Source organism: Oryctolagus cuniculus, chromosome 5, assembly GCF_051225735.1.
Source record: "Oryctolagus cuniculus isolate XC-2025 breed Fujian yellow rabbit chromosome 5, ASM5122573v1, whole genome shotgun sequence".
NCBI classification, from domain to species: Eukaryota; Metazoa; Chordata; class Mammalia; order Lagomorpha; family Leporidae; genus Oryctolagus; species Oryctolagus cuniculus.
In genome coordinates this window covers 101,226,529-101,514,886 of record NC_142871.1, presented here as the reverse complement: position 1 = coordinate 101,514,886, position 288,358 = coordinate 101,226,529, and the positions used below count along the sequence as shown (strand labels likewise).

Here is a 288,358-nt window from a genome sequence, read left to right as displayed (position 1 = left end):
GGAAGGTAATATGAAGGTAATGGAGGATGTTACAATTGTGTGGTCAGGGAAGGCTGCTTCAAGGATGCAATGTTCATGCCAGGTGTGAAGAATGGGGGAAAAATGCTGCCAGTGTGAAAGTGAACACTGAGCAAAATTCCAGGGAGGGTCAAGGCTTACAGACTTGGGAACATAGAAGGCTGACACAGCTGGGATATAGCATGGACAGAGAAAGCATGTGATATGGTTGAAGAGAGGAGTGAGTTCACATAAGGTTTTTAGGCAATGACAAAGAATTAAATTTTAACCTGTGAATACCAAGAAACCATTGGAATATTTTGTTTGGGGAAGGGATATAAGAAACCATTATATGGCCGGCGTCGCGGCTCACTAGGCTAATCCTCCACCTTGCGGTGCCGGCACACCGGGTTCTGGTCCCAGTCGGGGCAACGGATTCTGTCCCGGTTGCACCTCTTCCAGGCCAGCTCTCTGCTGTGGTAAGGGAGTGCAGTGGAGGATGGCCCAGGTGCTTGGGCCCTGCACCCCATGGGAGACCAGGAGAAGTACCTGGCTCCTGACATCGGATCAGTGCAGTGCACCGGCCGCAGTGCGCCGGCAGTGGTGGCCATTGGAGGCTGAACCAATGGCAAAGGAAGACCTTTCTCTCTGTGTCTCTCTCTCACTGTCCCCTCTGTCAAAAAAAAAAAAAAAAAAACCATTATAAAAAACGTAATTTTATATACCAAAGACCTTTTAAAAATTAAAAAAGGGAGGTTAAATGATGAACAGTTCTTTTGCAATATGTAATTTTGCACCACTAACAGTTTGATGACATTAGGTCTGTTTTCCAAACAACTGATGGAGATTAGCATGTTAGCTACAGCAACATTTAAGAAAGGCATGCTAGGTCCCATTGTCTTGTCTTTGGGGATTAATGCCCATCAATCAATACTGCTGGTATTAGACACATTGTTTTTACCTGGCAGGAGGACGTTCAGCACCACCAACACCCCCCACTTTCTACTCCCCAGGTGATTGTACACCCTGCAGGGAAGACAATTTCTCAGTCTTAAAAGGGACAAACTGGTTTTGGTTGTGAATAACAGAACATATATGGTTCAGAGTAGCCAAGTGGTTAGACGCTTGAGTTAGAGTCCATTTCTTTGCATTTCCCTTGAACTGCTCCTCACTCCTGGGATGGTTGCTGCAGCACCTATCACCACATCCATAATCCAGGCAAGAAGAAAAGAAGGGAGCAGAAAATGGTGGTGCCTACATCAGGGACTGAGACGTCTCTGCACATGCACAAGTGGTTTTTGCTGATACATCATGCTTTAACTGTGTTGCACAGCTGCTTTTTAGGGCAAAGCAGTCTGAGAGAGTGAATTATTTTAGCACCAAGAGTTAAGGAAAATAAGGTTGAAATGAGTTGGAAAGAGTCACCCTATGTTACTTTTTCACAACAGGGTTCTTTCAGAACTTTACTTCTAGCAGGGACAAGATCTGTAGCAGATAGCAAACTGCTGCAAACACTCGGCATGAAAAATTACATCTGGAAATGGTTATCCTGGGAGCCAAATAAATTTTCCAGCTGACTATGAAATCTGAAAGTGAAGGTAAACATCTGTATCAAGTAGTAAATAAAATTTTAGGATTGAGTAACTTCTATAATTGATCCTAGATTTCAGTGATTAGAGTCACACTTACAACCATCCATTTAAATGATCTTTGTACTTGAGAGGGTAAGCCACTTGTCTTCAATTCCTGTATAATAAAGCATCCTGGCACACAAGCACAATTGCTTCTGAGTCAGTCAGACTCTGGCTGGAGCTCATCTTGTGTATTTTCATGTAAGTTTAGAGTATTGTCCCTGTGATTTATTGCCGGATGGAAAAGGAGATGCAGACTCCCAGATTTTATAGTATCTGGGCATGCCTTTAAAAGGAAGAGAATAGCAGTTAAATGGCTGGAAGAACTATAACAATTATAAATCCCAGACAATGTCTTCTTAGAACAATGAAAGTGATTTGGTAGGAAGCCGGTAAATTTAATCTATTTTAAAAAGTAAATCTTGATTAGCTGTGATTACAGTGAAAGTATACGGCTGAGGAATAAGATGACCTTCTACACTTGCTGTGTTCTCTTGGCAGCTTTCCTCAAGCGCATAACAGGGAAAACAATAGCTACCATAATGGCTGTTTGGATTTGGCTACATTGCAGCCAAATAACATTTTGATTCTGAGGGATTCCCGAGATAGGTGATCTCTTCTTGCTGAGAGAGAGAGAGAGAGAGAGAGAGAGAGAAATTTCCCTTTTTCATTTTGAGGAAGACAGCACCCGAGGCAGCAAATTGATTTTGCTGAAAATAATTTCTAATTGTTTCAGAAGAGCACAGCCAATTCTTTACAGAGAGACCTACAGAGGCAGTCCGATGTTATTTTTGAAAGGTACTGCAGTCTAGTCAGTTTCATCAGTGTCCATTGTTGGCTGGCAGTTGTCTAGATAGATGGTTTTGATGGCAGAGTCATGGCTGTGACTTTCTGTGCTTTGTTTTTACTTGGTCCTGGTTCTGTGGGCTTCCTGCAGATTCTACCTCAATGTCCACTTTCCATTTCATTAGCTGGAGTGAGTTTCTAGAATTTGTAACAGGTACAGAGTACTTGTGGTGGATATGGAGATACATCACCGAGATCTTCCTTCAGGGAAGGATTTGTGACTCTATTTTAGGATTTGCCTCAACAGCAGAGGCCTGGTTGTGTTGGATGGCTGCCTAATCATGACTGCATTTTGTGCTATGCCCATTTGTACATCCTTAAATGTTTAAAAATCTGTTCCTTTGGGGTATTCATTTTCGCAAGCATTTAAAAATGTAGCTTTCAAATCTTCAGGCACTCCATTAAAAGACTTCTTCAGGGTGTGCCTCAGTTGGCTGGATTAAATGGTGGCAACAAATAGTGGCTCTGTAGAGGGATTTTAATTGCCAGAGAGTTCATCCTTGCTAAGGGTTAAGTATTTGTTTCTTCAGGCAATAAACTAGCATATTGCTTGGAAATATCAAATATGAAACTATATTATCTTCTAGATTAGCCACAACTGATGAGATTGCATCATATTTATTTTGTTAAATTGAAATGAGAAGTAATCTTTGTACATATGTTTTGGATTCAACACATATTACATGATTATGGAATTTCAGCTTTATGGGAGGAGGTAAAATAGCATTTATTGAACTGCTACAATATATCTGGCACTTAGTCCCCCAACACCTCTGAAATTTATGCAGCATTATATTTACTGTATAGACGAAACTCTGAGATTCAGATTATTTTAAAAGAAGAATTAATTAAAGGTCACTTAACTAAAAAATAGAGGTGCCACTTGGGTTTATTTAATTCTAAGACATATCTTTTCATTCATCTGGTTATTAAACATTCAGTATCTTAACTATCAGGTGTAGTAAAATAACAAATAAGTGGTTTTTTTTCTGTCAAAGAACTTATTGACTAGAAAGGGAAGCAGACCCAACAACAGATTTTTACACACACACACACACACACACACCTGCACACACACATGCACACAACACATACTGTGATTAGTCCATGCTAGAGGCATGTACAGTGTCACAAGAGAGCATCATCTAGGATGGTGGTCAAGGAGGGCTTCACTAATGAGTCAAGAGTAAACTGAGGCCAAAAGGGAGATGAAAGGTAGCCAAGTACTGAAGGGAGAGATGTAGCTTATCTATCTATCTATCTATCTATCTATCTATCTATCTATAAGGATATTTGTGAAAATATGGTGGAATGATAAGTGGATGATGAGGCCAGAGAGATGGATCGGAATCACATGTTGAGAAATGTTACGTAAATTGAGTTTCAGTTTTCCTTCTTTAGGAATTGGGGAGATCATGAGATATTTTAGAGAGAGGAACACAGTTAACTTTTCATTTCTAATATCCAGTATCAGTTTCATGGGCTAGAGACTCATGCATTCACACAAAGTCCTACCTTTAGAGGGGCCCTACATTGGGTTTAATGTTTTGTTCTTGCTATCTGGATGTCCTTGGCTATTTTTGAACAAGGGATCCCTCATTTTCATTTTTCACTATGCATTGTAAATTATACAGCCAGTCCTAATGTCTTCTGTAGTGACGATGTGACATTTAGAACACAGAAAGTAATAGATAAGAATCTAGAGTGAGTTTTTATGGTATTTAACGTAAGAAATGACAAGCACTGGTAGTGAGGACAGAGGAGCAGAAGGATGAAGTAAACCATAGGTGTTTGAGAATGGAGGACTCACTGAGTAGCTGGAGTAGGAAGGATGGATATAGGGATTCTAAGGTAACCAAATGGATATCTTTGTGGTATACTTTAGAGCGTGAAAGTCAACAATCTCAACTTTGGGCATTGAATTCTGTAGGTCTGTGAAATGTGTAAGCAGGAATGACCAATCTACTCTTTTTCCTTTTTTTTAAAAAAAGATTTATTTACTCATTTGAAAGTCAGAGTTACAGAGAGAAGGAGAGGCAGAGTGAGAGAGAGAGAGAGAGAGAGAGAGAGAGAGAGAGAGAGGTCTTCCATCTACTGGTTCACTCTCCAATTGGCTGCTATAGCCAGAGCTTGGCCAATCCAAAGCCAGGAACCAGGAACTTCTTCTGGGTCTCCCACATGGGTGCAGGGGCCCAAATACTTGGAGCATCTTCTACTACTTTCCCAGGCCATAGCACAGAGCTGGATCAGAAGTGGAGCAGCCAGGACTCCAACTAGCACCCATATGGAATGCCAACATTGCAGGCAGTAGCTTTTCCTGGTATACCACAGCACCGATCCCTGACCCTTCTACTTTTTGGGGACCTATTCTGGTTTTCTGGGACTCATCCATCCAAATGGCCGTTGAAAGAGGCCAAAGATCCTTGATACCGATAGGCAATGACTTGGGCAAGTGGTGTTTTCCTTTTGCAAGAAGTAGATCGAGAAAATTAGCATAAATATTGCTTCTGTACAAAAAATACAGAAACTGGGCTCCTATTTGAAAATTAGCTTTATCTGTCTGTAGCAAAGAAAGAATTATGTGTGTCTTGAGGATTTCTATAGATTTCTAAAGGTTGAAGGATTATGCTGAAATTTGATATGGATAAAGGAGAAGTCTACTCATTAATTTTCCAAGGGGCACTTAATTTCTGTTCTGATAAATCTTTATGGAAGGTGGTCTCTGGGCTGTGTTTGCAGAAGCTGAAAACCAAGTGTCTTGTTCCAGCACAAGGGCCCAAGTTTGTTGGGAACCTTCAGACAGAGGGTCCAAAGTCAATATGAATCACATTTAATATTTTAACCATGGAGAAAAGTTAAGCTCTTTTCCCTATAGTATTTCTACAAGCTCTGGTATCTGGGCGCATTGTTCTTTCCATTTTATTTGTATTTTACAACTAATGCTGGCCTTACTTCGAGTTAACAGATTGTGAAGCACAAAGTGTGAAACTTACCCGAGCCTCAGTTTATCAATCCTGTTCTGTTGAACACACATAGCTGAGAGAGTTTATGTGAATGGATTCTGTGTATGATAAAGTGTTACACAAATGAAGGGCAGTTTGGCTAATTTTGATTTGTAATGCCTGTAGAGAAGCAGCTCTTTGTGTGAAAATAAGTAATTGTAGGGAGGTAGGTCACTGTAGCAATTCTTAAAAGAGAAAGTAGAGTTGTTTTCCCCTGTGTGGGGTTGGGTGGAAAATGCTTAGGGTGACTTCTGCTGCACATTTCTTCTTTCGGTCAGAGAAGGCAGGTGCATGAGGCTGGAGGTGACTCATGATTTATAACCTGTCTGGTTTTGTTTCTATGCTTGATGTTCTGACAAATCCAGAATAAGGAAGTAAATCGTGTTCATCACTCAGGACTCTAAACAGTTCCACACATCAAGTAATGGTGAATGTCATTTTTTGGTTACATTTCCAAGTGTATGTTTTCAAAACGTTTTTAGGTAGATGATGAGACTTTTTTCAGTGGTTGTGGTCTCTATTCTGCTGTTTTCTCTTGAATTAAAATAGAACCAAAAAATGGTACATATTAGTTTAGATTTGCTATTTGGCATATTTGTCAAGTATTTTTAAAAATTATTTATTTATTTGAAAGACAAAACTACAGAGGGAGGGAGGGATTGAGAGAGAGAGAGAGATCCTCCATCCTCTGGTTCACTCCCCAGATGGCTGCAACAGGTAGGAGGGGCCAGGCCAAAGCCAGAGCCTGGAGCTTCTTCTGGTTTTCCCACCTGGATGCAGGGGCCCAAACACTTGAGCCATCTTCTGATGCTTTTCCAGGCCATAGCAGAGAGCTGGATTGGAAGTGGAGCATCTGGGACTTGAATTGGCCCCCATTTTGGATGCAGGTGTTGTAGGCAGCAGTTTTACCTGTTATACTACAATGCTATTCCCTCAAGCATTTCCAGGGGAAAAATATTCCTATAGATTATAGCTGGGCCTCACAAATAGTGAATTGAAATGGTCTTATTTTATAGATGGAGGCCTAGAAATGGTAATTTGTTTAGGAGTTTACCAGTTGAGACAGAATTAGAACTCAAGCTTTTCTAATTGTGAACTTCATTCTCTGGATCACTCTGAGGGCAACCTAGGAAGAGGGCCTGGGCCCCTCTATCTGGGCCACATCTGCTTCCTCTATGGAAAACACTTCCCTTTCTGTGCAGCACTGAGAAGAAAATAGATTCATTTCTTCAGCACTTAATGGAAAGTGATATTTCTTATGCCAGAGATGTTTTCACAATATATATTTTTTATGATTCCATGCTTGTTTCTGAATTTAAAATCAGCACATTTACATAGGGTATACTTGTTATTTTTACTTGCAGATATTCCATAAGTTTCCTTTGCAAGCTTGTTATTTTTAGTGTTTTTTTCTTCAACAGATATTACTAACCTCTCTTATTTTTCTTAGCCTCGTATATTTTAACAGCAGGATTTGCTCTTAGAAAATTTTAATTATTCATTTGCATGCATGTGGAGTGCCACTTTATGTTGAACCAGTTCTTTTGAAGAGTCTGTTTACTTGACATATCTTGTTTCATGTGGTATTTTCTGGTTATCAAGAGAAGAAAAAATAAATTACATTCATCATAAAATCTGTTGAACTGATCACAGGCAATTCAATATTTAAATTTCCAAAGCCACCGCTACTTAACAATGCCATGGATGAGTTTTGGGGGAAGAAAATGTGATCGAATAGGAAAATAAGCTCACATTGTGTGGGTGTGATTGCTTTCCTCTCCCTCCCAATGCATGCACACTTATTCCAAACAATCTGACTGACTCCAGTGTGCCAGGGAAGTCACATCCATCAGGAAATTAGTAGCTCATTTTGGGGTGAGGAGGGATCATCAAACTTTGCTAGTTTCTGTAGGGAGAAATTAAGTGAATAGACATCGATTAACTAAAAGCAGGTAAAACCAAAGAGGGCAGTTTATCAAGCAGGGAATCTGCCCAGTGTCCACCAAGAGAAAATATTTGCATTCCTACTTGATATAGAGGAAGAGATGAAGAATTTCCCAGGAGTCCACAGGGAAATTTTGTTTACACTTGAACAAACATGTCGAGCAGAGGGCAGTAGCAACCAGGAAACTGAAAAGGAAAAATAATGGGAGCACATTAGCCTTTCTGGCCTCTTTATTCAGTGTCTAGTCCTCATGTTAACTGAGTGCTTATCACCTGTACTTCATCACAAAATGTCTATGCCATGCTAAAGTGATTGCTTAATGTCTGTCTTTCCCTACCTATGTTCAAATCTGTGCTCTGCTCCTTGCTAGCCATGTAATTGTGTGCAAGTGACTTGATGTTGAGTCACCCTCTCAGTGTTCTCATCTGTAAAACGGGGATAATGAGATACTTACCTCTGAGCATTAATACAGATAAAAATGTTGGAATATGGCTTGGCCCAGGGTTGCTAAGGGTGAAGTCTGCTTCCATCTTGCTTCCTACTTTGTTTCCAGTGTTTTAGCATCATGCCTGGCTCGTTGGAAAGCCTTGGTCAACATTATTCGCTTACTGAACTTAGGCCCAGCAGCCCTCCACAGCACCACTCAACCTCACCATCCCCTCCATGCGACTCAGGAGGGGTCAGCTCAGGCTTACTGCTGTCACACTCCTGTTGTCAACTTGAAGAACTTCAAAGTGGATGATGTACCCTGTCTGAAAATGGGCCCAAGAGACTGGCTGAATTTTCTCCAGACATCATCCCTCAGGGGTCTCTGCTTCTCAGATGGGACTAGTCTTTCATGCCCACTTCATGAGCAGAAGGTACTTTGATTTTGTGTACCACACTGGCAATTTCTGCCTCATGAGTATCCCTGTGCATGGAGTACTTTCGTTAATTAAAAAAAAAAAACTTTCTAATTGAGATAGCACAGTAATAAAATTACCTAAAAAGAAAAAGAATAATGATGCGAGAAAGTTTCCTGCCCCACTTTTCCTACTCCATCTCCCAGTACATCAAGGAACCCTGCTTTTAGCTATTTCTGTTGATTTTTCAGATAATTATCCCTGTAACACAGTATTAAGCATATGCCTCTATTGAGTTTTTGTTTTTGTTTTTTACTTTAGACAACACTTGCCACCTCCCCACTATAAAGATAAAGGGTTTCTGTCTGCCTCCTATTTCCTCCACCAATGTTGGATAGTTTCACTTTTTAGGTGCTCTTCGGTCTTCTAAATAATGTTTCCTTTAGAGTAAGTTTTGCTTTTTTTAAAAAAATATAATTCATTTATTTTTCCTTATTTGAATGGCAGAGAGAGAGAGAGAGAATCTCCCATTTGCGGGTTCACTCTCCAAATACCTACAATAACTAGGGTTTGGCCAGGCTAAAGCCAGGAGCCAGAAACTCAATCCAGGTCGCACACATTTATGGCAGGGACCCAAGTACTTAAATTTCCCAGGGTGTGTGTTATCTGGAAGCTGGACTCAGAACTAGAATCATGACTTGAACCCAAGCACTCTGGTTTGGAATGTGGGCATCCCAAGACCTGCATTAATCACTGCACCTGATGCCCACACCCAGAGTCAATTTTTCTTATCATTTACCTTGGCCTTTGTTTTTAACATTGATACTTATGTTTTTTTTTTTTTTAAAGATTTACTCATTTATTTGAGAGGCAGAGTTACAGAGAGGCAGAGGCAGAGAGAGAGAGAGGTCTTCCATCTGCTGGTTCACTCCCCAAATGGCTGCAACAGCTGGAGCTGCACCTATCCAAAGTCAGGAGCCTGGAGCTTCCCAGGTGCAGGGGCTCAAAGACTTGGACCATCTTCTGCTGCTTTCCCAGGCCATAGCGGAGTTTGGAAGTAGAGCAGTTTGGGACTGGTTTGGAAGTGGAGCAGCCGGGACTCGAACCGGCACCCATATGGAATGCCAGCACTGCAGGCGGCAGTTTTACCTGCTGTTTCATAGTGCCAGCCCTGCTTATGTTTATTTTTATTGTAATGTTTATATATTCTCTTTTTAAAAATATTTATTTTTTAACAATTTGAAAGGCAGAGTTACACAGAGAGGGAGAGACACACACACAGAGATAAATTCCATCTGTTGGTTCACTCCCCAAATGACTGCAAATGATTGGTGTCAGGCCAGGACAAAACCAGGAGCCGGGAGCTTCTCCTGGGTCTCCCATACAGGTGGCAGGGACCTAAGCACTTGGGTCCTCATCTGCTACTTTTCCCAGGCCATTGCAGGGAGCTGGATTGGAAGTGGAGTAGCAAAGGCTTGAACTAGCACCCATATGGTATTCCGGTGTTGCAGGTGGCAGCTTCACCTGCTATGCCACAAAACCACCAGTAATATTTATTTTTTTAAGATGTATTTATTTATTTGAAAGTCAGAGTTACACAGAGAGAGGAGAGGCAGAGAGAGAGAGAGAGAGAGAGAGAGAAAGAGAGAGGTCTTCCATCTGATGGCCCACTCCCCAATTTGCTGCAACTGCTGGAGCTTCGCCGATTCGAAGCCAGGAGCCAGGAGCTTCCTCTGGGTCTCCCACAAGGCCATAGCAGAAAGCTGGATCAGAAGAGCAGCTGGGACTAGAACCAGTGCCTATATGGGATGCCAGTGCTTCAGGCTAGGGTGTTAACCTGCTACACCACAACCTCGGCCCCTGTAATGTTTATTTTTAATGTTGATGCTAAGTGATATTCACTGCTTGCATTTCATACCTTCTTTATGACAACAGATAAATTTTACCAAGAGCAGGACTTTGATCTGGGTATAACATCTGTTCATGGATCATGAGGTGAGGCAGGGTGTGCCTACTGACAAATTTTCACTGGCAAGAAGCTAGCTGAAGACTTTGGGTTGTCCACATTCCAGAGTGAGGTTGGCTTTTCTTGGAAGCACCAACATCCACACCTAAAGCCTTAAGTTTTGCCAGATGGCTTAATACAATTCTTTAGAAAGGAACTTTCCATTTTGCCTCAAGATTAAATGCCTCCACCATGCTCTTAGTGCTAGAATGGCAATGAGGGATCATAAAAGGGCAAGGGATTGGAGATTTAGAACGTGTAGCCAGTCCTGTACAGATTGTCAGTGAACTCAGTCCTACCCCAACTCAGCTCCATTTCTCATGTCTGTAATGTAGCAACAGAGGACTGATACATATTCAAAAGTTCATATGTAGTCCAGAGCTAATGTAAATAACTGAAAATGATGCAGTGAATAACTGAGTTGGGAAAAAATTCAGGCTGGGTTAGAGTGTTATGACAAGGTGAGACTCCAACAACAATGTGTGACGTATGAGGTTTGCATCTCTCAGCCAAAGAACAAGTAAATCTGAGTGGTTGTAAAGAGGAAAGTTTCAAATCATTATAAATGGAGACTTAAAAGACACAGTCTTGTCAAGGTAGCAGGCTAAGGGCTGGGTTAAAAAAAATAGATTGGATCGACAGAACATTACAGGGCCATTACGGACAAGGATCACCTTCGACTTTAGCTTAAGGAAACATAGAGCCCACTTAGTTAGACCCTTTATTGCATGAAGACAACGATAAGACATAAAGAGGTTAGTGACGCCAACCTTTAAGCCACATCTTAATCCCACCAAGCCCATTAGACTGTGAGTATAGACAGCCTGGAATCATTTTACAACACCTCTGCCCCAGTCTTCCTCATTACACATTTGATTCATTCCCAAGGACAAAAGCGTAAATGTGTTCTCAGGATGTTGAATGTTCAATAATTTATGTAAGGCTATAAACACATTTCAGCACATTTGAAAACAGATTTTCCTTAATTTTTTTCCTATAACATAGTCTCTAAATAATATTCTGGTCAATTAAAATCCCTTATGATCAATGATCTCATTACTTCCATTTTTTATAATTTTCAGAAAACCTATCCTAAAATATGGTTCTCATGATGTCATCATTTCTAAGATTTATCTTTCCATTATTTTTGTCCACATTGCAAATTTTACCAAAACCATTTCCTTTGCTAGTCAGGGGTCTTAATATTATCATTGCTTTTATAAAATACTATGTCACCCATCAGCATTAGTGTTGCTCATCTGTTCTTTATCATGTTTATGCTTCTCTTGTATATGCAGCTCCTTGATATCTTGAATCCTCCCTGCTGTCATTTCATTATTTGAACTATGTGTCTGCAATACTGAGGAATTGGCACATTTTTTGTTTTTCTTACATTAATCAATCTCAATATATACTTTCAGTGATGGCTAGTATAATAGTTATTCCATTTCGGAGGTTTTTTTCCCTCTCTTATCTCAGTTTGACTTTTCCTTCTGTTATTTTCTTTTGCATTTGCCTGTAGATATACAAGGGGCCTTCAAAAAGTTAATGGAAAATGGGTATTGTGAAATAATTATGCATGAGTTTCAATTTTTTTTTTTGACAGGCAGAGTTAGAGAGAGAAAGGTCTTCCTTCCATTGGTTCACCCCCCAAATGGCTGCTATGACTGGCGCGCTGTGCCAATCTGAAGCCAGGAGCCAGGTGCTTCTCCCGGTCTCCCACGTGGGTGCAGGGCCCAAGAACTTGGGCCATCCTCCACTGCCTTCCCGGGCCACAGCAGAGAGCTGGACTGGAAGAGGGGCAACCGGGACAGAATCCATCGCTCCAAATGGGACTAGAACCTGGGGTGCTGGTGCCACAGGCGGAGGATTAGCCTAGTGAGCCGCAGCGCCAGCCAATTTTTTTTTTTTTTCACAAAAATAAATTTACCTTGGGGCTGGCATTATGGCCCAGTGATTATACTGTTGCATGCAATGCTGGCATCCCACGCTGGCCAGTTTGAATCTCGGCTGCTTAACTTCTAAAGCAGCCTGGGAAAGCAGCAAATGATGGTCCAATTTCTTGGTCTCCTGCCACCATCTGGGAAAACAGGATGAAGTTCCTGGCTCCTGGCTCCTGGCTCCAGCCTAAACAAGGCCCAGTTTTTGTGGACTTTAGGGGAGTGAACCAGCAGATGGAAGATCGATTTCTCTCTTTTTCTCTTTTCTTTCTGTCATTCTTCCTTACAAAATAAATCTTTAAAAATTAAATTTACCTTTTAATTTTACTTCTATATGAAATCTTTGAAGTACCCCTGGTATTCCTGGTGTGTTTTACTTTGCCGTTTTCTCCTGTTTATGTTATTAGAATAGTAAATAAAATTATTCCATAGATTAACCATAGGATGTCAAAGTTGGATAAACTATAAGGTAATTCACTAGAAGTTTGAAACTTTTTTCAAGATTTTACTTATTTATTTAAGAGGTACAGTTATGGACAGTGAAAGGGAGATACAGAGAGGTCTTCCATTTGCTGCTTCATTCCACAAATGGTCACAACAGCCAGAGCTGGGCTGATCTGAAGCCTGGAGCCAGGAGGTTCTTTTGGATCTACCATGCAGGTGCAGGGGCCCAAGCACTGGGGCCATCTTCTACTGCTTTCTCAGGGCATAAGCGAAAACTGGATCAGAAGAAGAGCAGCCAGGACTAGAACTGGTGCCACATGGGATGCTGGCTCTGCAGGCAGAGGATTGACCTACTACGCTACGTCGCCAGGCTCACAAGTTTGAATTTCTGTGGTGATATGTCAAATGTTTATGCCAACTGTCATTATCTTATAATTTTGCTTCTATTTTTTAGTAGGGAATCAGAGCTAGGACAAGAACCAGGTATTCTGATATGGAATGTGGGTGTCCCAAGTGGTGACTTAGTGTGCCACAGGCCTATCTTTTGTTTCCTTTACATGCAGTTCAAATTTTAGAAACATTTTCTCTCCATTGGTTCAAATCTGGCACTAGATCACCTCCTTGTTTCTCCACCCCAGTAAGTACCCTCTATATAATATCTAGCACATCTAACCACCAATGACACTCTTTGTGTATTTGCTTTTTGTTTCAGTTCTTAAAAAGAGCTCCTTAAAAATACACAGAACATGATTACATTTCAATATATAATTCTGTACAAACAGAAAATAAAACACCACAGCAAAATAAAAAAGAAAACATGGCATTTCATTTTCAATGCATGATGAAACGTTAACATACTCAGCTATAAATAAACTCTTAGGAATCATAACAAAGAGGATAAAATTACAAGAGGAATGAAAAAAAGGAACAAATGAAATAAAATGAAGCAACATAGTTTGTTAATAAGGCTATAGGAAAATGATCTTAACATTTATAGAAGAAAAAGGCAATTTTTGTTATGTATTATCAGTGATAAAAAAACACTGATATCTAATGCTTATGCTATTCTAAGAAATGAAGAACTGTGATTCAAACTCTGGAGAACTTGGCCTGACTAGTGAAAAATTACTCCAAATGTAGTTATGTGCATATTTACCCCTGGAAATTGCAACCCACAGAAATTCAGAATATCCACTGCATAGAATACCTGTAGCTAATATAAAGCTCATGCCCAAAACTAATTCTATCAATTTGTTGTTGACCACTGAAAGGGAACCTATGCCATTAATTCTATCACCAGTGTCACCAAAACAACACATTGTCTTCATAAAGCACGGGATCTCCTCCCTTAACCTGTGTTACAGTGAACACTCCTCGAAGATCAGAAATGCTGGACTGAGAAATCTCCTTTTGAGAAGTGACCCAACAGGTGTCATTGAAGAGAACATTCACTAGACACAATGGTCATTTTTAGCATTCTTGCTGAAGTAAATTTAAGGAGCTGGACTGGCAAAGACGTAACTGCACAGAAAAGTTCTGGGTGGTAGAATGAGTGTATATCACTTACCCCAGAGTAAATTTAAAGGGCATAGAATTTTGTAGAATTTAGTATTTCTACTACTTTTATGTGTGTTTTCTCCTTTTAATTCTACTTGTCAGTGATATCTACTATTAATGAAGTTTTGTGTATTTCATTAGAGCATTTATTCATAAAGAGCTCCTTTTCAAGAATCCACCTCTTTTAGTGAACAATTTTTTTAAAGAAATATTTTGTTTATTTGAAAGGTAGAGTTACAGAGAGAAGGGGGAAGACAGGGAGAGAGGGAGAGAGATGGAGAGAGAGAAACAGAAAGAGAGATCTTCCATCTGCTGGTTTGCTCCCCAAATGCCCATAACAGGCAGTGCTGGGCCGGTCCAAAGTCAGGAGCCAGGAACTTATTAGAGGTCTCCCACATGGGTACAGGGACTCAAGTACTTGTGTCATTCTCTGCTGTTTTTTCTGGCACGGTAGCAGGGAACTGGGTCAGAAATGGAGCAGCTAGGACACAAACCGGTGCCCATATGGAATGCTGGTGCTGCAGATTCTGCAAACCAGCCCAAAATATGGATTTTAATTTGCATCACCAAACAATAAACCTTAGTGTTTTCTAACTAATCGGAAATCTATACAATCCAAATCATATAAGACCATTCCCAATTTACGTCTTATTTCTTGAGAGAAGTGAGAGTGAACCAATGTTTGCATAAAATCAGAACACCTCTTATAAATTGCCTGATGTTTTTGCTGATATTGTATTAGTTTTTTATTGCTGCATTACCAAATTACCAAATTTATTTTATAGTTCTGTCTTATAGTCTGTCATAGGTGACAACAGACTCAAATGATGTGATCAGCTGGGCTATGTCCCTCATTGAAGGCATTGGGCAGGAGCTTTCCTTGTCCTTTTTAGCTTCCAGAGTCTGCCTCCATTCCTTGGCTGGTGGTCTAAGGGGATATAAGTATTCAAAATCAAAGCAGCAATGACAGGTTGAGTGCTTCCCGCATCACATCACTCTGATCTACCATCTGCCTCCCTTACTTCTACATTTTTAAAGACTTGTGTGTTTTGACCAACATCACCCCCAACCCCTCATAATCCATCTCAACTTTAATTGCATCTGCAAAATCCCTTTTGCTATGTGAGATAACATATTTAGATAATCTAAGAATTAAGATGTAGGGATCATTGGGGGCCATTGTTCTGCCTGTTATAAATACCATACCTGAAATTTCGGGGGTTGCCAATAATAGAGGTGTTTCATGTAACTTGTTAATTCATTAAAACAGTAACTATTGAGTACTTATTGTTTAAAAGGAATTATGTTAAATGTGCATATTATGAGAGGGACTGAGAAAAACTGAAATTATGTTGTGTAAGTCATCTTTTTGGCTACAAGTCTTACATACGTTCATCAGTTTCCTCAATAATGCCTTAATCATGAAGACTTTTTTCTCTCCTGCACTGGTTGGCCCTTTACTTTAGCACTGGGATGAAATACCACATCACAGGAGATGAGATCTAGCTCTCAATGAGGGGCTCCAAAGGATCTGAATGTTTAGTGTGGAGCTGATTGAATGAACCTCAAAGTACAGGGGAGCTAGCCTCCAATGGAAAAAAGGAGCTGGGGTTGGCTAACAGTCCCCTTTCTCTGTGTGATGTGGGGTACACTAAGGTATAGTTCCTCCTTACCCCATTCTGGTGAGGTTCTGCATGCCAAGTAAACACACCTGATGACATTTCAGGGTTTTTCCATAGCTAGTTGTGAAGCAATAGTCAGTGCGGTAACCCTTTGCATTAAATTTTTCTTTCTTTTCTTTTATCCTTTACCCATCACCCTCACTGATGCAGCCTTGCACTTCTCAAATAAATTGTTAGCAACTTAATCCCTCTCTCAGCCTGTACTTCCTGGAAGACAAAGGCTAAGACACAACTAGTTAGGCCTTGTCTCAGTATCCAGAAATGACTAAGACATGTTTCCAAATTCACAAATTCTTTTTCTATTAAAATAATCGTGAGGATAGATATTAAAAGTAGATGACAGGGGCCTGCACCACGGCTCACTAGGCTAATCCTCTGCCTCCGTGCCAGCACCCCGGGTTCTAGTCCTGCTCGGGGCGCCGGATTCTGTCCCGGTTGCCCCTCTTCCAGGCCAGCTCTCTGCTGTGGCCAGGGAGTGCAGTGGAGGATGGCCCAAGTGCTTGGGCCCTGCACCCGCATGGGAGACCAGGAGAAGCACCTGGCTCCTGGCTTCGGATCTGTGCGGTGCGCCGGCCACAGCGTGCCGGTCGCGGTGGCCATTGGAGGGTGAACCAACGGCAAAGGAAGACCTTTCTCTCTGTCTCTCTCCCTCTCACTATCCACTCTGCCTGTCAAAAAAAAAAAAAAAAAAAAAAAGTAGATGACAGGGGCCGGCGCAGTGGCTCACTTGGTTAATCCTCTGCCTGCAGTGCCGGCATCCCATATGGGCACCAGATTCTGTCCCGGTTGCTCCTCTTCCAGGCCAGCTCTCTGCTGTGGCCCAGGAGTGCAGTGGAGGATGGCCCAAGTCCTTGGGCCCTGCACCCCATGGGAGACCAGGAGAAGCACCCGGCTCCTGGCTTTGGATCAGCACAGCGCCGGCCATGGTGGCCATTTGGGGGGTGAACCAATGGAAGGAAGACCTTTCTCTCTGTCTCTCTCTCTCACTGACTGTAACTCTACCTGTCAAATAAATAAATAAAAATCTTTAGGAAAAAAAAGTAGATGACAGAAGATAAATAGAGACACAGAATGAAAAAAAAAAGTTTAAAAGGAAAACCGTAAACCTGCCTTCTTTTTCAGTTTTTGCCCTTGCTCTTGTGCTGAACTTCATCTGTAATCGATCACTACTTAACCTTGACTTTTTAGGGAGGATGAATCCTTTTATTTATATTATTTAATAAAAATAAATGGTAAAAATGAACTCACTTCTTCAGGCAGGTTTTTTCTTTTAAAATTCCCTTTTCCAAACAATGAAAGTGTCCTGAGTTTGGGTAAGGATTTGAGTCCTGGTTTGACTGACTGACATTATATAAAGGGATAATTGCTCTCGGGAAGGTGAGGATACTACACTCAGGAAGAGTATAAGATACACCCAAATTTCGGCTTTTTGCTTTGCATCAGATAAACAGCTTTTGTATGATTATCCTTACATAGCCTTCCTCAGTTTCTACAAATGTCAGCTACATGTGCTTCATTTTATTGTCTCATTTTGCCTATCAGCTCAAATGTAAAATCTCTACTGTCTTCTCCCAACTAGGTTGTAAGGGCTTGTTTGGTAGGTTCTTGCTTAGCTTTTCCTACAAGGTCCAGTAGTAGAGTGCCTTTTACAGAATAGGCACTAATAATGGTTGTTTTCTCATTGGAGATGACTAGCAATGATCACTCATGCAATAAATACAGAATCTGATAAATCTTTTTAAAATATATTTTTATTTATGTATTTTCATTTTATTTGAAAGGCAGAATGGAAGAAAGAGAAATAGATTGAAAGAGATCTTCCACCTGTTGTTTTATTCTGCCAAATGCCCTGGGCTAGGCCAAAGCCAGGAACCCAATTCCATCAGGTCTTCCACATGGGTGGCAAGGACCCAACTACCTGAGCCATCACTTGATGCCTCTCAGGGTACACGTTAGTAGGAAGTTGGAAGTTGAGTATCTAGGACTTCAACCAGGCATTCCAATATGGGATGCTGGTGTCCCAAGTGGTCACTTAATCGCTGCATCAAATGCCTGCTTCCTGGTAAATCTTTAATATAATTTATATTTCTACACAATGAACAGAAAATGAAATCAACAATACAAAAATGTCCTTTGCATCCTAACTTTGACATTTTTTCATTCCATTCTGAAGGTATCCTGGACACCACCAAACAGGGGACTGTAGCATGTAACTCCATCTCTAGAAGAATATTCAGGTGCATGTTCAAAATGTACTTGTTTCCAATGGAAATTGAGAGCAGAAGATTTACATAAACTGTCTGAGGGATAGCACCTATTCTTTTTGTATGTTACATTACATAAAGCCCTCCAGAAGACTTACTCCTTACCTTTAAAAAGTCAACTGTATTGCCTGGAGAACCAAATAGAATACGTATTTGCCATTTTTATTTCTCAGAAATAGCAATTCAAATTATATTAATCTCAGGTGATATTTAGCTTGGATAAAGTATGTGTCTTAAATCAGATAATTTTCTAGTCAGAGTGGAGTTGATAGAGAGTTTTAAAAATAGTTAGATCAGCCTACGGTGCACAAGCTATAAAAATAGAAGTCAGGTATAAGCTTGACAGATTCCAAAGATAGTCTTTGATATGATTAGCTAATATGATATTGCAGGTTGTTTTAATATTAATGAGCTATAAAGTCAGTGTGAGAAACTGCACAAAGAAAATGGAAATCTTGTAATATAATCATCCAGGCAGCAGTAAGATGAACAGGATTTTGCAATAATTGGAGAAACAATCATAAATAAGCATGTGTTAAAATATATTTGTCTACAAAATGTAGTGTCCTAAGTATGCTACAAGAAAAAAATTAGATAATTGTTACAAATCAAGAGTTGTAACTTTTCCTGGACTCACTCCTTGGTCAATAGATGGAAAATGTATCTGTCTATATTACAAAGTGTCCAACAGCTGCTAGCAAGTGCCCAGATTTGGTGAAACCCTTCACTCTCTACATTGAACCAGAGTCATGTGGCATGATAATTCATTCAGATTATAATGTGCATTCACTGTTGATGAGTCATTAAGAATGAGATTTATTATACTTGATGTTCTCTTCATTTTGCTCATACTACCACCCTCATAATACACCAGGGGTGTTTGTAGGCCTATAATTTTTTTTCCTGGATTTTTAAGGAGTCTAAACTATTTGAATTTCTGCTAGGCATTGCTAGGGAGTGAGGAAGAGGGGCAAAATCTGCAAAGCTATGTTAGGCAACTTCTAAATAGCCCTACTGTAGGCTCCCTCTTGACATGATTCTACATTCTAATGTTGTATTTATTTGTCTCTCTCTCCTCCACTGGACTGAAAATGCTGAATTATTGAATAAACAAATGGATATTACACAGCTTTTTCCTATTCACACATATATTGTTTTACAAAGAGATCACATTTTTTACTTGTTAATTTCAGATCTGCTTTTTCTCCTAACCTATTGTGGTCATCCTTCCTTGTGAATAAATAAGTCTGTGTATTTTTACTTTATAATTTGTGATGACTGAATAAATTCCACTACATGGATGCATAATTACGCTATCATCTACAGAATATCTGAGATGCTCCTTTTCATGGCCAACACAATCTTACCCTTGTGCTACGTAGATCTACATTTTCTACACAGTAACCTCTGTGATTCCAGTGGACCTATCTGTTTGGGAAAAAACTTAATATAGGTCACATGTTTGTGTCCCCTAGAATTCATATATGCAAATCCAACTCCCAATGCGATGATACTATGAAGCAGGGCCTTTGGGAGGAGGCCAGGTTATGGGATCGTGAATGGGAATAGTGTCATTATAAAAGACCCAAGAGAGCTGCTATGTCACTTCCATCATGTGAGGACACAGCTAGAAGGCACAGTTTATGAATTAGGAAGTAGTTCTTCACCAGACAATTTACTAGTGCCTTGATCATGGATTTTCCAGCCTCCATAACCATGAGAAATAAATTCATGTTAGTTATAAGCCCATAAGTTTATGACATTTTATTATAGTAGTCTAAGCAAACTAAGAGACACAGATTGCTCTCCTAAGGACAAACTATGTCCTTTTCACTGTGGTTGACCTCAGGTCCATGTCTGATTCTCATCCTCTCCTTCCTCTGTCCACTCTAAATTTTCATCACCCTCAGCTATTAACTCAGTAGGTCTTGGTGTCTTACTTTTGAAAGGTGTTTCAGTGTCTAAATGATTCTCAGACTGGGGTTGCCATATTCACAGTACAATGTGAATTACAGTGCAGTGGGGCAAGGGAGAATTATGCTTTTTTTCCCAGAACCATATATTCTTTCTGTGGGAACGGAGGGCCATATTGAGGTCTCTGACTTACCCGGTATATTACATCATGAAAGATGACCCATCCTTAAAGTGTGCTGTGAACCAGAACTTCTGTGCTGACCTTAGGAACCAATTCCTGTACCCCTTGAGGCTTAATTGCTTCTGGATGGTCCAAAATGTGATACACCCTGTGGTCATGCAGACCTTCCCAGTCTCATTGTGAAGGAAGTATGGGTATGCAGTTGTCTTAATTTACACCTTTCTCTATACCCATTTTCTTCCCTTCTGTGCCTTGCTTTGTATTCCAGGAGGCTAACCCTTTGTGATGACATCACTAATTTGGATATAGAGAATGAGAATGAGATGGGTGGTTGGGAGGAAGAACCATGAAATTAAAAGTAAAGTAGATGAAAAGTTTAGGATTTTTTGTCAGACTTCCCTGTTTTGATCCAATAGCTTTGAATCATTGTGTTCCTCTGTGTGCTTTCACATCTGCCATTCTCATCAGACTCCAGGTTCACTATTTCCTAGGGACATCCCTTATTTTTTTAAACATTTATTTAATAAATATAAATTTTGAAAGTACAACTTTTGGATTGTAGTGGCTTTTCCCCCCATAACCTCCCTCACACCCACAACCATCCCATCTCCTACTCTCTCTCCCATCCCATTCTTCATTAAGATTCATTTTTAATTATCTTTATATACAGAAAATCAACTTAGTACATACTAAGTAAAGATTTCAACAGTTTGCACCCACACAGATACACAAAGTATGAAGTACTGTTTGAACACTAGTTTTACTGTTAATTCACAAAGTACAACACATTAAGGACAAAGATCCTACATGGGGAGTAAGTGCACAGTGATTCCTGTTGTTGATTTAACAATTGACACTCTTATTTATGACGTCAGTAATCACCCGAGGCTCTCGTCATGAGCTGTTAAGGCTATGGAAGCCTCTTGAGTTCACAAACTCTGACCTTATTTAGACAAGGCCATAGTCAGGGTGGCAGTTCTCTCCTCCCTTCAGAGAAAGGTACCTCCTTCTTTGATGGCCCATTCTTTCCCTGGGATCTCACTCACAGAAACTTTTCATTTAGGTCATTTTTTTTTTTGCCAGAGTGTCATGGCTTTCCATACCTGAGAAACTTTCATTGGCTTTTTAGCCAGATCTGAATGCCTTCAGGGCTGACTCTGAGTCCAGAGTGCTGTTTAGGGGTACTTCCCTTATTTTGCCTCTAGTCAGATACTGTGTTGTGAGAAGCGCTTGCTTGTAGATCAAGCATCATGTAAGGCCCCTGGTGTAGTGTTGGCTAGGCTCTAAGAACAAGAGAGGAAGAACTCACATTGGTTGGGTCTTACTCCTTGTGAGGGTGAATGCTGCCCCTCCATGATGGAAAAAGTTCAAGTCACCCAGGCCAGCTAGGTAATGGAAGTCAACAAGTGCCTTCCCCTAGGAGGTTCACACCTCCTTTAGGATGCACCCCATGTAAAGAGATGGATAGGTCTGGGCCTTATAACTGGCAAGGCCTTAAAATGTATCTGACTATTATCAGGCCCCTTCTGTCAGTTTCTATTTGCCTCTCAATAGGAACACTTATTCGTGGCTTAGCACCTTTCTTACATCTTCCAATAATGACTCTGTCCTTTGTTCTAGACCCTGTCTAGCCCACTTGGGGCCTCATTCCTTTGTAATCATAGCCTCTACTCTAATATCAGTGGCTGTACCCCTGACCTGTGTGTATTGATGGTACTCTCCCCCACTTAATGTTGTATGATAGTTGAAAATTTTCTCCACAGACAAACCCCTCTACCTGCAAGTGATGAGTGGCCTTTCTCCCAGTCTTGAATGGGATAATCTTTGCAGCCTCCTTCTCCTCAGTGGAGATCTCAGGAACAGCTTTGGGCCACAACATTATCTTGACCAGCCAACTCCAAAACAACTCCAGCAGTTACAAGAGGAGGTCACTAGGTCCATTGAGATCTTAGTTGATGATATCTGAGGTCTCCAAAGCCATATCACCTCACTGACAGGCGTGGTACTATGGAACAGACGGGCCTTAACCATGTTGTTATCATGTTAACCAATCAGGCCAGGCAAAATCACATCCATCAAACAGAGTCCAGAGACCTTCCCCCTCATTTCTTCTCCTCTATGAAATCCTCTCATTACTTGGTTACTGCCACTCTTAGGATCATTATCACCGTGTCTTTTATACTACGGACAGAGTCTGTTTAAGTGTTTACAGGAGGTGATAAGGGAATGAACCAAAGCCTTCACCAATCTGGTGGTCAAACAAATGCTGCTACAGGGATATACTCAGCTCTCTACCCAGAAGATCGCAGCTTGAGACATCGCACCATGCCAGCAAGAAGTAGCTCTAAAAGAAAGATCATTATCCCTCTACCCCTCCTGGACTATAGGAGCTGATGTAATCTCATACAACACCTGCTTTATAAAAAATAAAAGGGGGGAATGTTACTAAAATGTTATAGGTCTTATTTGTGGTGCTATCTACTTCCCAGACACCATCCTAGGCTCTAGCCCTTCCCCCTTCCCTGCTGCCATTGCTAGAAGCCAGGTGATCAGAGGGCCCAACCACAGATGTCAGCTCCACCCCTACCCTAATGGGATTTTCTGCTCCTATTTCCCTGCCCCCTGCAAAGGTATAACAGGACTTGTTAATCACACACCTGCTCTCTTTCTTAATTCCTCTCTCTCTTACTCTCTTGCCCTCCCCCACTCCCGGCCTGTCAGGCTTTCCCCACCCATCAATAAACCTTAAAAAAGAAAAAAAAGTTTAAGGCTGTGAACTTGCTGCCAATTAGTCAGTTGTTCTCTTTGAGGAATAAGCCATGCTGGAGACTCAACACTGGTCTCTGTTGCTGGCAGGTTGGCATTCAGAGGCAGCAGTAACTCACTGGTTTTGAAAAATGGTAATTGATGCTGTTGGGCCCACTGCCATCTTCTAGCCTGGTCACTATGACTGCTCCGTGCATGTACCCATCATGCCCTTGCTGGAGGGCTTAAGATGAAGTCTAAGTAATGGCAAATGGCTGGATCTTTTTGTCTTGTTGTTTATTTTTTGCCTCTTTTGTGGTGGATGCTCCCTGGTAGGTGTTAACATGTGATGCAAAAATTATACTTTGTGTTCACTCCCATATGACTATCTACAAGCCTGTTGTCACAGGCCTTGTTGAACGAATATAGCAAATAAGGTCATTTTGAGATGAACAAATGTAAAGAAGAAAATTCTAGTCCTGTACAAAGTTGAATAGTTTAAGAGATAATTACAAATGCAATAAACTGTTGACAAGTTTGATTAAAGTTATGATAACTTGAGATTTAGAAATCAAAGGGATACACATTGGAAAGGAGGAAGTCAAAATATCCCTATGTGTAGATGACATGATTCTATATATAGGGGAACCAAAAGACTACTAAGAGATTCTTGGAAATCATAAAAGAGTTTCGTAAAGTCGCAGGACATAAAATTAACACACAAAATCAATAACCTTTGTATACACAGACAATACCATGGCTGAGAAAGAAGTTCTTTTTTTTTTTTTTTTTTTTTTTTGACAGGCAGAATGGATAGTGAAAGAGAGACAGAGTGAAAGGTCTTCCCTTTGCTGTTTGTTCACCCTCCAATGGCTGCCACGGCTGGCGTGCTGCGGCCGGCGCGCCGCGCTGATCTGAAGGTAGGAGCCAGGTGCTTCTCCTGGTCTCCCATGGGGTGCAGGGCCCAAGCACTAGGACCATCCTCCACTGCCTTCCCAGGCCACAGCAGAGAGCTGGAACAGAATCCAGAGCCCCAACTGGGACTAGAACCCGGTGTGCTGGTACCACTAGGTGGAGGATTAGCCTATTGAGCCATGGCGCCAGCCGAGAAAGAAGTTCTAAAATCAATTCCATTCATAATAGCTACAGAAAAAATTAAATACCTTGGGATACATTTAACCAAGTAGGTAAAATATCTCTACAATGAAAATTAGAAAAAATTAATGGAAGAAATAGAAGACACAAAAAATGGGAATATCTTCCATGCTTGTGGGTGTCAAGAATTAATATCATCAAAATGTCCATACTACTGAAGATAATTTACAGATTCAATGTGATCCCAATCAAAATTCCAATAACATTCTTCTCAGATCAAGAAAAAATTATGCTAAAATACGCATGAAAGCACAAGATTGCTAAAGCAGTCTTCTACAACAAAAACAAAGCCAGAGGCAGCACAACATCAGATTTCAAGACATACTACAGTGCAGTTATAATCAAAACAGCCTGCTACTGGCACAAAAACAGATGTGTAGGCCAGTGGAACAGAATGAAGCCTCCAGAAAACAATCTACCCATCTACAACCAACTAATCTTTGACAAAGGAGCTAAAAAGCAATCCTCAGAGAAGGGACAGTATCTTCAATAAATGGTTCTAGGAAAATTGGATCTCCACATGCAGAAATATGAAACAAGACTCCTACATTACACCTTATACAAAAAAAAAAAAACCTCAAAATGTATCAAGGATCTGAACCTATGACCTGATACCATCAAATTACTAGAGGAGAACATTGGGGAAAATCTGCAAGACATTGTCATAGGCAAATACTGTTTGGAAAAGACCCCAGAAGCACAGAAAATCAAAATCTAAATAGACAAATGGGTTTACACCAGGCTGAGAAGCTTCAGCACTGCAAAAGAAATACTCAGGAAAGTGAAGAGGTAATCAACAGAATGAGAGAAAATATTTGCAAACTATGAAGCTGATAAAGGATTAATATCCTAAATCTATAAAGAGCTTAAGAAACTGAAGAACAACAAAACAATCCAGTTAAGAAATGGGCAAAGGGCTTGAACAGACATTTTTCAAAAGAGAAAATCCAAATGGCTTAAAGACACAGGAAAAAGTACCTAAGATCACTAGCCATCAGAGAAATGCAAATAAAAACCACAATGAGGTTTCATCACACCCCAGTTAGAATGGACCTCAAACAGAAATCAATAAACAATAAATTCTGGTGAGGAAATAAGAACCAAGGCACCCTCATCCACTGTTGGTGGGAGTGTAAACTAGTACAGCCATTGTGGAAGACAAATATGGATATATCTCAGAGTGCTGAAAATAGATACACCATATGATCCAGCCATCCCACTCCTGGGAATTTACCAAGGATAAATAAAATCAGCATATGAAAAAATTATCTGTACCCCCATGTTTATTGCAGCTCAGTTCATGATAGATAAGATATAGAATCAACCCATCAACCCAGATGTTCATCAACTGATGATTGGATAAAGAAATTATGGTTTATATACACTAAGGAATACTACTCAGCAGTTAAAAAATATTGAAATCCTGTCTCTTGCAACAAAATGGATGCAACTGGAAACCCTTATACTTAGTGAAATAAGCCAATCCAAAAAAGACAAAAGCCATATTATTTCCTTGATCTTTGGTAACAGAGTACCAAAAATGTAATGTATATGAGTAAAATTGACATTTAAGCTTCAATGATTGTTTACATTCCTTGTCTCTACTGTTGAGGAACAGAGGGTTTTTTTTATACTATTTGTTGAACTCATTAATTAGTGTAGTGTATACTTTATAAAGTGTAAAGAAAGATGAAAGTAGATCATCATAAAAATTAAGGAAGGGTGTGTTCGTGGGCAGGCAGGAGGATAGGGTGAGAAGTATCACTATGTTCCTAAATCTGTATACATGAAATACATGAAATGTATATATACCTTAAATGAAATTTTAAAAATTTTAAAAATAGAAACAATCTCATAATTTTTATTCTTAGAAAGCACTGCCAACCCTATGTCATAGGAAGTTTGATGCCAAAAGAGGAGGAAAAAGAGACTGAGAAAGTTTTCCTGGTAGTTAGTAATCCTGAATCCTCATTCTAGCTGGAGGCTACCAACCCAGGCACAGAAATGAGAAAGACAAACCAGGGAATGAAGCTGTAATAAGTATGTGGAACCAGAGAGGATATGACCTGAATTTGAGGCAAAGAACTCTCAGTGGTAACTGCCAACTGAAGGCAAGAAGGATTAGCCTACTGTTTTAAACCTCTCTCTTCCCACCAGCTAGAATAGGAGGCTTCTGGGCTTTTGGAGTAAGAAATCTTCTGGTTTGAGGAATATGCCATAAGGGACCCTGCTAAGGGCCTTATGAAAAGGCACAGTTGGAGTAAACAGCCTGCTGACAGTTGAGATTTGAATTTCAAATGCAGGAACTTCTGAAAGGAAAACAGTCTCAGTGCAACATAAATTGCTTCCAAATACTCAAAGACACAGCAGAAAGGGCAACAGGAAACCACATGAGGCAAAACAATTTTGATAAACTGTTAGAAAATCTGTTCTTTTTCCTGTATGCTCCTCCCAGCCCCAAGTAACCAAAAGAAGCAGTTCAATTAATTGAATCTATGCAGGGATTTCAAAGAAATTCTGAGGAGGAAGGTATTTTGGAAAACTACATGGAATGATTGAATCAACAGTTTCCTTTGACGAAATATCCCCTATCCCCTAGAGAGTGGGAGAAATTCCTGATCCAGTGTGAAGTCAGGCAGTCAACTGGAATATATGTAACTTTTAAAGTTGGAAGCTGTGTCCTGTTAGCCAGTTTCTGTTCTATACCTTACAGGCTCAACAAGGAATATGCATAGCGATTAATCACCACATGTTTTGTCATCAAGCAGTCTGCAGTAGATTGTAGACACCTCAACCAAAAAAATCTTCATTTTCTACCTTGAGAAAAAGCATTAAAGCATCTACCATTGTGTGGCTGGGGTATGAGATAGGCCAACTATGTGCATGTCACATGCTCAGAATCATCCAGAAGGTTGAACCTTTTTATAGAAAAGAAAATACAATTTTGTGAGCCACATATGAAGAATCAAATAAGATGAGTTGGAGGGTAGGATTTAGAATACATTTGAAAAGCACAGGCAGATTACTATTTTTCCAATCCTGTTTTTTTGGTTGACTTTTTTTTTTTTTTTTTTTTTTTTTTTTGTATTTCGTGTATCCCTACTGGTAACCTAGTCAAAGAGCAAATGTTGGATGCCTGCATTTCAGGCTGCACACACATTATTCTACCAGTGGGAAATAAGGTTCTTGCAGTCCTATTACAGGAAGCCAAATTGCTTCATCCCCAGAAGCCAGAGGATTTCACTAGCTGGCGGTGGGGAGCTCATACAAAGCTGTAATTTGCAATCTGAATCTAATTTAGAACCTCATTTTTTTAAAAAATGAAAATTAATATATTGAAAAAACACCTTGCACTACCACCTAGCTTCCTCTCAAATTCTTTAGAATTTACCAATAATCAATTTCTTTAGGAAAACTAGAGTTTAATCATTGTGTTACACATTCTTTCCTTTTGCACACACAGTACTATGTGAAATATGGGTGAAAACCAAACTTGACTGTGTAGAAACAAACCATCACATCATCCAAAAGAGTGAGTATCTTCCAAGTATTATATGCTTAAGAAAATCTATTTTGCCTTTTAAAAAATGTGAAAATTGTATGTGAATTCAGCCTTGAAATAAGCTTAGGAGAGCACTCTACCAATGTGAGATTGAATTTAGGGGCTGTCACTACTGTAGACGGAAAGAGCAAGGAGAACAAAAAAGGTCACACAGATCTAAGCTCTGGCGCTGTTCACCCACACCCACCCTTTCTCAAGCTGAATTAATGAGCAGTCTATGGATCTCCAGCTTCCCGACCATAACAAGCTCACAGTGGAGACAAGGAAAAGAGCAAGGGAATTCACAACTCAGAAATGTTTCCCTTCACTTGGAAGGTGTGCTGTAGCCAAGACAGGATAAGGATATTATTAGGCAAATAAACACCACTCTGCACTGCTGGAGGTTGGCAATGAAGATACAGGGTTAACCTTCTCAAAGGAAAGTTGCAGACAACACAAAGCCCCTACCCTTCATCTTCTCCATGTCCTGATTGATTCCGGAGCTCTTGACAAATGGAGAGAATCAGCCAAGTCGTGTTTTTCCCCCCTCCAGCTTCCTCCTAATCTCTGCTGTAAGTAAAAGCTAAAGACTAGGAAATGACCACAAGCTGGACAGAAGGGAAGGATTGGAGTGGGAATCATCTGTCAGCTGTTAACTCAGTTCTGGAAAACTAAAGCCTGAAGAACACTTACGTGGTAGAGGTTTTGTGGGACTCAAACATTACATGATGTGTGGGGGCAGGGGTCTGTCTTTAAGGAAAAAGAAGAGACTCATTTATAAAATTAATATTAGGTATGAGAAAGTATACAGTTTTTCAGAATAAAAAAATCCTAAAGATATAATTTTTGAAAGGCTAAGAAATATTTCCCTATGTATATCTTGTGATTTCTCATCTCAATTAGTGCATTAAAATTTTTCTGGGTCTCTTCTCACTACCATTGGAGAAGCTATAGTCAGGAATAGCTACATAATTTGTGGGATGTAGTGCAAAATGAAACTGTGGCATCTTGTTTAAAAAGAATTAAGAATTTGGAGATCATGGAAATAGAGCATTAAACAAAGCACATGGCCCTTTTGAGTGTGGGGCCCTTTGCAAAGGTTGCACACCTATCAGCACCACAGAATACAGGAAAATAATAAGTGATAAAATATTTCTATTAACTGATGGACTCCCCTCTGTAATATATTTTTCCTAGGTGTTTTGGCCACATATTTTTTGATTACCACTTTGTGTGATGAGCAGATGTAATACATTTTTTTCAATAAAAAGGAAAAGTAGTTCAGTCTTTCCTATAGCATATGTGACTAAAATTTGTCTTTTTAAAAAATCATTGGCTACTAGCCGGCGCCACGGCTCAACAGGCTAATCCTCCGCCTAGTGGCGCCGGCACACCGGGTTCTAGTCCTGCTCGGGGCACCAGATTCTGTCCCTGTTGCCCCTCTTCCAGGCCAGCTCTCTGCTATGGCCCGGGAGTGCACTGCAGGATGGCCCAAGTGCTTGGGCCCTGCACCCCATGGGAGACCAGGAGAAGCACCTGGCTCCTGCCATCGGATCAGCGCGGTGCGCCAGCCGCAGTGCGCCGGCTGTGGTGGCCACTGGAGGGTGAACCAACAGCAAAAGGAAGACCTTTCTCTCTGTCTCTCTCTCACTGACCACTCTGCCTGTCAAAAAAATAAAAAAGAAAAAAAGAAAACAATTGTTTAAAAAAAATTATTGGCTACTTTGAAAAGTTTCTTCTAGCGTTGCAACTCATTATTGTTCATGCCATGTAAGGGTTTAGGATTATTGTTAAGTTTAGGAAATTCACTGTCAAGTTCCTTTCTTATGGGAACTGTGAGATTTGCTTACCCAGACAGGCTTGGCACCAGCTGCATGCTTCTGGAGCTTGGCTCTCTGGGGTGCATTTGCATTGCAGAATGACCTCTGGCCTTTCTTCCTGTTGATATGGTAGGGGCGTTCACATAAGAGAGAGTGGTGGGAGCATACCTTGAAGCTACTCCTTCACTAGAATATCTACAATAACATGAGTGGTGTCTCAAACTAAATGATTCCCAAACCTAAGTTCCTCTTGACTGGATTCCAAAGATACTTGTGACCTCAACACCAACAGACAGGATGGAAAATGTCACAGTTTGGGCAGTGGGGTTCTGAAGTCAAGATGGAAAGAGACAATGCTCTTAGGTAACCACTCTTAAAATATTTCACTTCTGCAAATTTTGTAATAACAAGTGATATAGAAAGGGCTCATGGAGGATTCACTCACATTAGCCTGGTAGTAAATCGACTTCTGATAATGAAACACATCACATCAGCATTTGGCATTCTACTCATTTGAAGAAAATATGTTCCAACCACAACACAGAATCATGAAGCTGGCTCTAATACTAACTGGGCAATTGGTGGTCATTTTCTTTGCTAGACAAAAGGTGACTTAAATTCTACATGGCAAAGACGGCTGACAACCCTTTTGTGTTTTTTTAGGAGCACATGTCTACTTAGATAATATGGGCTGTGCTACTTATTGTAAGTTAAGATGAATGAAAAGAGGCTACTCACTGATTTGAAGTAAATGGCCATTTCTGAACATTTCATTTGGCATTTACTCCTAGAAAAGTACATGCACAGAGAAAGTGTTTTCCAGAAAATCAAGGTTCTGTTCTGAAAAGAAATATTTTACTCATTCTAGCAAGCAATGTGACTTAGAAAAGACTTAATTTTGTAATGCAATGTCATTTAGACATTCGGTACCTAGCATTTCACAGTTCTTAAAAGTAAATGTGATTATCAGACATTGGTTACACAGTCAGAGTTCAAGAGGCAAATAGCCTATAAAACAAAAAAAAGGGTCTATGATGATATCCAGCAGTGATGAATGAGTCCCTAGAGTCAGCTTGCAATCTTTCATTGCCAGAGAGAAAAGAAGCAACATGAAAAAATTGAAAATTGGATAATCTACCCGGCTAATAAGAGCTGCACACTCACTCTTTGGGGCCAACCCTTTGGCCTTTTTTTTTTTTTTTCTTAAAAACACACAAAAAAAGGGGGAGGAGGCAAGATGGCGGAATAGGAAGGGAGCACACTGATAGTCCAGGGAGAGATAGTTTAATAAAAGTGGAGATACTGCAGGTTCAAGGAAAAGTAGGGGAGGAAACAGCAGAAGAAACTCTTCTGGAACGCATGATTCACAGCGGACCTGCGTGGAGAGCGTGGGAGCCCACAGTTCAGGACACCAGCGGCAGACTCAACACACCAGCGCTGGAATGCGAGTTGAGCCGAACCTCAATAGCCCGAGACACCGGCAGGCAAGCGGAGAGAGGAGACTAGAGGGAACAACCCCCGGGGGGGGGGGGGGGAGTTCACCAGGCTAACTGGAAGAGAGAAAAAAAAAAAGGTGACTGGTACGGACACGGGTTTATCTCTCTCCGCTCACCTCTCAAGGGCGAGCAAGACAAAGATCAGGCTCCATCTTGGACATACGTCATAAGCAGAGCGACCTCAGGTCTGCACTGGCCCTGAGCCTAGCAGAAAAACCTGAGTCTGGGCGGGGCAAATTAACAGGAGATTAGGACCTAGTAAATTTGTGGTGCTACTGAACTGAGACTGTGAAAAAAGAGACGGTGGGGGAGAGAACTCACGGAATTCACGTGAGCACTCTCCAGAGACGCTACAATTCCGTAACTTTGGCAACCCAGTGGGAGACTGAAGGAGAATCTGAGCCCACTCTGAGGGCCGAACAGATTCCCTGTGTGGTCCTTGGGAAAGAGCTTCCGATCTCTGGCTCCTGTGGGTATATCATTTGCCTGCTAACTACCTCCAACTTTGTTCAGCTGTGCGGAATTACTTCCCTTTTGAATCAAAAAAAAAAAGAAAGAGAGAGAGAGAGATTTACCACGCCTAACCTGGGAGTGTCACCTTTGGCACACCAAACAGAGCTCTCAGGCCACACCCATCTCAAGCCCTAAGGCTCCATCAAAAACAGATAGTCCACTTAATCTAGAGTCATAGTATAACAAGAAAAAGCACCACAGTGAAGAAACCAAATATCTCCAATATGCCAAATAACAAACGCAAAAACCGAGGTAATAAAAACAAGGAAGTCACCATGACGCCCTCAAATGAAAAAGACACCCCAATTCAAGATTATGAAGATGATGACATAGAAGAAATGCAAGAAGAAGATCTCAAAAAATTGATAAGAACATTAAGAAGTTCTCAAAAACAAATTCTTGAACTACAGAAATCCTTAATGGACAAGATAGAAAATCTCTCTCGTGAAAATGAAATATTAAGGAGGAATCAAAATGAAACGAAACAACTAGTACAACAGGAAACTGTGATAGTTGTGGGGAGCAACCCGGACTGGACTGAGTTACTGGAATTAAGACTTATTCTATGCATCTGCTCTCCCACAATATGGTGCTGGGAGAGGAGAAAACAGCTTCTACGCAGCTGCCTCCAGTTCAACCAATAAACTGTAGGACCTACTCCTGATTGGAGGAGAGCAGCGTACTCGGGATGTGGGTAGCAGAGTTGGGATTGGTGGAAGAGGACTATAAAGCAGGAGAGAGACAACATGCACCAGGAACATCTAAGGGGAACATCTATCTGAAGGAACACCTGTGCAGCCCCCGAGAGAGCCGGCCGGCGGTGTGCCGCTCCCCCGCGGAAGTGGGGAATGTGGCAGGGGGAACCGCCCTTCCACGGAGGTGGAAGGGTCGGTAGCCAACCTGGGAAGAACCAGCAGCAAACCCGGGGAGGGCCGAGCAGACAAAAGAACAGCGCAGGGTCCTGTGTCTTTCCCCCACGAAGACGGGGAGCGACAATAGTGACTGAAGTGAAGAATTCAATAGATCAAATGAAAAACACAATAGAGAGCCTTACAAACAGAATGGGTGAAGCAGAAGAGAGAATATCAGACTTAGAAGACAGAGAACAGGAAAGGATACAGTCAGACCAAAGAAAAGAAGAGGAAATTAGAAATCTAAAACATATTGTCAGGAATCTGCAGGATACTATTAAAAAACCCAACATTCGGGTTCTAGGAGTTCCTGAAGGCATGGAGAGGGAGAAAGGATTAGAAGGCCTTTTTAGTGAGATATTAGCAGAAAATTTCCCAGGTTTGGAGAAGGACAGAGAAATCCTAGTACAGGAAGCTCACAGAACCCCTAATAAACACGACCAAAAGAGATCCTCACCACGACACGTTGCAATTAAACTCTCCACAGTGAAACATAAAGAAAAGATCCTAAAATGTGCAAGAGAGAAATGTCAGATTACTCTCAGAGGATCTCCAATCAGACTCACAGCTGACTTCTCATCAGAAACTCTACAAGCTAGGAGGGAATGGCGAGATATAGCCCAGGTACTAAGAGAGAAAAACTGCCAGCCCAGAATATTATATCCTGCAAAGCTATCATTTGTGAATGAAGGTGAAATAAAGACTTTTCATAGCAAACAGAAATTGAAAGAATTTGTCGCCACTCGCCCAGCCCTGCAACAGATGCTTAAAGATGTGTTACACACAGAAACACAGAAACACGGTCATCAATATGAAAGAAGGTAAAGGAAGGAAACCTCACAGCTAAAGATCACAGGGAATTCAAAGCATATATTAGAACTTTTCTTTGGCTAATGGCAGGGCAAATTTACCACTTTTCATTAGTCACATTGAACGTTAATGACCTGAACTGTCCAGTTAAAAGACACCGATTGGCTGATTGGGTTAAGGAACAAAACCCATCTATTTGCTGCTTACAAGAAACACATCTTTCCAACAAAGATCCATACAGACTGAAAGTGAAAGGCTGGAAAAAGATATACCACGCCAACAGAAATGAAAAAAGAGTGGGCGTAGCCATCTTAATATCGGACAACATAAACTTTACCACAAAAACTGTTAAGGGAGACAAAGAGGGGCACTATATAATGATTAAGAGATCAATACAACAAGAAGATATAACAATTATCAATGTATATGCACCTAACTACAGGGCACCAGTTTATCTAAAAGATTTGTTAAGGGACTTAAAGGGAGACTTAGACCCCAATACAATAGTACTGGGGGACTTCAATACTCCACTCTCAGAAATAGACAGATCAATAGGACAGAAGATCAACAAGGATACAGTAGATTTAAACGACACTATAGCCCAAATGGATCTAACAGATATCTACAGAACTTTCAATCCTACAGCTGAAGTTTTTACATTCTTCTCAGCAGTACATGGAACCTTCTCTAGGATTGACCACATACTAGGCCATAAAGCAAGTCTCAGCAAATTCAAAAGAATTAGAATCATACCATGCAGCTTCTCAGTCCATAAAGGAATGCAGTTGGAAATTAGCAACTCAGGAATCCCTAGAGCATACGCAAACATATGGAGATTGAACAACATGCTCCTGAATGAACAATGGGTCATAGAAGAACTTAAAAGAGAAATCAAAAATTTTCTGTAAGTAAATGAGGATAACAGCACAACATACCAAAACTTATGGGACGCAGCAAAAGCAGTGTTAAGAGGAAAGTTTATATCAATAGGTGCCTACATCAAGAAATTGGAAAGGCACCAAATAGATGAGCTTTCAATTCACCTCAAGGATCTAGAAAACCTACAGCAAACCAGACCCAAATCTAGTAAGAGAAGAGAAATAATTAAAATCAGAGAAGAAATTAACAGGATTGAATCCAAAAAAAACATTACAAAAAATCAGCCAAACGAGGAGCTGGTTTTTTGAAAAAATAAACAAAATTGACACCCCATTGGCCCAACTAACTAAAAAAAGAAAAGACCCAAATCCATAAAATCAGAGATGAAAAAGGAAATGTAACAACAGACACCACAGAAATAAAAAGAATCATCAGAAATTACTACAAGGACTTGTATGCCAGCAAAGAGGGAAACCTATCAGAAATGGATAGATTCCAGGACACATGCAACCTACCTAAATTGAACCAGGAAGACATCGAAAACCTAAACACACCCATAACTGAGACCGAAATTGAAACAGTAATAAAGGCCCTCCCAACAAAGAAAAGCCCAGGACCAGATGGATTCACTGCTGAATTCTACCAGACATTTAAAGAAGAACTCACTCCAATTCTTCTCAAACTATTCAGAACAATCGAAGAAGAGGGAATGCTCCCAAATTCTTTCTATGAAGCCAGCATCACCTTAATCCCTAAGCCGGAAAAAGATGCAGCACTGAAAGAGAATTACAGACCAATATCCCAGATGAACATAGATGCAAAAATCCTCAATAAAATTCTCGCCAATAGAATGCAACAACACATCAGAAAGATCATCCACCCAGACCAAGTGGGATTTATCCCTGGTATGCAGGGATGGTTTAATGTGCACAAGACAATCAATGTGATACACCACATTAACAGACTGCAGAAGAAAAACCATATGATTATCTCAATAGATGCCAAGAAAGCATTTGATAAAATACAACACCCGTTCATGATGAAAACTCTAAGCAAACTGGGTTTGGAAGGAACATTCCTCAATACAATCAAAGGAATTTATGAAAAACCCACAGCCGACATCCTATTGAATGGGGAAAAGTTGGAAGCATTTCCACTGAGATCTGGTACCAGACAGGGATGCCCACTCTCACCACTGCTATTCAATATAGTTCTGGAGGTTCTAGCCAGAGCTATTAGGTAAGAAAAAGAAATTAAAGGAATACAAATTGGGAAGGAAGAACACAATCTATCCCTCTTTGCAGATGACATGATTCTTTATTTAGGGGACCCAAAGAACTCTACCAAGAGACTATTGGAACTCATAGAAGAGTTTGGCAAAGTAGCAGGGTATAAAATCAATGCACAAAAATCAACAGCCTTTGTATACACAGATAATGCCATGGCTGAGGAAGAACTTCTAAGATCAATCCGATTCACAATAGCTACAAAAACAATCAAATACCTTGGAATAAACTTAACCAAGGACTTTAAAGATCTCTACGATGAGAATTACAAAACCTTAAAGAAAGAAATAGAAGAGGATACCAAGAAATGGAAAAATCTGCCATGCTCATGGATTGGAAGAATCAACATCATCAAAATGTCCATTCTCCCAAAAGCAATTTATAGATTCAATGCAATACCAATGAAGATGCTGAAGACCTTCTTCTCAGATCTGGAAAAAATGATGCTGAAATTCATATGGAGGCACAAGAGACCTTGAATAGCTAAAGCAATCTTGTACAACAAAAACAAAGCCGGAGGCATCACAATACCAGATTTCAGGACATACTACAGGCAGTTGTAATCAAAACAGCATGGTACTGGTACAGAAACAGATGGATAGACCAATGGAACAGAATTGAAACACCAGAAATCAACCCAAACATCTACAGCCAACTTATATTTGATCAAGGATCTAAAACCAATTCCTGGAGCAAGGACAGTCTATTCAATAAGTGGTGCTGGGAAAATTGGATTTCCACGAGCAGAATCATGAAGCAAGACCCCTACCTTACACCTTACACAAAAATCCACTCAACATGGATTAAAGACCTAAATCTATGACCTGACACCATCAAGTTATTAGAGAACATTGGAGAAACCCTTCAAGATATTGGCACAGGCAGAGAATTTCTGGAAAAGACCCGGGAGGCACAGGCAGTCAAAGCCAAAATCAACTATTGGGATTGCATCAATTTGAGAAGTTTCTGTACTGCAAAAGAAACAGTCAGGAGAGTGAAGAGACAACCGACAGAATGGGAAAAAATATTTGCAAACTATGCAACAGATAAAGGGTTAATAACCAGAATCTACAAAGAGATCAAGAAACTCCACAAAAACAAAACAAATAACCCACTTAAGAGATGGGCCAAGGACCTCAACAGACATTTTTCAAAAGAGGAAATCCAAATGGCCAACAGGCACATGAAAAAATGTTCAAGGTCATTAGCAATCAGGGAAATGCAAATCAAAACCACAATGAGGTTTCACCTCACCCCGGTTAGAATGGCTCACATACAGAAATCTACCAACAACAGATGCTGGCAAGGATGTGGGGAAAAAGGGACACTAACCCACTGTTGGTGGGAATGCAAACTGGTCTTTACTTAATGCATACTAAACTGATCTTCTGTAAAAAAAAAAAAAAAAAAAGGAAAAGAAAAAGAAATTATCAATTCCCAACTTGACTCTCACTGGGATTAAACATGACAATAGGTCTGATCTGATTTCATCATCATTTAAAAAATCATCTATTATTTTTCACTTTATGTTTGTGTGGGAGCAAACTGTTGAAATCTTTACTTAATGTATGCTAAACTGATCTTTTGCATATAAAGAGAATCGAAAATGAATCCTCATGTGAATTGAAGGGGAGAGGGGGTGGGAATGTGGAGGGATGCGGGTGGGAGAGACGATATGGGGGGGAAGCCATTGTAATCCATGGGCCGTACTTTGGAAATTTATATTCATTAAATAAAAGTTAAAAAAAACACACAAAAAAAGATTCATTTATTTGAAAGCAGAGTTACAGAGAGGCAGAGGCAGAGAGAGAGAGAGAGAGAGAGAGAGAGAGAGAGAGAGAAAGTTCTTCCATCCTCTGGTTCACTCCCCAGATGGCTGCAATGGCTGGAGCTGTGCCAATTTGAAGCCAGTAGCCAGGAGCTTCTTCCAGATCTCTCACATGTGTGCAGGCGCCCACAGACTTGGGCCATCCTCCGCTGCCTTCCCAGGCCATAGCAGAGAGCTGGATCGGAAGTGGAGCAGCCAGGACTCAAACCCGCACCCATATGGGATTGCTGGCACTGAGGCAGTGGCTTTACTCACGATGCCACAGACTCGGTCTCTTCTTTATCCTCATCCTTCTCAATCCCTTGGCCATCCTTGAGACTACAAAACTCCTTCCTGAATTCCTTTCTTTCTATTTATAATTCTTATTTATTTGAGTTTATTTATTTAGAGAACACTCCCTACTTCTGGCTCACTCCCCAGATTGCCATGAAAACCAAGACTGGGCTGGGTGGAAACTGGTAGCCAGGAACCCAAATCAGGGACTTTCACATAGGGTGCAGGAGCCCAATTACTTGAGCATCGCTGCTGCCTCCCAGTTCTGATACATTAGCAGGAAGCTAAGTCAGGAGCCAGAGCCAAGTATTGAACTCACCCACTTGGATATGGAGCCCCGGCATCTTAACTTGCATTTTAACAGCTAGCCCAAATGCTCATGCCCTCTGTTTCTTTGATTTTCCTACCTACCTTCAATTCCTATGATGGTAAGTTTTCTGTTCACTCCTCCACCCCTTGCTCTCCTCATATTTTCTCCTGTTCTACAACCTCTGTGCACCTCCTTTGCCCTCTCTGTGGTTTCACTCACCCTGACTCTCATTGTCTTCCCCTTCTAGTCTCACATGATTGACTTGCTGGCTTGTAAAGCCTCAAATACTTATTATGTTCCTTCTGTTTCTGCCCACCCCACACCCCCTGCTAGTCACTTGGTTTGAAGATTTGGGTCATCTCTGACTATTCCAACTTCTAACACTGAAATCTCTCTCTCATCTGTACTTTTCTCTTCATCTCCAATAGCATTATTTCAATTTTGCCCTCATCACTGCCTAACTGATTAAAATATTCTGTGCTTCAACTTCAATCTTTTTTTAATATATTCTAAATATTTCCTCCAAGTATAATTAAACGTTACGTTTCACTGCTCAAATACTTCTGATAGCTCTTCATTGCCATCCTTCATAAGGTAAAAAAAAATTTCTTAATGTAATATTTCAATCTTTCCACAATCTAACTTTACCACATCTTTCCAGTATTATGTCATGCAACTCTTCCTCATTCACCCTTTGATTTAGTGGAGGAGAAATGAAAGGACAATGTATGACATAGGGTTGTCATGTGGATAATTGGGACCTGATTATTTCCCCAGAGCACCAACAAAATGTTTTGATGAGAGACTTAATGAGAAAGGACATGTAGCTAGGTTAATGGCTACGGAAATGAACAGAGGGACTGGGCCAATAATGAGCACAGATGCTCTTAAATGGACCGAGCTTGGGATACAGGTTGTCTGCATCCCTAGAATGTGTAATGTCCTTCACTCGTCAGTTAGTGAAGGCAGACTTTGCAAATGTCCCTAAGCACAATTCCTGGAATGCTGAAATCTTAACAAACCTTTATTAGTGGACTGACAACTTTTGCCTCTCTTTATGAAAAAAGACAGGAAGATGCCCTGGATTAGCAATCCTGATGTGCTGTCTTTACATCTTTTGTTATCTTTTACTTTGCATTGACATTTTCTGTCATCTCTTACGGAAAGCTAATTTTAAGACTGTTTTCTCCACATTATCTCTTCTCCGAAGGAGATCTGATCATTGGGAACATAGAATGAAGAAAATCCATGAGGCACAATGGGGACTGGAGTATTAGGAAAAGGTGGCACTGTGATAAAACACAGAGGAAATAACTTTATTAATTTTTCTGCTAAATCATTGAAAGAAGGGCTATGACAAGACAGCATGCGTTTTTATTTTTAATTTTTAATTTTTTTTGTTTTTTTATTTTATTTTTTTTAACTTTTATTTAATGAATATAAATTTCCAAAGTACAGCTTATGGATTACAATGGCTTCCCCCCATAACGTCCCTCCCACCCGCAACCCTCCCCTTTCTCACTCCCTCTCCCCTTTCATTCACATCAAGATTCATTTTCGATTCTCTTTATATACAGAAAATCAGTTTAGCATCCATTAAGTAAAGATTTCAACAGTTTGCTCCCACACAGAAACATAAAGTGAAAAATACTGTTTGAGTACTAGTTATAGCATTAAATCACAATGTACAGCACACTAAGGACAGAGATCCTACATGAGGAGTAAGTGCACAGTGACTCCTGTTGTTGACTTAACAAATTAACACTCTTGTTTATGGCCTCAGTAATCACCCTAGGCTCTTGTCATGAGCTGCCAAGGCTATGGAAGCCCCCTGGGTTCACCGACTCTGATCATATTTAGACAAGGCCATGGTCAAAGTGGAAGTTCTCTCCTCCCTTCAGAGAAAGGTACCTCCTTCTTTGATGGCCCGTTCTTTCCACTGGGATCTCACTCATGGAGATCTTTCTTTCAGGTTTTTTTTTTTCCCCCAGAGTGTCTTGGCTTTCCATGCCTGAAATACTCTCATGGGCTTTTCAGCCAGATCCCCATGCCTTAAGGGCTGATTCTGAGGCCAGAGTGTTGTTTAGGACATCTGCCATTCTATGAGTCTGCTGTGTATCTCACTTCCCATGTTGGATCATTCTCTCCCTTTTTTATTCTATCAGCTAGTATTTGCAGACACTATTCTTGTTTATGTGATACCTTTGGTTCTTAGTCCTATCATTATGATCAGTTGTGAACAGAAATTGATCACTGGGACTAGTGAGATGGCATTGGTACATGCCACCTTGATGGGATTGAATTGGAATCCCCTGGTATGTTTCTAACTCTACCGTTTGAGGTAAGTCAGCTTGAGCATGTCCCGAATTGCACATCTCTTCCCTCTCTTATTCCCCCTGTTATTTTTTAACAACGATCACTTTTCAGTTAAGTTTCAGCACTTAAGAAGAATTGTGTATTGGTTACAGTATTCATTTTTAAACACTCATATCCTAGTTTGGTTTGTCTTGATATATTTATATCAGTTATGTATTTGTTACAAAGTTTACCTCTGACACACATATGCTGAGCTTCTCTCTCATCTAACTCTGCCACACACATATGACATTTCGGTAAAGATTTTTTGCAAAATGCATATAATGAAAAACTATTCATCAATTTCAATTTTTGCATGAAAATTTTTTTTGCATGAAACTTGTTTTTAAAATCCATGTCTCCATGAACTTTTGAAATATCCTCATATGCACACACCTAGCCATAGTCACATCCTATTTGAAGAAATAAGATAAATGAGACAAGCATTTAAGCTCATTTAAAATATATTGATCAGTATATTTAATTGACAATGAATACTCTTAGTTTAAAAATATTTGATTTGGGTAAAATTAAAAGCAAAATCAATAGATACATGTAAGAAATGAGGTACAAAGTGTTTCAAATTGAGGAAATAATATTTTGGTGTAGGCAATTAACAGAAGTAATGTTGTCATTTTGAAAAGCCATACGATGTTCTCTAATAATTTGATGGTGTCAGGTCGTAGATTTAGAACTTTAATCCATGTTGAGTGGATTTTTGTGTAAGGTGTAAGGTAGGGGCTTGCTTCATGGTTCTGCACGTGGAAATCCAGTTTTCCCAGCACCATTTACTGAATAGACTGTCCTTACTCCAGGAATTGGATTTAGATCCTTGATCAAATATAAGTTGGCTATAGATGTTTGGATTAATATTTGGTGCTCGCTTCAGCAGCACATATACTAAAATTGGATTAATTTTTGGTGTTTCAATTCTATTCCATTGGTCTATCCATCTGTTTCTGTACCAGTATCATGCTGTTTTGATTACAACTGCCCTGTAGTATGTCCTGAAATCTGGTATTGTGATGCCTCCAGCTTTGTTTTTGTTGTACAAGATTACATTAGCTATTTGAGGTCTCCTGTGTCTCCATATGAATTTCAGCATCATTTTTTCCAGATCTGAGAAGAATGTCTTTGGTATTTTTTTTTTTGACAGGCAGAGTGGACAGTGAGAGAGAGGGAGAGAGAGAGAGAGACAGAGAGAACGGTCTTCCTTTTCTGTTGGTTCACCCCCCAGTGGCCGCTGCGGCCGGCATGCTGCGGCTGGCGCACCGCGCTGATCAGAAGCCAGGAGCCAGGTGCTTCTCCTGGTCTCCCACGTGGGTGCAGGGCCCAAGGACTTGGGCCATCCTCCACTGCACTCCCGGGCCACAGCAGAGAGCTGGACTGGAAGAGGAGCAACCGGGACAGAATCCAGTGCCCCGACAGGGACTAGAACCCTGGGGTGTGGGAGCCGCAGGCAGAGGATTAACCTGTTGAGCTGCATTGCCAGCCGGTCTTTGGTATTCTGACTGGTATAGCATTGAATCTATAAATTGCTTTTGGGAGAATGGACATTTTGATGATATTGATCCTTCCAATCCATAAGCATGGAAGCTTTTGCCATTTTTTTGGTATCCTCTTCTATTTCTTGCTTTAAGATTTTGTAATTCTCATCGTAGAGATCTTCAACCTCCTTGGTTAAGTTTATTCCAAGGTAATTGATTGTTTTTGTGGCTATTGTGAATGGCATCTCATATGGGTGCCTGTTTGTGTCCCGGCTGCTCCACTTATGATCCACTTCTGATCCTGTTAATGTTCCTTGGAAAGCAGTGGAAGATGACCCAAGTACTTAGGACTCTGCACCCACGTGGGAGACCTGCATGAAGCTCCTACCTCCTAGCTTTGGCGTAGCCCAGCCCTGGCTGTTGTGGCCATTTGGGGAATGAATTAGAGATGAAAATCTCTGTCTCTTTCTCTCTGTAACTCTGCCTTTCAAATTAATAAATAAACCTTTTACAAAATTCCAACATCCCTGCATGACAAAAACTTTGAACAATTTATTTATAGAAGGAATGTTACTCAACATAATGAAGGCCACTTTTAAGAAACCAATACTAGCATCATACTAAATGAGAAAAAACTGGGGATTTAGAGGCAAGATGGCGGAATAGGAAGGGAGCACACTGATAGTCCGGGGAGAGATAATTTAATAAAAGTGGAGATACTGCAGGTTCAAGGAAGAGCAGGGGAGGAAACAGCAGAAGAAACTCTTCTGGAACGCGTGATTCACAGCGGACCTGCGTGGAGAGCGTGGGAGCCCACAGTTAGGGACACCAGTGGCAGACTCAACACACCAGCGCTGGAACGCGAGGTGAGCCGAACCTCAATAGCCAGAGACACCGGCAGGCAAGCAGAGAGAGGAGACTAGAGGGAACGACCCCCGGGGGGGGGAAGTTCACAAGGCTAACTGGAAGAGAGAGAAAGAAAAAAAAAAAGGTGACTGGTACGGACACGGGTTTATCTCTCTCCGCTCACCTCTCAAGGGCGAGCAAGACAAAGATCAGGCTCCATCTTGGACATACGTCATAAGCAGAGCGACCTCAGGTCTGCACTGGCCCTGAGCCTAGCAGAAAAACCTGAGTCTGGGCGGGGCAAATTAACAGGAGATTAGGACCTAGTAAATTTGTGGTGCTACTGAACTGAGACTGTGAAAAAAGAGACGGTGGGGGAGAGAACTCACGGAATTCACGTGAGCACTCTCCAGAGACGCTACAATTCCGTAACTTTGGCAACCCAGTGGGAGACTGAAGGAGAATCTGAGCCCACTCTGAGGGCCGAACAGATTCCCTGTGTGGTCCTTGGGAAAGAGCTTCCGATCTCTGGCTCCTGTGGGTATATCATTTGCCTGCTAACTACCTCCAACTTCACTCAGCTGTGGGGAACTACTTCCCTTTTGAATCAAAAAAAGAAAGAGAGAGAGAGAGAGAGAGATTTACCATGCCTAACCTGGGAGTGTCACCTTTGGCACACCAAACAGAGCTCTCAGGCGACACCCATCTCAAGCCCTAAGGCTCCATCAAAAACAGATAGTCCACTTAATCTAGAGTCATAGTATAACAAGAAAAAGCACCACAGTGAAGAAACCAAATATCTCCAATATGCCAAATAACAAGCGCAAAAACCGAGGTAATAAAAACAAGGAAGTCACCATGACGCCCTCAAATGAAAAAGACACCCCAATTCAAGATTATGAAGATGATGACATAGAAGAAATGCAAGAAGCAGATCTCAAAAAATTGATAAGAACATTAAGAAGTTCTCAAAAACAAATTCTTGAACTACAGAAATCCTTAATGGACAAGATAGAAAATCTCTCTCGTGAAAATGAAATATTAAGGAGGAATCAAAATGAAACGAAACAACTAGTACAACAGGAAACTGTGATAGTGACTGAAGTGAAGAATTCAATAGATCAAATGAAAAGCACAATAGAGAGCCTTACAAACAGAATGGGTGAAGCAGAAGAGAGAATATCAGACTTAGAAGACAGAGAACAGGAAAGGATACAGTCAGACCAAAGAAAAGAAGAGGAAATTAGAAATCTAAAACATATTGTCAGGAATCTGCAGGATACTATTAAAAAACCCAACATTCGGGTTCTAGGAGTTCCTGAAGGCATGGAGAGGGAGAAAGGATTAGAAGGCCTTTTTAGTGAGATATTAGCAGAAAATTTCCCAGGTTTGGAGAAGGACAGAGAAATCCTAGTACAGGAAGCTCACAGAACCCCTAATAAACACGACCAAAAGAGATCCTCACCACGACACGTTGCAATTAAACTCTCCACAATGAAACATAAAGAAAAGATCCTAAAATGTGCAAGAGAGAAATGTCAGATTACTCTCAGAGGATCTCCAATCAGACTCACAGCTGACTTCTCATCAGAAACTCTACAAGCTAGGAGGGAATGGCGAGATATAGCCCAGGTACTAAGAGAGAAAAACTGCCAGCCCAGAATATTATATCCTGCAAAGCTATCATTTGTGAATGAAGGTGAAATAAAGACTTTTCATAGCAAACAGAAATTGAAAGAATTTGTCGCCACTCGCCCAGCCCTGCAACAGATGCTTAAAGATGTGTTACACACAGAAACACAGAAACACGGTCATCAATATGAAAGAAGGTAAAGGAAGGAAACCTCACAGCTAAAGATCACAGGGAATTCAAAGCATATATTAGAACTTTTCTTTGGCTAATGGCAGGGCAAATTTACCACTTTTCATTAGTCACATTGAACGTTAATGACCTGAACTGTCCAGTTAAAAGACACCGATTGGCTGATTGGGTTAAGGAACAAAACCCATCTATTTGCTGCTTACAAGAAACACATCTTTCCAACAAAGATCCATACAGACTGAAAGTGAAAGGCTGGAAAAAGATATACCACGCCAACAGAAATGAAAAAAGAGTGGGCGTAGCCATCTTAATATCGGACAACATAAACTTTACCACAAAAACTGTTAAGAGTGACAAAGAGGGACACTATATAATGATTAAGGGATCAATACAACAAGAAGATATAACAATTATCAATGTATATGCACCTAACTACAGGGCACCGGTTTATCTAAAAGATTTGTTAACGGACTTAAAGGGAGACTTAGACCCCAATACAATAGTACTGGGGGACTTCAATACTCCACTCTCAGAAATAGACAGATCAATAGGACAGAAGATCAACAAGGATACAGTAGATTTAAATGACACTATAGCCCAAATGGATCTAACAGATATCTACAGAACTTTCAATCCTACAGCTAAAGATTTTACATTCTTCTCAGCAGTACATGGAACCTTCTCTAGGATTGACCACATACTAGGCCATAAAGCAAGTCTCAGCAAATTCAAAAGAATTAGAATCATACCATGCAGCTTCTCAGACCATAAAGGAATGCAGTTGGAAATTAGCAACTCAGGAATCCCTAGAGCATACGCAAACACATGGAGATTGAACAACATGCTCCTGAATGAACAATGGGTCATAGAAGAAATTAAACGAGAAATCAAAAATTTTCTGGAAGTAAATGAGGATAACAGCACAACATACCAAAACTTATGGGACGCAGCAAAAGCAGTGTTAAGAGGAAAGTTTATATCAATAGGTGCCTACATCAAGAAATTGGAAAGGCACCAAATAGATGAGCTTTCAATTCACCTCAAGGATCTAGAAAACCTACAGCAAACCAGACCCAAATCTAGTAGGAGAAGAGAAATAATTAAAATCAGAGAAGAAATCAACAGGATTGAATCAAGAAAAACATTCCAAAAAATCAGCCAAACGAGGAGCTGGTTTTTTGAAAAAATAAGCAAAATTGACACCCCATTGGCCCAACTAACTAAAAAAAGAAGAGAAAAGACCCAAATCCATAAAATCAGAGATGAAAAAGGAAATGTAACAACAGACCCCACAGAAATAAAAGGAATCATCAGAAATTACTACAAGGACTTGTATGCCAGCAAAGAGGGAAACCTATCAGAAATGGATAGATTCCGGGACACATGCAACCTACCTAAATTGAACCAGGAAGACATCGAAAACCTAAACACACCCATAACTGAGACCGAAATTGAAACAGTAATAAAGGCCCTCCCAACAAAGAAAAGCCCAGGACCAGATGGATTCACTGCTGAATTCTACCAGACATTTAAAGAAGAACTAATTCCAATTCTTCTCAAACTATTCAGAACAATCGAAGAAGAGGGAATGCTCCCAAATTCTTTCTATGAAGCCAGCATCACCTTAATCCCTAAGCCGGAAAAAGATGCAGCACTGAAAGAGAATTACAGACCAATATCCCAGATGAACATAGATGCAAAAATCCTCAATAAAATTCTCGCCAATAGAATGCAACAACACATCAGAAAGATCATCCACCCAGACCAAGTGGGATTTATCCCTGGTATGCAGGGATGGTTTAATGTGGGCAAGACAATCAATGTGATACACCACATTAACAGACTGCAAAAGAAAAACCATATGATTATCTCAATAGATGCCGAGAAAGCATTTGATAAAATACAACACCCGTTCATGATGAAAACTCTAAGCAAATTGGGTATGGAAGGAACATTCCTCAATACAATCAAAGCAATCTATGAAAAAACCCACAGCCAACATCCTATTGAATGGGGAAAAGTTGGAAGCATTTCCACTGAGATCTGGCACCAGACAGGGATGCCCACTCTCACCACTGCTATGTAACATAGTTCTGGAAGTTTTATCCGGAGCCATCAGACAAGAAAAAGAAATTAAAGGAATACAAATTGGGAAGGAAGAACACAATCTATCCCTCTTTGCAGATGACATGATTCTTTATTTAGGGGACCCAAAGAACTCTACTAAGAGACTATTGGAACTCATAGAGGAGTTTGGCAAAGTAGCAGGGTATAAAATCAATGCACAAAAATCAACAGCCTTTGTATACACAGACAATGCCATGGCTGAGGAAGAACTGCTAAGATCAATCCGATTCACAATAGCTACAAAAACAATCAAATACCTTGGAATAAACTTAACCAAGGACGTTAAAGATCTCTACGATGAAAATTACAAAACCTTAAAGAAAGAAATAGAAGAGGATACCAAGAAATGGAAAAATCTTCCATGCTCATGGATTGGAAGAATCAACATCATCAAAATGTCCATTCTCCCAAAAGCAATTTAAACATTCAATGCAATACCAATCAAGATACCAAAGACATTCTTCTCAGATCTAGAAAAAATGATGCTGAAATTCATATGGAGGCACAAGAGACCTCGAATAGCTAAAGCTAAATCTACGACCTGACACCATCAAGTTATTAGAGAACATTGGAGAAACCCTTCAAGATATTGGCACAGGCAAAGAGTTTCTGGAAAAGACCCGGGAGGCACAGGCAGTCAAAGCCAAAATCAACTATTGGGATTGCATCAATTTGAGAAGTTTCTGTACTGCAAAAGAAACAGTCAGGAGAGTGAAGAGACAACCGACAGAATGGGAAAAAATATTTGCAAACTATGCAACAGATAAAGGGTTAATAACCAGAATCTACAAAGAGATCAAGAAACTCCACAAAAACAAAACAAACAACCCACTTAAGAGATGGGCCAAGGAACTCAATAGACATTTTTCAAAAGAGGAAATCCAAATGGCCAACAGGCACATGAAAAAATGTTCAAGGTCATTAGCAATCAGGGAAATGCAAATCAAAACCACAATGAGGTTTCACCTCACCCCGGTTAGAATGGCTCACATGCAGAAATCTACCAACAACAGATGCTGGCGAGGATGTGGGGAAAAAGGGACACTAACCCACTGTTGGTGGGAATGCAAACTGGTCAAGCCACTATGGATGTCAGTCTGGAGATTCCTCAGAAACCTGAAGATAACCCTACCGTTCGACCCAGCCATCCCACTCCTTGGAATTTACCCAAAGGAATTTAAATTGGCAAACAAAAAAGCAGTCTGCACCTTAATGTTTATTGCAGCTCAATTCACAATAGCCAAGACCTGGAACCAACCTAAATGCCCATCAACGGTAGACTGGATAAAGAAATTATGGGATATGTACTCTTTAGAATACTATACCGCAGTAAGAAACAACGAAATCCAGTCATTTGCAACAAAATGGAGGAATCTGGAACACATCATGTTGAGTGAAATAAGCCAGTCCCAAAGGGACAAATACCATATGTTCTCCCTGATCAGTGACAACTGACTGAACACCAAAAAGGAAACCTGTTGAAGTGAAATGGACACTATGAGAAGCGGTGACTTGATCAGCATAGCCCTGACTGTTAATAAACAAGTTAATACATTATCCCTCTTAGTAGTTTATTTGTCTGTTCTACTTAATATGACTAGAATTTATGTGGAAATACAAAAAATAAAATAAAAGAAAATATAAAAAATATAAATATAAAATATATTACAAAGGTGCAGTAATCGAAGCATGCTATTGTCATTTAAACAGAAATGCAGACTAATGGCACAGAATAAGGATCTAGAAATAAATCCATGCATTTATAGCCAACTGATCTTTGACAAGATCATTGGAGAAAGGACAATCTTTTCAATATATGAGTATGGGAAAACTGGGTATTCATGTGTAGAAAAATAAAAGTACACCACTCTATGTATAAAATTAATTCAAAATATAGTAAAGACTTAAATTAAGACTTGGAACTGGGGCCAGCTGTGATACAGTGGACTAAGCCTCTGCCTGCAGCTCCAGCATCCCATATGTCACCCGTTTGACTCCCAGTTGCTCCACTTCTGATCCAGCTCTCTCCTATGGCCTGGGAAAGTAGTAGAAGATGGGTCAAGACCTTGGGCCCCTGCACCAGTGTTGGAGACCCAGTGGAAGCTCCTGACTCCTGGCTTCCAATCAGCTCATTGCTGGTTGTTGTGGCCATTTGGGAAGTGAACCAGCAGCTGGAAGACCTCTGTCTCTCTGCCTCTGCCTCTTATTTATTTCAAATAAATAACATAAATCTTAAAAAAAAGACCTTGCACTTTGAAACTACTCTAAGAAAACATAAAGTAGGTGCACAGGACAGTGGGATGAGCAAGGATATTTTGGATCAGACCCCAAAAAACAAGAAACAAAGGCAAACAAACAGGATTTCATCAAACCAAAGGGCTTATACCCAGCAAAGTAAACAATAGAGAGAAGAGAAAACATAATGGGAAAAATTATTTGCAGGTTACACATCCAACAAGGGGTTAATAGGCATAATATATAAGGAACTCAAACTACTCAGTATCAAAGTTATTATCTGATTTAAAAATAGGCAGTATATCTAAACAGACATTGCTCAAAAGAAGAACTACAAGTGGCCAACAAGTACATGAAAAAAAAATGCTCAATATCACTAATCATCAGGGAAATGCAAATCAAAACTGCAATGAGTTATCACCTCATGTCAGATAGTATGGCTATTGCTAAAATGTCCAAAGATAACAAGTGCTGGCAAGGAGGTGACAAAAAAAGGGGACCCTTGGCCACTGTTGGTGAGAAGGTATATTAGTACAGCCATTGTGGAAAATATAATGGAAATTCCTCTAAAAAAAAATAGGGCTACTGTGTCATCTTGCAAACCCACTACTAAGTATATATCCAAGGGAAATGAAATCAAAATGTCAGAGAGACATGTGCGTTTCCATGTTTATTGTAGCATTATTCACAATAGCCAAGAAATGGAAACAACCTAAGTGTTGTGTCCATCAGCTGATGAACAGATAAAGAAAACGTACAGATACACAGTGGAATACCATTGAAAGAACAGCATGGATAGAGTCAGAAGTCATTGTGTTAAATGAAATAAGCCAGGCAGGTACCATATGATCTCAGTCATAGGTGGAATATGACAAAGTTTATTTTACATCAGTTAAGAGTATAACAGTAGTTACTAGAGGCTGTGAGAGAGGACAGAGGGGAAAGGTTGATTAACCAGCAATAAGTTACAGTTATATTGAAGGAAGAAGTGCTGGTGTTTCATTCCAAAGTAAGGCAACTATAGATGATGATAATGTGTATTTCTCTAAAGCAACCAACCAAACAAAAAAAGCTAGAAGCAAAATTTTTGATGTTTTCCTCATATGGATGTGTTAAATGGTTGAGGGGACAGGTATGTTTACCCTGATTTGGACATTATTCAAGTTGTTCATGGATAGAAACATCATACAGTAGCCCATAAATCTGTACAATTTTTATGTCAGTTAAAAATCAATTTTGAAAAGACATTGAAATGTTGCAGATTTAATCACTAAATGTCTTACACTAAATTAACACTAAAGTAATGCATAATTATCTAGTATTTCAACCAAAGGAAATTTGTTTACCAACATTAATTTAGTCTCCTACTGACATTAGAAGTAAATTAGGAATATTATTTTATTGGTTTTACAAATGACTAAATAGAGACAGAGAAATATCAATTGAAATTCCCAGGGTTATAGTGAAGTCAGTAGAAATTGGAATCTGTGGATATTAATTTACTTTTGTTTGGTTCTAGTGATTATTAAAATGTGTCTTCTCCTAAGCCTCACATTAGTTAACATTTTTTAAAAAAATTACAAAATCCCTCATTCCTTTAAGAATCATACTTCTTCTGATTAACTCTTACAAAGTATTAAAAATAAAAAGTTAATATATTTACCATGAAAAATAATAAAAGTATTTTAAAAATTATTTAGAAACATTAAATAAAAATAATGATAAAAATAGAAAACACTCATTGATATGATAGGTGAAATTTAAGACAAAAAACAGGGAAAACCATGATTTCTTTCCTTTTGATTCTCTCATCCCCTAAACATCATCAAATCATGTTTTTCATCTCATTTTTTAGTTAATTAATGGTTTGGATATTTTTTATCTTTCTATCTAACCCTTATGACATTTTTTATTCAGAATTTTTGGGACTTTGGGGTCTGCATGAGTACAATCTACCATAATGCCAGAAGTTTCCTGTTTTTCTATATTTCTTGCTTTGTGGCCTTGGAGTGGAAAAATAAGGTCTAGCCTCTTTCCTTGATATTCAGAAATGGAGATTGATAGTACCTGTTTTAACTAGAAGATGAGTGCATGTTCTTAGGGTCTTTAATAGGAAGGTGAGAAAGATGTGGGAGATGGTAAAGACTGTGAAAGAAAATGGTGGGGAGGAACTGGACCAGTGAAATAAGGGAACCAGGAAAGTGTCGGTGTTCCCTTCAAACTAAACCCTTTAGACCACCCAGGTAAAGCAATGCTTCTTTGAATCTAAGTGTGGCTATGCAGAGGCCATCCACGTTGCTTAGTAACCAACACTAGGTAAGGTATGTGACAAAGGAAGGAAGTTGAAAACCTTATCCCTCTTTGATTTCTAAAATATTTAAACTGAAATTCACACAGTTCAGTTTATAATGCAGACAAATTTGGGTGTATTAGCCTTATGTATTTTTTAAAGATTTATTTTTTATTTATTTGAAAGAGTTAGAGAGAGAGGTAGAGACAGAGAGAGGTCTTCCACCCACTGGTTCACTCTCCAAATGGCTGCAATGGCCAGAGCTGAGCCAATCCAAAGTTAGGAGCCAGGAGCTTCTTTCAGGTCTCCCAGGTGGGTGCAGTGGCCCAAGGACTTGGGCCATCTTCTACTGCTTTCCCAGGCCATAGCAGAGAGCTGGATTGGAAAAGGAGCAGCCAGGACTAGAACCAGTGCCCATATGGGATGCCGGCACTTCAGGCCAGGGCTTTAACTCACTGTGCAGCCCTAGCCTTCTGTATTTTTTTTAAAGTGAAGTTTATCTTTAAACTTCTAAATAGAGTTGAGCAGGATTGGGAAGTTTGGGGATATTTAAATACTTTTACATTGGTAGACATATCTATGACAGAAAGATGTCATCCTTTTGATGGGTAACATTAATATTGCTGTTTCTGGCCGGCGCCGCTGCTCACTAGGCTAATCCTCCGCCTTGCGGCGCCGGCACCCCGGGTTCTAGTCCCGGTCGGGGAGCCGGATTCTGTCCCAGTTGCCCCTCTTCCAGGCCAGCTCTCTGCTGTGGCCAGGGAGTGCAGTGGAGGATGGCCCAAGTGCTTGGGCCCTGCACCCCATGGGAGACCAGAAGAAGCACCTGGCTCCTGCCTTCGGATCAGCGCGGTGCGCCGGCAGCGGCGGCCATTGAAGGGTGAACCAACGGCAAAGGAAGACCTTTCTCTCTGTCTCTCTCTCTCACTGTCCACTCTGCCTGTCAAAAAAATATTGCTGTTTCTGCAATATGTAAATTCATTCTGTCTATGAATTATGTCTCTCTTCATGTAATTTCTCAAAACAAGACTATTTATCATAATAAATATTTTATTATACAAAAAAGAAGTGATTTTCTAACATCCACTTTTATCATTCTGTCCAAACCTGTTTTATGATATAGTAGGGCATTTTGAAAAATAGAAACTTGATATGGTTTTAGGGAAGAGTCCCAAAGAAAAGATTTACATCATATTCCTTTGCTTAAAGGCTTAATTTTGCACAAAGGTCAAGAGAATGCTTTGATTGCTAAAAATCATTTTCTTTCCTTAGGGACAGCACAATATAACATTAAATCAATCAAGTTCAATCTGGCAGAAAGACCTCTAAAAAAAACAAACAAAACCAGGACAAATGTTTGGTGCAGCTGTTAAGAATCTATTGAGACACTTGCATCCCATATCAGCTTGCCTGTGTTTGAATCCCACCTCTGCTTAATTTCAGCCTCCTTATGTACCTCCTGAAAGGCAGAAGTGACTCATTTCCTTGGGTCTCTGCCACCTACATAGGAGATCTGCACTGAGTTCTGGGCTCTGGATTTGGCCTAGCCAAATCCTTTCTGTTGTGGGCATTTGGGGGATGAGTCAATGGATAGATTTCTGTTTCTGTCTTTCTACCTTTCCAATAATAAAAAATGTGACAAATAAACAAAACAAGCAACTAGGACTTTGTTTGCATCCTCAGCTTGGTCTCTGCAGGTGCTCATTAGACAACCAGCCTTTGGTCACCTTCTCACTTCCGAGCAGGTCACATTGGGTACACAATTTCGTAATGCCCTGGATCTTACCTCTCAACATTTAGCAGTGTTGCAATGATTTAATTTGAGATTAATATATAACAACACTTCTAGCCTAAAAGATTGATGAGGACAATCTGTTTTGCCCTTGGATATATTTCCAGCATGATTTTTTAAAAGAGTATATGAACCTACGAATATGTTATATAGCCATAGACTGGCTGTGGTATGCCATGTAACAATACCTGTATTAGAGAAAAATTTTGATGATCTTTAGAACTGATACAAATATATGAAAAATTCAGCAGGCTGCAGAAGAAAAAATATTGACTATCTTGCCACCTTTTATCATTAATTTGAGAACCTGTCTGGGAACCAATTTGGCCAGAGCAATGATTGTCACCTGCTCACTTCCTGTCATGTATCAGTATTTTTTATATTATGTCTTTGTTTCCTCTGCTTCCAAAACCTATTACTTGATTGTCTCTGAAGTAATGATTTCATATAAATGCCATTTTAAAATTTCAACTTTTTTGACAAACAAATATAGAAACAGAAACGCAGGGAAAATTATTATTTTTTTGATTTGTGAACTAACTTAGCTAAGGAAAAAGAAATAAAAATGATTAGAAATAACAAAACTGATATTTTGAAAGTTGGTAATTCGGCCTGTAATATCGACTGCATACTAGACCAGCAAACTTCATTCTCTGATTCTCAGAAATACGCCATATTATGAGTAAAGATATGAAGAAGCTTAATTAACTCAAACTTATTTAAAATTATGTTATGCCTGTTATATAGGGGGATAATACTTATTTCTTGAATGAAATGTCGTTGTTTAGGACATTAAATTACTCCTAGATGCCATTTTCTACCAACACCAGCCAGATCACTTTTGTGGGGCTAGAGGTGAGTACTTTTAGTTTGAAAACCCTTGTAGTAGTCTGATATTTCAAAAGCAGGAACTAAGAGCAGAAGGAGTCATTAGGCTGGATTACATGGTTGCTTTGTTATGTGGCTTGTCACCTTGGTATTTTGACTGACATGTTTTGAAGAGGTTCCAGATTTATGTAAACACAAAGTTTGCCACAATTTCATTGTTGAAGCTGTACAGGTTACAGAATGGTCTGTGGGACCTGAATAACCAGTTACAAATATGAGGGATTATTATCTGGATTTCTGTGGGGCTTTCTAGGGGTTCCTCTTAGGCTCGGCAAAAACAAAGTTTGAAATGTGACAACTGTAGGCTAACCATGATGTAGGCAAGGAGGTAGTGTTAGCCAGGAGGAGCTGAGGTTTGCCAGCACCGCACGGTTGCCCTGCCCAGAGCAACCCTGGCCTACATGTAGCAGCCTGACCAATGTCACAGCCCAGAGTGAGCTGCCCTAACCACTCAACTTCTTTGTGTCACCCAACCCCCACCTTCCTCACTTCCCTGCTTCTGTGCTCCACCTAAACTTCCCTTTCTGTGCACTGCCGTGAACTGCCTTCCGCGCACTGCCTAATACTCCCCCTATTCTGTGTAGTGGGAAACTGCAACTTCTGTGATTTCACTACTTAGATCTAATGTCAGCTAAAATTATTCAATATTGGTGCAGACTGCATTCTCGTGATGAACTTTAATTCATATAATTCAATTGTAATAAAATTGCCATGGCCAACACTCCCATCCTCATCGTGCACCTGACACATGGCACTTTTAAGATTTCCAAGAAAGGACAAGGAAATCTATGGCACTCAAGCCCTGCTTCAACTCCACCTCCTTTGAATATTCAGTTAGTCCCTGCTCCAGATACCACTCTCTGTACCTCCAGATAGTATGAAAGTGTGGCCCAGAATCTTGTTGATGGCCACTCACTCTATCTCCAGCTTGCCTACACTCATGCCAATGTGTGTATTTCCATTTTAAATAAATCATGCTTCCTTGCCCACCTTTACCTTTGTCTCCTTGAATTCCTCCTTCTTACATGGTGACAAGAAATGACTAATCCCATCCAAGGGCCAGCCCGCAACAAAGGGATATTTCTTAGGCCAAGGATTTTTTTTTAAAGGTTATTGTATTATTTCTTTGTAGAAAAGCAAAGAAGATTAGAGAACTATACCTACTCATACTATACTGATAATGCCATAGATTGTGGAAATGCTTTGAGAACTGTCTACAATGCAAGATGTTTGTTGAAATATTTTTTCAATGTTGTTATTAATAGCTAAATTGTAATGAATAACAGAATTTTTAAGAAGAAAATTTAAAGAAAAATATACTTCTACTATAATGTTTTATAAAATATGGATGAAAGTGTAACTACTGGATTAGGCCCTTTAGCTTTGTAAATAATCTTAAAAATAGTGAAAATGATATTATCATGCAAAATAGTGTTATTTTATGTGATTGAAAAATTACTAGGAGAAATAATAGTGACACAATTTCCATGTTACATACAAAATGCCTCTTTGTTATAGTCACACATCTGGACTTTGATTCATTTGTAGATCTTAGACTAGAGATATGTTTATTTTGCAATTAATTAAGGATGACAGGGTTTCTAACATTCAATTGAGGTATATTAGATTTCATTAACTAAGGCAAACATTTATTGAGCGTTCATCATTTCCTGGCATTTCGTTAGCTGCTGAGGAGTCAAAGGCGAATATGACATTGTCTTTGCCTGAGAGCGATAATACACTAACTGAAAAGGTCAGGAAGGGAATATGTGGTGCCTGGTAAGTCCTTATACAGTAGGAAGCAAAATCTTCAGCTTTTCTAAAATAAACATTTGGTTTTAAATTATAGATGAGGAATTAATACTTCTGAAAGAAGACAATATTTTTCCTCCAAAGACTAAACATTTCTAGAACCCTAGTAGGTCAAAAAAGGGAGACTTAGATGAAAAGGGCCCTAGAAAACACACGCTATGGGAGGGACACAGTAGGAAGCAGTGATGTGCAACTTGCAGATGTTTTGGTCGGCACAGTGGTCTGCGAACGTTTTGAGGACTGTGAGGGGAAGGAGATGCATCTTCTGCCTGTTGTTCAGAAGTCAGAGTTGTCAGGTCAGGAGTAAATCCCTTGACACAGTGATTGTTTTTCTGAGTAACTCTTAAAGAGTTCCAGTAGTGGTGGTATGCGGGAACCAGGCAGGGAGTTAGATAGTGATAAGTGAGCTGGAACTCCTTCCAGACCTGCCTTGTAACTCTGTCCCCTTACCTATCAATCTACTATGCCCACTTTCCCATGATGAACCTGTGTCTCATGTGGGCCCAGGAAGGAGGGGACACCATGATGGACACATGGAAGTTTGGCTTCATGTGGAGGAACCATGAAAATCCCAGAAAGCCTCACACACACCAAACTCTACCCTGACCACACTCCATTTGTATATTCAATTAGGGCACCAACTCATACCATTGAAGAGACTGACAATGTAGGAGGCGCCGTTCTTTGGTTCTGACCATGCTTGGGAATCCTCTGGCCTTCTCCCTACCCCATCTGCCTTCCTCCATAGGCATCTGGCCCATGCATGACAGGTATTTCAGCGTGTGTTCCCTCTTTCTCTTGTAAATAAATCTTGCTCTCATTTGTGTGCTGTGTTTAGGCTTCCGCTTTGAGTTCTGATCTCTGTGGGGGCAAGAACCTGAAGTAAAGATTAAGATACAAAGGCCCATAATAGAGGGGCAGGTTCTGTCCTGTTCCAGGAGTTTGTGCAGTAGCTGTGTACATATATTTCAGGGTAGAAATATAGGTAGATTTCCAGTTCTGGAATAAGTTGCTCTTGACAGACTCTAAGAGCCTTTAATTGTTTGTCATTGCAGATCTTCAGAGTAAGATGAGTATCTTGTGTCCTGAAGCTGAAATACTACTGAAGAACCTCCCCAGTGTGGGAGAAGTTAATTAGCTGTCAAACTGTAGTAAGTATTGTTAATTTACTGTTCACAGACATCCTATTTCCCTGGATACCTCACAAAATTAGATAAATCAAAGCCTTGAAATAATAATATGGTTTATTGAAAAAAGCAATAAAAAACTTTTATGACAGACCAAAAAGATTGCAATTCATACCTGATTTCTAATTTAAGCATAGAGAAAAGCTTTCTTGGAAATGGGGATAACTAAGTAGTAACACCATCTCTTATAAATGAAAATCAAATCACTGCAATAGCAAGTTCACAGACCTCTTAGGAGGTCCCAGAAAGCTGTGATGAAATGAATTATTACAGACTAATTGACATCACCACAAGGAAGCATAAAGTTAAGGCTTTGTAATCAGTTACAGATTTCAAAATATTTTAAAAGAGCTAGACATAGTATAATGTTTTTCAACTATAAAATAAATTTTTGAGTCCCAATAAAAAATCCCAATAAGGCATCAGAACATATATGAAGATATTTTTTAAAAATTATGAAATAATAGAATTAAAATATGAGTTTATTTGGTATAAAAAATTTCAAAATCAATCATCCTTATTTTTTCATGACACACTTTTTCCACAAATTTTTGAATGTCTCTTGTGTATTTTGTGAAAAATTTTCATGTTTGTGATTTAAAAAAAAAAAGATTTATTTAAAAGTCAGGGGGTATGCTGGAGACAGACAGAGAGAGGGATCTTCCATCCACTAGTTCACTCCCCAAGTGGCCTAAATGGCCAGAGCTGAGCCAGGCCAAAGCCAGGAGCCAAGAGCTTCATAGCAGGGACCAAAGTACTTGGGCCATCTTCTGCTGCTTTTCCAAACTCACTCCAGATCTAGAAAAGTAGAGTCCCTTGGCTTGTATCTGGTGATTTTAGTTTAGTGAACAGAGATCTGAACTTACAGTTTTACTTTATAGAGATCTAGATCGAGAGGCTCGGGATGGGATTGTGTGTCATGAATAAATTCAGATTTAATTGAGTAACATCACGTGCCTGGGGGCTGGTTAGTAATAGAGCTAGAAACAGAACCCAGTGAGTCCTTGGTTCCGGGTTTCTTTTCGCATCACCACTGCCGTACTCAACATCATTAGGAAGTGTGTAATTTGTACCCACTTGTGAATAAAAGCACCTAACTCAGAGGGCACACAACAAACACACGCATACACACAAATCAGACTGTTTGGCCTTCCTAATTGCCTTTGACACACCTGTTACTGATTCTCTCTCAACTTTTTTTTTTAAAGATATATATTATTTATTTGAAAGACATAGTTACAGAGAGAGGTAGAGACAAAGAGAGAGGTCTTCCATCTGTTGGTTCACTCCCCATATGGCCGCAACGGCCAGAGCTACACCAATCTGAAGCCAGGAGCCAGGAGCTTCTTCCAGGTCTCTCACGTGGGTGCAGGGGCCCAAGGACTTGGGTCATCTTCTACTGCTTTCCCAGGCCATACCAGAGTGCTGCATCAGAAGAGGAGCAGCCAGGACCAGAACCGGCATCTATATGGGATGCCAGCGCTTCAGGCCAGGATTTTAACCCGCTGCGCCACAGGGCCAGCCCCCTCTCAACATTTTAATCATCTCTTTGATGGAGCTTCCTGAACTTGGTGTTCTCTTTGGCTTTTTAACCATATCTTCTCTTTGTGTTTCTGAAGGCTGTTCATTGGTTCTTATTAATTTTTTGCCAAGACCACTGATCGCCAGGGACTAGTCATTACATTGCTTCACTGCCTTCCATTCTGTTCTTCCGTTCTGACTTGCAGTCTGGTGAAACTGCGCTGCTAGACTCCTGCTATTAAGGTTTTGTTGTCTGCCTTTTCTTTTTTACCTGTGTGGGCACATGAGCTGTGGCATTTGCTGTGGAAGTGGATGTAACTGGTCATTCTTCTATCGCTTGAACATGTTTGTGACTGCAGTTTCTGAATCATCTGGTGAGAGCTCTGCAGTAGAGGAATGAGTCACAGTTGGCTCAGGTGATTGTAATAGTTGGGCATGAATTGGGGTGCAGCAGAGAGATACCTGTGGAAGGACAGTTCAATGGTGACATCCTGTATTTGAGATGAAGGCATATTGGCTCTGCTAGCTCTGTGATCTCTGGTCACTGTATTCACAGTCGACATTAAATGACTGACATTACTCTGGTGAAAGAACTGAGTTCTAAGATCAGAAAACTGTTGTAAGTATTCTCCGTTTCCATCCTTTGTAATGGGACAACATTTAGTACCCTGCAGATAACTTTCTTATAGGCTTTGAAAGTAAATCAACAACTGGGTGGATGAAATACTTGCCTTACAATGAGGACTAAAGAGATGGAAATCATTTATTAATAAAAGACATATAAACTATTTTACAGTCATAGTAAATGGTCACAGGCTCCTAGGTATAGGACACCTATTTTTACCTCTGCTCCATTTAGTTAATTATAATTTACTCAGTCTTTCCTTCCATCTTCCCTCCCTCCTTCCTTCCTTCCTTCCATAGGTATTTTTGGAGTGCAAAGCATCAGGCTCTATATAGGATTCAATCCTCTAGGAGCTCCTGGTCTGGCAGGGGAGACTCTCAAGTGGTCAGAGCTATGAGAGAGGTGTGAGTCCTGGTGTGACACTTGGGCACTTTCCATTAAATTAATGTAATTGTGTGAGTCTTGGTTTTTCAAATGTGAAATCCTACAACATGCCAGCTTACTGAGCGTTAACTTGTAGAAATTCCCCCCAACCCACAGTAAGGCACATTTCCCCCTTCGTATGGACTACATGCTATTCCATGGTGTTTTTATACAATTTTCAACAACCTATCCTTGCATCCATCCCCTCACATCTCTGTGCATACGCCCCTCAGAGCACAGAGGGGAACATAGCTGACTGCAGCCGCTGCTGTTTAGATCTATCATGGGGCTCACACTCAGGCCATGCTGTCTGCAGCCAATGCCTGGGCATGTCCGATTCCTCCTCCAGGCAGCCTGCTGGGAGACTCCCCATCAACACAGCTGGAATGTTCTCAGAATTGTGGGCAGTCTGAAGCTCTTCCTACCCAATCCTTCCTACCCTCCCCTTTCAAGGTGTGAGACTTAAATCACAGTTCATGAACTCTCCCTACCTTCTCCTACTCCCTCTGCCTTTATTCTTCATGGGCATGCTCTCCAGTAAATCTCTGATATATTTCATCTTGTCTTGGCATCTGCTTCTCTGAGGACATGAACTGTCACACTGTGATTTTATGTCCATGTATATTTTTAATGTTAACAGATGTTGCCTGATTGCTTTCCAAAGAGGCAGTATAAATTTACATTTATCAGCAGTGTAGGAGAGGTTCCTTTGTTTCATTCTCCACTAGTGATTGCTATGATTATCCCTTTGAACTTTTGCAAAAAGTGAAGCTTTCTATTAGTGTATTTCAGTGTTTTCTCTCTTTTTTTCTGCCATTAAGATGCTCTTATGTAAACTGTCTATTCATATCCTTTGCTCGTAATTTTCTTTGGAATTGTTATCTATTTAAAATCCATTTTAATCACAATTTGTGTATTATGTATGAAAATTGTGTTAAATTGGAAGTTTAGTCTAACACTCAGTGTGGTACAGATTAGGCACAACAAATAGCATGGCCAGGCCAAGAGGTAAATTTTCAGAAGCTATTAAAAAGTGGGTTCCACAACTCATGGTTTTCTCAGTCACACTGAGATTCTGGAGGATCAGGCTTTTGGAGGTGAAAATGTTTTGAAAAGGGGATTTCTCTGGACAAGCTATGTATTCTTCCTTCCCCTGAGTCTAACAAGAACTGAAGTGTACTTGAAGACCATGTATGTATTCTCTGACAGAGAGAGAGAGAGAGAGAGAGAGAGAGAATATGCTTGTTGTCAAAGCAAGAAATGTGTGTGTTCCTAATGGACCTAATAAGGGTTCCAAAGTGGGAGAGAGCTCACACAACAGAGTCGTTTGAATTCCTTTCCTGGGGGTAGTTAGAGGTATTAGTTAGGAACAAAGGAGAGCCTGAGTTGATTGGAGCACAGGAAGACTAGATCTGAGGGTACAGCTGGAGACAAATGTCTTCCCCATGTTTAAGAGTATGTGGGAAAATAGGACTTCTGAGGGCCTCTGAGGAATGAAGGCATTGAGACTTGTCAAATCTATCTTTTGTGTATTGGTTTTCTGTTAAAAATTTGATTTTGAAGTTATTTTAGATTCATAGTAGTTGCAAGAATAGAGATCAGTTGTACACTTAGTTTCCTTTAATGTTCACACTGTACAGCACTGTACTCTATTGTACACTGACGTTGGTGGGATCTTGCTCTCTTGCTGCAGAATATTTGCGTCACCAAAGGGATCCCTCATGTTGCCCTTTATAGCCACACCCCTTCTCTCCTGCTCACCCTCCCTGTTTAACTCCTAGTAACCCCTAATCTGCTTTCCATTTTGGTATCATAATAATCATTTGAAGAATTGAGGTTAACCGAATATTGCTTTTTTCCCTTTTAGAGTGATTCTCTGGAGATGCATTTTAGTTGTTTTATATATATATATAAAATATATATATATATCAATAGTCAACACTTTATATATATATATATATATATCAATAGTCAACACTTTTGAATGCTGAGTAGTATTTCATACATATGTACCACAGTTTGCTTAGCAATTTTCTTGTTGAAGAATATTTGGATGACTTCTAGTATGTGACTGTTAGGAATAAAACTGCTATTAAATTTTATGCATAGGCTTTAATATGAACATGGTTCTGTTGTATTGCTCTGGGATGAACGCTCAGGACTGCCATAGCTGGGTCAAATGGTCATATAGTTGCATGCTCATTTTTTTTAAGAGACTGCCTATTTTCAGGAATTGCTGTTCCATATGTTCAAACCAGCCACACACCAGTGATCTGATTCCTTCACATGTTTTCCAACATTTGGAGATGTTACCATTTTTTATTTTAGTCATTCTGATAGATGAGTAATGATCTCTCATTGCGTTGTTCCCTAATAATAACTTAAATAGATTTTTCTTCATTAGATTTCCCTAATTTACATTTTCCTAATAGCCAATAATGTGACCAATTTTTCATATGTTTACTTTCCATCTACATCTCTCCTTTAGTGAAATGTCTATCTATGTATTTGTGGTTTTTCCTATATTCTAATTGGATTGCTTTTTAGTTTACTATTGAGTTTGAGAGTTATATTATGTTGTGGATTAGTCCTTTGTCTGATACGGAGTTCGCTAATATTTTGTACTGTACAAAAGCATGTTGTTTTATCCTCTTAAAAGTTTTAACAGAGGGGTCAGCGCTGTGGCACAGTGGGTTAAAGCACTGGCCTGAAATGCCGGCATCCCATATGGGCGCCGGTTCTAGTTCTGGTTACTCCTCTTCCGATCCAGCTCTCTGCTATGCCCTGGGATAGCAGTGGAAGATGGCCCAAGTCCTTGGGCCTCTGCACCTGCGTGGGAGACCAGAAGAAGCTCCTGGCTCCTGGCTTTGGATTGGCGCAGCTCGGGCCGTTGGGGCCATCTGGGGAATGAACCAATGGATGGAAGACCTCTCTCTCTCTCTCTCTCTCTCTCTCTCTCTCTCTGCCTCTCCTCTCTCTGTGTAACTCTGACTTTCAAATAAGTAATAAAAAAAAGTTTTAACAGAACAAAAATTTTCATAAAGCCCAAGTTGCTTTCACTGAGCAAAAGCTTCAGTTTTAATGAAGTCCAAATTCTGTTTTTCCTTTTTTGAATTATGCTTTTGGTGCCAAATCTATCAACTCTTTCCCAACCTTGAATCCAGATTTTCTCTTTTTTTATGAAAATTTTACAGCTTTTAAAAACTTATTTATTTTTATTTGGGGGGAAGAAGGGAGGGAGAGAGGGAGGGAGGGAGGGAGAGAGAGAAAGAGAGAGAGAGAGAGACCCATACACAGAAAGAGGTCCCACCTGCTATTTCACCCCTCACCTGACCACAATAGCCAAAGATATGCCAGGACTGAAGCTGAGAGTGAGGCACTCAGTTCAGGTCTGCTCCATGGGTGGCAGGATCCCGATTTCTTGAACTATCTCTGCAGCCTCTCAGGGTCTGCACTAGCAGGGAGATGGAGTCAGGAACTGCAGCCAGGATTGGAACCTAGGTGCTTTGATGCAGGGCGTGTGTGGTGTCCCACATATACTGTTAATGCTCTGCATGTAAGCTATGATTCTATTTTGAATTAATTTTTAATAAGATTGAAAATTAGGTTGATAATTTAGTTTTGCTTTATTTTTTTCCCTCCTTTAAGTGTCCAGTTATTTCAACACTATTTGTTGAAAAAGGCTATCATTGTCTTCACTGAATTGTTTTGGCACTGTTGTCAAAAAATCAGTGGGACATATTTGTGTAGGTTTATATCTGGGTTTTTAAATTATGTTTCAGTGATCTATGTATAATCCTTTTGCAAATATGACAAGGTCTTGATAGCTACAGGTATATAGAAAATCAGGCAAACACTCATTTTTTTTTCAAACAATTTAAATCTATCCTAGTTCCCTTGCCTTTTGCTGTAAATTTTATAATAGTCTTCTTATATCTGTAAAAGAACTTGTTGGGGTTTCTATTGGAATTATGTATCAGATTTAGGCAAATTGATGTATTTATTATGTAGAGTTGATTCACAAACATATCTCTCTGTTTATATAGATCTTTGTTTTTCTTTCATCAGTGTTATGTATATCAACATTTCAAAGTAAAAGATTTGGAAATGTTGTGTTAGATTTATATCCAAGTATTTCAGTTTTTTGATTGATTATAAATGACACTTTATTTAAATATTATGTATTAATTGTTTAAGTATATAATTTCTTTTTTTTTTTTTTTTTGACAGGCAGAGTGGACAGTGAGAGAGAGAAACAGAGAGAAAGGTCTTCCTTTTCCGTTGGTTCACCCCCCAATGGCCGCTGCGGCTGGCGCACTGCGACCAGCGCACCACGCTGATCTGAAGCCAGGAGCCAGGTGCTTCTCCTGGTCTCCCATGGGGTGCAGGGCCCAAGCACCTGGGCCATCCTCCACTGCACTCCCGGGCACAGCAGAGAGATGGCCTGGAAGAGGAGCAACCAGGACAGAATCCGGCGCCCCAACCGGGACTACAACCCAGTGTGCCGGCGCTGCAGGCTGAGGATTAGCCTATTGAGCCATGGTGCCAGCCTCATAATTTATTTCTTTAATTTATCTTATTTCATGTGTCCTTGCTGAACTCATTTATGCTGAGTATTTTTGAAAGTTTTTTAGATTTTCTGTGTAGACAATCATGTCATCTGAAAATAGAAATGGTTTTATTTCTTTCTTTCTGATTTATATTACTTTATTTTTATTTCTTAAATTTTATTATTTTTCTAAAAATTACTTAGCAAATTGTCCAATTTTATTTATTTGCTTGAATTTGTAAATTTTCATTTTATAAATTTTCATTGGATTATTGTTATGTTTCTTTAAAAGTTTTTATTAATGATAATCTTACATATTTATGAAATACATTATGACGTTTCAGTGCATGTATACTATGTGTAATGATCAGATCAGGATAATCAACATTTCCCCCTCTGTGACTTTATTTATTTATTTATTCATTTTTAAATTTTATTTAAGTTATATAAGTTTCATGCATTTCATATGTAAAATTTAGGAATACAGTGATACTTCTCACCCTACTCTCCCTCCTGCCAGTGAGTGCTCCAACCCTTCTTCTTACTCCCTCTCCCATTCCTACTCATAATTTTTACAAAGATCTATTTTCAGTTTACTTAATGATCATATAGTTAACCCTACACTAAGTAAAAAAGTTAAACAAGTACAATGAAAAAAAGAAACACTGTTCCTCAATGGAAGAGACAAGGGCTGTAAACAATTATCAAATCTCAAAATGTGCATTTCACTCCAATATGTTATATTTGAGGTACTCTATTAGTTACTTTGGATCAGGGAAAACATATGATATCTGTCTTTTTTGGGACTGGCTTATTTCACTAAGTGTAATGGTTTCCAGTTGCATCCATCTTATTGCAAAAGACAGGATTTCATTTTTATTTTACAGCTGAATAATACTCTATAGTGTATATATACCATAATTTCTTTATCCAGTCAACAATTGATGGCCATCTGGGTTGATTCTATATCTTAGCTCATTGTGAATTGTGCTGCAATGTACATGGAGGTACAGATAAATCTTTCAGATGCTGATTTCTTTTGGTTTGGGTAAATTCACAGGAGTTGGATGACTGGGTCATATGGTAGGTCTCTATTCAGATTTCTGAGGTATCGCTATACTGTCTTCCACAGTGGCTGCACTAGTTTATATTTGCACCAACAGTGGATTAAGGTGCCCCTTTTACCACATCCTCGCCAGCATTTGTTGTTTGTTGATTTCTGTATGAGAGCTGTTGTAACTGGGTTGTGATGAGACCTCATGGTGGTTTTAATTTGCATTTCCCTGATGGCTTATGATCCTGAACATTTTTTCAAGTGTCTGTTGGCTATTTGAATTTCCTCTCTTGAAAAATGCCTGTTCAAGTCCTTTGCCCAATTCCTAACTGGGTTGTTCATTTTGTTGTTGAATTTCTTGAGCTCTTTATAGATTCTGGATGTTAACCCCTTATCAGTTGTGTAGTTTGTAGATATTTTTTCCCATTCTGTCAGTTGCCTCTTCATTTTGCTGACTGTTTTCTTTTGCAGTGCAGAAGCTTCTCAGCTTGCTTTAATCTCATTTGTCAATTTTGGCTTTGATTGCCTGTGCCTCTGGAGTCTTTTCCAAGAAGTCTTTGCCTGTGCCAATGTCTTGCAGACTTTCCCCAATGTTCTCTAATAATTTGATATATCAGGTTGTAGATTTATGTCAACTATAAGGTAGGTGTCTAGTTCAGAAGTTTCTGCTTCTGCATGCAGAGATCCTGCTTTCCCAGAACAATTTGTTGAAGAGACTGTCCTTGCTTCAAGGATTGGTTTTAGCTCCTTTCTCAAAGATTAGTTGGTTGTAGAAGCATGGATTGATTTCTGGAGTTTCTATTCCATTCCATTGGTCTACATGTCTTTTTGTGCCAGTACCAGGCTGTTTTGATTAAAACTGTCCTGTAGTATATCTTGAAATTAGGTATTGTGATGCCTCCAGCTTTGTTGTTGTTGTTGTTGTTGTTGTATAAGATTGCTTTAGCTATTCTGGGTTTCTTGTGTTTCCAATGAATTTTACCATCATATTTTTCTAGATCTGCAAAGAATATCATTGGTATTTTGACTGGGATCTCATTGAATCTGTAAATTGCTTTAGGTATTATGGACATTTTTATGATGTTGATTCTTTTAATCCATGAATATGGAATATTTTTCCATTTTTTATATCTTCCTCTATTTCTTTCATTAATGTTTTATGATTTTCATTGTAAAGATTTTTGACATCCTAGATTAAATTTATTCCAAGGTATTTAATTCTTTTTGTAGCCATTGTGAATGGGATTGACCTTAAAAGTTTTTTCTCAGCCATGGCGTTGTTTGTGTACAAAAGGGCTATTGATTTTTCTGTGTTGATTTTATATCCTGTCACTTTACCAAACTCTTTGATGAGTTCCAATAGTCTTTCACTGGAGTCTTTTGGATATATAGAATCATGTCATCTACAAATAGGGATAGTTGGACTTCCTCCTTTCCAATTTGTATCCCTTTGATTTATTTTTCTTGCCTAATGGCTCTGGCTAGGATTTCCAGGACTATATTAAATAGCAGTAGTAAGAGTGGGCATCCTTGTATAGTTCTGGATCTTAGAGGGAATGTTTCCAGCTTTTCCCCACTGATTGGATATTGAGTATGGGTTTGTCATAAATTGCTTTGATTATGTTGAGGAATGTTCCTCCTATGCCCAATTGGCTTAAGATTTTCATCATAAAAAGTTGTTGTATTTATCAAAGGCTTTCTCTGTATTTCTTGAGATAACCATATGGTTTTTGTTCTTCAATTTGTTAATGTGATGTATCACATTTACTGATTTGTGAACATTAAATCAACTCTGCATACCAGGGATAAATTGCGCTTGGTCTGGGTGAATGATTTCTGATGTGTTGTTGGATTCAATTAGCCAACATTTTGTTGAGGATTTGTACATCTGTGTTCATCAGGGATATTTATATATAGTTCTGTTTCTCTGTTGTACCTTTTTCTGGCATAGAAATTAAGGTGGTTCAGGCTTCATAGGAATTTGGGAGGATTTGCCTTCCTTTCAATTGTTTTGAATAGCTTAAGAAGGATTGGAATTAGTTCTTTAAATGTCTGGTAGAATTCAACAGTGAAGCCATCTGGTCCTGGACTATGCTTTGTTTGCAGTGTCTTTGCTACTGTTTCAATTTCTGTCTTGGTCATTGGTCTGTTTAGGTTTTCTATGTCTTCATGACTCAATTTTGCTAGATTTTCTGAGTCCAGGAATCAATCCATTTTGTTTAGATTTCCTAATTAGTTGGCATATAGTTTTTTATAGTAATTCCTGATGATTCTTTTTCTTTCTGTGGTACCTGTTGTTCCCTTTAGTCCATTAACATTTCTTTTAAATAGCCAGACATCCTGTAATTGGGTGAGTATACATTTATTATAGTCACATCTTGCTGTTGAATTAATACCTTAATCATTGCATAGCGCCCTTCTTTGTCTCTTTTTAAACAGTTTTTGTGTTGAAGTTTATTTTCTCTGATATTAGGATGGCTACACCAGCCCTTTTTGCTTTCTGTTAGCATGGAATATCTTTCTCCATCCTTTCACTTTCAGTCTGCATGTATCTTTGTTGGTTTAGATGTGTTTCTTATAGGCATCAAATAGATTGATCTTTTCTCTTAAGACTTGAACTATGTCTTGCCATTCTCTTCTAGCCTTTAGGGTTTCTGATGAGACTTCAACTGTGAGTCTAATTTGGGATTATCTGAAAGTAATCTGGTGTTTCTCTCATGCATACTTTAGAGTCTTTTATTTATGTTTTGCTGTGGAAATTTTGACTAGAATGTGTTGTGGTGAAGAACTTTTCTGGTCATGTCTGTCCTTAGGAATTCTATGTTCTTCCTCTTCTTAGATGTCCCTTTCTTTTTTTTAAAGATTTATTTATTTATTTGAAATTCAGAATTACACATAGAGAGGAGAGGCAGAGAGAGAGAGAGAGAGAGAGAAAGAGAGAGAGAGAGATCTTCTATCTGATGATTCATTTCATGAACCACACAAATAATCTGTGCTGTTCTCACTGTAGCATGGTTCCTGCTGCAGTGTCCCACCCAGGAAACCGAGGAGCTCTGAGTATGTGGAGCTGTACCCAGTGATTGCACATAGACCAAGGTACACCCTGTACCCTCTCATGTAACCACCCCGTCACTCCTACCATCCAAGCTCAAAGTTGGTTGGGGCTGCAGACTTTTCTCTCCACTGAAATGTCTGGATCACATGCATAAACCAGAGCCATTGGCCAAATGTTACTTGGTGCCCCCAACTACCACTAGTACTGCCCAGAAGATACCATCCTGTCTCAGCCATTTGCTGTGCATGCGCACAAAGGCTTTTGCAGCTGCTGCTGCAACCCAAAATGGGGTCTGCCCTTTCTCAGCCAAGCAGCAGGTGCTCTTGTGGGGAGGTTGGGGTGAGATAAATGTGTCCCCTCTACTTCTGTTGGCTCTGCCAGCAACCACTAGCAACTGCTAGCCCTCAGGGCTCCAGTCTAGACTCAGGCCAAGCTCTCTCTCCAGTGATAGCACCACAGTTTGCTGCAGTCCAGTCTCACCTCTATCTCCAAGCTGCTGCCTGCTCCAATTCTTGGCTACTGTAGTTGTGTGTTCTGTCTGTGTTTGTTCTGTGCATCCGCATCTTCCACACAGGTCCACAGCATCCCTCTTCCTCTTGTAAGATTTCCAGTGCAATTTTCTCTCCAATTCTCCCTTGAGAGGACACTTCCACACTTTTTCTTTTTACTATTTATCCCTAGCCTAGCGCAGTATGTCATTTCCTAATCCTCCATCTTGGACTCTTTCTGTGACTTTACTTTATGATTGGAGCCTTGGAGCTTCTCTTTTGTATTTGCTCATAAAGTATGTGGTAGGTTATTTATTGGAAACTATAATGACCCCCCATATTGTGTAACCCTAGGTCTATTTCAATTTCTAGATTTATTGCACTGGCTAAAACTTACAACACTCTGGGGAAAAAGCCACAGCGTCTGGGTAAGGCCCAAGCTGGAGCCAGGAGCCTGGAACTCCATCTGGGTCTCCCATGTGGGTGCAGGGGCCCAAGCACTTGGGCCATCCTCCACTGCTTTCTCAGGCACATTAGTAGGGAGCTGGTTCAGAAGCAGGGCAGCTGGGACTTGGACTTGCCCTGCAATATAGGACTAGTGTCACAGGTGAGAGCTTAACCTGCTATGCCCCAGTGCCACCTCTATGTAATCTATATTCTTGAAGAGTCTTATTGAGAAGTTAAATCTTGAAAGTGTGAGAAGACAGCTACCTCTTCTCCTAATCTCATCTCTTACCCTTTAGTAAAGGTGAACTATTTTGTAGAAGTTCCTGTAAATAAAAGGACAACTGTAGAACCTCCACTGTGCAAAACAGTATCTTTTAAATGTGTTTATCTTAGAAACAATATCTTCTACTTAGAATTAAAAAAAATTGTTTTAAAACTCATGAGGTCTTCAAAACATAACTGTCAAGGAAGCCATAAAGAAAGTTGCAAATGGCCAGCTTAACTTTTTTTTTAAGATTTATTTATTTACTTGAAAGTCAGAGTTACACAGAGAGAGAAGGAAAGGCAGAGAAAGAGAGAGAGAGAGAGAAAGATCTTTCATCTGCTGGTTCCCTTCCCAGTTGGTCACAACGGCCGGAGCTGAGCCAATCCAAAGCCAGAAGCCAGTAGCTTCTTCCAGGTCCCCCACGCGGGTGCAGCGGCCCAAGGACTTGGGCCATCTTCTACTGCTTTCCCAGGGCATAGCAGAGAGCTGGATCAGAAGTGGAGCAGCTGAGTCTTGAACCGGTGCCCATATGGGATGCAAGCCCTGCAGGCGGCAGCTTTACCTGCTACACCACAGCGTTGGCCCTGCCACTAAACATTTTAAATATGTTACTATAAATCAAGTCTTTATTTCTTAAAATGGCAGTATTTAGGCTTGGGAAATGAAAATGCAACTCATGATGAAGTAATTTTAAAAGTCCTTAGAAAGTACATGGTTAGTAATTTGATGATTTATAACTCAGAATATTGACTAATTGCCTAAAACCACTAATATTTTGGATACATACCAGCACGATATTAGAGGATTATAAATCTGTCAAATGAGTAGGTCTTTGAAAAAAAAGTTACTGTTTCTCCAACATTTAACTGTAAAAACTCTAGAACAAGCTACTTTGATATGTCCTTGTACTTGCTGTTTTCTTCTACTCAGCCCCATGCCTGCTTTTGTATTCTTTTTCCTATCTCTCAGGGCTGCAAACCTAAAAATTCCATTTCCAAGACTCATCTACCCACTGTGTTTGGGCTGTGATCTGCTAGTAGGAGGTGCTGATGAGAGCAGCAGATGATGGAGAACAGCAGTTGTGTTGCTTCTGCAGTGACCCCAGCACATGCACAGCCCCCTGCCCTGTGCAACAGGGACAGGCACAGTGGCAGCAGAGGTAGTTCCAGCAGATGCAGTGTGACCAAGGACTTACAGCCTGAAAAGTTAGTGAGGGTGTGGCAAGAATTTGGGTCCTTGCCCCACGACTCTGCTGAGCGCCACAGCAAGATGAGTTGGGACCAGGGCTTTGGCTATTTCAGAAAGACTCAGAATTACTGAGCTTTGGGTACCAGCTCCAATCCTGGATAGTCCTTTCAACACATTAACCCTTTAGACCTTTCAACACATTTGCAGCCAATTTTCTGTTAAAATTGCACTTCAACTCTTTTTCCTGTAACCAATCACTTTGTTTTCAATAATAATAAAAAAAAGCTTTCTGTTTTCCTAACTAGAAACGAACTCAATCCGTAATAAGACGTCTAACTATGGAGCTCGGTTGTAACGAGGTTGAGTGTGTTGAGTTAGGAAAACCAAAGAACTTCTGTAAGGCTGGCAGACAGAGCCCTGGGTCTTTAAAACCACACAGATGGTAATTTCCCCTGGGAGCAGGTTCTCTTTGCTTTGGCCCAGTTTAAGGTAAAATGCTTCCCTGGAGGGAGGGTTTTGTAGCTTCTTCATGCTACATTTCTTCTTTTTTCTGCTCTCTTCCTCCCGTTGGGCAGCTGCTGTGAACTTGCGTTCTGTAGAGGCCTGAGTCAGCCAGGATGTGCTGGTTTTGAGGAGGCACCCTGCTGCTGGTTCCCAGCACAGGACCTTTCAAGAGATCTCAGCGCTGACCAAGGGAACCTCAGCCCCAGGCAGGGAAGCAAGCCTCTACTGTACCTCAAGCAGGAGGGAGGTTTGCGAATTAGGGCCATTCTAGTAGGAAACGTTAAGGCCCTCGTTGTTTGCCTCTCCCTGCAGATGGATGACATCCCTCATGGGAATGTGATGTTCCTCCTTAATCAATGGTAATCAAGTCTGTTAGCTATTAACAGATGTTCTTCTATTTCAATGAGGCATTTTCTTTTCACTGTGACCGGTAACCATACATAGACTCAATGCATCCACTGTAAGAAAAATATACAAACCTGTACCCAAACTCAGACTAGTGGAACAGCCAGCTCAGGCACCCGACAGGCTTTTTCCAGGTTCAAGTCCTCAGTTTGACTGGATGATTAATTTTCAACTTTGATTTTTCAACCAAACTCTGATTTTTCAGTTAACACTGCTCTGCCTCCCATTGAGGCTGTTCACTGGAAGACCTCTCAGGAGCTGATAGTTTGCACCTCAACAGCAGAAAACATTATATCAGTCATTTATGCTCAATATATGACTAATACAGCAGTGACTTTCAGTGCTTGGTTATCTCCACTACACATTTTCCTTTTTAGACATTTAATCTCTACTTTGAAATTAAAGTCATTCAAGGTATTTAGGCATCAATAAGCTATTTTTCATCCTTTGTATGTTGCAGTGGATGTTGTCACTACAGTATTAGCAGAGCCAGTGATCAGCAATAAAACAATTTTTGTGTGGGCGACCCTCTAATACACCAGGGAAAGACTGGAAAGTTGCCTATGGCGTCCTTTTCTCAATCATTCACTCATTAGTTTTTCCAAACAAGTATTTAATTGCTCATTTTATGTAGTTGCAGGTGGAGTGCTAGGCATTATGGGAACAGCTGAGACTAAAGAAAACAAAGGGTATTGGGCAATAGTTCAGCTACTTTTCCACTCGTAGCTTGGGGGGCTCCAGCAAATTACCTTGGACCTCTCTGCGTTGTGGGGAAAATCATGTTATCGACCTCAGTGATTTGTGCTTAGGTCTCAACACATGCCTCTCCAATTGCTGAGTCAGATGTCCCTTTATTCCCTATTTTGCCTCATTACAGAACTGCTCAGTCAACTCTGAATGTAACATGATTCCTCCCTTTCTCTCCCTTGGATCCAAAATTTACAGATAATGCTTTGTGTTTTTCAAATAAGGAGTTCTAGTTGCACTTTTTAGACTATATATTTAGACTATGTATATTTTTAAAAGATTTATATATTTTGTGAAAGGCAGAGTTACAGAGAGGCAGAGGCAGAAAGAGAGAGAGAGAGTTTTCCATCTGCTGGTTCACTTCCCAAATGGCAGCAACGGCTAGAGCTGCACCAATCCGAAGCCAGGAGCTTCTTCCAGGTCTCCCAAGCAGGTGCAGGGGCCCAAGGACTTGAGCTATCCTCCCCTGCTTTCCTAGGCCAAAGCAGAGAGCTGGATTGGAAATGGAGCAGCCAGAACCAATGCCCATATGGGATGCTGGCACTGCAGGCAGCGGCTTTACCCACTACACCACAGCACCGGGCCCCTAGGTGCATTTTGTATCTTTACTATATCTAAGATTATATGCTTACCTGTTTAATGATATTTTTCTAAAACAAATACTGTTGTCCATATATGTAGTACCTCATTCCTAGGCTTTCTGTAATATTTCTATCTGTGGCAATGATGTTTCTCACAACGCTGGTGGAACACGTTGTTTTTATTAAATAAAGATGTCCATGCATAAAAAGCAGTCTGCCAAATTAATAAGGTATTACTTGATAATCAGGGAAACTTCACAGGATAGTTATCTTTGACATGTCCAATTTAAAACAAAAGCTGGGATAGAAGATGCCTTTGTCATGCAGAAGATGAAGTCACAGCTTGCAACACTAGCATCCTATGTCAGAATGCTGGTTTAAGTCCCACCTGCTCCTCTGACAATCCAGCTTCCTGCTAATGAAGCTGGGAAGTATTTGTTTAGTTTTGTTTTTAAGTTATTTGACAGATAGAGTTAGACAGTGAGGGAGAGAGACAGAGAGAAAGGTCTTTCTTCTGTTGGTTTACCCCCCCAAATGGCCGTTATGATCGGAGCTACGCCGATCCGAAGCAAGGAGCCAGGTACTTCCTCCTGGTCTCCCATGCGGGTGCAGGCGCCCAAGCACTTGGGCCATCCTCCACTTCCTTCCCAGGCCACAGCAGAGAGCTGGACTGGAAGAAGAGCAACTGGGACTAGAACTCGGTGCCCATATGGGATGCCAGTGCTGCAGGCGGAGGATTAACCGAGTGAGCCATGGCCCCGGCCGCTGGGAAGTATTTGTTCCCTGTTGGAAACCTGGATTGAATCCATGGCTCCTGGCTTAAACCTGCCCTGCAACCATTTGGGGAGTGAACCAGTGGATGGAAGACTTTCAAATAAATAAATAAATAAATAAATCTTTTAAAAAACTAAAATACCATTGTATCTGAAATAAACTTAACATTCTGCCTTATCACTCAATTTAGTACATTCTTGGAGTTATTATGGAATTACCAAGTAGCATCTGGGGAAATATTAGTGGCAGTGACAAAATGACTATTGTATATATTCAAAGCTTCCCAAAAATAGTCTTTAAAGTAATAAAAAAATAAACAAAATCAAACTGCTGCTGGGAATATTTATATAACACTAGTCATTTGTCTTTATTAAAATAAATGTCCCTTCTATACATTAGGCCATTGCTGTTGATTTTTACAGATATTTGACATCACTTTAATTTGCTAAAATGACTATTTCCCTATATTTTAATTTCTGCTTTCAAGCTGTTAAAATTAATTCAGAATGGCCTGAAAGTAATATCTAAGAAAAAAAAAAAAAACTTTGATCAGGTAGTTTATGTGGGAAATGAGCTTGGAAATGAAATGTGGTAGATAGGCACCAATGAATTACTGAGTTTCACTGCTGTGGATATCTGAGACTTGATTCTTGGTGGCCTTTTGTCAGCCTGTGGGGTACCTATCCGAATTATCCCCCTCAGGGAGGAATGGAATGAGTATTCCTTCCCTGCCCCACTGGTTGAGTGTTGCCCCATGGAGTGCCATGTTCTCTGTGGGTCTCCTTTGAGTGTGCCAGACACCGTGCTTGTGCTGGAGAAGAGGCACTGGGAGACCAAGGAGGGCAGGGTGTCTGAACCTGGTCTGTAGCTGGACTCTGACATGAGGATGTGAGGCCATCACTGGAGTGTTCAACATGGGCTACCAGTATTTAGTTGGAAAATTTTTAGATTAAATAGAACAAAAGCGATTCATAAGGAAAATGACCTTATTTGAGCACTGTATGCCTTCTTTGCCTGCTAAAGTCTTTATTTTCAAACTTGGTAAAAAGACAACTTATCAGAGTTGGAGAGATCATTGCGTTACTTAATTAAATATAATAAATCTGATGTTTTAACACTAGATAGGGTGATTAATTCTGTATTCCCGAATCTAGCCTCATTTGGAATATACTCCTGGGGCTTTTTATTCTATGTTTATAAATTATGCACTCAGTGAATCTAATATTTTGCTGATAATGGGTATGTAATACATTAAGTCTTTTCTTCCTTTAAACAGATAGTATTCCTGACAGCCATTAGGGTGGGAAAAAGAATATCCTTTAATGTGGTCTATATTTTCAGATTTTCTTATAGTTCAGTTTAGTGATGATAGGGTCATTAAAATATGAATGTAAAACCTCAACAGATTTAAACAAAAAATATAAAAGTGAAAACTAGAATGAAAAGATATGGTGAAGATAACAAACATCTTTCACAATCTGCAGAAGAATGGATTTACGGGTAATTTTAAAGAAGGAAACTCCTGCATTGACACATCAGGAAAGACATTCTGTGTTTCTTTGACTGTAATGCGATTCAAAGCCTTCAATATCTTCTTGTCATTTTTAAGATCAAGTCCAAAGTAGGTCATTTAAGAGCATCCACAAACAGTCCCCAGTTTACATTTCCAAATCTATTTTCCAGGACTTGCTTGCAGGAAGGAGCTCTCCTCTCCAACCCATCTGATTTTTTGCTTTCAAAAATATTAGTTCACATAGTCTGCATAAAATGTCTAGGGGTAGGTCCCATTTTTACCCATATTTTACAGTGAAGGAAACCGAATTACATACAGTAACTTGCCCCAGATCGTCAGTTGGAAAGTGGTGGAGCCAAGATTTGAACTCAAATCTGGCTTCTGAGTCTGAGCTGCTCTATCACACCCTGGGCTGCCTCACCATCTTTCAAGCTTGCCTTTAGATTTCTGGACTGCAGTTTTGCTTTGCCTCATGTAGAACGTGTTCCTTTTCTTTTTCTTCCTCTTTTAATACCATTTTTTCTTTAAGACTGAAATCAAGTTCTCCCCCCCTGCTAAAAGTTCTCCCAAGGCTACACCTGGCCCCAGCATCCTCCTCTTTGGATCTATAAAGCACATTTAGATGGCAGAGTTCATTTGGCACCTGTCACCTACCTCCTTAACTAAAAAAAGGTCTGTGTGTGTCTGCACATGTGCAGGTTTCTCCTTAATCTAAACACTTCCTCACTGATGATGGGATAGGATTGCTTTTATCTTAGAAATTTGTACCTTTTATTTTCAGCAGAGTTGAATATGAAGAGAGTAGCAGTCCAAAGCAGGACCCCAGAGGGCAGGGACTACGGCTTGGTCAATTGTTTGGGTGCCCTATAACCCAGAATGTCACTTATGCTTTGTGCATAGTTAGTGATCAGTAACTGTGGGGAGCAACTCGGACTACACTGTTACTGGAATTAAGACTTACTCTATGCATCTGCTCTCCCACAATATGGCACTGGGAGAGGAGGAAACAGCTTCTACACAGCTGCCTCCAGTTCAACCAATAAACAGCAGGACCTGCTCCTGATTGGAGGAGAGCAGCGTACTTGGCGTGTGGGTAGCAGAGTTGGGATTGGTGGAAGAGGACTATAAAGGAGGAGAGAGACAACATGCACGAAGAACATCTATCTGAAGGAACACCTGTGCAGCCCCCGAGAGAGCCGGCCGGCGGTGTGCCACTCCCCCGCGGAAGTGGGGAAAATGGCAGGGGGAACCGCCCTTCCACGGAGGTGGAAGGGACGGTAGCCAACCCGGGAAGAACCAGCAGCAAACCCAGGGAGGGCCGAGCAGACAAAAGAACAGCGCAGGGTCCTGTGTCGTTCCTCCACGAAGAGGGGGAGCGACAGTAACAGAGCAAGGGAATTTATTTATTAACTGTCCACACATTTGATAACTTGTTGGACATTAAGGTATCTTCAAAGTACCTTTTTTTTAGAATTTTTTTGGAGGATCAAGATTGTTAGACCTTAATGCTGCTCAACCATTCTGACAAAAAATGGTCCAACTAATTAAGACATTTTCTACTTGTCACTAGGTGTGGAGGAGGAAGGGTGATTTATTTTATTGTCTGTTTTTGTTATTTAAAAATCTCATTTCTTTCTTTCAAACGCATTTAATCTTGTACAAAGAACATTTCTGAGCAGTAGTAGGCACAGACATTTAAAAATGGAGACTAATCCTTTACTCCAGTGCTTTTCAAACTTTGCAGGGATCATCTGGGATCTTGTTAAAATGCAGATTCGGAGTCCCCGGGTCCAGTGTGAAGCCTGAGGGCCTGCAGGCCTAACAAGGTCCCAGGTGATACTGATGCTTCTGGCTTCTAGATTGTACCTGAGTGGTGAAGAGAAGTCCCCACCCAAGCCAGCCTAATTCTTTTTTTTTTCTTAAAAACTTCATCATTATGACACCATTTGTGCTTTTTTTTCTCAGCCCTGCTAGAGCAACGGGCTGTGGGCCCTGTGTAATAATGAGCCTGCTTTCCTAGGACTGGTGTGAGGATTCAGCCCCGTAAGCCCTTGCTGCTCACCATATGATCTGCAAAGCCACAGCAGCAGTCTCCTGGGAGCTCGTTAGACACGCAGGCTCTCAGACCCCACCCCAGATCTACTGACTCATCTGTGCTTTAATAAGATGCCTTGGTAAGGTGTGTGCGTATCAGAGTCCGAGAAGCACTGACGCGGTCCAGACCAGATGGAGTAACTGGGGCTTGGGAAATGCCCAAAAGATGGTAGCCATTACTCTTTGAGTCCTTAAACCATAAGAACTATTTATTCCTTTCTTATTTTAGAAATGAGAAGATTGTAACGCAGGTTGTAAATAATAGAACTAGGGTTCTAACCCAACAATTTGATTCCAAAGCCTGTGCCGTTAATACTGCACAGCTGTTCCCCAAAGAGACGTGAGTTGCTTGAATAAACCTTTCATCTCTCAGGTACTTGAAAATCCAGCAGCACTCACTAAGGTGATCCAAACAGAGTCCTCTTGCTGAGTTGCATCTCCTCCCCCACCCCCAGGAGAGCATTAAAAGTTACTTGTCCTCCATTGGATCCAGTGGAAGCTAATGATGGGTGTCAGTTTCCCCACACCACTCACCCCAGAGGTATTTGTTTTCCACAGTTTTCTGAAGGTAGTCCTTTTACTCAAAAGACAGTATGCCTCTGGCAGAAATTCTAGGCCTTGTAGCATTGGTAGAAATATATTTCAGAACAGGGGTGAAATGTGGTAGAATGAGCGTGTGTGTGTGTGTGTGTGTGTGTATGATGCTAAGATCTCTCTTGGCATCTCTGAATCCCAGCAATCCCACTCTTAGAAGACACTTCATTTGTAGGCCAAGATGGACTTTTGTGAGACACTCACACAGGCCTAGATGTTTGGGGTGATGTTTCTGTCAGGAAAACTCAGAACCAAATAAATCTGGGAGGACAAGGAGAAGAAGAAGAGTTAGAAAGTCTGGATTGTGGCTCTTACATTTGACGTCAACGTCCAGGGCATGGAAGGAGCAGGATTTGAGGGCCAGAGGCATGGAGAAGCAGTTGTATCTTTTTTTTTTTTTTTTGACAGGCAGAGTGGATAGTGAGAGAGAGAGACAGACAGAGAGAAAGGTCTTCCTTTGCTGTTGGTTCACCCTCCAATGGCCACCACGGCTGGCACGCTGCGGCCGGTGCACCGTGCTAATCTGAAGGCAGGAGCTAGGTGCTTCTCCTGGTCTCCCATGGGGTGCAGGGCCCAAGCACTTGGGCCATCCTCCATTGCACTCCCGGGCCACAGCAGAGAGCTGGCCTGGAAGAGGGGCAACTCGGACAGAATCCGGCGCCCCGACCGGGACTAGAACCCGGTGTGCCGGTGCAGCTAGGTGGAGGATTAGCCTAGTGAGCCGCGGCGCTGGCCGAAGCAGTTGTATCTTGAAGATTTACCTTACTCTGATTCTGCCACTTTTGAATTTCAGCTTTTTGTAGAAATTTTTATTTTCAACTTTGCTTTCAAGTATTTAAAACAGGTTAATAGAATGTAGAGTTACTGTGAGAATTAGTCCTGTTTCTTTATCTTAATCACTTGATATCTAAACTTGAGGTGATTTTCAATTTGCTCCTGTTTCTGATTCATAGGCACTGATTAAATTTTCTTTTGCATTTTTGCTAACAGGAATCTAATGGACTTGCTGACTGTTCTAAGGTCTGTTTTGAATTTAGATAATGTCTTTTAAAATTGACGGTTTTAAGTAAAAGTTCTATTTACCCTATGGTCTTTGTTTGTTTATTTGTTGTTGTTGTTGTTTTGGATTAAGACTACTCCCCAGCTAAAGCATTTATAAGTCCGGAGGAAAGCATGTTAGGTTTCTGAATGTTTTGCATCCTTTTCCTTAATGCTGTTATTTAAATTTTGATTAATCTGTATGGTTTCTAAATCTGTATTGTTGTAGAGAGATAGCACATTTGCAAGTATATTTGGACAGTTGTAAAGTCCCTGAAAAGCTGTTTGCTACCCTCATCCTAGATCAACTTGGAAAGACATTTCTTTAGGACTAACATGTAAGAAAGAGTGGAGAAAGCCTGCCACTGGTAGATGTGAGATTCAACTAAATCTAGTAGATCAATCAAGCTAGTCTATCAGTGCTATTTTGCAAACAAGAATTTAAGAGGCCATCATAATGAATACAAAGGGAGAACCATTTATTGTTGGGAGGAATCCAAATTCTGAACTAAGAGTGATCATTCTTCCCCTGATGTTTCTCTTTCCCCAGTCCCCATCTACACCTATTCTATTTACATGCATATACATACATTGCTTTGATTTTAATACAAACTATTTTAAGAGTATAAATTTAGAAATCTATTGCACTTATTTTAATGACATAGCACATTGTAGTAATAACATAACAAAAGGTGAAAAGGAATAATCTATCACATGGCACCATATTATACAGTATTTATATGTTGCTGTGGATTTGCTCTGAGAGGAGGAGCGTGGTGGGGGCAAGAGGCTTGGAGTCACTACACAGACCCCAGGAGTCGGGTGAAAGCAGGCCAGAGGCAAGCAGCCTGCAGACTCGTTTATTTCAGTTGGTACAGCAGCTTAATAGCCAAGGCAGCCAATCTGGTCAAGGGGCGGTCTATGCCCTAACCAATCACAGCCTGTTGCCAGGCAGGCTTTGTTGCCAGTGGCCATCTTGGCATGGCCTTCTCATTCCACCATGTACATAGACACATATTCTCAACATATGTGTGTTTATTTGTGGTAGATTGAAGTTTAATTCTTAAATTCATATGGGAAAAAAAGTGTGACTTTATATCCTTTTTCTCTTTTCAAAAATGTATTTTATAACTAGTATAACACAGCTTGTTTTAAAACTTCACCCTGCCCCCCTCTACCAGAAAGGGCAGGGGATTCTTTTTTTTTTTTTTTTTTTTTTTTTTTAACAGGTAGAGGGTAGAGTTATAGACTGAGAGAGAGAGACAGAGTAAGAGGTCTTCCTTCCATTGGTTCACTCCCCAGATGGTGGCTACAGCCGGCACTGCGCTGACCCGAAGCCAGGAGCCAGATGCTACTTCCTGGTCTTCCATGTGGGTGCAGGGGCCCAAGCACTTGGGCCATCCTCCACTGCCTTCCCGAGCCACAGCAGAGAGCTGGACTTGAAGAGGAGCAACCGGGACTAGAACCGGCGCCCATATGGGATGCCAGTGCCGCAGGCGGAGGATTAACCGCGTGAGCCATGGTGCCGGCGCCAAACACACAGCTTGTTTTAAACACTGACATTTAACTCCCTAATAAGATGAAGCCAAAGTTTATCTTATTAGAAGCAAGATACATCATCACCTCACCTTCAAACATTATTGCACTTTTAACTTTCATAATTTGACAAAAATTCATGAAATTATCTTCAGACTGGCTTTAACAGACAAATAATACCTTTAAGCAGACATGAGTGTACTGAATTGTTCATTAGATACAAATTTTACAAACATTACTTGTATTGGTGGTACTGGTGCAGCTGGAGAGTATGAAGCCTTCTCCAGGGGGCGCTGTGAGAACCACCAATAGAGTGGTGGAACTTGGGGCCCTTTCCAAGGCTCCAACTTAGGACTTGCAGATGTCAGCCCACATATTTCCCTGTGCTTGCTGACTGGTTTAATGAACCACCTGGTGTCAGGATGACTTCTTATAGCTTTATGGAAGGGATCAATGATCAATGATCAAATAAATACAATGAGGATAAGCTCCAAGAATTTGTACATGGGATCTTCACCAACCAAGCTGAATTCAGAATTTCCAGAGCCACAGCAGCATCCAGTTTGGGCCTCAGCAACAGAAAGCTTTGTGCAAACTGTGCTGGTTAACACCATGATGGACAGGCTTGCTGTAGCTTGCACCTGTGGGAACCAAGCACTTGTGGCCACCACCGTGCACATGAATCCTATGTATGACACGAACTTGCTTGGCCTTGTATCCCAGGCTCTGCATCTTACGGGCTGGGTAGGGTGGGGCACCCTGCGGAGCTTGGAGAGCTGGCAGTACTGCCAGTGGCAGACCCTCAGGAGAAAGTTCATCCTATCTGACTGGTTCTTTCTCCACAGCTCCTGGAGGTACTGGCATGCACCCATCCTGGCTTATCTGATGGCTGCCAGCTGATGGAAAAGAAGGAATCTTTCTCTCTGTGACGTTATCATGTGTAACACATTCATTTTTGCTTTTGAGCCCCCAGTATACTGGGAGAGGGTGAAGAAGGCTTTGCATTAGCTCTCTCCTGGGATTCCAACCCCACACAACCACCTCAAGTTTTCAAGTTGCAAGATATTGAGATAGACAAGGGAGAATGATTACTGGCTCCTATATTGCCATGGAGGTGTTTGGAGTGTTGGTGGCCATGACTTCTTAGGGTCCCACTTTCTGCTGCTTAATGTCATTTTTAGGACGTTGTCAGTGAATAGGCCTATCTGGCTAGACATAGAAGATAACTCATCTCTCTGAGGTCTGACTACTTGATCCTCTCCTTTTTGTTCTTGGGAATCCTTCTGTCTTTTTCCCTCTTTCTAGCCTTGAGGAATCCTTTCATAGTTTTAGAGAAATCCATCTTTCTTCATATGTGTGCCTGCTTGGGACCAGTGTCATGATACAGCAGATTAACCTGCTGCCTGCGATGCTGGCATCCCATATGGGCACCTGTTCGAGTTCTGTCTGCTCCACTTCCAATACAGCTCCTTTCCAATGTGCCTGGGAAAGCAGCAGATGATGACCCAAGGACTTGGGGCCCTGCCACCCATGTGGGAGATGAGATGAAGCTCCTGGCTTCATTGTGACCATTTGGGGAGTGAATTAGAGGGTGGAAGATTCTCTCTCTCCTCTCTAAAACTCTACCTTTCAAATAAATACATAAATAAATCATTTAAAAAATCATATGTATGTCTACTCCATCCTCTATGAGGCTTTGGGGAGCTAAAGCAGGCATTTCAGCTGAAAAGCACACTCCTGCTCTTCCTTGAGGCACTGAGCGTGAACCTGATTGGGTAGAGGATATTAGCGAAGAGGCAAGTGCACAAAGCTGTTTTAGTAGAAGGAGAATTCCTGAAAGAATCATTTCTATATGTACAAGGGTACTTCAAAAATTTGTGTAAATATAATTAAAATATAAATTTATTTTGTTGCAAAAATAATTGCAATGGTAAATAGGGATTTCATTGTGTATACTTCATTGAGAAAGTACTATTCTAGAATAGTGTGCTGAGGACAGCCTTGAATTTAAGCTGCAAAGTCTGCAAGCAACATGAAACATACAAGTGTTCATCCACTCTCTCTCACTTTTCAAAGAGGCTTCTTAGTTAAAAGAGGCATGAATTGTAAACAGTGCAGTGAAATTACCCTTCTATTATAAGTTTCTAAGGACAATTAATTTTAGGTGGCTGGCAAATATACTGTGAAAAGAAGTGTATTGTTAAGTAAGTGTGGTCAAGTTTTTTTCCTACTAATAAGGCACTTCAAACCTTACCTTTTAAATATATTCCTTGATTAATAGAAATTATATCCACAGCATGACAAATATTTTTCAAAAACAAAGAATTTTCATGGGTGGAAATCAAATCATAGATAAATAAATAGGTGTGAAATCCTTTCATTGCTACAATAATGGGGTAATTTTTATAATAGTCAAGCATCCAAATCTTTTAATGGATTTTTTGAAATATAAAAGACTGAAAAAAATCAGTTATGCCTGTTCCCTCCTTTGCTGCGTGCTTATTTGAAAAACTCCTTGCTCAGTTAATGTTCTCTTGAAAAATAATAGCAGCCCTGTCTGGAATAGAAAGAAGAATTGAATTCTTAGTGGTTTTCTTCTCAGAAATTTCTATACTAGTTTTGGGGAAAATGTTTTCCCAGTGATAACATTGATCCTTTTTTTCTTCTAGTACTCTGACAATAGCTTACACTCTTATATACTATTTCCAATTTTTAGTACTTCTTCCAATCTAATGCAGTACTTGCATCAGATTTCACTTTTCTCTTAGATGAGCCACTTCTCAGCCCATACCACCTCACCTCTGGGTGTATGTGGTTAAGCTGAGCTTCTCAAACCATCTGTAACGAGGGACTGAGTTTCTGTATTCAGACTCCCAATTCCTGTACCAATCTCATCACAGACTGGAAACAAACACCTCGATAACTGGCACTGGTGTATGGACCACACTTGAAGTATTCTGGGGTCCTGTTCCAAGGTCTACTACCTCTGCTCCTCCTCCGTGCCATCCTGGAAAGCTGCCTAAAATACTGCCTTCTAACCAGAATCCACATCCATCATGCCAGGCTCAAGACCCTGAGGGTACTCTACCTATATCTTATCCACACACCTTTGTCTTCTCTGAGGTTCTTTCCCTTTCCTGTAAAGCAAGTCCTCAGCCCCTAACCATAAAGAAACCTTTATCCACTCCATCTGGCCACATGCATTTCTAGACTTCCCAGTTATCTAAAGCATCCTGAAAATTACATTATTTTTCATATGAATTCTTTTTAAAATTAATGAGTGTAAATGAATTTGGTAGGAAATAAATATTAAATCTTTCCTGTCAAGAGAAGAGGAAGGCAAGGAGCAGGCTACCATGTCAACAAGGTGGTGGTATAAGGACAGACAAGAATTCTCAGCCTTGGTTGCTTAGAGCTGCCTATATGACTGGTGATAGTTTACCCTGATATGAAGAGCTGGGTGTTTGTGTGGACACATACAGAAGGATAAATTGATTGTGTGGAGGACTGAACCTTGTGTATAACCTTTTAAAACTGATTTTATTGAAATAATTGCGAATTCACACCTAGTTGTAAGCTGTAATGTAGAGACATTCCAAATATCCTTTGTGCAGTTTCCATCTGCTGTAGCATCTTGCAGAGCTGTAGAAAAGTGTCACAATCAGGATATTGACATTGATTTGATCCAACAACCTTAATTAGATTTCCCCAATTTTAAGTGTGTCCATTTTGGTGCATATGTGTATTTACTTCCATTCATGTTTATTAAATGTGTAGGTTCTTAAACCCACCATAACAGTCAAGACACAGAACAGCTCCATCACCAGAAGCACCTACATTAATTGTTAGGAGGAGAGTCACAGATTGGTGCCTCCTCACACGGGGCACAAAATGTTGGGAAAAAGAGGCACAGAATAGAGAGGAGGCAGAATACGTATTTACAACCAGATGGAATTTATTTAGAGAAAATACATTCGTAGAGGTAGGTGAGCAACTGCTGCATGTGCAGTGTTGGAGCACGTGGTAGAAGACCTGTATCCCAGGGATCGGGCCTTTTTATATTTTAGCGGGGCTAGGGATGGGGGTGGGAGCAGGCAGAGGTGAATTCTTGAACTCATCTTTCAGGTGTCGCTGTTGGGCATTGAGAACCTGGAAAGAATGTGGGAGTGGGGTATGAAGGCAATAGGGTGTGAGACCCAATTGAGATTCAAGGGCAAGGAATAAATTCTATTGTTAACTGTCTTTTTGACAATGAAAAAGAATGGTTGAGGCTTATGTCTTTATTCCAACAATCCCGACTCTGAGTATAGTTAAGGAGAAGGTGTGTGATTCCATTTCCTCTCTGGTTACCTCTTGCTGATACATGGAGCCAGGACTTGAGTGGGGGTCTATATTCAAGATCAGATTGATTGAAGAAGAGCAGTCTTGTGTTGCTCTTGTGAGATGGCTTAAAATATAGCAGTTATTCATTCCTGCAAGATCCTTTGGAATAAAATAATTATACATTGCAGAAATAGGTGTACTATGATTATGAAGACAGAAGGTGCTATTAGAGACATTGCCCATGCAGGAAACGATGGCCAAAATGAGGCAGTTACTTTGTGAATACATTTCATTAACATGCCTTTTTATGTGTTCAGTCCCATCTCTTACCACACCTGATTTATTGATGTAAAAGCAACATTTTTCAGCCAAAATGAGGCTAAGCCCTCCTCTCTCAGGAGGTCTAGTCCCCGGCGATTCTGGAGTGAATCCACCAGATCCTGCTGCCAGTGAATCCACCTGATCCTGGAGGTGAGACAGTTGCTCTGCTAGGTCATTTAGGTTTTCTTTGAGACTGAGAGATAAACTTTAAATTTTCAGTAGCCTTGTCTACTGGAATGGCTAGTCCATTCATTCTTGTTCCAATTCTTATCAAAATACCCAGTTAGATTATCAAAGGGATGAGTCCAAAATCCCTTTTGACACAATGGGTTATAGGAACAGAAAATAGAGAGTGATCTAGGATATAGCACAAAGGAGGAAGTAGGAAGGCGGGTGTACAGGTCCATGTCCGGTTGGCAGGGAGGCAGATGTATGCCTGGTTACCACAGAGAAAGAATGACCTTGTTTCTGGTCCTATAAAGGCAATCATATGATAAGAGATAACCTTTACACTTTCATGTGGTGGGGGAATATGATGAGTAAATGCCATTCAGCCACTTTCACTGGATGTGAGGAGTAGTGGCGGCTAATAGGGGGTGGGCCTGGGAGACTGACAAGTAAGCCACAGGCGTCGTAGGGCAGTGAACCCACATTATGGGAGCAAGGAAAGGAAGCATGCATGATGCATAAAGGGGCTTGACTGATTAGCAAGGCCATAGCAAAAATGTCTTGGACAGGTATAGCAGATGGGTCCTCCAGGTTTATTTCCCTATATGATTCCGGTGTGCCTTCCTCTAGCTGTGCCAGTGTTTCTTCCTGGGAATTCCAGAAGTGATATATGTTCTGGGATGCTGCTGGGAGACTAATGGCCTTTTATAATCACACTCACTCCATTCCTTCAGCCTGAGCCTACTTCTTTTATTTTTTTAAAGACTTATTTATTTAGTTTAAAGGCAGAGCTACAGAGAGGCAGAGGCGGGGAGTGGGGAGGTCTTCTATCCATTGGTTCACTCCCCAGATGGCTGCAATGGTTGGAGTTGGGCCGATCAAAGCCAGGAGTCTAGAACCTCCTCCAGTATCCCACAAGGGTGCAGAGGCCCAAGCACTTGGACTGACTTCTACTGCTTTCCCAGGCCACAGCAGAGAGCTGGACCAGAAGTGGAGCAGCTGGAACCCAAACCGGTGCCCATATGGGATGCTAGCACTACAGGCTATAGCTTTAACCTGCTGAGCCACAGCATCAGTCCCTTGAACCTACTTCTAATGCCTGGCAGCAGCTAATGTGTCCTCTATCTCTACATCCTGCAGTTTCAGAGATGTTACTGGAACATAAGCATATGTTATATAACATGGAACAATTGGCTTGGCTTTTGTTATTGTTGTTGTTGTTGAGTATAACTCTCTGGAGATTCACTCCAGTTGTTGAATGTGTCAGCGATTCATTCATTCTTATTGCTATGTGATATCTTACAGTATGGATGTGTCAGAGTTTGCTTCAGCATTCACCTATTGAAGGACATCTGGGCTGATGCCAGTTTTAGGCCATTATAAGTAAAGTGATTATGAACATTTATGTATAGGTTTTTGTGAGAACATAAGTTTTTATTTCTCTGGGATGAATGCCAAGAGGGCAATTGTTGGATCATATCGTGGTTGCATGTTTCAGTTAACCTTTTAAAGTCATTTTAAAAATTGTTTTCCTACTCTACATTCCTGCACTATGATGTAAAGTTCAGTTGCTGAAACGGTTATGGCTCTGATATTAATCCCTAAATAAAACTTTCTTACTTAGTTCTTTTTGCCTCCTTCAAGTAATCTTAAAACATGCATTTCACATTATTCTTTCAGCAAATCTATGAGCTCAGTAGCATTTCAGGAATTTAAGATACAGAGAAGTTAAGTAACTTGGGTCATACAGATAATTAATGCCATGGTCTAAACAAACCCCAAGACCTCTAAAGTAATTTTTAAAACTGTATGTGGTGACATATCAATGGGTCATGAAATTAACTGAGTCAGTCACAGACAGAAGGTCATCATTTTTTTAGATTTATTTATTATTTGAGAGGAGGATTTACAGACTGGGAGAGGGAGAAACAGAGAGAGAGGTCTTCCTTCTGCTGGTTCACTCCCCAAATGGCTGCAATGGCTATAGTTGGGCTGATCCAGAGCCAGGAACTTCCTCTGGGTCTTCCACATGGGTACTGGGGCCCAAGCACCTGGCCATCTTCTGCTGCTTTCCCAGGCCACTAGCAGAGAGATGGATAGGAAGAGGAGTAGCCAGGAAACTAATTGGCACCAAAATGGGATGCTGGCACCTCAGGCAGAGGCTTAACCTACTACTCCACAGTACTGGCTGCAGACAGAATGTCCTTCAAAAGAAAGAAGTAGACTAGAATACAAATATCACAGTGCATTGCATGTATAGTAAGAGTTTGTATTATATGACTTTTATTGCATTTTTATGTTTATATACAAATGTATATATTTATATAAAATTGGATAATGGTTAAAGGTGCTGGAAAACTCTTAAACCCCTAATTTAATTCTTTCTTAATTCTTCTGTGTCCAGCAAGGACTTAGAACTAGAATAATGATTCTCTAACAAGAATAAAGGAATGGTTTTTGGTTAATATTGGAATAAAGGCAGGTTTGAAAGAGATCTTTTACCTGATAGGAATTTGTCAAGGTGTTATTTGCCACTTTTTGAAACTTTCTTTTCTTTGTCACTAGAAATAGACTTTATACAAAATTCTTTCAGTAGAAAAAGGAATATTACCAATTCACTTGATAAATGATAAAATTATCTTAAAATTAATAACAAAACATTAGAAGGACATTACAAGAAGCTAGATCCACAGGATTTCCCCCAAGGTTATACATTTAGAAACTGCTAGAGCCAAGACCCAATGATCCAACTCTAAATTTTCTGGCATTCAATGATATAGTTTCTCTGACTCTCCGCAGGCTATTTTCAAAGCAGGATAGGGTAGTTAGTTTGACTTTGTTATAAATAGACTGTACTTATATATGCCAAGACTTTCCTTTTTTTAAAGATTTATTTTATTTATTTGAAAGAGAATTACAGAGAGAAGTAGAGCCAGAGGAGAAAGGAGTCTTTTATCTGCTGGTTCACTCTCCAGATGAGCACAACAGCCAGAGCTGAGCAGATCCAAAAGCCAGGAGCCTCTTCCGGGTCTCCCACACAGGTGCAGGGGCCCAAGGACTTGGGCCACCTCCCACTGCCTTCCCAGGCCACAGCAGAGAGCTGGATAGGAAGTGGAGCAGCCAGGACTTGAACTGGTGCCCATATGGGATGCTGGCACTGCAGGCAGGGACTTTAACCCGCTATACCACAGAGCCAGCTCTGCCAAGACTTTCATATAACATTTATATACCCTGAAACTGAGAAGGCCAGGGAAGACAGACCAACTGTCAGCAAATACTGGAAGGGCTACCAGGTAAGAAAGGGAGAAAATTGTTTTCTGTCTTACACCACGGAGTGAAATTAGAATCAGAGTTTGACAGTTATAAAGAGAGAATTTGGTTCATTCTGAAGAAGACTTTTCTAAGTAATCTGACCAGGAATGAATGAACTGCTTAAAACAGTCTTGAACTTACAAAATGCAGTATTCACTAACTTATCAGAGATCCATCTATTCTGACTGTCGGAGGCAAATTTTTCCATTGGTACAAATGTTCCTTAAGGTCTTTCCCATATCCAAGTTCCTAAGAATCTAGTGCTAAATGACTTTTCCCCCTATTAGTCATTTGTCTGTGCACGTTCTGCCCACATGCCATATTTCCTTGCCATCTGTTTAGACTTAAAACATTATTTCTAATTGAAACCTTTACTACCATGGTTCTTTCAAGTAGACATAGTTTGTTGAACACTGAGCATAAGGAATATGCATTTTCTCTCATAGTATTTTGAGTTATGTCATAAACCAATTAATCCATATTGTAGAATGAAATAGAATGGTATGGAATGGGAGTCCTATGTTACCAAAGTAGAACAGAGACCTGCTTGGTAATTATCTTCAAGAAGTAAGTACCTACTTACTCAGTTGGTAAATGCAACAGAGGAAAAAGAAATTTGCTCAAAATCATGGTGATAGCAAGTGATCTCATAGCTATTACATGGTTACACAGCTAATGAGTTTTGATCCTCTCAGTGCTCTTTGGTGACCTCTTGAATAAATTTTTCATGAAGGGAAATGCATGCAGAGGAACTACTCACTTCCACTGAGAGCGTATTCAAGGAGTTCTGAGTTGAAATGTTATTTATTATTTATGTGATAAAACTCACTTTTTAAATATGTTGCTTAATACATTGTTGAAATGTTAAAATATATATATAAAAAGATACCCTATTCTTCAACAGTTCTTCAACAGTGTTTCTTTTCATTAGGAACAAAAAGGAAGTATTTGTTATAGATAGACACTTCTATTCTGAAAGCAAAACAATTTTAAACCATAAGATTTTACCTTATGGACTCACATTTCAAACTCCTCTATATAAGATGTTGAAGTATGTGTCAAGTGCTATCAGGAAAAATGTTGAGTAAAACTAAGACACTCACATAATTCAGTTCCTAACTTTTTATGTTGCAGTGTCAACTATCTAACATCATTCACATTTCTTGTACTCTCACAATGACTTCCATATTATCCTCTTATATATGAGATTAAGTTCCTTTCTGTTAGACCAAAGAAGGGTGGACATTGACTCTGACATATGACAGGTATGATTTATAATGTCTCTCTTAGAATTAAATCTAGGTTTGGTTAAGTTCAGATGTTTAAAATTAATTAATATATTTATTTATTGGAGAGAGAGACACCCTATCTGCTTTTCATTCTCCTAGTGCCACTGAAGCCAGGATCCCAGGACCCCAGAACTCATGAGAGTGACAGGGACCCAAGTACTTAAGCCATCACCTGCTGCCTCCAAGCATGAGCATGAGCAGGAAGGTAGAACTGGGAGCCAAGCAAGGACTCTAACTCGAGCACTCCAGTTTGGGATGCAGGCATCTCTAAAAAGGGTCACTTTGAAAAGGAATAAGGGGGCTGGCAATGTGAAGGTGACAGTGATTACTGTACTTGAGGAAATGATCTAATAGAGAGGGTTGACCAGGTTATGATGAGAACTGTATTTTCCTTCCTATGGCTTCTTGTCTCTGCTGTCCGCTGAGTGGCCTCTTGAACCTTTAAAAATGTGCATATTGGAGGAAGAAGATGGCATAGGCAGGGGCCAACCTAAAAATCAAGACTTTGGTGCTAGTTCAAGCTTGTCTTCCCTAGAAGACTAACTCTGCTGCTGATGGCATTGCAGTGTGGGCTTCTGCTAATTCCTTGTGACCCTACCGAGCCAGATGTAGAAATTGTTTTATGGGGCTTCTGATAGTAAGAAATCCCACATGCTGCCATCACCAGCAGGAAACTCTTTTAGACAGATTCCAATGGACAAAATTTATCAAAATCTGAACTCAAAGAATAAAGTTGAGAGGGCTGGCACAGCCTAAGTTTGCAGCAAGGGTTTTCACTAGAACCATAAAGGGATGGGTTCTGGATGTGTGAGGGGAGGGCTTGCTTGGCTTCTTGGCCCTCCGGACTCCTCCAGGCAATACTAAAGCAGCAATTTTCATGTCTTATTCCTTAGAGAGAGGAACTCGGTGATTAAAGAGGGAAGAAAAATGGGTGCTAATAGTTCCATCTAAGTTTTTAAAATTTTGGACAATTTTGATAGTTTATTATGTTATTTATTTACTTATTTTTAGATGTCACTTAAATAATTCACATGAAGTGGTGGGAAATGATACAAGGTGTTCATATAATGCTAATAGCTCGCAAGACTTTCATACACCTGGGATATTGCTATTATTACAGTCTAGGTATAGAACATTTCCATCACCGCGTGATCTCTTCTGTAGCCTTACCCACTTCCCTCCCACCTCATTCACTCCTTGAGTTCTGGAAACCAGAAAGTTTGTCATTTTCCAGAATGTTATACAAATAAATAATAGTTTCCATAGAACTTGAAATTAGCTTTCTGACTCCACAATTCTTTGCAGGTCCATCCAGATTGTTGCATGTGTCAACAGTGTATTCTTTTTATTGCTGAGTAGTAGTCATGATTATGGATATATCACAGTTTCTTTAACCATTCACCCACTGAAGGACATCTGGACAGATTATGAATTTGGCTATCATGAACAAATTTTTGGATAACACATATGTACAGATTTATGTATGAATATTAGTTTGTGTAAATATTGTGTGACTTTCCTCAATCTATGCATTTAGTGCTTTGGTCATGTCCCACCAGTTTTGATATATTGTATTTTTTATTTTCATCTGGTTCAATGCATATGTTTTTAAACATTTCTCTTGAGACTTCTTTGATCCAGAGATGATTTAGAAATGTGTTGTTTAGTTTCTAAGTGTTCAGAGATTTTCTTTCAATTACCAATTTATAGTTTTATTATGTTGTAATTGGAGAACAGACTCTGTGGATTTCAACTATTTTAAATTTTTGAGGCATTTTTTATGGCCTGGATATGGTCTATTTTAGAACATATCCTGTGGACATTTGAAAGTAATGTGTATTCTGCTACTGGTGGGTGGCGTGTTCTATGAATGTCATTTAGATTGTGTTGAATGATGTGTTGTTGAATTTTTCTGCATCCTTGCTGATTTTCTGACTAGTTCATACATTAATTGTTGAGGGGGCATTCAAATTTTTCACTATAATTTTGGATTATCTATTTCTCCTTTAGTTCCATCAGGTTTTTATTTTTTAAAGCTCTTTTGCTTTTATGCACATTTAAGATTTTTACATGTTTCAGCACATTGTATTCTTTTATATTATATAATGTCTCTTTGTTTCTGGTAATTTTCTTTGCTTTGAAGTTTACTTTATTTGGTATTGTATAGCCAGTGCTGCTTTATTGGATTCATATTTTAGTGATATATCTTTTTTCAGTTTTTAACTTATAAGTTGCTTATGTTACTATACTTGGAGTGTTTCTTGTAGACAGATAATAGTTGGATGTGTTTTTTAAAATCCACTCTACAGATCTCTGTATTTTTTAAATGTGTGCAGGTTTTTATCATAATTGACATATAATTGTACATACTTATGGGATACAGTGTGGAATTTCAGTGCATGTTTACAACATGTAATGATCAGATGAATTAGCATATTCATCAATTCAAACTTTTATCACTTGTGTTGGGAACATTCAGAATCCTATTAGCTATTTTGAGACATACAACTAACTTTTCTTAACAGTGACCTCACTGTGCTACAGATCATCACAAGTTACTCCTCCACCCAACTGCACCCTTGTACCCATCAACCATGCTCCTCTCTCTCCCTTCTCCTCCTTCTGGCCTCTGGTAATCACTACTCTACTCTCTACTTCTGTGAGATCAACTTTCACATGTAAATGGGAACATGCAATAGTTTTCTTTCTATGCTGAATTGTTTTACTTAACACAATGTTATCTAGACTCATCTGTGTTGCTGCAAATGATAGGCCTGTGTTCTTTTTTATAGCAGAGTATTATTCCATTCCATATGGGTAACCATGTGTTCTTTTTAAAAATATATTTATTTATTTATTTTATTTGAAAGGCAGAGTTACAGAGAGGTTGAGGCAGAGATAGAGATAGAGAGAGAGAGAGAGAGAGGTATTCCATCTGCTGGTTCACTCCCCAGATGGCCACAATAGCCAGAGCTTTGCTAATCTGAAACCAGGAGCCAGGAGCTTCTTCTGAGTCTCCAACAGGGTCCAAGGACTTGGGCCATCTTCCACTGCTTTCACAGGCCATACCAGAGAGCTGGATCAAAAGTAGAGCAGCCAGGACTCCAACCAGCACCCATATGGGATGCTGGCACTGCAGGCAGTGGCTTTACCCACTATGCCACATCACCAGCCCCAACCATGTGCTTTTTATCCATTCATCTACCAATGGAGCACCTAGGTTGACTCCACACCCTCTATGTTCTGAACAGTGCTACAATAAATATAGGAATACAGGCACCTCTTTGACATCTTGGCTCATAAAGGTGCTGATGATGAAATTTCTGGTAGAGTTCATCAGTGAAACCATCTGGTCCTGGGCTTTTCTTTGTTGAGAGGGTCTTTATAAGTGATCCAGTTTCCATCTTGGTAATGGGTCTGTTTAGGTTTTCTATGACTTCATGGCTCTATTTAGGTAGGTTGTATGTGTCCAGGAATCTATCCATTTCTTCCAGGTTTCCCAGTTTGTTGCCATACAGCTCTTTGTAGTAATTTATGATGATTCTTTTTATTTCTATGGGGTCTGTTGTTACATTCCTTTTTCATCTCTAGTTTTATTGATTGGGTCTTCTCTATTTTTTTGGTTAGTTGGGCCATGGTGTATCAATTTTGTTTATTTTTTAAAAAAACAGCTCTTCATTTTGCTGATCTTTTTGTATTTTTGTTTCAATTTTCTTGATTTCTTCTCTAATTTTAATTACGTCTTTTCTCCTACTAGTTTTAGGCTTGGTTTTCTGTTGTTTTTTCTAGATCCTAGAGATGCATTGACAGCTCATCTTTTGGTGCCTTTCCAATTTCTTGAAGTAGGCCATCTATTGCTATAAACTTTCCTCTAAACACTGCTTTTGCTGTATCCCATAAGTTTGGATATGTTGAGTTGTTCATCTTTATTTGTTTCCAGAAGTTTTTTATTTCTCTTTTGATTTCTTCTATGACCCGCTGTTCATTCAGGAGCATGTTGTTCTGTCTCCATATGTTTGCATATATTCAAGGGATTCCTGAGTTGCCGATTTCCAGCTTCATTCCATTGTGGTCCAAGAAGATGCATGGTATGATTTTGATTTTTTTGAATTTGCTGAGACTTGCTTTGTGGCCTAACCTGTGGTCAATCCTAGAGAAAGTTCCATGCACTGCTGAGAAGAATGTGTATTCTGCAGCTGTAGGATGAAAAGCTCTGTAGATATCTGTTAAGTCCATTTGGTCTATAGTGTTGATCAACTTGCTGATTTTCTATCTGGTTGATCTGTCCATTGCTGAAAGTGGGGTATTGAAATCCCCCATTACTATTGTATTTGTGTCTATGTCTCTCTTTAGATCCTTTAATATTTATTTTAAATAGCCAGGTGCCCTGTAATTAGGTGCATATACATTTATAACAGTTATATCTGTTTAGTGCTCCAGGGTGAAGAGGGTGTCTGAGATGACACACCCAGGTTTGGTGTGGTAAATCCTCTTTTTTTAATCAGAGGGGAGGTTTCTTCTAACTGTTGACATAAACTCAGCTGGGCTCCTCTCCTCCAATGAAACTAGCCCAAGTGGGTATATTATTTGTCTGCTCTACCACAAAGAACACACAATGGATCTATGCAGTCCTCAGTGTAAGCTCAGATTCCCCCACAATGTCCCTCTCCAGATAACCAGGGAGCCCTGATCTCATGGAACCTCCCACAGTGACTGCTTAAAGTCCCAGCCACACCCTGAATCTTCCCAAGCATCCTCAGTGTTTTCACAGTCCCAGCACACAAGCCTCCCAGAGTCACAAGCACCCAGACCCCCTGTCCATTCTCCCCACCAGAATCAGGAGTCTCCACTTGGCAGGTTGCTGGGCACTGACATGAGCTGGCACAGCTGTTACATATGTCCAAAATGGTGCCTGCTCTCTATCAGCTTGTTACAGGACACAGTTGCAAGGTGATGGGGGGGGGGGGAGTGGGGAATGTGCCCCTCTTTTGTTTTTTCTCCTCCAGTTAGGCAGGTACACTATCCCCCATGGAGCTCCAAGATGGATTCCCTCTAGGCTCTTCCTACAGCCTTTTTGCTAAAGGCTTAGGCTGCTGCAGTCTGATCTCACCTCACTCTCCAACGCTGTTGTGGAGGCTCTTGGCTGCTGGGGTCCTGAGTTGTGGGTGTCCACGCCCTCCATGTAGGTCCACTGTGTCTCTTCAATTTGTGTAGAGTTTCCTCTGCTGTTTTCTCCCTGACTCTTCACGGAGACTGCACTCTTTCCACTTTTTCAAAACTATCTTACTCTGCCATTTTAATCCTCTCCCATTTATCAGTTCTAACAGGGTATTCTTTTTTTTGGTGAAGATTTTAGCTTTTCTCTATATAGGATCATGTCAAATGCAAATAAGAAGGAAAATTTGACTTCCTCCTTTCCAAACTCGATGCCTTCATTTCTTTCTCACTTAACTTCTATGGCATCACTCCTAGTCATTGTTGATAAGAGTGGCTAAAGTGATCCATTGACTTGGCAGAAACATGTGGTTCAATTTCCATGTATTTTTCTAATTTACACAGTCCCCCTGGTTGATAAGAAGTTTGATTACATTGTAGTCTGAGAGATTATTATTTCGATTTTTAAAAATTTGTTGATGCTTGCTTTGTGTCCTAATGTAGGGTCTGTTCAGGAGAATGTTCAATATACTGATAACAATGTGTATTCTACAGCTGTGGGACAAAGTGTTTATACTACAGATGTTAAGTCCATTTGATTTGCAGGACAGTTTTTTTTTTTTTTTTTGACAGGCAGAGTGGACAGTGAGAGAGAGACAGACAGAGAGAAAGGTCTTCCTTTGCCATTGGTTCACCCTCCAATGGCCACTGTGGCCAGCGCGCTGTGGCCGGCGCACCACGCTGATCCGATGGCAGGAGCCAGGTACTTCTCCTGGTCTCCCATGGGGTGCAGGGCCCAAGCACTTGGGCCATCCTCCACTGCACTCCCTGGCCACAGCAGAGAGCTGGCCTGGAAGAGAGGCAACCGGGAGAGAATCCGGCACCCCGACCGGGACTAGAACCCAGTGTGCCGGCGCCGCAAGGTAGAGGATTAGCCTAGTGAGCCCCGGCGCTGGCCTGCATCACAGTTTAAATCCAGTGTTTCATTGTTGATTTTCTGTGTGAATGATATGTCCATTGACAAGTGGGAGGTTGAGGTCCCAACTTCTTTTTTTTTTTATTCCTTTAACATGTTTCCTTTTTTTAACAAATATAAATTTCAAAAGTACAACTTTTGGATTATAGCGGCTTTTCCCCCTGTAACCTCCCTCCCACCCACAACCATCCCATCTCCTACTCCCTCTCCCATCCCATTCTTCATCAATATCATTTTAAATTATCTTTATATACAGAAGATCAACTCGGTATATACTAAGATTTAAACAGTTTCTATCGTTGAGTCTCTACCTTCCTTTAGCTATAAGAGTATTTGATTTACACACTTGGGTAGTCCAGTGGTTTATATATGTGCTTACAATGGTTATTTCCTTTATGAACTGATTGTTTTTTAAAAAAGATTTATTTATTTAGTTGAAAGGCATAATTACAAAAAGGCAGAGAGAGAGAGAGAGAGAGAGAGAGAGAGGTCTTCAACCCACTGGTTCACTCCCCAGATGGCCACAACAGCCAGAGCTGCGCCGATCTGAAGCCAGGAGCTTCCTCTGGGTCTTCCACGCATGTGTAGGGGCCCAAGGACTTGGGCCATCCTCCACTGCCTTCCCAGGCACAGTAGCAGGGAGCTGGATTGTAAGTGGAGCAGCTGGGACTCAAAGCAGCACCCATAAGGGATACTGGTACTGCAGGCTGGGGTTTTAACCTGCTGCACCATAGCGCAATCCCTACTTTTCATGTCTCTTTAACTTCCCCCATTTCTAATATAATTATATTAAATATTTTTGTACATATGTTTATAACCACACCAGTTTTATACTTTTTGCTTCAACTATTAGCTTAAATTTAAAAAAAAATTATTTATTTGAAAGTCAGAGTTACAGAGCAAGAGGGAGAGACAGAAGAGTGAGATTTTTCATCTGCTCATTCACTCCTGCAGTGCTCACAAGGGCCAGGGCTGAATCAGGACGAACTCAAGAGCTTCATTTGGGTCTCCCACATAGTTGGCAAGGGCCCAAGCACTTGCATCATCTTCCATTGCTTTTCCCAGGTCATTAGCAGGGAGCCGCCAGGACACCAACTGGCACACATACAGGATGCCAGAATTGCAGGCTTTACCTGCTATGCCACAATGCTGGCCCCATCATCCTAATCTTTAAAAACTTAAAGAGAAAGAAAACATACTGTATTTATCCATTCATTTATTTACTGTGCTCTTTGTTCCTCTTTGATATCTCAAAGTTCTTTCTGTTACCATTTCCTTTCTAGTTGTAGAATTTCAATTAAGCTTTCTTATAGGGTAGGTCTGCTATTGACAGATTTTCTTCTCTTTAATTGCCCCCGTTTGAGAATGAATTTATTTCCTTTTTATTACTGAGGTATAATTTTGCTAGGTATAGGATTCTAGGTTGATAATTTTCAGCACTTGAAAGATATTGTTTGATTTTTTATTGATTTCCATGATTTCTGGTGAGAAATCTGCTTGTAACTGTTTGTCCCCTGTAAGGAAGGAGTTTTTATATGTGTTACAGTTTTAGAAGCTTAATTATGATATATCTTGGTGGGGAGGAGTTCTTTGGGTTTGTTCTGTTCTGTCTGTAGGTTTTCATCTCTTGCCAAGTTTATGAGGTTTTCAATCATTGTTTTTCTTTGTATACTTTTCCAGCTTCACCCTATATTTCTTCTCACTCTGGAACTCTGATGGCATGAAAGTTAGATGATTTTGTACTAAGGCTGTTTTAACATTTTAAGGTCAATTTTCTCTCTGTTGTTCTTAATGGGTGATGTCTATTGATCTTTCCTCTAAGGTTGATGATTCTTTCATTTATTCCTTTCATTCAGTTGTTGAGCCATCCTCTAGCTTTTAATTTTGGTGATCATAGTTTTCAGTTTTAAAATTCACTACTGATTTTTCCTTATCTTTTATTTAGTTTTGAACTTTATTTTTCTTTGTTGAGACATTCCTTTTTTTTTTTTCATTTGTTCAGTTGTGTTCATTGAAGCATTGTTGGTTTCAAAATGAATTGAAATGTTGTTGGAAAAATCCAGTTCATGGCTGAAGAGCGCATGAGAGTATTTTAGGCATGGAAAACCAAGACACTCTGGCAAAAAAACAAACAAACAAACAAAAAAAACAAAAAAAAACCAAACACACCTAAATGAAAGATCTCTGCGAGTGAGATCCCAGTGGAAAGAATGGGCCATCAAAAAAGGAGGTACCTTTCTCTGAAGGGAGGAGAGAACCTCCACTTTGACTATGACCTTGTCTAAATAAGATCGGAGTTGGCAAACTCAAAAGGCTTCCGTAGCCTTGGCAACTCATGACAAGAGCCTAGGGAGATTACTGATGCCATAAACAAGAGTGTCAAACTGTTAAGTCAACAACAGGAGTCACTGTGGTCACTGTGCACTTACTCCTCATGTAGGATCTCTGTCCTTAATGTGCTGTTCAATGTGAATTAATGCTATAACTAGTACTCAAACAGTATTTATTTATTTATTTTTTTTTTGACAGGCAGAGTGGAGTGTGAGAGAGAGAGACAGAGAGAAAGGTCTTCCTTTGCCATTGGTTCACCCTCCAATGGCCGCCGTGGCCAGCGCGCTGCGGCCAGCGCACCGCGCTGATCCGATGGCAGGAACCAGGTACTTCTCCTGGTCTCCCATGGGGTGCAGGGCCCAAGGACTTGGGCCATCCTCCACTGCACTCCCTGGCCACAGCAGAGAGCTGGCCTGGAAGAGGGGAACCGGGAGAGAATCCGGGCACCCCGACCGGGACTAGAACCTGGTGTGCCAGCGCCACAAGACAGAGGATTAGCCTAGTGAGCCGTGGCGCCGGCCTCAAACAGTATTTTACACTTCAAGTTTCTGTGTGGGTGCAGACTGTTGAAATCTTTACTTAATATATACTGAATCTCACCCCATGGGAGACCAGGAAAAGCACCTGGCTCCTGGCTCCTGCCATTGGATCAGCGCGGTGCGCCGGCCGCAGCGCACCAGCTGTGGCGGCCATTGGAGGGTGAACCAACGGCAAAGGAAGACCTTTCTCTCTGTCTCTCTCTCTCTCAGTGTCCACTCTGCCTGTCAAAAAAAAAAAAAAATACATATATATATATATACTGAATCTATCTTCTGTATATAAAGATAATTGAAAATGAATCTTGATGTGAATGGAATGGGAGAGGGAAGGGTGCGAGTGGGAGGGAAGTTATGGGGGGGGCATTGTAATCCATAATCTGTACCTTGGAAATTTATATTTATTAAATAAAAGTTAAAAAAAATGAATGCAATGTTGCAATTTCTGGGTGAAAAAAAAAAAAAAGAAAGAAGAATCCAGTTCAAAAGAAGTTTTAAATAACATATAGGTTTCAGGCCGGCGCCGCTGCTCAGTAGGCTAATCCTCCGCCTTGCGGCGCCAGCACACCAGGTTCTAGTCCCGGTCGGGGTGCCTGATTCTCTCCCGGTTGCCCCTCTTCCAGGCCAGCTCTCTGCTGTGGCCCGGGAGTGCAGTGGAGGAAGGCCCAAGTGCTTGCGCCCTGCACCCCATGGGAGACCAGGAGAAGCACCTGGCTCCTGCCATCGGATCAGCGTGGTGCACCAGCCACAGCGCGCCGGCTGCGGCGGCCGTTGGAGGGTGAACCAACGGCAAAAGGAAGACCTTTCTCTCTGTCTCTCTCTTTCACTGTCCACTCTGCCTGTCAAAAAAATAAATAAATAAAAAGTAAAAAAAAAATAACATATAGGTTTCAGTTCAAAATTCCCCATACCAAGAAGATTTCAAGTACTGAAAAAAAACCCAAATGGTAGATACCAATTCTGAGATGACAGAGATATTAAAATTATCTAATAAAGATTTTAAAACAAACATTGGAATTCACAAAATATCCATTAGTCTTCTCGTATGATAGTTGTGCTGATGACAAATCTTCTTAGCTTACTTCATTTCAAATTTTACTTATTGAATAAGTCACATTGCACTGAAATATAACTAAAATGAAGAAAGGGGTAGGAATTTGGCCTAGTAGTAAGACATCACATAAGATACCTACATCCTATATCAATGCATGATATGATACCCATCTCTAGCTCCTGAATCCAGCTTCCTCCTGGGACCTGGGAAATAACAGCAGTGGTTCAAGTAATTGGGTTCCTGCCACTCACATGGGAGACAAAGATTGAGTTTCCAGCTTCTGACTTCAGCCTCGGCCCAGCTTCAGCTGCCATGAGTATTTGGGAAATGAACCAATAGATGGAGTCTTTCTCTCTCCTCTCCCCTATCTCCAGTAGATAAATCATTTTATAAAATTGTCATAGATGATGCTCAATATGATTTCCATTTTTAAAAATCTGTTGAAATTTGTTTTGTTGCTTTCTATATAATCTATCTTGGGAAATTTTCTGTGTATTACTGAGAAAAAAACATATTCTGCAGCTGTTGGATAACATCCATAAATACCTGTCTAGTCCAGTTGATTTTGGGTAGAATTTAATTCTGCTGTTTCTTTGTTTATTTGATGTTTGTCTGGACAACCTGTCCATTATAGGAAGTGAGGTGTTCAAGTCCCCTACTATTAATATTTTGGACCTTATTTCACCATTTAGGCCTATTAATATTTGCTTTGTGTATCTGGGTGTTCTGATAATACACACACACACACACATGCGCGCGCAATTGTTATTTCCTCTTGCTGGATTGAACATTTTATAATTATATAATGATCTTCCCTTCCTTGTCTCTTTTTACTGCCTTTAACTTCACTTGATCTTAGCCAAAAGGCCGAGAAGCGATACTGCCTTTAACTTAAAATCCATTGTATCTGAAAAAAAAAATATGGCTACTCCTGCTTTCCTTTGGGTTCCATTTCCATAGAAGATCTTATTCCACTCTTTCACTTTCAGTCTAAAGCATTATATAGTGGATCTTGTTTTTTAAATTCATGTAGTCACTCTATGTCTTTGAATTGGAAATTTTAATCCATTTACATTTAATGCAATTATTGTTAGTTTAAAACCTTACTAGTACCATTTTGATAATTGTTTTCTAGTTTTATTGTAGTTTCTTTCTGTCTCCCCTATCTTACAGTTTTCATTTATGGTTAAGTGACTTTCTCCAATAGTATGTTTTGATTCCTTGCTTATTACTTTTGGTAAGTCTATTATATATTTTTTACTTTGTGGTTACCATGAATCTTACCAAAAAAACCTTCTTTTTGTTACAAAAAGCTATTTTGAAATTATTAGCAACTTAGTATTAATTATAAATATGGGGAATAAGCAAACAAGAATAAAGAGATGAGAGATATTAAAGAAGACATCTATGCTAGCATTCCACTCTTCCCCACATGAAAAATTTTTGTTTTAATTTTACCCTTTTTTATATTGCATGTCTCTTAACATTATAACATAGCAATTATTTTTAGATTTTTTTGTTTTTTAGTCTTCACACTAAATATATTGTTTATATACTATGTTTACAATGTTATAGTGTTTTGAATTTGTATGGTTACTCTTAGCAGTGAGTTTTATAATTTGTAATAATTTCTTGTTACTTCTTAGTGTCTCTTTCAGTTTGAAAGACACCCTTTGGTATTTTTTTTCTAAGACAAATTTGGTGATGATAGATTTTCTCTGCTTTTGTTTTCCTGGAAATGTAGTTAGCTTTGCTGGATACCATGTTCTTGGGTGGCAGTTATTACCTTATGTACTAGGACCACCTCCTCTCACTCCCTTATGACCTGTGAGGTTTATGCTGAGAAGTCTACAATCAGGTGAATTGGTATGTCTTTGTGAGTTAGTTGCTTCTCTGTACTTGCAGCATTGATTACTTTCTCTTTATTTTTAACCTTGGAGAGTCTAATTAGATGTCTTCAGGTAGACTTGGTTAGGTCGAATCTGACTGGAGATCTTTGTGTGTGTACCTGAATAGTTGTGTCTTTCTCTATGTTTGAGAAGTTTTCTGTTATAATTGCTTAGAACATATTTTCCATGGCTTTGGGCCCCATAATTGGAATATTTGTTTTTTCTCGTGGTGTCCAAAGTTTCTGTAAGTTTTTTTCTGACTCTTTCTTGATTTCTGTTCCAATTGTATATTTTCAAATAATCTGTCTTAAAATTCACTGTTTCTTCTGCTTGTTCTATTTTGCTGTTGATGACTTTTATTGCATTTTAAATTTTTGTTAGTGTACTAGTTAGTTGAAGGATTCCTATTTGATTTTATTTAATTACTTCCATCTCTTTATCAAATATCTGTTAGAGTATTACATAGTTTCTCAATGTTCTCTTCAAGTTTGTTGAATTTCCTTAAACTAGTTATTTTGAAATATTCCTCTGAATATTTGGAAATTTCAGTTCCTAGATGGTGCTTTTTGGCATCTTATGTTACTCACTAGGTGAGGTCGTGTTTTGCTGGAAGTTCTTGATACTTATTGGTATACAATATCATCTGTACATTGAAGGATCAGTTATAGTAAACTGGCTTTTTGTGGCATTATAAGCATTATACTTAACTTTGAGCCTGTGGGCACTTTTGCTATTATACAGAAGCCAAAGCCATGTTTGCCACAAGTCTGTTGTTGATATCTTTCACTGTACTCCCAAAGTTCAGGCTTATTCATAAAGAACTGGGGCAGGGCCTACAAAAGAGGTAGTTTATCCATGTAAGCCTTTTTCTGACATTGGCACTAGGTTAGGCCTATACTTTTAGTTCTGTGGCCACCAAGCTATGATGCTAGGTCACACTCAGAGACCATAGCCTACCCAAACCAGAGCAGCCTAGGGGTAGGAATGAAGTCCACTCTCCTATGCTCTGTTGCTGATCTGTACTCCCTGGCCAAGGCCACTTCTCCCAGACATTGGTGATGCTGGTTAGGCATAGGACTGATCAACTGGGGCCAGAGAATGCCACTTGGCATTGAAATCCAGAAGCTCAGTCTGGAGGCTGGCGCTGTAGCATAGCCAGTTAAGCCATTGCCTGCAATACCAGCATCCCATATGGGTGCCGGTTCTAGTCCCAGCTGCTCCACTTACAATCCAGCTCCCTTCTAATGCTCCTGGGAAAGAAGCAGAAGAAGACCCAAGTGCTGGGCCCACTGTACCCACTGGGGAGACATAGAGGAAGCCACCTGGCTTTGGTCTTCCCAGCCCTGACCATTGCTGCCATTTGGGGAGTAAACCAACAGATGGAAGATCTCTCTCTCTCTCTCTCTGCCTCTGCCTCTCCCTCTCTGTACATCTGCCTTTCAAATAAATAAATAAATAAATCTTAAAAAAATAATAGAGTCTCAGTCTGCAGTTACTGGTCTGGGGATAGGAACCGTTAGGATCTGCTCAAGGTTGAGTTTTACCAGCCTGGCACCGAGTCCAAAATAAGTACTATGATTCCTTGCTATCTGTTCAAGGTTGTAGGAGAGGTAAAGAGGCAACGTTTCAGGTGCCAAGGCATGCAATAAGTAGATCTCACCTAGGTTTCACAGTCAGTTAGGCCCACCTGAGATTGGTGGTGATGAAACAATTTCATCCCGCTGGAATGTAGGCCCCTGCCTTATGCTAGGCAAGTCTGCAGGTTCTGTCTATGAGAACTGGCCCGAGGATACAGGCCTTTGGGGTTTATGGAGTATTGAGTCTTAGGGTGGCAGGCTGACCTCTGAGCTACAAGGTGAGGTCTTAACCTCCCTCTTCTGCCCTCTCTGTATTGGCTGGAGTCCTACCCCACTTTCTCCAGGCAATTGGAAGAGGGCTGGCAGGGCTGCCTATGGAAGCTCCAGATACTCTGTACAGGTAGGAACCTGGAAGTGGAGGCCCTGCTGTTCTCACTCAGTTTTATCCCAGTGAGCTTGGCACTGAGATTCAATTATCTGTCTCTACTCCAAGTAGGAAATATCTCTCCCTATGCTGTACTCCTTGGTGCTGGGGGATGGGTGATATGGGCAACTCTTTCTATGGGACTTTTCTTATGACTATATTAATATGAGGCACTGTGATATCTCACCTGACTTCCTTGGTTCTTCTGAAGATGACTTGGTGCATAAATAGCTATTTAGATTGTTGTCTCTGTGGGAAGATTGTCTCAGCCACCATCTTGCTCCACCTCTCAAAGTTTTCAGTCTTGACAAGTTTCCCCTTACCAGAATTTTGGCCACAGAGAACAAGCTTCTGTCCAAACTCACACTCCTTCTGGTACACTCATTGGTGTTTCTCGGTTGCTAGATTCTTTAGCCCCAAGTCTGAGATATGTGGGGTAAATACGACCCAGGAGACTTACCACTGTATTGTTTCTTGGGTTCTGAGATACCTGCACAGCCTGCTATCTTTCCCCTACCTTCTAGTGTTGTATTTGTTTTATGTATGAGCAGGGTTTTTTAGTTGTACTTAGTGGAAAATATTGGGAAAAATTTGTCTACTCCATCTTCTTGGAAGTTGTGTTCATTCTTTCATACCTTTTTTTTTTTTTTTTTTTTTTTTGACAGGCAGAGTGGACAGTGAGAGAAAGAGACAGAGAGAAAGGTCTTCCTTTGCCGTTGGTTCACCCACCAATGGCCGCCGCGGCCAGCGTGCTTTGGCGGCGCACCACGCTGATCCGATGGCAGGAGCCAGGTACTTCTCCTGGTCTCCCATGGGGTGCAGGGCCCAAGCACTTGGGCCATCCTCCACTGCACTCCCTGGCCACAGCAGAGAGCTGGCCTGGAAGAGGGGCAACCGGGACAGAATCCGGCGCCCCGACCAGGACTAGAACCCCGTGTGCTGGCGCCGCAGGCGGAGGATTAGCCTAGTGAGCCGCGGCGCCGGCCCATTCTTTCATACTTTTTAAAAAACTTAATTATAACTGGGGCTGGCGCTGTGGCATAATGGGTAAAGCCACCATCTGCGGTGCTCACATCCCATATGGGCACCAGTTCAAGTCCTGGCTGCTCCACTTCCAGCTCTCTGCTATGGCCTGCGAAAGCAGTGGAAAATGGCCCAAGTCCTTGGGCCCCTGAACCTGCAAGGGAGACTTGGAAGAAGATCTTGGCTCCTGGCTTTGGATCGGCTCAACTCCAGCCATTGTAGCCATTTGGGGAATAGACCAGCAGATGGAAGACCTCTCTCCTCTCTCTGCCTCTGCCTCTGCTTCTCTGTAACTCTGCCTTTCAGATGAAACAAAAATTTACACAGCTATTTTTTTTAAATATTTATTTATTTATTTGAAAGAGTTACAGAGAGAGAGGGACAGATAGACATTTTCCATCTGCTGGTTCACATCCCAAATGGCTGCAAAGACTGGAGCTGGGACAAATAGAATACAGGAGCCAGGAGCTTCTTCCAGGTCTCCCACGTGGGTACTGGGGCCCAAGGATTTGGACCATCCTCTGCTACCTTCCCAACATTAGCAGAGCTGGATCAGAAGTGGAGCAGCTGGGACTTGAACTGGTACCTATATGGGATGCCAGCACTGCAGACAGCAGCTTTTACCTGCTGAGCCATAGCACTGGCCCCTACACAGCTATTTTATAACTGTTATAATTATTACATTTAAATCTTGGTAGGCCTAAACATTTTTTTCCTTATGTTTGTTTCCTTATGCTTGGTGATCTTGATCTGAGGCCACAATTGGTCCATCTGTACCTGTGACCAACTTGAAAATATTTTTCTCCATAGAGAACTTTCTTTTGTTTCTGCCAGATGCCAGGATATGCCATCTGGGACCATCTCAGCATCTTCACTGGGTTTGTAATTTATTTCATTTTAATTCACTATCAAGTTCAGCTCTTCCTCTTACCTTTGGCTCATGGCGTGGTCTCCTGGTTGCCTATGTGGGCATCTTTCCTTAGGTACCCTGCCTTTATTTTTCCTGTGTGTGTGTGCACGTGTGTATGTGCATGTGTGTGTACACAAGTATGTGGCTCAGTGCTCAGGCTTTACCTCATGGGTTCTTTTTGTAAGTTGGGGGTTTCTTTGAAGAGTTTTCTTACTTTCTGTGATCCTAGAAATTCAACACAATTTTGTTCTAGTTCTTTTATTCAAAGAGTCGTAATGCCAGAGGCAGAACCTACTTATTTTTCTTTCCCTTTTACAAACATTAAAAAAAAAAAACCCACTTAAACAAATTCTCAGAAGTCCAGTGAAAACACCTCACAGTATTAGAGTTGCTTTTCCCAAACTATGTGCCGTGGAAACACAACATAATGTGACGTAGATGGTAATAGGCATTCCTAAAACAAACAAAAAAGTGTTTCAGGATGAAAAGGAAGGAAGGGAGGGAGGGAGGGAGGGAGGAAGGAAGGAAGGAAGGAAGGAAGGAAGGAAGGAAGGAAGGAAGGAAGGAGAGGAGAGGGCCAGCACCGTGGCTCACTAGGCTAATCCTCCACTTTGCGGTGCCGGCACACCGGGTTCTAGTCCCAGTCGGGGCGCCGAATTCTGTCCCGGTTGCCCTCTTCCAGGCCAGCTCTCTGCTGTGGCCCGGGAGTGCAGTGGAGGATGGCCCAAGTCCTTGGGCCCTGCACCCCATGGGAGGCCAGGAGAAGCACCTGGCTCCTGCCATCGGATCAGCGCGGTGTGCCGGCCGCAGGGCGCCAGCGTGGCGGCCATTGGAGGCTGAACCAACGGCAAAAGGAAGACCTTTCTCTCTGTCTCTCTCTCTCACTGTCCACTCTGCCTGTAAAAAAAAAGAGAGAGAGAGAGAGAGAGAGAGAGAGAAAGAAAGAAAGAAAGAAAGAAAGAAAGAAAGAAGGAAGGAAGGAAGGAAGGAAGGAAGGAAGGAAGGAAGGAAGGAAGGAAGGAAGGAAGGAAGGAAGGAAGGAAGGAGGGAAGGAGGGAAAAGTGGGATGGGACCAGCATTGTTGCATAGCAGGTAAAGCCATCAACTATGATGCTAACATCTTAATTGGGCACCAGTTCGTGTCCCAGCTGCTCTTCTTCTGAAGCAGCTACCTGTTAATTTGTCTGGGAAAGTGGTGGAGAATGGCCCAAGTGCTTGGACCCCGCTACACAAGTGGGAGACACAGAAGAATCTCCTGGTTCCTGGCATCAGCCTGGCCCACCCTGGTCACTGCAGCCATTTAAGAAGTGAACCAGCAGATGGAAGATGTCTCTTTCTCTTCCTCTCTCTCTGTAACTCTGACTTTCAAACAATTAAATAAATCTTTTTTTTTTTTTTTTATGGGGGAAATCTCATACTGTTTCTATGGCTCTTAGAAATAGAGTACGTATTATCACATTAAACTTTCCGAGGATCTGTGCAGTAAATAAAGCTTTAAAATTGTGATTCACTCTGTATTTCCAAAACTTATCTGCATGTAGAACCCTCATTCTCTCTCTCTCTCTCTCTCTTTCCTTTCCTTTTTCCCTTCCCTCTTTCTCTTTCTCCCCTCCCTCCCTTCTTCCTTCCTTCCTGTCTTTCTGTCTCTGTCTTTCTTTGTTCTTCTTCATAGGGGAATTTATTCATATGTAACAGGACACTGGAGTTAGTTTGCGGTAATGCTAAATTAGTCTGTGTCAAAAAATAGTGCATTTGGAGTTAGGTGATGTGGGTTCTAGTACTGGCTTTGTCAAGCTGCAGGATGATACTGGACAAAGGCATAACACATTTGAGCCCCAGTTTCTTCCTTTATAAAGCGGTTGAAGGAGATGATTTCTAGGGTGTTCCCAGCTTCACCATTCTTTTCTTTCACTTAATAGAGCAGCAAATGCCTTCTTGCGTAGTTCAAGATGCATACCTTGGAATACTATCGGAAGTACGTGTTGCTGCCTTTCCAGCTATCTTCTCTCATGCTCTGCACTTTGGGGGTTCTGCCCTTCCTAGAATTTCCAGAGCACTACACTTTTGTACCCAGGTTGAATATTTCTCTTCAGAGCTATTTTTGTTTTTCCAGTCACTGTCACAACCAGTTGTCAGAAGTGTAACTGCAATGAGGAAAACCCACCCACCAGTGATTTTTACCTTCTCGCCTGCATTCATATGACAGACAAACTGACCTTGAGCAACAAGAGTTAATTTAGTTTCATTATTTGCCTTAATTTATTTTTATTTTTATTTTATTTTATTTTTATTTTTTTTGCTCAAAGTGAAATTAGCACTGTATCTGGAGCCACAAAGGCTAGGTTTGAAGGCCGATTAACTTAGGTTGAGTGGCCATTTTGCTTTTCTGGGACTTGCTTTCCCTTCTTTAAAGCATATTGATGTTGTTTTATGGCTCTACTATGGATTCCGGATGATAATAAATAGGATACTACTCTGTATATCACAAAGGCTTAGCTATGGAAGGCATTATGAAAGGCACATAATGATTTTCATAATTGAGGTTACTTATAGTTTGTAGAATAGGAGGTTGAAACAATAACTAGAGACACACATGCTGAGGCTATTTATGAAATAAAGGTGAAATATCTAATCTCAGAGTTTGTCCTTGCCTTCCTTCACCCGTGGTTTTTTATATAAGAAAGAAAAACATAGGAACTTAATTTAAAACATAGTCATTTGGTATTCCAGGTAAATAGACATTTTTTAAACAAGGGTGGACATTTAGCGTAGCAGTTAAGACTGCTTAGATACCTTCAACCCACATCAGAGTACCTGGATGTAAATTTTGGCTCCAGATTCTCACTCCAGCTTCCTGCTAATGCAGACCTCAAGAAACAGCAGTGTAGGCCTTACGTAACTGAGCTCCTGCCACTCATATGGGACACTTGCATTGGGTTCCTGACTCCTGGCTTCAGTCCCAGCCTAGTCCGAGAACTTGTAGACAGTTGAGAAGTGAACCAATTCTGTCTGACTGTCTGCGTATCTCTATCTCTCAACTACAGAAAAAGAAAGGAAAATTAAGGAAATATCAGACCAATTTAGGTTAAGATATGTTCATATGCCTGAGTTTTATTTTCAGTCAAAAAATCCCCTTAGTTATTTAACTCAGAGAATGAAAACTGATGATCTAGAAGTAAAAATTTGTACTACTTAGTCTCATAAGTCATATGATTTTAAATCCTTTTTGATTTCATATAATCCTTTGCCAATGAATTAATGAATAATATTCCTCTAGGTCTGTTCCTTTGAGAATGGAATTCTTGTGTGTATAGTTTATTAAATCCTTGTTAAGATCTGTGATTTTACCATATTAATAAAAGCTCAAAACATATTCCCTTAAATGTGGAGGGAAAGTTACAAAATAATTTTTCCGTGTTCAATAATCTTTCTTGCAAAAGTGTGAGCTTTTTTTTTTCTTATGAAGATAATGAATGATACAAATCCACATCTTCAAGCTGTTAGAGATTTGGCTTGTGGGCAAAGAAGCCTTTGAAATTCTTGTAATTGTCACTGCTCTCTGAGATTCTCTTCATTTTAAGAAATTGAATTAAGGCACAATCAGGAGATCCTAGCCTGAAAGGACTGGGTCACAGCCTGGAATATTTCATACTGATGTGATTTGAAAGGCTTGCTGAAAATTTCTGATTAATGGGGCTTCGTGATGAAAGTGTGAGTAGACCTTGCACTGTGTGATGTCAGCTCAGCGCTCTTGCAGTTCAGGGCATAAAGCATCAGGAGCAAGGTTGGCCTTTTCTCTCCCCATCCCATGGCCTATTTCTACCCTGGGCTCCCAGGTACTTTTGGTTTCATCTTTCATGTTTGATCTAGAAGAGTCATGTTAGAAAATAGCTAAGAAATATCTTCCTTCTGCAAAAATATCCATTCTCTCTTTTTGCCTACCTAATTCTCATTTAACCATCTGAATTAGGGCTTAGATGTCACCTGAGCAGAAAAGCATTTCTAGACCCTTTGGCCTGAGTCAGGTCCCCTTTTCTGTGCTTCTAGTGCACTCTGTAATCTTGCAGAACACTGATACAGGACCATCGAAAGGCCCTGTTTACTTGATTCCTCTGAGTCCCACACAAACAACCAGCTGTGTCCATAGAACTTCCTCCAATGATGGAAATGTTCTAACCTCTGCTAATGTAGTAGCTAGTATTCCTAAGTGGCTACTAAGCACTCAAAATGTGCCTAGTACGGCTGAGAAACTGAGTTTTAAATTTTATTTAATTTTAATTATATTCATCCTTATTGAAATTGAATGAATGTTGGTGTCCTATCCTTATTTTGCTGTAATCATACTGTATTTTATAACTGAGGTTCAGAAACCTGATAACCAAAGCTTGAATTCTCACTCTATCACTTCATGTTTATGTTAGTGGTAGCTTAACTGTTCTAGGCCTTGGTTTCTTTAGCTTTAAAATGGTCTGTTGTTAGTACCTACCTCATAGGGCTATAATAAGCATTAAATAAATATATTAGTGCTAAGTGCTATAGTTGGCCGATAGTTAAGTTCTACTGTATGTTAGTCATCATTATATTGATATGTTTAGCATGATCTTTTATTGAGTGGATGGATGAGAGAAAGAGAAAAAAGAAATGATGGTAGTTGCAGGAGGGAGATCATCACTCCTGTAGAAAGTATTGAATTTTGTGCAAGATCATTTAAACCAAACACTACAGGGATCTTTATGCCTACATTGTTTTATTTGAGATGCTTAACCATCCAAAGGATTGCTACTCTGATGTGTCCCACATGGGATGGACTATAGTGCATGGTTGAGATAGCACAATAAATAAACAATGGCAATAAAATGGAGTAATTTTAGGATACAGATGGAGAGACTATTTTTAAACCAACAATCTTCTCATCATTTATAGTATAAATTAAATTTAATGCAATTGCAGCAAACTGTATATTAGAGTGTCAGTAAGATGCTGACAGGAATGACTTTATCCAAGAGCAATTTCCCACTGCTATCACCATGTACTGGCACAGTTGGCAACTAGGCTGAGTCTCCTCTGCAATGAGAGAATAAATCATATATTTTTTTCTGGTTCGACATATTTTTCAATACACAGTTGATGAATGAAATTTTAAAAATATCTTTTATATTCTTTCACATTCAGATTATTATTTTGATTATTGATACATTTGTCTTTGTCGGGGCGGGGGGCAGTAAGACAGTGGTTCTTAGTTTTTGAAACCTCAGGCTATGCCCTCTCCATTTTGGAGGAAACGTAAGGCATTACTATCCATATTTTATGATAGAAAACTAAAGCTCAGAGAATTATTGTTTGCCAAAGCCACTTGGTTAGTAAATAACAGAAGTGGAAAGAGCCTGGATTTTGTGACTTCTAGTTCAATGTAATTTCCAGTGAGTTTTGAATTTAGGAGACAGTAGAAGAAATGAAATAAGGGGTAAAAAAGGAATACTTATAAGTAGTCCTTACTTATTTCAGGGGGATCCAGCCTTTTATTAATCACAATGAGGATTTGATATAAACAACTAATTCTCTCCCCTGATAGAATACTCATAAGATTTTTTTTTCTGACAATTTTGGGGAATAATACTCTTTGAAATTCACTGATAGACTCTTATATGAAACTAGTATAGAAAGACCCAAGTTTCATTTTTAAGGAATTATAAATAATGCCTCAAAATCACTGCCCACATAGTAATTGATGTTCTGAAATGTCTGTTGGAATAGGGCACATCTTCATAGTATGAGAATAAACTCTGAACAGATTTTATATATATACATATACTCTAATAACAAAAACAATAATTATAGGTGTGTGGTCTTTTCTTAACTTCATATTTGACGTGGACATGATAGAATCTATGAAGTTAGGATGGAGTGCTTTTTGTTTGTTTTGAAATAAGGAAGCATTATAATGCATTGTTCGGTACCAATAACCTTTAAAGTTAGATATTGGTATCAGTTGTTATCAAAGTAAATATATTTTAAAGGCATTTGTTTCCTAGGAAATAAAATAGTCTAGTTCTAAGAAGTAAAACTGGAGGATACATTAGCTGTTTGATGTTTTCAAGTTCATAAAAATGTACTGGGGGAAGAAATCAAGACAGGAGGAGATTTGAAATAGTATAAGCACAACTGGCATTTTAAGAATTGAACTAAAGATCAGGGACTGTGGTACAGCACTTTAAACTCTATTTGGGTTGCCACCAAACATAGAAGAGTGTTGTTCTGAGTCTCAGCTGCATTGTTTCTGATCCAGCTTCCTGTTAATGCACATGGGAAAGCAGCAGATGATGGCTCAAGTACTTGGGTCCCTACCACTCACATTTGAGACCTGGATTGAGTTCTTGACTCCTGGTTTGGACCTGGCCCAGCTCCAGGTGTTGCAGGCATTTGGGGAATGAATCAGTGGATGGGATTGATCTCTCTCTTGATCTCTCTCTCTCTCTCCCCCCAACTCCCACCTCTCTGTCTCTCCCTCTCTGTCATTCTGCATTACAAAAATAAATAAATAAATAAATAAATCTCTATAAATTAGTTGCTAAGACTAATAAAGAAATTGTGTTACGTAACTGGAGATCTTCTCAACATGTATATTAATGTTAAACTTCCAATTGACTAATTGCAAGTTGCTGGTAGGGACAATATAAGAATTGAAAGAGACATTATGAAGTTTATTTCTGGTTTGAGATCTCATTTTTACTACTCCTTTTGAAAATGTGAAGCTCTTCTCAGAACAGTAATTTTAAATTATGTAACTGAAGAATGAAACAGATACAGGGAAGTTATCGTAAAGAAATATGTGCCTTTAATATCTTCTTATAAAATGCAGTAAGCCATCTATTTCTTTCCTACCTTCCAAAATATATGGGAAATAGCTCCAGGATAATTTGGATAAAATTTATCTTATTTGTCATCGGAGGTGCTTTCTATTCATTTTAAAGGAACTATTCAGGGCTTTATCAAGAATTTCATTTTCCTTAATAAATTCAGGCTATCTTTCCTTGAAGGACAAGCTACTTTAATGCCAAGGGAGAAAGGCTGACATTAATGTGTGTTTTCACACAAATACATTCTTGTGGTAGAATAGTGCAACACCAATATCATCCTTAGAAACAAAATCTATGATCAAAGTCCATTATTTTGAAAGACATTCATTCTCTGGCTACTACTGATCATGGTCTAATTCCCCCTTTCCTGCTTGATTTGATCCTAAGGAAATGAGCTCTAAAGTATATTTCTAAAATGGATAGTCTCACATGAGAAAATACTCGGTAGGGCTTTTATTGTCATGGTTTGTTCCTACCAAATATTAGGGAGTAAACTATGCCTTGTTTCACTAGCTATTCTCAGAGCCTAAAACAGCCAGTGCAATTACCAGTTGAGTTCAGTAGCTGTGTATGAGCCCTGGTCTTGGTGCTGAGAATACAAGGTGAAGAAAACACATTTTATTGGCCCTGAAGAACCTCACAGATGAAGGGCAAGAACTAATTCACAAGGATCTGGTTTCCATTCAGGAGAGTTAATGATTTGAGAGGTGTGTGCACAGAATATACTGAACATAGGAAGATACCCAGCCCAGCCTGGAGAAATAGGACCGCTTAGTCATACAAATAAAGGGTTGTAGTGGGATGGGGGAATGTGTTGCAAGCTCAAGGCCAGCATGAACAGAGCATGGGGCTAGAAATGGTGCAGCATGTTTGAAAGATACTGTAAGCCAGCGCCGCAGCTCACTAGGCTAATCCTCCACCTTGCGGCGCCGGCACACTGGGTTCTAGTCCCGGTCGGGGCGCCGGATCCTGTCCCAGTTGCCCCTCTTCCAGGCCAGCTCTCTGCTGTGGCCAGGGAGTGCAGTGGAGGATGGCCCAAGTGCTTGGGCCTTGCACCCCATGGGAGACCAGGAGAAGCACCTGGCTCCTGCCTTCAGATCAGCGTGATGTGCCGGCCGCGGCGGCCACTGAGGGGTGAACCAACAGCAAAAGGAAGACCTTTCTCTCTGTCTCTCTCTCTCACTGTCCACTCTGCCTGTCAAAAAAAAAAAAAAAAAAAAAAGATACTGGAGAAAGAAAGAGATACATTGCTGTGGAACCAAGCAGGGTCCATATTCTCACATCAAGGAGTCCCTTGTATGCCACGCTAGGAACGGGTACGGACTTGACTCTGTATGTTTACCTGTTTATAAGAGAAGTATGGGACATAATTAGAGACTAGGAGATTGTCAACATGCAGCTAGAAATTTTAATAATACTGCTCCAGGAGGCTCTGTCAAAGAAAGAGTGTCTGAAGGGAACCCTGGAGAGCCCTGACATTAAAGAGAATCCATGAAAAGAAGGAAAGATGCAGAAGTAGGACAACAGGTTAGCACCTTGTCTTAGGAGTGGTCAAGAGCATCAGAAAAGTCCAATGAGATTTAAGTCACATTCACAATTAGGGTATAACAGTGGCTTGTTTAAATTTAGGGGGATATTGCAATAAATTGAGAGTGAATGAGATCCTCTTACCAGAAACGCAAGTGAACAGGGCAAGTTTGTTTTTCTGAGGGAGAATCCTGAGCACATTTGAATGCTGATGGTAGGTGTCAGGAGAATTGAAAGGTAGAGAATAGACCAGAGAGAGAGAGAGAGAGAGAAATGTTGCTGGAGCCAATTTCAGGTAAAGTTGGGAAGGGCTGGGATAAACATTCTGTACAGGAATGGTTTATTCTGTTTTGATGAGTCATCTTTCAGTCAGAGGAGGGATACATCTTCCTATGAGATTGCAAAGAAGGAAGCAGGGGCTATTAGAGCAATTTCAAAAAGTTGTCATTTATTTTTTTGAGAATATAATGTTTTTCTCATGGTTCAATATTTGAAAAGTATACAAGACTGTCCAAGGAAAATTTTCACTCTATCCTAGCTTCTCATTCAGTTGTTACCTTGTTATAAAACAGTTTAACACCTATGGTATGTGGGTACTGTTTTCATGCTGTAGATGCAACAGAGAAAAAAATAGCTGACGTTCCTGCTGACATATCATTTTCTTTGTGTATGTGTGTTTGTGTGTGTACACTAGGAAGAGATTGCAGCAAATAAAAAAATGGACAGTGGCCAGCATCGTGGCTCACTAGGCTAATCCTCCGCCTGCGGCGCCGGCACACCAGGTTCTAGTCCCGGTCGGGGCACTGGATTCTGTCCCGGTTGCCCCTCTTGCAGGCCAGCTCTCTGCTGTGGCCCGGGAAGGCAGTGGAGGATGGCCCAAGACCTTGGGCCCTGCACCCCATGGGAGACCAGGAAAAGCACCTGGCTCCTGGCTTCGGATCAGCGCAGTGCGGCAGCCGCAGCGCGCTGGCCACAGCGGCCATTGGAGGGTGAACCAACGGCAAAGGAAGACCTTTCTCTCTGTCTCTCTCTCTCTCACTGTCCACTCTGTCTGTCAAAAAAAAATTGGACAGTATGTAATATAACAAAGTTCTTTGAAAAAAAGTAAGCAGATGCTGTATTTATGCAAGACAATCAAGGAGGGCTTTCTGAGAAGTGGGTTTGAGCAGTATGGGAGTGGGCTGTATCATATCTGATGGAAGAGCATTCCAGGAAATGGGAGCAATTAGAACTCCCTAAAGCAGGAAATTGGTGGAGTGAACGAGGATCCAAAAGAGGAGAGCAGGTGTGGAATTAAGGAAAGTGGAAGAGCCAAGTGGAAGTCAGAGAAGTAAACAGAAGCAATGTCTGGTACAGCCTGTGGACTTCATATTTCATCCTGATTTTGAATGTTTCACTTGAAAATGGGATTTTAGTGTAAATGTTAAGACACCATGAGATTTTTGTTAGACTGCGTATTGTGATTCACTATGTCTCAGGTGGAGCTTGAGATTCGGCACTGTTATTTCTAGCAAGCTCCTAGATGATGTGGTTGCTGCTGGTCTTCAGCCCACATTTGGAGTGCACACTGATCTGATGCAATAATGAAGACATGCCCTCTAGCCCAGACCTGGTTGGCCTGGGGTATGAGAGAACAAATAGCTACAACAGAAGAGGCTTGAGTACAAAGCAAGGTGGCAGGTTTTAGTCCAAGTAAGAGGATGCAGGAGAGGAGTTGAGGATATATGTGATTTCGCTGATATCTTGCTGTGTTCCAAAAGGTGCAGTGAAGTTTGCAGGGTGCTGAGTGTGTAGGATTGAGTCAGATGAGTAGATATACATAATTTAAGGAATAAACAGTTGAGTAAGGAGGATGGCCACATACCTTGAGGGGTTGATAGTGAAAGAGTGACTGAGATGAGCGAGAGTGTGAGAAAGGATGAATTTACTCCTGATGTTCTCTCTCTCTTTTTTTTTTTTTTTTGACAGGCAGAGTGGACAGTGAGAGAGAGAGACAAAGGTCTTCCTTTGCTGTTGGTTCACCCTCTAATGGCCGCCGCGGCCAGCGCGGTGCGGCTGGCGTACCACACTGATCCGATGGCAGGAGCCAGGTACTTATCCTGGTCTCCCATGGGGTGCAGGGCCCAAGCACTTGGGCCATCCTCCACTGCACTCCCTGGCCACAGCAGAGAGCTGGCCTGGAAGAGGGGCAACCAGGACAGAATCCAGCGCCCTGACCAGGACTAGAACCCAGTGTGCCGGCGCCGCAAGGCGGAGGATTAGCCTAGTGAGCTGCGGCGCCGGCCCTGATGTTCTCTTAAGAGTAGCTTCACCATCGGTTCTAGTTTTAGCCTCCTTGTAAGATCAATATTTTGAGCAACCTCTTGTAGCGAACTGCAAGTGTTGTGCATTAAGGATCAGGGATCTTCCCAGGATCAGGAAGAGATCTGGGGGCCTCCTTCATAGTTCTTCTCATGTTAAGGTTCAGGTCTAGAGAGATGCAATCTTACCTGGGGTGGATGGACCTCTGAGGGCCTATTTGCCTATTTCTTCATGGCCACCTAGTTCTCTTCCTCAAAGTAAGCGATGCTACTTATCTCCTGTGTGTCTTTTCATAACAATTTTATGTGGACAAAAGACTCAGGAAGATATAAAATATTTTAATAGTACAATTAACAAGCTTGATCTAATGAACCTAGGCATAATACCACCCCCAATGGCTGCAGAATACACATTTCATTTCTTTAAAGAGCTCATGGAATATTACCCAAATTGATCCATACTGGGCCATGAGGGAAGTAAAGAAATTTCAAAGCATTGGCATCATACAGATTATATTCTCTGACCAAATTATAATTATGTGAGAATTCACTAACAAAGATATAACCAGAAAAAGCCTTACTTTTTTTTAAAAGATGTATTTATTTTATTTGAAAGGCAGAGTTACAGAGAGAGATCTTCCATCCATTGGTTCATTCTTCAGATGGCTGCAAAGGCTGGAGCTGAGCCAATCCAAACCCAGGAGCTAAGAGCATTTTCCGGGTCTCCCACATGGGTGTAGGGATCCAAGAACTTGGGCCATCTTCTGCTGATTTCCCAGGCCACAGTAGAGAGCGGGGTCTGAGTGGAGCTGCAGGGACTCGAACCAACAGTAGCCTTACCCGCTATGCCACAGCGGCGGCCCCAAAGCTTTACTTTTCAAGTTAAAAGAGAAAGTTCTAAATAACTTACAGATAAAAAATACATCACAAAAAATAATTAAATATTTGGAATTAAATATATCATTTAATATATTTAGTTATATATTAATATATATTATATGTTATATATAACTTAATATATATAATTATATATTTAATTCCAAATATTTGCTCATTTATATGACAGTTAAAGCACTGCTCAGAGGAAAGTTTATAGCCTTAAATTCTTGTATTAGATAAGAAGAAAAGATAGAAATCAACAAATTAGTCATTTATATTCAAATGTTAAGAAAAAAAACCAAATTTATCTGGAGGAAGTAGAAAAATTGAAAGACTAATGAATATGAATCTAATGAGACAATATCAACATGCAATAGAGAGGTTGAGCAAAGCCAAAAGTGGATTATTTGAAAATGAGTGTGATAAACTAATGGAGAATTCAAGAAAATAAACAGGAAAAGATGTAAATAGGGGATTAAAACAGGGACATATCTGTGGCAACAACAGAGTCAACTTAGAAAGGAGAGTGCTGGGTGCTCTTTGAACTCTCTGATGCTAAAATCTCCCAAGTTCATCCAGCAATCAGTGGCACAAGCTTTGTTTGCCACCCCATAGTTCTGACTGGATTTAGCCTGTTTTGTCTAGGAGTCTCAACAGTTTCCTGCTGTTTTTGCATGGAAGGCATAAAGTTCTTAGTTCCTTGTTCTTAACCCAGTAAGGTACCGTTTCACTTTCAGTGCTGGACAGGAAGTGCACAGTGAGCCTGTAATGTTTTCATAGGGGAAATCAAGGAAACTATCACAGATTAGTGAGCTTTAATTTAGTTTAGTAAATTACTTGGGAACCAACCTAAAGGTGGAGCAATTTTTAAAAAAATAAATTTCTGTTGTTTTTAAAAATTTTATTTATTTTATTCATTTGAGAGTAAGAGAAGAGAAGAGAAAAGAGAGAGAGAGAGAGAGAGAGAGAGAGAGAGAATATCTCCATTTCTTGATTTACTCTTCAAATGCCTGACAGCTGCCTATGCTACGCTGAAGCCAGGAACAAAGAACTCAGTCCAGGTCTCTCATATGGATGCAGGGGCTCAACTCCTTGAGGCATCACCTGCTGCCTCCCGGGGGGAATGATTAGCAGGAAGTCAGAAATGGAAGCAGAGCCCTGATTCTGAATCCAGGCACTCTGGTATGCAATGTGGTCATCCCAAGTAGCATCTTAACAGCTGCACCAAACACTCATCACACCAGGAAGTGCGATTTCAACATCATAAGGCCAGTAAATAAATGCACAAGTTCATAATGAATTATAAAACTCCATCTAATTGGGCGACGTCGCAGCTCACTTGGCTAATCCTCCACCTGCGGCACCAGCACCCCGGGTTCTAGTCCCAGTTGGGGTGATGGGTTCTGTCCCGGTTGCTCCTCTTCCAATCCAGCTCTCTGCTGTGGCCCGGGAAGGCAGTGAAGGATGGCCAAGTCCTTGGGCCCTGCACCCCATGGGAGACCAGGAGGAAGCACCTGGCTCCTGGCTTTGGATTGGCGCAGCACGCCGGCCATAGCGGCCACTTTGGCCTTTTCAGGTCTGTGAGTGGGAAGTTGAATCAGAAGCAGAGCATCTGAGAATTGAACTTGCACTCCATATGGGATAACAATGCGGTCTCCAATTTTATTAAAATTCTTGAGGCAGAATCTGATTGGGCCTCTTGATTTATAGGGAATACAGAGAGAAGAGGAATATATTAAACTACACTATGGGAATACAATAAACAGTTGGAAATTCTACAGGATAAATGGTTCCATTTCTTCAAAGAAGAAAGGATACAAATGAAAGCAAATATTAAGAGTGACTTAAATTGGAATCCCCTGGGTGGTGGTTCACTTTATAAAAATTAGTTAAGCTGAACATTTTAAATCCAAATTATTTAATAAAAATGTTTACAGAAAAAATAACTTTTTCAGGAATTTACCATCCAAGGAAAATCTCACAGCATTACTGTTAATTAATAGTCTCTAAATGATTTAAATAGGAATTTTAAAAAAAGAAAATATCACTACAGTTGGTGTAAGGAGCCTGGATATTATGCTTTTCAAATTTTTTTAAAAGAAGCAAAGTAAAGCAACCTGACATTATGTCATGCATTAATTCAGTGTTTCTCAGCTCCAAACCCACTCTTCTTTCCCAGCCTTATGATACTAGAGCTGGACCCTGCAGGCATTGCCCCTTTCCTACCTGGTCTGCTGCTAGCTTTTGTCAACAGAAGATGCTAAAGAGAAGCTTCCAGGTGGTACTTACTGGAAAAAGGGGCTTGTTGGTCTCATCTAGCATACTTTATTCCAAGCAGTAGCTAGTAGATTGGTGTGCACCTGGTGGAGTGGGGGTGGGGGAGTAGTCCTGCAGTGTTGACCAGAGCAAAGGATCCTACAGGTCAGTGCTGGCCAAGTTCCCAGCAAGTACACCTCTGCTGGAGTTCATTCCCACAGCAGCAAATGTAGGTCTCTGTGTACTGCACCCTTTCCTCAGAGTTCTGACCGCCCCTCACTCTTGCAGATCCCAGTTCCCTAAGTCTCCAAGATTTGTCCTTATTACCATTCCCTAAGTCCCTAATTCCCCAAGGGGGTGGTAGCTGCTTTCTGAAGTTGTTATCTTTGAATACCTTAGAGTTCTTCTTTATACCATTTAATGGCTAACCATATTGACTTTGTTCATTCCTTATATTAAAATTTTTTTAAATATTTTTAGATTTTTTTCATTAACATGCAATTTTACTTGTACATTTTATGGGGAGCAGTACAATATTTCAATATATATGTGTGTGTGTGTATATATATATATATATATACAGCATAAACTGATCAAATCAGGTAGCTAGCATAATTAACACTTCCATTTCATTTTCTTTGCTTTATGTATGGACCGATAAGTTCCATTCTTCCAATTTTACCTGTAGTATATAATATACCATTGAGAACTATAGTTGGCTCATTCTGCATTGCGACACTAGAATGTTTTTCTTGCATCTGTTTTGATGCTTGTTACTCAAAAACTACTCCCACCACTCTCAGCCTATAGTATTCAGTATTCTAAGATCAACTTTTTTCTTTTTACATTATGCACAAGAGAGAGAATATGTGGTATTTATGTTTCTGCTTCTGACTTAATAAAAATTTACCAGCCCAAGTTATTGGTGTTTGTTTGTTTTGTGGGCCTTGATTGAGTGAGACTATGGAAGAGAATCAAACATTTACACCCACAGGGGTGAATAGTTGAAGGTTTTGGGGGAAGGAAATGATGTTCTCTTTAAGTTAAAAAAAAAGTCACTGTAAATTGACAAATGATCACTGTTTATCTGTTTAAAATGGTGTTCTGAAAATACCTGGATAGTTTCAAGTGGCTGACTAGCTCAGAAGCAGGAAAGCTAGGAGACAAGACATGCTGATGATTGGTAACAAACAAAATGAAATGATTCAGTGTTGTCAGGACATGAAAAGAGGAAAGGGAGATAGGAGAGAATTGAAGGGAAGAATTAATTGATTCAGGCTGCTCACAGATAAAAAGTAAGGCAGATGTTGATAATTTCAACATTTCAGGAATATTGGTCACTGTAAGCCAAAGATATTGATAAAGAAACATGGAAAAGGAAATCTATAGGGAGGAAAGTGGCAGTTTGAGGCTCAATCATATTGAGTTTTAAAAGAAAATGGCATATCTGGATGAAAATTTCAGGGGCAGTTGAAAAAAAAGGTCTGGAGCTCTGGGAGAGGTCATTGTCTTGCCCAAAACTTAACAATGTTTTGTTTATTCCTTGGAGGCTATTCAGTGTCTTCTGTGTTCTGTGCATTGAGACCTGGAGTTAACTCAGTGCATGCATGGTTCCTGCCTTGGGAGCACACACGCTGGTTGAGGGACTGTAGGCAAACGCATCTGTACGTGTCCTGTAAATCATTCCCTCTGACATCTTCCTTGGACTCCAGACACTGAGGTCCCTGGGGCCTTACTGGCTGTCCAGCGCTTCTCAGACTCAGTAACAAGGTTAGAAATTGAATTCAGGCAATTAGATACACAGCTAAATGCTTTTTTTTTTCACCCTACTAGGCTAGCTGCCTCTATAGACACATTAGCCTCTAAGTGCCCCCCTTCATACTGTCACTAATTAATATATAATCCAAGCTGTTTGCTGAAATGACTTCTGCAACAGGGGAAGTGCTTCTCTTTCCATAGGAATTTTGCTTTAACAGACATCAGAGCCCTACTCTAAGGGATAACACAACAGTGGTAAATTTCAGACACCAGCCAACCAAAGTGTAGGTCTGACATTAGTGCATCCTTCCTAATGGGCCTGCAGTGGCACTGCTAAAGCAACATTCTCTTACTCTAAGGCTACGCCTTCTCTTCCATCTGTTTGCTGGCATTCTCTTGGATTTAACCAGATAAAAGCCAAGTATTCAAATGGAGAAGTGCCCATATCATGAGAACAAATTTCAAGTCTAACTTTCCTTTCCCTCACAAAAGGCTAAAATTTTGCTGACAAGGAAATGGAAGGCATTTCCTAAGTTTGTGGTTATTTGGTCAGCCAAGGCTTTTCTTATTTCATCAGATGTTGAGAACGTAGTGAAACACAATAGAAAATGTGTCAGCATGTTTGAGGGAGACAGTCCAAACACTTTTTCTTTGGTTGTTTCAGAGAACATACATTGGAGTCACACAGCATGGCTCATACCTTGACCCTACTACCCGCTAGTTTTGTGATGTTAGGAGTCAGCTAACCTCTCTGTGCCTTTGTTTCCTACCAGTGAAATGTTCATATATAATACTCAGTAATTTTAATTGCTATTGTTAATTTATCTAAGGTGCTTAGAACCCCTGGGAAAACACTATGTGTTGATATTATTAATATCACAGAGTTTATTATATCCCATTAATAGTGAGTTCTTTGGTTATTGATATTCCTTATCTGACCTCTGGTGCTAGAGTAGGCAGAAGAGATGATCCTACCCTTGAGGAGTGTCCACTTTACTTGGAAATACAGGTGTAAGCCTATTTAGAGAAAACCAACAGTGAGCCTAAGCAGATGTGCCAACCTCATAAATAAGTTGATGTTATTTGAAAGAGGGAGTGGGCTTTACTGGTGGACAAAATTACCCAGGACCAGTTCATTCAGAAAGCACACGTATATATTTGGGAAGGGCAGGTATGGAGAACAGAGAAGGTGAACAGTGAGGAGGTGGCTTCGGGGGAGACTTTTCTGCAACAGTAAGATTTTACTGAAGAAAAGTGAAGGTCAATGGAGAAGGTGGGGATATTGTGAGCAAGGGAAGAAACTGATAAGACATCTGAGTAACTTTGCATAAGAGGGAAAGTCTGAATCTCCTGTGATATGAGGACTTGCATGTGGGAAGAACAACTAGGTCCTCAGGGCTAGCTGGCAGACAGAATGACAGTACTCCCTACAAAATAGACTAACCAGGAGGCTGAAGATGAATTTTTTTAAAAAATTTATTTTAATTAATTGAAAGGCAGATAGAGGGAGAAAGGAAAGAGAGAGAAGGAGAGAGAGAGAGAGAGAGAGAGAGAGAGAATGTGTATGTGAGAGAGAGGGATCTCCCACCCAGTAGTTCACTCCCCAAATGCCTATAATATCTGAAGCCAGGTGGAAGCCTAGAGCCAGGGACTCAATCCAGGTCTCACATGTGGTTGTCAGGGGCCCAAATACTTGAGCTATCACTGCTGCTTCCTTGGATGCACATCAGCAGGAAGCTGGAATCATGAGTGGAGCTGGAACTGAAACGCAGGCACTCCAATTTCGGATGCAGGCCTCCCAGGTAGCCTCTTAACTGTTGCACCAAATGCCTGCCCCAGAAGCTGATTTTTGGGAGGCCAACACACATAACTGCTTCCCAGATTAAGGTTTTGGGTGGACTGGATGAGACATTGCATGAAATCACTTAGCACAATGCCTGGCACAGAGTCAGTGTTCAATATATGCTAGCTACTATTATCTGTGTACCCTAGAGATTTTAGTGCACTAATTTAAGTGCAGTGCTAAGAAATTCTGGCCATGATGAATATAGAAATGTGCATATTCTATCTTCTAACTTTTGTTTGCACACTGAGTCTTTTTTCCTTCAGTAAACACAATATATTTTTATAGCTACAAGATTAAACTTGAATTCTCACCGTGATTTTAGCTGTGATTAGAAAAACTGGGATAATAAAACAGTTATACCACAGGCAAGGACTTCCAAGAGGTCTTAGGGAAGCAAATTAGCCAACACTCTGTCACTTTTTCCTCTGATTATGAGTCTCCCTTAGAATTAATTTTTTCCACCTAGAATAAAAGAGAATGAAAATCTTGACAGCCTCGGTGCAGAAAGAGTTGATGGTATTATTAGAACAAGTACATTCATTATGGGCTATAAAGCTTGCTGAGAGTGTTAATGGCATTTATAGTGCCATGTGGGTGAACCACCTGGGGACATTTGGTTGTAGCAGAATCTTGTGTACAGAATGTAATGCATTTCATTTGTGAAAAATAGATTTAATAATTTGTTGACTTTTGTCTCCCCCCGCCCCCCGCCCTGGACTCTCTACTCTCCTTTGCATTTTACTTAAAAAAAAAAAAAAACCATTTACTTAAATGCATGAACATGGAAAGCAGGCATTGTAACTAAAGTTTTACACCACTGATTCTGCAAAATTATAAAAATGTGGTGAGGAAAGTGTAAAGGAGCAGGCAATTAATGCTATTTGTATAGATGGTTACATTGGGAGCTGATATCCTTTTTAAAAACTGTACATCAGCTGTGTGTGTAATTATTTTTTTCACTGTCAAGGGCAACTGAGATCGGGGCTCAAGGAATATAAGAGTTGAGAAGCACCTTGGTGATGGTCTAGTGCAACCCTACACCTTACAGATGAGGACATCGAGGGCTCATGCAACTTCCAGGGCCCAGAACAAGGAGCAGAACCTGGACCCTGCTGCTCGCTTGCTGGCTACCTCCATTCTTTCTACCTCACTCTGAGGCCACTAAATGTTCATTGCTGGTAATGAGGTCTGAATCACTTAAAGCGCTAAAGAATTTTCAGGGTTACAAAGGGCTTTTGTGAAATTCTGGGGTTTGTCAAAGGTCATGGATAAGGGTGAGAGAGAAGGATCTGGATTCATGACTCAAATCCTGAGCCTTTTACATTCCTTTAAACCACTCAAGATCATTTGAATTAATGATTTGGAGTTTCTGTCAAAGTATCAGCTGCTGGACCCATCCTCCATAACACTTGTGCATCTGTTTTGACTTCATTTCTGTGGGCCTAGAGTTCTCCTCTAAAAACTGGACGGGCCAAAGCAGATGACTAGGAATCTGCTTGTTCAAAACTATGAAATTTGATGATCTGGATACAGTGAATTATACAATTCTCTTTACTGCAATCAGATTAAAATTTTTTCTTTTAGACGACTCATCACATTTCCTGCCCATGTGCCTTTGTGGTCATTTATTTTTCCCAGAATACTCTTCTGCCTCCTCTTAATTCATTTACCTATATTTTGTCTTAAATATAAATGCCAGGGGAGCAGAGAACTGGCTGAATTCTTCATTGTCCTCCACTTGAAGCAGTATCTGGTGCATAGTAGGCAATCAATAAATATTTGCGAAGAAATGAATCAGAATGATTACAGGTGCTGCTTAGATCCCATCTTCTGAAGCCTTATTAAATCACAAACTAGGAGTCACTGATTCTTTTTTTTATAAGATTTATTTTATTTATTTGAAAGACAGAGTTACAGAGAGAGATAGAGCCAGAGAGAGAGAGAGAGAGAGAGGTCTTCTATCTGCTGGTTCACTCCCCAAATGGCCACAATAGCTAGAGCTACGCTGATCTGAAACCTATAGCCAGGAGCTTCTTCCAGGTCCCCAGTGTGGGTGCAGGGACCTAAGGACTTGGACCATCTTCTGCTGCTTTCCCAGGCCATAGCAGAGAGCTGGAATGGAAAATGAGCGGCAGGGAGAGGAACTGGCACCCATAAGATGCCAGCGTTTCAAGCCCGGCTTTAACCCACTGCGCCACAGCGCCGGCCCAGGGTCATTGATCCGTAAATGTTGACTCAGTGTCTTCTCAGACTCTGCTTGATTCTGACCCAGACAGAAAAGGTAAGGAGACTCTTGCCAGGAAAGATATGCTTTGGCATCAAGTCAGATTTGTGTTTCTCAGGCTGAGATTAGGCTTTAGTTCTGGACTTTGGTTTCCCTTACGGCCTCCAGGGTACATCTGATGCCCTCCAGCCAGCACCTGGGCACACTGTTTAACTTTATGTTAAAAAGGTCATACAATGTCTTCTGGGTATTAGTTCTGCTCACCAGGCTGCCCTTCCTTCCGACAGCTGCCCCTGACTCTGCCCCCACTGTGTCTGCTCTATGCTGAGGGTAGGTTACTCCTGGCTCCCATCCTTTCCTGACATGCTCTGCTTGAATCCGTTGGCCCATAATTCGTGCCATGCCTGTGTGGAAGTCACACACGTGGTTCCCTGATATGTGAGTGTCTGCTATGATATTTGCCTTACCGGGCCAGTCTGCTTGCTGACAAGTGCCCTGGAGGATTCTTTCTGTTCCATTTATTGGTGTTGACACGTTGAGGTCCCTTTCCTGGTGCCGAATCTCTTGCTGAGTCACTCCTGTCACTTGGAGTTGGGCTGACAAAGCCAGCCACCGTACAGGTTGGCCCCCGCAGTGTTCCATCATAAACTCCAACTTACAGAGTTTACTGGCTCCACTGGTCTGTCTTCTTAAGTTTTCGGGTAAGTCTCTTCCCAGTCATGTTCATGTTCAGCAAGGATTGTGATTAAGAGCATGCTTTGATATCAGGGTGCCTGGGCACTGGGAGTGAGACATGGGAAGCTATTTACTACCAAGTCGCAATTTTGCTTATCTGCAAAATGAAGGAAGAACACAGGCAGTCACAGCATTTTCTCTCATGTTGTAATGAGGACTGAATGAGAAGTAAATGTAATCTGTAAGTTATATGTGAGATCCAGAGTTAATGGGCTCTCCAGCCTGCTTCAGCTCTTTTAAATTGTGGCCTTCTGTGAGCTCCCATAACACCTATTCTCCACTCTACTAATTTTAGATTTAAAGGCGCTATATTGCAATGATATGTTCCATTTTTAAGATCCATGCCTTATATCTTCAACTGTATTATTAATTCCTTCAAGTAAAAATCTGTGGCTGGTACCTTGCATCTCCCACGTATAGCCCACTGCCCTGCAAACACTAGATACACAATGAACCCATATGTTTATTTCTGGTATGAATAGTAATCATAATATCAAAATCAAACACCATCATCCCACAAACTCTGATGAGTTTGTTTACCCTGGACTGATTTCCCCTCGTCAGTAGTGCGTTGGCAAAGACAAAAGCCAAGGCAGAGGAAAACACTTATTAACCATCCTCTGGATGGTGTAGGTGGCAGCTGTCCTGGGATGATATTCCTTGTTAATGATGTGCTGAGATTCACTTGCAGCAGTGGTGAGAAATAACAGCAGTCATGCTGAAAATCTGCTTTCTGATTATCTCAGGAAGAAAGATGGCATTGTGGGACTGAGCCACTACTTGAGACGAAAGCCCCACTCCAGAGCACTGTAGAATACAGCTTTGCTTGTAGTGGTAGATCCTTTTCTTTGCCAGATAGTTCTGCATCTGCTCATTTAACTGTTGATGATTTTCTTGAAATAATGTACTTTTGACTTTATCTACTACTGACCAATAATAGAATGAAAACTGCCACAAAGGTCATCACTAAGTTCAACAAATGACTCATGAACTTTCTTGGAGAAAGGAATTTGACACCATTAACTATGGGAACCATTTTTTTTTCTTTTTATTAAGTATATTTGGGTTTTGAGTTGAAAAGCAAATGGCATGCGTGCTTTGACACGATAGCATTTGCAATCAAAGAACTACAGCAAAGGAGAGAATCAGAGAAGAAGAGTTACTGTAGGATAGGAGGATTCAGACTGGAGGCTACAGGTAGAGGTTGGGAGTGAGGACCTCAAGTTGGAGAATGGGGTGCTGAGTTTCAGGTCTTCACCCTCTTAACTGCAAAGGAAGTTTCGTCCCTTTGTCTCCTTCTTCATTAAGATGGGAGAAAAATCTATTTTCTCCTTCTGCCTTACTCAGAGTCATAAAGCTCACACATGAGAACATTTGTGAAGGATCCTTAGCAGCTTCAAAGCACTGAATAAGTGCAAAGCAAATGAGATGGTTTTGCCGACTACAGCGCCCTGTGTGGATGCACGAGTATAGCGACCTGGACTGAGCAGACAACAAGGTTCAGAATGTGCCGGGGGACGGCTGCCAACATGTAGCCACAGACTGGCTGGTTGGAAGCAGAGCAGGACATTCTCATAGGGGGAGCCTCACTTTTCCCCTTTTCCTCTTCAGCAAATGCTGCTGGAGGGGCCAGAAACTTCTGCTCCTGATACTCGGGAAAGGGAACGTGATCTCAACTCTCAGTGTCGCCTTCAGAGAAGAAATCTCTAGACACACCGCGAAACAGACACTTGCTTTTGTATGAGTCAGTCTTATTTTAGAAGGAGAGGACTGAGAAGAGCAGACTTAAAATTATAAAAGGGGTATTATTTGGCAAAGAGAGGAGAAGGTGATTATTCCCAAGAAAAGAGAGATGAGACAGTAGGAGAGCAGGAGAGCTTTATGTTGGCTTGAGGGTTGGGGGCCACACAGCCCATTACCAGCGGAGGCTGGGTAGACTGCTGATATTTTTAAGAAAAAGAGAGGTAATTACCTTTCTGAGGTGACTTAAGGGCATTTCTTTCCAAGGCCTTTTCAGTTTCTTTGTTGAATCTATAAACTTTGTAAGGGGAAATAGAAATGTATATCTACTTCAAGAATAATATGACAAGCTATCTTTTAAAATGAATCCTTGCTTTTTAGGATTTAGTATTTTTCAGTACAGTGACACCTAGGAAATGAGGACAAATAATGAAATTTGAAAGAAGATATCATGAAAACACACAAGTAACTCATTTGTTAAGCATGTGATATGGTTTCCTGTTAGGCTGTTGTCTTAGGATTAACTCCTAGACATGTAGCCCCCAGTACTGTCTCTAAAGGGGGTTGGGAGAATAAAAACCAGAAGTTTAATATAGATCGTTTCAAAATTGAAGTGATCCATTGTCCACATTCCCAGAGGCTCAGGAAGAAATAGCCAGCATCAGATTGCCCATCTTTCTTCAAGAGAATAACAAGGTAGTAACAGAGTAGAAAGAATATATAAAAATAACTGACCCAAACAATAAAAGCTCTAGGTGCACTTCAGAATAGCCTCAGGGGACTATAGGTAATAAAAGTGTGCTGTATTTGAGATTTCTGCTAAATGATACCAGATTTTTACTGCACCCCACCACCCTCCGTCCATCTGCCAAACTGTAACCTTGTCTATCTTTTCTCTTACTTTTGCCACAAAAGCAAAAAGGTGGGGGGGGGGCGTTACTAAGAGGAATGATGGCTGTGTTAATTTGTTTTGGTATATAGTAACCATTTTATAATTTATATGCATCCCATAGCATAATATTGTATACTTTAAATATGCACGATAAAATCTAATTTAAAAAATTAGCAACAACAGTAATACCAAAACTAGCCTCGGAGGTCTCTAAACCCTTTTTCAGAAAAATATTATCTTTCTTTTTTTTAAAAAAAATTGTATTTTCATTTTTTTGGGGGGTGGGGAAAGAATCTTCTATCTGCTCGTTTATTCCCTAAGTAGCTGCAATAGACAGGGCTGGACCACACCAAAGCCAGAAGCCTGGAACTCAATCTAGGTTTCCCTAGCAGGGGCCCAAGTACGTGAGCAATAGCCTGCTGTTTTCCAGGATGGATTGGCAAGAAACTGGGTCAGAAGTAGAGGTGCCAGGACTTGAACCAGGCACTCTGATAGGAGATGTAGGATTCCCAAGCAGGAACTTAACTGCTGCACCAAATCTCTGCCCCCAGAAAAATGCATCTTTCTTGACAGTATTAATGACATTAGGGCTTTAAAAAGTACTTACTTTCCATCTATTAAACTTTGGTGAAAAAACACTTATCCAAGGCAAGAAATAGTTCATGCTAGCCGATCCATTAATCCCTGAACTAGACCTATAAATGAAAGCATTTATGGAGGAAAGAATTAAAGAATTTATAATCTTTGTCAAAATCTCAAAATAACTTCCATTATTTCTCTGTTTCAAATAATGATTCATAGGCAGATCCAGAGTAATGATTTCTAAATTAAAAAGTTTTATGAGCTTTTCAAGTAGAGGAATAAAGCTTGAGGGCCAGGTTCTTTCTCTGAGGGAAAAAGCCAGTACGGTGTGGGGAGGAGCTATAGAAACCAAACAAAGGAGAAGAAAAATCTTTGTAAGGTTCCCACTAAAACATATTTACAGAGCACAGTAAAACTGTTCAATCCCAACTGTTATTACTAAGAGAATGATTCCCTAAGCAAATTAATAGTATAAAGAAGATTTCATGTAGGACTAAGAACTCAATTATGGGAATAAGCCATGCTTGTCATTAACAGTACAGTTTGCAAATGAAAAAACGTCTCAGTTGATGCTTCGAACAATTCTAATTGACAATGCTTTTGTAAGCCAGCAGTCTGGGTTAAATGTTTAAAACTAATTGTATACTCAAAGAGTGTGTGAGAAAGTAAAGAAATCTAAGCTGATCCAACGTCTCAATGAGAAAAATCAAATCCTTTAAAGCTAGTTGGCAAAAAGCTAGGACTATGGTTATGTTTTAAAATTTTCTGTCTAGATTTCCTTTCTCTAAAAAGATGCTTTATTAAAAATAATCACCAATTCATACAAGATGGAAAGAGACCTTAAAACGCATCTAAATTTTTTGTAACCTTTTCATTGACACATAACCTACACACTGAAAAGTGCACAAGTCATAAATATACTGTCTGATGAAGGCTCTCAAACACAGCCAAAGATCAAGAAACAGAACCAAATTCCAGAACAGCCCTTGAGCCCTCTTCAGGTCACTATCTGCTCTAACCTCCCAGGATCACAGATTTTTATGTCCAGTTAAGGAATGAGTAAACTGAGGTCCATGCTGGATAAACTATTTTCCTGAAAGCATATTCCTAGCAAGAGTATGAAACACAGTCTTGTGAAGCCTATTTCAGCTTTCAGCCACTAATCAAATCAAATTAACTCTTTGGAATTAATTTAATTCCATCTCATTTAACAAGATAAAGCCCACCATGTTATAAAACCATAAGAGCCTCAAAACATTTTGTTGAGTGAATTAATGAAATTGTTCCTGCCAAATGCTTGTCTAACTTGTTCTCAAATATTTGTGCTTTGAAAATTTATGCATTGACTGGATGCAATATCTTTGCCTTTTATTGGATATTAATCATAGTTTTTGAAGTTTCCTCCTGTTTTATATATTGCTTTATGTCCTTTGTAAATCTTTTTTTTTTCTTAAGAAACTTCTTTTTTTATGATTTATTTGAAGGGCAGAGTTATAGAAAGAGGAGAGAGAGAGACAGAGACAGAGACAGAAAGAGACCTTTCATCTGTTGGTTACCTCCCCAAAGAGCTGCAAAGGTGGGGGCTGGACCAGACCAAAGCTAGGAGCCCAAAGCTTCTTCCAGGTCTCTCATGTGGGTGCAGTGGCTCAAGAACTTAGGCCATCTTACGCTGCCTTCCCAGGTGCATTAGCAAGGAACTGGACTGGAAGTGGAACAGCCAGGTCGGAAACCAATGCCTGTATGGCATGCTGGCATCACAGGCAGAGGCTTAACCTGCTATGGCACAGCACTGGCCCCTGTATGTCTTTCTTGATGTTGTCACATTACTTTGATGACTTGGGCTGTCTGTATTTGTGAGATGCACTATGAAGCTGTATGTGGAGGTGGTGGTGCTTTATGTAGGAATATTCTGTAATGGCTTGGAAATGAGCCACCTACTCACCAGTTGACATCCACTATCTGTATTGGAAGATACTGTCTCTGGAGTTATTTTATTTTGCTAGAAAATAATTTTTCAGATGCCTGAGGGAAGATGAAGACTGCAAGTGTTTTGGAAACTGTGGGAGAAGGAGTTGTGAGGCTTACTCATGGGCAGGCTTTCACCAAATTCTATTTTCATTCCTGGACCTCATTCCCATTCGCCTGTTGAGGATGACTAAAAAGTCAATTTCCTTTTTATTATATTATATTGTAATTATTATATACCACACAATGGTAATTTAAACAGCATTAGGGATAAATTACTTTTCCAAATCTTTTTTAAAGATTTATTTATTAATTCGAAAGGTGGAGTTACAAAGAGAGAAAGGGAAAGAGAGAGAGAGAGAGAGACAGAGATCTTCCATCTGTTAGTTCACTCCCCCAAATGGCTGCAACAACAGGAGCTGGGCCAGTCCAAAGCCAGGAGGCAGGAGCTTCTTCTGGTCTCCCACATGGGTGCAGGGGCCCAAGCATTTGGGCCATCCTCCCGCTGCTTTCCCAGGCGCATTAGACTGGATTGGAGCTCAGTTGGAAGTGGAGTAACCAGGACTCAATCTGTGTCCATATGGATTACTGGCACTGCCAGCAGCGGCTTACCCTACTATGCCACAGTGCCAACCCCTCTTTCAAATCTAAATTCAGTCTGATTTTAAACAGTTGGGGTCACAGCTGATTTTTTTTCTTTATTGAGATATAATTTAAATACCATAAAAATCACTTAGGTTACATGTACAGTCAATGGGTATTAGTAATTGTACAAAATCTGATGGATTGGGCAGCTGTATTCAGGACATAGAACAGTGCCATTACTCTGAAAAAAACTTTTTGTGCCCCTTTGCACTTGACTTATTGCTCCAACTTCAGTTCCAGGAAACCTTTGACCTCCTTTCTCTCACTGTTTCGTCTTTTCTAGAATTTCATGTAGTGGAATTGAATGGTATGCAGTCTTTTGTATAATGTAATCAATATTTTTAAGATACATGCATGTTGTCTTTACTACTGTAATCCTTTCTATTGCTGTGTAGTATCCCATTCTATGGGTATATCTATGGATGATTTATCTATTCACATGGTGATGAACATTTAGGTCATTGCTTTATTTTGGTAATTGTAGATAACACTTTGTGTACAAGTCTTCATGTGGACACAGATTTACTTTCCTCTTGGATAAACACCCAACAGTAGGATTGATGAATATACTATGTGATACTGACATATTTACAAAGTAGCTGTGCCATTTTGCATTCTCACCAGCAATCTTTCAGAGTTGTTACTTAACCACATTATCTTGAATATTGGTATTGTTAGTATTTTTAAATATTTATTATTTTATAATATTATTTATTTATTTGAAAGGCAGTGTTAGAGAGAGGCAGAGGCAGAGAGGCAGAGAGAAAGGGGTCTTCCGTCCCCTGGTTCATTTCCCAAATGGCCACAACAGCCAGAGCCAGGCTGATCTGAAGCCAGGAGCCAGGAACTTATTCCAGGTCTCCCACGTGTGTGCAGGGGCCTAAGAACTTGGACCATCTTCTACTGTTTTCCCAGGCCACAGCAGAGAGCTGGATAGGAAGTGGAACAGCTGGGACTCGAACTGGTGCCCATATGGGATGCCAGCGCTGTAGCCCAGGGCTTTAACCTGCTGTACTACAGTGCTCGCTCCTCAAGTTATTTTTATGTATGAAGTGTTGTATGATTAGAAGGTTATTTCTTTTTTACAAATGTCCAGTTGATCCAAACTATTTCGTGACAATTTTTCCCCCTTTGAATTTTCTGGGCCTGAGGAAGAACTTGGCATATTACAGGAATAGAAGAGAGATCAGTATGGCCTGAATGCAGTGAGAAAGGAGTTTTGCCAAACTTGCAGATTTTGAAGCCTTGGTAAGAAATTTGGATTTCTGAGAACAATTTAATTTTTAAGCACATTAAACAGAGATGCTGCATGGTCTGAATAACATGTTTAAAACATTTTTATTTATTTGAGAGGAAAGAGGGGCAGAAAGCGAGAGAGCAGGAGCAATAGCAAGCTACCATCTGCTGGTTTACTCTCCAAATGATTGCAACATCTGGGGCTGATTCAGGCCAATGCCATGAGCTGGGAACTCAGTCCAGGTTTCCAGTGTGGGCGGCAGAGTTATAACTACCTGAGCCATCATTGCTGCCTTCCAGAATTGGGAGTGGAGCCAACATTAGAAGTCATGCCAGGCATTTTACCTGCTAGGCTATACACCTGCATCCCTACCCTAGTTTACATCTTTTTTTTTTTTTTTTTAAGATTCGTTTATTTATTTATGTGAAAGGCAGAGTTACAGAGAGAGAAATAGAGATAGAGGGCAAAAGAGATATTCCATCTACTGGTTTGCTCCCCAAACGGCCACAATGACCAGGGCAGGGGCAGGCAGGAGCCAGGAGTTTCTTAAGCGTCTCCCAAGTGGGTGCAGGGGCCCAAACACTTTGTCCATCCTCTGCTGTTTTCCCAGGTGCATTAACAGGGAGCTGGATTGGAAGTGGAGCAACTGAAACTCAAATTGGTGCCCATATGTGATGCCGGCATTGCAGGCAGTGGCTTAACCTGCTACCCCGCAATGCTGGCCCCCAATTTACATGTAAAAAGAGAATTATTCTTTTGTTTGCATCATTTTAGAAACCTACTCTGACAATAGGTTTCTAAATAGGTTTCTGCTGACCATGCAATAGTAAGCTGGGTTTGATGAAGTTTTTTTACTTATTCAGTGGGACAAAATTTTTAAATTACCAACCTCAAATTTGCACACATCTCTCCCCCTTTGTAAACAAATACAAAACCAGACCTAATGCACTTTTTTGGATGCTAGCTAACATGCTGCTACTGCCAGAAATTTTTGCAAGGGTTATTAAAAATGCTACCTGGTGCTTTATGTCCTTTTGGCTTCTCTTCCTTTCTCTGTTTCTTTATTGCCAAGGTAAACACTACTCTAATGCCAATGAGAAAAAGCTCGAGAAGACTTGATAGCTATTAGATATTATATTCTCTTAGTGATTATTACCAGTTTAATTTGAAGTATATGAAATTAGCTAACCATGAGAAATCTAGGATAAAATTTTTAAACTAAAGAAACATATAACCGCCATTCTACTTTCTGTTTCTATGAGATTGACTTTTGTGCTTTACCCACATAACTGAGATCATACAGCATTTGTCTCCCTGTGCCTGGCTTATTTCACTTAACATAATGTCCTCTGTGTTTATCTACATTGTTGAAAATGACAGAATGTTGTTTTTCTTTTCCCCCAGGGCTGAACAGTATTCCACTGTAAATACACACCACATTTTAAAAATCCATCTCTCCATTGATAGACACTTATGTTTTCTCCATATCTTGGCTATTATGAATAGCAACAGTCACAAGGCTGAACAGGCAGCCCTTGGGCGCATGTCCTCAGGAAAGTATTTTCTGTGGAAGATCATAGTAGCCTTTGTCCAAGCTTGTGGTTCTGGAAGAGTGTTTGTGAGAGTAACTATTATCAGGAAATCATGCATGAGAATCTTCCCTTCACAACCTCTTTCCTTTACTTATTTATTCTTTTGGTTAGGATTGACACAAGTGACTCCACTTTGATTCTGACGACTTTCACAGCCTCCAAGGCTTTCTCATCTCTAGAACAGTTTCAGTATGCTACTCTGGAGTAGCACATTGCATCCAGATTTTAGAAAACATGTATTTTGTTGTTCTCAGACATGAAACTTAAGTGTACAGAATATGACCATGCTGCATTCTGTATTTCTTTCCATATACTCCCTTTTATGTCTTTATAACTTATATTTTCAATAGTGTTGATTATTACTGAGTAGTACTGAATATTTAATATTTTAATATTTCTCTTTATGCCATTAACTATAAACCTTACATGGATTTTTTTTAACTTTTTAAGATTTATCTATTCATTTGAAAGACAGAGTTCTGGAGAGAGTGGAAGAGACAGAGAAATAGAAATCCTCCATCCATTGGTTTACTCCCCTACATGGTTGCAATGGCCAGGCCTGAGCCAAGTTGAAGTCAGGAGCCCAGAATTCCACCTACATCTTCCCCATGGGTAGCAGAGACCCAAGCACTTGGCCCATCATCCATTGCCCTTCTATGTACATTAGCAGGGATGTGGAACAGAAGTGGAGTGGCTGAGACTGAACTGGCAATTATATGGATGCTAGCATCACAGGCAGTGGCTTAACCCATTCTGCCACAGCACTGACCCAGAATGTTAATTTCTTAAGTAAAAAACCAAGTGAAAATCTTCAGGAAAATGGAAACATTAGATATTTATATTAGATAGTTCATAATAATGTATTATATAGGTATGAATGAAAAACTGGAAGTGTAGAAGTAGTGGAACTCCAAACATACAGAAAAGGTAAGGAAATAAAAATGTTAATTAGGCTGCTTGCATGATTTGATAAGTTTATATCATAAACTTGTGTTGGAATATTTCACTGTAGCCCATAAAAATATTCAGGTATTACATGTTAAGCAAAACTTCTAAAATGAATTAAATTTGGGGGACAAGAATTTGGTCTAGTGCCCCATCCTATATTGGAGAACCTGGGTTTGAGTCCTGGTTCCTGATTCCAGCTAATATGGTCCCTGGAGACAAGGATCATAGCTCAAATTTTGGTCCCTGCCACCCACATGGGAGACTAAATTGATGCCCAGCTCCTGGCCTTGGTCTGTCCTAGTCTTAACCATTGTGAGCATTTGAAGATTCAACCAGAAGATGGGAAATTTTCATCTTTCTGTTGGTCTGTTTCTCTCTCTCTTTCAAATACTTTTAAACCATCTATTTTCAAGGTTTTTTTTATATATATAATTCTGCTATGGTTGTGTTAAAAGAACAACACTTCAAAATGGTCTGTGACAAGGTGGTGATGGAGTGGGGTTATTTTGGGGAAATGTGTAAAGGTCCAGATAGAGGATAATCAGACATGTACCAATAATTACTGAAGCTGGGTCATGGCTGCTTTGAGTTACATATATTCATATATGTATCTATATGCATTTAAATAAATGTGTATACATGTGCACACATACATATACATGTATATGTATATTTTTTAAAGATTATTTATTTGAAAGTCAGAGTTACACATAGAAGCAGAGAGAAAGAGAGAGAGAGAGAAAGAGAGAGAGAGAGAGAGATCTTCCATCCTCTGGCTCACTCCCAAGTTTGCCACAACAGCCAGAGCTGTGCTGATCCAAAGCCAGGAGCCAGGAACTTATTCCAGGTCTCCCCTGTGGGTACAGGGGCCCAAGGACTTGGGCCATCTTCTACTGCTTTCCCAGGCCATAGCAGAGAGCTGGATAGGGAGTGGAGCAGCTGGGACTAGAACCGGCACCTATATGGGATACTGGCACTGCAGGTGGCAGCTTTACCTGCTACACCACAGTGCTGGCCCCATATGTATATATTTTAGGATGCGAGGGTGATCTGGCTGAGACATCTGTCACCCCATTGATCACCAGGGTTGATTCGGCTGATCTGGCTGGCTAGGCCGGTGTCCCCTTCCTCCCTCACCGCTCCATATGTGTCCCTCCTGAAGCTGCTCACTGGGTCAAAGAAGACGACCTTCCCCACTAGAGGAGGACTGGTCTTCTCTCAAGGGTATACGAGTAGCTGTGCTCCCCTGCTAGAACCTCCAAACAAGCTCTCAAGGTCCATATGTATATATTTTTAAAGCAGGATGAGAGAGAGGGGGATAGAGAGGGAGAAAGAGAGAGAGAATCTTCCATATCCTGGGGTCCCAAGATTTGAACCATCTTCTGCTGACTTCCCAGGCACATTATCAGAAAGTTGGATCAGAAATGGAGCATCTGGAACTAGAACTGGCACTTCAATATGGGATGCTAGAATCACACGTGGTGGTTCAACTTGCTGCACCATAGGCCCCTGGGTTAATTATATTGTCTCTCTAGTTTTATATATACATATAATATATCCTGTATTAAAAATTAAAAGTAAAATGACAATATCCACAGGGTGGTAGGAAGTGCACAAAAATCAGTTACTATATTTACTAGCACAAGGGGTCTCGTGTAATTTATACTTAATTGACTCAATTTTTTAAAGCCTCAATCATAAATAAGACAGATGGAAATTCAGGGAAATAAAAGACATAAAATAGATAGGATATTTCAAATTTGTTAATAATAAAAGTCAGTTTTAAAATTCATATTGAAGTATAAAGACCAAAAGGTTATAAAAGACAATTTGAAAATGAAGGAAGAGGGGAAAGAAGAAAGTGTTTCACCAATATGGAAATGTTTTATGAAATCAAAATCATTTAAGGCAGTGTGAAATTGGTACACGGACAGAAAAAGCATTAGAACAGAATAATGTGAAGAAACAGATCCCATGTGTGTTGATGGTATCATAGTCAACAAGGAGTGATGAACTATCTAGGAAATTGTCAGTTTAGAAAAAAATCACATTCTAGATATCTATTTCATACCATATAGAAAATAAACTATGTCTCTTTCTGTCACTCTGCCTTTCATGTAAATAAAATAAATCTTTATTTAAAAAATGATGGCCCAAGAACTTGGACCCCTGCTACCCATGTGGATGTCTTGGATGGAGTTCCTAGCTCTTGGCTTCAGCCTGGCCTAGCCTGACCATCAAGGCTATTTGGGGAGTGAATCAGTGGATAGAAGATCTTTCTTTCTGTGTTTCCCTCTCTCTCTGCAAGTGGATTAAAGATCTGAAGGATCTGTGATCTGATCTGATACGATATGACATAATTAATATAATATTATATATACAAGTACATACAATTCATTCTGGATGGGAAAGGATTTCTTTTTTTTTTAACTTCTATTTAATGAATATAGATTTCCAAAGTACAGCTTATGGACTATATTGGCATCCCCCTCGCCCCCGATGACTTCCCTCCCACCCGCAACCCTCCCCTTTCCCGCTCTCTCTCCCCTTCCATTCATATCAAGATTCATTTTCAATTTTCTATATATACAGAAGATCAGTTTAGTATACATTAAGTAAAGATTTCAACAGTTTGCACCCACATAGAAACACAAAGTGAAATATACTGTTTGAGTACTCGTTATAGCATTAAATCTCAATGTACAGCACATTAAGGACAGAGATTCTACATGAGGAGTAAGTGCACAGTGACTCCTGTTGCTGACTTTACAAATTGACACTCTTGTTTATGGCATCAGTAATCTCCCTATGCTCCAGTCATGAGTTTCCAAGGCTATGGAAGCCTTTTGAGTTCACGAACTCTGATCATATTTAGACAAGGTCATAGTCAAAGTGGAGGTTCTCTCCTCCCTTCAGAGAAAGGTACCTCCTTCTTTGAAGACCTGTTCGGGAAAGGATTTCTTTTACAAATACTTAAAAGACACAAACCAAAAAGGAGAAGCATTGATTAGATTTGACTGATACTGAAGCGTGAAGGGATTACATTAACAGGACATATTAGTGATGATTGAATCAATATAATTAGAAGAGATCGATACATATATATTACATATAAACTGGAAAAGAAGAGGAAGCAGCAGCTCACAGGAGGCAAAACAAAATGACCAACAAAGTTGAAAGCAAAATCTCCTGAATAATCAGGGAAATTCAAAATAAAATAATCAGACTCAATTCACAGATATATGACTAACAAAAATTTTAAGGGTTACAATTCCAAGTGTCAGTGAGGAAGCTAAATAATACCAAGTAATGAGGCTATGTCTAGATAAACATCTATGTACAGAAACTCTATTATTTGTACAAGGGACATAAACAACATCATTTTTAGCATCATTGTTAGAACAAAATACTGGAAAAAATGTCAATCATAAACAAAACTGAAAAAGAAAAACTGATGATTACAATAATAGGGCACCATCAAGCAATGAACTAACTACATTCACAAGTATCAACATGGATAAATTTTATAAAATATAATATTAAGGAAAGGAGCCAAGCCACAGGAAAAAATATTATGATAAGGTTTATATGAAGTTTAAACACCTCCATAAATGTATATAAAAGTTGCCAAATATAAAAATCAGAGTAATAGTTATTGGCTAGGAAGAATTTAGAATGTTCATCACAGGCTATAATGGGGTTGGTAAGACTTTGTTTCTTAAAATGGGTGGTGGGCATATGGGTATTATATTATAAAACTTTTATATATACTAAGTATTCTATGATTACTAAAACTAGTCAGAAAATCAGATAGAAAGATGTTCATTGAGTTTCTTAAAAGTGCCAGGAACTGTTGGCCGGCACCGCAGCTCAATAGGCTAATCCTCCGCCTGCAGCGCCGGCACCCCGGGTTCTAGTCTGGGTCAGGGTGCTGGATTCTGTCCCGGTTGCTCCTCTTCCAGACCAGCTCTCTGCTGTGGCCCGGGAGTGCAGTGGAGGATGGCCCAAGTCCTTGGGCCCTGCACCCCATGGGAGACCAGGAGAAGCACCTGGTTCCTGGCTTCCGATCAGTGTGGTACGCCAGCCGCAGCGGCCATTAGGGAGTGAACCAACAGCAAAGGAAGACCTTTCTCTCTGTCTCTCTCTCTCTCTCTCTCTCTCACTGTCCACTCTGCCTGTCAAAAAAAAAAAAAGTGCCAGGCACTGTGCTAGACAGCTGAAAGTTCTATCATATTGGACAAGAGGACATGGTTCTTAGCTTTGAAACCTACCCGGGAGCACGGACATTAGATAAGTTCTTACCACCATTCCAAACAACTTGCCATTCCCCAGACATTTTTTTAAATGAATTTCTGCCTTCTATCCTAGTGACCACCTTCCCACATAGATCCCCATGACTGTAACATTTTCCTTGATGTCCCCTGAGGCATTGAACTTACCTTTCTTCTTGATACGACCATGCCCTCCTTTCTAAACTCTAAACTGTAATGATTAGTTTACCTTTTTATCTCTGACAGTAGACTTTCAGCTCCTTAAAAATAAAGACCACTTCCTGTCTCTCCACCATCATGGCACAGGGCAGGCGCATAATTAATGTTTAGGAATTGTGTTGTCATGTGGCAGGTGAAGTACCTAGGCAATTTTGTTGATACTGTAAGATTCAAATGAAAGCCATACAAACACATCCTTTGTCTTAAAAGCTAAAATACAGTTGGGAAAAAGTTTACTTTAAAATAGCAAATATAAGGCCGGCGCTGCGGCTCACTAGGCTAATCCTCTGCCTTGTGGCGCCGGAACCCCGGGTTCTAGTCCCGGTTGGGGCACCGGATTCTGTCCCGGTTGCCCCTCTTCCAGGCCAGCTCTCTGCTGTGGCCAGGGAGTGCAGTGGAGGATGGCCCAAGGTGCTTGGGCCCTGCACCCCATGGGAGACCAGGAAAAGCACCTGGCTCCTGGCTCCTGGCTCCTGGCTCCTGGCTCCTGCCATCAGATCAGCGCCATGCGCCGGCCGCAGCACGCCGGCCGCGGCGGCCATTGGAGGGTGAACCAACGGCAAAGGAAGACCTTTCTCTCTCTCTCTCTCTCTCTCTCTCTCTCTCTATCACTGTCCACTCTGCCTGTCAAAAAATTAAAAAAAAAAAAAAATAGCAAATATAAACACAATTATAGTCACCACTGAAGGTGGTTTTTTTTTTCAGTTGTAGCAAAGAAAGAGCCAATTCTGTTTTATTTTAGCTTAATTATTTTGGTTTCCTTTGTCAAAATACTGACTTTCTGATGTGCATGAATTTCTTTTAAATAGCATCAAAATAAGTAAGTAAAGTTAATGGAGAGTTCAGGAAATTTTGGTGAAAGATTTTTTTCCTATACTTGATTCATGCAGAACTTTTCCATTATTGACCAAACTGCATGGAAAAATGCTTTTCTGTTATGCTAGTAAGAAATGCATAGCTGTAGTTTCTTTGTTAGCATTTCTTTCTTTCTTTCTCTCTCTCTCTCTCTTTCTTTCTCTTTCTTTCTTTCTTTCTTTCTTTCTTTCTTTCTTTCTTTCTTTCAGAGTTAGACAGTGAGAGAGAGAGAGAGAGAGAGAGACAGAGAGAGAGACCCCCCAAATGGCCGCCAGAGCAGAAGCTATGCCAACCCAAAGCCAGAAGCCAGGTGCCTCCTCACGGCCTCCCACGCAGGTGCAGGGGCCCAAGCACCTGGACCAACCTCCACTGCCCTCCCGGGCCACAGCAGAGAGCTGGACCGGAAGAGGAGCAACCAGAACTGGAACCCAGCACCCATATGGGATGCCAGCACCAGAGGTGGAGGATTAACCAAGTGAGCCACAGTGCCGGCCCTTTTTGTTAGTATTTTTCTCCTTGAGTTGATGCATCATAAGAAATTCTCTTTGAATTGTCTTATGTATAAGTATTTATATCTCCTTATAGCATTGATTTTTTTTCTTTGTACTATCAATTCATGTTATTTTAGTGTAACATAACGTTTTCCAAACTACTCCCAAGGACAAGTTTTACAAAATAAAATTTTCAGAAAATCTATTAAATACTTATCCTGGAGCACCTGAGATTAAAAAGATGATATCACATTTACTTGTATGCAAAAGCAACTTGACACTGAGATGACAGTATTGATATGACATGTGTTTGGCTAGAATATATTGTAAAAGATGCTTTCTCTATTGCCTGTGACTACATCTTTTTCGAGGTTTCCTGCACTAAATAATCTTCAATCACACACGCATTTAAAAAGAGATTGTATCAAAGGCCTTAAGATCATAAAACCACAGATAAATTTAGTTTTCCATTATCTCACCAGTGACCGGAACTTGTTTTGCACTGACTCGCACTGATAAAGGCACAGCCCATGCGTATGACCAGGACGTCTAGGACTCTTATTAGACCAACTCATCAATATAGAGAGGAAGATAGCAATTTGGCACATGTAATTCAAAAGAATTTCTTTAAGATTTATTTGAGGTAATATCTGAGAGTTCCTTTGATTTCTGCCCTAAAAGAAAATTGGATCTTAAATATAATTCAAAGAAGCACATCTTTTGGAGTATCAAAAATAAAACAGGTTTCCTGCCTGGAGTCACTTGCCTATTGCTCTAGCAGAATGAATTTTCTACACTATGGGAAAAGGAAACATGATTACATTTAGCTGTCTCAGAAAACTGCCCTAAGCGGATGCCAGCTATCTCTACTGTTATTTAATGTTGAATTAGGAGCATTGAGCAATAAATTCAGACATGACAAAAGAAGCAGGGACAGGGCCGGCACTGTGGCATAGTGGGTAAGGCCGCCACCTGCAGTGCCCAAATCCCATGTGGGTGCCAAATCGAGACCCAGCTGCTCCACTTCTGATCCAGCTCTTTCCTGTGGCCTGGGAAAAGCAGTAGAAGATGGCCCAAGTCCTTGTTCCTTTGCACTCACATGGGAGACCTGGAAGGAGCTCCTGGCTCCTGGCTTCCAGTTGGCACAGCTCTGGCTGTTGCAGCCAATTGGGGAGTGAACCAGTGGATGAAAGAAACTCTCTCTCTCTCTCTCTCTCTCTCTCTCTCTCTCTCCCTCTGCCTCTCCTTCTCTCTCTGTGCAACTCTGACTTTCAAATACATAAGTAAATCTTATTTAAAAAAAAGCAGGGGATTAAGATTGAGGAAAAATAAAGAAAACTATTTGCTATTCATTAAAATTTTCAAAAATGTGACCAAATCAATAAAAATAACATACACATAAATTCTGTGAGGCAACAAGATACAGCTTTAACATATAAAAATCAGTTTTCACATAAATATGGACAATAACCAGTTAGAAAACATACTAGGAGAAAAACTCCATTTGTGACAAGAAATGTTAAATACTGAGGAATAAACATCAAAGGAAACATGCAAAATCTATACGAGGAAAACATTAACTGAAAGGTACAAAAATTGATTTTAAATAATGGAAATAAATTCTCCTGTCTTGAACAGAATGAATCAACACAAAAAAATTCTCCCCAAGTTAATATTTAAATTAAATGTAATGTTACAAAAAATATAACAACTTTTATTTCCAGAACTATACGGATTGATTCTGAAGTTCATTATAAAAGTAAACATATAAGAGTACTTAGGGAAATTCTTTCTGAAAAAACAAAGGATAATTAATTTACTAATTATTGAACATATGCCAACTTCTATCTTTAAAACACAGGGTGCCAGTTCATGAAGAGACAGATCAGTAAAAGGAACAGCATTGCAGTTTCAGAAACAGAACCAAGTACATACAAAAAAACGTAATATATGATGAAGGTGGCATCTCAGATCACTGAGAAAAAACATGGACTTTTTGATAAATTATGTTAGACAGCACTCTGGCCTCAGAATCAGCCCTTAAGGCACGTGGATCTGGCTGAAAAGCCCATGAGAGTATTACAGGCATGGAAAGCCAAAACACTCTGGCAAAAAAAACAAAAAACAAAAACTAAATGAAAGAAACCTAAATGAAAGATCTCCGCGAGTGAGATCCCAGTGAAAAGAACAGGTCATCAAAGAAGGAGGTACCTTTCTCTGAAGGGAGGAGAGAACTTCCACTTTGACTACGACCTTGTCTAAATATGATCAGAGTTCGTGAACTCAAAAGGCTTCCATAGCCTTGGAAACTCATGACAAGAGCCTAGGGTGATTACTGATGCCATAAACAAGAGTGTCAATTTGTTAAGTCAGCAACAGGAGTCACTGTGCACTTACTCCTCATGGAGGATCTCTGTCCTTAATGTGCTGTACATTGTGATTTAATGCTATAACGAGTACTCAAACAGTATATTTCACTTTGTGTTTCTATGTGGGTGCAAACTGTTGAAATCTTTACTTAATATATGCTAAACTGATCTTCTGTATATAAAGAGAATTGAAAATGAATCTTGAAGTGAATGGAAGAGGGGAGGGAGAGGGAAAGGGGAGGGTTTCGGGTGGGAGGGAAGTTATGGGGGGGGGCATTGTAATCCATAAGCTGTACTTTGAAAATTTATATTCATTAAATAAAAGTTAAAAAAAAGATAAATTATGTTAGAACTGCTAGACCATTTATACTTCACATTAGGCCCCAGTAAACTCCAAATAAGGCAGAGATCTAATGTTAAATATGAAACATGTAAGGATGAGAACTGGTGAAATTTAAAAATAACCTATGGGTTAATAATGACTCCAATTCCAGATATGATAAAAATTCGATGTATTCAAGTACATTTTAATAAACTTTTGAACAACCAAAATATTATACAATTCAATTACAAATGGAAGATGAAGAGAAAATACTTGTTACATGGTTACCCATTTCAAAAAATCACCCTGAGAAGGATGCCCCCATCTCTACTATCACTTCACGTTATATTTATCATAGAAAAATGTAGGAATAGTATTTCTAACATATCAAAATTACTCAAAGCAAATTGTTAAAAAGACCAATAACATAATTCTAAATGAGCAAAAGACATGAACAGCTAGTTCACAGAAGAAAAATGTAAGGAAATTAAAAAATGAAAAAAGTCTTCAAATTAATAAAAAGAAGTTATAAAACTTCTCTCCTAATAAGCAAAATGGAAATTGAAATTTTACTGAAAACTAGTTCTTTCCTATTAGAATGACAAAATTTCAAAAACTTAATGACATATGTGCAAGGCTGCAAGAAACAGATACCCAAAATATTGTTGATGAGAGTGCAAAATACTACAACCTCTGTGAAGGGAACTTGGCACTGCTTAGAAAAATTACATGTGAAATTTCCCTTGACATGGCAGCTGTTGCCTGCGGGAGTTTAAACTGAAGATACATTTTCACAAATGTGAAGGAAGAATAACAGCAACATAGGTATATAGTTATTCATTGAAGCACTCTTAATGATAGCTAGTTATTAGAAACAACCCAAATTCCCAACTACAGGAAACTGACAAAATAAGCTATGGTGCATTCACATTTTCACTGTAAAAAAAAAAAAGATTTAGGAAGAGCTCTGTGAAGTGATAGGAGGATGTTCCTAGGATAATTTGGGGGAAAAATCACCCAGGTATCTATAGTACTTTGTCTTTTGTTAATAAAAGGGAAATGACCCAGTAGTTAAGCTGCCACTTGGGATACCTGCATCCCATATCAGAACCTGGCTCAAGTCCAGGCTCCTCCTCTGTTTCTTATCCAGTTTCCTGCTGATGTGCATCCTCGGTGGTAGCAAACTTTGGTTGACATACTTGGTTCCCTGCTACCTAAGTGGGAGACTTGGATTGAGTTCTGGGCTCCTGGGTTCAGCCTGGACCAGACTTGGCTCAAGCATTTGGAAAGTAAATCAGATGACAGAAGATCTTTCCCTCCCCTCCCCTCTTCCTTCTCTCAGCCTTTTCTTTTTTTCTTTTTTTTTTTTTACAAGATTTATTTATTTATTTGAAAGTCAGAATTACACAGAGAGAGGAAAGGCAGAGAGGGAGAGAGGTCTTCCATCCACTGGTTCACTCCCTAAGTGGCCACAACGGCTGGAGCTGCACCGATCCGAAGCTAGGAGCCAGGAACTTCTTCCGGATCTCTCACGCGGTGCAGGGGCCCAAGGACTTGGACCATCTTCTACTGCTTTCCCAGGCCACAGCAGAGACCTGGATCAGAAGAGGAGCAGCTGGGACTTGAACCGGGATACCTGATGCTGGTGCTTCAGGCCAGGGCGTTAACCCGCTGCGTCACAGCGCCGGCCCGATCTCTCTGCCTTTCAAATAAAATGAAATAAAGAAATAAAAAAACATTTTAAAGGGAAATGAGACCACATACCACATTAGATTAGATAAAAAGATGATGATAATGATGAGGAGGAGGAGTGTGTGTGTGTGTGCATTGCAAAACAGAGATACAAGAAGGATAAATGGAAACTATAAAAGTTTTTATCATAGAAATGAACAGAAACAGGGTGGAAGGGATGGTATTTTGAGTGAGACACTTCAGAACATAACTTTTTGTATATTATGACTTTTGAACAAAATAAATGCTTTGCACATTTATAAATAAAGTTAAAAATGATAAAAAAAAAGTTAGGCCTATATTGGATATAAATTAAAAATGGGCATACTCATAAATGAAATTGAGGAACTGACAAAAGAAAATCATGTAAGTAAATTTTGAAGCTATTAGCCTAACTGGATATCACCAATAGATTTTTTTTCTAAGTATGAGAAAAACTGAAAAGAAATCTTGAACTCAGTGCTAGTTTTGCTGTTAGTAATGGTGTTGATGCAGTCATTCTGGACCTATTTTGTATGCATTATAGAAAAGAGAAAAATAGTGAATAAATTGATGTTGGAAACCAATTGTTTTTCATTATAAGGGATAGGAATTACTAATTTCGAAGGAGTGAAGGTGTTGGATTTCAATTGTAGCTATCAGTATGAACTCCTGATGTGAATATAAATGAGAGGACTTCAAAAAATTCATAAAAAATTCATGAAAAATGGAGTTAAAAGATCAGTTTGTTTTGGTGCAAAAATTTTGAAAGCCATGCATTTTTCATAAATACACCGTTTCCATGAACTTTTTGAAGGCACCAAGAATATATTTCGAAATATATCCCTACTAGGAGTAATCGAGGGTCCTTGTAAAAAATAGCTGTTTCCAGGAAGGGATGAGGAAAGCACAAGGCCACCCTGGAATGTCTTTAGCCAGAAACATGGAGACATATCAAAAGAACTCAAGGGCCATCTTAAATGGAATTCCAGTAACCAGGCTGGGAATAATCTGAGGCTCAAAAAATAAAACAGATATATATAAGGAAGGTAATGAATTGTAACATAGTGAACAAAAGAACCCACTAGTTTATAATTATACTTGTAAAAATAAAGCGGAATGGTACAAAAAGTACTTTATGAAGAAATGTTCCTTAAAGGATGTAGAAATAAAATAGTTGGAAATTTCCCTTTTCAAACACCAACATACTAAGTTATCAAGGCAAAAATCCTCAATGCATAGTAAAACCACAGAATAGAAAGTTGCTAGGGTATAGGATATTCACACAACCGCCACCACTCTGAGCCCAAAGTATTATGCCACAGATAACTTTCAAAGTGTACAGGATTTGTTTACAATTTTGAGGCCTGAAAGACACAACTGTGACCAAGTGATTACTGTTAGCATTAATAATAATGGGACCAACTGTCATTTTCTACTTCCTAATGAGAAGCAGGAGATGTAGACTTACTTAGTATTCTTGCCAAAAATATTTAACATGAATTTAATCATGATTAAACAGGAATTAGAAATTTAGGACACTATATAAGACCACTGACCTGCATGGGTAGGGTGGGAAGTATCACTAAGTTCCTAAATCTGTGAAATATATAAAGCTTGGATAGCTTAAATAAAAAAATTTTTTTTTTTTGACAGGCAGAGTGGATAGTGAGAGAGAGCGAGACAGAGAGAAAGGTCTTCCTTTTGCCGTTGGTTCACCCTCCAATGGCCACCATGGCTGATCCGATGGCAGGAGCCAGGTACTTCTCCTGGTCTCCCATGGGGTGCAGGGCCCAAGCACTTGGGCCATCCTCCACTGCACTCCCGGGCCACAGCAGAGAGCTGGCCTGGAAGAGGGGCAACCGGGACAGAATCCGGCGCTCCGACCGGGACTAGAACCCGGTATACCGGCGCCGCAAGGCAGAGGATTAGCCTAGTGAGCCACGGTGCAGGCCTACTTAAATAAAATTTTTTAAAAATCAGTGTTTTGAAAGGCAAAAGACGGCAAGAGAAATAAGAGACTAAGGAGAAATGAATACCATTGTAATGAGTGATTCTTAATTAGAATCTGAAAACATAAAACAGATACATTAGAATAATTAAGGAAATTTGAGTGGTAGGAATTGTGGTACAACAGTTAAGTCATTGCTTGGGATGCCCACAGCCCACATTGGAGTGCCTGGTTTGATCTTGGCTGCACCGGTTCTGAGCCAGCTTCCTGCCAACGTGCACGCTGGGAGGCAGCAGTGATGACACACGTGCTTGACTCCCTGACATCCGGGTGGGAGATCTGGATGAAAGGTCCAGGCTCCTGCTTTAACTTGGCCCCATCCTGACTGTTGTGGGCATTTGGGAGTAAACTAACAGAAGGAAGGCCTCTCTTTTCCTTCCATTTTCCTCTCTCTCTCTCCCTCTCTCTCTCTTTCTCTCTCATTTCCTCTCTTCAAATAAAATGAAAATAAATAAGTAAAAAATTAAACATATTTGAATATAAATTTTAATTTGATGGCATTACTGTAGCAGTACATGTTTTCTTATTAATAATAATCTAATATTGTGGTTTGGAATACATTGTGGTCATGAAGAAAAAATATTTTTAAGTGACATGCTAAAGCAGTCAGAGATGAAGTGTCATAATGTCTTACTTATTTTCAAATGTTGTTACATGGAAAAAAGAAAGTATAAACAGTAAACATGGCAAATGTAACAACTGATGACTCTAGGTGAAGAATATATAGATATTTTTCATATTTTAAAGGTTTTTTGTTGGTTTGAATTTTTTAAATAAAAGATTGAAAGAAAATAAACCATCTGAAAATAATGATTTTTCTCCCCTGAGGGGATTTCTGCTCTGTTAAGCATCTCAAGATAATTTTACATTATTTACATTCAAGTAGTATATAGCAACTTTCCCTTGGCCACATTAGAGGAGTAGAAAATTTCATTCTTCTTCTCCATCCACAGCAGTGCCCTCTTTGACCTTTATTGCCAGATTCTAACATGAATAAAAGTGAGACGGTGTTGGTATCCCTTTCATACTTTGACTTGATTTACTTTGGATATATTCTCTGAAGTGAGATAGCTGGGTAATATGGTAGATTTCTAGCTTTTTGAGGTACCTCTATACTGTTCTCCAGAATGGCTGTACTAATTTTTTTTTTTTTTTTTTTGACAGGCAGAGTGGACAGTGAGAGACAGAGACAGAGAAAGAGAGAGACAGGTCTTCCTTTTCTGTTGGTTCACCCCACAATGGCCGCTGCGGCCGGCGCACCGCGCTGATCCGAAGCCAGGAGCCAGGTGCTTCTCCTGGTCTCCCATGGGGTGCAGGGCCCAAGCACTTGGGCCATCCTCCACTGCACTCCCTGGCCACAGCAGAGAGCTGGCCTGGAAGAGGGGCAACCGGGACAGAATCCGGTGCCCCGACCGGGACTAGAACCTGGTGTGCCAGTGCCACAGGCGGAGGATTAGCCTAGTGAGCCACACTAATTTAAATCCCCAACAAGAGTTCCCTTTTCTCCACAACCTTGCTGGCATTTTTTTATTTTTGTCTTTTTGATAATAACCAGTCCAATTGGAGTGAGATGATCCCCCTCATTTTGGATTTTTAAATGTTTATTTTTCATGTTTATTTATTTGAAAACAAAGACGGAGAGAGAAATAGAGAGCGAGATCTTCCATCTGTTGGTGCATTTCCTAAATGCCCACAATAGCTGAGGCTGGGCCAGGTTGAAACTAGGCGCTGGGAACTCTGTCCAGGTCTCTCGTGTGGGTGGCAGAAGCTCAAGTAGCTGAGCCATCACCTGCTGCCTCCCCTGGTGCACATTTGCAGGAATTTGGATCTAAAGTAGAGGTGGGACAGTGATTCTAGGCTCTCTGATATGGGATGTGATTTCCCCATGAGCGGCTTAACCTACTGCACCACAACTCGCATGCCCATTCTGATTTTCATTTGTATTTCCCTGATGGCTTCAAAAAAAAAATCTGAATACTTTTTAATGTGTTTTCTGGCCACTTATATTTCTTCTTTTGGAAAGTGTCTATTCACATCCTTTGCTCATTTCTTTACTAGATTGTTTGATTTGTTGTTGCGTTTCTTGAACTTCTTTTATATTCTGGATATTATCCCCTTATCAGGTGCATAGTTTGCAAATATTTCTTCACATTCTGTCAGTTGTCTCTATACTCTGTTGGTTGTTTCCTTTGCTGTACAGAAACTTTTGAGTTTGATTTAATCACATTTGTGTATTTGCTGTTATTCCTGTGCTTTTGGAATCTTATCTAAAAATTCATTATGTGTGTCAATGTCTTAAAGTGCTTGCCTATATTTTCCTTTAGCAATTTCATAGTTTCATGTCTTAATTTTGATCTTTGATCCATTTTGAGTTGATTAAAGGTAGCAGTCATATTTCATACTTTACATATAGAAATCCAGTTTTCCCAGTGCCATTTATTAAAGAGACTTTCTTTTCTCTAGGGAGATTTTTCTTTAGCACCTTTGTCAAAGACTAGTTGTTTGTAGATGTGTATGGATTTATTTTTGGCTTTTCTATTCTGGCTCATTGGTCTAGGTGTCTATTTTTACATCAGTATCATGTTGTTTTGGTTACAATAGCCCTTTCTTGAAATCTGGTATTATGATGTCTCCAACTTTGTTTTTATTAAGATTGCTTTGGCTATTTGGAACCATTTTCATGACAGCAAAAATATGGAGTCATAGATCTTCATCAATGAATAAACAAATAAAGAATATATTATATGTTTATATATGCACACACACAGTGGACTATTATTTAGTCATAAAAAGGAATGGAATCCTGGCATTTGCAACAAAATGGGTAGAACTGGAGATCATTATTTCAAGTGAAATAAGCCAGGTACAGAAAGAAAAATATTACATGTTTTCTGTTATGTATATAAGTTAACAAAATATGTGCAGATATACAGTAAAAAAGTGGATGCCATAGTTTTTTGTATATAGATATTTATGAATGTCTTCACTGAATTATACCTCTTACATTACAGTATCTTTCTTTTCTCATCTTGTGATATTATGTATCCACCCCTGCTTTCTTTGTATGTTTGTATTTCTCTGGTGTATATTTAATTCTCTAACTTTCCAAATGTTTCTGTTTGGGTGTACCTCCTACTCATAGCATGCAGTTGGGCTTTCTCTGTGACTCATTCTGAAAGCCACTTTTATTAAAACAAAATAAAAGAACTGGGTGGTAGAATTTCTCTAGTCACAGAGGCTTTGTGTTAAAGCTTCTTAAAACTTTTGACATTGTAAAAAAAAATACTGTGGAAAAAAATAATGGGAAAAAAGAAACCTCTTAGATTGAGAAAGTATTTTTGAGTGGATCAAGCTCTTTTCACTGTAACTTAAAGCAAGACATATATTTGAAGACTCTTACCTGTAAAGCAGCCATTGATTTATGTATTGTTGTCTCCTTGACTCACATTATTCCTTGCCTAGTTAAAGATAAATTGATTAGAAGTTTTCACTTCAAAAAAAAAAAAAAATCCTGAGCTTCTCTGTAGGCGTTTGTGGTATCTGGGTAGCTTGGTGTCCTAACTATTTTCTAGAGGTTTTCTTTAAATGCACTTACTTCTCCAGATGCAAATCTGTGCCTTGAGGTATCAAAACCTTCTTAAGCCTCTGTAATTTATGACTAGGACAAGATTAATGTGTGGAGAAAACTAGTGGGCTCTTCGTTCATAATTAATGAGCAAGATGACCTATCAGGAGATAGAACCCTTCAATATTTTATCCTTTACTAATCTCCTAAGAATTGATTATGATCACCTTCCTTATGATAAATTAGACAAAATGAAAGACATCATTACCTTAGAGCAATCATTTTTATGTTGCTAAACCTCAGAGTGAATAATACTATCCAAAAGCAGTAAAGGATATTAGGAGGAAATATCTCTTATTCTCCTTTTTAATTTTATCCAGTATTATGCCAGTTATGATTTGGCTTATGTATCCAATAAGATTTCATGTGTTGGAAGCTTGGTCCCCAATGTGGTGATGGTAACAGGTGGTGGGACCTTTAAGAGGTGAGGCCTAGTGGGAGTTCCTCAGGTCAAGAGGAGTCATACCCTTGGAAGGAATTGTGAGAAGCCAGTTGCTCTCCGGTTTCTTATCCTGCTATGTCATCTCTCATTCTTGCATGACCTCTCATTGTGATGTGGTAAGAGCATCATGGGGCCTTCACAAGAGATGTGCCAATAATTGTTCCATGACTTTGAATCTCCAGAACTCTTTTTAAAGTATTCAGCCTTGGATATTTCATTATAGCAACCAAAAACAGACTAATAGAGTGCGTAACTCCAAAACAGAATGTCCACCCAGGCTAGTGCAGCTGTAAATAATTACCAAGGGGACTCAAATCTTCTGGAGTGTGAAGTGTATACAATTTTCACAATCAAGTTCAAGAAAAAATGATTAAAATGTTATGAATAGAAAAACAGATATTAATTTGAATTATACTTAGAATGAGAAATCATACCTACATTTTAAGAACTAATAAAGGCCACAAACAAAAATTCTCATAAACTGTATGTGTGTGTGTATGTGTGTGTGTTACTCAATGGCCCAATAAATCTTTTTTTTTTATTTTGGTTGTACTCTTCATCATTTTTCCATGAAACATCAATTTATACTATTTTCCATAATTACAATAGGAAGGTAGTTTAGTCTCTCCTCAAGCATAACTGATTGAAATTCATAGAATTCAATTGCTCAGAAACTTTGATTTCATAGCTTGTCATGTGATTTTAAGGGCAAATGTAGATTCTGGAAAACTCCAGTGAGTTCCTTCACATATGTTTTGTGAGATTTGGAAAGTCCCAAAAGTTTAATACTGAACCAAAAATCATATGGTAGAAGCAACTAATTATGGTCTTAACAGACAAGTATGAAGGATTCAGTACAACATCCACAAATGTACAAAGCTATTAGCTTGATATTACAAATCCAGCAGAAATACTTATAAGAAAGAAGAATAAATACCACTCTGTGTATTCCCCTTCCTCCTAGGGAAGAAGTTATTCATGTAAAGTAGAAAAATCTGATGGAAGATTTTCTTTATGAGGAAGTAGCAGGTAGATTCCTGTTGGAATGTAATAAACAAGCGGAATCCTTTGGATGCAATTCCAAATAAATTAATCAAATGGCAAAAATAAAGCAGGAAATAATTTGCCCCACTTTTTGGAAAAATTTTTGTGCAGGAATTTGGGAAGATATTGGAATAATAGGAGATGATAAGCTATGTCTCTATGAAATAATAACCAGCATTGTAAAAAGATATAAATTACCATATTTGATAATATAGAGAACAAAATTTCTATCTTTCAAAATATATTCAGTATAGATTTGTGCTTTAGTTACCTGTGCATTTAAAATGAATCACACACAAATCTTCAGAAACACATCAGAAAAATATTACAGTATTTCATTATATTACCATCAAAAAAACTGAAAAGGACCAATTTTTCAATTGGCCTAAGTTGAGGCTAACAAACAAATCCTTTTGATATTTTTATGCAGAAGTGTGTAGGCATGCATGAATGTGTAAGTGTGTGTGTGTGTGTGTGTGTGTGAGAGAGAGAGAGAGAGAGAGAAAGAGAGAGGACAAAGAGAGACAGCGCTTTCATACCAATACATTGAGAATCTGAAATTTTGTTTTATTTCTACCTCTGACAGCAACTAGTTCTTTCATTTTAGGAAAATCACTTAAACTGTGCCTCACTTTAACATTTGTATGATGAAGATTGGGATATATAATAGCTAAAAGATTTCTGCAAGTCCCAATATTCTGAGTCTATGTATACCTGAACAAATATTAATATTCTTTAACTCAGCAAGTAGATGGAACAGAATCCAGATTGCTGAAAAATGAGAACAGTGGAATAAATTCAAATAAGATTAAGATGATGGATCTCACAACTAAAACACATAGGCAATGAGTATTAATGACCCTAAGATTAATTGAGGTCTTCATTAATGTCAACATCTTGTTGGTTGTAATTTTCTGTCTTCTTCCTGTCCTTCTTTTCAACATATGATCTCATCTCTTCCTACCATGAGACCATTTTCTTACTACTGAAAAGACACTATAAGACACAACACTTCTAGCCCTTTTCTTCTTCTTTTCTCTTGCTAGGATGTATAAAGTATCCTTTGTCTGATGAAGAATGAATATTTCTAATTGAGCTTACAGCCCCTTCCCTCTTTAGCTCAAAGCCATCAATGCCCCTTCTTATTGAAATAATTTCATAATTCTGATAGCTGTACATCGTATCTGCTTGTTGACAAGTGCCAAATTTATATGACCAGCATGGACCTATCCAACTTGTGTGAAGTAACTGACTGCATGATTACTACTTGTAGGTTTCTCACATCTTCATTCTTTGGCTATATAAAGTCCAAAATCTTGATCTTGCCTCTAACCCTTCTCAACCTGGAAATTAAACACCCCAATTCCATCTCTGTATGTGGCCTTTATGCTCCCAGGAGCTCAAGTGAGAAGCCATAGCAGCATCCTAATTTCTCTTGGGCCCACTGCCAACATTTGAGCCAAATTATGTTGCGACCCAGGCTGCTTCTCTTCAAGTGTAAGCATCCCAGTCTACAGCCCTGTATTTGTTCTCTTGAGCTTTTATAATAGTAGTGGTCTCCCTGCTTCTGCTTTTGTTCATTTATATCTGATTATACTCCCAGCATTCAGACTATATAATAATGACATTATTGTTTCAAAAATATGTAAAGTTAAAAATTATTTGGAGTAAAAAAAAACACAAAGAACAATATGAAAATTCTCCTCAAAGTCCATCACTTGGAAATATTAGATTAATTATTACTGTGAACATCCCTTTATACATTTACTTAAATAGGTAAATAGCAGAAGTTATACTTTTCTAATAGCTACTTCTTTAAAATGTATATATGCATGTGTAGTTATATAAAACTTTGTCAAAAATAAGAAGGTGACTTGTATGAGGAGTCTTCAAAAAGTTCGTGGAAAATATGTATGATAAAAAACTATCTATGGATTTCAAAAATTTTGCACCAGAATAAATTTATCTTTAGAATTTCTTAATAATAATTGTACATATTTATAGGCTAAAATGTGACATTTTAATATATGTACAATGTGTATTGATCAAATCAGAGTAATCAGCATTTACCCTTTTGTTAATATTACTTTATGATTAACACCTTGAAGCTCCTTCCATCTGTTTGCTCATAAATAGGTGACCTTTTATTTGTTGTGGACAATAATCATCAAATTATGCTGTGTAACAGTTGGAACTTATTCCTTCAATCTAACTCCAATTTGATGTTCATTATCCAAACTCCCTCAAGTCTCTACCACCGAGCAGCTTCTAGTAATCATCATTTTGTGTTCAGAATGAGTTTTTTTTTTTAAGCTATGACATGTAAGAGAGAGCATGTAGGATTTGTCTTTCTTTTTTTAAAGATGTATTTATTTATTTGAAAGAATTACAGGGATAGAGGGATAAATATAGATCTTCCATCCGCTGGTTTACTCCCCAAATGGCCACAACAGTGGAGGCTGGGCCGGCCAGGCTGAAGCCAGGAGCCAGGAACTTCTTTCAGGTCTCCCACATGAGTACAGGGGCCCGAGGACTTGGACCATCCTCTGCTGCTTTTCCAGGCACATTGACAGGGAATTGGATCAGAAGTAGAGCAGTGGGGACTCAAACTGGTTTCCACATGGGATGCTAGCATTGCACGTGGCGGCTTAACCTGCTACACCACAAAGCCAGCTCCTAGTATTTGTCCTTCTATGCCTGGCTTATTTAACTTAACTTGATGTTCTCCAGTTACACTTGTTTTGCTGAAAATCACAGGATTTCATTCTTTATTAAGATTGATTAATATTCCTTTGTACGTATCCACCAAATTTTCTTTATCCATTCATCTGATAGCAGACTAATTAGTCAATTATGTATCATGGCTGTTGTGAACAGTGTTGTAATGGACATGGTGGAACACATATCTCTGATATAATGATTTCATGTCTTTTGGATATTTATACTCAGTAGTGGGATTTCTAGATTATATGGAAGTTCTACTTGTAGACTTTTAAGGAATCTCCATAATGTTTGCCATAGAGGCAGTATTAATTTACATTCTAATCAACACTGTATATGAATTTCTCTTTCTCCACATCCTTGTCAAGGTTTGTTACTCTCTGTCTTATAGATCATAGACATTTTACCAGGGGTATTGTCATGATTTTGATTTTGATTTCCTTGATGGCTAAGGATATTGAGCATTTTTTTTCATCTATTTGCTGACCATTTGTTTTTTTTTATTGTATTTCTTCTTTTGATAAATGTCTATTGAGATCCTTTGCCCATTTTTTTGACTGGATTTTTTGTTGTTGAGTGTTTCTGAGTTCCTTATATATTCTGGATATTAATTCTTTGTTGGTTAAGTAGCTGGCAAATATTTTCTCATCTTCTGTCACTTGTCTGTTCACTCTATTGACTGTTTCTTTTGCTATGCAGAAACTTTTGAGTTTGATACAATCTTATTTGTCTAGTTTTGCTTTTACAGCCTGTGCTGTTGGGGATTTATACAAAAAAAGCATAGCTTACACCAATGTCTTAAAAAATTTCTCCTTTATTTTCTTTTAGCAGTTTCATAGTTTTGGGTCCTATGTTTGGGTTGTTGATCCAATTTGAGTTGATTTTTGTATATGGTGAGAGGTAGGGATATAATTTTTTTTCTGTGCACATGCATACACACACACATATCCAGTTCCGCCAGCACTATTTATTGGAAAGACCATCCTTTCTACAATGTATGTTCTTGGCATCTTTGTCAAAAACCATCTGTATGTATGCATACAGATTGACTTTCTGAGTTTCTGAGTTTTCTATTCTATTCCATTGATGTATATGTTGGTTTTTAATGCCATTACCATGCTGTTTTACTTATGATAGCTTTCCAAAATGTTTTGAAGTCAGGCATTGTGAGCCTCAAGCTTTTTATTCCCCACCTCAGAATCAGGCCTGCAATGCCAGCATCCCATTTGGGCTTCATTTCCTATCTGGCTCCCTGCTAATGTGCCTGAGAAGGCAGCAGAGGAGGGCCAAGGGCTTGGACCTCTGTACCGACATGGGAGACCTGGAAGAAGATTCTGGCGCCTGGCTTCTGCCTGGCCCAGTCCTGAATGTTGTGACCACTTGAGGAGTGAACCGGTGGATGAAAGATCTCTCCCTCTGTCTCCCTTTCTCTGTAACTCTGCTTTTCAAATAATAAAAAGGTATCATTTTACTTTGGCAGGGATTAGATACTTTAATAATAATATTAATTCTTCCAATCCATGTACATGGTGGAATATATTTCCATTTGTGTGTGTGTGTGTCCTTAATGATTTCTTTTATCAGTGTTTTCAATTTTAAATTTAGAGATCCATTACTTCTTTGGTTAAATTTATTCCTAAGCCTATTATTTTTGTAGTTACTTTGATGGATTGTTTTTTTGATTTTCCCTTCAGCAAGATCATTATTTGTTTATAAAAATGCAATGCTTTTTGTACATTGATTTTTGTCTACTGAAAATTTCCACCTTTTTGGTGGAGTGTTTAGGTTTTTCCACGTACAAAATCACTTAATCTGCAAGCATGGAATATTTATTCCCTCCTTTCCAATATTTATATACTTTATTTCTTTTTCTTATCTAATTACCCTTTCTAATACTTCCAATTCTATGTAGCAATAAGGACAAAAATGTATATAGCATGCATTTCAAAAAGACAAAGATTTAAAATAATCTAATGTTGCAAATGAAGGACATAGAAAATCAAGAACAACCAAAGCCACGATCAGTAGGAGGCAAGAAATAATAAATGTCAAAGCAGAAATAAATCAAAACTAGAAAAATGCAAAGATCAACAAATTTAAAAACTGTTGTTTTTAAAAGATAAAAACTGATAAGCCTTTAGTCAGACTAACAAAGAAAAAGAGCTGAAAAAAATAAATAAAATTAGAAATGACAAAGGAGAACTACAACTGATAGCACAGAAATACAAAATATCATTAAAAACAACCACTATGAACAACCACATGCAAACAAAGAAAAACATTAAAGAAATGGATATTCTTTGATACATAAGACCAAGATTAAATCAATAAGAATTAGAAAATCTGAAAAAGACCAACAAGTAACAAGCTTAAAGCAATAATAGAAAGTCTCCTATCAAAGGAAAGTCTGTGACCCGACAGATTTACAAATGAATCCTACAAAACATTTATTATTTCTTTAAATATTTATTTTATTTATTTGAAAGACAGAGTTACAGAGAGGTAGAAACAGAGAGAGAAGTCTTCCATCTGCTGGTTCACTCCCCAGATGGCCCCATATGCCAGAGCTGAGCCGATCCAAAGTCAGGAGCCGAGAACTTCTTCCAGGTCTCCCACACGGATGCAGGGGCCCAAGTACTTAGGCCATCTTCTGCTGCTTTCCCAGGCCATAACTGAGAGCTGGATTGGAAGAGGAGCAGCTGGGACTAGAACTGGCGCCGATATGGGATGCTGCAACTTCAGGCCAGGTCTTTAACCCATTGCACCACAGTGCCAGCCCCCCTATAAAACATTTAAAGAGGAACTAATACCAATACTTTTTAAACTTTTCCAAAATATTGAGACTCTGCCAAACTCTTTGTATAAGGCCAGTATTACTTTGATTATAAAAAAAAAAAAAAACAAAGACACAACACACACACACACACACACACACAAAAACTAAGAAAAGTATCCTTAATAAACATAGATGCAAAAATTCTCAACAAAATATTAGCAAATTGAATCCAACATTACATCAAAAAGTTTATACACTATGATCAAGTGAGATGTATTCTAGAGATGCAAGGATTATTCAACATTTACATAAATACCTTTGGAATAAATAATATCAACAGAATGAAAAAAACAAATGAGCATCTCAATAGATACAAAAAGGATTTGATATGATTCAACACCCACTCATGATAAAAATAACTTTCAAAAAATTAGATATCCAAGGAATTTACCTCAAACTAATAAAGGCTAAATATGACAAATCCATAGCCAACATCATAACAAATGGGGAAATGCTTTTCCCCTAAGATCTAGAACAAGACAAGAATGAATTTAACTGCTCTTAAATACAGTATTGGAAGTATTAGTAAACTTACCTTTAATTCTATTGTCCATGAATCATGAATGCTTTGAAGTACTCTTGTATAAAGAAGAAAAAAAAACACAAAAAGGATGGAGGAGGGGGCAGAAGCATTGGCTGAGGGGAGGGTAGTGTGGGAAGTATCCTTATGCTTCTCAATCTGTATATATGAAATATATACACACCTTATATAACTAAAAGTGTAAAAAAGTTCCTAAAAATAAAAGCAACAAACAATTGTCATGTTCCATCTCTACCTCAATCTGGCATTTTAAACTCGAGATGACTTCTCTATTTTTAGTTTTGAAAATTCTACATTGATTAGTAGTGATTTTTGTATAATCTAGTTTAAAAGCTGACTGTTAACTTCTCCTTGTGGTAAATGAGGACTTAGCTCACTTCTGTTTCCCTTCAGTCTCTCTCTCTCTCCTCCCTTAGTAATTATTTCACCACTTTTAGTTCCTCTTTTTGTTATTTTTGCACATCCAAGAATATATATTTCCTTTTATTTCTTGTTTCATTAGTTATAGAAAATCTATCTTGACTCCACACATTGTAAGATGCGGCCCTCATTCCCTTACCTCATTTATTCCCTTACTTTTGTAAGATCTTTTCTCATTTTTGTATTAGGAAGAGAGAAAAAGATCATTTTCTTTCACATAACCACCCTTAAGGTTTTTTGTGTATTTTGACTTTGTTTAGATTTCTTAAACATTTTATTGAAATACAGCATACATATCAAGAAATGAATATAAGTGTACAGATGAATGAGTTTTTTATTATCTGATCACACTCATAATCAACACCCAAATTAAGAATAAAACATTAGTAGTACTCCAAGAGTCATCACCACCCACCCACCCCACTTCTTAATTTTAACACAGGAAAGAAGACTATATTGTCATTTACATGGTATGATGTAATATCTGTACAGTTTTTGTATTCTATAAATAACTACCATAATGAAGAGAAAACATTATATTTATCTTTTTGGGGTCTCACTTATTTCACTTAGCATAATAATTTCCAGTTGCAATCATTTTGTTGCAGATGTCAGGACTTCATTATTTTTTATGGCTGAGTAATATTCTGTTGTTCATACATACTACATTTTCTTTATTCAGTCATCAGTTGATGGGCATCTAGATTGATTCCCTATCTTAGTAATTGTGAATTGAGCTGCTATAAACATGAGGGTACAGGTAACTTTTTCATTTGCCAATTTTATTTTCTATGGATATTTTCCCAGGAGTAGGATAGATGAGTCATATGGTAGATCTGTTTTTCAGTTTTCTGAGGAATTTACTTACTGTCATCCATAATGGTTGTACCAGTTTGCATTCTCACCAACAGTGTTTTAGGGGGCCGGCGCTGTGGCGCAGCAGGTTGGCGCCCTGGCCTGAAGCCTCAGCATCCCATACGGGCACTGGTTCGAGACCCAGCTGCTCCACTTCTGATCCAGCTCTCTGCTGTGGCCTGGGAAGGCAGTGGAAGATGGCCCGGTCCCTGGGCCCCTGCACCCATGTAGGAGACCCAGAAGAGGCTCCTGGCTCCTGGCTTCTGGCTTCAGATCAGCGCAGCTACAGCCGTTGTGGCCAGTTGGGGAGTGAACCATCAGATGGAAGACCCCCCTTCCCCGAGCCTCTCCTCTCTCTGTGTATCTCCGACTTTCAAATGAATAATAAATAAATCTTAAAACAAAACAAAACAAAAAAACAGTGTTTTAGGATACCTTTTTCTCCACATCTCACAAGCATTTGTTATTTTTGATTTTTGGATAATAATCATTCTAACTAGGGTGAGTTGATACCTCATTGCAGTTTTATTTGCATTTCTCTGATGGCTAGTTTGTTTAGATTTTAAAAGCTGAAAATTCAACAAGCATTGCTTGTGTCATTATTAACTTGTGAATGTGGTTTATTGCTGTATCAAGTGGTGATTACATGGAAACGTTTTATTTTTGTGATGGTGTCCCCTCCTTTCAAATTTCTACATGCGGGGGCCAGCACTGTGACATAGCAGATAAAGCCACAGCCTGCAGTGCCATCCTTCTATATGGGCTCCGGTTCAAATCCTAGCTGCTCCACTTCTGATCCAGCCTGGGAAAGCAGTAGAAGATGGCCCAAGTTCTTGGGCCCCTGCATCCATGTGGGAGACCTGGAAGAAGCTCCTGGCTCCTGGCTTTGGATTGGCACAGATGCAGCTGTTGCAGTCATCTGAGGAGTGAGCCAATAGATGGAAGACCTCTCTCTCTCTCTCTCTCTCTAACTCTGCCTTTCAAATAAATAATTAAATGTTTATAAAAATTTCTACATGCTTTTATTTTGTCTCTAGTCAATCCTTAAGTTTGCTCTTACAGTTTCAAGGATACTAGCAAGTCTATGGAATATTACATGCCTTCTGCCCAAACATATAGTTTTTTTATGCTTATTTATTTCTGGACCCTAGTTTAGGTTATTTTTTAATTTTTATCTCAGGTTAGAATGACTGTTTGCTACATCCTATGCCTTTCTCTTATTTTCTTGCTTTCTATGACTACTCTTAAATAATCTCATAACAAAGTATGCAAATTTTCTGCAACTTTAGGTATTTGGAAATGCTGTCATTCTGTTATCATAATAAATAATATGGCTAGGTAAAGATTTTAAAATTCAAAATCACTTTTTATCAGACTTTGAAGGTGGTGCTCCTTGCATTCTACTGATGTTAATATCTTTTCTCTGACAATTTTTTAGGATTTTCTCTTAATCCCTGGTGCTTGCAAATATACTATTACTTTGTTAAGGAATCAGTGTTTATTCTACTCATTGTGCTGGATCTTTCTTGAACCTCTCAATCTGTACATCTGTATCTACTATAAACCATGGGACATTCTTATCTATTATTCATTAATATTTGTCTTCAGTCTAGTTTCTTTGTTTTCAGTGATCATATATTAATTTGATGTGTCATGCTATTCATTGTCAGATAATTCATAGTTGCACATTGCTTTAGAATAATGGAAAAAGAGCTAGAAATTAAGTGTAAGTGGTTTCCTTTCAGGTACATGGGGAGAGAACTGGATCTTAAGTTAAAGAATTTCAACATGAGGATAAGGAATGTTTTTTATTCTAAAGTGTTAACATCTTTACTCTGGGTACTACTGGGCTATTTAATTTCTTTAGAAGATAACTGTCTTGCTTAGTTTTGATTTTTTTTGGGGGGGACAGTGAATGAGGGATGTAGTATGACTGTTTTATCTTGCTATATTTTTAATTATTTTTTCAAATTTATTTAATAAATATAAATTTCCAAAGTACAACTTTTGGATTACAGCAGCTTTTCCCTCATAACCTCCCTCCCACCCGCCTCCTTCCCATCTCCCACTCCCTCTCCCATTCCACTCTTCATCAAGATTCATTTTCATTTATCTTTATATACAGAAGATCAACATAGTATACATTAAGATTTCATCAGTTTGCACCCACACAGATACACAAAGTATAGAGTACTGTTTGAATAGTAGTTTTACTGCATAGTACAACACATTAAGGACAGAGATCCTACATGGGGAGTAGGTGTATAGTGACTCCCATTGTTGATTTAACAATTGACACTCTTATTTATAACGTCAGTAATCACCTGAGGCTCTTTTCATGAGCTGCCAAGGCTATGGAAGCCACTTGAGTTCGCCAACTCCAATCTTATTTAGACAAGGCCATAATCAAAGTGGAAGTTCTCTCTTCCCTTCAGAGAAAGGTACCTCCTTCTTTGATGGCCCGTTCTTTCCACTGGGATCTCACTCACAGAGATCTTTCATTTAGGTCATTTTTTTGCCACAGTGTCTTGGCTTTCCATGCCTGAGAAACTCTCATGGGCTTTTTAGCCAGATCCAAATGCCTTAAGGGCTGACTCTGAGGCCAGAGTGCTGTTTAGGACAACTGCCATCCTATGAGTCCTGCTGTGTATCCCACTTCTCATGTTGGATCGTTCTCTCCTTTTTAATTCTGTCAGTTAGCATTAGCAGACACTAGTCTTCTTTATGTGATCCCTTAGACTCTTAATCGTATCATTATGATCAATTATGAATGGAAACTGATCAGTTTGACTAGTGAGATGGCATTGGTACATGTCACCTTGATGGGATTAAATTGGAATCCCCTGGCACGTTTCTACTCTACCATTACAGGTAAGTCTGAGTGAGCATATGCCAAACTGTACATCTCCTTTCGCTCTTATTCCCACTCTTATATTAACGGGGATCACTTTCAGTTAAATTTAAACACCTAAGAATAATTATGTTTTAATTAAAGAGTTCAACCAATGGTATTAAGTAGAACAAAAAAAATACTAAAAGGAATAAAATAGTAAATTGTTCCTTGATATTTTAATAAATCCTTTCTATTTATTATTGGCCCTAGCTTTCCTCTGTGGCCATCATCATGTAGCCCAGAGCCTTTTAAATACTTCCAGTCTTCCATCTGCTCTTTCGGGTTTCCAAACTCTTTTGTCAACTACTGGACTTTATTTTTTGCTTTGATCTTTATTCATGCTTTTACTACCACGTTGGTCCAGTCTTGGAGAGATAATTGATTAATACTTGTGCTACATGTGCTCAGTCTGTCAACATGAACCACTATAAGAATATATACTCTCGGGGTTGATGCTGTGGCGCAGCTGGTTAAGCTGTGGCTTGGATGCCCATATCCTACATGGGCACTGGTTTGAACCCTGGCTTCTCCACTTTCAATTCAGCTCCTTGTTAATGCACCTGGGAAAGCAGTGGAAGATGGCCCAAGTCCCTGGGCCCCAACACTCAATGTGGGAGACCTGGATGAAGCTCCTGGCTCCTGATTTCAGCCTGGCCCACTCCCAGCCATTGCAGCCACTTGGGGAGTGAAACAGCAGATGGACAATAAAGATTTTTCTCTCTTTTTCTCTCTCTCTCAACAGTTACAGAGAGAGAGAGAGGAGACAGAAAGCGAGAGAGAAGAATAAAAACTTTGACCTTCTATCTGCTGGTTCACTCCCAAATGGCCACATGGGCCAGAGTTGGGCAAATTCAAAGCCAGGAGCCAGGAGATTCTTCTGGGTCTCCCACATGGGTGCAGGGTCCCAGGGACTTGAGTCATCTTCCACTGCTTTCCCAGGCCATTAGCAGGGAGCAGGTTCAGAAGTGGAGTAGCTGGGACATGAACCAGCGACCATGTGGGATGCTGGTGCCCCAGGCTGTGTGGCTTTTCCCACCATGCCATAGCACTGACCTCCAGTAAATAAATCTTTAAAAAAAGAATCTATACTCTGTTTTTAAGTAAAAATAATAAATTTAATTACTTAACATTAAGAAAAGACATATTAAATTTTATGAATTATGTTTTGTAACCATAGGTTTAACTATTGTTTTTAGTTCTACAATTAAATGTATTTAATACTTATCACCTTTTTTCCTAAGTTTTGAATTTTCATTCTTCTCATGTATGAATTTTTTCAAGTACTTTATCAAAAATACTTTGTAAGTTATGTATTTCCTGAGTTCACACTTTACCTCTTTAAAATGCTGTGTCATCATTGTCTTCCGTCATCTGATACAGCAGGAGTCACTGTTAACCATGCTGTCTCTGTCTTGATTGGCTAGATTCCATTTTCCTCCTCAGGAAGCCTAGTGCATGCTGCAACCTTTGAAGTCTTTCAGAGTTAAGAATATCTGTGTGTGGTCTTTATCCTAAGCGGAATCTTGGCTGGACATACATTATTGGATCACATTTCTTTTCTGGTAGAATTTGGAAGACATGGCCTCATTGTCTTGTACCTTAAAATGTTGCTCTGAAAAAGGCTGAAGACAAACTGCTTTTGTTCCTGATTATAAGAGACTTGCAATTTGTCTCTGGGTGGCTAAAGAACATTTTTTTACCTTGTCCTTAAAATTCAGGAGCAATAGTAGGATATAGAATTGACAATATTGAATATATTTGTCTGGGAATATGATATGTACCTTTGGATTGCAGAGCATCTTATTCATGCATTTCAGGATTATTTTTCTATTTTTTATTGGAATACTTTTTCTGATTCATTTATTGCTTTTTCAATTTAGAGACACAAGTCATCCTTCTGTAATGCCATTTTTGTCACTCAACGATAGCCATTATCTTCTCTTTACTCCCATTAATCTGCTAATCTTTTTCCTTTGACTTAACTGTGCTTATCTCAATCCTTTCCTCTGTGTAAGCAATTTATTTTTTAGCCATGTCTATTCAATTTCTTCTGCATGTAATTTATTTATTGGTTTTGGAATAGTGTTCTTTTAGTTTCAATTTGTTTCCTTATATTTTCAATTTTCATTTTTACCTCATTCTATGTTGTTATCATCTTACATCCAAGCTCATATTTTATTCAGTTCACATTTTTAATAAGCTTTTCTACAACATTGGTGAGATGTTTCTGTGTTTTTTAAGTTCTCATTGCTATAGAGTTTCTTTCATTCTTATTATTTTGTTCTGCTTGCATAGTTCTCCTATAATTTTTTCATCATGTTTATATTTTCATTAAATTCTGTTTCTAGACTTTGTTTTTTGTTCTGTTATGGACCAGATGAATTCTCCTTATGTTTTTTCCCGTATTCTTTGAATCTGATGATTTTTCCCTACAAAATACAGCTTGAGAGCTTTCTTTTTGATTTCTACATTTCTATTCATTTCTAAGTAGTGAAGATTTAAGGGTGTGTGTGTGTTTGTGTGTTTTCACACAAGGTAGGTATAGGGAGAGAGTTTATCTGGAACTGGATAAAACTTTGTTCAAATATCAATTTTTATCTAGAGTTTTCTATGTGACCTGTTTCATATTGAAGTGTTTAACATCTCATACTATAGTTCTGGATTTATGAGTTTTACATGGTCATTCTGTCGGTTTGCTTTGTCTAGTGCAATGTTATGTTTAGGTGCACACAAGTTAAAGATTATTTTATTTTGTTGGGGGCTATTCTCTATTTTTTTTTAATTTATTTGACAGGTAGAGTTATAGACAATGAGAGAGAAAGGGAGGAGATGTACAGTTTGGCACATGCTCACTTGGACTTACCTCTAATGGTAGAGTTACAAATGTGCCAGGGATTCCAATACAATCCCATCAAGGTGGCATGTACCAATGCCATCTCACTAGTCAAACTGATCAGTTTCCATTCATAGTTGATCATAATGATACGATTAAGAGTCTAAGGGATCACATAAAGAAGACTAGTGTCTGCTAATACTAACTGATAGAACAATAAAAAAGGGAGAGAACGATCCAACATGGGAAGAGGGATACACAGCAGACTCATAGAATGGTAGGTGTCCTAAACAGTACTCTGGCCTCAGAATCAGCCCTTAAGGTATTCGGATCTCGCTGAAGAGCCCATGAGAGTATTTTAGGCATGGAAAGCCAAGACGCTCTGGAAAAAAAAATAAAAAAAAATAAAAAGAGTACCTAAATGAAAGATCTTTGTGAGTGAGATACCAGCAGAAAGAACGGGCCATTAAAGAAGGAGGTACCTTTCTCTGAAGGGAGGAGAGAACTTCCACTTTGACTATGACCTTGTCTAAGTAAGATCAAAGTCGGCAAACTCAGAAGGTTTCCATAGCCTTAGCAACACATGACAAGAGCCTAGGAAGATTATTGACGCCATAAACAAGAGTGTCAATTTGCTGTCAACAATGGCAGTCACTATACACATACTCCCCATGTAGGATCTCTGCCCTTAATGTGTTGTTCAATGTGAATTAATGCTATAACTAGTCCTAAAACAGTATTTTACACTTTATGTTCTGTGTGGGTGCAAACTGATGAAATCTTTACTTAATATATACTAAATTGATCTTCTGTATATAAAGATAATTGAAAATGAATCTTGATGTGAATGGAATGGGAGAGGGAGTGGGAGATGGGAGGGTTGCGGGTGGGAGGGAAGTTATGGGGGGGGAGCCATTGTAATCCATAAACTTTGGAAATTTATATTTACTAAATAAAAGTTAAAAAAATTTTTTGACAGGTAGAGTTATAGACAGTGAGAGAGAGAGACAGAGAAAGGTCTTCCTTCTGTTGGTTCACTCCCCAAATGGCCACCATGGCCGGCGCTGTGCCTATATGAAGCCAGAAGCCAGGTGCTTCTTCCTGGTCTCCCATTCAGGTGCAGGAGCCCAAGCACCTGGGCCATCCTCCACTGTCCTCCTGGGCCACAGCAGAGAGCTGGACAGGAAGAGGAGCAACCGGGACTAGAACCGGCACCCATATGGGATGCCAGCACTGCAGGGGGAGGATTAACCTAGTGAGTCACAGCACCAGCCCCAATTCTCTATTGTTTTGTCATTCATCTTACTATAAAATCTACTTCAGTTTTCAAAATTTTATGTTTCAGTAACAAAAAAAAAATCTCATGAGGATGCAGAAAAATTCTCATTCAATGCTATTAAAGGTAGTATAAATTGGTGTATCTTTTACAGAAAACAACTTTTAAACTCCCCAAAAATCTTTAAAATAGAACTACAACACATCCAGAAACCTCACTATGGAGTATATAGCCCAAGGAAATGAAATCAATATGTTAAATAGACATCTGCCCTCCCAAATTTATTGCAACACTATTTCAGTTAACGAATCTATCTAGGTATCCATCAATGGCTGAGTGGATTACAGAAAATCTGGAAAAGACATGATGGAATACTATATAGCTATAAAAATAAAATTCCAATTCAATCCCATCAAGGTGGCATGTGCCAATGCCATCTCACTATTCCAAGTGATCAATTTCAGTTCACAATTGATCATAATGAAAGGACTAAGAGTCAAAGGGAGCACATAAACAAGTCTAGTATCTGCTAACGCCAACCGATAGAATAAATAAAGGGGAGAGTGATCCAACATGGGAAGTGAGATACTCAGCAGACTCATAGAATGGCAGATGTCCTAAATAGCACTCTGGCCTCAGAATCAGCCCTAAAGGCATTCGGATCTGGCTGAAAAGCCCATGAGAGTATTTCAGGCATGGAAAGCCAAGACACTCTGGCAAAAAGATCTCTGTGAGTGAGATCCCAGTGGAAAGAACAGGTCTTCAAAGAGGGAGGTGCCTTTCTCTGAAGGGAGGAGAGAACCTCCACTTTGACTATGAGCTTGTCTAAACAAGATAAGAGTCGGAGAACTCAAGGGGCTTCCATAGCCTTGGAAACTCATAACTGGTGCATAGGGAGATTACTGATGCCATAAACAGGAGTGTCAATTTGTAAAGTCAACAACAGGAGTCACTGTGCACTTACTCCTCATGTAGGATCTCTGTCCTTAACGTGCTGTACACTGAGGCTTAATGCTATAATGAGTACTCAAACAGTATATTTCACTTTGTGTTTCTATGGGGGTGCAAACGATTGAAATCTTTACTTAATGTACACTAAACTGATCTTCTGTAAAAAAAAAAAAAAAAAAAAAAAAGAAATTATCAATTCCCAACTTGACTCTCACTGGGATTAAACATGACAATAGGTCTGATCTGATTTCATCATCATTTAAAAAAAATCATCTATTATTTTTCACTTTATGTTTCTGTGTGGGAGCAAACTGTTGAAATACTTACTTAATGTATACTAAGCTGATCTTCTGTATATTAAGATAATCAAAAATGAATCTTGATGTGAATGGAAGGGGAGAGGGAGTGGGAAAGGGGAGGGTTGTGGGTGGGAGGGACGGTATGGGGGGGGAAGCCATTGTAACACATGAGTCGTACTTTGGAAATTTATATTCATTAAATAAAAGATAAAAAAAATAAAATAAAATTCTGTCACTTGCTAGATGGATGGAACTGGTGAACATTATATTTTGTGAAATAAGTCAAACACAGAAAGGCAAATTACATGTTCTCAATTACACATGTGTAGCAGTAGAGAATAGGACAGTAGGTTACCAGTACCTGGGAATGGTGTGAGGGAGAGATGGATATAAAGAGTATGGTATAAAAAGTATGGTTAATGAGTACAGTGTTACAGTTGTGTAGGAAGAATAGTTTCTAATGTTCTCTATCACAGTAGGTCAACTATAGATGGCACCAATTAGCTGTGTATTTTAAAATAGCCAATAGAGAGGATTTTAAGTGTTACCAAAACAAATGATAAATTTTTGAGGTGATGGATATGCCAATTATCCTGCTATAATCATAATATACATGTGTCTATGTATGCACAATTATTACATGTCAATTAAAAACAAAATATGTTTTAAAATTTCATATACAATTCTGAGAATACCATACTTTCCTCTCTCCTTCCTTCTTCTTTCCTTTTCTTTGTTTTCTTTTTAACTTTTTGCAATAACACACTTTCAATCTACTTTTTAAAAAATTATTTATTTATTTGAAACTCAGAGTTACACAGAGAGAGAAGAGACAGAGAGAGAGAGAGAGAGAGAGAGAGAGAGAGAGTCTTCCACCCACTGGTTCACTCCCCAACTGGCTATAATGGCCAGACCTGCATCGATCCGACGCCAGGAGCCAGGAGCTTCTTCCGGGTCTCCCACACTGGGTAGGGGCCCAAGGACTTGGGCCATCTTCTACTGCTTTCCCAGGCCATAGCAGAGAGCTGGATCAGAAGTGGAGCAGCTGGATCTCGAACCTTCACCCATATGGGATGCTGGCACTGCAGGCAATGGCTATACCCGCTATGCCACAGTGCCAGCCCCTCAATCTACTTTATAATCACAGGTTCAATGTTCTCTTAAACAAAGAAGTCGATAAGTAATAGATAGATAGGTCACTGTTCCACAGGATATAGATGACAAATCACAAGATTTCAGTTTTGCTCACATACAATTTTTTTGTTTCCTCTCCTCATCTTCCTACTTCTCTTCCTCCAAATCCTCCTATTCTTTCTCTCTCTTCTTTTGATTCGTCCGGTGATTGGGAAGCTATGAATAATTCCTACTTTTGTGTTCATTACTCTAAGGTTTGTCTTTATGTTTTAATGTGTAGCAAAAATATACAAATGAGCATATTTGTATATATTAGTGTGTGTCTTATTGAATTTTAAAAAAATACATGAACCTGTGTAACTATAACAGAGTTCAAAAGGTAGAATGTTATCAGTATCTAAATGGCCCCCTTTTACCCATTCCTAGCCTCTTCCTTTCCCTTCCAAAGGTTAATCGCATTCTACCAGCCTCAGGATTTTATTTTTCTTTGTGTTGAGAGCATTCAAAATCCTCTGAATAAGCTATTTTAAAATATATGACTAATTATTGTCAACTATAGTTATCCTACTGTACTAGAGGACATTAGAAGGTAGTCCACTCCTCTGTGTGCATTCCAATACTTGTTAACCATCCTTTTCCATTCCCTCGTCCTCTGTACCCTTTGTTCTTTTTTTTTTTTGTACCCTTTCTATTCTCTGATAATCATGCCCACACTCTTAAATTCTGTGAGATCCACATTTTAAGTGAGAAGGTATTATACCTGTTTTTTCTGGACCTGCCTTATTTCACTTTAGAAAATGTTCTCCAGTTCTACCCATGTTGCTGCAAATGACAGTATTTTGTTCTTTTAAAAGGCTGAACAGGCCAGCACCATGGCTCACTAGGCTAATCTCTGCCTGCAGCACCGGCACCCTGGGTCCTAGTCCCGGTTGGTGGACTGGTTCTGTCCTGGTTGCTCCTCTTCCAGTCCAGCTCTCTGCTGTGGCCTTGGAAGGCAATAGAGGATGGCCCAGGTGCTTGGGCCCTGCACCTGCATGGGAGACCAGCAGGAAGCACCTGACTCCTGGCTTCGGATCAGCACAGCTCCGGCCGTAGCAGCCATTTGGGGAGTGAACCAATGGAAGGAAGACCTTTCTCTCTGTCTCTCTCTCTCTCTCTCTCTCTCTCAGTGTGTAACTCTGTCAAAAAAAAAAAAAAAAAAGGCTGAACAATATTCTAATGTGTAAATACCAGTGGATATTAATGACTAGGTCAAACATCCACATTCATTGTGGTTTTGATTTGCATTTCCTTGATGATTAGTGATGTTGAGTATTTTTTTCATATATTTGTTGGCCATTTGAATACATTGCCTTGAGAAATGTCTATTTCACTCATTTACCTATGGTTTTAAAAATTGGGATGCTTCTTTTTTTGCTGTTGAATTGTTAGAGTTCCTCATATATTCTGGACCTTAATATCTTGTTGTATGAAGAATTTGCATATATTTTCTCCCATCCTGTAGGTTGTTTCTTCACCCTGTTGATTGTTTCCTTGGATGTAAAAAATACTTTTTAGTTTGATGTGACCTCATTTCTCAATTTTTTGTTTTATTGCCTATGCTTATCAGGACATATGGATATATCTAATCTTCACCCAAACCAATGTCCTGAGTATTTTCCTCCGATTTTCTTCTAGTAGTTTCATAGTTTTGGACTTTACATTTGGGACTTTGATTCATTCTGAGGAGACTTTTGTATATGGTGAGAAATGGGGTTAGCCTCATTCTTCTGCATTTGGATATCTAGCTTTTCTAGCATATTTATTGAAGAGACTTTCTCCAAAGTATGTTTCTGCCTTTGTTGTAAATCAATTGGCTGTAAATACATGAGTTTGTTTCTGGGTTCTCTATCTTCTTTTATAGGTCTATGTGTCTGTTTTATGCCAGTAGCATGTTGTTTTGGTTACTGTTGCTTTGTAGGATATTTTGAAGTCAAGCATTTTAATACCTTTAGTATTGTCATTTTGCTCATGATTGCTTTGGCTCTTTGAGTGTGTGTGTGTGGTTCCATCCAATAATATATAAATATATATAACTTATAAATATGTATAGACATTTTCTTTCCTATTCCTATGAAGGATGTCATTGGTATTTCAATAGGAATTACACTAAATTTGTACATCTGTTTAGCCAGCATGGACATTTTAATAGTATTAATTCTTTCAGTCCATGAACATGAGATATTCTCTATGTTTTTTGTTTCTTAGTTTCTTTCACCTGCATGGTTAACTATACTCCTAAATATTTTATTATTCTGTATCATTGTGAAAAGTATTGCTTTCCCGACCACTTGCATGGCAGTTTATTTATTGGTGTATAAAAAAGCTACAGATTTGTTAATGTTGCTTTTGTGTCCTGAAATCTTACTGAATTCGTTTATCAATTCTAACATTTTTGGAGGAGTCTTTATGTTTTTCTATATAGAAAACCATGTTTCCCCACAAGGATAGTTTGATTTCTTCCTTTCTGTTTTTGGGTACCCTTTTTTTCTCTTGACTTATCTCTCTGCTGGTACCTTGTCTTGTTGTCTAGTTATCTCAGTATAATATCTGAAATTTCCAGCTCCCCAAATACATTGGATATGTTTCTATTTCATGGCATCTATTGTTGCTGATGAGAAACCCACTTGACTTAGTGTTGTTATTTCTTATTGGCAATCTGTCTTTTCTTGTGGTGGAGTTTTACTATGGTGAGTCTAGGTGTGAATATATTCCTATGGACCTTTCTTGGTTCTCAGCATTCACATCCAATTTGAGAACATGTCTTTATTTCATTTTGGAAAACTCAACAATTCTTTTCTCTTGAAATATTACTTCTTAGTGATTCTCTCTATTCTTTCCTTCTGGCAGTTCTATTTTCTTTCAGTATCTCCTATAGTTTCTTAACACATTGGTGATCATATAATTTATTGTCTAAACTGAGATGAAAAGGTAACTTTAAAAAAAAGTGCCACTAATAATTACGACAGGACGACAGATGTAAATTGAAACCCTCCCAAGCACACTTGGGTGTTTGAGCTCTCTACTTAGCATCCTTTCATACTTTATTCTGTATTCTACAGTCCAGTTGAATCGCTCATCAATATTTTAGAATTTACTTTCTTCTCTATTCCAAAGTTTGCTTCATTGTTTGAATTTTTCTTCAATTAATAGATTTTTAACTTCCAAGATGTCTGACTTCCTGATTTGTTTACCTTCCTTTGCATATTTTTGTTTTTAAGATAAATTCATATACATTTTCCCCTTAGTCATTCAAGCCATTCGTCTAAAGATTTGGCTGGAACAGTTTCATAAAATTTCACCTGGAATGAATTTCTGTTCCAATTGTTGCTTTTCTTTTTTTTTTTTTTTTTTTTTGGCAAAATTACTTTCACAGCATTAGGATTCTCCATGTGTTTTGAAATTTTGCTTTACTGCCTAATTTTGGGTGTGATTACCCACCTTATCTTTCTTTTTTCCTTCTCCAAATTTTCTGAAACCTAACTCTAAAACAGACATTGCTTTATTTATATTTTATTTATTAGAGAGAGAGAGCACACTTCTTTCCACTGGTTCACTTCTTCAAATGCCCACAACAGCTGGGGCAGGGCCAAGATTAGAGCCAGGAGCCAGGAACTCAATCCTGGTCTTCCAAGTGAGTGGCAGGAGCCCAACTTGAGCTATCACCATCCTTTGCCAGAGTGCGCATAATCTGGAAGTTGGAATCGGGAATTGAAGCTGGGAGTGGAATCCAGGTACCCCAGTGTGGGATGCAGGCATCTTAGCCACTAGACTGCAGGCCTGCTCCCAAGTCAGGTATTATCATGTCACTGCAGAGCACCTCCTGTTGGTCTCAGCAGGCATGTGCCATTAGCCCTTAGACCGGAGTTAGGGTCTTTCCTCCCGGCCATGTATGTTTAATCCTTTCATTTGAAGTACTCTATGAAGCCTTACCCCTAGGGAGAAGTTGGCTGTAGATTTGCAAGCCTCTTTCACTCAGCTCTTCAAACCTAGCTCTACTCAACTGATATCCATGGAGCATCTTCAGTTCTCTTTCCCTGAGATTCAGCTTTCACTGCCTACCTAAGGACAGGAGCCCAGCCGCAGTGACCCCAGCTATGTTCCATTCTGCACTACTTTTCTGTTCCTGCTGTGCATGGAAAGTTCAGAGGTGTTGAACCCAGATATGGGTTTAGAGTCTTTCCTTTTGTATTTTTTAAAGGTTTATTTATTTACTTGAAAGTCAGAGTAACAGGAAGAGGGAGAGACAGAGGTACCTTCCACCTGCTGGTTCACTCCCCAAGGGACTGCAATGGCCAGAATGGAGCCAGGCTGAAGCCAGGAGCCAGTAATTTCTGGGTCTCCCATGTGGGTGGCAAGAGCCCAAACACTTGGCCATCTTTCACTGGTTTCCCTAGTCTGTTAATAGAGAGAAAGATCAGAAGTGGAACAGCCAGGATACAAACCAGCATCCATACAGTATGCTGGGAATGCAGGTGGCAGCTTTACCTGCTATGCCACAATGCCAGCCTCCCTTTTGTTATTTTTATACATTTTTGCTCTGTTTTGGGTCAGAGGAACTATATTAAAGCATAAACTACTGTTCTAATTTGATCGGGGTAAATAAAATGAATAATTAAATTGTATTTATCTTAAACTAAAATAGGAGATTGTAAAATGTCCAGACTTATTAAATGTAGCAGAGATAGATTTTCCTTGTACAAGTTTCTGAAATAGTTTTGCAAAATGTGCAAAATAGTGGTAGTACTAATAGAAAGAACAGAACTTCTTGTCCATAGCATCATTTAATGTATTTGCAGATCTGCCCTTATTTCTCTTTGCTAAATTACATTTTATGGAAATCATCTATAAGCTAAAGCACTTTTTAGTGCTGCATGAAATTGTGATTGGGCTACTTTGAAATTAGACACATTTCACCCAGTTAAAAACACAAAATATTAAAATTTCCATGTAAAGTAATTATGTAACCTGAAAGAGAGGAAGGAAAAGAGAGGAAGGAAGGGAAGGGGGAGGAGAGAGAGAATATGAATATATTCACTCAAGTGCTTTAAATAGTGCCTTGCTTTTAGTAAATATTTGTGGGAAAAATGAATGAACAAATATCAGAGCCTCACCCACTGCTTGTTAGTAGAGGGAATGGGGTTAGGAGCACACTGTGCCTTGGACAGGGACAAGGAAAGCACGAGGATCACAGGAACAGGGTAATAATTCAGGAGAGAGTGACTCCAGTTAGTGTAATTACCTGGGACTTTGTTGTTTTATCACCTGGTTGTAAAAAAAAAAAACAATCTTTTTTTATTTTGACGTTTTTATGTAGTTCCGAGTTTTCTGAGTCACACTGAAGCCATTATGTCGTCAGCCACGTCTAAATGTCCTGCTCACCATTTTTAGCTGATTCCTGGGCTCTACTCACCACTTAGAGATGAGAAGAGACAGGCCATCTGTGTGAGGTTATATATGGATGTCCTGCACACTCTGAAGTAAACATGTTTGGAGGGAAGAAGTGCATGAGTCATCCCTCTGGTGCTGTGCTGGATTTTGAATCCTAAAGAGAAGATCCATTCAAGGCTATCTTGGAATGAGTGGTTAGCATTCCCAGCACACATAGCTTCTACCCATCCCAGTCCTAGAGGAGAAACAAGGATGTAAAGCTGGGAATGAAGGGATAAGCCAGATGACTATGATCATGTCATAACTCAGCTATTCCTGTCCCCGTCCTTGTACATCAAGGCAGGAGTCATTCTCCTCTAAGGTGCTCTGTGAGAAGCAAGGACCTCTCTTTGAGTTGCTTATTTGTAAGACTCCCAGGAGAAAGCTATTTGATGGTTATTGACTCAACTGCTTTATTACATTAAAGGAGATGAAATTAACAACAGGCTATTTGAATATATTGTGATGAGCAAGTTTTACTTGGCAGTGCAAAGTTTTCTCTGGGTCATTGAACATTCTAAGCCACAACATACTGTCCAGCTGTTGCAATATTTCCTTTAGTTCCTCTTCACAAGTTGACACTTTGTCATAGCTTATCATTAGCCAAAAACTTGATGATGGAAAACAAAACTTTGAGAAATCTCCTGAATAAATGGAGAAGCCATTTAGAAGACACTCAGGTGAATTCTAGCTCTTAGACAGGTTTCCGGGAGCTAGAACTATTCTAAAACACTGCAAAGAAGCTGGGCCAAGAAAAAACCATTCAGAATTAAGACTCTACAGAGAAGGCGGAGGGGGAGTTCCATGCAGATCCAGCTTTCTGTTGGTTTTATATTGCTTTGATACTAGCATTGAAATGGACCATAGCTGCTTACTTAATTTCCATGACATTGAATAGATTTGTCAGAGAAACCATTTATTTTCCTGATGATTCAAAAATGTTTCACCAGGGAGAAAGCACTTACACTGGATTAGCCCCTTGTACATGGGATTTTCCTCACAGTACCTCATTTTTCCCTCATGTTAGTACTTTGAGATGTATTCATCTTCTTTTCATATACAGAAATTGTAGCTATAAGGAATATAAGTGAGCCAAAGATATTCGCTTTAAGCGAAAGAGCTAGCATCAAAACTCAGGAAGACCATATAGTGTGTGGTTAAGAGGGAGTACTGTTGAACCCAGCTCCCAATTTAATCACTTAATTCAGCGTGACTTTTGTCAAGTTGTTTAAACTTCCTGTGCCTCAGTTAGCCAGGTTTAACCTGGGAGTAACAATTATTTCTCCTTTTAGGGTATTGTGTGCTGTTATTTTAGCAAAGCATTTAGAACATTTTTGACACATAGGTATTTTCACTTGGTGTTGGTGGGAATATAAATTGATGCCCCTTCTTTAAACTAGAACTTGGTAATTGCTACAGAATTAAAATATGCATCTCCTTTGACTCAGCAATTCCAATTCAGAAATTTCTCCCCTAGATAAACTCACACAAGTGTACAAAACACTTAACAGGAGATGTTCATTTTCACACTGTTAATAATGAAGAGTTGGAATATTAATAGAAACTTCAATAGGTGAGAGACAGAATACATTAAGATTTAATGAAATGCAGTGTATGATCATCAAGGTATATTGCTAAGTGAAAGAAAAGGTAACATAGGAAATGTATTTATTACTCTGTCATTTGGGTTTAAATGTGTATATGTGAGTGTGTGTAATGCAAGTATCAGTGCTTGTGACAACATTAAATATATCTTGATTTATATGCAAGGAATTGTTTGTCATTGGCAGTCTCTGAAGAAAGAAAATAGAGACATTGGGATGGGTATCAGAAGAAGAATTACTTTTTATTGCTTATTTGTTTCTATTTAATTATTTATACAAACAGAATGTTTTTAAATAAAAAAGAAACTAATTTTAAAGATATTACTATCTTGGTTTACTAAACTAGGAAGACCTATTAGCTCAATCCTGGTAGGCTGCATCCTTTCAGTGCAGACTGGGAGTTTGTGATAATGAAGCTGTCCAGGGCAGGATGACTCGTTATCCAGTCACTTCTGAGATGCAGGTCAGTAGCACAATTAGGATTTAAAGCAAGCATCTGGAACACATTTTTATATTTTATTTCGTATTTTATGACTTCTTACTAAAATTCCACTCTATCTTCAGTCCCATATTTATCTTTCACCAGAACTAAAATATTGGTAAGCACCATTGATCAGTTTCTGAAAGTCATGACATCTCTTTCATTAGCCAGACAAAATGCTAAGTTCCATGTTGCTTGCCTGGAGTACATAGTCAAACATCCCGCTTAAGTAGGACATATTGAAAGTCTAGTAGAGGGGTAATTTGTTAAGACCATCCTGAGTTAATGCATTTATTCCTTGTTCTACATACTCCAACTTCTCTAATGTCATCTCAAAAAGAACTTCCATGATACTGGGTCAAAATGGGGTAATACCCCCTCACCACCTACCCCTTTATCTCTTGATAGCAGTATTAATATCCATCTTAACATCTTTCACAATTTGCAGTTATTTTAATTAGATAATTTATTTGAGAGGCATAGAGATGGAGACAAATAGAGAAAAAGAGCTCACATCTGCTGGTTCACTCCCCAGACAACCCCAATGGCCCCTGCTGGGGCCACATTTGGAAGCCTGGAAGTCAATTCAGTTCCCCAACATGGGTGACAGAAACCTAATTATTTGAGGCATCACCACTGCCTCCTAGGGTCCACATTAGCAAGAAGCAGGTGTCAGGAGCCAGGGCTAGGAATCAGACCCAGGTACTCTGATATATGGCACAGGCATCTTTACCTACGAGCCAAATGCCCATCCCAGAAATTATTTTATTTTTAAATATGTTTTATTTTATTTTCTGGCTTATCCAACAAAACAAAAAAGCCCCATAAGGGCATATCTTATGGCTATTTGGTTCACAACAGTGTCCCAGTACCCAGCACAAGCACTGATTAAAGATCAAGGAAAAGTACAAGAATGCTACACATTTAGACAGTGATATTTTTTTGCCATTACTTTTGTGGAACTGTCTCTCAATTGTTAGCCATGTGTTTTTATCTTAGATTTCTCTCAAAACTAGCTGTACAAATGTAAATTAATCTATTAGCTGTAAAACTAATACTGAGATTATCACTGATTGTATCTTATTCCCTCTGTTGTCGCACTGGAGCACGTTTCTCACCTTGAAAATATTTAGTAGGTTCTCCAATTTCAAACAATGATATTTAATGAGTGCTTTATAATTTATGAATTTTCCCAGAGAAAGAAGGAAGTAGCAACCTTCATGCTCAAAACATGGCCACTTTATGGTTGGCATATAGTTCTCCCCTCTTCTTTTGTTTACATTTTATTAATCTTATTAAAAACGTCTTTTCCCTCTCTTTGAATAACCATCTGAAATACTTTTTGATATGATGAAAATACATTAAGTTAATGAAATAAATGCTGTGTTTTGCTATTTTTGCTATTATTTTTTCATTTCAGTAGGTCTCTAAAGCTAAGATTTGAGTCCATGACATATTTTGGTTTTTGGCTCAATGCAATCACCATCTGGTATCTTTCTGCCCTTAATCCTTTTCCTATTTTCTCCTGCTCCCTCCCACCAAAATGCTGTCACCAAATACATCTCTCTTTTACATTATACTATTGTTGCTACCAACTCTTGTATTACACACTGTGCCATAAGATCTGCACTGTGCACAAGCAGTTGCTTCTGCAGCTTGTGCCTTGCTCTTGTCTCTTCTTTGTCCTACTTATAGCATCCTTTTGGGTTCATCATCTCCTTTTTTTTCAATACTTCTAATGCTCTTATAAAGCAAAACTACCAATATAAAATTCCTGTCACTTGTTTCTTCTTAATACTCTTTAAATCAATTTATATATAAAAATCCTTTTAACCCTTAGCAGTAATATCCATTTATCACCACCCAGAGTTTCTGAATGTATATATTTTAATTATAGGGTATGACTTTATCAGTTGTATTAGTGAATAGTTCAAAATTGAGAATAAAATCATTAGAGATAATCCCTTAGTTCTGTCTTCCCCAACTAAATATATAATTTGCAACAAATTTAATAGAAGACAAAAAATGTGGATGGGGAGTGGCAACTAAAAGACTGGAAAGACATAGCATCAAATTCATCAAATTTGTAAAGAATTTAACTAATATTATAAATAATTTTAATTAATTTTGTAGCTAATTTGCAATATTTTCACTGAGTAGAAGTTGGTAAGAATCAAGTCAGAGTAGAATTAAGTCTGACTCTTTGGCATTAAGTTTCCTCAAAAGTGCAAGTGTTAAAAAGAATTATAACTGAGCATAGTGTTACAAATTTATTACTTAGCATAGAACATAGCAGGTACTAAATTGAACTGAAGAATGAAAGTAAAGGAGAGATCATAGGAAAATTAAGTGGAGTATTGTATAATTAAAGACCTGGAGTTGTTTAGCAGAAACTGTTTGACTAGCAGTATAAAAGAAAATTGGGAAGTCTCTGCTTTAGAAATGGTTACATTCATAGACATGCTTCAAGTTGGCAATAAATCAGCTTGGGAACCTTTTACATAAAGAGATGTCACTATAAATTAGTTTTTACATTTTTATCTTAAGTAGTATCGTCATAAAATATTTAATCAAGACACTAAAACTGTCAAAGTAGGTGAATAATTTGAGACCTGGTATTTTTTTTTAAATCCTTCTTTCATACTGGAAGTTTTTCGTATATATAAATTTTAATCTGGATTTATCAGAACCTGTCATAGTAACAATGAATAGATAATTGGCTCACAAATTATAACTGCTGTAAAGACACCAATTAAATAATTTGCTTAGAAATTAACAAAAGCAGACTATATTTAAAGAAAATAACCAAACAAAATACCTTGCCCTAATTTTTTCTGCCATAAAAAGGAAAATAATCTCATCATGCAGCTCTCTTTTTCTCCTTTTTTTTAAAGGTTATCTGGGGGCCGGCGCTGTGGCACAGTGGGTTAATGCCCTTGCCTGAAGCAGCGGCATCCTATATGGGCGCCGGTTCAAGACTCGGCTGCTCCACTTCCAATCCAGCTCTCTGCTATGGCCTAGGATAGCAGTAGAAGATGGCCCAAGTCCTTGGGCCCCTGCATCCACATGGGAGACCAGCAAGAAGATCCTGGCTTCTGGCTTCAGATCAGCACAACTCCAGCCATTGCAGCCAATTGGGGAGTGAACCAGCGGATGGAAGACCTCTCTCTCTCTCTCTGCCTCTCCTCTGTCTGTGTAACTCTGACTTTCAAATAACTAAATAAATCTTTTAAAAAATAAAATAAAGGTTATCTGTTTACTTTCCATGTAATTCTCAGTTACATAACAGATAACAACTCCAATAATACTGATATATTAGACTCCACATACAAGACTGAATTTTATTTTCCCATACTTTTAACTGGCAAGGAGAATAGGAAACAGATAAAGATACTGAATCCAAAACAAGTCGTTCAATGTCAGTTTTGGCCTGGTTTATCCCACTTCAGAAAGCAGTAAGAGATTATTTTGGCTATTTCACAACAATATTATGTTTCTTGCTTTTTCCTGGTAGTGGGTCATTTTTCTCATTTTTCACAGGTTTTTTGACCTATGTGTTGGCCTGTACCCATTAACTGTTGTTTCTCTCAATTTTCTTGCCTTGGTCACTGGTTTAGCTGTACATTTCTGACTTTGACCCTTGACTTGACTGATCTCTCTCTTGATACAATCACAGAGGTCATGCCCCTTCCCTCAAGCCCATTTGAAATAGACCAGCTCTGTCAAATCTTCCAGCATGAGAGGAAGATCAGACACCCATTCTGGAAGTAATGAAGCCCAGATGATAAGTCAAGAGAAAGCATTTTTAGAAAATGCCATTCAACAGATGTCCTAAGCAGCACTCTGGCCTCAGAATCAACCCTTAAGGTATTTGGATCTGGCTAAAAAGCCCATGAGAGTATTTCACACATGGAAAGACAAGACACCGTGGCAACAAAAAAAAAAAAAAAAAAAAAAAAAAAGAGAGAGAGAGAGAGAGAGAGACCTAAATGAAAGATCTCTGTGAGTGAGGTCCCAGCGGAAAGAATGGGCCATCAAAGAAGGAGGTACCTTTCTCTGAAGCGAGGAGAGAACTTCAACTTTGACTATGACCTTGTTGAAATAAGATCAGAGTTGGCAAACTCAAGTGGCTTCCACAGCCTTGGCAGCTCATGACAAGAGCCTAGGGTGATTACTGACACCATAAACAAGAGTGTCAATTGTTAAATCAACAACAGGAGTCACTGTGCACTTACTCCCCATGTAGGATCTCTGTCCTTAATGTGTTGTACTATGTGAATCAATGGTATAACTAGCAAACAATACTTTACACTTTGTGTGTCTGTGTGAGTGCAAACTGTTGAAATCTTTACTTAGTATATACTAAGTTGATCTTCTGTATATAAAGATAATTGAAAATGAATCTTGATGTGAAGGGGATGGGAGAGGGAGCAGGATATTGGAGGGTTGTGGGTAGGAGGGAAGTTATGGGAGAGGGGAGGGAAGCCACTGTAATCCAAAAGCTGTACTTTGGAAATGTATTAAATAAAAGTTAAAAAAAGAAAATGCCATTCAAATTATAGAAAATGATAACCATTATGAATTCTTGACTTTTATCAGTCACTTCTAGGCTAGCTACATTTATTCATTGATTAAACACACACACACACAATTATAACAAAGGTAGTTCTGTGAATTCTTACCTTTTAAAATCTAAGTAATAAATTCCCCAGGTATAGACTTCAAACAACATCTGTTGACTTAATTACAGAGGAAGTGCTTCAAGGCTGAATTCTTTTTCTAAACACTGTTGTCTTTTCAACAGATGACACATCTGAAACAATAGGTAGGGAGCAGGTGTGTGATGGGCTGAGTCTTAGCTTACATTTGGCAAAACTCTGACTACAGAGGGAAGCCATTAGAGATGTTGTCAAAGAGATTGATGATGTTATGCAGTTGGAAATTGTCCTTGACAAATTATATAAAATGAATAATTCTTCTCCTAAGACACATCATGAATTATAGTGAAATGTAACACATAATGCACGTTTTTCAGGTGCAAGGATTTTATGAGTTCAGTGAGGAACATCCAGATTGAGTTAAGACAAGTCTCTGAAATCATTTTGCCAAAATTGTAAACAGTTTAGAGTCAAGTGAAAAGAGAAGTGTGAATTAGCTGACAGAGGAGGCTACTTAAATAACATTTTGGGCCTCTCCACTTCTTAGAGTCCCCTTTTCATGTGAGGTGGGCACCAGGTGTGTTGGAGAAGGTGAGCTTTGCAGAAATAGGATGCAAAGGTTGTAAGAAGACAGTGGCTAATAAACCTACATCCAGCAGGCTGATCCATGTATTGACCTGAGCTGCTAAAACTAGAGTGCACTTGCACTGTGTGTAGGAAGAAACCAGGGGAATATATGCCTTAGATGGACTGGAGTAAGTTCTTCACCTCCCAATCATTGAGAATTTAAAATATTCTTTTATATTAAAGTAGGTATATTAGACCTAAATCTACGACCTGACACCATCAAGTTACTAGAGAACATGGGAGAAACCCTTCAAGATATTGGCACAGGCAAAGAGTTTCTGGAAAACACCCGGGAGGCAAGGCAGTCAAAGCCAAAATCAACTATTGGGATTGCATCAAATTGAGAAGTTTCTGTACTGCAGAAGAAACAGTCAGGAGAGTGAAGAGACAACCGACAGAATGGGAAAAAATATTTGCAAACTATGCAACAGATAAAGGGTTAATAACCAGAATCTACAAAGAGATCAAGAAACTCCACAAAAACAAAACCAACAACCCAATTAAGAGATGGGCCAAGGACCTCAATAGACATTTTTCAAAAGAGGAAATCCAAATGGCCAACAGGCACATGAAAAAATGTTCAGGTCATTAGTAATCAGGGAAATGCAAATCAAAACCACAATGAGGTTTCACCTCACCCCGGTTAGAATGGCTCACATGCAGAAATCTACCAACAACAGATGCTGGCGAGGATGTGGGGAAAAAGGGACACTAACCCACTGTTGGTGGGAATGCAAACTGGTCAAACCACTATGGAAGGCAGTCTGGAGATTCCTCAGAAACCTGAAGATAACCCTACCGTTCGACCCAGCCATCCCACTCCTTGGAATTTACCCAAAGGAATTTAAATTGGCAAACAAAAAAGCGGTCTGCACCCTAATGTTTATTGCAGCTCAATTCACAATAGCTAAGACCTGGAACCGACCTAAATGCCCATCAACGGTAGACTGGATAAAGAAATTATGGGATATGTACTCTTTAGAATACTATACCGCAGTAAGAAACAACGAAATCCAGTCATTTGCAACAAAATGGAGGAATCTGGAACACATCATGCTGAGTGAAATAAGCCAGTCCCAAAGGGACAAATACCATATGTTCTCCCTGATCGGTGACAACTGACTGAACACCAAAAAGGAAACCTCCTGAAGTGAAACGGACACTATGGGAAACGGTGACTTGATCAGCATAGCCCTGACTGTTAATGAACAACTTAATACATTATCCCTCTTAGTAGTTTTTTTGTCTGTTCTACTTAATATGACTGCTTTAATTCTGTAATTAATACACAGTTATTCTTAAGTGTTAAAAATTAACTGAAATGTGATCCCTGTTAAACATAAGAGTGGGAATAAGAGAGGGAAGAGATGTATAATTTGGGACATGCTCAAGCTGACTTGCCCCAAATGGTAGAGTTAAAAACATACCAGGGGATTCCAATTCAATCCCATCAAGGTGGCATGTACCAATGCCATCTCACTATTCCAAGTGATCAATTTCAGTTCACAATTGATCATAATGAAAGGACTAAGAGTCAAAGGGAGCACATAAACAAGTCTAGTATCTGCTAACACTAACCGATGGAATAAATAAAGGGGAGAGTGATCCAACATGGGAAGTGAGATACTCAGCAGACTCATAGAATGGCAGATGTCCTAAATAGCACTCTGGCCTCAGAATCAGCCCTAAAGGCATTCGGATCTGGCTGAAAAGCCCATGAGAGTATTTCAGGCATGGAAAGCCAAGACACTCTGGCAAAAGATCTCTGCGAGTGAGATCCCAGTGGAAAGAACAGGTCTTCAAAGAAGGAGGTACCTTTCTCTGAAGGGAGGAGAGAACCTCCACTTTGACTATGAGCTTGTCTTAACAAGATAAGAATCGGAGAACTCAGAGGGCTTCCATAGCCTTGGAAACTCATGACCGGAGCATAGGGAGACTACTGATGCCATAGACAGGAGTGTCAATTGGTAAAGTCAACAACAGGAGTCACTGTGCACTTACTCCTCATGTAGGATCTCTGTCCTTAATGTGCTGTGCATTGAGATTTAATGCTATAATGAGTACTCAAACAATATATTTCACTTTGTGTCTCTATGGGGGTGCAAACTGTTGAAATCTTTACTTAATGCATACTAAACTGATCCTCTGTAAAAAAAAAAAAAAAAAAGAAAAGAAAAGAAAAGAAAAGAAACTATCAACTCCCAACTTGACTCTCACTGGGATTAAACATGACAATAGGTCTGATCTGATTTCATCATCATTAAAAAAAAAATCATCTATTATTTTTCACTTTATGTTTCTGTGTGGGAGCAAACTGTTGAAATCCTTACTTAATGTATACTAAGCTGATCTTCTGTATATTAAGATAATCGAAAATGAATCTTGATGTGAATGGAAGGGGAGAGGGAGTGGGAAAGGGGAGGGTTGTGGGTGGGAGGGATGGTATGGGGGGGAAGCCATAGTAATCCATTATTCGTACTTTGGAAACGTATATTCATTAAATAAAAGTTAAAAAAAAAAAAAAAAAGAAATTGTCAACTCCCAACTTGACTCTCACTGGGATTAAACATGACATTAGGTCTGATCTGATTTCATCATCATTTAAAAAAAATCATCTATTATTTTTCACTTTTTGTTTTTGTGTGAGCAAACTGTTGAAATCCTTACTTAATGTATACTAAGCTGATCTTCTGTATATTAAGATAATCGAAAATGAATCTTGATGTGAATGGAAGGGGAGAGGGAGTGGGAAAGGGGAGGGTAGTGGGTGGGAGGGACGGTATGTGGGGGAAGCCATTGTAATCCATAAATCGTGCTTTGGAAATTTATATTCATTAAATAAAAGTTTAAAAAAAATAATAATAATAAAAAAATAAAGTAGGTATATTAGAAGCACAGTTTTAAATTCCCAGAGGTTTTTGTATTTTAATTGTTTTTTGGAAAGAGGTATTTACTTGAAAGACAGAGTTACAGAGAGAGAAGGAGAGACACACAGAGAGACCTAGCTTTCATGTCTCCCATGTGGGTGGCAGGGGCCCAAGGATTTGGGCCACATTTCACTGCTTTCCCATACCATTAGCAGGGAACTGTTTGGAAGTGGAGCAGCGGGGACATGAAATAGCACTCAAATGGGATACCGGTGTTGCAGTTGGTGGCTTAACCTACTACGCCACAACACCAGACCATCCCTCTCCCCACCCTGCCACACAGGTTTTTAAAATGAAGAAAGAGAAATGTGCATTGTGGCAAACAGGTTATATTACTGCTTGTGATGCCTGTTGCCTTTATTAGAGTGCCTGGGTTCATGTCCTGCCTTAATTTCTGATCCACCTTGATGATAATTGATACCCTTGGAGGCATCAGATGATGGCTTAAGTGCTTGGGTCTCTGCCACTCAAATGGAAACCTGGATTGAGTTCCTGGGTGTAGGCTTTGGACTGAGCTGCCTGAGCTGTTCCAGGCATCTGGGGAGTGAACCAGAGGATGGAAGATCTCTCTGTCTCCTGTCTCTCTCTCTCTCATAATTAAATTAATAAATAACATGAAGAATAAGAATTTGAAAAATTAAAAATTGAACTTTGAATGGATTCCCCCTAGCTCCTGCCCAGAACCCTGGAGTTGTGCTAAGCTTTCTCAGATTGTGCTTCTGCCTTTCCAGTCTGGTTCTGTTGGTTTCTGAAGTCACATAGTGAGAAGGAAAGTTGGCCTTAGAAACATGCTTAGCCTGACTTCTCTTTCTATTGATGTCTAAATCTATCTTCAGTAGCTGTTCTTGATTATAACATGGTGTAAAGGAAACTGGCTGTGCAGAACCCTGGAAGGGAAGTCCTAATTCAAGCTGGGGGGAAGATCAAATGACATCAGAGGAAATAACAAAATTTAATTCAGTGGATAAATATGCAGTTATTAGCCACCTCCTGACACTAGAACAGAAAGTTCTTGCTCTACTTTTGGTCAGAGAACAAAATATTTCCTCTTTTGAATCTTGTCTCTCTCCTGGGTCTAGAGTTTGCAGATGGCCCAGACACACACCATTAGTTTAGGAAGGAACTAATTTAAATTGCTACTGTCCTAGTAAATAAAATCAAAGTATCTACAATGCACATCACAGTGATTTTAGAATTATTCTTAATCCTAGACAGTTAACTGTCACTTTCAAAAACACTAGGACATTGCTTTACAGTGATTAAAAAATTCTCTTTTAATAAAGCAGTTGGTTCTTTTCTGTTCAAATGCAGAACTATAAAGATTTAATTTGCATTTTATATAGTACATTATTTTCACAATATCTACCACCCTAGTGTTTCATGATCACACCCATGCTGTAGTGACTTAAAATCTATTGAAAGGATATGATGTGATGAAAGTTAACCATTTTGATTTTCTACAGCTTGATGCTCAGTTCTTGTACATCAGCCTTGGAAGTGAAGCTTACAGTGGATGTGCTCCGTTCCAACAATGTGTGTGAAGTTCTCAGTCAGAACCCTTCTCAATAGAGAGACCAGGAGAAAAGCCATCTTACTTATGCAACAGCTGAGGAAACCCTCAGACCCAAGCCTTCTTTTTAAAACATGGCTGGACAACCAAGGATAAGGAGGAATGTGAGAAATACCACCAGCATTAAAAATGAGAATTTGAGGAACTAGAAATAATTATCAGAGCCACAAATCATGCTAAGTTTACATATAGCAAGTTTAACCTATGTAATAGTCTTATGAAGTAGGCACTGTATTACCCCCTTTTTATAGATGAAGAAACTAAATAAGACACAGCCCCTTGACTCCTACCCCAGGGTCCCTAGGTCCAACCCCATAGTTCAAGGAACCATCTGCAAGGCCTGTCGTGGCCACCTCTGCAGCTCTGTGCTCCAGAAAACCATAGACTGTGGGGAGCAACTCGGACTATACTGTTACTGGAATTAAGACTTATTCTATGCATCTGCTCTCCCTCTGTGGGGAGCAACCTGGACTAGACTGAGTTACTGGAATTAAGACTTATTCTATGCATCTGCTCTCCCACAATATGGCGCTGGGAGAGAAGTAAACAGCTTGCGCACAGCTGCCTCCAGTTCAACCAATAAACTGTAGGACTTGCTACTGATTGGAGGAGAGCAGCGTACTCGGCGTGTGGGCAGCCGAGTTGGGATTGGCGGAGGAGGACTATATAGGAGGAGAGAGACGGCATGCACCGGGAACATCTATGGGGAACATCTAAGGGAACCCGTGCAGCCCCCGAGAAGAGCCGGCCGGCGGTGTGCCGCTCCCCTGCGGAAGTGGGGAATGTGGCCAGGGGAAACTGCCCTTCCACGGAGGTGGAAGGGATAGTAGCCAACCCGGGAAGAACCAGCAGCAAACCCGGGGAGGGCCGAGCAGACGAAAGAACAGCGCAGGGTCCTGTGTCGTTCCTCCACGAAGAGGGGGAGCGACATAATGGTGCCGTGACTCGGATATGAAGCCTAGGCAGGGCTTAGTGTTGCTCCTCCATGAAGAGGGGGAGCGACAATAGACTTGTCTGATCTGATCTCGCAGAGGCTCTGCAAGGAAAAATACCCAACCTCAAGATGGTCATGGTATAGAGTGTTGACTGCTTCAGTATTTCAGGTGAAACTCAACCTTTTTGCAATAGAGTTAGTCATACTAAGAAAACAAAGTTCATATGTACAGTATAAAAATTAAAATCAACTCTTTAGCATAGAAAAAAGATAAACAGTCATTTTTGCAGCAAAAAAAAAAACACCAGATTTATAGTTGAGTGTAGTATTGGTGTACTTTTGTTCAAGTAACCTTTTTTTCCTTAATAATGGTCCCAAGGAACAAAAATAGCAATGCTAGCAAGTTAGACCACAGAGAAGAAGTAAAGTGCTGCCTTCATTAAAAAGGTGAATATTCTTGACTTAATAAAGAAAGAAAAAAGGTCTATGGATCAAAAATGTATTTTGAGAGTGAAAAAGTGAAACAGGAAGGGGAAGAGAGAGGGGATATTTGCATAATGTTTATTACCAATTACTAATATAATTGTCTTGAATGCCTTCAAAACTTAGCCACAGGCAAAATCTCCAAAGTCATAAAGCCATCGCAGAAATGAGATTAAAATCTGGGCTGTCTGGCACTAGGGTCCATTCTGTTACTCACCATGCAGACTGCCTCCTGATAGGACACTATTTTTAAAAATCTTATGATTATCCTCATGGGTGTTAGAGAAGGTATTATGGCCTTAAATCAAAAACAAGTTGCTCAATAAAGGAACAGAGACAAGGAAAGTTTTTAGAAGCGAAAAACATGAATGAGTGAAATAAAACAAGAAAGGGACCGGAAGATAATTTCCAAGTCTTGCCAAAATAATAGTTGCATGGAGTTCAGTTTAGGTACTATCGCAGATCTGCTATGACTGAGTAAAGCACCTACAGGTGCTGTTACCAAGGAAATGAGTTCAGGTCACTGCTTCTGTTGCTGTTTTTCACAAAGGGATCTGCTGTGGCACCTGTCTTTGGTCCCTAATGTCACTTAAAGACACACTCTGACAGCATTGTGTACCCTGCCTCTGAAATACCTCTTGCCTTGTTCGTTGGGGACTCCTTGTTATTGCTGTGGAATCTTTTGACACCAATAAATATGTAATTTTCAAGTGTGTAGGAGCTACCCCATGGAGCAGTCTTTGACTAAAAAGAGATGGGACTGGGCAGATTGTACTGTTTTCCCCTTCAGAAGGACTGTGTGGAGAAACACACTCTTGAACTTCCTTTCTGAAGATTCCCTGCAGTATCTATCAAACAGTTCCTCATGAAGCTGTGCCTCTCAGTCATTTTCCTCCTCCTTTGCGTCAATCCCCTTTTCTCTCTCTCTGTCCTTCTCTGTCATTTCACTCCCCAATAATAAACTTTCATCTCAGGTTCTGTTTTCTAGGAAACTTAGTCTAAGATAACAGTCTTCAGACTAGAAAGGATCACCCTGTACCCAGAAAATGAATGAAGAAAGGGTATTTCCTAGAGAAGGCAGCTTGCAATTTCAAAGCACCAAATAAAGATGAAAAGAACTTCAACTGAGAAAAACAATATATCATTTACAAAGGAACAAAAATCAGTCTGAAGGCTAGAAGACAAGGGAGCAATGCTTTCAAAGTCTACCATCAGCCTGAAAGTAAAACAAAGCAAATTCAGACATGCAGAAGATCCGTTTTTCCCCAAATATACCCCTTTTAAAAACTTATCTGAGAATATACTCCAAGAAAGCAGCATATCCAAGAAAAAGGAAGACAGATCAAGAAGTCAGGATTTCAACCTGAAAGGGCAACAGGCATGCAGAAGACTAAAGAAAAAGCTGGACGGTTGGGTCAGGAGAAGGTAAGCTGGGGTTGGTTGTGTAGGAAACTTCATGGAATAGTACAATGTACAGTCCCCAAATGGGAAGGAAATGATCAAGGCAAATGATGCAAGAACTAAGAAAGGCAATTAGATATATGAGGCAAAAACATGTGAGAAAGTCATTTTTTTTTTTTTTTTTTGACAGGCAGAGTGGACAGTGAGAGAGAGAGACAGAGAGAAAGGTCTTCCTTTGCCGTTGGTTCACCCTCCAATGGCCACCGCAGCCGACGCGCTGGGGCCGGCACACCACGCTGATCCGAAGCCAGGAGCCAGGTGCTTATCCTGGTCTCCCATGGGGTGCAGGGCCCAAGCACCTGGGCCATCCTCCACTGCACTCCCTGGCCACAGCAGAGAGCTGGCCTGGAAGAGGGGCAACCGGGACAGAATCCGGCGCCCCAACCGGGACTAGAACCCGGGGTGCCGGCGCCGCTAGGCGGAGGATTAGCCTAGTGAGCCGCGGCGCCGGCCTGAAAGTCATTGTTTAAAATGATATAATGCTGTGTGATTTTACATAATTGGGGAATATAAGAAAAGAGAATCCATTTGATTCCAATACTTGGAATTGCCCACCAGCAGCACAGGGGCCATGCAACTGGAGGAGATGCAGTGCCAGCCCACTTTCTGGCTCAACAGTAACAGTATACACAGAGGAAACAGCATAAATCCTGTTTATCTTTAATAGTAATATTTGATAGTAATAATATAAATGCTGCTTGTTGGTTTTCAATTTTTTTTGCATAAATCTGTTTGAAACAGGAGAAAAGTTAAGGGTAGAAACTAAAATAGTGATAAATTCTCAATAGTTGACATGGGGTAGAAGTGGAAAGGGAGAGAAGACAGGACTGTTAATATTTTTGTCTTACAGAATGGGGAGTTTGAAAATAATGTTGAAATTTGGTGGAAAAAAATAAGATGTTTAATTATTATTGTAAATCATAAGGATAACTGATAGAAGAAATAATATAAGTTGCATATACTAGATGATGAAGAGGGAAAGAAAGCGATGAGTGGTGCGTAAGCAAGATGTGCTATCACCTTTCATGCTGGGAAGCCAGGGGACATCCAAAGTTGAAATAGAAATACATGCATACTGCTCAGAGTTAAGAACACAATCAAGTGTAAATGAAGGTAGCAATAGTTAAAAGAGGGTGTATGGGGCTATGGCTAAGGAAGTGCTGTGCAAGACAGCCCAGACTTTTCTGCAAAAACTTTCTGAAGTCTTTGGTTTGATTTCATGTATATGTCTCACTTTCGCAAACAAAATTATTTTATCAGCATATAGATGGTGAATTAAAACACAAGACGTTAATTACATTGGTTTAAGACAGAATTCAGAGAAAAGTGAAGAGGAATGCCTAGGATAGAATCCCCAAATAACTCAACAGTTAAAAGAAGACACATTAGTAAGAACACAGAGCAGGAACAAAACGGGAGGCAGGGTGGAGGGCACAAGAGGAAGGTATGATTTTTAAGGATCCCCAGAAGAGGATGTGCTAAACTGCATCACATTCTGCTGCAGTACTGAGGGAGAGGTCGAGCAGCAGAGGATATGAGACGGTCCTTGGATCTGAGGAGGGACTCCAAGGAGAGAGATGCTCCCCTTCCCCTACCTTGCTTCCTCCCCCAACTTCCTTCTCCATAGCAGGCAGAAGGGCTAGCTGCAGCTTAGCAAATTATAGTTGGGAATTTGGGGAAGTTCCTATCTGGAAAATTCCATTCCTCTGTGAAGGGAGAAGGCTTGTGGAAGGGAACAAACAAGTGGACCAGAGCTGTGTTTATTGTGTGATTATTTTCCTTACTCAGTGAGTTAGATGCAAAGCAGCTGGAGGGCTGGATTAATCCAAGATTAGAGCTTTGCCAGGCGAGTGCAACAGGTAAGTAGGTATTTTCAAGGAGGAGGAAGGCAGAAGCAGGTTAATTAGCAAAAGACAAATTCATTACTAATTCTGCAAATAGTGAAAATTTCAATTCTGGAAGAGTAAAATTTTCAGTGAAAATCAAGACAGAATGCCTGTGTGAGTCAGTTCAAATAACCAGAAGAACACAAATAATGCTTGTGTTCAGTATTTATTAATCTAACTCAGGCTAAAGGACAGTCCAAATGTCTCCTGCTAAAACTGAGGTAACTGAGACTTTCAGATTTCTCTTCGTTACAAGCTCAGTCTAGAGAAGCATCCTAAATAAATAGGCACAAACAACAGATAGGTGAGCCCATTTGGTGAAGAAGTCTCAAGTCTGTCTGCCAGTCAGGACATGAATCATTTGATCCTAAGTGCTAATGTACCACTTCATCATGATGATAAAGATGCATGAGAGCAAGGATTGTTCTGGAAAAGGCTTTAGGCCCCTGGAAGCAGGCTGTGGGCTCTGTGTATTCTCAGCTATGCTCAGCTTTTCTGGAATGGACCTTTGTCAGTGCAAGTCACTTCTACAGGCATTGGTGGGACGTAGGCAGTGGTGCTGGCTCAGGAAGGTGATAGTGAACTATCATTTTGCAAGGACCCCAGAGCTGCTTCTGACTTACATTCCCTAAGAAGTGCTGGTGGTCAGGATTCTGTGACATGAGGGAAAGGATCTACCCAGACTGAGTATTTTGAGAAATACAGGCACAGCTGAAAGAGATTGAGGTGCATAGTTCTTGCCACTACTGCCATATACCCCATAGTACACACCCAGTAAAAGTCCATATAGTATTAGAGACTGATTTTGGTCTCAGTTCTGTTTGCTGCTATTTCCTGCAAACTCAGGACCAGCATTAATGATGCAATGGCATATGCTTTGCTAGAGGCAGAGCTGAAAGAAGCAAAGTGAGGATTGTATCTGAGTGACTGGCTGACAGAGCCCCAGGAGGAGAGTGGTGACAGCTTCAGCTCTGTGCTTGCCAGCTACTAGGATAATTGCCTGGCTATGGACTGTGTCCTGGCTCCTTTGTACTCCCAGGGACAAATAAAGAGCCACATTTCTTTGTTGGCTCCTTCCTTCATTTATTCATTTGAACATGTGTTTAGGATTTTTATGTGCCATGTACTGTGCTGGATACAAGATATGGAAAATCTGATACAAAGTCCTTATTCATGACAGCTAAAGGTCTACTTATTTTTATCTGAATTTTTACATCATTTTATTTGCATTGTACTTGAGATTATTATATTCCTTCACTTTGAACTGCACTTATTTTTATAGCTATTGTGAATGAAACTTATCTTACAACTTCTTCCTTAGCCATGGGATTCTTTGTGTATTCAAAGGCTATTGATTTTTGTATATTGATTTTATCTCCTGCTACTTTACCAAGCTCTCTTATGAGTTCCAGTAATCTCTTAGTGGAGTCTTTGTTTCCCCTATATATAGAATCATGTCATCTGCAAACAGGCATAATTTGACCTCCACCTTTCACTTTGTATCCCTTTGGTTTCTTTTTCTTACCTAATGGCTCTGGCCATTAGGACTTCCAGGACAATAGCATTGGTGAGAGTGGGCATTCTTGCTTGGTTCCAGATCTTAGTGAATGATTCCAATATTCTCATTCAACATGATGCTTGCTGAGGGTTTGTCATATATTGCCTTGATTCTGTTGAGGAATGTTCCTTCTATATATAATTTGCTTCAGGTTTTTATCATGAAGCGATGTTGTGTTTTATCAAATGCTTTCTCTGAATCTATTGAAAGTCATATGGTCTTTCTTCTTCAATTTGGTAATGTGATGTATCACATTGATTTGCACACCAGGGATAAATCTCACTTGGTCCAGGTGAATGATCTTTCTGATATGTTGTTGGATTTGATTTGCTAGTATTTTGTTGAGAATTTTTGCATCTGTGTTCATCAAGGATATTGATCTATAGTTCTCTTTCTTTGTTGTATCTTATTCTGGTTTTGGAATTAAGGTAATGCTGGCCTAAGCGAAGGTGTTTGGGAAGACTTCGTCCATTTCAATTGTTTTGAATACTTTTAGAAGAATTGCAATTAGTTCTTTAAAAGTTTGATAGAATTCAGCAGTGAAGCCATCCAGTCTTGGGGTATTCTTTGTTGGGAAATTCTTTATAACTGATTCAATCTCCATCTTGGATATTTATCTCTTTAGATTTTCTGTGTCTTCATAACTCAATTTTAGTAGAATGTGTGTGTCCAGGAATCTATCCATTTCTCCTAGATTCTATAGTTTGTTGGCAGATAGCTGTTTGTAGTAATTCCTGTTGATTCCTTTTTTCCTGTGGTAACCATTGTTACACCTCCTCTTTCTTTGATTTTATTGACTTGGGTATTCTCCTTTTTTTTCTTTCTTTTTTTGTTAGTTGGGCAAATGTTTACTTTTTCAAAAAAACAGCTTTTCATTTCATGAATCTTTTCTTCTTTTGGCTTCCATTTTGTTTATTTCTTCTCTAATTTTAATTATTTCTTTCCTCCCACTGATTTGACATTTGGTTTGTTCTTGTTTCTCTAGATCATTGAAATGTACCCATGGCTGATTTATTTGATGGCTTTCCAATTTCTTGATATAGGCACTAATTGCTATTAACTTCCTCCTTAACACTGCTTTTGCGGTATCCCATGTGGTTTTTTTTAAAGATCTGTTTATTTATTTGAAAGGTGAGTTATAGAGAGCAAAGGCAGAAAGAGGGAGAAGTCTTCCATCCACCAGTTCACTCCCCAGATGGCCACAATGGCTGGAGCCATACCAATCCAAAGCCAGGAGCCAGGAGCCTCTTCCAATTCTCCCATGCAGGTGCAGGGGCCCAAGCACTTGGGCCATCTTCTACTGAATCCCTAGTCCATAACAGAGAGCTGGACCAGAAGTGGAGCAGCCAGGATTCAAACAGGCACCCATATGAGATGCCAGCCCTGCAGGTGGCAGCTTTACCAGCAATGCCACAGTGCCGACCAGCCCTTCTCATGTGTTTTGATATGTTGTGTTATCTTCATTCACTTGTAGGGATTTTTTTTTATTTCCCTTTAGATCTCTTCTATGACCCATTGTTCATTCAGGAACATGTTGTTCAGTCCCCATGTGTTTGCATATTTTCTAAAGTTTCTTAAGCTGATTATTTCCAGCTTCATTCCATTGTGGTCAGAAGAGATGCATGATATGATTTCAATTATTTTGAATTTGCTGAGACTTGCTTTATCGCTAGCATATTGTGTATCCTAGAGAAAGTTCCATTCACTGAAAAAAAATGTGCATTCTGCAATTGTGGGATGAAATGTTCTGTAGATATCAATTAGGTCCATTTGGTCCACAGTGTAGATTAGCCCTGTTTGTTGATTTGCTGTTTAATTGATCTTCCATTGATGAAAGTGGGGTGTTAAAATCCCCCTTCATTATTGTATTGGAATCTATGTCTCCCTTTTGATCCATCATATTTGAGTTTTTTACATTTTATTTATTTGAGAGATAGAGTTACAAACAGAGAAAGGGACAGAGAGAAAGTTCTTCCATCCACTGGTTCACTTCAAAATGGCTGCAATTGCCAGAGAACTAGGCCAATCCGAAGCCAGGAACCAGGCACTTCTTCTGGATATCCCATGTGGGTACAAGGGCCCAAGCACTTAGGCCATTTTTCACTACATCCAAGGCTATAAACAGAGAGCTGGATAACAAGAGGAGCATCCAGGACACGAACTGGCACCAATATGGAATGCCAGTACCACAGGCGGAGGCTTAGCCTACTAAGCCACAACACCAAACCCTATATTTGTTTTAAATAGCTAGGCACCCTGGCATTGGGTGCAAATATATTTACTGTAGTCACTTCTTCCTGTTGAATTGATTCAGTAATCATTACATAATGCCCTTTTTTGTCTCTTTAACAGTTTTTGTGTTAAAGTCTGTTTTGTCTGGTATTAAAATGGCTACACCTGCTTGTTATTATTTTCCATTAGCATAAGATATCTTTTTCTATCCTTTCATTTTCATTCTGGGTGTATATTTGTTGGTGAGGTGTGTTTCTTGTAGGCAGCAAACAGATGGGCCTTGTTTTTAAGTACATTCAGCCAGACGTATAATTTAATTGGAGAATTTAAGCTATATATATTCAAGGTTATTATTGATAAGTAATGACTGGGTCCTGCCATTTTTCTACACATATTCTTATTGTTTATGTTACATTTCTTTTGAACTTTTGCTAGGAGATTTTATTCCTTCACATTTTTTCATATTGATGAATATAATTTTCTGTTTCTGTGTTTAGCACATCTTTATCATTTGTAAGACTGGACAAGGGGTAACAAATTCTTTTAATTTCTATTTGTTTGGGAAGATCTTCATTTCACCTTCATTTAAATATGAGAGCTTTGCCAATTCACAATAGCTAAAACATGGAATCAACCTAAATGCCCATCAACAGAAGACTGGATAAAGAAATTATGGGAATAATTTAGAATACTATACAGCAGTAAAATACTATACAGCAGTAAAAAAAAATGAAATCTGGCCATTTGCAACAAAATGGAGGAATCTGGAAAACATCATGCTGAGTGAAATAAGCCAGTCCCAATGGGACAAATATCATGTTCTCCCTGATCAGTGACAACTAACTGAGCACCTAAAAAGAAATCTGTTGAAGTGAAATGGACACTATAAAAAACAATGAATTGATCAGCCCTTGTCCTGACTATTGAGCAACAACTTAATACTTTATTCTTTTTAGTATTTTTTGTTCTACTTAATACTATTGGTTGAACTCTTTAATTAACACATAATTATTCTTAGTCGTTTAAATTTAACTGAAAGTGATCCCTATTAAATATAAGAGTGGGAATGAGAGGGAAGAGATGTACAGTTAGGCACATGCTCACTCAGACTTATCCCTAATGGTAGAGTTAGAAACATGCCAGGGGATTCCAATTCAATCCCATCAAGGTGGCATGTACCAATGCCATCTCACTAGTCCAAGTGATCAGTTTCCGTTCATAATCGATCATAATGATAGGATTAAGAGTCTAAGGGATCACATAAAGAAGACTAGTGTCTGCTAATACTAACTGATAGAATTAAAAAGGAGAGAACGATCCAACATGGGAAGAGGGATACACAGCAGACTCATAGGATGGCAGTTGTCCTAAACAGCACTCTGGCCTCAGAGTCAGCCCTTAAGGCATTCGGATCTGGCTAAAAAGCCCATGAGAGTTTCTCAGGCATGGAAAGCCAAAACACTCTGGCAAAAAAAAAAAAATGACCTAAATGAAAGATCTCTGTGAGTGAGATCCCAGCAGAAAGAAGGGGCCATCAAAGAAGGAGGTACCTTTCTCTGAAGGGAGGAGAGAACTTCCACTTTGACTATGGCCTTGTCTAAATAAGATTGGAGTTGGCTAACTCAAGTGGCTTCCACAGCCTTTGCAGCTCGTGACAAAAGCCTCGGGTGATTACTGACATCATAAATAAGAGTGTCAATTGTTAAATCATCAATGGGAGTCACTGTACACCTGCTCCCCATGTAGGATCTCTGTCCTTAATGTGTTGCACTATGCGAATTAACAGTAAAAGTACTACTCAAACAGTATTCTATACTTTGTGTGTCTGTGTGGGTGCAGTCTGTTGAAATCTTTACTTAATATATACTAAGTTGATCTTCTGTATATAAAGATAATTTAGGCCGGCGCCATGGCTCAATAGGCTAATCCTCCACCTTGCGGCGCCGGCACACCGGGTTCTAGTCCCGGTCAGGGTGCCGGATTCTGTCCCAGTTGCCCCTCTTCCAGGCCAGCTCTCTGCCATGGCCCGGGAGTGCAGTGAATGATGGCCCAAGTGCTTGGGCCCTGCACCCACATGGGAGACCAGGAGAAGCACCTGGCTCCTGGCTTCGGATCCGCACAGTGCACTGGCCGCAGTGCGCCGGCCGCAGCGGCCATTGGAGGGTGAATCGATGGCAAAAGAAAGACCTTTCTCTCTGTCTCTGTCTCTCTCACTGTCCACTCTGCCTGTCAAAAATAAATAAATAAATAAAAATAAAAAATAAAAAAAAGGTAACTGAAAATGAATCTTCATGAACGGGGTGGGTGAGGTTGTAGGAGATGGGATGGAGGCGGGTGGGAGGGAGGTTATGGGGGGGAAAAGCCACTATAATCCAAAAGTTGTACTTTGGAAATTTATATTTATTAAATAAAAGTTTAAAAAATGAGCTTTGCAGGATATAGTATTCCAGATTGACAACTTTTTCTTTTAGGACTTAGACTATGGTCTCTCCATTCTCCGCTAGACTGTAGGCTTTCTGATGAGAAATCAGCTGATAGTCTAATTGGAGATCTGTTTAAGGTAATCTGGCATTCTCTAGTGCAAATTTTAGAATCTTTTCTTTATGTTTTACTGTTGAAAGTTCGACTATTATATATCATGGTGAAGATCTTTTCTGATAATCTATTAGGAGTTCTATATGCTTCCTATACATTGATGTCCCTTTCTTTCTCCAAATTAGGGAAAATTTCTGCTATTATTTTGCTGAATAGGCCTTCTAATCTATTCTCTCTTTTCATACCTTCAGGAACTCTGAAGAAACATAAGTTTGATCATCTGATAATATCCCTAAATCTTGAACACTATTTTCAGTTTCTATTTTTTTCTTTTTCTGTCTGAGATATTTCTAAGGATTTGTCTTCTAGCTTGGATATTCTTTCTTCTGCCTCACCAAGTCTGCTATTAAGGCTTTCCACTGTATTTTCTATTTGATATATAGAACGCTTCATTTCTAATATTTGAGTTTGATTTCTCTTCAATATCTATTTCTCTGGCCAGCGCCATGGCTCAATAGGCTAATCCTCCGCCTGCGGTGCCAGCACACTGGGTTCTAGTCCCAGTCGGGGCACCGGATTCTGTCCCGGTTGCTCCTCTTCCAGTCCAGCTCTCTGCTGTGGCCAGGGAGTGCAGTGGAGGATGGCCCAAGTGCTTGGGCCCTGCACCCGCATGGAGACCAGGAGAAGCACCTGGCTCCTGGCTTCTGATCAGCGCGGTGTACCAGCTGCAGCGCACTGGCCGCAGAGGCATTGGGGGGTGAACCAATGGAAAAGGAAGACCTTTCTCTCTGTCTCTCTCTCACTGTCCACTCTGCCTGTCAAAAAAAAAATCTATTTCTCTTAGCATAATTTTTTGCCCATATCATGAATTGATTTCTTTTCTTTTTGTTTAAATGTATTTATTTATTTGAAAGGCAGAACTAGAGAAAGAGAGAGAAAGACAGAGAGATCCTCCATCTACTGGTTCACTCCCCAAATGGCCACAATGGCTGGAGCTGAGCCAGTCTGAAATCGGGAACCAGGAGCGTCATCCAGGTCTCCCACTTTGGTGCAGGGGCCCATGCACTTGTGCCATTCTTGGCTGCCTTCCTAGGCAAATTATCAGGGAACTGAATTAGAAGTGGAATAGCTGGGACTCAAACCAGTGCCCATATGGGACGCTGGCATTGCAGGAAGTGGCTTAACCCATTACACCACAATGCCAGCCCTGTGAATGGGTTTCTTTATCTCATGAATTTGTTTCTCTGTGTTTCTGAGTTCTCTTATGATCATTCTTTTCAATTAATTATCAGGCATTTCTTTAATGCTTCACATTTTTATATTGAAGTATTACTGTTTTCCTTTTGAGGAGTCATATTGTTTTGCTTTTTCTTGTTTCTTGTGTTTCTGCATTGATTTTTAGGCATTTATGAAAACACTTTTTGGTTTTCTCCTCTGATGGATTTTATTTTTGAACTATGATCCCGTGGCTTAATGGAGTGTTTGTTCCTTTAATGGATATCCAGAGCTGTGTGAAGGGTGGGACCAGGGAGCTCTAGTCCATGCTAAAGTGTGGGGCAGGAGTCCAGGTGACAGCCAAGTTAGGCATGGTAGATCTCCTCTATTAACAGCAGGGAAGAGGATGTGATCATTGTCCCTGCCAAGGTGATCAGTGCCCAGGGTTAGCCCACATGGTCTACAGCCTACACCCATGCAGGCATGTGAGCCACACAAAGGATCTGTGCAGTCCTCAGTGAGAACCCTCAGCAGTGACCCAAACCAGGCAATCAGGGAACTCTGAGCTTCTGAAGCCAGACACAGTGATTACCCAGAGACCCAGCTACATCCCACACCCGATCTTGCAGTCACTGAATTTCCACGGTCATAGAACACAAGTCTCCCATTCAGATAGGCTGCAGGACATCCACTGTCAGCGCCTTGAGCCTGCCCTGTCCTCAGAGAGAGTAGAGACATTCCCAGAGCTTGCTGCCTGTGGGTGCTCCACCTTTGTGGTTTGAGCCCTGGAGTCTGATAGAGTGGAGGGGTAGGAGTGCTTCACAGCCCTAAATGGGCACCCAGCCCCCAGCCAACCCTCCAGGCCAGACTCAAAGTCAGTGGGGAACATGGATTTATCCCTCTGATAAAATTCCCTAATCAGTCTCAAACACACATGAACCACTGCAGCCTCTTCTTGCGTTAAGATGGTGCTTTCTCCCTGCTGGTCATCAAACACCTCTATGGGGGGTTATGGAGAAAGAAATGTGCCCTTCCTTCTCAAGGTTAGGTAGGTACTGTGCCCCCCTGCCCCAGCCCAGTAGTGCTCCAGGCCAGATTCAAAGTTAGTGTGGTCCACAGGGTTTTGCTTCAGGCAATATCACTTAGTGACATGGCTGCTGCAGTGTGTTCTCACCTCACTCAAAAAAATGGAGTCTCCTCCAGTTCCTGGCTGTGGGAGTTGCAGGTGGTACCCTGGCTTACTGCTGCATTGCACATTTGCTCTTTCCATGCTGCTCCACAATATCTCTGTTCTTTCTGGAGAATTTACGCTAATTACTTCTCTCCAACTCTTCCCTGGGAATGTACTTCCTCCACTTTTCTTCTGTTACCTTCCCCTGTCAAAACCAGAATGTCTTTTCCCTATTCAGCCATCTTGGAGTCTATAATTATTTGTTTAAATGTCCTATCTTATGTTTGGCCTTCCTTTGACCAGAATCTATGAGGTGGCTATGGTGAGCGCATTTGATGTGCAGGTATATTTTTCATTTTCCCTCACATGGAACTTAAAAATTGGCTATCACATACAATATTTAGAAGTCTTCATATAAAAATTTGAATTTCTAGCTTCTCTTAAAATATCACAAGATCTGTAACACTGGCCATAAGTTCCAACCTCTGGAGCTGAATAGAGGCTGTATCTTTCATACTTAATGTCAACTCCCCCGTATATCCCATTTCCCCACTAAGGGCATTGCCTAACTGTGTTGCCCTTTCTGTCTCTGGAAAGATTAGGTTGGTTAGGAGAATATGATGGTGGATTAAGTGTGAATCAATATGGACCTGGGGTAGTCTGAGTGGTGGTTGGCAGTAAATGAGAAGAGAAGGATACAAGCATAAATGAGGCATTTTCTACACTTGGTGATGAATCTGGCATGGCTTGTCAGGATTGGAAGTTGTGACCCAAGAAGTCAGTATCTATATTAAGTAGTCAGTCTGATGCCCTTTACCTGTGTTCCCTATATACTTTGAAATTTGGCTAATAATGGCTCATACTTGCCCCCTTCTCCAGAAAATTGCCATCCACTGAATGAATGGGAGCACACATGTGGAAGTCATGCACAGCACACTGTAGAGAAAGCCATCCACAGTCAGTGGTTAATTGACATGAAGGTACACGTGGCTATATCCTTTTTACCTCAAGATGGGATCAGCTGAGTAGTATAATTTATGCTCCAGAGCTTTCCCATTGGTTCTGGCCAAAGCTTGGTTCCTGAGGGGAACACAGCTTTATTAGCTCCTTCCACTTCCCTATTCTGCTTACCCTACTTCTTTCATCATGGGAGCCCTATGTCTTAATAAATTGTGCACAACAAAGTCTCAATCAATCAAAACACTTCTTGGGAACTCAGCTTTCCATAGTGTTTACAACATATTTAGGTAATTTAAAACTTGAGAAATGGCTAATGATGTGGAGACAAGATCTGGAGCACTTCCCTGTAGGACTCCTTTCTTAATCATGATTTCATCTCCAACTTGACATCACAGGGCCTGCCTTATACACAGCGTGCAGCAAATTTTATTGGATTGGTCAAATGAATTTGATCTGGTGTTCATTGAATTTGAGGAAATAGCAGGGCATACAGTATGAGTGAGATACAGAACACAGGCACAGACAAGTGGTTTTGGCTAGAAATTTAGATCTTTTCCAGGGAAGAAAGGAATTCAAGAATCTGTAATTAGTGTCAATTATAAATAAAACCTAGATTCTTTTCATTGTAAAGCAGCCTGCATTTGTCTTTACTTCAATTAGGTCTATAACACTAAAGTAACCTAGATCAATGAGTTGCAATCCTTCAGTGATATTTAGGCAAAATTTCAACTAGTGAGTTTTACTCACATCTAGTAAGTCAGTCTAGTGTAAAAGATTAGCATTAGGTTGGAGAAGTATTTGTGGACTATTGGTCTTCTGTACTCTATCACCAAAAGACTGAGTGAGCCTCCTGAGATTGTCTTAGAACACAGAAGTATGGAAAAACAAAATTATCAAGTTTTTATTGTTCTTACACTTAAGAGATGTATGCTTATCTCTTGTCATTAAATTGCTTACATTTCATAAAAAAATAGAAATTGAAAACAAACACAAGCATTCAGATTTACCAAAGTTTTCAGCACTTATCTTTTCAAATATAGGATTTTAGTATCCCAAGCAGGGCGGTTTTGAATTCTATAAACTGTGGTTGTCTAATTTCATTCCATAATCTGTAATTATAGCTCTTTATAACATGCTAAATAATTCCTCCTACTACTGGATGTTTATACCTTTCAAATATTTATAGGTTGTCATCACTGCTTAGTCATCTCTTCACAAAGTTGCACATATTTTTTCCTATAATACTTTCCATAAATCAATTTCCTCAATATGAGGCGGCTTTTCTTAGTTCTCCATTCAATTTGTCTCCATCTTTTGATGTAGTGCTAATCAAAGTAAATGAGATATTTCAGGTGCAATTTATCCTAAGGTGCTCGGGAGTGTTTAAAATTTCCTCATCTGGGTTGGACTTACTCATTTATATGTAGCTCAGAATAGTGCTGACTTTAACAGTATTTTTTGCCATTTTGCTTTGAAAATTTATAACTAATTTCCCATGTAATGGCATTCAGAAATCTCTATGTCATTACTGTTTTGTCACTGATCAGAGAACATATAGGCATTAAATAAGTTCAGAATATATTTCTGTGATTTGTTTTTTATTATGCAATAGTGAATCACATTTCCAGCATCTTTATATCCATGAACTATTATTATATTTCAGTGTTCTTCCAGATCAGTAACCCCTGGAAACTTAAAAATTCCCGGTTGGGGCGCCAGATTCTGTCCCGGTTGCTCCTCTTCCAGTCCAGCTCTCTGCTGTGGCCCAGGAAGGCAGTGGAGGATGGCCCAAGTGCTTAAGCCCTGCACCTGCATGGGAGACCAGGAGGAAGCACCTGAGTCCTGGCTTCGGATCAGCGTAGTGCGCCGGCTGAAGAAGCCATTTGGGGGGTGAGCCAATGGAAAAGGAAGACCTTTCTCTCTCTCTGTCTCTCACTGTCTAACTCTGCCTTTCAAAAAAAAATATTATTTTCACTCTAGATTGTTCAAAGAGATATTAAATTCTTTCTTACAACTTCATTTTTAGTCTCTCAAAATAATTATTTCATTCCAACAGCTCTTCAGTGGACCAGGTTGTATAATTATTAGGACATTTGATAAGACAATTCCTTTTGCTTATTATATCTTGAGTACTCTACTGATGTCAACTATATATAGGTATATATGTATACCTAAGTGTAACATATAGTATATAAAAATACTCCAAAAAAAAAGTCCTCAATCTTTTCCCCCTCAGACAACATCATTATTCAGCAGTTATGTCCTGTATTAACATATTGGAAGCTGTAAAATGTTGTTGCATCCCTTCTGGACCCCTAGTACCACAACAGGTAATGACATAGGACTGGCCTCTGAAGGCCCCTGGATCTGACCCCGTTCCACCTTTCTGGTCTCATTTATTTTCACTCTGGCCTATAATTGCCATCCTCAGCTATATGTATTGTATAGTATGTGACATCTTTTGAAAGATTCCCACAAAATTAATTGCTCCCTCCTCTGCTTCTCACCACCCTTAATTTGTACCTCTATGATAGTGCTTGTTTGACTCAAAGTTTTACTGTTATTTGTATGTACATCATTATGTGAGCTTGCTTTTCCCCTGCCTGGTTCCTCATAAGAATAATACTTCACAAATATGGTCAATACTTAATAATATTGTCAAATAGTGTTGAAAAGCAGCAACTCATATCTTACAGACAGGAGTGGTGGTCTAGTTGCAAACTTGGAGACTTGTCCTGAGCAACAGTAGCAGAGCAAGTACACTACCTTTACTTAGATTGCTGATTTGTGGTGGCTTTGGGTGGACTGAGGAGATCATGAAGGGCTACCCGTTAGTGCTGGAAGGAAGTAAGCGAAGAAGGAAGGAAGTGAAGACATTTAGAACAGTGAAATGATGCAAAAAGGTCACCCCATGAGGGATTATAATGAGAATACTGGGCTCTGGTTTCATTCACTATTCCACTGTCCTCTGAGTGTTTCTCTTACTGTTTGCTTGTTGACTGATACTGACATCAGAGAGAGCAGTGACATTTTTATACTCTCATGCAATCTATTTAGAAGTGCGAATCACCTTTTCCCATCCTGATCTCAGTGGCCACTGAGAAAAATCAATACCATTCTAAGGTACTTCACACAGAGGGGGGTTCCAAAACAAGGCATTGGTCGCAAGTGCTGTAAGGCCTGAAGGAGCTGACTGCTGAAGGTATGTAACACAGAGTCAGTGACTAGAGAAGTCACTCTCATCTGAGAAGTCACTCTCATCCCAGACAGGAGACCCAGAAGGTCACTCACGGTGGACACTGCTGGAGGCAGGAAACCATGCTACTACTGACCCCATTGTCAGGGCTGCTGCAGCTGCCAGGAGCCTCGCAGGGCTCAGCTAGCTGGCTTCAGACCGGCTTGCTACTCTTCTTCGGCTGGAACTGCGGACAGAGCTGGAACTACAGAAGGTCATGAAGCCTGAAGCTACGCACTGCTGTCAAAAACAATATTTTTAAAAATGCAAGGAATTTGGAAAACATTATGCTGAGTGAAATAAGCCAATCCCAAAGGGACAAATACCACTTGTTCTCTTTGATAGGTGACAACTGACTGAGCACCAAAAAGGAAACCTGTTAAAGTGAAATGAACACTAGGAGAAACGGTGACTTGATCAGCCCTCACCCTGACTGTTGATGAGCAACTTGATATGTTATCCCTCTTAGTATTTTTGCTTGTTTGTTCTACTTAATACTTTTGGTTGAATACTGTAATCAATACACAATTCTTCTTAAGTGCTGAAACTTAACTGAAAAGTGATTGCTGTTAAATATAAGAGTGGGAATAAGAGAAGGAAGAGATGTGCAATTCGGGACATGCTCAAGCTGACTTACCTCAAACGGTAGAGTTAGAAACATACCAGGGGATTCCAATTCAATCCCATCAAGGTGGCATGTACCAATGCCATCTCACTAGTCTCAGTGATCAATTCCTACTCACAATTGATCATAATGATAGGACTAAGAACCAAAGGAATCACATAAACAAGACTAGTGTCTGCAAATACTAGCTGATTGAGTAAAAAAGGGAGAGAATGATCCAACATGGGAAGTGAGATACACAGCAGACCCATAGAATGGCAGATGTTCTAAACAGCACTCTGGCCTCAGAATCAGCCCTTAAGGCATGCGGATCCGGCTGAAAAGCCCATGAGAGTATTTCAGGCATGGAAAGCCAAGACACTCTGGGGAAAAAAAAAAAAAAAAAACTAAATGAAAGATCTCCAGGAGTGAGATCCCAGTGGAAAGAACGGGTCATCAAAGAAGGAGGTACCTTTCTCTGAAGGGAGGAAAGAACTTCCACTTTGACCATGGCCTTGTCTAAATATGATCAGAGTCAGTGAACTCAGGGGGCTTCCATAGCCTTGGCAGCTCATGACAAGAGCCTAGGGTGATTACTGATGCCATAAATAAGAGTGTCAATTTGTTAAGTCAACAACAGGAGTCACTGTGCACTTACTCCTCATGTAGGATCTCTGTCCTTAGTGTGCTGTACATTGAGATTTAATGCTATAACTAGTACTCAAACAGTATTTTTCACTTTATGTTTCTGTGTGGGAGCAAACTGTTGAAATCATTACTTAATGTATACTAAACTGATCTTCTGTATATAAAGAGAAACGAAAATGAAAAAAAAATGCAATGAATCTTTCCTCATCCTTCATCTTTCCAGTATCCTGCCAATGCCTTTTTTGGAAGACTCTGTTAAGAATTCACTTGGCTGAAAATTTGGGGAAATTTAATTTTCAGTGTTTCAAAGAGCAGAAAGGAAGCAGAGCAGAACCAAGCAAATGACTATCTCCCCCCTCAACCAATTCTACCAAATCTTTGACATATCTCCAGTTCTCTTGTTTCTCCTCCACCCATGACATCATGTTAGCATGTTACATTTAATCAATGTACCTTAACATTTACACCTGTTAAAAGTAGATTTAGCACATTCAAGCTTTCTGGGTGTTTCTCGAGATCAGCATTTTCTGCAAAGCATGAGTGTTTAATAATATACATCCTAAAGAAAAGGTCCAGGACCAAATGAGTTTGAGAAACTCTGTGCTTTATCCCCTGCTGTTGGAATTCCATACTTTGTTTAGCACAGTAAAGGCTCCAAGAAATCTATCAATCCCAAATCATATTTGACATTGTCTGACTTTGTAATCATATGCCCCAGTGGGAACACAATAGCCATGACCCCTGATACTTAGAGTTTATGAGGGGAAGGCAGGGAATAAGGCAAGCAGAGAAATTGTGTGTGTGTGTGTGTAATTTACATATGTGTTATGAGTGAAAGAAATAGGTACAGTGATAGAAAACACCCTAAAGGGGAAGCAGCCTAGTCAGAGCATGGTCAAAACAGACTTTGAAGAAGTCACACTTAAAACAAAACCTTAAAAATCAGAATGAATCAGTCATATGCAGAGTATCCTAACTCTGATCTATTGAGTGGCCCATGAGTTATCCTCCTTTAGCAAACTGTCCCTGGACCTAAATGAGATCTGTATAGAAATTATAAGCAGTTGTAACATAGCAGTTTTATGAGACCAACCTTAAATCTGCTAGTCTAAGAATAAAGTATTATTTAAAATTTTATAGTAGTAGTAGTAGGTTATTATATACTAGTAGGTATATTAGTATATAGTACTATATACTATAGTATGTAGTACTATAGTAGTAGTATAGTAGTAGGTTATTATATTTTAAAACTTTAATTCATGATAGTTTTGTAGTATCCAAAAAGACTTGCTCCTTCACCACAGATAGTTTAAGAAAGTTTTCTTCGGCAGAAATCAACTACAGTTACCCTGATACAAGAAAGAAGCAGCTGAAGTTTGAGGAACTGATGGAAGCTCATGACTGGGAGTGTAGTTGTGGGCAAAGTTTTGTGGGGAAAAAAAGTAAGTTACTGGATCCTGTTCTGTAATGTTCTATAAAAATAGAAAGCCATTGACAAATTTAAAACAATTTAAACAGATACATGGTAAGATTTAGATTTTTACAACAACCATTAAAACTGCTTTATGCAGAATGAGTTAAAATACAGAGTATTAAATAGGCTGGTCAGTGCAAGAACCTTCAGAACTTTGATGGAGGAATGTTAATAGCTTGGACTATGACAGTGATGGACAGGTTAATTGAGGGAGAATTAGAACAGAGTTGGCATACTCCTCCCTGATGGTTTGAAGATAAATGGGAAGAGGGATATGGAAAGGAGATCAGGGAGTACCAGGTTTTTCTGAAAAGTTAAGGCTGGATATATACATGCAAGAATCATTAGTTTTGGAGCCAGCGCCATGGCGCAGTAGGTTAATCCTCTGCCTGCAGTGCCGGCATCCCATATGGGCGCCGGTTCTAGTCTCGTCTGCTCTTCTTCCAATCCAGCTCTCTGCTGTAGCCTGGGAAAGCAGTAGAAGATGGCCCAAATCCTTGGGCCCCTGTAGCTGCACGGGAGACCAGGAAGAAGCACCTGGCTTCTGGCTTCAGATCGGCGCAGCACCAGCTGTTGCAGCCATTTGGGGAGTGAACCAACAGAAGGAAGACCTTTCTCTCTGTCTTTCCCTCTCACTGTCTGTAACTCTACCTGTCAAATAAATAAAAATCTTTTTTTAAAAAAAGAATCATCAGTGTCTAGTTTCCATAGCCAGAGAGACTGGGTAATTTTGAAGACACAGTAGAAGGTAAAAAGTTGAGAACCCATGCTAAACTCTGAAGAGTATCTAGACTTTCTATGATTCTATGGAGTCTAGTTTGAAAACCTCAGAAGCACACTAGTTCCTACACAGATTTGTATCCAGATAAAGAATATTAAATTTGTATTCAGTAAATTTACTATCTTTACTACTAAAGCTGATGGAGGGTGTTGTAAAAGTTACATGTGATCTGTAAGAGCTTGCTCTCTGAAAGGGTTTCTAAGATCTATCTAAACTTCTGCAACAGGTGCTCTCAGAGTTATAAGTAAAACAGGAATCTTCAGAAGTCAAACTGGAAGACCTTATGTGAAAGTGGCATTGGGTTGATCATGAAGGAGGTGCATGAATTTGTGCAGTTATACATACACAGATTGTTTCCATTTATCATGGTTTGACTTAGGACTTTTCCACTTTACTATGGTGCAAAAGTTAACACATAGTAAGTAGAAACCACGCTTTGAATTTTGAACTTTTGTCTTTTTTTGAACTAGCAACACCTGAAATGGTACTCTCAGGAGGCTGGAGTGAGCTGCAACTCACAGTCAGACCACCAGGGTTAATAACAGATCCTTTGTAGCATGCTGTGTGCTGAGTGGTGATGTGTGCATTTTGGCTTACAATACTTTCAACGTCTGATTGGTTTATCAGGATGTAACCCCACTGTAACTCAAGGGCTGTGTGTGTGTCTGTGTCTGTGTATGTATGTATGTATTAGCCCCATGCATACACACATACGTATGTATTACTACATCTATAATAACCTATACATAGTATGAATATATATATTCAAAAGCATGAGTTCATAGTTCCAATCTAATTCCTGGCCAACACCACGATGTTTATTCTTTTTCTGACAATTAGAATCATATCTGTCATAACTTTATATTTGGTTTTTTTCAATCTTAATGTATGAGACCCAAGTAGTTTCAGAATTGATAACTCATATCCCAATGAGAAATACATTTACTAGCTTAAATGTAGTATATATGTACAATAGTTTTGTCATTAGTTTTTTTAAAATTTTTTTATGTTTTATTATTTTTGACAGGCAGAGTGGACAGTGAGAGAGAGAGACAGAGAGAAAGGTCTTCCTTTTGCCGTTGGTTCACCCTCCAATGGCCGCCACGGCTGGTGCGCTGCGGCCAGCGCACCGTGCTGATCCGATGGCAGGAGCCAGGAGCCAGGTGCTTTTCCTGGTCTCCCATGGGGTGCAGGGCCCAAGCACCTGGGCCATCCTCCACTGCACTCCCGGGCCACAGCAGAGAGCTGGCTTGGAAGAGGGGCAACCGGGACAGAATCCGGCGCCCCGACCGGGACTAGAACCCGGTGTGCCGGCGCTGCTAGGCGGAGGATTAGCCTAGTGAGCCACGGCGCCGGCCTGGTTATCTTTTTATTAGTGGTATTCCATTGTGTGGATGTCCATGCTCTGTACAGTATTATTGTGATGAGTGTGAATAAAGATATGACAAACATTCATGTACAAGTTTTTGAGCAAACATAAGCTTCTAATTATTTTGGGTAAATACCTAGGAAATGAATTTTTCCCCTCTTTGTGTTTTCACTTTGAGTAATTGCTATTGGTCAATGCTCACTCATTGAGTCTTTGATAACATCCATTGAGGAGCCCATTGAAGGCATTCTTCACCTCTGTTACTGTAGTTTTCATTTCTTGCCTTTTGATTTGATTGAATATTTTTTATAGTTTCTTGCTTCTGAAATTACTCATCTAATCCTGTGTGTTATGCACCTTTCCACTCTGCCATATTACTCATAGCTATTTTAAATTCTCTGTTGTATATTTTCAGTGTCTGTCATATCTGAATCTGATTCTGTTGATTGTTTTATTTTTGAAAGTATGTTTTTCTCACTTTTTGTGTGAATTGTAAATTTTGTGGAAAGCCAGGCATCTTGTTTAGGATAGTAGAAATGCAGAAAATATATTTAAAGTCTGGAAATGCATATATTTGTCCTTCTGCTGTAATTCTTGTATGTGTGAGCTGCACTTGATTCTCTTCCTCAGCTGCAGTGGCTACTTCAATGCACCACTGGCATTCAAGTAATTTATTGATACTTTTGTGTTTTAGTAGGGAGCTGGTTTGCTGGTAATTTTGCTCAACCTATGCTTCACCCTCAGCTTTAGGTCTTCTCTGCAGGCAGACAGAGACAGAAGGTCTGCCTCCGCACTCCTGGTCCTCTTCCAGCAGTATCGCCCTGTAACTTGGTACTCAGCTTGTGAGCCTGCTGGTGGTGAGGGGGAGTTCTCTATGGTTATTAAGCCTCACTCGGCAGAAGGCACTGGATCTCAGAGTTGTGGTCTTCTTACTATTCTCATCCCTCACGTGGTCCTGTCAGGTGTTTAAGTGCTTCATGCAGGGTTAGAATGACCAACTCCTCCTGGTTTGTCAGAGATACTGGCAGTTTTAGCACTGAAAGTCCCACATCCATCCTGGAAATCTGAAATTAGGAGTAGAAGAGTTATTTTTTGTTCTCCAGCTGCAATAGGTTTCCTCCAGCATTGTAAGGGCCAAAGAATATGTTTTTTACCCTCTCACTCATAGGTGAAGAATTTTGTTTCCCAGCATAGACAAGGGAGAAATTTCCTTCTGTGGATTTCTTGTCTCTCCAGCAGAGGATGCTGTTACATTCTTCAGACGGCAGGACCTGTGTGCTTCCTCAGTATGCTCTTAGAGGGGTTCATGGAGAAGAGGTTCTAAGAGGTTGTGAATTCTCCTATACTTGAAATTCCCAGGTACTCCTCATTCTCCAATCAGTCCTCATTCAACCTTAATCAATTCATTTACTATTCTAGCTGAGTTCTTTCTCCCATTGTCTGGCTGTGTTTGCTCAGGTCAGCAAGCAGTGCAATCTTGTCTCTCCCTGCAAAGGCCTTTCACTACATACCTTTTGGACTAGTTGATTGTCCTGTGACCTCAGCTCTCTGAAGAGTTCAAAAGTGATCAACTTAAAATGAAGTGATGTTCTTTCTTTTTTTAAAAAAAGCTTTTATTTACTGAATGCATATTTCATAGGTACAACTTTAAGAATATGGCGGTTCTTTCTCCCATACCCACCCTTCCACCCCTACTCCCATCTCAGCTCCTACTCCCTCTCCCATCCCGTTCTTCATCATGGTTCATTTTTAGTTTAACTTTACATACAGAGGACCAACTCTATGATAAGTAAAGGTTTCAAAAGTTTGCACCCACATACACATACAACCTATAAAGTAGAGTTTGAGAACAAGTTTTGCAGTTAATTCTTATAATACAACTCATTAAGGACAGAGGTCCTACATGGAGAGTAAGTGCAGAGTGACTTCTGTTCATTTAACAATTAACACTCTTATTTATTATGTCAGTGATCATCTGAGGCTCTTGCCATGAGCTGCCAAGGCTATGGAAGCCTTTTGCCACCACAGACTCCATCAGTATTTGGATGAGGCCATAAGCAAAGTGGAAGTTCTCTCCTCCCTTCAGAGAAAAGTGCATCCTGCTTTGATGGCCCCTTCTTTCCACTTGGGGGCTCACAGTGATATTCTTTCAAGCTCTTTGCATCCTCAAACCAAACATTTGCTTTTTAATTCTTGTACTAGTTACAAAATTTTAGTTGCACACATACAAAACACACACATCACTGCACATTCAGCTCATAGCTGCTGTAGCTTTGGAAGTATATTCAGAACAACTTGTATTACTAAGATGTCCATGTTAGAAGTGGCAGGTTGGGTTGTAATCTCAGGAGACTGTCTTGAAGAAGTATCACTTCATGTCTCTTTTACATGTTATCCAGTAATATGGTATGTCTTTGGCATCTAGAATGTTGACCACCATATTGACATTCTGTATTGCGGCATATCACGCCCTCTTTTCTCCACCAATTGAATTTGTATTGTTTACTTATTTTTTTTATTGTAGTAGATTAATTTAATAAAAACATGTTTGGTATCTACAGAGTAAAGCTTTTTAGAAATATACAGTACATATGAAGTTTTTATGGAAAAATCCCAATATTTTAACAGTTTGAGGCTCTAGTATACCTTGGAAGTTGATGTCTTGTTATTTCAACTCTGTACAAGTCTCTGGGGTTGGCAGACTTGGATAATCAGGTTCACAGACATGCTTCTGTTAGCCCTATCACCTGGCATTTCTTATAATGGGATAACCTCAAATATGAGGATTCTCTTTACAATCTCTATCCTCACTGAATATAACATTTTAAACTAATTAATATGATGGACATTATAGTTGATCTATATAATACATATAATAGTATAGCTATTATAACCATTATGATAATTAATATTTGTGTTATCTAGTATTAAACACTAATTGTTTCTAGTCATAATTGTAACATTTAACTCATAAATATTATAAATACCATTTTTATATCAAAAATGTTTATTGAGCTATATTTAGCTTTGCATCCTTTTCTTATATCAAAGGCAGTATGTCCTTTAAAAAAAAGACGATAAGAAAGTATATTTGATACAGTACTTACATTGCTGCTGGAGATTCCTGCATCCCATAGCAGAGTACCTGGTTTGAGTTCTGCCTTCTCTGATTCCCACTCCCTTTCTTGCAAATGTGTATCCTTGGAGACAGCAGATGTTGTCCAGATGATGGCTCAAATAGTTTGGTCCCTGCCACCCTTGTGGGAGACCTAGATTGAGTTCAGGGCTCTTGGCTTTGGCCTGGTCTGATTCTGGCTTGGGCAAGCATTTGAGGAGTGAACTGTGGACAGAAGATTTCTCTGTGTCTCTCTGCCTTTTGAAATAAAATTTAAAAAAATAAAAATTTAAAAGAAAGAGGACTATAGAATTACGGAATTTTTAGCTGCTGTAATTTTTATTAAGTATATTCATTAACATGAATTTCATTTTTTAAAATAGCAATACAGTCTAAGCAAGCTAGATAACAACACGGGTGGTTCTGGAATTCTACATAGTACATCAATTCAAGTTTTTATCACTTTGTTAAATTAACATATCATAAAAGTAATTTTTGTTAAGCAGTTCTGTTTGTTTTAACACATGGATGGATCCATGTAACAATTAACAGAGAATTTCTATCACCACCAAAATTTCTACATTATTATCTCTTTTTAGTCATCATTTTGCCACCCTGCCCCTGCCACCTTCTGCAACAACTGATATATTCTTCCTCCCTATTATTTTACTGTTTACAAAGTGCCATTTAATTGGAGGCACACTATGTAACATCTTAAGACCAGCTCCTTTCACTCAGTATACTACTTTTGAGAGCTAAATATGTTATTATTTTTTTTTTTGACAGGCAGAGTGGACAGTGAGAGAGAGAGACAGAGAGAAAGGTCTTCCTTTTTCGTTGGTTCACTCCCCAATGGCCTCTGCGGCTGGCGCACTGTGGCCGGCGCACCGCACTGATCCGAAGCCAGGAGCCAGGTACTTCTCCTGGTCTCCCATGCGGGTGCAGGGCCTAAGGACTTGGGCCATCCTCCACTGCCTTCCCGGGCCATAGCAGAGAGCTGGACAGGAAGAAGAGTGACCAGCACAGAATCCGGTACCCTGACCAGGACTAGAACCCAGTGTGCCGGCGCCGCAGGTAGAGGATTAGCCTATTGAGCCGCGGCCAAATATGTTATTAATGCAAAAATATTTTGCTGCTGTTTATTCCTGAATACTCTTCATTATATGGATGAGCTACATTTTGTTTATCCACTCACCTGCTAATGGACAATGAAGTTGTTTCCAAAAACTAACGTTCAAGTTTTCTCTATGAATGAAAGATTTTATTTCCCCCAGTTAAATGGGGTTGCTGGGTAATATGGTCAGTGTACATTTAACTTTATAAGAAACTGTCTGTCTGTTCCAGAATATCTGCACCACACTGGATTCCCACTGACAATGTGTGACAGGCCCAGTTGCTCTGCATCCTTGTCAGCACTTGGCATTATATTTACTTTTCCATTTTTGCCATTTTCATAAATATAGTGGAATCTTACTGTAATTGTAATTTGTATTTCTATATATGACTGATACTGTATTTTTTCATTTGTTTACTGTTTTCCAACTTTATATTATGAATTGTGTATTCAAACCTTTTGCATATCTTAAAAATTATAATTTTGTTTTCTTACTCAGTTTTAAGCATTCTTTATATATGCTGGATGAGAGTCCTTTCTTGAATATAATTTGCTAATATTTTGTCCCAGCTGTAGCTTGTCTTTTCATTCTCTCAGTGTTATTGTTTGCTGAGCAAAAGGTCTTTTTTTTTTAAAGAGTTATTTATTTATTTGGAAGTCAGGGTTACACAGAGAGAGAAGGAGAGGCAGAGAGAGAGAGAGAGAGAGGTCTTCCATCTGCTGATTCACTCCCCAATTGGCCACAAACAGCTAGAGCTGCGCCAATCAGAAGCCAGGAATCAGGAGCTTCTTCCGGTCTCCCACGCAGGTACAGGGGCCCAAGACTTGGCCATCTTCTGCTTTCCCAGGCTACAGCAGAGAGCTAGATCAGAAGTGGAGCAGCTGGGACTTGAACTGGCGCCCATATAGGATGCTCGCACTGCAGTCTGGGGCTTTAACCTGGGGCGCCACAGTGCCAGCCCCTAAGAAAAAGTTTTAAAGCTTTGACTTTCTAAAGATTTTATGTATCATGCTTTTAGTTTCACATCTAAGAACTCTTTTTCCATCCAAAGTTGTTCATGAGAAGAAAAACCTACTGAAAATAGGCATTCATAAGCTTCAATGAGAAAGAAAGAAAGCAAAACCAAATTCCCAACCTAATCAGATGGAGAACATTGCAGATTTTGAGTAGGAAAGGAGGGGACATTTGAACTTGATTTTTATGGATGGTTGGTTGGGAAATGATATGCAATATAGATTTGAAGCAGGGGAGTAGGCAGAATGTTAAAGAACATCTTGGGAGCTATTGAAAGAAGTCTATTGAAGTGAACTTTTGAATTCTGTAGTGTTTAGGGCATAAACAGTAATGTGACAATATACTATGGAAATAAAGCAACATTGATAACACAAACATTATTAAGAAAAACAGTATTCCAATATTGAGAATACATTGATAAGAGAAATAAATAATAAGAATTAATGCAGGGTGGTGACAAGATTTCTAATGTGTGTGATTAAGAAAAATGACAGGGAATTTGGAAAAGCCCCTGGTTTTAGAATAGAAAAATATGATGAGTTTAGATTAGGATATCTTGAAATGGGTTATTGGTCATTTATCTTTGTTTCCCAGACTAACATAGCACCTGATACTCAATGCATGTTCTTCAAATAAATGACACTGGGACTTTGAGATGGCAAGCAGAATTCAAGAGGAATTAGGTAGTAATCAATCAAAGATTCAGAAGTGCAGGTGGCCATAAGATCAGGCAATATAACAACTGTGTACTTAGTAAATAGTTCATGAATGTTATGTCATAATATACACAATGACATTACATGATATGTCAACACAATGTTCCTCATTAGCAATGTATATTCAATACAAAGTGCAATGAATGTGGTACAAATGCATTTTCATCAATCCTTGTACAAACAAATGTCATGTATTTTCTGAAATTTATTTCTCTGATTTTCACTTAAGAACTTTTTGTCTTTAATTTACCAAGAAGAAATAATCAAGAAAGTTCACCTTGTGAAAAAAAAAAAAAGATCTATTTCCAGACTGTCTGGTCAAACAGTAGAACCCTCATTAGAGGACAAAGCTGAAGGTACAGGATGGTGACCACCTTCAGGGATGTTTGCTTTTTTTCTTTTTTTTTGAGAGTTGATATAGTGATAACTGATGAGTCACCCCAAAAAGGACCAGTATGTGGAGAATAAGGAGTGGATGGACCAGGAAATGAGAAAAGAATTTAGAAAAGATTTGTAGGTGAAATGTGTAGAATCACAAAAGTGTGGGATCCTGAAAGTGGAGGAGAAAGGTTTTAAAGTTGGTTAAGTCACCCAAAGTGGTGAAACAATGAGAATAAAGGCAAGTCACAGAGATTATGAAGCTTATGTGGAAGAATGGTAAAGAAGTGGAACACAGATAGTACTAGAGGGAATGAATAATGAGGAAGTGAAAACATACAGATCATTTGTCACATGTATAAATCTGGTAGTGGTGGAAGATAAAAATAGAAGAGCTGCTATAGGGGCATCTGGCCAAGCAATAATCCCTGCATAAATGTGTGTGTGTTTCTGCTTGTGTTGTGTTAAAACGTAGGGCCAGTAAAGAAGGAGAGATAAACAACGTTGGAAAAAGAGTGATGGACGTTGAAGCAAGTCCCCGTAGGACTTAGATGGAAGGAGACTGTAGAGTCTTAGGCAACATGGAGTGATTCTATTTCTGATTTCAATCCACACATTTATCCTCATTCTCTGGGTTTGCAAACCAATCAGTATAATTATTGGAGCATTTATAGTTTTCTGAAGGACTATTAAAATACTCTTAATAAAAGTATTAACACATTTTTTGATAAATTGCTCCTACTAAATTTATCCTGTTGCTTCTTCTCACCTTAAAAAAATTTCACGTAACAATCTAAAACATTATAAATTAACATTCATGGAGAAACTGATTCTGTATTTGGCAGTACATTCATTTCAGACTGATCCCTATTATGAATATCTAGAAATGGCACTTTATTAAATAGTATATAATTTTTTTTAAAGATTTATTTTTATTTATTTGAAAGAAAAGAGTTACAGAGACAGGTAGAGACACAGAGAGAGGTCTTCCATCCACTGGTTCACTCCCCAGATGGCCACAACGTCCAGAGCTTCGCCAATCCAAAGCAGGAGCCAGGAGCTTCTCCCACGTGGGTGCAGAGGCCCAAGGAGTTGGGCCATCTTCTACTGCTATCCTAGGCCATAGCAGAGAGCTGGATCGGAAGAGGAGCAGCCAGGACTAGCGCCCAGATGGGATGCCAGCACTTCAGGCCAGGGTGTTAACCCAATATGCCACAGCACCGGCCCATAAATAGCATATAATTAAAACAGAACCTTGACGATACTTTCTTGGGACTCATTCTATATAGAAATCCACAACTCTCAAGTGACATCCAGCAATGTATTATACTGAGTTTCTTGTTTCCTCTCTTTTATAAAATATATAAGAAGAAAGTAAAGAAGGTTTCCATTCAATTAGATCATTAGATGCAGCCCTATATAAATAGAAAGGCTGGTCACAACCAAGGATTCATGCAGTTGTTTGGGGGGGGGGGGTAATTTAATGGTTTAATAATTATCTTTAAATTTAAAAATCACTTATTTTCTTATACTTAGCATTTGTGGCTCGCATACCTCGGATCAGATTGAGTTATGTCTGTATCCTCCCATTGATCTCTTAATAAACATACCTATTGCACACGTACAATAAAAATTTTATTAACTTTTTCTTAAGTGTTAAATTTTGTTGCATTTTTGAAACCATAAACAAAAAACACCCCGTCCATGTTTCATATCTTCAAAGATTGCTAAAATTATCATGCCATTAAAATCAGAGAATAAGAATGTTGTATTTAAAAGCTATATGGACTGCTAAGAGCTAACATTGATAAGCTGTTGCTGAGTTAACTTTGTGTTAAATTGTGTTCACTAACAAAATTTGGTGGAAGAAAAAGATACCAGTTCAGAAAAACATATTGCTAGGTTAGCTGTGGGGAGCAATCCGGACTGGACTAAGTTACTGGAATTAAGACTTATTCTATGTATCTGCTCTCCCACCTTTGTCACAGCCAGGAGTATCTAACTCCTTCCGGGCCTTATACAGTCAGCCCCCCCCCGGGGTGGGGGGCAGGCAGAGGCACCCATGCCACCAAGCACTGTTCCTGTGTGAGCAGAGGCTTCTAGATCCAGATCTTCCATCTGCTGGTTCACTCCCCTGCAAGTGACTGCAACGGCCAGGGCCGCCAGCTCTCTCGGGGGCTGCACAGGTGTTCCTTCAGATAGATGTTCCCCTTAGATGTTCCTGGTACATGCCGTCTCTCTCCTCCTTTATAGTCCTCCTCTGCCAATCCTAACTCGGCTGCCCACACGCCGAGTACGCTGCTCTCCTCCAATCAGGAGCAAGTCCTACAGTTTATTAGCTGAACTGGAGGCAGCTGTGTAGAAGCTGTTTACTTCTCTCCCAGCGCCATATTGTGGGAGAGCAGATGCATAGAATAAGTCTTAATTCCAGTAACTTAGTCCAGTCCGGATTGCTCCCCACAGTTAGCCTTATTTGTTCATTCACCTAACTATTCATTAAAAAGTATTTAAGAGGGCCTAGTGCTGTGGCACAGTAGGTTAAAGCCCTGGTCTGCAGTGCTGACATTCCATATGGGCTCTAGTTCAAGTCCTGGCTGCTCCACTTCCGATCCAACTCTATGCTAATGGCCTGGGAAAGCAACAGAGGATGGCTCAAGTGCTTGGGCCCCTGCACTGGTGAGGGAGACCTGAAAGAAGCTCCTGGCTCCTGGCTTCAGCCTGGTCCAGCCCTAGTCATTGCAGCCATTTGGGGAGTGAACAAGCAGATGGAAGACCCATCTTTGTCTCTACCTCTCTCTCTAACTCTGCCTTTCAAATAAATAAAGCTTTAAAAAAAAAAAAAAAGTATTTAAGAAATACTTGTGGCTGGTGCCACGCCTCACTAGGCTAATTCTCTGCCTGCGGCGCCGGTACCCCGGGTTCTAGTCCCGGTCGGAGCGCCGGATTCTGTCCCAGTTGCTCCTCTTCCAGTCCAGCTCTCTGCTGTGGCCCGGGAAGGCAGTGGAAGATGGTCCAAGTGCTTGGGCCCTGCACCTGCATGGGAGACCAGGAGGAAGCACCTGGCTCCTGGCTTCGGATCAGTGCAGCGCGCCGTCCGTAGTGGCCATTTGGGGGGTGAGCCAATGGAAGGAAGACTTTTCTCTCTGTCTCTCTCTCTCACTGTCCACTCTGCCTGTCAAAAAAAAAAAATACTTGTAACATATCACTTATTATAGGAGGCCCTGGGGAAGAAAGTGATCAATCCCACAGTTTGCTCATTCTTAGTAGAGGTAATCATTGGAGTAATAATGGGATGTATTAAAGAACTGAGAAATAAAGTTTTCCTTTGAGAACTAAATTTTGACTCAGCATTAAGTGGATTCAAATTGAGACAAGCCAATACCACGAAGAGAAGGAGTGGCTCCAAGCTTTCTATGGCAGCCTCACTCTGATCATGGTACCGCAGACATGAAGGAAGCTGATAATCACCCTACAATGTATTAAAAATTGAAATACTTAGAGCCAATTTATATATAGTCATGATTTTCAGCTCCTTCCCCTCTAGTATTGCTCCACCCTCCAGCCATCCTGGAACTCCCCAAATCCAGAAACTGGAAAAGCAGGGGTCCTCCATCAATCTACCTGCCTGCTGGCTTTCTGCTTGACTGGAGCCATCATGTATGGGTTCTTATAGATTTATAATATCCTCCCTGAATAATCCATCAAGCAGTTCAATCATTGATGGATCCTCAGAAAAGGCAGAGTCTAAGAGGCACCCTGTGGGGTAGAATGTATGCTGCTATGCTTCCCATCATATGCAAGAGGCTGAAGACTTGATCTTAAGATCCTATACACATTTAAAGATCTATTTATTTCAAAGGAAAATTATGGGTAGAGAGTGAGAGAGAGAATCTTCAAACTCTTCTATCCACTGATCCATTCCCCAGATGGCTGACTGGAATTCCATCTGGGCCTTTTGGCTAACAAGGGCCCAAGCACCTGGGCCATCCTCTGCTGATTTACCAGGTACATTAACAGGGAGCTGGAGAACTTTAGACATTTAAACCCCATATCACCTTTTGTTCTGATTTCATGCTCAACAACAAATTTGGTGGGCAGACAATGTATATACTAGGCTTTTTACTTACAATTCTCACTATGAATACAGAATTTGCATTCTAGTGTTATGGGCTGGTCTCTTGAGAGCCAACCTCAAGAGCTAGTTAGTATGCATGATCACCCTCAAGTTAGATGAACTCAGTGACACTGAAAAGTTATAAGTTCTGAGCATATGGGATCAAGGGCAGTCTCTCTACCTCGCTGAATTCATAACGGTTAATGCCATTGTGGGAACCAGAGGGGCTCTCCAGTGACCCCTCTCTGTTTACACAGACTAATCCTTGGGAAATTCTATAATCATCAGTAGTTATTGAACATCAGTTTTCTATAGGCTCACATCATGTCACTGCCTATAAGCAGCCATGAAATTTACAACAATTGTAAATCTCCCCTAAGGATCACTTATGATCAAGCTCCTAAATGCAGGACTGGGATCTTTTAACATGAGAAAGAGAACAAAAACTTCTAAGAGATCCCAGAGGATTCACTGGCTACAGATTTAAATAACAAGCACCCTTCCAAACTGGGAAAAAGTCCAGATGTTTATATATCCATTTCTTACTCAGTTACTATAATTTTTTAAGTAATTAGGCAAATTTATAGAATAAAGAACATGAATTATAAAAATATATGTAAGAAATAAATATAAGAAACATGTAATATTATAATTGCAACAAGAATCATGGGATATAAATCTATTTTTATTCACATCAAATAAGCATTAACTTTAGAGGTTATGGCCAAAATTTTCCATTTTTGGTATCAAATATCCTTTGGTGTCATAGGGTGTCTATAATAGTTTTCCAAAAATCAAATTATGGTCTAAATGCTGCTGGATTGTTCAAATACAACTCAAACATTGTTTTTGAATGTTAATATTTTAAAATTTAAAGATGATTTTCCTTTCAGTCTGCAGTATAAATTTAATTATTTAGTTGTACAAATGATGATTTATTATTGAATTTATTTCAATTTTTCCAGTGAAATCTTATTATATGATAATTCAAAAATTATAAAGTCTATAGGCCTCTTAACCTTTGTTTTATTCAAAACTTTACTGTGATTGTTACAAAGGAATTTAAGCTGTGAAAATTCTCAGTATTGGACATGAATCTAGACTTTGAATTGTAAACTATTTTTTTGATAGGGTGCATTCATGTTTTTTTAAACTTTTATTTAATAAATATAAATTTCCAAAGTACAGCTTTTGGATTACAGTGGCTCCCCCCCCCATAACCTCCCTCCCACAACCCACAACCCACAACCCTCCCATCTCCTGATCCCTCTCCAATCCCATTCACATCAAGATTCATTGTCAATTATCTTTAGTATATACTAAGTAAAGATTTCACCAGTTTGCACCCACACAGAAACACAAAGTATAAAATACTGTTTGAGTTCTACTTATACCGTTAATTCACATAGTACAACACATTAAGGACAGAGATCCTACATGGGGAGTAAGTGCATAGTGACTCCTGTTGTTGATTTAACAATTGACACTCTTGTTTATGGCGTCAGTAATCACCCAAGGCTCTTGTCATGAGCTGCCAAGGCTATGGAAGCCTTTTGAGTTCGTCAATTCTGATCTTATTTAGACAAGGTCATAGTCAAAATGGAAGTTCTCTCCTCCCTTCAGAGAAAGGTACCTCCTTCTTTGATGGCCTGTTCTTTCTGCTGGGATCTCACTCGCAGAGATCTTTCATTTAGGTTTTTTTTCCCCTTTTAGTATTTTTTTGTTGTTCTACTTAATACTATTAGTTGAACTCTGTAATTAACACACAATTATTCTTAGGTGTTTAAATTTAACTGAAAAGTGATCCCTGTTAAATATAAGAGTGGGAATAAGAGAGGGAAGAGATGTACAGTTTGGGACATGCTCAATTGGACTTGCCCCAAATGGTAGAGTTAGAAACATGCCAGGGGATTCCAATTCAATCCCATCAAGGTGGCATGTACCAATGCCATCTCACTAGTCAAAGCGATCAGTTTCATTTCATAATTGATCATAATGATAGGATTAAGAGTCTAAGGGATCACATAAATAAGACTAGTGTCTGCTAATACTAACTGAAAGAATTAAAAAGGAGAGAACAGCAGACTGATAGAATGGCAGATGTCCTAAACAGCACTCTGGCCTCAGAATCAGCCCTTAAGGCATTCAGATCTGGCTTAAAAGCTCATGAGAGTATTTCAGGCATAGAAAGCCAAGACACTGTGGCAAAAAAAAAAAAAAACTGAATTGTAAACTACTTTTTTTTTTTTTTTTTTTGGACAGGCAGAGTGGACAGTGAGAGAGAGAGAGACAGAGAGAAAGGTCTTCCTTTTGCCGTTGGTTCACCCTCCAATGGCCACCATGGCCGGCACATCGCACTGATCCAAAGCCAGGAGCCAGGTGCTTCTCCTGGTCTCCCATGCAGGTGCAGGGCCCAAGCACTTGGACCATCGTCCACTGCCTTCCCAGGCCACAGCAGAGAGCTGGACTGGAAGAGAAGCAACCAGGACAGAACCAGCGCCCCAACCGGGACTAGAACCAGGAGTGCCGGCGCTGCAGGTGGAGGATCAGCCTAGTGAGCCACGGCGCTGGCCTCTCCCTTGTGTTTTTAAGATTTATTTATTTATTTATTTGAAAGGCAGAGTTACAGAGAGAGAAGGAAGTGGGGAGGCACATACGGAGAGAGAGATATCTTCCATCCACTGGTTCATTCCCCATATGGTTACAACAACCAGGACTGAGCCAGGCTGAAGCCAGGAGCTGAGGGCTTCTTCCAGTTTTTCCACATGGTTGCAGGGGCCCTAGTCCTTGAGCCATCCTCCTATGCCCTCCCAGGCACAATAGCAGGGAGCTGGATCAAAAGTGGAGCAGCTAGGACTTGAAATGGGGCCATATGGGATGCTGGCATCACAGGTTACACCACAATGCTGGCCCCTATACTTTTTCTTTACTACAAAAAATATATATAAACAATGAAAAAGCCCTACTGGAAATAACAGAAATAGGGGTGCTTTTGGTAAAAAATGCTAAAGTTGTTTTTTGACAGAAGAAACAAGAACAGAATTCCAAAAGCCTTAAATCAATTGATCTAGCCTGCTTGATCCCTGCCTACCTCAGAAGCTTGCTCTCTGGACACTATGGGTGTAGGGGCTAATCTTATTCTTGACTTCAGCTTTGGTCCACACCAGTCTCTTGGCTAGGGATGTTCTCTCTACTCTTTGTCATGCTAACTTCTTCTTTCTCTTCATTTACTCTCTGAAGAAATCTTTCCAACTTCCCAGAGTAAAGCCAGAGCCCTATGATCTCACTGTGCCTTCATTGCATTTATAATTTATAATTATTATTATTATTGGATTTTCTAAATTGCTGTCTTCCCTAATATACTTTAAGTCTTCCAGGTCAGGAACTCTGCCTAGAGTGCAATGGCTGCCCACTAGGTGAATGCTGGTGAAACAAACAAAAAACCAATGAACTCTCCCCATCCCCCTAAAAAAAGAGAAATCAACCAGAAGTGTACAGTATTTACATCCTGTTATATGTGAATATTTGTATAATCCCAGGGGTTCATAAGAATCTTGGCAGCACTTTGGATGCCGATGAGAGAATTTAATTCGTTACCAAGATTTGAAAACAAAATATTTGACATTTTATATCAAAAAGGAAAAAATATAAATATCTTTGCTTCTCCAAGTTAGTTTACTTGGAACTAGATGTATGCATATTTATTTCTAAATTTCATTTAAAGCAATCTTGAGAAATTTGGTTTTAGTATATAGAAATTACAGCAATTGGGGAGGTCTCTGGGAACAAAGGGAAGAGAGAATTTTAAAGAAGAAATAACAGAAGAATTATGTTTGCAGTTAAATCTTGTAAAGTTAAAGGAAAATTGAAAAAAAAATAAGATTATACAATTGTATTGTGCAAAGTGGGAAAAAGCAGACTTTTGTAAGAAACTATTGTATTGGTGTTTGGAAGGGGTGTGAGAACAGTAGACTCAGAGATTGGTAGTTAACACCTCAGAATCACACAAGAAAAAAGTGTGGAACATTTGCAGGGAGGAAGGAATAGGAAAAAAAAAAAAAGAACATTTGGTACTCATACATTAAAACACATTTACAAACTTGTATCTTAGGAAAAGGAGAAATTGGGAAATTTCCAGCAAGGTTGGCCTGGTCAGAGACTCCATGTAAATAAAGTTCCACATCTTTTGTCTGCATAGCGACATGAGGGTGTCCAATAAATGCAATGAGGAGTGAGTCCTGCAGGAAAGGCCATCTTATTTTCAAAGCCACAAAGGTCCTGTGGGTGCTAGCCCCAAGAGGCCCCAGCTCTTGTCAATGGAACGGGATTTTATAGCACATTCTTACTAATTGAAGATATTTCTTTAAGATGTAATCTTTCTCATTTTTTAATGTTTTGCAATATTATTTTTTTTCTCCACAAGTTTTAGTTTCCTGGGAGTGACTAAGGAGCTAATTCCTGAAGGTGGGTAAATGGCTCTTGATCTGCACTTTCCTTTTAACTGAAAGGCTCTCAGAGGAAAGTACCTAAAATTAAGCCTTCTTTGTTAATGTTCCCCAAACACAATTCACTATTTAAAAAAAAAATCAAGATATGCCAGATACATTTAGGCTCTAGCCAAAAAATTCTGGTCTATGAAGCACCAGTTCCTACCAAAGATGGCCTCATCTTTAAAGGATTTCATAACAATTTTGGAAACAGTTACATTGGAGCACTGCTGTAGTGTCTGCATAGTTTGGGGGTACATTCTGGATATAGGGGGTCAGAACCGGTGCTTTATTATAGTGTATTGTGATAGTGGTTTCTCCTCATCCATATTATTGTTCAATTCAGTGTTCTTTAAAGACATATTGCATGAACAATGACTAGAGCTAACATGTATTGACAAATTAATATGTGCCTGTCAATGGCCTAAGTGATAAATTTTTTGATATGAAGTAAAAGCATGCTTCTTTACTGTTGATGCAAGAATGCTCTCAAAGGTAGGGATAATGAAAAAGTTTGAGTATCTAAGAAGGGTTACTTCTGTGTTTAGAACCAATGAATGTGGCCAGCGCCACGGCTCAATAGGCTAATCCTCCGCCTTGTGGTGCCGGCATACCAGGTTCTAGTCCAGGTCGGGGCACCGGATTCTGTCCCAGTTGCTCCTCTTCCAGGCCAGTTCTCTGCTGTGGCCCGGGAGTGCAGTGGAGGATGGCCCAAGTCTTGGGCCCTGCATCCGCATGGGAGACCAGGAGAAGTACCTGGTTCCCAGCTTCGGATCAGCGCGGAAGGAAGACCTTCCTCTCTGTCTCTCTCTCTCTCTCACTGTCCACTCTGCCTGTCAAAACAAACAAACAAACAAACAAAAAACAATGAATGAGAGAACTTCAGTATTAACTTTCCTAAATACAGGGATTTTACACAACATATACAAGCTTATTGCCCTACCCTTTTAAAACCTGTTATATAAGATTGCTGTAATACTTCATGAAAAATTGTTTTTTTTAAATACATTGCACAAATTAGTTTCTTTTATTTCATGTAGGGTTAGTGGAAATCACTGAAAGATATGCAGCTGGTGGACAGATACACTGGTCTGGAGGATTCAATAAAAACTAGTAGAATCCAGCAGGGGATGCTGGAAGACAGCTGAGACCAGCAGCCAGAGGCCACATGCTGTGGCCTTTCCAATATGGCAGTTTTGAGGTAGTTGAACTTCTTGCATGGCAGTTCAGGAATATCAGAATTTAAGGCTTCACCCTAGAAGGCAACATGTTTCATATTCTAATTTTAAGCAAGTCACGAGGCCACCCCTGATTCAAGTGTGGGTACTAAGACTCCACTTCTTAAAAGGAAAACAAATTATATGTGGTCAATTTTAATCTACACACCCTTAGAGCAACTGCTGACGCACCTGCGGCACAGCAAGTGTCCCTAAAGTTTCTACAATAGGAGTCCTGGAATGCTTGCGGCCAGATGGACAGCATTTACTTCTGCAACGTGTTTGGTCCTCTGCCAGTGGAAGATGAATCAAATTCTCAGCTTTCAGCAGTTGGATTTATGTGTCCTGCTGTTGCCCCATATTTTCTTCACTAAACTATTGACCAAAATGTCTTTTTGTGTGGCTTGGGTTTGTTACTCGTTTTAGAGCTCTACCCAGTCATGAGACCACAAAAGGTCAGAGCTAAAAGAGATTCAAGGGCTAAAATGTGATCTCATTTTACAGATGAGGAAATTTAGCTCTGAAGTAGTTATGCGCCCTGTTGAAGGTCAGAAACTGATGAGTGACAGAGCACACCCTGACTCTCCTATTGCGGTCCTGACTTACCTGCAGAGTGGGCATCTTGTTCACCTAACTGTACCTTAGAAACAGCCCATCTGCCTTGATTCAGTCTATTGCATCATGAAGCATTTAACAATAAACTAGGTATTTCCATCACAACAGTTTAATCTTATATATTGTATCAGTCAGTTTTTCCTCATTATACCAAAACACCTATAAACAGCCACTTTTGCAGTAAGGAGACTTACTCAGTCATGGTTTTGTAAATTCTCAGTCCAAGATCAAGCAGTCCCCAACTGTCTGATAAGGCCAGAAGATTGTGATTGCAAAATGAGGAGTGTTGGAAATAATCAAGCTTGGTTAAAGTGTTCATATGAGGCTTATTCGGGGCAGAAAATGAGAGACAAGCTTAAGGAGTACTTGGAAGTGTTTTAACGTGGTCAGAATTTAGGCAGAAGTTACATGTTCCATGACAGTAAGTTTTCCTTTGCCATTTCACAGTGATCATATACTGATTTGGCCCAAAAGGTAGGCTTTAGGTAAGCAGGGGTGAATTTTTCATAGGCTGTAGATTAGTGTTTTCACAGCATGATTGGCTAATAGCATCTTTAGAAACAGAGTACGTTGAATAAAAAGGTTGCTGATTAGCTTTAAGAAGGACATTTCTGGGAATACAGGCAAAAAGGAATGTATAAAGAATATAGGATTGAGGCCAGCACAGTGGTGTCATGGGCAAAGCTGCCACCTGCAGCGCCAGCATCCCATATGGGCACCAGGAGTGAGCCAGAGGATGGAAAATCTCTCTCTGCCTCTCCATGATTATGCCTTTGAAATAAATCTTTTTTAAAAAAAAATCACATAATGTTGATCTAGATAACTAAGAAGAAAACACTCTGCTGCATGCCATGAAGTCAAATTGATCTGGTTAACAAGATTTGCAGGCCTCTACCTGATACTTCTCTGATGGGTCTCAGTTGATGTTTCCTTCCAGTGCTTTGCAGACTGTTCTCAGCAGAGAATCACTGAGGGAGCCAGGAAGCAGAGAGAGACAAGGAGGTTAGGCTCAACTCCCTTAAAAACCAGCCCTCTCAGAACTCCCTTCTAAGTGCACACGACCAGTGACCTAAGATTTCCACTAGGACTACCTCCTAGATACCACAACTGGATTGTTTCCAATCTCAGTGCCATCAATTTATAACTTTAAGATTTAACGTCCACATGAGGTCAGGAGTCAAACTGTGTTCAAACTATAGCACACAGCTAACCCATCTTCTCCGTCCATATTCAACATTTACTGAGTACCTACCAAATGAGAAGCACGGTTCCAGGCACACTGGTCTATGTTCCTGAAGAAATCCAGAGACATATACAAGAAGTTTTTCTTCTAGTTAGAAAGTCAGAATGCAAATTTTCCAACAGTCACTATTCTCTAGATCACTTATTTGATCATTCTGATTTACCTTTAGTTATATAACACGGTTCCTCTGCCTCCTTTCATCCATGACCAAGGGACCAAAGATTCTTCTCTTGGAAACAGCACATCTGTTCTAAGGATTGTGAGATTTTTTTTTTCTTTTCCTACTCAGAGCAGGGATTTGAAGTGGGTGTTAGTAAAACTCTCCATGGATCAATGGTGGTCTAGTCTGCTCATTAGACGAGGTGACAGTTTTGACTTCTCTAGACCACAGGGACTCTAGGTGGCAGCTCTCAGTACAGCCCTGTTAGCTTGGATTTCCTGTTTGCGTGGTGCCCGGTCACCATTAGCTTTTGTCTTGTGTTGCTTGCAGCGAATTCATCTTCCTCCCGATCCAGCCTGGAGAGGGGGCTGTTAGGGACGCCTCCTTCACCCTCAGGTCCACGCCTGTCCCGGCTCCCGGAGCTGGGTGGGATCACTCTTCCCGCACTGCCGGGAGCAGCCCGAGGACGGCGGCCCCCGCCCGGCTGGGGAGGGGGAGAAGCAGGCCCCCCACCACTCCGGGCGACACCCAAGGCCGACCGAAGGCTGGCCTTCCAAGAGGCAAGGTGGAAGTGCGGCGCGTCCCACGGGCCGGGGTGACAGTCCGCTTCCCGACACTCCGCACGCTCCCGCCCGAGGGGAGGAGAAGGAACCAGATGGGCGGGCTCGAGCGTGTGCGGCGGCGGGGCCCGGGCCGCCGGCTCCTCCCCGCCAGTGAGCCTGTCTGCCGCTCACCGCGCTGAGGCAGTGCGGCGGCGGGCGCGCCGAGGCTGCCGCCCAGCGCCCTCGCCCAGCCATGCCCGGGCCCTAGCGCGCCTGCCGCAGCCCGAGCCCCGCGGCCCGCCGCCCCCCAGCCCTCAGCCCCTAGCCCGCTGCCGCCTCTTCAATGGGCAACCTGCTCGGCGGGGTCAGCTTCCGCGAGCCCACCACCGTGGAGGACTGCGACTCCACCTGGCAGACGGACTCGGAGCCGGAGCCTGAGGAGCCGGGGCCGGGAGGCGGCGGCGGCGGCGGCGAGGGCCCGGGGCAGGAGCCCGAGCAGCCCGCGCAGCCCCCGGAGCGAGCCGGCGGGCGGTCCCGCGCCAGCCCCGCGCCGGACGAAGACGCAGAGGCGGCGGGCGCCGAGCAGGTACGCGGCCCGGTTGGTGGCCTCCGGTCGGCCTGGGGCACCCCTGGCCCTGGCCCCCGGGGGGAAGAGCAAGCGCTGGGCCACCGTCGCGTGCAGGGGCGCCGGGCGGCTGCTGGTCCCCCCCCGCCGCACGACCCCTCCGCGCCCTCGGGTGCCCCGCCGCCGTGGGGATCGGGGGCCTGCAGTGGCCGGGAGCCTGGGGCCTGCCTGGGGCCGCGACGGGAAGTCCCCGAGGCAGAACCCAACTTGGACGTGTGTTTTCTTTGCTTCTGCAGCGCGGCTCGGGAACGCGAAGGTGGGGTGGGAGGTACCTGTCTAAAAATAGAGCGTTGTGAAAAACCTTCTAGTGTGCGTATTAATGGTAAAGCCGAATCCCGAAGAGAGGGGACTGCACTACCAAGCAGCTAGCACTGGCCCCTCCAGGGACGTCTGTAGCCATTGAAAGTCTTGTGAGAAGAGGTCCCCATCCCAAGTTGAAACGCCACGTTCTTACCTCCGGAAGGCCTTTCTCTGAGGAGTTCAGGGCACTTGGAAAATCTTACCACCAGAAGACTTGTTGATCCAACTGTGCTTAAATCGTTTTGATTAATCCAGTTTGCAGGAGAGGTTAGGAAAGAGAGGAATGCCCGCTGGCGGACTAACAGTTATCAGCCTCAAAAGCAGAAACTGTGGAGGTGCTGTGAAGAAGTGTGCCCGGTGAGGCTGTTGGAGGTTTGTGGCGCCGCCTTAGGCCCTCCCGTTACCAGCTGCGGGGGAATGCGAGTGGGGAAATGGAGCCCAAATCCACTGTGGGTTTACCGGAATCAGCACCTAAACATTAGCGCCAACAAATCCCGTTAATGATCATCTCTGCTTAGGTAGAGAGGAATTATAAAGTCAGGGCAGGTTCTGTGTTCAACATGTGATTGAAATGAGCTGTAATTTTAAGGAGGGGTGCTGTTTTTAATTCTCATTTTAGAAAAAAAAAAAAACAGGAACTTGTCCAAAATCATACGGAAAAGAATGATGCAAACATGAATATGTGTGTCACCAATCTAGGAACCATAGGCCTGTTGGAATCCTGAGTGTCCTCTTCTCCCCCTTGTGTTGTGGTTTGCTGCGCTGTTGTTTTGTCTTGCTTTGCAAACCTAGGAAAGTATTAGATGCTGTACTCTAGTGTTCGTCCCTTTACTTGTCTCCAGTAACCTTCTACATAAGTTTAGGATATCAAAATACACCAGTTACGATTCAGCCCCACCAACCAGGAACAACTAATGTGAGGGAACCGTCAAAAAGTTTGTGGAAAATTCATATTATGAAAAAACTATGTACGATTTCAACATTTTTCACACTAAAATAAGCTGATCTTTAAATTTCATTTTCCATGAACTTTTTGAGTACCCTCATAGAGTACAGTTTAATGAGTGTTTCAGTCTGTTTAATTGCAACCCCAGTGAACAAGTGACCATACCAAGCCTCACTATTTGTCCTTTAATGATTAATTTTCTCCTCTAATGATTATTTTTTCTAGTTAATATCAGCATCTAAATATCACCATTTCTTCTAAAGAAATCTTTTTGATTTTGCTTTTTGACTATCAACCCCATTTTATCCATACTCTTCATACTCAATCCCTTTGCATGTTCTATAGGATTTACCTCTAAAGTATGTTTCAGACTGACAATTCACAACTTCAATTGCTGTCATCTTTGCCCCAGTGAATACTGGACAAATGATAGTGCCAACAACCAAACCAGAAAATCTAGGGAGACAGCAGCTTTAGTGGTTAAGTGGACAAATCTCTTGAGTTTGGTGTCCTTTTATATATCCAAGGGGAGTTGTTAAGTAGTTGATTATACCTTTGAATCCTGTGAATGGAGGTTTGGCCAAGAACTGGAGGCATCGGTTTCTAAGATCAGAAATATTTAAAGTCCTAGAAAGATAGGCGGTCATCAAAGAGTGATGAGGAATGAGGACCAAGCCTGGGGTAGAAGGTGTGAAGAGGAGGAAGAAGAAGAGTCAAAGAGGAGACTTATAAGGCAGACTAATGAGACAAAGTAAACCAGATGATTATAGTGCCCTCAAAGCCAGGTACTGACGATGTTTCAGGAAGGAGTGATGCATTTGTTGGCCCAGTACTGCCTGAGATGAGCATTGAGGAATTGTTTGATGAATTGCAAGATGAAGATTTGTTGAAGTTCACAAAGAGCCATCATGATGGAATTCTGAAGACAAAAACTTGGTTGGAATGAGTTGTGGGGAAAAAGGTGGAAGCAATATTGAGGTGGGGAGTATGGGTATTTCATTAGTAATGATTTAGTATGAAAGGGAGCAGAGGTATGGGTCTAATTGAAGGTGGACTTGAAGGAAGGTTTTGTATGCTTATTATGAGTTGGAGGAGTATAGGAAGATGCTGGCACATTTAGAGTTTGGAGGTTGCAGTCATTCTCATAATAATACTGGGAATCAGGTAGGGCATGAGTCATTATCTTCATTTCACAGATGAGAAAACTAAGATCCAGTTAAGTGATTTGCTTAAGGCCTAGCAGATATTAAATAACAGTGTTCAGACTCACCGTCTTCAGACTCCAAGTCCTGGGCTGTTGAAATCAAACCAAAGTTTCTGGATTGGTAATGTCCTCCACTTTTAGTGGAGATGAAATTGATTCAGACCTAATTGGTTGGACTTGGGGCCAGGACCCAGGGATTCCAGTTCTTGCAGTGTCACTGGGGTCTGGGTCTTGTTCAACTTCACCAAGCCTCAGTTGCCTTGTTTTGAAGATGGAAACACTAATAATTATTAACCAGGTGTGCTGTAAGAATCAAATGAAATAATATGCATGTAAATACTTTGTAAGTGGAAAGTACTTTCTATACAAATGTAGGATGATGATTCATATGGTTGTAGCTCAGGCTAAATAGATTCAGAAACTTGCTAGGCAGAGCTATTTTGAAACTTGTGGCAAGGACCAGAATTTATGCTTTTCTTTGCTTATGTAACATGACAGAGTAACTAATGCTAAACATCAGAGGATCTGGTGTTAAAGTATTCTGTACTTGTAGTAGTAGTGAGAATCACACTGCTTGAAAAAGTGAGAAATTTGCTTAGAGGGTGCCAGTCTGTCAACACTGGTAGGGGTGCAGGATGATAAATAAAGGATTTGGGGCAAAGCTCTTAATAGTCACTTCTAAGTTTTGTAATCTTTTTCATCATCCCCATCAGTCTCAGTGTCCTTCCGCATGACACTGGACACAAAGCACTTTCTTGTACTTTATAATAGTACATATAGTTCGAGAATACAAATCAATTATATTGACCTGCATCTTATACTTTAAAAATGACTTCTTAACAGTAGGAATTTTGCTTACAATATGAGTAAACTTCTACATGTAAGTTACTTCAATCTGATGCTCATTCCATTTAAGAGCTTCTTTTGTGCTTTATGTGTGTAGGTTTTATATTTATATCAATCACATTGTTATGAATGATGTAATTTAAAAACTATTATTTATTCTAAAATCTTTTCTTAAATATTATTTTGCTTCCCAGTATAGCTAAATGTTACAAATTTAATGACAGTTTTCTTTGTAGAATTTATTACCTGACACTTTTATTTTAGGATTTTATTTATTTGAGAGGTAGAGTTGCAGAGAGAGAGAAACAGAGAGAAAGGTCTTCCATCTTCTGGTTCACTCTCCAGATGGCCGCAATGGCTAAAGCTGAGCCATCCAAAGCCAGGAGCCAGGAGCTTCTTCTAGGTCTCTACAGCAGGTACAGGGGCCCAAGCACTTGGGCCATCTTCTACTGCTTTCCCAGGCCATCAGCAGGGAGCTGGACTGGAAGAGGAACAGCCGAGACATGAACTGGTACTGCAGGTGAAGGCTTAGCCTTCTATACCGCAGCGCCGACCTTCCTAACACATTTTTAGTATTATGTATTCTAAAATAAATTTTGTTATAAGCTCACTTCTGTTATGCATGGTAAAATGTATATCTTAAATTCCTTTTAGCCTCCCTTTCTGATGGATAATGACCCATAACATTTGACTCCCACTGGGCTTTGGTGAATAATAAGGTTTTTTTATTTAGTAATATCACTTAAGATAATGCTTATGGTTCAAATTAGGAAAATTGAGTGCCAACAAATGTTGCTAATAAGCATTATTAAAAGTATATTTATAATATTTTTGTTAATATGAAGCCAGGAGCCAGAACTACATTCAGGCCTCCCATGTGGGAGGCGGGGACCCAAGGACTATCCTCTACTACTTTTCTAGGCACATTAGCAAGGAGGTGGATTGGAGGTAGAACTGCCAAGACTCCAACCAGCATTCTGATACAGAATACCAGCTTTACAAGTGGTGGTAACCACTGCACCACAGTGCTGGCCCTGGACAAGTTAATAATTTAAGCTTTAAAGAAAGCTTATTACATGTTGGAGGGGTATAGGAAGATGCTGACACATGGATGATCATTATTTTAAATTTGTTCTGGAAATTTCTCTGTGAAATTTTCTTGCTTTGACATGTAAATAGAATTTCATGTTTTGTTTTAGGGTGTTGATGCTACTGAAGCAACTGCCAAACCAAAGAGAAGTTTTTATGCTGCGAGGGATTTGTACAAATACCGACACCAATATCCGGTAAGAATATGGATTTTTTTTCCTAAATGTAAAATGTTTCCATTCGGTTTTACTAATTTTATTATGTCAGAGAGGAAATGTGCAAGAAGGATCTTTGTGCCTTTTCTGTGTTTCCATGTGCTGGAGATTGATTTATTTTTTCCTTCAGCAGAACTTCAAAGATATTCGATATCAAAATGACTTGAGCAATCTTCGTTTTTATAAGAATAAAATTCCATTTAAGCCAGACGGTGAGTAATCTGCTACCTTGGTAAGAAAGCAGACTTTCCTACTCTTCTATGATTAGTGCCTTTGTTCACTGACTAGTTTCGCTTCGCTATGCAGTCTAATGTGTCCCCAAAGTCATAAGCACTAGAATTGTGAGCACCCACTTAGTAAATGTTGGAGGAATTCTTTAGATTCCTGATATCTTCTTACCAACTGTTTATCATGGCTGTTATCTGAAAGGTAGTAAGGGTGACTTTTGTGAGAGGAATAGAGAGGAGAGTTTCAGGAATTAGAATTTTAGGTAATTAAAGATCATTAGAGGAGATCAGATTCGGCTTTCTCATCTTACAGTTTGGGTCGTTGGGTCTTAAAGCCTAAATGACTGACTTGCCGAGTCAATCAACTGAGGTAAATTTGTGTGTAGATTCCCAAGTGTCCCCTGCTCTTCCCACTGTGCCATACCTCAAAATTCTTAGCATGTGATTAAAAAGTACTGTTTGTATTTAGAATTTCTTGTCAGTTTTCAGATTTAAGGGTCAGGAAACTACACCCGTGATCGTTCAGTGTTCCAGTGTCTTGGGCAGGGAACTATAGATACAGTAAATCTCCTAACTCTGTGTCTCCTTCACAATTCTGCAGTTGCCCTTGGAGGAGTCTTTTCCAAATCCATAGGGAGAGGTTGCAGCTGCTATGGTCGGTTCACCACAAAATTGTGTATTTCATTGAGGTACCATGCTGTGGTTCAGGGTGGGCATCCTAACTTTATCCAAGTCAAACCAGTAAAGCCAGCTTCTTTCCTTCAAGTCCTTATTTGTGTTACCAGACAGCTCTGCTTCCTGCTCTCTGCTGTCAGTGGAAACTGAGCCAAATCCACAGCAATGGAAGCCTGGGTTTGAGGGTTGTGGATTGCAAGGCTTTGAAAATGGCAGACCCTTGCATACTTTGGTGAACTTCAGGAAGGTGATCCAAAGGTTGGGTGTTATATCAGTAAAAGGGAGTCCTGTCCTATGGTAGTTAAGACTTAGAAACAGTGTGGAAATGGCCAGATACTATAAACTGGTGGTACCCGGGGAAAAGAATAGCTGAGTTATATTTAGAGAAATACTGTGTTTTTGTATAAAACTGACTAAATGGCCAGACTTGTGAATCAGGGACATTTTGTTGTAGTGAATTATTATAGGGAACAAAGGCATGTGGTGAAAGGGACTTTTTTTTTTTTTTTTTTTTTTTTTTTTTTTTTTTTTTTTTGACAGGCAGAGTGGACAGTGAGAGAGAGAGAGACAGAGAGAAAGGTCTTCCTTTTGCCGTTGGTTCACCCTCCAATGGCCGCCGCGGCCAGCGCGATGTGGCCGGCGCACCGCGCTGATCCGATGGCAGGAGCCAGGAGCCAGGTGCTTTTCCTGGTCTCCCATGGGGTGCAGGGCCCAAGCACCTGGGCCATCCTCCACTGCACTCCCGGGCCACAGCAGAGGGCTGGCCTGGAAGAGGGGCAACCGGGACAGAATCCGGCGCCCCGACCGGGACTAGAACCCGGTGTGCCGGCGCCGCTAGGCGGAGGATTAGCCTAGTGAGCCGCGGCGCCGGCCGAAAGGGACTTTTACTTTGTGGAACCAGAAAGACCCGTGTTCTGTTCCTAGATTGACTTTTTCCTGGAGTGTGACTTGGAACAAATCACACAATTTGTCAAGAGTAAAATGAAAGATTTTCATTTCCTCCTCTTTGGAGGAGTTTTTTGAAGATTACTCTGGATAATATACCCTGTGTATATGATTTGTTTGGGAAAACCATATAGTATGCACTCCACAGCTTTCTCTTTCATTTTTTCTTCCTTTTAGCGTTACTTCTCTCCTCTTCTCTTTGTCCTTTGCTTGTTTTCCTCCTTTCTTTTTCATTGGCATGCATTCCATTTTGATCCTTTCTAGTACTTAAAGAACTATTATAAGCCTCTAGGATAGGGATGGGAAACCTTTTTCTGTACAGATGCAGATATGTAAATATATATGTAATATTTAAATATGTAAAAATATATATGTAAATATTTCAGGCTTTGTAGAATAGTTCTATATTGCAGCTACTCAACTCTGCTTTTATTGTGTAAATACAGTCATGGACAAAGCATAAATGAATGTGCATACCTCTGTTTCAATAAAACTTTATTGACAAAACAACTGGCAGGCTATGGTTTCTCAACCTCTGCTTTAGAGTACATTGCTCAATAGACTTTTCTATTTTTTTAAAAAGTTAGGCTTATTGTATATTTGATGTAGGAAATGCATCTTTCAAAAGCATTATCATTTTGTGCTGTTATTAAATGTTAAAGAATTTTAATTCAAATGATAATATACATTCACATTGTTTTAAATGGTTCACTTTCTAAATGTTTAATACTTAGGTGTTTACATTGAAGAAGTTCTAAATAAATGGAAAGGAGATTATGAAAAACTGGAGCACAACCATACTTACATTCAATGGTCAGTTATGTATTATCTGTCTTGAACCATGTCCTGTTTAATCATGTATGTTTTCCAGACAATGTTAATAGAAAAAAATTATTTATTTTTTAAAATATAGGCTTTTTCCCCTGAGAGAACAAGGCTTGAATTTTTATGCTAAAGAACTAACTACATATGAAATTGAGGTAAGACAGGCTTATTTCATTTAACATGAGATGATTTTATATATTACTGTCTTGGTAGCTGCTGAATCATTTCAGCTGATGTTGTTCTGTTTTTGTATTAGGAATTCAAAAAAACAAAAGAAGCAATTAGAAGATTCCTTCTGGCTTATAAAATGATGCTAGAATTTTTTGGAATAAAACTAATTGATAAGACTGGAAATGTTGCTCGGGCGGTTAACTGGCAGGAAAGATTTCAGCATCTAAATGAGTAAGTAAAACTCCTGTGAAAAGTTTGGGGCCAGCACAGTATTTTCCTATGGTTGGAGTTCTTTATAGAACATAGGAAGAACTTGCAGTTGGGCCAAGAATTTGAATTCAAAAGCGGATACATTTTATTCTCAATAATTCTGTATTCTAAAAAATACAGTGTGTATACTGGTGTGCAGTATGCTTTTTGGGGGCATTGTATCTTCTTAGATTAAATTCATGAATTGAAAATCACATAATAAGAATGAGATATGTGTCTTGTTTTTATTTTTGTTTTTTACTAAAGAAGAGGGAAAATTATAATAATCTTTAGATTATTTTACCTGGATTTGTTTTGCTATATTCTTTTACTTGGAAATTTATAAATTGCATTAATACCTATAACCAAAGTATATTTTAAAAAATATTTTATTCATATGCAACCTGACTTTTTAAGAAAATATAGGGTAACTTATGAGTGCTGTCCTTTAAAATCAACTTTTTAGCCTATTATAATTGTCTAAACTGGACAAGTACTAAGAAAAAACAGTAAAGTAATTGCTCTTTGACCAAAAAATCTTTATGCATCAGTTCTCTGAATTTTTTGTAACTTTCATCTTATTTTGTTAAAATGACTATAAAATGTTAAGCCTTCCTTTTTCTTTATTACTTTTATAAAATCAGTATTAAAATAGTAGTAGCTTAGACTAAAACACTGAAGATACGGATATAGTGCTTTATGATCCTGGCTAGAAAATTCATTAACTCAGAACTCACGTTAAGGTTGATTGATGTAGGGCACTGAAAGTATAGGTGTATCTCTACTTAAGCATGCGGGTAACTATTTCTGGAGAAAGTTTCTGAGCACTTATAAGACTGCCGAAGAAAGCTGTATGCCGGTACCCTGTTGACAAGACGCATGGCAAAAGTAAATCTCTGGAGAAGATCTGATAGTACTTCATCTCTCATGTGCTCATAACTGGCATTTTAGAGCTCCTTCCTCCCCAGCTTGTGGTTTGGGGTTGGAGTAACAATCTTGCTAAGTAAATTTTGTTTGAATGTATAAGTGATGAAAAAATATATTCTTCAGCTCAAATCTTCCTTTGGGGTTTTATTATCAGATCCTCTGATTTACAGCCGGAAACAGGGCCCTTTCTAGAGGCTCTGGCTTGAGTCAGAGGAGTGGGAGTGAGAGCCAACAGTCATGTCTCACTCCTCTGCCCCATCCAGCTACCTTTCTTTCCTTTCCACCACCATTGTCTCTCTTTTTTTCCTTTTCCAGCTGTGAATTAACTGTCTTGGAATCTGCCAGAAAACATGTTTCCTCTCTGGGGCAGTGCCAAAAAAATTTTATTGACTAGACTTGAGCAAATTATAGAGGATGATATAAAAACATCTATTCCATTTTCTTCTTCAGTTGAGTTCTTTTCTGATTGACTCATAAATGTCATAACTTATTTGTGTTTTAATCTGTATGACATCTTGAGGTTTTTAGGGTAGGCAGGAAACCCAGTATAGTTATACTAGCTTAAGCAGAGGGAAATATTGCGTCCAAGTGAAATGAAATAAGGTTGAGTGAACAAGTGACCATTATTAAAACTGGTGAAATGTTTTCAAGCACAAAAGTATAAATGTATAGACCAACCACAAAGATGCATTTCCAGTTTTATTTGTAATCAGCTTGGATCGCTGAGACATTCTAAATCATATTTTAGGCCCTGGAATCTCTTTTGACTCTTACATCTCCTATTCTTATGTTTTGTGAGAGCTCTCTTCACCAAACTACTCTCCCTGACAGTTTCAGCACCATTTACTGCCCTGCCCTTTGCTGGCATCTGGAATAGCAGCTTCCCTGTTTTATCTGCTGTTTCCAACACAAGAAGGGTTTTAGCCACTCTTCTGTTTTACAGTTTGTCTCTCATTGTAACTTTTATTTCAAATCATATTGAAACACCCAATTGCTTTCTTTTATAGTTTTGTGGCAGATTTCTGTTAACTGTTTTCATCATTCCAAGTTTTCCTCTTTTTTATGCAGTTGAAGAATATGTAGAAAAGGATACCTGTGTACAGAAATTTTGCTTGACCATTTGTCTCATTTGCCTTTGATTGGTTATGTGAAGCTGATTGCAGATGTAGTATTTGTTTTGTCATGTAGCTCCTTTTTGAAAAAATGCACATCCACCTTTCCATATGTCTCTTTCTCATAGACTCATGAAGCAGATGTTGCTCAAGAGTTGTGTCACTAAGTTTTTAGAATATACAGACTTCATATGAGCATAACAGCCAAGTCAGCTCTGCTGTTAGTGGCACATTTTCTTAACTTCATCCACATTTGTATTGTCTCTAAGACTCTTACATCCTAACTATAAAAAGTACAGACTCATAGTGCTGAGACATTATCTGTAGAATGTTTTACCCTTTGGACTTCTCAGAGCTGAATGTTAAGATAACACTGTTGCAGTAAACACCCAGAAGGATGAAGATGATCATAACTGTGGGGTTTGTCTTTTCCAGTATTTGGTTAATTTGAATGATTATGCTTTTTGTTTTGTCCAAGCATCTCTCCTAACAAACTATAAAACCATGGAATTTTCCCCTTCCATCTCTCAACCTCCTTCTCCACCTTTCTCAAATAATTTCCTACTTATTCCTACGTAAAAACTCAAGGCAGTTTTGGAAACTAGGACAGGTATATGCAGTGCTTGTGCAAAGTTAATGCCTGAGATTTAAAACAGGCTTTAGGGAGTTGGAGCTAAGTGATGACTGTGGTTATGTAGCGATATTGTGTAAATAAATACCTGGTTTGTCTATGACACAGGAGTTTATTTCAAGATTTGGCCAACTATGTGCAATAAGGCATGGATTGAGCTGAGTGAGTGAGGCTGGGTAGACAGATTATGAATTGTGACGAAAACACATTTGGAAAACATGAATCAAGTAATGTTAGTTTTGAGAAAGAAAGGAAAGATTTTAGTGTAATCTCATGGAAAATGTATCATTAGAATCAAGGCCTTTAGAAATAAGATTTAAAATTCTTTGGTAGGGAATAAGGAGGAAGGAGTGTCTTGGGATGTTAGAGAATGCATTTATCAAGTTGGGATAAGTACAAAGATGTACTAAACCTTTAAATGACAATAACAATGATGACAATAGTTTTAAAAAGCCTCTAATATTTATTGAATTCTTGTTGCCCTGAATATGTGTCTTGTCGTTCAGTTCTTACAACAGTCCAGCAAGTTGCAGGACATATCCCCTGTTTTACAGATGAGGACACTAAGAGACATTGTAATTACACATAGCTGCTAAGTGACAGAGCCAGGGTATGAATTTGGGTCTGAGTCTGAAGCCCACCCTCTTGACTATTGAATTATGCTCTGCAAAATGTCAGTTTTGTATCCTTTGTGAGAATTGGTTAATCAAGGTAGAGTAGTTTTTGCTGCTTTTCTTTTTGAGTGGGCTTATATAGTAGATTTTGCTGATCAAATGATGTAAATTGCAGCACTCAACTGTTGGCTGATGTGTGTATTTTCAGTACTGGGTACCTGCATCAGAACCAGTACATTGGTGGTGTCGCAAATAAATGCTCTCTTTAATGAACAAACAATTCAACATCAGTGGAGCTGAATTTAAATCTAAATATTTTCCTAATAGGAAGAACACAAAATAAACAAAGGCAGTTTGTTTCATACTTTTTAGTTTCACATAGATTGACATTACATTGAGGTGTAAGGGTTTAATACCTTCTAATTTACTCTTCTTAATGGTGTCTAATAAGATCTTTTTCAGAAAGTCTTTACAAAGTATGTTTGTATGACTTACAGTTCCATAAAAAAAAATGCTTCTCTGATCATTTTCATTCCCCTGCTTTCTTCCACTTGACTTTCCCCTTCATTTTATTCAATCCTCTTTTACAGGTCTCAGCACAACTATTTAAGAATCACTCGCATTCTTAAAAGCCTTGGTGAGCTTGGGTATGAAAGTTTTAAATCTCCTCTTGTAAAATTTATTCTTCACGAGGCTCTTGTGGAAAATACTATTCCCAATATTAAGCAGAGTGCTCTGGAGTATTTTGTTTATACAATTAGAGACAGAAGAGAAAGGAGGAAGCTCCTGAGGTTTGCCCAGAAACATTACACGCCTTCAGAGAATTTTATCTGGGGACCACCCAGAAAGGAACAATCAGAAGGAAGCAAAACTCAGAAAATGCCTGCTGCCCCTGCCCCCAGTCACAACAATCAGACTTCTGTGCACAAAAAATCCAAGGACTCCAAAAACTCCTCCTCGTCTGCTCATTTAAATAGCAAAGCAGTGGATGAAAAAAAAGCAGCACCACAAGAACCTGGGGAAGAAACAGATAGGCCCAGCCCAGAGCCCAGCAATGAAGCTACCAAGCCAAGAAACACAGACAAGGACAGTAATGTTGAAAACCCAACCCCACAACCTGAAAAAACAGCTACTAATCCCACAGAAAAGAACGAGAGTGCATCTCCTGAAGAAAATGAAGGTGAAAATCCTAACAAAGACAATGAGAATCCCGGAAATACAAGTTGTCATGATGATATACTAACACAATGAATTATCAGAAAGCCCACAAATCAATTTAGGTAAGGGAGGAAAAAACTGGTATGGCATTTTTCCTAAAAAACAGAGATGAGTTCACATTTCAAATTTCAGCCATCTGTTTGTGATTTCTGTTGGAAGCATTTTGTGGTTGTTTGGTTTTTTTAAAATTTTGAACGATATTGAATTGGATATTTAGTAAGTTTTAAGACAAGATCCAATAAATAAATATATTCTGTAGTGCTTTTAGGATGTGAGTTTTTAAATTCTGTGTAGAATTACTTTTAAATTAGTTTCAAGGTATCTAGAAATAATCATGTAGTATCTGATAAATCAAATAGAGTCTTTCAAGAGATTACAGTCTCCATGAAGAAAATCAAGAGGATAATTTCATTGTATTGTCATACCTGATTTATGGATTAATTCTTTTAAGCTCTAAGAAAGTTCGGTTTTCCCAGATGCTTTCAGAAAGTAATCTGGGTTCTTTGATTACAACACCTCCAGGTGTTTTACATTCTGATAATGAGATGGATGCCCTCGTCTGCCAGTGTTACTATCTTTTCCTTTTCCCCTCTTTCCATGCCTACTCCTGAGCCACCATCTCTGTCAGCCACCGTGTACATTTCTAGTATACGTTAGGATAATCACCTAGAGCAAAGTCTAAATGGAACAGAGGGGGCTTTTAATTGTATGAGTTCAAGAATTTACTTTGTTTAAAAGAATAGAAAAGCTTTCTGTTAGTGCATAAAAACACATTTTGATGCACAAGTCCCAGAAAAGAACTTTTCTTTCTGTGGCTGTACCCTATCAATTTAACGGTTGATTTTGATGCAAATTACCAAAGAATGAAAAACTAAGAAGGAAATTACTCACTTTTAAAAGACATGTTTCTTTTGTTGTCAAAAAGGCAGTAGTTCCTTTAAACATGAATATCTCAGTATTTTGTGGGTTATGAAATTAATAATGTTTAATCCACAGTGTATCTTTATCACACACATGCACACATATAATTTGATGCATCTCTAAGTTGTCAAACTTTGAAATTTGAGAACAGATTTGAAATTCCATATATACTAAGCACTCAATATGTTATATAATATTGGTTAAGGACAATTTGACTTCCTATAATATATTACAAATTGGAAACCTAAACACCGCAATGAGAACTTTAAAGCATTTATACAAATATAGTTCAAGCGATTAATAGGTAAAGCATTTTCATTTTATTTCATTTAGAAAGGAATTTTTTTTGTGTCTCAGGCTCTCAGGAAAAGTTCTGTTCACCGTGTCCTCCCAGAGAATGTTTACTATGTCCTATCTCATATCATGTCGTGTCACCTTCTTTTACCTCCATTGAGCCATGCTTTCAGCAGTGGATTTCTGAAAAATAGTTATACCTATTAAGGCATATGATTTTATTGCTTTGAAGTTTATATGAAACCATCCAATCCCTAACTAATTTTTCTGAGTCTTAGTAGAACTCTTGTTTCATATCACATTGTAGGTACCACATAGAACATTTTTACATTTTTAATTTCCATAATGGACAACTTTTTTGCTTTTTGTTGTTTTCTGAAGTGAGTATGAGGGTTTGAGGAAACAATTGCTGTTGCACTTCAGTTTGATTTTTTTATGTACAAGAAATACATGGATTCTCATTCATGGTGCTTGTTGTTAACAGTATCCCCATAGAGCTCACTATATATTCTTCATAAGGTTTCGGGGATGAGAATAGGTTGTCAAACTATGCTGAATGGTAGGAATAGGATTAATTTAATTCAAATTATCTCACCAATTCTGCATACATAGTAATGCATACATGGTAACAGTATGCTTCCTAAATACATAATCTTAAAAATTATGATCAGATATTAAAATATTAAGTTACCAGACAGTAAAATAAATGAGTATAATCTGAATTACTTAGAAATAGCAGTATATCAAAACTCCTAGAAGTCAGAACATTTTATTAATGATTTAACTTTTAGAATATTACTCATACTTAGAGATTTCAATTACTATGTCCCATTTAGTATGCGAATATTTAGTTTCAAGGGGAAAGCTGCCTGGCTTCCATCTAACTTGGTGGCCTTTTTTCACCATGTTTTTTTTTTTTTTTTGATGAATATTCATGTGTGACTGTGTTTCCTACATTTAATGTGCACATAACTTATGAGAGAGTTATTCAATGGAGAATAAATAAGGGGATGTCATTTCCTTTTGCAAATAAAAATTGAGTATCTATAATTTTTTTATTATGAACACTTTTTACATTTAACAGTTTTTTTAAATAAGACCTATAGATATGTATTTATGTGTGTCTTAGATAATGAAACAGCCTCTTGTGTCTTACTCGTATGTTTGGTATTTTTAAAAACTAAAATATGCTTGAAGCAATTTACTGAGAAGCTGTTATAAAAAATTCAGTGAAGCATGGGTAAATAGCTAGAAATATTATTGAATCTTTGCAAATATATAGTCTTTATTGTACCACAGACTGCAAGGATACTAAATATTGACTTGATAAAATATAAACTTGCATTTCATGGCAAATAGAAGCTATATTGCTTGATTAGTGTAGTACATTTCTAATATTTTGTGCTTTCATATATCAAAGGAGATAAAATATGTGAAAATATTTTGAAATACTGTAAAATGATATTTAATTATAAGCTATATTTCTGTAAGTAGAGAAAAAAGTTTATAAAATTAAGAATATGATACCATTGTACATTTTCATGCTCAATCTCCTAAGAAACTCAGAAAAGATCATAATAGAAGTGAAAGTGTATTTGTTCTCACTAAATCTAGTTGTCGATTCAAAAATTATGTTATCTAGTTTTATTTTGAATTTAGGTTTTGAGATTATTTATTCCCAAATTCAAAGAGGAAATAGCAACTCAAGAGTTGCTAGAGAGGTTCTAAGACTCTTGGCTCAGTATTAAAAATGTAAACATATGAAAATGCCATAACCCCTGCTGCAGTCATTATATTTCATATTCTTTCATATGAATTTATCTAGTCTGCTTCTAGAGTTTGTATACTTTAATCTGAGTGAAAGTATGATCTAGTGAAAAGGGAAAAACAGTGTAGTATTACACCCGAGTTAGCCTTTACAAAATAAATAAATATCCATACCAGTGGTCAAAATTTGGTTACCTGATAGATGGAGAATATACAGTTATTGTTTCAGTGTCATTTCCCAAGTTTGTGGTTGAGTTATGGTTTAGTTTTATTGAGTAACTAAATCAAGTTTTAAGCTATAATTGAGGCACTTCTAAAATCTTTATGATCTATACATCTTTGGAGTCTGGGTTAACTGGGGTCTCCTATAGGATTTTTTTTAAGATTTCTGGTTTTTGCCCACTCAGAAAATTCCCCATTCTCATTTGGAGTATACATTACCTATAAGATAGACTGGAATTAGATGTGCTGCAGTCGCTTCAAGTGTAGGTACAGTTGTAGAGAAAAGAGGTCTAGGTCAATGAAGATCTAGAAAATTAGGAGAGTTTTGACTACTGGCTTCTTTGGACTTTGAATTCTGTACTGTTGACTTCAGAAACAGATTTGTATGGGTTACCTGTAAAGGGACAGTGTGTACTACCCTGCCTCCTCCCCTGTTCCTGTGATTCAACCCGCTCAGCAGATTGTGTTCCCAGGCTGTGTTTTTAGAATTTATTTACTTGTGAAATTAATAATAATTATAAATATGAATGCCTGGAGGTATCCAGATGTGCCTTAATGAATGGAAACGGCTTTCATTCAGAAGTTTACATTTTTACTCCATTGTAAAATCTTGTCATAAGGAGCTTTCCAAACCACAAATACCCGTTGTTTTGATGAGATTTACTTTGGTGCTTTATCATTTTGAAGAAATTGCCATTTGGGGCAGTAGCATCAATTCATTAAGTATACTCACCACAGTACTCAACATTGTGTTGAGTGAGTGTGACCAGAAGGGTTTAGAGTAAGAAAGTTTAACCTATATTGTTGTTACATTTGTTGTGCTTTTTCTTAGCTTCTCTATATGCTGTAATTTTAATTTTAAACATTCCTTAGTTACTACAAGTAATACTTGTCTGTGTTTTACTTCTTGTTCTTAGATTTAGGTGGATATAAAAACTGGAATCATATTAGAGAAATAATTGAATGTTTAATTCCAATTGTTTGGGGAAATTTGACATTAATTTCAAAAACTTTTATGCCATAGTCTTTGGAAACATTTAAAAAGCACTGTTCTTGCCTTTTTCTATACTACAGAGAGTGTTGTCATCTCCTACTTTGTTCTTATTCTGTTGTGATTTGTTTCAGTTATTTGTGGGAAATAACTTCTTAATATGTTTGTTTTCTTGAATTAAAGTTTTCATGTGGAGAATATTATGATGTGCTTTGTGTTATGGCCTGAATCCCTAATGGAAGTAGATTATAGAGTGGGGGAGATAAGAGTTAGAGAGAGCATCCTGGCGAGGCAGAGCTAGCACTGAGCCGACCCTCCACTGGCATAGGTGGATCCTCTGAGCCCCTCGAGGTACTGAGGGCGCTAGGCCTGTCATCTCTGACTTCTGGAGGACATAAGCCACCTTGGACTCCATATAAAATTTTAATGAACATCAATTTTTACAGAGTATCTACTGTAATTTATTTGCTGCCACTTTATAGTTCCAAAAATTGTGACTGGTTGGGCACCTGCTAGGTAAATTATAGCTATATCTTTATAACTATCTTGGGAAACATTGTAATACTACTCCCCCCCATACTCCACTTCTTTAATCAAAGTGATTTTGGGCTCTTTCATTAGGATATATAAAAACCTCAGAGAATAAGCATTAATGTTCACATATGGTAAAAGACTTTTTCTAACAAATATGGAAAATATTTATCATATTTTGATCTTTTAAATTATAAAGGAGTTGGTAGAACAATTTCCACTAACTAGGGGCATTGGTTATCTAATAAGCTTTAGTCCTAAGAAATCCTGCACCCAAAGATCAAATGAGTGTTATTTCAGGGTGAAAACATTTAGTTTTATGTAAAGGAAAAGAATACCAACAAGATTAGAAACAGTAATAAGAAGCTATAGAAATAAAGGCCTAATTAATGATAAGTGTTTGCAGGTGTCAGAATTACTGGACGTGATGAAGGATCCAGAAAAGCTGCCGAGTGGGGATGTTTCATGAATCCACGTCACATTTGTGCCAGGATGTCAGGAATCTGTGTGGAAACAGATCCCATTAGTATTTTCATTTGAACCTGAATTCTGTTTAGTCCATTTGAAACCTTCCAGTAGAGTGATAGAAGTAATCAAGTGACTAGATACCAAGTTTAATTCCTTTGTCTGTGTGTACCATCAGTGGGTGGTTTTATTAATAAGTTAAATTGAGGAACTGTCTTCAATTAAGAGAGGAGTCAGTGATAGGTGTTTGTGAGTGAAGTGTCCGTCTCCCATACTGGCCAGAGTTGACAGCATCTTTGTTGTGTGGTGTTACAATTGAGAGAAACAAATGAGCACCAACTGTTGGATCCTTTGACAGACATCTGTTTTCCCTTTTAAAGAAAGGGCTTTTACTGTTCTATCCTAAATAAGATGTCTGTTCTTCTTTAGTATTCTCTAAGAAGATAGATGGCAGACTAAGTCCAGTTACTTTTTCAATTTGGAAACTGTTGTGTCCTTTGTAATTTGAATAGTTTAGGAAAGTGGGTAGGATTCTCGCAGAGGTGTGTTTTACTTACCACGTGGGCTTGGACTCGAGTGGCCACCAGGTCTTCTCTGTGCTCTGCATTCAGCGGTAATTTGAATTACAGGATGCTATGCATGTTTGTTAGTACCAATACCATGTGTATGTGGTAGAAGTTGTAACCAGTTTCTGGATCTGTATGGTACTATAACATACTTACTTTATAATTCTGTAAGTGTATGGCAGTGTTATGCCAAAAGTGGATAAAGAGCAATAGTTTCTCTTGCTTACTGCTATATTTTAAAATACTGTTTCTAAAATAATACATTTAGAGTTCCTTTAGAGTAATTATTTTTAATAACTATTGCCAAGTATACATCCTGTAAAGTAATAAAATCTACTTCATGTTAAGTAGCATTTTAACATTGTGCTACAGTACATTATAATGATTTTGCATGATTAAAATATTTTTAAAGATCTGAAAAAATGACGTGCTGGTTTCCTATTATTAAATTTATGTTTTTTATGATTAACATATAAGATTAATATTATTTCCTTTCATCTTCAAATAAATATTTTATTGTGAAGGGTGAAATCTTACATATGAAGTTATTTTTACTGTGAGATTTTTACAGGCATATCATATGTATAAGACTTGGATGTTTCTTTGCTCTCTTTTTACTTTACTGCAAAGTTTTGAAAGTATATTTCATAGAGTTGAATGAATACGAAAGCTAGTGGATATGTGTGTTTTGTTTATTTAAGTGGGCTTGTGTTTCTAAGATGTCAGATTTTTGAATAATAAAAATGCAGTTGTGAAATCAAAGTGAGGAGGTTGCTCACAGGACAATATGGGCACAAGTAAGGAAAGCATAAAGTTGAGCTTGTGTTGATCTACCTGGGCAGCAAAAGAGAGGATGAAAGAACTAAGGAAAAATTGTGGGACAAGTATGAAGTCATACTATGCAAAATTGAGAAAACGTTGAAAGAAGAAAAAAATGACAGCTAAGGTGGTGATTGAGCATGATTTTAACTAAAGCCTTTTGGATGAATTGTTTAGGAGAAAGGAATGCATACAAGCATAATTGTTGTAAAGAATGGATGTGTCCTGGTAATAGGAAAAATAGAAGGGTTTTCTTTTCCCCAGAGATTGAAGGCCTGAGGCAATGTAAAATCTTGAGAAAACAGAGATTCTCACTTTTGCATGAATGTGAAATTTAATATAAGAGATTTTTGGAGACAAGATTCATAACATTCTCCTTACGTTAATCCTCAAGTGGGTCTAAAGCAGGCAAGCTCGTGTCTCAGGGACAAAAGGAAGTCCCAGCCTGGATTAAAGCGATAGGCAGTTGGCTTCTTGTGGGTGATTTTGGGCTTTGGAGGTAGTGGCTGAGTGAGTTGTCAGACTAATACAGGAAACACACAAAGATTATCCTGCCTTTAGGATTATCCCCATGAATATGTAGGATTAATTAGAAGAACATTTTAAAATTGGATACTAAAGAGACAGATTACCAGCATGGCTTTAGCTTACTACTCAGACTGGGTTTATTAATTTTGCTATAATAGCTAGCATTCCTCTATTTTATAACCTTATTGCATACATAGCACTATCAAGGAATATAAAAATATTTTCTTTTAGTGTGGTATGTAAAGTGTCTTTGGTGTAGCTGAAATAGTCGGTTTCACCTACTCTTGGATTTGGGAAAGGAAGAGACTAGAGGAAGAAGGAATAAACAAGTAAGTGGTAGACAAGGTGACCCAAATGGGATCTGACAGCGCACCGTTGAGGACGGAGGGTGTCTGACTTCTTCAAATAGATGATGTAACTGTTGTAAGAAAAGTTCAACAAAAATCGCTGAAGGGGAAGAGGAGTGATGGCAAAAAGGTTTTGTTTAATGGAGAGAGCAGCAGGCTTTGAAGCCAGGTGGACTTGGGTATATTTGGTGACCTCTTCACTTATAATTGGCCGTGTGGCCTTGGGCAAATGGGGTAAATTCTCAGTCTCCGGTCTCATTGGTAATAATAGCTACTTTGTGTGTTTCTTAGAAGGATTGGAGAGAGTGTAGGTGAAATTCAGGGGCATATCCCAGATACTCCTTAAAAGTAGCTGCTGATTTTCTAGAAAAAAAAAAAATGCGATGCTTAGCATGACAGATATTATATAGCATTTATCTCAGTGGAAATTAGTCTAATCTATGCTAAGCATGTTTATAAATTGAAATAAATATTGTTTTACTTACAATGTCAATGTATTTCTTACCCAGAAAAGCTGCCAGTTATTTAATTGGTGATTTTATATTAAATGTACTGATGTTGGTAAGATAAAAAATTTCCCTCACTGTGAATGTAATGAATGTACAAAAACAGCCCTTTGCTATTCCCTTAATAATTTTTATAATAATTTCTTCTCTGCCAAGACAAGGATTGGAGTATGAAGCAGAGATGAAGCCTTTCATGAAAGGAGCGAGCAAGAGAGAGAGTTTGCACTTCTGTCCACTAGTGTACTCCTCAAATGCCCACAGCAGCTAAGGCTGGGCCAGCATGAAGCTGGAGCCCAAAACTCCATCCTCATCTCCTATGTGGCAGGAGCCCAAGTACTTGAGCTATTTGCTGCTGCCTCTCAGGAAGCATTAGCAGGATGATGGATTGGAAGCAGAGGAACCTAGGCCCTGGCCCAGCACTCTGACATGTGATGCTGGCATTTCAAGTGGCTTAGCCTGTGCCTCAATGCCTGCCCCGATTGATTCTTGTTGAAAGCAGGAGAGTTTTAAATTTTAAATTAAATAAATACATATTTCCTTTGTATCTTAATGGGAAGGAGCTTAAAACTTTACATATGAAGTTTGCTCCCTTTATATAAATAAAATCATTTTTAAAATCTTTTTTTAAATTATTTAAGAATTAGTTAGAAATGTATATGTAATTAATTCTGTGAACATAGTGGCCTATTTTCCATTGTCTATTTATAATTGGAATGAGGAGGAAATAATCTGATGCTACATAAATATTCATCTTTCAAAATGCTAAATTATAGTCATCTTCAGAGTGTGACATTTAAAAAGGGGTAATCAAAGATCTTGTTCATTCTTTTCTCCCCTCAGAATGTGACACATGTATTTTTTTTTAAGACCTATTTATTTTATTTGAAAGGCAGAGTTACAGAGAGGCAGAAGCAGAAAGATTGAGAGAGGTCTTCCATCCACTGGTTCATTCCCTAATTGGCCACAACGGCCGGAGCTGTGCTGATCTGGAGTCAGGAGCTTCTTCTGGGTTTCCCATGCAGGTGCAGGGGCCCAAGGACTTGGGCCATCTTCCACTGCTTCCCCAGGCCATAGCAGAGAGCTGGATCAGAAGTGGAGCAGCTGGGACTAGAACTGGCACCCATATGGAATGCTGGCACTGCAAGTGGCGGCTTTACCCACTAAGCCACAGCGCCAGTCTTGACACATGTATTATTAAGAAGGTGTAAATTCTCATTGACTTGGAGCATATGAATGCCAGTTCTAATCTCAGCTGCTCCACAAAATCCAGCTCCCTGCTAGTGTACCTGAGAAAGCAGCAGAAAATAGCCCAAGTGCTTGGACCCTGACACCCACATGGGAGACCCAGATGGAGTTCCAGGCTACTGGCTTTGGCCTAGCCCAGCCCTTACTGCCGGAGCCATTAGAAGAATGACCTAGTGGATGGACGATTCATTCTCTCTCTCTCTCTCTCTGCCCCCTCCGCCCCATTTCTCTGTAACTCTGCCTTTCAAATAAATAAATCTTTTTTAAAAATAATCATTGAGTTAAAATTGAACATTATCTCTTTTAAAAAAATATCAGAAGTCTGGCATTCATTTCATCCAGTTCCCCCTCATTTTATCTTGTTCAGTGTCCACAAATGAGCAGGCTTTTATAGTTGGCACTGAATATGGATCTCAGTTTTACAGATAATGAAGCGGGGCATGGAGAGGTAACTTGAATTTCCTCAGAAAGCTGTGGATGCAAGAACTGAAGGTAGAAATTGATCCACATAGATCTCTATTCAACAGGTTTACTGTGTGTGCTCCCCTTCTTTTTTAAATTTTACTTAAGGTATACAAATTTCATGTATGTCCTGTATACAGATTCAGGAAAGGTGATACTTTCCACCTTACCTTTCCTTCCGCCCACACTCTCACCCTTCTTCCTCCTCCCTCTGCTATTCCCATTCTTATTTTTTACAAAAATCTATTTGCAGTTAATTTTATACTCATAAGAGTGACCTACACTAAGTAAAGAGTTTAACAAATAGTATGAAGAAAAAACAGTGTTCCTCAACAGTTGAGACAAGAGCTTTAAACAATCATTGAAATCTTAAAAGTGTCAATTTCACTTCATAGATTACCTTTTTGGTACTCTCTTAGCACAGATTAGGTAAAACATATGGTATTTGTCTTTTGGGGACTGGTTTATTTCACTACGTATAAAGGTTTCTTGTTGTGTCCATTTTGCTACAAATAACAGGGTTTCTTTTTTATTTTTTTAATTGCTGTGTTGTATTCCATAGTTTATATATAACGTAATTTATCCAGTCATCAGTTGATGGATATCTGGGTTGATTCCATATCTTAGCTATTATGAATTGAGCTGCAATAAACATGGGGGTACAGGTCACTCTTTCATATACTGATTTCTTGGGTTGGTATCTCCATACTATCTTCCACAGTGGCTGCACCAGTTTACATTCCTGCCAACAGTGGATTAGGGTGCCCTTTTTCCCCACATCTTTGCCAGCATTTTTTGTTTGCTAATTTCTGTATGAGAGCCATCCTAACTGAGGTGAGGTGAAAGCTTATTGTGGTTTTGACTTGCATTTCCCTGATGGTTAGTGATCCTGAGATTTTTTTTCATGTGTCTGGCCATTTGAATTTCCTGTCTTGAACAAGGCCTGTTCAAGTCCTTTGCCCATTTCTTAACTGGATTTTTGTTGTTGTGCTGAGTTTCTTGAGTTCTTTATAGATTCTGGATATTAATCCTTTATCAGTTGCATAGTTTGCAAATATTTTCTCTCATTTGGTCGACTGGTGTGGACCCTTTTAACACAGAGAACACCCTTTAACAATAAGAATGGATTCAAGGGCATCAGCTGAAATCCTGGAATGATCTGTGCTGCAGTATTAACCCAAGACCAGAGTCCTCTTCATGAAAGGCTTTCTCATGACTTATGAATTTGCCACTTGGCTGTTTCTTGAGTTTAGTAAGTTTTGATAGTTCAAATGTTTTCATTTGGGAAACAAGCCACTGGGGGCCAGAAAATAGTCTTTACATATAACCATCTTTTAGCATGCTTTATGTGTGTAGTAGCTTTTGTAGGTGTTTTTATCTCCAGAATGAAGGGCCCTGTACTGCTCAACCCTTACATTTCTGATCTCATTGAAAGACATTATGTGATTCTCAAACTGGAAACCAGAGAGCTATTCCTGACTTCTCTTCACCAGTGCATTCAGTTGGATGGCAAACTGTTGCTACTACCTACTGAATTTGCCTCTAATCCACCCCCTCATTATCACTCACACTACCTCCATAGGCCTTGGTTTACTGTGAAAGACTCTTTAATTCTCCCCTCTGCCTCCAGGGAGAATGGAGACGTCACAAAATACCATGATGTATTTTTGAGTATTGAGCACCTAACACAGTGTCTATAATAAATAATAAAAGCATTGAATTAAAAATATATATTTCACAGTAGTATCTTGAAACAACATGTCTAGTGTATGGGTAGCTCTTTCTGAATTATTTCTGAAATAATTTGTCTTTCTCAAAGTAACTGCCTTCAAAATGAATTATTTGTATGACAGTACAAAAATGTGTATTGAAACATTTCTTAAGTGTTTAATTTTTTGTTTTACAGACCTAGGTCATACTTCCTTCCGGGTTTCTTGGGTCACTTAGCAACAAGTGTCAGTTGATTTCAAACAGCAGAATCCTATAAAATTTTTAAAAGGGAAGTACATAGTTCTACTTTTCCTGCTTGGCTTGAAGTTTTAAATAAAATGAAGTAACTAATTTTAAAATCATATTCAGTAGATTAATGAAGTACCTGCTTTGGTGCCTGAGAGTTACATGCATGGAAGTAAACAAGTATGAACTTGAGATGGAAGTTTCTTCATAAGAAAACTATGGCAGAATGAAGGCAATTTCCTTGGCAGCAATGTTGACATAATTTCCCTCTGATTTTATAATTTAGAAAGAAATTCTGATTGACTATAAAGGCCACACATTAAAGACTGAGTTATTCCCTTAATGTTTGATTTTCAGATTATATTGGTTTTTAGATTTGAGCCTTTCTTTTTTCTGCATGACAATCAAATTGGAACTTAAAACTCACTTGTTTTACAGTTTCCTTATAGGAGAACCCTATAGACATTTTGGTGGGTGGAAGTCAATAAATGGCCACTCAAATCCTTTAATCTTCATGAATATTGTTAAAAATGTTTATTTATTTGAAAGGTAGGTCGAGAGAGAGAGAGAGCGTGCGCTTCTATTCACACTCCCCAAATGCCTGCAACAGCAACCAGAGCTGAGCCAGGCTGAATACAGGAGCCAGAAACTTCATCCATATCTCCCATGTGGGGGACAGGGGCTCATGTACTTTGACCATCATCTGCTACCTTCCTGGTATGTTGGAAGGAAGGTGGTTTGGAAGTAGAGTAGAGTATCTGGGACTCTGACATGGTTTGTTGGCATCACAATCTTAACCTGCTGCACTATAACTCCTGCTCCGTGAATATTCTTTATGAGCGAGTCTAAGAAAGAGGTGAGTGGTTTATGGACTTAGAAAACACATGAGCTTACTTTGACTTTGTGAAAGGGTGGTTCCTCATTTGTCTGTCCTACTTTAGTTATGGTAAAGATCTCAAATTATAAAAAGAGTACTGAGGTTACCAAACTATTTATAGCAAATTGAAATATGTAAAGAAATGTAGCTCCTGTTTCTTAATAGCTCATCTGATCATGGGCCTCACTGTGGTGATTGTTAGGGACATCTCAGACTTGCTAATGGGAGCTATTTCTATCATTTTCTGCTTATAATTGTGCTTTTGGTGTAAAGGTCCAGAATGTTTATAACTGGAATCTGTGCCTACATAACAGCCTCTCTGGAATGATTCTGTTTCTTCTGATAACTTTATACCCCCATCTCTTTTCTTGCTAGAAATGGCTTCTGGGAGAACATTTAGGTGTCACTGAATATTTGTGAGAACAGAGAGCAGGTGAAAAGATCCACAAGGTGCCCCTGGATGCTCTCTGATTGCAACTGTGGTGTGACTTGGGCTAAGCTGCTACCTGGACTGCTAGCTGCTGAAGTTCAACAGGGGGTGGATATTTGTCAGAGCAGTAGAGCTGCCACCTGGAATGCCAGTGTCCTATATCAGAGTGCCTGTGCTGCAGTCTTAGCTGGGCTCCCAATTCCAGCAGCTCAAGTAGTTGGATCCTTGCCACCCACGTGGGAGCCCTGATAGTTCATGGCTCCCAGCTTCAGCCTAGTTAGCCTAGCCCTGGCTATCGCAGGCATTTGGGAAGTGTGAGATCTCTCTCTGCCTTTCAAGTAAATAAAACAAATTAATTAAATATCTTAAAACTTTTAAAGTTCAACTAGTCTCATCTGGCTCTTTGGACTTAAACCTAATGGTACCCATGACAGATCTGTTAGCCTTCAGTCTTGAAGTTCCTACCAACATTTATCATTTTTTAAAAGGTTCTATTTATTTATTTGAAAGGCACAGTTACAGAGAGAGGGAGAAACAAAGAGAAAGGTCTTTCATCTGCTGATTCACTCCCCAGATGACTGACACAGCCGGAGCTGAGCTGAACCGAAGCCAGGAGCCAGGAGCTTCTGCCAGGTATCCCACACAGATGCAGGGGTCCAAGCACTCAGACCATCTTCTGCTTTCCCAAGCCATAGCAGAGAGCTGGATCAGAACAGGTACAGCCGGCACTCAAACTGGTGCCCATATGGGATGCCTGTGCTGCAGGCAGAGGCTTAGCCCACTACGCCACAGCACTGGCCCCCCAACATGTATCATTTATGCTTTGAGCCCCTGTAGGGCTGTGGGCAATGTTGGAGGCACCTGTATGGTGGAGAGAGATTTGGCTTGGTAATTTGACACTCATCTTGATCTGTCCATGTGACCTCGGGATATGTTATTCATATTCTCTATGTGCTTCAGTTATTTTGTTTATAAGGTAGAAAGGATCATTCCTTGCAGAAGCCCAAAGCATGGAATTACAATGCTTACTCCTGACACAGAGTAGATAATATAACTACTATTGTTATTGTTGTTAGTATTTCTCGAATACTTATGGTATCTGAGTATTTTCCAAAAATCTAAATGACTCAGAAAGAAGAATAATGAGGGAAGGAAGAAAGAAAAAAACACAGAGCCCAGTCTCTATGTAGTATTTTAGATTTCCCCTTGACTTTTGTTTAGAGTTTGTTTTCTGATTCTATAATAACTAATCTTTCCTTACCTAATATGATTGATAGAAGGAAAAAAATGAGATCACAAATAGAAGAAGCATTATGTAAGTTAATATATATATATATATTTTTTTTTTTTTTGACAGGCAGAGTGGACAGTGAGAGAGAGAGACAGAGAGAAAGGTCTTCCTTTTGCCGTTGGTTCACCCTCCAATGGCTGCCGCGGCCGGCGCGCTGCGGCCGGCGCACCGCGCTGATCCGATGGCAGGAGCCAGGAGCCAGGTGTTTTTCCTGGTCTCCCATGGGGTGCAGGGCCCAAGCACCTGGGCCATCCTCCACTGCACTCCCTGGCCACAGCAGAGGGCTGGCCTGGAAGAGGAGCAACCGGGACAGAATCCGGCGCCCCGACCGGGACTAGAACCCGGTGTGCCGGCGCCGCTAGGCGGAGGATTAGCCTAGTGAGCCGCGGCGCCGGCCATAATATTTTATCATATTTATAATCTAATTATTTCAGGAATCTTGGGAAATTTACTTTTAAAACTAAGGAAAATTATAAAATACTCACCAGAGTATTTGGTGAGAAAAATAATATGATATTTAATGATTCAGAAAGTTAGCTTCATCATCATCAGTATTTTTGTATGGAAAGCAAAAAGGTCAGTGAACTAATTAGATTTCCCAAAATTGTTTTCAAGAGAATTTTGTCTATCGAGGTAAAACTCTGCTGATAAAACAATTCTCTCTGCTCTTAATCTTTCGGTCTTCTACAAGCACCCTGTGATCGCACAAATACTATTGCTGATTCAAACTAAAGTAAAGGAATTCTGTTAAAAGAACTATCCAGTTCTAGGTAAACATTTCCATAGTGCCCACTAATATGATAAATCAGATCCTTTCCCAATGGTAACTGTGTATAGTAGAATGGATAATTTTAAAAGATCTGCTTTCAACCTTAAAGACCTAGTTATTTTGATAAGTAGCTTCCTAGTGGACACGAGGAAGACTTGTGAACCAATATAGTCTTGTTATATGTGTATGTATGGACAATCTTGCAAGTTGGGGTTGAGTGAGGTTTCTTTGAGGATTGGGGATTCTTTTCCTGGTGTGGCAGGAAATCATCTTCTTATTGGACATGCTTCCAACTGGAAAATATTCCTCCCACATTGCAACTCCTCCTTCACTATCACCATTGTGAATAACGTCATCCTGGGGAATAAACTAATAAAACTGACAAAAATAATGGATGAGATTACTTTCAAAATTGTAAACTTCTAAGATGTCTAAAAGATCTTCTGACTTGATTGTTATTTTTAGCTTTGCTTTATACTCCTCTGTAACTGTGGTCTTTCTACTTCTTACTTGTTGACTATTATGGTTAGTGGTACATTAAGCCTGTGATTAAGTATTAAGCCTTTTTATTGTAACATAAATTTAAAATGTTATCTCAAAATCTAAAAAAAAATGAAAAGTAGAAGGAAGGGGGTGGGAGGGAGAAGGGGAATATCATGTTCTTAGACTTGTATCTACAAATCATGTTGAGTCTGTTAAAATTAATTAAAATGAAAATGAAAAAAGAATGGATTGATATGCTTTTGCAAAAAGTAAAACAAATAAATAGAAAATAAGGAAGCAAGGAAATTGAGGGAGTGAGGAAGAGAGAAAAAGAAGAAAATGTGATTAATTGTACCTATGAAATACATGATATCTCTTCTCTTTATATTACTAAAGAAAAGTTTTAAAATATTTAGGGTAAACTTTAAAAGTATGTGCAAGTACTGTACACAGATCTTTATAAGATTTGTATAGTTTTACAAACCCTGAAAGATTATTGAAATTTGAAAAGATAAATAAAAAGAAAATATACCATATTCTTAGACTAGAAAACTCTTATGTTAAGGCATCAGTTCTCTCCAAATTGATCTATAGATTCAATGCAAGTTTAATTGGAATCTAAGAGGACTTGTTTGTGGAAATTGACAAGCTGGTTCTAATATATAGATGGAAATGTAAAGGATCTAGAATTGCCTAAATAAGTCTTAAAAAGAAAAGTAAATTTGGAGGACTTTCATTTCCTGATTACAAGCCTCATATCAAAACTACATAAGCAACAGTGATAAGAGGATAGACAGCTGTGTCAATGGAGTGAAGACCTGAAAGACTAGCATTTCTATTGGTTTTAAAAAAACGGTTGATTTAAAAATAAAAGATGCCAAGATAATTCATTAAAGAATTTTCAGTGTATATTGCTAGAACACCTGTATACTCAAGCGGGGGTAAAAGGGTGAGTCATGATCCTTATTCATAATATAAATTAACATAAACCATAGAAAACTTCCAGAAGAAAACAGAAATTTTTCAAGATTTGGGATAGGCAAAGATTTTGTAGCTAGAATAGAAACATAATCATACATGCCAATAAACCGAACTTGACTAAAATTAAAAACTTTAAAAAAATTTTTTATTCTTTGTAAGATTTTTTATTTATTTGAAAGATGAAGTTTAATTTATTTGAAAGACAGAGAGGTAGAGACACAGAGAGAGGTCTTCTATTAGCTAGTTCACTCCCAAAGTGGCCGCAACAGCCAGGCCGAATCCAGGAGCCAGGATCCTCTGGGTCTCCCACGTGAGTGCAGGGGCCCAAGGACTTGGGCCATCCTCTGCTGCTTTCCCAATTAACAGGGAGCTGGATTGGAAGTGGAGCAGCTGAGACTCGACTGGCACCCATATGGGATGCCAGCGCTACAGGCCAGGGCTTTAACCGGCTGTGCCACAGTGCTGGCCCCAAAATTAAACACTTTTGTTCAGAAGATAGCACTAAAAATATATTTGCTACATATGTATCTGATGAAACACCTATATCCAAAATATGTAAAGAACTTTTGGAATGTAAAACATGAAAAATGGCAATTTTAAATACATGGGTAAATAATTTGAATAGGTACTTCACAAAAATACATGTGCAGTGGCTAGTGAGGACATGAAAATAAGGACACAAACACATTGTTAACCTGAGGGAAATGAAAATTAAAAACATGGGATTTGCTACAAACCTGGTAGAATGGCAAAAATTTTAAAAGACTGACAATATCAAGTGTTGCAAATCCATGGGTCAATGGGAACGCTCATACACTGCTGTTGGGATGGTAAAATACAGCTACTTTGGAAAATCACTTGTCAGTTTCTCATAGAATTAAACATATTTCCGTATAACTCCAGCTTAGGTCATGTGGAAATATATGAGAACTGATGTCCAGGAAAAATGAAAACCTATGTCCCCGAAAAAACCGATACATTAACATTCTTAGCAGCATTGTTCATAATAATAAAACACTGAAGACAAGCCAATTGTACATTTACAGGTGAATGGATAAACCATTTGTGAAATACTCATACAATTTACCAATAAAAAACAATACACTGTTTTTATATACATCAGAATTAATATGAATCACAAAAGCAGCTAGAGACAAAAGAATAACTTCTATATGATTACATTTCTATGAAGCTCTAGAACAGGCAAAACTAATCTATAGTGATAGAAGACAAATCAGATTTTTCCTAAGAAAGATTTAGAATTGATGGCGGCTGGCACCACGGCTCACTAGGCTAATCCTCCGCCTGTGGCGCCAGCACCCCAGGTTCTAGTCCTGGTTGGGGTGCTGGATTCTGTCCTGGTTGCTCCCCTTCCAGGCCAGCTCTCTGCTGTGGCCCGGGAGTGCAGTGGAGGATGGCCCAAGTCTTGGGCCCTGCACCCGCATGGGAGACCAGGAGGAAGCACCTGGCTCCTGGCTTCAGATTGGCGCAGCGTGCCGGCCGTGGCGGCCATTTGGAGGGTGAACCAATGGAAGGAAGACCTTTCTCTCTTTCTCTCACTGTCCACTCTGTCAAACAAAATAAATAAGTAAAAGATAAACGATTAGAGAACTGGGGTTCAGTCTTGAACCCCTTTGCTACTCTCAGGAAGTGGCCTTGAGTCTAGTAGAGAAAATAAAGAATTTGGATGACTATGTGGACGAATCATGCAAATTCATGTGGTTGAGAGGGCCAGAACCTCAATCTCCTCATTGCTTGCTCTATTACTTTTTACACCACAGGTGTTGAGAATATTTCCCGCAGGACTTTGAATTGCCTCCAGGAGAAGCATTAAGAGAGCACATTGTTCCAGATATTTAAAATTGAATCAAAGAAGGTAGTAAAACTTGCTGCAGGGAATCATCCTAGCAGAAAGATCAGCTTAGATGCCTTTTCTACTTCTAATCTCTTATAGTTGTAGAGCAAATGGACTGTAAAGTCCCCTATGGAAACTGTGACAATTCATTAGCCTTCTATATACACAGTTTTGGTTTTTTTTTTAATGGAGCCTTGTAGAGGCCTACAGCATATTTTGTTTGTGGTCAGTACTTTGTAAAAGGGCCTCAAACTCTTTTTGAGGGTTTGAGGCATGCTCTCACAAAATAGAATTTTTGATGCCACTTTTTGAAGTCATTAGTTTTTAACTGTATTTGTCATGGCACACTCAGTAGGCCTTTAGTGCCATGAAACTGAGAAGAGCTATACGATGTCTTGACCAGCTTGTTAATTTTCCAGTTAAAAACACATTCACTACAGCTCTTATACCTATATTTGCCCTCTTCCTGCACCAAATTATGGCTTCAATGTTCATTCTGGCAGGTAATACTGGAAAGTACGTTGTCTTGGTTATAGCAGGACAACAGTTCTTGTGTGGACAAAAATGTGACCATTTTCCCATAGCATGACATTCATGTGGACATATGCCACCTTAAATTATCAAAGTTGAGGCAGACGGACAAAACCAATGCTGCACATGATGGAAGTTGTAGGCTGTCGTCTAAAATCCATTTTCTTTTTTTAAAAAAAGATTTACTTGTTTGAAAGGTAAAACAATAGAGGAGAGACAGAAAGTGGGAGATATCTTCCATCCACAGGATCACTCCCCAAATGGTCATAATAGCTAGGGTTGGGCTAGGCCACAGCCAGGGCCAGAAACTCTACCCTGGCCTTACACATGGGTGGCAGGGGCCCAGGTACTTGGGCCATCCTCTGCTGCCTTCCCTGGTGCATTAGCAGGGAGCTGGATTGGAAAAAGAGCAGCCAGAATTGAACCAGTACTCTGATATGAGATTCCAGCATTGCAAATGGCAACTTAACCTGCTTGCGCAATGCAACATGATGAGGTTGTAGCTGAACACATGGATTTTTCAACTAGAGACCCATTTCCAAGCCTTCTTAAAATTATATGAAGGGCCGGCGCAATGGCTTAATAGGCTAATCCTCCACCTAGCGGTGCCGGCACACCGGGTTCTAGTCCCGGTCGGAACGCTGGATTCTGTCCCGGTTGCCCCTCTTCCAGGCCAGCTCTCTGCTGTGGCCAGGGAGTGCAGTGGAGGATGGCCCAAGTGCTTGGGCCCTGCACCCCATGGGAGACCAGGAGAAGCACCTGGCTCCTGCCTTTGGATCAGCGCAGTGCGCTGGCCGCAGCACGCCGGCCGTGGCGGCCATTGGAGGGTGAACCAACGGCAAAGGAAGACCTTTCTCTCTGTCTCTCTCTCTCACTGTCCACTCTGCCTGTCAGAAAAAAAAAAAAAAAATTATATGAAGACTTGAAACTATATCCTTGCAATAGAATGTGAGAGGAGGGACATAGGCTGCTCCAAGCCTTAGGCTTTGTAATATAGGTAGTGTGCTGTTTTCCTTTCACAAGTGGAAATCTGAATTTACCCACAACCTACTTCTACTGCTCAGCAAGACCTACATCCTAGAGTAGCGGTGGATAATTTGTTTTACATAAAGAGTCAATCAGTAAATATTTTTTAAAATTTGTGCCCATTCCATTTCTGCCTAGAGGTGTGAAAGCAACCAAAGATGACAAATAAGCAAATGGATATGACACTATTACAATAAAATGTAACTTACAAAGTCTGATGGCAGGCCAGTTTGACCCATTGACCACCTTCCCTGTGATGAAAGAACTATGGAAAGAGACTGGGTGTCTAAATAATCCCATAGACTAGACACTCACCTTAGGATTGTGTATGAGATGCACAAACTTCCTTTTCTTTTAACTGCTTTCTTTTGTTTCAGCAGTTTGTCCTCTCCCTTAACCAGTACACATATGCAGGCACTGTTTCCTTTCCTGAAATTCAAGTTCATATTTGAGAGCAAGACGTTTTTGTTAGGCTCCAGCCACTTGCGACAGACTCCTTCCTGAGCCTCACTTTCCCCCCTGACAGCTCTGAGTTCTTCTGTCCATGTTATATAGGGAAGATAAGTTAGTTTTCTCAGTAGCCATCTGTCTATTCAGAATATTGGCTTAACCCTTTATTGAAACTTATATAATAATTCTCAGTGTCTTTTTGTTGTCCCCTGAGCTGCCTAGTGAGCAGAGCAGTATTTAGATGTAATATATGAAAGGGGTAACGTGTGTCTTTGGAAATTTTTTGTCTCTTCTCTATCCAAAGCCATCTTTCCCCTCCTCCCATGTCTCCTCTTTGTCCTAGCCTTGAAGCATTGCTTTTTCCAAGCTGTGAATTAAAAGGGTAGCCTATAAAACTCAGTATTTCCTTCTTTTCTTCCACTTTTTTTCCTTTTCCTATCACAAATTATATGATCTTTATGAAAATTTGGAAAATATAGAAAAACTGAAAAGTTATGCGTGGTACACTCCAAAACACACTCATAGTTAATAATTCTGGTGTGTTTCCTGTCCAGTTTTGATTTGCCTTTGAGCATTGTTTAAGAACAATTATCAAATCCAAAGGTATATGATTGAGGAAATGGTGAATGGTAGCCAGCTTGGTCATTTATTATTTCTGCTTGAAGATCAGGGAGGATTTCATTCAAGAGATAACGTTTCTGTTCCAGTTTGCCCTTAAAGTGGAGAAAGCATTTTGAAGCATAGAAAATAAGGATAAAACATCCTACAATAAAAGAAAAACATAGAGGCAATAAAGTGTACAAGTCTATGAATAATTTAATGATGACTCTGGTCTTGAGGAATCTTTTTAAATTCTGGGTTTCAGATTATTTATGCATTGGTGGTACTTATAGGTATCATTTGAAATTCTAGAAGATGAAATACATTACATTAAACCATTTTCAGTATTTTCAATTCTTCAGAAGAAAGGCACCTAAAAACCTATGCATAATTGAGGCTTCCTATTTTTGTCATTTTTACTGTTATGGTTTTATTCACTAATAAAATTAAATAATTATTTTAGTTCTTTCTGCAAAGAGTTTGCAAGAAAAAACATATCGCTTGTTTTTAATAGATATTTGTTGTATTACCTGGGCTTTTATTTGCAATGAAAAGGTGTTAGGAAAACATATGTATTCTAGGTTACATGAGGATGACATGAATTTTTCTTGGGTGGTTTTTGGATATTTTGGGCTATGATATTGTTCTTTGTGACTTATAAAGCTAATTTTCAATTCAATATTTATTCATTTGGCTATCTCAAAATAAGACTACATAATTTTCAAGTACCACTCTTTATTGTCATTAACACAAATCACTACTGTGTGTTCAAAAAATAAACATTTAAGTTGCAGACATTTGCATATGTTCAAAGTACCTGTTAATATGATACTCAGATATTTCTGCTTCTTAAGTAAAAAATGTCATTAGAAAGCAATGGAACAAAGAGAAAATATTGACAAGTAAGCTGCTTAAGGACCTACATAAATATTTGGAAATGTCAAGACTTTGCTCATTATAATCTTGAATTATATCTGTTTTCTGTGATGAGCAGTGTAACCTTTTGTTAGGGACCATATCAATAAAATTGTACTGGATTACATTCAAAGTTAAGATTGTGTATTAACATTTTTACCAACTTGATCAAAATCTACTTATGCAGACCTGCACAGGAGTATCTTCATTATCATTTTACAAATTGAATTTCATAGCTTCAATAATCAAAAATGGGTTTATTATTTAAAAGGAACTATAATTCATGTGTGATAGTTGTAGCAAATACACTCAAGTATATAAGAAACACTCTGGTTTTTATTGTCTTTCAATGAAATTAGAAAGAATCTGACCTCCACTTCACTGGGCTGCCAAGAAACCCAATCTCAGTCAGTATTGAGGATCTCTCCCAAGGTCATATCCATATTCAGAAAGTCATATAATCATAGGACCAAGCAACGGGCCTCTAGTTGCTGGGTCATTGTAATCCCTGTTGAAACATATCAAAGTTAAACTTCAAAACCAATGTTTCCTGACAGTGGATCTCTGCTCCAAGCAAGTAAGGATACGGTGACTTTGCTAAAGCTGAGGATGTCAATACCTGGGATCCCTCCTCCCTACAGAGCCAACCCTCTGAAGTCTTAATACAGTTTTGCAGGGATCCTGTGCATAATGATATACTTTGTGCTCTGCGCGAAGGCCTAGACTGAGGAGGGGACCTAGGCTTAGAGTCCAGCTGCACCCAGATCACGAGGCTTTGTGCCCTGCTGTGGGAATGATTCGTTTTCCTCTGGACAAGGGGACCATCTGCTCACCAAGCTAAATGCCTACTGGCCTATGTCTCAGAGGGCATACCTTTTCATTTGGCACCAAGGCTTCTCATACAGCCGAGCTGCGGCTTCTGGAGCCTTCAGATTTCTTGTCCTTTTCTCATGTCATGAGTAGAAAATCTCTTCTCTGCCTCATAGCTTCTCAAAGGATTTGCTCTCCCATTTTCTTTCAGTACTCACAGCAACATTTCTACTGAGGATTTAGATTTTTACAAGCAAGCAGGCCCAGTGTTGTTTTGATCTCTGCTTGGCCAAGATAGCTATGGGAGAATTGCTGGGGCTACCAGCTTGGAATAGTTATTAGGGGAAAACTAAGGGTGTGCTATACACACTAATATCTCAAAATACCCCTACCACACAAGTATTAAAATTGAAATGTTTGGAATTTTTGCTTCCTTCAACCTCTAAAGCTGGACCATCATCCTGGGCTTCAGAAATTATATATGTTAGGAAAAGAGTTGCAGCTGGTTCTAGTCCCTGTCAGGGCGCCGGATTCTGTCCCGGTTGCCCCTCTTCCAGGCCAGCTCTCAGCTGTGGCCAGGAGTGCAGTGGAGGATGGCCCAAGTACTTGGGCCCTGTACCCCATGGGAGACCAGGATAAGTACCTGGCTCCTGCCATCGGATCAGCGCGGTATGCCGGCCGCGGCGGCCATTGGAGGGTGAACCAACCGCAAAGGAAGACCTTTCTCTCTCTCTGTCTGTCTCTCACTGTCCACTCTGCTTGTCAAAAAATAAAAAAAAAAAATTAAAAAATAATAAAAAAAAGGAAAAGAGTTGCACAAAATGGAGGAATCTGGAAAACATCATGCTAAGTGAATTAAGCCAGTCCCAAAGGGACAAATATCATATGTTCTCCCTGATCCATGACAACTAACTGAGCACCAAAAAGGAAACCTGTTGAAGTGAAATGTACACCCTGAGAAACAATGACTTGATCAGCACTTGTCCTGACTGTCAAGGAACAAATTAATACTTTATCCCTTTTAGTATTTTTTTGTTCTACTTAATACTATTGGTTGAACTCTGTAATTAACACACAATTATTCTTAGGTGTTCAAATTTAACTGAAAAGTGGTCCCTGTTAAATATAAGAGTGGGAATAAGAGAGGGAGGAGATGTATAGTTTGGCACATGCTCAATCGGTCTTGCCCCAAATGGTAGTTAGAAACGTGCCATGAGATTCCAATTCAATCCCATCAAGGTGACATGTACCAATGCCATCTCACTAGTCAAAGCGATCAGTTTCATTTCATAATTGATCATAATGATAGGATTAAGAGTCAAAGGGATCACATAAACAAGACTAGTGTCTGCTAATACTAACTGATAGAATAAAAAAGGGAGAGAAGGATCCAACATGGGAAGTGGGATACACAGCAGACTCATGGAATGGCAGATATCCTAAACAGCACTCTGGCCTCAGAGTCAGCCCTTAAGTCATTCGGATCTAGCTAAAAAGCCCATGAGAGTATTTTAGGCATGGAAAGCCAAGACACTCTGGCAAAAAAAAAAAAAAAAAAAATGACCTAAATGAAAGATCTCCAGGAGTGAGATCCCAGTTGAAAGAACGGGCCATCAAAGAAGGCTGTACCTTTCTCTGAAGGGAGGAGAGAACTTCCACTTTGACTATGACCCTGTCAGAATAAGATCAAAGTCAGCAAACTCAAAAGGCTTCCATATTGTTAAGGCTATGACAAGAGCCTGGGATGATTACTGATGCCATAAACAAGAGTGTCAGTTGTTAAATCAACAACAGGAGTCACTGTGCACTTACTCCCCATGTAGGATCTCTGTCCTTAATGTGTTGGACAATGTGAATTAATGCTATAACTAGTACTCAAACAGTACTTTACACTTTGTGTTTCTGTGTGGGTGCAAACTGTTGAAATCTTTACTTATATATGCTAAATTGATCTTCTGTATATAAAGATAATTGAAAATGAATCTTGATGTGAATGGGATGGGAGAGGGAGCGGGAGATGGGAGGGTTTCAGGTGGGAGGGAGGTTATGGGAGGGGAGAAGCAGTGTAATCCGAAAGCTGTACTTTGGAAATTTATATTTATTAAATAAAAGTTAAAAAAATAAAATAAAATAAAGCTAACATTTTTATTAACAAATTGTGAAGTTGAAAAATCCTTGTGATGTCATAATCAACTGGAGATGTGATAAACCACAATTGTTATATCATAAAACTATCATTGTGATGTCATAATCAATTATGAAATCATAAACAACCTTGTGACATTATAACTATGACATTATGGAGTCATAATCAATTGTGATGTCATAAGCCACCATTGTGATGGCAAAAGCTGTGAATATCAGCCTGCTATTGTGGTGCCATAATCAGTAGAGAAGTTGTAAAAGCTATTGTGTTATCATCAAGAAACCACTGTGTTATAATAATGAATTGTGATGTCATGAACAACTATTGTAGTGTCATAATGATCATTTTGATGTTATAAAACTCCCACTGTGATCTCATAATCAATTGTGAAGTCACTGAACCGATGGGACATCATAATCAGATGTTATGAATCTCCATGCAATATCAAAATCAATTATGATGTCAAAAAATTATGTCATAAACCCATATCGTGCTGTCTTGAACATTCTGATGTTATAAATTTTCTTGTCAGTAACTTGCATTAGCTTATTATAGTTAATTGTGATGTCATAAAAATGATCAAAATCATTGTGAAATTTAAATATATTGTGGTTACATGTAAAATCATTGTGGTTTTATAAAATTATCATTATTATGGTATAATCAATTGTGACATTGCAAAACCCTGGTGATGTTATTACCAATCAAATTTTGATAAATCACTACTGTGACATCCTAAACCAACAACTGTGAAGTCATAATCTATTGTCAATTCATAAAAGCCTTTATGACTTCACAAATATAGTATTGTGACATCATAATCAATTGGGGTGTCATAAGCCACCAGTGTAATCAACAGTGATGTCATATAAACAATATACAAAAACAGTATACAAAAATATCAGTATTATGATGACATTAAAAATGTATTGCAATAAACCTACCATTGTTATGTCATAATAAATGTGATATCATAAAAATACTTGTGATGACATAAATCAACCATTCTGGTGTCATAAATCTACCATTGTTACATTATGATAAATTGTGATGCCATAATGACCATTGTGATCTCATAAAACAATCATTGTGGTTTCATGATCAGTTGTGAAGCATTGAAATAATTGAGACATCACAGACTTTTAATTGTGATATCATAATTAATTATGATCCCATAAGATAACCATTATGATGTCATATTCAATTGTGAATTCATAAAAGTTGTTGTGATGTTATAAACCTATAATTATGTCTTATTCAATTACTATATCATAAACCATTATTGTGTTGGCATGATCAAATGTGATGGCATAAGCCAAAATATTAATGTCGTAATTAATGTGATATTATAAAAATCATTTTGGTGGCATATACCAATATTATATAAATATTAACATAAATTATGTTGTATAAATATAAATATGTAATCATGATGTCGTAGACCAAACATTGTGTATTCATGATGAAATTTTAAAGACATAAAAATCTTTGTGACATCATTAGGATGCTATAATTGACCAACTGTGGACGTGAATTTTCATTGTGGTGTCATCATCATCAACTGTGAAGTCATAAAGCAATATTTTTATATCATAAGCCTTGATAAGATTCATAAAACTACCAATATGATGTTATAATGAAATGTGATATAATTGAAACCATTTTAAGTCAACAACTATTATGACATGAAAAAACATGTTATAAATGACATAAAACTATCGTTATGTCATAATCAATTCATAAAAATCCCTATAATTTCTCAACTAGGATGTGATAATTATATCATACACCTACCATTGTGGTGTCATAATCAATCAACCCATAAAAACCATTGTGATACCATTTATCTACTAATTTGAAGTCATAGTTTGTGGTGCCATAAACTGCCATTGTGATATCATATGCAATTGTTATGCCATATAAACTATTGTAATGTTGTATTAATTGTGATGTCATAAACTACCATTATCATGTTATAACCAATTGTGATGTCATAGAATCTATTGTGATGCCATAAACCAATATTGTGATGGCATAACATACCATTGCATTGCCTGAAAGCTACCACTGTTATTTCATAATCAATTGTGATATTAACATCCCTATGATGCAATAATCAACTGGGATATGTCAAACAATCATTGTGATATCATAATAAATTGTGATATAATGAAACCATTAAAAAAAAAAAAGGAAAAGAGTTGCAGAACAGAGAAAAGGCAGTGTGCGAATTTACAGCCAGACTGAATTTATTCAGAGAAAATAAATCCGCAGTGGTGGGTGACCAACTGCCTGCGTGTATATGATGTAGCATGTGGCAAAAGGCCCTGACCCCTAGGGGCCAGGCCTTTTTAAGGAAGGCTAGGGGGCAGCAGGGAAGAGAATTCCAGGAACTGGGCGAGGCCATGGGAACCTGGAAAATAATGCAGGGTGGGGTATGAAGGCAATAGGGTATGAAACCCAGTTGAGTTTCAAGTGCAAGGAATACATTCCAAACTTTATCTCTTTTGGGCAATGAGGGAGAATGGCTGAGGCTTCTGTCCTTGCTCCATCAATACACAGGATGAGGAATGAGGAGGAGAGAGAGCCCATAAGTCAACACACAATCAAAGAAAGGAAGAGGGAGAGAAGGAGCAGAGGAGCCTCAGCATGAAAGAGAAGAGAATGAGTCCTGAGAGTGATATGACAGTGTGATGTTAGAGAGAGCTGCTGTAAGGACACCACTAAGAGACCCTACTGCGTGTATTATGTTCTAATTTTCCTTCCAGCATCTCTTCAAGAGACTTTATGTGAAAATGAGTATGGCTTTTCCAGGATTTTCTAGGATGAGATCTGTACTTTTCAGCTCTGTCACTGTGCAGAGGTTGTCCCATAGATCATCCAGTGTAAGCAGAGTGCATGACTGTTTTGTGTTGTCACCAGAGACTGTGCTGTGATTTTCAGACTTTGTGTCACAAAAAGAAAGAATAGGTTTAAGGCCTTTGACTAAGGACTAAGTCAAAGATGAGTCAATACATACTTAGGAGAATGGCTGAAATTTTTTAAAAATGAAAAATATCAAGAGTTACTTAGGATACTGAGGAACATGACTGCTCATTCACTGAGAGTGGGTTGTGATTGTCACTTTCGAAAACGAGCTGATAGAAGCTACAAAAGCACAGCATAGTACGCCCTGTGGCCCTGCGGTTAACTCCTAGGTTGATGCAGCAAGACATAAACTATTCCTAATAGCTTCAGACTTCTCATCAATAGAATAATTCATAACTAAGCTGTAGTGTATTCAAAATAGAATTCTATATGGTGATGATCTTGATCCATCTCCACCGCCTACACATAGCAATAGAGTTGATTTTCAGAAACCGAATGTTTGTTGAAAGAAATAAGACACAAAAAAGTTTATACTCTAAGATTCTATGCACATAGAATCAAGTATAAATACAGGCAACATGACAATGGGGTTAGAAGCGGTGGTGGTGGTTACCCTTGTGGAGGGATGGATGACAGAAAGGAAGTACATTAAGGGTTTGTTAAATGTTGATAATTTTTTTCTTTAGCTGGGTGCTGGTTACATGTATGTATTCAGTTTGTGAAAATAGAATTTAGCTGTAAGATCAAAATGTGTGCACTTCTTGGTATGTATGTCACACTTCAATAAAAGTAAAATATAAAACATGAGTTTAAATTTTGCTAATATTTATATTGTGGCTTTTTATAAGACCATTATTCTGCCATAAAAGTGCTAAGTAGGCTTCAATACTGAATTATTATATAACCATCAAACCCTGATAGAAAAAAAACTGAAAAATATTAGTTGAGGAACTTGGAAAACGGAGTTATCTGTCCTTGAAGATATCAACATCAGAGATTGTCTAACATTTTTGTTTCTCCCCTAATGCAAATACCAAAAGCAAATACCAAAAAAAAAAAAACATGAAATATGATCACGGTATAAATGGCACAGACAGTGCCTGGCACACAGTGGTACACAGCAAATGGAATTATCTTTCATTCTTAGGGCTGTAATCATGTGATCCAAGGAGTAAGAAACACAGATGTCAGGATAATATGGCTGGCAGATCTTGATTGCTGTTGCACACTTGTACCAGAGAGCCTGCACTAGATATTATACTCCCCATGTCTTGGGGCCCCAGAGTAATTAATTGAAATGAGTTTAATTTTTAATTTTTTTTATTTTTTAATTATTTATTTATTTTTTGACAGGCAGAGTGGACAGTGAGAGAGAGAGAGAGACAGGGAGAAAGGTCTTCCTTTGCCGTTGGTTCACCCTCCAATGGTCGCTGCAGCTGGTGCGCCGCGCTGATCCAAAGCCAGGAGCCAGGTGCTTCACCTGGTCTCCCATGCGGGTGCAGGGCCCAAGGACTTGGGCCATCCTCCACTGCACTCCCGGGCCACAGCAGAGCGCTGGCCTGGAAGAGGGGCAACCGGGACAGAATCCAGCGCCCCGACCGGGACTAGAACCTGGTGTCCCGGCACCGCAAGGTGGAGGATTAGCCTAGTGAGCCGTGGCGTTGGCCGAAATGAGTTTACTTGTAAGCATTACAGATGAACAGCTAATGTTGTCCAACATTTATTGAGAATTTGCTCTGTGCCAGGCAACGCAATAAAGAGCTGATTTGAGGGAGAGGAGAAAACGGTACAAACTACTATGATCTAGTGATCTGGATGGATGATCTTATGGAGTAAGTCAATGTTGCATATCAGTGTAAACCCTTGATAAGGATTTTTTTAAAGGCATATCACCACATTGAGGGATCTTGGTATTATTTGTCTTTGTTCCCACGCTTTGAAGTTGATGGTGTTGTAGTTTAATTAGGAGAAAATGAAGTTACAGAAAGTTTAAGTAATTTGCTCCATTTTGCATAGATAAGGGATGTAAGCAGAATTTGGACTCAGAGTGGCTCCAGAGACTGAAGCAGAATTAAACTATGCTAAACCATGCTTACTTGTTTATTTTATGTTTCCAAGTCCAGATAGGCCAGAGCAAGATGGACAAGCCACAGTGCAAAAGCAAAAGGAGTAAGTTGTTAGATATTAATCCAGGCAACAAATGAAATCTGCATCAAGAATTCTAGAAAAATCTCTGATCGATGTTTTTCTGGAAGGTTTCAGACATGACTGAAGTTTATTTAAAACTCTAAAATAGTTTCTCATAAAATGAAAAAGGTTATATCCTGATAAAGTTGTTTATATTAATATTAAATAATCATTTTAAGCTAACCTACTTTATATTTGAAGAGCTTTTAACTAGTATAATGAGATTATATACTTAAGTTACTATAACCTTTTTGCCTGTTTTAGTAATATAAAATATTTTTCATTGACCAACACTTAAAATACATTTCCTTCATATTAGTGGAAATTTATATACTTATTAAGTACCATGTGGAAATAATCAAGATCAATGCTAATTCAGCACCAGTTTCAAAGCAGTTTACCCACTTAGTAGCTATGCATTTTTTAAATGTACAGTTTAACATTTTAAATCCCTTTGTTTTCATTTTGAGTCAATTTCTTTGACGTAAGCTCATTACTGTAGCAGGATCAGGGCCTTCTCGGGTTTGGAGCCTGGTGGCCAGCTGTGGGTAACATTGTAAGACATCTGGGAGAGATGCTTGGTGCTTCCTGGCAGCCCACTGACTTCCTCCCCATCCTTCCAGGACTCCCAGGGAGTTTTTCACTTCGCTCAGGCTCAGGTTGGAGAATTATTTCAGTAACTTAGAGACCTAGTGTCGATTCTCCACCAGCTCATTTTCCTCCAGTTCTTGGCCTGGAAAATCTGGTTTCTTGACCACACGTGTTGAAGTTGGGCCTCCTTACAACCTCCCACTCAGTTTCTTCCCCTTCCTTACTGATCCCTAGCTCAGGTCCTGCAGCGAAGGAGACATTGACAATAGGAAATCAGAGAGCCTCTAATACTGAGGGCTGGAATGACACCACAAAGGTCTAAAATCACTTGACTTGAAGAACGAAAAACAGAAATCTAAATGGGGGGCACCTCAGATGGATAAACCGGTCCCCTCTTAAAAGGCGGTGCTGTCATATCATATATTTTATATTTTTATATTTTCCACTTAAATTTTTAATTTTATTTATTTGAAAGGCAAAAATATGGAGAGATACAAAGAGACAGAGATCGCTCGTCCATTGATTCACTACCCAATTTGAGCCTCACGTGGATGGAAGGGACCCAAGAATCTGAGCCATCACTTGCCACCTCCCAGGGTGCACATTAGCAGGAAGCTGGAATGGAGACCTGAGCCAGACTTGAAACCCAGGTTCTCCAATATAGGATCCAGGAATCCCAAACAGCGACTTAACAGCTGTGCCAAATGCCCACCCAGAGGAGTTTTTTAAGGAATAAAATTTCTTGGTAAAGAAAATTAGCTTTTCTTCCCATTATCAAAGTATTTCTCAGTCTCTATATGGGGAAATTCTGGGGAAAAATACAATGCTATCATGTAATCACTCATTCATTGATCTATCTCACCCTTGGAACAGAGTGGCGAATAAGAAAGACAATTATTTCTCCTGTCACGTGTCTTGCATTCTCATTAGGTAAATAGGCAGTAAGCAAATAAGAAAACTGTAGAGAGCAATAAGTCATTCAAGGAACTAATACAGCATTAAGGAATACAGAGTGATAGCATGGTGTTTACCAAGGAGAGGGTGATTAAGGCTGCCTTTTAAAAAGAAGACATTTAAAAAGAAACCCAAATGATGGGAAGGGTGAATCAGGAAAAGCATGCTAGTCAGAAGTAAGAGGAGACATAAAGATCCTGAGGCAGGAATGGAGTTGTTCTTTTAGAAGAAAAGAAAGACAGTGTGTGTGATAAAGGTCAGTGACATGAGCTGGGGACACGAATTAGATGAGGAGACAAGAAAGGCAGACAAAAGCAAGGTCATGAGAGCTCTCAGGCGATGGTAATTAGTTTCACTCTTATTGCAATGGGAAGCCCTTGGAGAGTTTAAGCAGGGAGTGACAAGATGCAATTCATGCTATAAAAGATTACTTGCTTATAGTGTGGATAATGGATTAAATGCGGAGCCGAGTGGAACAATTAGATGCTTTTTCTGTACTTCGGGCAAGAGATGATGTGAGTAGTGGAGGTTGAAGAGAATGGACATGTAGGATATATTTTGGATAGGAATTGTGATGGGTTAAATCTGAGAGATAAGGGAAAGGTATGTAAAGAGCAATATGAAGGATGAGCAAATAGGTGAGTAATGATAACATTTACAGGGATAAGAAAGTCTTCATTTATTCCTCAAAGTGGCCCTCTGAGAAGGGTTCTTTTATCCCGCCTATCCTATATTATCCCTGTTATCTACCCTGTCTTGAATCCATTTATATATCTATATGGCTAACCTGTGTCTATCGTATATTATTCCTAACTTTATTATAACCGAGAAAAATTAAACCTTATGGCTATAGGGTAACTTGGTTAAAAATACACAATTAGAATGTATTGAGCAAGAATAAGAGTCTGTTCTGCCTGAATCCATTGTTCATGCCTTATTCATCACTCTAACATTATCTTTTGCATACCAGCCAAAAACTGCCATGGTGACCATTTTGATTTATTTCCTTTCTGAGAGTGGACATTCTGGTGTAGCATGCCGTACTGCTGCTTGGAATGCCCACGTTCCATACTGATTATCCAATCTTAAGATTCCTGCTAATGTTCCTGGGAAGGCAGTGGTTGATGGCTCAAGTGCTTGGGTCCCTGCCATCCACGTGGGAGACCTGGGTGGAGTTTTTGGTGCCTTGCTTTGGCTGGCCCAGCCCTGGCTGTTGCAGGCATTTGAGGGAGTGAACCAGAGGATGGGAGGCCTCTCTCTCTCTCTCTCTCTCTCATTTTAACTTTTAAATAAATAAATAATCTTTAAAAAAAAAAAAAGACACCAAATGAAGCCGGCACCGCGGCTCACTAGGCTAATCCTCCGCCTTGCGGCGCCAGCACACCGGGTTCTAGTCCCGGTCGGGGCACTGGATTATGCCCCGGTTGCCCCTCTTCCAGGCCAGCTCTCTGCTGTGGCCAGGGAGTGCAGTGGAGGATGGCCCAAGTGCTTGGGCCCTGCACCCCATGGGAGACCAGGATAAGTACCTGGCTCCTGCCATCGGATCAGCGCAGTGCGCTGGCCGCAGTGCGCTGGCCGTGGCAGCCATTGGAGGGTGAACCAACGGCAAAAAGGAAGACCTTTCTCTGTCTCTCTCTCTTACTGTCCACTCTGCTTGTCAAAAAAGACTCAAAAAAAAAAAAAAAGACACCAAATGAATGTACTAACAGATGAGATTGTCCCTCTGCCCTTCAATTACATGAGAAGTAAATAAGCATGTTTTTGTAAAAGATCTGTTTCTATAGTTTTATTTATTAGAGAGAAAGATATCACACTTGCTGGTTAACTCCCCAAATGACCACAACATCCTTCAAATGCCCACAATAGCCAAGGTCAAAGCTAGAAGCCAGGAATTTAATCTGGATTTCCTACATGGATGACAAAGAGACTCAGGTATTTTAATCATTATCTGCTCTCTCTGCAGATGTGCATCAGCCATCAGCTGGACTGGAGGCAGGACTTGAACTAGGCACTCTGATATGAGATGCAGACATCCCAAGCCGCAACTTAAGGTGCTGCAGCAAACACTCTCATCCTATTTCTGTATTTTAAAACAGATCTGTGATGTGTAGTTCCATCAACTATTTTTCTCATCATCTATTATAAGAGTATTTTTAAACACTTTTTATAACATTGTCTTCCATGAAAGCTGTCATCCTTCAAATATTCATTTTTAATAGAATAATATCTGGAGCATCAGTGTATGGAAAAGAAGCAAGTAAAAGGCCCAGAAAGTCTCCTTAAGGGGAGGAATGGAGGGGTGGCGCTGCGGCATAGTAGGTTGATCCTCCGTCTGCGGCGCTGGCATCCCATATGGGTTTTGGTTCTAGTCCTGGCTGCTCCTCTTCCAGTCCAGCTCTCTGCTATGGCTTGGGAAATCAGTAGAGGATGGCCCAAGTGCTTGGGCCCCTGCACCTACTGGAGAGACCAGGAAGAATCTCCTGGCTCCTGGCTTCGGATCGGTGCAGATCTGGCTGTTGCTGCCATTTGGGGAGTGAGCCAAAGGACGGAAGACCTTTCTCTCTGTCTTTCCTTCTCACGGTCTGTAACTCTACCTCTCAAATAAACAAAACAAAGGGGGGAGGGGGCGGGATGGAAGCAAAGGAAAAATAAAGGAATCTTTGTCTCTCTAATCAAATATTTTTCTTTTTCTTTTTTCTAAGATTTTTCACTTAAAATCTGTAAATATAAGAATAAGGTTTTAACATAATGCCTCTTGTTGCATTATATTTATTGGTAAACTAGGAAGTATTTAGTTTGGTTCTTTAAAATCACTTCTAAGCCTTCAGTACCTTATAAAAACATCTTTAGAGGGCAGCACAGAGTGGCACAATACTTCATCTCTCTGCTAGTATTTAGTTAGGGATTTCTATGTGTATACTGCCTCATTGCTGTATTCTCCCTCCCTCGGTTTCAAGTAATGGAGATTTAGTCAGGCTCATTCAAGTAATAATAATAATAGTTGTCTTCAATTGCTTTGCCTGGAATAAAGTGATTAAAGCAAACAAGAATTTTTAAATCAATCAAGGGAGTGAGAGTGATGAAAAAAGTTAACTATGCCAAATCTAATGGGAGTCAAAGGGTGATTTACTCAGTTCTTCATTACTATGACACAATTCCTGAGGCAGCTAACTTTATAAAGAGAACAGTTTAGTTCACTCATTCACTTTATTTGGTTTGCAGTCCAAGACCAGTGAGCCCCTTTGGTTTACTCTTTGGTATGGTATGCTTGCTGCAGAGTCCAAAGGTAGAACAGGGCATCACAGGTAAGGACAGGACTGTGTTGAGTCCCGGCTGCTCCACTCCCGATCCACTGCCCTGCTAATGGCCTGAGGAGAGTAGTGGAAGATGGCCCAAATGTCTGGGCCCCTGCTATTTGTGTGGGAGACCTGGAAGAAGCTCTTGGCTCCTGGCTTTGTTCCTGGCCCAGCCCTGCCTAATAATGCAGCCATCTGGGGAGTGAACCAGCAGATTGACAATCTCTCTGTCTCTAATTGACGATCTCTCTGTCTCTGTCTCTCCCTTTTTCTGTGTAACTCTAACTTTTAAATAAATAAATAAATCTTAAAAAAAAAAAAAAAGGCAAATAAAACCTCATCAAAACCCTATGGGATAGCTCTTACCAGCCTTAATTTACCTCTAAGAAAATCTCAGTCAGTGGCGGAGTGAGGTTTTCTTGTATGCAGTTGGACCTTGGAGCTCCTACTTAACCACTGGATGTTCGTTTCTTTTGAAAGCCCCGGAAGAGTACAGAGAGGTTTACAAAAGCGAGGAAATACACAGTGGCCTCTACCGGGAATAGAGCCGGGAATTAGACCACCATTTGGAGAGCTGTGTACCTTCACTGAATATCTGCTTCTTGCTTTGCTTCCTAGCCTTTTGCTTCTGCGCTCCTCTCCCTAGTGCACAATAACTAGGTGCTTGCACTGTCTGTGCCTCCTCTCACCCTCATCCTGCTCACAGCATCCTCTCCGACTCTGTCTCCACGGTACACTCTGGGTCCTGCTTTTCCATTCCCACATGTCTCAAGGAAGCATTGGCCCAATATAGTAGTTAGCGTGTTTTGGTTGCAAACAAAAGATAAAATCTCTGGAAACCAAAAGTATCTCACAAGAAACTTATTTGGACCTTATGGGACTTTGGTATCCCCAGAGGATCTTAGAACAGGCCCTCATGGAAACCTTCTGTTTGCACCTGTTCTGGAATCCTCTTCTGCCCATGCCCAACATGGCCTGAAATTCAAAGCCCTCATAAAGTGGTTTTACTGGGACAGGTGTAAATGAGGTTCAAGTCTTTAGCTGTGCCAGGCAATATCAGGGACATTGGTTAAAAGAGACTCCAGTGATGCCTGAATTCACTTTCTCAACAGGATTGCACGTAAGAGGGGAGATGATTACCTAGAAAGATATTAGGATGCTATAAAGAAGTAGGGGATGAATGTCAGATAGATAAAATATGACAAGTGTTTCACATGCTCGGTCCATCTTTTTGCTTACCACAGCACACATCTCGATATTTGTTGTCTCATCTATAAGTGGGCCATTCTATAAAGTCATGGGCAGCCTTAATGTATTTCAATGTAAAATATACATGACTTTCCAATTATCTGCTATTATGAATTATTTATGCCACCTCTTCCTTCTATTTTTACATCCTATATCTGATTATTGAAAAAGACAATTATAACCATTTATCAGTAAAACTTTGGCATCATATTTATTTACAAATATTTCTTCAGCACCAGTCTCTTATTTGCTACTGTGGCAGGTGGTATTATTAGAATTGTATCTATAGAGCACATTCAATCTATTAAAAACTAATGAAAAATTAAGTAAAATTTACTGTAGAAAAACATTGGATAAGATGTAGTTAGTGATTTGTAGATACTTAGAATTGAATATAAGACACATGAAATAGCACAGATAGAGAAATACAAAGCATAGGGAAAGAGTAAAATCATGTTCATCTGAATGGTAGTAACATGGCTGAGAACATATTTTGTGCTACTGTGCAAGGAGGTTGACCTGGGAAAGAGATATATTTTTGGTATGCTATGATCTGTGTCCAGGTGATGTTAATCTAAACTACAATGTTTGCTATTCATTTGTTCCAAAAGACAGATCAGAGATTGACTTAGAATATCTTTTCTTTGGTGGTGATGTATAAAGATTTTGTCCTAAGTGTCATTCCCTTTGGCCACGGCCTTGCTATGCATCTTTGCAGGAAGCCACTGCCATTTGTAAATGGTACATGCCTGCTCCACCTGGAGACTGCTATGTTTCCCCTGCTAATGTCATGAAATGCCTCTGGCAGTATAAACAACTTTATCGCTAAGTTGAAAATAGAGCAAGTTATTAATATTGGATGAATTGCATTCTATCGCATATATTTCCTCTAATGGGGAGAGATCTCACTATATTCTGGAAAATATAGCATTAAAACAGCTGAGTACTATGTATTGAATGAAGTGAACAAGGATGCCCATTCGCTGCCAGAAATTTTGAATGCAAGCTCATTTTAATAAGTTTAAATTTGCTTCTGAGATCTTCATTTTCTTTAGGAATTCAATTGATTAAGGCAGCCTACCTCTCAGCAGAAACAACAGGAAATTAGATTTTACCGTGGAGTGCAAACAGGCCTGCGATTGATGATATGACACTCAGTTCTGTCAAGGGGCTTGTGCACTGCTTTGTTGTGGAAGGTAATTGACAACGAAAGCTTTTCAAAATTGAGGTTTACAGAAACAGCTCAAAGTAAATGTTTTGTTTTATCCAAGGTATTTGGTTGGCATGTGCTAATACATGCCATAAAGCCAAAGTTTAGGCAAGCTTTTAGCTTCCTCTGCAGCAAGCAGAAGCTAAGCTATAAAGGATTAAAAATAAAATTTCCTCCAAATCAGTGTGATTGAAAGGGTTCTCCGTTATTGTGGACTCAGCTTCACTTGTTAGAGGTTCGTTTCTCGTGGGCCATTAATAAGCACATGTTAGATTTTCTCATTCTCGGTGTTTGAATACTGAGAGTGTATGCTGTCCTTTCATATGAGCTGATATGTGTGAGTCCTGGATTGTCCCCAGGTCACCTGACTTTCAACCTTTCTGTCCTCACTGACAAGGCATACTTGACTGATACTTGCACAGCCCTCTCCCAGGGAGAGTTCAATTTCTGGCTCATTCACAGAGATCAGACTCACCCTCTTCTTTGAATGCAAATGAGCACAATGTTGCAAGAATAATCCTAAATTTGATATAATCTATAGAAAAGTAATAATTTTCAAATGTCACTATGTTATAAGTAACAAACTACTTGTGATGCACTTCCACGTGATCATGACTTGCCAAGTATCTTAACACCTGGCTGGAATCTGCTGCTCTTGCAGACTGACCGTAAAGGAATCACTTATTTCCCTGCTCTATACAGCTTACTTGCATGGGGCCTTCTCCAGGTCTAAAATTCTACAAACACTGTTGCCCAGCAGTCTCTGTCCCAAAAGAGGCTACTCTCTATATCTTCATATCATGTTAGCATAAGAACTTGCCTTATTTATTCAGGCTTACAGTTCTTCCAACACCAAATTCTTCACCAAAAATGGTATGGGGACATGATTTGGAGGATATAGTTGTTCTCAATAGCATTTAACTAAAGGATTATGGCTACTCCCTCAAAAATATTTTAACCTTCTTTTGTGTCCATATTGGATCTGTCAGCCCTTCATGCATAATAAGTGCAACTATATTATGGTACAAATATTGGCATTAAATGGATGTAAAACATAATTATAGCCCATCCCAGTCATCAGGGCAGGAGCCTATAAATTCCAAGAGAGTTTGGACTGTGGTTGGGTTTGTTCTGTTGTTCTGTCTCCTCTTGGCACAGAGGAAAGTTCTGCAATATTTGTTGATTCAGTTAGCAGCTTCCATAGTAATGTCTAAACATATAAAATAAAAGTGTCTTTTGTTACCAAGACTCTTTTTGTTTACCTGTAATTGAAACCCAACTTGAATGAACTCAAGTAAAAGGAAGGAATGCCTGTTTGTGTGGTCAAGCATAGCATGAAAGGTGTGTACCTGTCCTGTAGAGCAATACCAAACGGCCTAAATCAATGAGGCTTCTGCTTTCTTCTCGAAGCCCTCATTTGTTCTAGCATCTTCCACAGGTGGCTCAGGCCCACACACAGTAGTTAGCTCACATTTTAAGTATTTTTCTGTCAGAGGAGCACCATCTCTTACTTAGTTTTAGTCTGGTTTGGATTTTTTTACCTGCTCTTAGTGGCAAAGATTAGGGAACAGGGCAATGTCCAGTAGGATTTTTTTTATTTTATTTATGTTTCTTATATATATATATATAAATTTTATTTGAGGTATGTAAGTTTCATGTATTTCTTTTTTTTCCTTTTTTTTTTTTTTTTTTCTTTCTTTTTTTTTTTTTTTTACAGGCAGAGTGTACAGTGAAAGAGAGACAGAGAGAGAGAAAGGTCTTCCTTTGCCGTTGGTTCACCCTCCAATGGCCGCCGCGGCCGGCGCACTGCAGCTGGTGCACCACGCTGATCTGATGGCAGGAGCCAGGTACTTCTCCTGGTCTCCCATGGGGTGCAGGGCCCAAGCACTTGGGCCATCCTCCACTGCACTCCCTGGCCACAGCAGAGAGCTGGCCTGGAAGAGGGGCAACCGGGACAGAATCCGGCGCCCCGACCGGGACTAGAACCCGGTGTGCCGGCGCCGCAAGGCAGAGGATTAGCCTAGTGAGCTGCGGCGCTGGCCTCATATATTTCATAAATACAGATTTAGGAACTTAGTGATACTTCTCACCACACCCTTCCTCCTGCCCATGCTCTACTCCTTCTTCCTCCCTCTCATATTCCCTCTTTTAATTTTGACTGACTTATTTTCAGTATGCTTTATATTCATAAGGTCTTTTTATTTTGAGATTTATTTGAAAGGCAGAGTGACAGAGAGAGGCAGAGAGAGAGAGAAAGAGATCTTACATCCATGTTGCTTCACTTCCTAAATGGCCAAGATAGTTGGGGCTGGGCCGGGCTGAAACCAGGAGCCAGGAAATCCTTTCAGGTCTCCCAGGTACTGGGTGTAAGTACTTAGGTCATCTAGGTCATCTTCTGCTTTCTCAGGCAAATTAGCAGGAAACTGGATCCGAAATGAAGCAGCCTAACTCAAAGCAGTGCTGTGATGTGGAATCTGGCATCTCAGGTGCTGGCTCAACCCACTGCACCACAACGCTGGTCCAATAGGCCTTTTACAAGGTAAGGAAAAATTTAAAAGGATACCTATTTATTTATTTATTTTTTAGACAGGCAGAGTGGACAGTGAGAGAGAGAGAGACAGAGAGAAAGGTCTTCCTTTTGCCTTTGGTTCACCCTCCAGTGGCTGCCGCGGCCGGCACGCTATGGCTGGCGCATCACGCTGATCCGAAGCCAGGAGCCAGGTGCTTCTCCTGGTCTCCCATGGGGTGCAGGGCCCAAGGACTTGGGCCATCCTCCACTGCACTCCCTGGCCACAGCAGAGAGCTGTCCTGGAAGAGGGGCAACCGGGACAGAATCCGTCGCCCCGACCGGGACTAGAACCTGGTGTGCCGGCGCCGCGGCTCACTAGGCTAATCCTCCACCTGCGCCTGCCTTAGGATCAGCGCGGTGCCGGCCTCGGCGGCCATTGGAGGGTGAACCAACGGCAAAAGGAAAACCTTTCTCTCTCTCTCTCTCTCTCTCTCACTGTCCACTCTGCCTGTAAAAATAAAAAAAGATAGAGCTCCTATCTACTGGATCACTTTCCAAATACCCCCAACAGCTGGGACTGGACCAGAACGAAAGCCAGGAGCTAGGAATTCAGTCAAGGTCAATGCTATACCGGGGGTGGGGGAGTGAGGGTGGGGTTCGAAACCCAACTACTTGAGCAAGAGTCTAGCAGGAAACCAGTCAGGAGTCAAACACGCCAAACCAATGCACTCCCATACAGGAAGTGAGAATCACAATTGCTAGGCCAGAGGCTTGGCTCTGGAGGTATATTTCTTATTTAATTTGCCAATCTTTTGATTTTAGTCTGACATTTGAATAGAGCTCTATTTTGCACTTTTTTAAACAACTACACATTTCATGCACTGTACTTTTACATTGTGATTTATTTAAATTGGAGCAAAGATTAAAGACAGTTGCCATCAATCTAAGTAAAAAAGTCTTCTAGCTATTTAACATTTTCCCCACAGTGTTATTTCTCATAATTGATTAAATAGGTTTTTGTTTGTTCTGTGATTTTCTTTTATTTAGTTTCCCCAAACTTTCAAGATATGTTTCACAAAAATGAAAACTTTAATTCTGCTGTGTTCATTTTATGATTGTTCAATAGTTAATGAAATTACATGCCTACCATAATTAGTAAAATTGGCATAAAGATGATGTTAGAATAAATGTAATAGACTCTTGATTGGTAAACAGCTCAGAAGGGACAACTGAAGTGTGTAGACATTCTAAGAGATGCCAACTAGCCAGTGTTTAGTGTGTGCTCTGCCCAGCTGGTCCTTTTAGGACAGGAATGAAGGGCATCTTTTGTTCTGGTGATTTGGGTTTAACAAAGGTAGGGTCTTTGCCTGCCTGCCTGCCTTCCTTCCTTCCTTCCTTCCTTTCTCTCTCTCTCTCTCTCTCTCTCTCTCTCTTTCTTTCTTAGATTTACTTATTTATCTGAAAGGCAGAGTTGCAGAAAGGACGGGGAGAGAGAGAGGTCTTCCATCCACTGGTTCACTCCCCAAATGGACGCAACAGCCAGAGCTGGGCTGTTCCAAAGTCAGGAGCTTCTTTGGGTCTCCCATGTGGGTGCAGGGGCCCTCTACTGTTTCCCAGGCCATAGCAGAGAGATGGATTGGAAGTGGAGCAGGGAGCATTCGAACCAGCACCTACATGAGATGCTGGCACTGGTGGTGGCTTTACCTACAATTCTACCTGCATTAATTTTAAAAGGAATCATAAAAGTCATTCCAAAAAGGAAAAATGGCTCTCTGTCCCACACAGCATCAAGAACATGGCCAATAGTAGTTCTACAAATACTTGTATGATTTCTAAATGCAGCACAATTCTTTTTTTTTAAAAGATTTATTTTATTTATTTAAAAGACAAGAGTTACAGAGAGAGGTAGAGCCAGAGAGAAGGAAGTATTCCATCCACTGGTTCATTCCTCAAATGACTGCAATGGCCAGAGCTGAGCTGATCCAAAGCCAGGAGCTTCTTCCAGGTGTCCCATGAGGGTGCAGGGGCCCAAGACTTGGGCCATTTTCTACTGCTTTCCCAAACCATAGCAGAAAGCTGGATCAGAAGTGGAGCGGCCAGGACTTGAACAGGTGCCCATAAGGGAAGCTGACACTGCTGTTGGCGGTTTTACCTGCTATGTCACAGCACCGGCCCCAGGTCTCTGCCTTTCAATCTTCATGGAGTATGGGGGGCAGGTAGAATGGTGGGCATGCTAAATTCTTCCCAAAGGTAGGAGACAAGTTGGAGCTGCCTCTTTAAGGACAGTAAAGGATAGGAAGGAAATGGCAAGTACTGGAAGTAGGGATGAGACAAAGAACATTACAGGGCTTATGATCACTTCTAGTTTGTTGAGGGTCCTGAAATATTAAAAAACTGAGGAAAAGAAAACAAATGTATGAAATTTGTGAAATATTTTAAATGTTTATATTTAATAAGTTAAAACCATCAGTGCACATGAGCGTGTACACATGTACACACGTACAATATTACTCAGAAGACATCACAGAATTTATTCTAAAAGCCATCAGGTAGTGTGGGAAAGCAATAGGGTTTGTTTAAAATTGTAGGATGAGCAGGAATGATGACTATTCTGTCAGCGTATGTATATGACCTTATGTGTAACATCACTTGGAGAATGCCAAAAGCCCAACTTTTCAGTTTATGAACATTGCACCACAGCCACGTGGCTGTTCTCCATGCATGCCTCCCTGCTTATATGTACCTGCAGCATGTGTGTTACGGTGACTGCAAATCCAAAGTGTTTGGGGACCGATGATATGTAGGGTAGACTTTTAAAAACTGCATGATAGGAGATGAGACAAATTATGAAGGATCTTGCAGCTGTGCTCAGAAATTTGGAATAAAGGTAACAGAGATGCCAAAAGTTACTTTCTGTGAACAGGTTATTGAATGACAAGGCTGTGCTTGCATTTTTCCATTCTTACAGGACTATGATCCTCTCAAGATTAAAAATATTGAGTGGACTCAGAATTAAATACTGAATCATTGTGTACCCATCAAACCAGGTAACAAAACACTGAAAATATCATTAGATGAGTAACATGGGATATGGAGCAATCTGGCCTTAGATGGAGTTTAGGCTTATGTTGAAGATGAAAAATGTTAAAGAAAATTCTCAGCATAGGAGATTTGCACAAATTCTGATCTAGATAAAGTATCCTGGAGTCCCATAGGTTCTGCTGTTCTTCTGCAAGTCTCAGCCATCATCACTCACTCTGACATAGTCGAGCAGGGACTTGGTCAGCATGTCTCACCCTCCTCTGGTGCTCTGTCTTTACCCTAGCAAGCATAGCTTGTGGTGATAAATGTCACAAACATGCAGACAGTGTGAGCATAAATGGTTGTGGTGTCTTAAAGAGTAAAATAGTGGGGAGAGTGATGCTAGCTGTCAAAAAAATGTGATGATCAAGCCTATTTTCTCACACTTGTTAATAATGCCACACTTTGTAAAGAAAAAAAAGTATATATTTGGAAACTTTATCAGGAATAATAACCTTTAATTGAAAGAACTTTATCTGCCAGTAAATCATGGATGGATTTTTAAGAGGGATGAATACTGCTATAATGAGCTCCCATAAACTGGAAAAAATCATGAGGTAGCTGACAGTTTTTAAGCATTAAAACTTTCCTTTTAGCCCTGAGTCATAGAGTTTGATTTTTTTTTCAGGCTTGACCATGCACTGACAGGGCTAACATGTTAACTCTCAACACAATTGACTGAATGGATTAAGGAAGATTAAATGTCTAGGAGTCTAGGAGTCTAGGAGCCATGCAAATGAACCCTTGTTCGAATTTTTGATTTTTACTTATTTATTTTGATGTATTTTTGTATGGAATTAAAAGATTTTATATAAGTGATAAAATCATAGGATTTTACAATTCAATTACTGATCAGTAGTATGATAGAATACTTAGAAAAATTCAGTGCAAAATGTTATATGGAGTAAAGATAATGAAATATAAGGGACAGTCCGTGGTGATTAGATTTAGACACCGAAGGGGCCTATGCTGATCATTTCTTTGGCTTTGTTTAAGAGATGTGGTTGTGGAGCTGACGCTCTGGTGCCACCTGCCGTGCTGGCATCCCATATGGGTGCTGGTTCAAGTCCCAGCTGCTCCACTTCTGATCCAGCTCTCAACTATGGCCTGGGAAAGCAGTAGGAGATGGCTCAAATCCTTGGGCCCCTGCACCCACGTGAGAGACCCAGAAGAAGCTCCTGGCTTCAGATCAGCGCAGCTCCGGCTGTTGCGGGAGCCAACCAGGGAGTGAACCAGTGGATGGAAGACCTCTCTCTCTCTCTCTCTCTCTGCCTCTCCTTCTCTTCTGTGTAACACTGACTTTCAAATAAATAAGTGAATCTTTTTAAAAAAAATTCTATAAATATATGAAACAAAAATATCATAAAACAAAATTCATTCTTACTACTGGTAAAACCCTCAGAGACTCATAGTGTATGCAGGGCTCCCAAATCAGTGTGTTGATGCCATTCTGGCAGCCCAATCTCATACAATCCCACAAAAAAAAAAATACTGTGACAGCCAAAAGAAGTAATTCTCTCCCTAGGTCACTTCCTAAAACTATGACACGGTCAGGGGGTTATAGGAGGACACCATAGCCATCAGTGTCAGAACTTTTGAGGGCATCTGGTTGACCTTAAGTAAGAGTGGAGGGTTGTAAAGTAGGACATCCTGGAAGGGAGAAGAAGTGGGATTTGAGGAGAAAGTTTCGATCCACCGTTACAGGCCCTGACTACTGCGAGGTGCTTCAAGGTATACAACCCTCGCATATGTGGTGGGGAGGAGTGATAGAAATACTACCTTCTTACCTACTTTATTACTTTACAATTTGAAAAATATCTTGTGACCCTCTAGGCTGATGATCTCCAATCTTTGTGTGCCCTTTTTGTCTCTCTTTTCAATATCCTGGGAGAGAGAATTTGATCAGCCAACTTTGAATGACATGTGTATGCCTGCACTAATCAGCTGTGAACAAGGGGTGATAGGGAATAGACTCCTGTAGTCCACTGCATATTCCATCCTGACCTACATCAAAGGGATGGATTCTGGCAGGTGGGGATTTGTGAGCCAGGCAGTCACTCTAGATGGTGTCTACTAGAAAAACACAAATTATCCTTGGGGTCTTGGACCCCAACCTGAGCTTCTCAAGGGCTCTAGTTTAAGAGACATTGAGAAGTAAAAGGCAATGTCTGGTTTTACTGGAGGAGAATCAAACAAGTGGAAGAATGAGGACTTCACTCAGAGTCACATGGGGAGTTTGTGGACCTCTCCATACATGGTACCATGTTGATGCTCAAAAACCTACTGCATTAAAACTTCTTTCAAAAACAAAACAAAGCAAAACAAAACCACTACATAATCCCAGTTAGTATGGTGCTTTCCCAGAAGTCGTGTTCTCCGTCTGGTATGTGTGTTATGTAGTATCATGGACTCTTTTGGTCATTTGCTCTGGCTTCTTGTGAGTCCAGCAGCTGTAATTTCCTGTGCCATCCCTTTCCTTTTTATCAGATAGGAGAAACATTTCCCTCTCTCATCTTCAGAGGATGTGCATGTGCATATGTGTGTCCTTTATAATTACTCAAAATGATTGAATAGAGGCTCTGTAGACACGGCACTAAAGCGATTTGCGATCCTTCAAAAAGAACAGTGCATGTAAAAATTATTACTCTGTGCTAACAAAGTAACACGTGACGCCTAATGTATTTCACCCTAATCCTCCTTATGTACTTCATTCTGGCTTTTTCAGAGTGATATCTATGAAAGTGTGACCTTAAATTATGCAACAGATATTGATAAAACTGAAAAAGTTTTATACTTAAAAAACAATTAGAACCAGTGGTGTTATGAATAAGGGCTTTTTGGGGAGCATCGGTTGCTATTGGTTGAGGACATTGGCAACGCCAAACTAAGTGTTCTATTATCCCTTCTGGGCCTCTGCTGGGACCCTGGAATGAAGATATTATTTTTCAGTAAATATGTAAAACTCAAGAAGAGAGTCCTCATTTGGTCTAAATATTTAAGATCACCATCTTTTTTTTAAAGATTTATTTGTTTATTTGAGATGCAGAGTTACAGAGAGAGAGAAAGAGAGAACAGTCTTCCATCTACTGGTTCCCTCCACAAATGGCTGCAATGGCCAGAGCTGGACTGATCCAAAGCCAGAAGCCAGGAGCTTCTTTCCAGGTGTCCCATGTTGGTGCAGGGGCCATCTTCCACTGCTTTCCAAGTTACATTAGCAGGGATCTGGATCGGATGTGGAACAGGCAGGACTTGGACCGGCACCCACATGGGATGCTAGCACTGCCAGCAGAAGCTTAGCCTACTACGCCATAGCGTTGGCCCTTAGTATCACCATCTTACTCTTGGAGCTACCCCATGAGATTTCTGCAATGAAGAGTATTGCTTTAAAAGTGCCTGCGTGTGTGTGTGCGCGCGCGTATGCACGCACGTGCTTCTGAACACATATTTTAATTTAGAATGTAGGTGATTGCTCCTTTTTAAAACTGAAGGTTTCAGGGCTGGTACAGAAGGTTAAAGCCCCAGCCTGCAGCACCAGCATCCCATTTGGGCACCGGTTCGAGTTCTGACTACTCCTCTTCTAATCCAATTCCCTGCTAGTGCTCCTGGGAAAGCAGTAGAGGATAGCCCAAGTCCTTGGGCCCCTGCATCCACATGGGAGACTCAGAAGGAGCTCCTGGCTTCTGGCTTCGGATCAGCCCATTTGGGGAGTGAGCCAGCGGATGGAAGATTCTCTCTCTCTCTTTGCCTTTGTCTTTCTGTAACTCTCTTTCAAATAAATAAAATAAATATTTAAAAAAATAAAATTGAAAGTTTCAGTAGAAACTGAAATATAAGGAACACAGATAGTGGTCAGGGAGGAACTTAGCCAGAGGTCTCAGCTCTGTTTTGTTAGATCTGAGTCACTAGCTTAGAGCACTCGGATTTCTGCTCAAGTCTGAGCACAGTTTTATTTCAGCTCCTCTCCATTTATTCCTAGTACCTTGCTCCCCTAGAAAGAATTGCAAATGATTCGATATTGTCTAAAGCTTGCTGAATTCTCCTCTTGGTGACAGAAAAGACAAATTCATGCATCTGTCATCGCCCCTATCCTCCCCCCTTCAAAAGAGTTTTTTCCTGTTTTTCAAGGATGAACTTGAACTGCTTCCTAAAACTATCACTCAGCCCAGCAAGTCCCAGAAACAAACAAACAAAAAAAATTAAGAGTTCTGAGCAAGGATTTTCTACCAAGGTAAAAGCCAAAGAGGTGCAAAACAACACTGAAAGGCAAAGAAGTGTTTTCTGTCTGTCCTTAAGCCTTCACTGCCCAAGGCCTGCTCTCTCCCTCAGAGGAGCTTGCTCGCCTCTGGAAGGCCCCACTCACTCCAGGCAAACAGCAGATTCTAGGCCTTTGTGTTCTGCTAGCTCTCTCTACAGCAGCTTCCTGTTCCCCATTCAAATTGAGCACAGCAATGAGATGAACCTGCACAGGGAAGAATCCAGAATGTTGTTTGGCTGACGTTGCTAGAGAGCACAGATGTCTGCAGGTGTCCAGACAAATTAGTGATCGCAACTCACCATAAATATTCCTCCAGATTCAGGGGAGAAGGGACTGCTTTCTGAGAATAGTTTCCTGTAAGGAACGAGCAACGAGGGGTTGGTTTTTTCATGGACAAATATTAGCTGGTTCCCTGGGGTGGGGCAAGAATATCTCCCTTAGGAAGCCATTACTTCCAAGCTGAGCTATCAACACAGCGTTGCCTGTCTGTGGGCTAATTAAACTGCACGTA

General features: G+C 39.6%; 2 protein-coding genes across 10 annotated transcripts; one reads left to right on the top strand and one right to left on the bottom strand.

Annotated features, from left to right (window-relative positions):
* Window positions 1-86,733: 86,733 nt before the first annotated feature.
* Window positions 86,734-228,300, bottom strand: LOC149126598 (uncharacterized). 8 transcript variants are annotated; one of them, XM_089333037.1, is made up of 4 exons: window positions 227,353-228,300; window positions 226,996-227,068; window positions 181,684-181,814; window positions 157,856-158,190 (listed from the first exon to the last, which is right to left on the bottom strand). In XM_089333037.1, exon 1 carries the CDS (start codon window positions 228,298-228,300, stop codon window positions 227,896-227,898), a length of 405 nt encoding a protein of 134 aa, XP_089189163.1. In that variant the 3' UTR covers window positions 157,856-158,190; window positions 181,684-181,814; window positions 226,996-227,068; window positions 227,353-227,895. The 8 variants fall into 8 exon arrangements, with proteins under 8 accessions (XP_089189164.1, XP_089189163.1, XP_089189169.1 ...); XM_089333043.1 differs by having other exon boundaries at window positions 227,507-228,300; XM_089333038.1 differs by lacking the exons at window positions 157,856-158,190; window positions 181,684-181,814 and adding an exon at window positions 86,734-86,952.
* OGFRL1 (opioid growth factor receptor like 1) lies at window positions 228,229-245,259 on the top strand. 2 transcript variants are annotated; one of them, XM_017345234.4, is made up of 7 exons: window positions 228,229-228,631; window positions 233,166-233,252; window positions 233,401-233,482; window positions 235,852-235,930; window positions 236,031-236,097; window positions 236,199-236,344; window positions 240,237-245,259. In XM_017345234.4, the coding sequence occupies exons 1-7, from the start codon at window positions 228,389-228,391 to the stop codon at window positions 240,895-240,897; spliced, it is 1,365 nt and encodes a 454-aa protein (XP_017200723.4). In that variant the 5' UTR covers window positions 228,229-228,388; the 3' UTR covers window positions 240,898-245,259. The 2 variants fall into 2 exon arrangements, with proteins under 2 accessions (XP_017200723.4, XP_051710567.3); XM_051854607.3 differs by having other exon boundaries at window positions 228,244-228,631; window positions 233,404-233,482.
* The last annotated feature ends 43,099 nt before the right edge of the window (window positions 245,260-288,358 follow it).

What these genes read in the sequence shown, in the direction of transcription:
- OGFRL1 (XM_017345234.4), top strand. Translation starts at nt 228,389, where the DNA reads ATGGGCAACCTGCTCGGCGGGGTCAGCTTCCGCGAGCCCACCACCGTG. An exon ending in AATACCGACACCAATATCCG is followed by an intron (nt 233,253 to 233,400) that starts GTAAGAATATGG and finishes TTTTTCCTTCAG; the next exon opens with CAGAACTTCAAAGATATTCG. An exon ending in AATTCCATTTAAGCCAGACG is followed by an intron (nt 233,483 to 235,851) that starts GTGAGTAATCTG and finishes TTTAATACTTAG; the next exon opens with GTGTTTACATTGAAGAAGTT.
- LOC149126598 (XM_089333038.1), bottom strand. Translation starts at nt 228,300, where the DNA reads ATGGCTGGGCGAGGGCGCTGGGCGGCAGCCTCGGCGCGCCCGCCGCCG.